The 264,970-nt window shown below is 42.7% G+C and overlaps 26 protein-coding genes, 1 long non-coding RNA gene, 5 other non-coding genes and 3 pseudogenes across 46 annotated transcripts; 15 read left to right on the forward strand and 20 right to left on the reverse strand.

Annotated features, from left to right (window-relative positions):
- The first annotated feature begins 2,392 nt into the window (after positions 1-2,392).
- LOC133908071 (U-box domain-containing protein 70-like) lies at positions 2,393-7,419 on the forward strand. 5 transcript variants are annotated; one of them, XM_062350193.1, is made up of 8 exons: positions 2,393-2,717; positions 2,919-2,971; positions 3,860-3,981; positions 4,066-4,170; positions 4,859-4,976; positions 5,396-5,965; positions 6,073-6,846; positions 6,928-7,419. In XM_062350193.1, the coding sequence occupies exons 1-8, from the start codon at positions 2,435-2,437 to the stop codon at positions 7,135-7,137; spliced, it is 2,235 nt and encodes a 744-aa protein (XP_062206177.1). In that variant the 5' UTR covers positions 2,393-2,434; the 3' UTR covers positions 7,138-7,419. The 5 variants fall into 5 exon arrangements, with proteins under 5 accessions (XP_062206177.1, XP_062206178.1, XP_062206179.1 ...); XM_062350194.1 differs by having other exon boundaries at positions 2,399-2,717; positions 4,877-4,976; positions 6,928-7,418; XM_062350195.1 differs by having other exon boundaries at positions 2,577-2,717; positions 2,923-2,971.
- Positions 7,420-10,848: 3,429 nt separating this feature from the next.
- LOC133907521 (uncharacterized) lies at positions 10,849-11,865 on the forward strand. The gene has a single exon (XM_062349575.1). It carries the CDS (start codon positions 10,942-10,944, stop codon positions 11,758-11,760), a length of 819 nt encoding a protein of 272 aa, XP_062205559.1. The 5' UTR covers positions 10,849-10,941; the 3' UTR covers positions 11,761-11,865.
- A 9,299-nt stretch (positions 11,866-21,164) lies between these two features.
- Positions 21,165-21,303, forward strand: LOC133908111 (small nucleolar RNA Z247). The gene has a single exon (XR_009908083.1). It is a non-coding gene; the product is annotated as a small nucleolar RNA Z247 (small nucleolar RNA).
- Positions 21,304-26,398: 5,095 nt separating this feature from the next.
- LOC133907496 (silicon efflux transporter LSI3) lies at positions 26,399-29,213 on the reverse strand. Its single transcript, XM_062349549.1, has 3 exons — positions 28,114-29,213; positions 27,803-27,992; positions 26,399-27,096 (listed from the first exon to the last, which is right to left on the reverse strand). The coding sequence occupies exons 1-3, from the start codon at positions 29,083-29,085 to the stop codon at positions 26,819-26,821; spliced, it is 1,440 nt and encodes a 479-aa protein (XP_062205533.1). The 5' UTR covers positions 29,086-29,213; the 3' UTR covers positions 26,399-26,818.
- A 10,636-nt stretch (positions 29,214-39,849) lies between these two features.
- On the reverse strand, positions 39,850-39,988 carry LOC133908113 (small nucleolar RNA Z247). The gene has a single exon (XR_009908085.1). It is a non-coding gene; the product is annotated as a small nucleolar RNA Z247 (small nucleolar RNA).
- A 5,544-nt stretch (positions 39,989-45,532) lies between these two features.
- On the forward strand, positions 45,533-46,583 carry LOC133907377 (uncharacterized). The gene is made up of 2 exons (XM_062349410.1): positions 45,533-45,636; positions 46,148-46,583. Exons 1-2 carry the CDS (start codon positions 45,533-45,535, stop codon positions 46,581-46,583), a joined length of 540 nt encoding a protein of 179 aa, XP_062205394.1.
- Positions 46,584-47,886: 1,303 nt separating this feature from the next.
- LOC133908116 (small nucleolar RNA Z247) lies at positions 47,887-48,025 on the reverse strand. The gene has a single exon (XR_009908087.1). It is a non-coding gene; the product is annotated as a small nucleolar RNA Z247 (small nucleolar RNA).
- A 4,367-nt stretch (positions 48,026-52,392) lies between these two features.
- LOC133907554 (uncharacterized) lies at positions 52,393-53,445 on the forward strand. The gene is made up of 2 exons (XM_062349616.1): positions 52,393-52,496; positions 53,010-53,445. The coding sequence occupies exons 1-2, from the start codon at positions 52,393-52,395 to the stop codon at positions 53,443-53,445; spliced, it is 540 nt and encodes a 179-aa protein (XP_062205600.1).
- An 11,861-nt stretch (positions 53,446-65,306) lies between these two features.
- LOC133906984 (uncharacterized) lies at positions 65,307-74,552 on the forward strand. The gene is made up of 9 exons (XM_062348950.1): positions 65,307-65,397; positions 66,389-66,586; positions 66,694-66,816; positions 67,734-67,771; positions 67,903-68,062; positions 69,089-71,899; positions 72,090-72,232; positions 73,415-73,682; positions 74,154-74,552. The coding sequence occupies exons 1-8, from the start codon at positions 65,314-65,316 to the stop codon at positions 73,614-73,616; spliced, it is 3,759 nt and encodes a 1,252-aa protein (XP_062204934.1). The 5' UTR covers positions 65,307-65,313; the 3' UTR covers positions 73,617-73,682; positions 74,154-74,552.
- A 1,931-nt stretch (positions 74,553-76,483) lies between these two features.
- Positions 76,484-77,448, reverse strand: LOC133907667 (RING-H2 finger protein ATL39-like). Its single transcript, XM_062349734.1, has one exon. The coding sequence runs from the start codon at positions 77,387-77,389 to the stop codon at positions 76,730-76,732; it is 660 nt and encodes a 219-aa protein (XP_062205718.1). The 5' UTR covers positions 77,390-77,448; the 3' UTR covers positions 76,484-76,729.
- A 1,622-nt stretch (positions 77,449-79,070) lies between these two features.
- LOC133907990 (uncharacterized) lies at positions 79,071-80,093 on the reverse strand. The gene has a single exon (XM_062350131.1). It carries the CDS (start codon positions 80,091-80,093, stop codon positions 79,071-79,073), a length of 1,023 nt encoding a protein of 340 aa, XP_062206115.1.
- A 144-nt stretch (positions 80,094-80,237) lies between these two features.
- On the reverse strand, positions 80,238-81,409 carry LOC133907991 (uncharacterized). Its single transcript, XM_062350132.1, has 2 exons — positions 81,196-81,409; positions 80,238-81,097 (listed from the first exon to the last, which is right to left on the reverse strand). The coding sequence occupies exons 1-2, from the start codon at positions 81,407-81,409 to the stop codon at positions 80,238-80,240; spliced, it is 1,074 nt and encodes a 357-aa protein (XP_062206116.1).
- A 4,278-nt stretch (positions 81,410-85,687) lies between these two features.
- On the forward strand, positions 85,688-91,603 carry LOC133907492 (uncharacterized). 3 transcript variants are annotated; one of them, XR_009907968.1, is made up of 5 exons: positions 85,688-85,990; positions 86,120-86,203; positions 86,315-86,543; positions 86,957-91,341; positions 91,413-91,603. It is a non-coding gene; the product is annotated as an uncharacterized LOC133907492 (long non-coding RNA). The 3 variants fall into 3 exon arrangements; XR_009907969.1 differs by having other exon boundaries at positions 85,688-85,909; positions 86,900-91,341; XR_009907967.1 differs by having other exon boundaries at positions 85,688-85,909.
- Positions 91,604-94,263: 2,660 nt separating this feature from the next.
- Positions 94,264-96,515, forward strand: LOC133907992 (anamorsin homolog; annotated as a pseudogene).
- A 10,410-nt stretch (positions 96,516-106,925) lies between these two features.
- Positions 106,926-107,798, forward strand: LOC133907599 (cyclin-dependent protein kinase inhibitor SMR1-like). The gene has a single exon (XM_062349671.1). It carries the CDS (start codon positions 107,098-107,100, stop codon positions 107,467-107,469), a length of 372 nt encoding a protein of 123 aa, XP_062205655.1. The 5' UTR covers positions 106,926-107,097; the 3' UTR covers positions 107,470-107,798.
- Positions 107,799-108,748: 950 nt separating this feature from the next.
- On the reverse strand, positions 108,749-119,368 carry LOC133907097 (uncharacterized). Its single transcript, XM_062349120.1, has 25 exons — positions 118,880-119,368; positions 118,613-118,780; positions 118,466-118,540; positions 118,033-118,111; positions 117,672-117,736; positions 117,487-117,576; positions 117,160-117,249; positions 116,818-116,904; positions 116,483-116,566; positions 116,249-116,368; positions 116,106-116,134; positions 115,574-115,706; positions 113,743-114,222; positions 112,714-113,195; positions 112,573-112,636; positions 112,365-112,467; positions 112,073-112,245; positions 111,014-111,139; positions 110,816-110,886; positions 110,561-110,623; positions 109,919-109,991; positions 109,636-109,755; positions 109,469-109,546; positions 109,222-109,272; positions 108,749-109,136 (listed from the first exon to the last, which is right to left on the reverse strand). Exons 1-25 carry the CDS (start codon positions 119,120-119,122, stop codon positions 109,026-109,028), a joined length of 3,258 nt encoding a protein of 1,085 aa, XP_062205104.1. The 5' UTR covers positions 119,123-119,368; the 3' UTR covers positions 108,749-109,025.
- A 2,697-nt stretch (positions 119,369-122,065) lies between these two features.
- On the reverse strand, positions 122,066-130,162 carry LOC133907474 (uncharacterized). Its single transcript, XM_062349527.1, has 14 exons — positions 129,430-130,162; positions 129,027-129,113; positions 128,754-128,854; positions 128,624-128,674; positions 128,181-128,358; positions 127,777-128,091; positions 127,028-127,231; positions 126,452-126,943; positions 126,139-126,348; positions 125,363-125,551; positions 123,563-123,714; positions 123,132-123,284; positions 122,965-123,046; positions 122,066-122,880 (listed from the first exon to the last, which is right to left on the reverse strand). The coding sequence occupies exons 1-14, from the start codon at positions 129,823-129,825 to the stop codon at positions 122,491-122,493; spliced, it is 3,000 nt and encodes a 999-aa protein (XP_062205511.1). The 5' UTR covers positions 129,826-130,162; the 3' UTR covers positions 122,066-122,490.
- A 1,215-nt stretch (positions 130,163-131,377) lies between these two features.
- LOC133907880 (uncharacterized) lies at positions 131,378-132,041 on the reverse strand. The gene is made up of 2 exons (XM_062349980.1): positions 131,806-132,041; positions 131,378-131,717 (listed from the first exon to the last, which is right to left on the reverse strand). Exons 1-2 carry the CDS (start codon positions 131,984-131,986, stop codon positions 131,386-131,388), a joined length of 513 nt encoding a protein of 170 aa, XP_062205964.1. The 5' UTR covers positions 131,987-132,041; the 3' UTR covers positions 131,378-131,385.
- A 5,724-nt stretch (positions 132,042-137,765) lies between these two features.
- LOC133907305 (cytochrome c-type biogenesis protein CcmE homolog, mitochondrial-like) lies at positions 137,766-138,933 on the reverse strand. The gene has a single exon (XM_062349321.1). It carries the CDS (start codon positions 138,735-138,737, stop codon positions 137,970-137,972), a length of 768 nt encoding a protein of 255 aa, XP_062205305.1. The 5' UTR covers positions 138,738-138,933; the 3' UTR covers positions 137,766-137,969.
- A 754-nt stretch (positions 138,934-139,687) lies between these two features.
- LOC133907308 (arsenate reductase 2.1) lies at positions 139,688-141,955 on the reverse strand. 2 transcript variants are annotated; one of them, XM_062349324.1, is made up of 4 exons: positions 141,791-141,955; positions 141,544-141,682; positions 140,006-140,221; positions 139,688-139,909 (listed from the first exon to the last, which is right to left on the reverse strand). In XM_062349324.1, exons 1-3 carry the CDS (start codon positions 141,874-141,876, stop codon positions 140,051-140,053), a joined length of 396 nt encoding a protein of 131 aa, XP_062205308.1. In that variant the 5' UTR covers positions 141,877-141,955; the 3' UTR covers positions 139,688-139,909; positions 140,006-140,050. The 2 variants fall into 2 exon arrangements, with proteins under 2 accessions (XP_062205308.1, XP_062205307.1); XM_062349323.1 differs by having other exon boundaries at positions 139,688-140,221.
- Positions 141,956-142,342: 387 nt separating this feature from the next.
- Positions 142,343-142,502, reverse strand: LOC133908114 (U1 spliceosomal RNA). The gene has a single exon (XR_009908086.1). It is a non-coding gene; the product is annotated as a U1 spliceosomal RNA (small nuclear RNA).
- On the forward strand, positions 142,398-147,631 carry LOC133907302 (uncharacterized). Of its 2 annotated transcripts, none has more exons than XM_062349313.1 (13): positions 142,398-143,105; positions 143,743-143,821; positions 143,926-144,015; positions 144,089-144,133; positions 144,475-144,510; positions 144,634-144,687; positions 144,769-144,858; positions 145,632-145,742; positions 145,854-145,987; positions 146,083-146,122; positions 146,302-146,364; positions 146,451-146,632; positions 146,741-147,631. In XM_062349313.1, exons 1-13 carry the CDS (start codon positions 142,810-142,812, stop codon positions 147,240-147,242), a joined length of 1,722 nt encoding a protein of 573 aa, XP_062205297.1. In that variant the 5' UTR covers positions 142,398-142,809; the 3' UTR covers positions 147,243-147,631. The 2 variants fall into 2 exon arrangements, with proteins under 2 accessions (XP_062205297.1, XP_062205298.1); XM_062349314.1 differs by having other exon boundaries at positions 142,523-143,105; positions 146,750-147,631.
- A 229-nt stretch (positions 147,632-147,860) lies between these two features.
- On the reverse strand, positions 147,861-149,371 carry LOC133907306 (xyloglucan endotransglucosylase/hydrolase protein 31-like; annotated as a pseudogene).
- A 326-nt stretch (positions 149,372-149,697) lies between these two features.
- LOC133907307 (uncharacterized) lies at positions 149,698-152,636 on the reverse strand. Its single transcript, XM_062349322.1, has 2 exons — positions 152,100-152,636; positions 149,698-151,198 (listed from the first exon to the last, which is right to left on the reverse strand). The coding sequence occupies exon 1, from the start codon at positions 152,624-152,626 to the stop codon at positions 152,144-152,146; it is 483 nt and encodes a 160-aa protein (XP_062205306.1). The 5' UTR covers positions 152,627-152,636; the 3' UTR covers positions 149,698-151,198; positions 152,100-152,143.
- Positions 152,637-153,134: 498 nt separating this feature from the next.
- On the forward strand, positions 153,135-156,277 carry LOC133907304 (zinc finger protein GIS2-like). Of its 4 annotated transcripts, none has more exons than XM_062349317.1 (4): positions 153,194-153,337; positions 154,127-154,271; positions 154,608-154,703; positions 155,389-156,277. In XM_062349317.1, exons 2-4 carry the CDS (start codon positions 154,168-154,170, stop codon positions 155,972-155,974), a joined length of 786 nt encoding a protein of 261 aa, XP_062205301.1. In that variant the 5' UTR covers positions 153,194-153,337; positions 154,127-154,167; the 3' UTR covers positions 155,975-156,277. The 4 variants fall into 4 exon arrangements, with proteins under 4 accessions (XP_062205304.1, XP_062205301.1, XP_062205303.1 ...); XM_062349319.1 differs by having other exon boundaries at positions 153,198-153,337; positions 154,048-154,271; XM_062349318.1 differs by having other exon boundaries at positions 153,204-153,337; positions 154,028-154,271.
- Positions 156,278-156,705: 428 nt separating this feature from the next.
- On the reverse strand, positions 156,706-160,119 carry LOC133907303 (very-long-chain aldehyde decarbonylase GL1-10). The gene is made up of 5 exons (XM_062349315.1): positions 159,589-160,119; positions 158,846-159,168; positions 157,429-157,576; positions 157,311-157,343; positions 156,706-156,993 (listed from the first exon to the last, which is right to left on the reverse strand). The coding sequence occupies exons 1-5, from the start codon at positions 159,916-159,918 to the stop codon at positions 156,925-156,927; spliced, it is 903 nt and encodes a 300-aa protein (XP_062205299.1). The 5' UTR covers positions 159,919-160,119; the 3' UTR covers positions 156,706-156,924.
- A 6,577-nt stretch (positions 160,120-166,696) lies between these two features.
- Positions 166,697-169,441, reverse strand: LOC133907080 (uncharacterized). 3 transcript variants are annotated; one of them, XR_009907921.1, is made up of 9 exons: positions 169,267-169,441; positions 169,097-169,173; positions 168,938-168,979; positions 168,481-168,522; positions 167,838-167,921; positions 167,583-167,670; positions 167,268-167,365; positions 167,012-167,178; positions 166,697-166,909 (listed from the first exon to the last, which is right to left on the reverse strand). XR_009907921.1 is itself a non-coding variant. In XM_062349089.1 (8 exons), the coding sequence occupies exons 1-8, from the start codon at positions 169,439-169,441 to the stop codon at positions 167,158-167,160; spliced, it is 627 nt and encodes a 208-aa protein (XP_062205073.1). In that variant the 3' UTR covers positions 166,697-167,157. The 3 variants fall into 3 exon arrangements, 1 of the variants encoding a protein (XP_062205073.1); XR_009907920.1 differs by having other exon boundaries at positions 166,993-167,178; XM_062349089.1 differs by having other exon boundaries at positions 166,697-167,178.
- A 231-nt stretch (positions 169,442-169,672) lies between these two features.
- LOC133907078 (putative magnesium transporter MRS2-G) lies at positions 169,673-173,277 on the forward strand. Its single transcript, XM_062349087.1, has 4 exons — positions 169,673-170,106; positions 170,218-170,663; positions 171,309-171,593; positions 172,719-173,277. The coding sequence occupies exons 1-4, from the start codon at positions 169,704-169,706 to the stop codon at positions 173,001-173,003; spliced, it is 1,419 nt and encodes a 472-aa protein (XP_062205071.1). The 5' UTR covers positions 169,673-169,703; the 3' UTR covers positions 173,004-173,277.
- A 438-nt stretch (positions 173,278-173,715) lies between these two features.
- On the reverse strand, positions 173,716-178,260 carry LOC133907079 (probable protein phosphatase 2C 72). The gene is made up of 5 exons (XM_062349088.1): positions 177,734-178,260; positions 177,171-177,593; positions 176,325-176,692; positions 175,635-175,871; positions 173,716-174,274 (listed from the first exon to the last, which is right to left on the reverse strand). Exons 2-5 carry the CDS (start codon positions 177,490-177,492, stop codon positions 174,005-174,007), a joined length of 1,197 nt encoding a protein of 398 aa, XP_062205072.1. The 5' UTR covers positions 177,493-177,593; positions 177,734-178,260; the 3' UTR covers positions 173,716-174,004.
- Positions 178,261-193,455: 15,195 nt separating this feature from the next.
- LOC133906974 (NEP1-interacting protein 2-like) lies at positions 193,456-202,361 on the reverse strand. 2 transcript variants are annotated; one of them, XM_062348944.1, is made up of 4 exons: positions 201,983-202,361; positions 201,697-201,875; positions 201,016-201,087; positions 193,456-193,889 (listed from the first exon to the last, which is right to left on the reverse strand). In XM_062348944.1, the coding sequence occupies exons 1-4, from the start codon at positions 202,113-202,115 to the stop codon at positions 193,596-193,598; spliced, it is 678 nt and encodes a 225-aa protein (XP_062204928.1). In that variant the 5' UTR covers positions 202,116-202,361; the 3' UTR covers positions 193,456-193,595. The 2 variants fall into 2 exon arrangements, with proteins under 2 accessions (XP_062204928.1, XP_062204929.1); XM_062348945.1 differs by lacking the exons at positions 201,016-201,087; positions 201,697-201,875; positions 201,983-202,361 and adding exons at positions 194,961-195,032; positions 195,643-195,821; positions 195,929-196,314.
- A 15,811-nt stretch (positions 202,362-218,172) lies between these two features.
- Positions 218,173-227,333, forward strand: LOC133907574 (uncharacterized). The gene is made up of 14 exons (XM_062349642.1): positions 218,173-218,384; positions 223,637-223,748; positions 223,881-223,993; positions 224,106-224,228; positions 224,309-224,514; positions 225,577-225,652; positions 225,845-225,931; positions 226,041-226,121; positions 226,214-226,246; positions 226,338-226,391; positions 226,484-226,525; positions 226,693-226,771; positions 226,873-226,943; positions 227,088-227,333. Exons 1-14 carry the CDS (start codon positions 218,220-218,222, stop codon positions 227,151-227,153), a joined length of 1,308 nt encoding a protein of 435 aa, XP_062205626.1. The 5' UTR covers positions 218,173-218,219; the 3' UTR covers positions 227,154-227,333.
- Positions 227,334-231,000: 3,667 nt separating this feature from the next.
- LOC133907993 (uncharacterized) lies at positions 231,001-233,174 on the reverse strand (annotated as a pseudogene).
- Positions 233,175-234,724: 1,550 nt separating this feature from the next.
- TRNAA-AGC (transfer RNA alanine (anticodon AGC)) lies at positions 234,725-234,797 on the reverse strand. Its single transcript has one exon. It is a non-coding gene; the product is annotated as a tRNA-Ala (tRNA).
- A 14,458-nt stretch (positions 234,798-249,255) lies between these two features.
- Positions 249,256-250,444, forward strand: LOC133907995 (glutathione S-transferase F11-like). Its single transcript, XM_062350133.1, has 3 exons — positions 249,256-249,441; positions 249,553-249,601; positions 249,703-250,444. The coding sequence occupies exons 1-3, from the start codon at positions 249,283-249,285 to the stop codon at positions 250,218-250,220; spliced, it is 726 nt and encodes a 241-aa protein (XP_062206117.1). The 5' UTR covers positions 249,256-249,282; the 3' UTR covers positions 250,221-250,444.
- Positions 250,445-262,161: 11,717 nt separating this feature from the next.
- LOC133907600 (glutathione S-transferase F10-like) lies at positions 262,162-263,370 on the forward strand. The gene is made up of 3 exons (XM_062349672.1): positions 262,162-262,381; positions 262,464-262,512; positions 262,625-263,370. Exons 1-3 carry the CDS (start codon positions 262,235-262,237, stop codon positions 263,167-263,169), a joined length of 741 nt encoding a protein of 246 aa, XP_062205656.1. The 5' UTR covers positions 262,162-262,234; the 3' UTR covers positions 263,170-263,370.
- The last annotated feature ends 1,600 nt before the right edge of the window (positions 263,371-264,970 follow it).

Below are 264,970 nucleotides of genomic sequence, written 5' to 3' on the forward strand. Positions count from 1 at the left end.
AATCTAGAAAAAATCAATAATATTCTTCTTATGTGATGAAATAATTTTCAAAATTATATCCATCCATATTTTATATGGTTAAAAGTAAGTTTTTTTGTAATGCTTCATTTATGTGTATTTTTAAAATTATTGCATATAAACGGAGCATTACAAAGAAACTCATTTTTTCACCAAATAACATAGGAATTAAAATAATTTTAGAAATTATTCCATCACATAAGAATAATATTGGTGAATTTTTCTAGATTTTTTAGATTTTAGTTGAGGCCATAACAATTGTTAGAAGTTATAAAAGTAGTTTTTTTTGAAGAATTTTAGTTTAAATTCTACATATGTTTTTGGTTGAATTAAATTAAAATAGGTTGCATATAGATTATGAAACACGCAAAAAAAATTCTAGGATTTTGGAGAAACAGAAAAACACTGATTTTTGGAGAAATAGAAAACCACTGCGCTTATAAACAATACCTATGATCAGTGATTGAAAACGCGAAAGTGGTGGGTTGTGAGACATTGCCCAAAGTATTGGTGAGTTTGTGAAATAACCCAAAAAAGTGGTGGGTTTGTGATGATTAGGATAACAAAATGGTGGGTATGTGAAATCAACTCTTTTTTTAACCCCGACACCACATAGAACCAAGCAAGATTTGAGTGGTTAGCGAAGGTAGTTGCACCGCGTACTCATCAGGACTAAAACTCACAATTGCTTATTATGTGCTTCACCAGTACAGAATTGTTTTTTATTAAACGTTATACTTGTTGACAACAAAATGCCTATAATAATTTTATCAATCTTTTAAGTTTTACATGTCTAGTGTGAGTTTGTGGGTCAACGTGCGCACGGATGGAATTCACAGTTGTCCGCAGCGGTGTGGCAGGCCAGCCCGTCTCATTGAGTTAGTTCTGGCCCATGCTGGCCGAGTCAGGTTTGCTCTGGGCTGGCGGCCTGCAGGTTTGCGGCCTTCTCTGCCCCGCACTTGTGCCGCGACGCACCTGCTTCCATTTCGGGCCCCGAACCCAGACTCCTCTCGTGATTCTCGCCGGCGTCGCCGCTCGCTGGAGCGCCACCCGGACAGAAGCTCCCCCGCACAGTCGCCTCACGCCGTGCCGCTGGTGCGGTGAAGGGGTGGAGTGCGCCGCTCCGAGGACGATCGATGGGCTCGTGTGCCATGCGATCCCGCCTCGCCGCGCGCCGCCTTTCCAATCCGCTGCGCATGCAGTTACGCTTGCGCGCACACACACTTCCTTGCCTCCGTCGATCGTTGCCAACCGGCCCCGGCGGCTCGGAAGTTTGCCCTGCTGCGTTGTGAATCTATATCAGGTTGTCATACATGTATCCACTGGTTTTGTCATACATAAATCATCACAAATAAATTTTGCCGTACATGTATCCACTAGCTTTGTTCAGGCACCGGCGACATAGATTTGCTTTGCGCAAGATGCTATGCTAAGGTATTCGCCTTGTGGCTCTTGTAGATAGCTGGAGGTGAATATGTTTCCGAGACATAGATTTGCTTTCGTGCACTCTTTTGGAATATGAAATTTCTGAATTATCTTTATTGGTTGAATGGGTCTTTTGCACTGCTTGTTTACTGTCAGTTTATGTTCTCGTATCGTATACAGCTTCGTCACGTTCAAATATTGCTGAATCACCAGTGATTTCTCTAGGGATAGCAGGAGATCTGCACTTCATTTCTGTTGGAACTATGTAGGATACAGGCAAATGCTATATGAATTCTTCCAGTACTATTGATGTACAATAGGTAACCTGTCATATTTCTAGCAAGACGAAGACTTTTGTCATATTTCTAGCTCGAAACTGAAATGTAGTTGTCCATTTTATTGGAAGTGAAATCTGAAGGATATTTTTGAAAGACTAGGTAACCTTCTGTGTAGGGAGTCAACTAGTCTAGTGGACAGAGGCCCTCTATATATTGATGTACAATAGGTAGCCTGTCATATTTCTAGCAAGAAACTGAAACGTAGCTGTAGAATTTATTGGAAGCTACTGAAATCTGACGGAGACTTTTGTCATATTTCTAGCAAGAAACTGAAATGCAGTTGTCCATTTTATTGGAAGTTACTAGAATCTGAAGGAGAATTTTGAAAGACTAAGTAACCTTCTGTGTAGGGAATCAACCAGCCTAGTGGACAGAGGCCCTCTATATAAAGTACGGAAGAGACTTTTTCCACAACTGGGTTTTCTAAGGCAGTGAGCAGAAAATTTGTTGTGACCTATAGAGAGAAAGGATGCTGTAAGTCTAGCATATTAGTCTTTTTTTTATTCTAACTTTGTATCTCAATCGCTACCATGTGTTAATGGCATGACAGCCTGGCAGGCAAGTGACTGTTGAATCCCTTCAGTCATCATTTTACCGTGTCAAACCCTTCAGTCAGCATTTTACCTTGTCAAACAGGCAACTCTTTCCTATTCATGCGGTCATACCACAGTTCGGTTCTCTATATTAGCCGTCCGAAAGATAAAGTGATAAACTGGTTGATACCATATGAAAGAACAATACCCCTCTGGTTCTTCTTCAAGGACTTTGCAGCTGCACGCATGATGCTCAAGCAGAAGAGTCTGTTTAAAGACAAGGTGTTTGTTGCACTCTCTGAGGAGCCTAGGGATGGCCGGTCCATACTGTCTTGGGTTATTGATCATGCATCTGAAAGCGCAGAGATCATCATCGTCCACATAGTAACTGCACCAAACTTTGGTTCGTTATGTGCAGTGCCTTGTCCTGAACTTGATAGTTTGTTGTCAGTAAAGGAAAAGATAGTTTCTTACTATAATCTTTAGTTGCTGGCCTGGTGTGATTTTTTTTTCTAAACTATTATTTCTTGTTGCTAATGTGTTTCCAGTGTATTATACGTAGCAAAGCATTATCATCTTACCCGATTCTTTTGTTTTGCTGAAGAAAGCAGACAGCAAATTTTGGACAGCTACCTAGATCAGTGCTCAAGGAATAAGGTGCATGATATTAATTTCTATTTCTTTATTTGGTCTATACTAATCTTATGTGGGAAGGTGCATTACACAGTCCAGGGACTCTAGGTATGCTATATATGTGTGATTACACAGTGTGAATATAAAACTGAAGGAAAAAAAACGAAGTGCCAAGTTACTGAGTAAAGGATAGTTACGGTTGCTGTGCAGTGTAGTTAGAGGAATCTTTACTAATTCTAGTAAGATTTTTGTTACAGTTCCATACAGGATGCTCACAGTTAACTGTTGCATCCAAAATTATATATAAATAGGTGTTTTTGCAAAGCCGCAGCAATACCAAACGGAGCCTAAGGGTGAAAATGGATATTCTTTTATGTGCAATGTCCAGCTGCTGAATCCAATGAGATGCAGGCTTTGATGAAAAAGTTCTAACTGGATAATATTTTCTCTAGCATTATTAACAATGCAAAACCAAAGCCACCTCAGGTACAGCGCATCTAAATCATAACACATGGCATTAAAGTTGTATTATTGCATAAAAGGTAAAAAGGACTAGACTATGCTGATGAACATGTTGAGATACCCTCCTAAGTTGGAATGCTATATTGTTATGGGAAGTGTTGAATTTTGCTGTGGAAACATGTTTTGCAAGTTTCAGTTCAATTCTGTTATGCTGAATTGGGGGCATATTTATTTGCTGCATTTTTTCGGTTTTTTGTAATTGACTCATCGTATTTTTAAGAACTTTAGTCAAATTACCTTTACTTCAGTCAACTTCTTTTTTACATTTTTTCGTGCAAAAATAACTTTAATTTTGTCATGTACTGATTGAAAATGTTAATACCCCAGCTTTACATTGACTGAATAGTTTCTGTTTAACAGCAAGTAAATTCCTTTTTCTGCCTTGGTTAGGTAAGAGCTGAGAAACGGGTGTATCTTTATACCAAGATAGATGAAGGCCTTCTTAATCTGATAAAAATATATGGGGTCACTGAACTTGTTATGGGTGCAGCAGCAGACAGACATTACAGGAGGTCTCTCTCTGTCTATCAGTTTTTAAAATTATGGTAGATATTCAGGAATGATCTGCAAAAAGATACTGTTTTGCTATTGTCCAGAAAAATGAAAGCACCGCAGTCTCAGACAGCAATGAGCGTGATGCAAAAAGCCAATTCACACTGCAACATACGGTTTATTTGCAATGGAAAGCTAATACTTTTCAGGTAGGACTCTAATCACCAAATGGGCTGTTTAGCCATGGTAGCTTTGGTTCTCTTGTGTTGAGCTTAAGCTATACAAGTTTTTGCTGCTATTTCACATAGCTAAAAAATCTTCATAAAAGTCTAGATAATCTGAAAACTTGCAATAATCATATGTACAAGTTCCTGTGCAAGCATTTCTTATTGTACAGAGAACCACATGACTGATTCCGTTTTTTAATTAAAAATGTTCTTCTACTCCATTTGACTTTGTATAATTTATTCAAGACATCCTGTCCCAGAATCCAAGTATTTATTGGAAAAATATGTGATTCAGTATCATAACCTTTGCTATTGACAATGCAGTACACTGCTGTACATAGCTCACAACCTAAAGGATGAAAAGTTTTCGATAATCTAGAGTCTAGACCACAAGAAACTTATCCTAGGGCATAACTCATGGCTAAATGAACATGTTTAGAGTTAGCATAAGATCATGCATTTCTTTATATATTGTAATCTGTAGATGTCATCAGTAAATCTTCAAGTTATGGTTGAGTTGGCACTTAATTTAATATGCGATTAAAATCTTTGCTTACAGTTATCTATATTCTATCACTTAACATCTCTGTTATTTTTCCTCAGGTGAATGATTATTAGAAGCTTAAACAAATCTTTAATTTCGCTAGTTTTTTTCTTTCCTTCGCTTAAGTGGATGGAACTTTTCCAGGGAGGCAATTTCCTGCCTACTGACCAAGTCAAAATCAGCGCGACCAACTTCTGCTGTTCCCAAAATGGATCTTCAAAGTTTGCTTCAGATTAATTTAGAGGTAGTAACATTTTCTGGCATAATCAACTTACATTAGTTTGCTATATCGAATATTTATCTACTTGAGTTTTGGAGTTCCTAAAAAAAGAAAATAAAAGATCTTATTCATTGCATAGCATTTTAGCTTTTATCCACCCGATATTTAGCTATTCACACAGGATGAATGTGTGATGCTTATGAACTCCAGACATACCAGTTAAAGAGGATGCTTTGAAACTCATTAGTAAATTTCAGGAGCTACAAAAACAATGTGTTCTTGGCTTATGAGAAGGGACTGCTTCTGTTGTTAAACCTTACTTATTGTGTGTTGAACATTTTATTGACACCATGAGTCCATGATTTAGATAAAGAGTAGGAGCATAGCACTGGTCCTGAACTTTTACAAAGCTTTTCCTTAACAATCGCCAATTCTGTCCATAGGATAAAAGATTGGAATATATGTACATTAAGGAAATGGAACTAAGGAAAGAGGTAGAAGCAGAACTCTCACAACAAAAGGAAGAGACAGAAACTCTGAAGGAAGCAATGCTAGTGCTCCAAAATGAGCTGGATTGGTATAAATACCAATGGAAAAAGAATGCCAATGCATTGCAGGATGTAAACCAGCAGAAGTGCCTTCTGGAACACCGCATATCAGAGTCAGACTCTATTGCTAGCTATCTAGAAGAGAGCATGAGAGCTTCTGAATCTCTTGTCCAGTCACTAAACTTGGAGTACAATAAAGTGAAGCGGGAGCGAGATGATGTGGTTAAAGAGGCAAGGGACATGCGTATAGAGAAAGAGCTCACCGCACATTGTGCCTATGGAGTGATGAGCTCCGGGTTCTCCTTGATGGAGTTGGAGCAGGCTACCCAGGATTTCAGCAGTTCACTGAACATTGGTCGAGGTGGATTTGGATCTGTCTATAAAGGTTTTCTCCGCAACACTACAGTAGCTATAAAGGTGCTCAATACCGAAACCTTGCATGCCCAATCACAGTTCCAGCAAGAGGTGAAGTGCTCCTTTCACTAATTTGTAAAGGCATACAGCATTGCATTGGCACAACAGGAAGTAAGAGTGAAGCCAACGAGTTCCATCGTTCTAATTTATTTTTGCAGGTAGCTATACTCAATAGAGTGAGGCATCCAAACCTAGTCACCCTTATTGGAGCCTGCCCTGAAGCTTCAGCCCTCGTTTACGAGTTCTTACCAAATGGAAGCCTGGAAGACCGACTCAACTGTGTTGACAACACCCTGCCTCTCACTTGGCAGGTGCGCATCCGGATCATCGTGGAGGTTTGCTCTGCACTGATCTTCCTTCACAAGCACAGGCCTCATCCCGTTGTGCACGGGGACCTCAAGCCAGGCAACATCCTCCTTGATGCAAACTTGCTGAGCAAGCTCAGCGACTTTGGGATCTCCCGTCTCCTGCTGGAGTCTAGTGTCACTGGCAGCGATGCACACTTCACCTCCCAACCTATGGGCACACCAGCATACATGGACCCAGAGTTCTTCGGCACAGGGGAACTGACGCCACAGTCTGACACTTACTCCTTCGGCATTACAATCCTGCGTCTCTTGACCGGAAGGGCGCCTCTACGCCTCACAAGGGTGGTGCAGAAGGCACTGAACGATGATGACCTGCGCTCTGTGTTGGATCACTCGGCAGGTGATTGGCCGCTGGTGAAGGCAGAGCAGCTTGCACGCATTGGGCTGCGGTGCACGGAGCTTAGCAGGCAGAAGCGCCCTGATCTTGAACGCGATGTTTGGAGGGTGGTTCAACCTATGATAGAGGAAGCTCCTTCCCCATTGTCGCAGTCTTTTCGATCCGTCAGCAGTGAAAGTGGTACAGCTCTTACCACGCCATCCTACTTCCTTTGCCCAATCTCTCAGGTATAATGTGTTTCTGTTCTTTAGGTACGACTGTTTGAACTGCCGTCAGATAGCTAACTTTCTGCTATTGCCTATTTTCAGGTGATCATGAGAGATCCTCAGGTTGCAGCAGATGGCTTCTCCTATGAAGCTCATGCTCTTAGAGATTGGCTGGATAGCGGGCGCAACACATCTCCAATGACGAAGAGAGCTCTTCCAAACCGTGATACCGTCCCCAACCACGCACTGCGTTCAGCCATCCAAGAATACCTCCAACAGAACAAGCTGCAAAAGCTATTTGCACATGGGTAGCAGCAGGCCATTGTTGGAGCTTCAACTGTGTTCTATCGTAGTAGCTTGATTTGTGTTGTCCGCCAACTGATAAGCTTAATATAATCGAAGTTAAGGCATGCCATTTGAGTTGTAAACTCAAGCGGTGCCACATAAAAGTCCCTTTTATGATTTGTACGTGATGGATCACGTAATTCTGGGCTATGAAACGATTGATTACGTACTTATTTTATCAAATGGTTGGTATGTCAACTGCTTTGATATGACGATAAGAGTTAATAAAGCTTCCTTTATATAAAAAAAAGAATCGGTATCTTGAAGTTGCTCCATGTGGTGATCGTCCAGCTATCGATTCTGATGGAGGTCTTCCCAGTTTCCTCGTCCATGGCAGGACGGCGTATGCCACGAACATCCAAGTCGACGAAACTGAGGCAGCGTTTTCCCTTGATGAAGGCAATGCCACGACAAGGCTTTGGGCCTCCCACCATTCCCGTCGTTGAGGTTGAGCTGCGCCATTGGCAGCGGCAATGGCACACCACGGAACGGAGAACGTCGCAGAGAAGGACGCCGCGCCAGAGATGGACCCAGCCCATGGTGCCGTGCCACCTTAGCCCCCCAGCGTGATCACCGTGCTTGTCACATGGCTGAAGAGCCGACAAGCGTTCTTGGGGAATTGGACTGGGAGGGAACTCCCTCTGTGGCGCCTCCAAAGACACCTCCATGGATGTCCCAGCTCCAGATCTCTGGCCGAAATAAGTTGAGCAGGAAGCCTGTGAATGACTGCAGCGGCGAGCGCGGAAAGAGTCTCCAGGGAGGCGGGCGGTCCATCCCTGCCGCCACAAAAACCATTCAAACTAGAGCAATCTATTTTACGGAAATTGAATATTCCTACGAAACCAAAAAAAATTATGCGGTTGATCAGCAAGAGTTACATTCGATAATCTTAACCATGGAGGAGGGGAACAAGTTAAGGTACTCATGATTTTTGTTATTGCTCTGTCAACTGAATTCGATAATCTTAACCATGGAGCCAAAAAGATGGCTTGCGTAATGCAACGGTTGCACAGATACGGATCGATTGTGTAGCTGCTAAAATTAGTTTGGCGCTCCGTTTGATTGTTCCTCATCGCTTGGAATACATATCTGTTTATTTTGATCCTTATCGACCGGTCTACGATCGCTGTATCAAATACTTTTTTGTTCTTAATATAAATATACGTAGCTCTCTTACATATTCGAGAAAAAAAAAACTGAATTCGCTAAGTTGCATACTTGGCTTGCCTCCTTGGTTCTCATACACCATCCCCGTTGTTTTGGGTGAGGAGGAGAATTAGGATTCAGAGTAAAAGCGCCCATACTTGAAGTTAACATTTCTAAGCAAAAGCCGTAAATGGATGTTTTGTCAAAGCAACTTGTAAAATGTCCATCAAACCATACATTATCAGCTTTTGCATAGAATGGATGCCTCTCTTAATTCCCTGTTTTCAGCCTGGTTGCAAAGTTTTGTATAGCACTTCTTCTCTCTCCCTCCTTTCTTTCTCTTTTTTCCTTTTTGTTCCTGCCTCCAATTGTACAATGCCCCCTTTCTGCGTTCTTATAATTCTCTTAATAAAGGCTTTTAATAGCGGAGGATTCCCCGCTGTCTCTATTAAAAAAACAAATTTAGAGTTGAGTCATAGTTTTACTCTATAACTAAGTGATCATAACACTACATATCAGAAGTAGTTTTACTCTATAACAAAATGTGCTTAGCTGTTACTTTTCTTGATAGGTTCTTTTGGTGAATTGAATCGACCCAATCTGTTGTGATGTGAAGATCACCGCTTCTAAATTTTATCATTATGTTTCCCTGCATGGCGGAGAGTAGTCCTTAATAAAGTTTAACGATTTACTAGATGTTTCTGTTTTATGTAATGTTGATTGTGTACCGATTGAAACATCACTGCCAGGTGCAACCTGTATGGAAATTGCCCGGAGGTTTGCAGCTCCTCAATTTATATCCCTTGCAGCTTCCAGCCTCAGAAAAGCTCAGCAGAAATCACTTGCTTCGTTGCCTATTGTCATTACTACTGGCAAGGCAGTCAGCTGGAGCGGCTTCTCAGCAAAACCAGCTGGTGGAGACGATGCAAAGCCCGGAGAGATGGCTGCTCAGGGCAATACACTTGAATCCGTCGTGCTCCAGGTACTGGAAGGCTTTGCTACAGCTTATGGACGCGTAACCTTTTTTTGTCCCGAATTACTGGTCCATGTACATTCTAGCTGCCGACGTGTTGTTGTAGGTACGATTAACAACTGTAGCATGCATTGATGCATTTTACTTTGAGATAGTTTGTACTTGCAGTAATGTTTTTGCCTTTCGAAACGGATACTAGCTTGCAGGAGCATTGTTTCCACCAAGTTGGCACGAGCATCGGTTCAGTATTGTAATCTCTATTTCTTCTTTTTTAGATGTGTAATCTCTATTTCTACCTCATCCCTCTATACGAGTGGCTTGAGAGTTAAAGGGTGTATTTGATTGGTTGAAAGATGTTAGAATCGGATGAGATCATCTTGGATGAGGTGGTATAAGTAGAATGTATGGTTAGTTATATGAGAAAGTATAGAAATACGTTTGGTTGGATGTATAGGATGATACGGTAATGTGTTTAGTGTTTAAAAATCATATATTATATTCCTGTATAACTTAATTATTTTATAATAATAATAATTTTTATATTTGTTATTATCAATAAACTATACTAATTAGTTCTAATTATTACTAATTTCAGTTAATCATAACATAAGTTATCAATAGTTATCACTAAATACCTATAATAATAATTAGTTATGGTTAATAACATCTAACTTTAACTAATGTTTAACTAAAAATCCCTAGTAACTATTAATAGTCACTAATTATTATTACGAACGGTAAGTGATTAACGGAGTTGACAAAACTACGGCGTTTGATCGATTTTGCCGTATGGCTTAACATCTTCTTGGTATATTTTAAAATTTTGAATCATCTTATCTTAGATAGAATGATACATTTAACGAACTAAACATCTAAACGTACTTAGATTACTCAGATCCTGTATGACCCTATGTATATATGGATTGGTTTAACCAACAAACAGATTCTAAGAGACTGCTTGTAGAAATAGATGGAGAGATACAGGTGAACACCTCATCCCTTACGAGTTGTAACCTGCACGCATTTTCCATGAAAGCCAACGCAACAGCCCGAGATTCAAGCTCAGCAGCCTCACGGCCTCCTTGCTTCCAATGGACCCTGGTGACGTGTTGTTAGCACTCTCATCTATGACTTCATCTTTAAGCACTTTGTCTAGAAACAAGTACCTACCCAACCAAAACAAAACACGCCGAGAACACGTAGACTTCATCCGTTGTTCTTGTCAGTCTGATGGGTAAGTACCACTAACTTACAACTCTTAAATTCCAATGTCACTGACGATAATCAGTCATGGTTAGTGGTTGATGAAGATAGTTGTACTCTATCTCTTAAAAATTAAATTCTAGATTTACTTTTCCTGTGTCTTATCAAGATGAAATTTAGATTTGCTTTTTTTATCTTATCGAGACGACGAGGTAAAAAAAACCCAATGACACCCACATGCCCACGCGGCACGCCACCGCATGCCGAGGCATCGCGGCTCGCCACACGTCCTTCTCTCCCGCGCCAGCCTCCCTCATCTTAACTTCACCAGCTCCCTCGCGAGCCTAGACACTCATCCTCGCTCTCCACTCGCCACCGCTTCCAGCGTCCAACCAAACCGGCGCGCGAACGACAGCAATATAGTTCTCGGACCACCACCGCGCGCGGCCATGTCAGGCGGCGTCGGCCCGATGGTGGGGGGCAGCATCACGCTGCCGTCCACGGGCGCGCCCTTGCCGCCGCTGCACCCGACGCCCACTTCCCCCACGGCGCGCCCGCACCACCACTACTACCTCTTCTCCATCAAGCAGCTCAACACGCTGGGCGCCGCCGCCGTGCTCGCCTTCTCCACCACGGTCCCGCTCTCGGAGATCGCCTTTGCCGTCCTCGTGCCCCCCTACCTCCTCGTCCTTGCCTGGTTAGCCTTCCCGCAGCGGCCCGGGAAGCCCAACCCGGCCGCGCCCGTCTTCCCGGGCTTCGGCGGACGGATCCGCCTCGCCGTACACACCGCGGTGGGGTTCGTCGTCGGCGCCGCGCTCCCGGCGCTCTACATCGTAGACGGCCTCCGGGCCGGGGACACCGCGGGGGTGGCCGCGGCGGCCCCGCACGCGTTCCTCCTCTCCGCGCAGGTGTTCACCGAGGGCATCACGGCCGCGTGGCCCGGCAAGTTCTCCCTGCCCGTCAGGGCGGCGGTGCCCGTGATGTACAGCGTGCGCAGGATGTTCGCGGCCTCCGAGTGGCTGCGGCAGGAACTGCAGAAGCGCGACGAGCTCGGCCGTGGCCCGGCCGTGGCGCCGCGGCGAGTGGTGGCCGGCAGGGCGCTCGCAGCCGCCAACCTGGCGTTCTGGGGGTTCAACCTGTTCGTGTTCCTGCTGCCGTTCTACCTGCCCAGGGCGCTCAGGAGGTACTACCTCGGCAGCGACCATGAGGACGACGGTGACCATCACTTGCGCGAGCAGCAGCAGAGTGAAGGGAAGAAAGATTCGTAGATCAGGGCTAGAGATGTTTGTTCCTTATTTGTATGAGCGGTGTCTGTGCTTTCATTATGTATCCTAGTTTCCTTGGTTTACCGACCTTGTGCCCATAATCAAGTAAATATATACTATCAAGTCAAGAATCACAAGCCCTCTACTACTAGAGTTTACTGTACTAATGGACCCGACTATATATATACACATATAACTATATGTATAGGCATATGTATACATACATACACATATATATACACACACGTATATATGTAATTTTTATTTTTCAAAAAAATTCATGAAAATGTCGAAATAAATATTAGTTATATTGATAAATCGGTCAAAAAATCTAAAAATTTAAATAAAAAATATATAAAACTCAAAAAATATAAGAAATATTTTTAGGTTAGTATTACTTTCATCTACATGTTAAAACTATGTGCACATATAAAAGTACTACTGTTTTCACTATAATTAATTAAATGTGTTAAACATTGATAAATTCATAAATAAATATTGAAATGCATAAAATTTGTGAACTTATTTTTTTAATCTTCTTTTATCATGCTCTGTACACCAAAATAAAAACGGGCGCGACGTAGGTACGCCAATCAAACTAGTTATCTAGAATCAGTCAAAACGGCCCGTTTGGACAGGGCTGGGAATTATTTGAAAACTCTTGAAATCTAGTACATCAAAACTACAAGTTTAAACTTAAAGTTCTTATAGTAACTATTGTGATCCACTTAGAGTATGTTTGTTTCAGCTGAGAACTCTGTTTATTTTAGTTAGACTAGTCAGGGATTCTGTTTATTTCAGCTGAGGATTCTGTTTATTTTAGTTAGGGATTCTAGTTAGGATTCTGTTTATTTCAGCTGTGGATTCTAAAATACAGTTTATAAGTTGTGGATTGTAAGAAGTTAGATTGTGGATTTAAAAAACTTTGATGAGCGATTCGATAAAATGGACTTTCATAATCTATAAAAAAAAACTTATTGGTTCTCAGATCCAACAAGCGAATTGTAAAATTCGAAGTCAAAACAAACAAACTCTTAGACTCGAAAATGATTACAAATTTGAAGTAGAACCTAAAAAATCTTACAGCGATCACTCTAGTTCAAACAAGCTCGATAGTGATTTGAATGAACAGAAGAAATAGACATAAAAAAAATTCGAGCTAGTGAACTTGAACATGGCTAGGAGTAGAAATGGACGAGTTGGGAGGACTTGAACATGGCTAGGAGTGTACACCTACACCTCCTAGTCTCCTACTAACTGAACTAACTCGGTTCCTGACCATCGGTGGAGTAGAACGGGCCTTTTGCGCCCACACTTGCATTCCTCCTTTTGGATTTTGGACTGAACTGGACTGGACTGGATTGGACTCTAAAAGAGTTACTTTTAGAACTTCTAGCAGATTTTAAGGTCAAAAAATTCTTAAAAATCTAGAAAAATTCACTAATATTCTTCTCATGTGTCTTAATAATATCTAAAATTATTTTAACCCTAGGTTACTTGATGAAAAAGTAAGTTACTTTGCAATGCTTCATTTATATGCATTTTTATCATTTCATATGATATTCTCTTTTTAATTCAAATTGAATTCAAACAAATTATGTTTGAATTCAATTTGAATTAAAAAGAGAATATCATATGAAATGATAAAAATGCATATAAATAGAGCATTGCAAATGAACTCATTTTTTCATCAACTAACATAGGGTTGGAATTTTTTTTTAGATATTATTAAGACATATGAGAGGAATATTAGTGATTTTTTTTTTCAGATTTTTAGAAATTTTTTTAGGCCTTAAAAATTTCTAGAAGTTCTAAAAGTAACCCTGTTTGGAATTTTTTATTTATTTTAAAACATATATGGGGTATTATCGGTGACATGGGAAACGGGGGTCTCCGAGTCCTGAGGTCAGGACAGTAGAATGCCACGTGGCGCCTAACCGGGCGGGCACACGGGGTTGCTTGGTAGCTGCCCGGTGGACCCTCCCCACAGCACCTGCTGAAAAGCGGGATGATGACGACAGGAGCAGACGGGGTCGCGTTTTCAACCCCCCGTAACATCAAACTGCAGCTCATGATGGTTGCTTTCCATTTATGGCGTCTTGGAACTCGTGCCATCCTTTCTGGGCACGCCAAGTCCCCCCTGACGATATAAAAGGAGGCGGTGCATCCCGACAGCGGGGGCGGGTTCAGAAGACAACGGCTTCTTAGGATCAAGTCTCGCGAGTTGAGGAATACCAAGATAAGTTAACAAAAAACAAGATACACGAAGCTTTAGATTTAGATAGAAATCCTTGTAACACAAGAGTTGGGTATTTAATGTCCAAGGACAGCAAAATTATGGTGTGATAACATAGGAGCTAAGTATTTCTTTCTGCTAATCCCGTATTTCATGCTCGTACTAAACACATTGAAGTTGATTACAATTTTATACGGGAACGTGTGTCTAGAAGGTTATTGGAGATCGATGTTGTTCCTTCTGGAGATCAAATTGCAGATGGGTTTACCAAGCCACTTCCTATAAGGAATCTAGAGAATTTTAAACAGTATCTTAACCTAGTACGGTTATGATTGAGGAGGGCTATTAGAGATATAGTCAGGTTTGTTTCCATTGTAAAGAAATCTCATGTATATCTCCTTGTACCGGATAGAGAGGTTTAGGAAATCTTGTTTGTAACATAGCTTGCCGGTCAAGGATGTAACTTTCTCTGTAATCCATGGCTGGGGATTTTCCAGCGCTATATAACACGAAGGCACGCACCGAAACGGTGCACTGCTTCCACCATATCTTCCGCACCTCTAATTTATTTCAAATAGATCTGGTTTGGTAACAATGTATGAACTGAGTAACAACAAAAAATAAACAAATTATTGCATCAACAGGAAGAGGGAGTGAATATTTCAGCTAATGCAGTTCATCCTGATGTCATTGCATCTAGCCTTTTCAGGAACAGAAATATTGCCAATCAATGGTATTTTCTCAAATCTTACAAAAGATTATAATTTGAAAGGGGAAAATGTTTTATGACCCTGCCAAACCTCAATAATCGGTAGCTGCTGGAATTGGAAAACATGTACATGGACCTCCTGTTGCAATAACATTTCTAACTGTTCTTGTGTGTGCTCTTCTACTCTTGCAGCTCTACTAAACTCCATCGGTAGAATCGTATGTAGAAGCGTGGAACAGGTATGCTTTCACCTCTTATTTTACAACGGTTTTATCGGTGGAACATGCATTAATCCCAATTAACTTGCTCTTATCTCTCTTAAGGGTGCTGCAACGACGTGCTATGTGGCAATGCATCCTCAACTGAAGGGGATAAGTGGGAAATACTTCGCCAATTGCAATATAGCCAACCCAAGCTCGCGAGCCTCCGATCGTGCGTTGGCCAAGAAGCTATGGCAGTTCAGCTTGCAGGCAGTGTCTTCTTGACCAAGTGCTAGTACGAACTAGCGTTGCAAAGACTTGTTATCCTGAATGTGCATATGTCTTTTCGCCATGTATATGTACCTTTTCTTTTGAAATTGCGAGGTGTAACAAAGATCGATGCAAGCTTTAACCATTCAAATCTCTGCCCCGTTCAAAGTTTCAAATCAGCATGTTCCGTTTTCTGAAGGCACGCAAAACAAGTCGTATTTTTTATCTTTTGGGCCACGTATCCTTTTGCAGCTGGAGCTTGGAATCAGGTGTGAACCACGCGGCCTGAAAAGTCAGGCCCATAAGACCATCTTTAACCATATTTTTTTAATTTTATTCCTATTCCGATTTCCTTTCCTGTTCTCGTTCATTTTATTTTCTCTCATCTCCAATAGCTTTCTTTTGAGAAGAATCGTGAAGGGAAGGAGAGAGAATCCCGTTCTGAAGGGAATGACCTTGGAAATCCCTTCATGACGAGAACCGTGAAGAGAAACCGTTAGAACACTAAAGGGAACGAAAATTCAGTCGTGAAGAGATTCTGGATCTTAAAGGAAAACCGTTGCAGATGCTCTAAAACCCGACCACCGACGGCGGGTTTAGGTGTCGGCACGGCACGGGGGACCTGGCCCTTGCCATGCGCAGCCCGCTGCACGCGTGATGTCGCCGTTGAAGTATGGAGTCATCAAGAGTTGATTTGCGAGTTGCGACACGGCATGAACACGGGAAACATGACGATGGCGTGCGTCAGGAGCTGAACCTGCTGGTGACCCGCGCCACACGAGCCCTCTCCCTCGCGCCTCTGCCGGCGTACTCTCTCGTTCTGCATTTGTCGGTGTATTAGGAACCAGGGGTCCCTAAGTCCCGAGACCGGGCCGGCCATCTGCCACATGTCACCATCCCGCGAGGTCCACCCTGCCGGATAAGAAGAAACTAAGTCCCGGGGGAAGGTGCTCGGGCCCGTAGCCTCTAAGTTCCCGAGCACCCCAGTTCCCCGATGATCCGTAGAGTCCAAGTACCGGGAAGGAAGTGCTCGGAAGGGTTCTCACTTACCCCCGAGTACTGTAGTCCCCCGATGATCCAAACACCGAAGTGCTCAGGAGAGAGTGCTCGGGGCTGCACGTGGCAGCCCCCGAGGACTCGGTTCCCCGAAGGTCTCACCCAAGTACTCGGGAGAGAGTGCTCGGGGCTGCACGTGGCATCCCCCGAGGACTCGGTTCCCCGAAGGTGTCACCCAAGTACTCGGGAGAGAGTGCTCGGGGCTGCACGTGGCAGCCCCCGAGGACTCGGTTCCCCGAAGGTTCACGCAAGATCGTCCGACGACCCGAAGGGTCCCATCGTCGGGGTGTCAGCCAGTCAAAGGCCCAATGCCGCATTTAATAGGCACACGCGGCCTGACATCCTGACATTCTCAGCTGCCCACGCCCCAGTGTCAGACCCTGCCATGCACTGGCAGGGGGGGCGTGGGTCCATTAAATGCACGGGTCCCGTCCCGTTTCATCCGGGTGCCTCGGGATAACGTTGCCAGAATCGAAGCGCTCCGCCTGCCACCCTGCCCTGGCAGAAGAACAAGACAGGGTGGGCGCACCAGGCACCTCTGAGGCTGCCCGGTGGGCCCCTTAATGGCGCCGGAGGGCATCCACAGTGGTGGGTGGTCGGATGCGCGCCGCATTTTTCCACTGCCCCTGTCACTTCGCCAAGACGGAATGATGACGCCTTTCTCCGTGGCACCTTGGCACTCGCACCCCCTCTTTCCTATTCAGGATATGTCGAGGTCGGCGCGCCTATAAAAGGAAAGGATGGAGAACACGTAAAAAAAAGTGAAAAGAGGAAGAGGACGCAGACGCTCACAGAAAAAAGCCCGACAACGCACACGCTCGAACCAGCTCAAGCCAAGCTAGAACACGAGAGCCTCAAGCTCTCTGTAAATAGCTTACCCCTGTAACCAAATACATCCTTGAAGAATTCCCTTCAAGAAAAGATATAGCACTCACACAGGAGTAGGGTGTTACGCCTTCGTGCGGCCCGAACCTGTCTAAAACCCGGTGCACCCATCTTTCTTGCACTAGGACGATCATCTCCCACCACCAGCCGCTGCATTTATTTCCGCTTCCATCTATTTCCCAAACAAGCTCGTTCAGGATCATCCCCCCGGCCGAATCTTTAAAAAGGGGTCTCTCGGGATCCCTGCGACAGGAGTTCATCCTCCGACAGCATTCGATCAGTGATCACCACCCGAACATCGCACATCTAGCTAGACGTGTCGTTCGGGATGCTGTTTTAAAGGAGTTGATCCAACTATTTTTTAATAATAGAATAAAGAGTTAATTTTACAAATCCACCATTTTCTTAGTCAAATTGTCATGAAACCACCATAAAATTATGGATCATAGACCCCACTAATAACTTAGACTCCCTTCTTATAAAACTACAATTTTGTTGAACTCCCTGTTCCTAACCTGGTGAGACCAACTTATCAGCGTCATGAAGAAGAAACCACAGCTGTTTCTATCACCATATCATCATGTGCGCACACCACGTAAGCAAACCAACATGACTGTGTGGGCGCCACATAAGCTAGTCAACTTGGTCCATTAGTGCTGTAACTTTCCAATATGGATCAATTCTAATCTCATCTTCAAAAACCTCTGCTAACCAATCATTACTAATCCTTGAACTATTATTAGTACTCCCACACTTGTGTGGCTCTACTAGTTTCCTAATTCTTGAACTATTATTAGCACTAATGCAACCAGTCCAAACAACTATATTGGCTTGGTTATGTGGGGCACGTTCAGGATGATATGGCGATAGAAATAGTTAGGATTTTTTTTTCATGATGTTGATAAGTGGGTCCCATCCAGTCAGGAACAGAGAGTGCAACAAAACGGTAATTTTGCGAGAATAAATCCTAAATTATTGATGGGTCTATGATACAAAACAAAATTATAGTGGTTTTGTCCTAATTAGACTAAGAAAATGGCGTGTTTGTGAAATTAACTCTAGAATAAAGTACACATCACAGTCTCTACGCCCTTTTTCTTTATGAAAAATCTCGATGTCCTTGGATGTATCCCGTAGTTCTGCTCCGTACAGCATTACGCTACTGTAGCTGCCGGCTGTAGAACGAATTTTCGTTGGTCTGTGACAAGTTGCCTTAACTCTGAATGGATTCCTGCATCATGATATAATTTTATGATCAAATTAAGCAGGATAACGATTGCATATACGTACGCTTCTTTTTTTCTTCTCATTTTGCAGTTAGTTCAAGCTCTTACTTGCTTTATGTGTGAACTTTCCAGTCGCAGACGCTCATTTGTTTGTTACTAAACGACGACGATTGTGCAAATCAAGCATGAACTGACTATGTGTGTGCGCCATAGTGCTATATATGTAAGCAGATTTGAATAATCTATTGCGATTGTGGTCTAGTACTGTAGTTAGCTTATCTGGTGACGCTTTCGCAAGTGAGCATCACCAACTACTTGAAAGTGTTGCCTTACTTGGGAAATTTGTTGTCACAATGCCATTGCATCACCAATGTCATCATCCTTAAAATATCATGCCTGGTTATTGAGAAATGTGTTGTCCAAAGGCCATTGCACTAGCTGACGTCATTGGACCGTCGATGACCGTGCAGAAAAGGGGTGCAAAAGAAAGAGAGAGAAAACCTATAGTTAGTTTCTTCCTTCTAAAAGATATTACAAACGTTTTATTTTTGTTGACCTTTTTTAGTTTTTATGTTTAAGTGCTAGAGACATGTGCTCAGAGATATTTTCTCTGATTTTTGAAGGAAGATACGTTCTTGGTTCAGATAAGATCTGTGGTACTACTTGACAGAAAGTTGACAAGTTGGAAATTTATAATTACGGGACTTGACAATAGGGTTTATCTAAATAAAGCAAGAATCACTGCACACATTCTCTCTTAATAATCTTTTCTACTAGCTAGCGCACTGTGTAAAGATCTCGCATCCTGTCCGTAAAAATAACCACACCTTTTCTCCCTTCTTATTGCGACCAAATTAAATGTATCCTTCAGGTCAAAAAAATTCGAATCAAATGTTTGTCATTTCTTTTCTTCCCCCATATCTAGCTTAATCCACCAAGCTGAAATATCTTAGTCGTTAGTAAACTATAGATCGACAGGTACATTGATTCATCGAAGTACAATAAAATTGGATTCAACACTTTGGGTAAGGCAACTTCACTCAAGCTATGGACATATGAGCTATCTTAATTGTTCATCACTTTCTTCCACCTTATATTTATCTATACGTTGATTCTCTTAGCTAACTTATAATTTTTTTCACCTACTATTTTTAGCACGAATTTCAATATAAATAAATAGTCCTGGTAAACACTTTCGTGAATAGTTAAGTCAGCTAATCTGGCTATATATATACACTACACATGGATGTAGCTGAGCTTGACAAGATCAAAAGATCATCTGTTTGGGTCGTTTCAACTCGGTGTCACTAGCTAATCATCACACCCAAGGCCGTAACATTGACGCATGGTCGGCCGTCAAAGTCCACCATCTGATCAATCCATCCGACTAGGACACCACACGGCATTTGGCTTTGATAAGTTTTCTTTTCTTTTCTTTTTTTTTTTTGCAAAGGGGGTGACTTCATTAGATCAAAGGTATCACAAAGATATTACCACCAGGACCTAGGCTAAAAGAACACACAAAGAAATCACAGATCCAGCCACCATCACTCTGAGTGTTATCTCTGATCCATCGTCACCGAACATAGCCGAAATCCGCATCGACAGGAAAGGGCCATCAAAGGTGAATAGATTTTTTACAGCCACTACGAGAAACATCCTGCAACCAAGATATGCTAAAGATGCTAAACTCTACAGGCAATCCCATCGGTCGAAAACAAACCCGGCATCGTCGAACATGTCAACAACTCAGAAGGAAGACCCATTGCCTCCAACGAGCCCATTGTCGACCTAGATATAAAACTCGCAATCCTTCTCAGAGGTACAGCACAAACTTAACCCAGCACTACTGGCAGTACAACGATGATCAGGTAGGCCACACACATACACCTACACATACCTAACACATACACCTACACATACGCGTACACATACGCACGACAAAGCGCCCGACGGTGGCGAAGCAGAACGATCCCTCCCGACAGAGCATGAGACGTCCCAAAATAGCCCGGCGCCCGGTAGCACCGATCCGACACCGCCTTCCACACCTCGCCTCCATGTCATCGATGCTGGCCATCGCACCGAGCCATCGCGCCTCCATCGCTAGCCAGAGTGTTCAAGATATAGCTAGATACATTAGTTTGAATGTTTGGAAATCTAGATCTTGTGCATATTTCAAATATGGAAAGATATATATCTTGTAAACAAACCCTAATTCTTGTATGGCCACACCGATGGCTGTTGCTAGCCCTATTTAACATGTAGGTGGGTACAGACGAGGTACCTATGCTTGACCTAATTTTACATGGTAATCAGAGCCGTCATTTCCTCCTAAACTCATCTATGGTTAGCTCCTTATCTTCCTCTTCCTTGGCCTCATCTCCTCTCAGCCACCTCATCACATAGAAGTTGATGTGGACCATCATGTCCTTTGGAAAGCACATGTTCTTCCTACTCTTCACGGTGCGCAACTCATGGGCTTCCTTGACGGCACGACGGTTTATCCGCTCGAGGAGATCGATGGCGGAAAGGACGACAAAGAGAAGGTTCCCAATCTAACGTATGCAGCGTGGCTATCGCAGGATCAACATGTTCTGGGTTACCTCCTCTCGTCGCTGTCCAGGGAGATCCTCACCCAAGTGGCGTCGCTCATGAGTGCGTCCACGGTGTGGAAAGAGATTGACGGGATGTTTGCATCCCAATCCCGTGCACGTGTGATAAACACACAGATTGCGCTAGCTACGACCCAAAAAGGCACCATGCCCTTTGCAGAGTACGTCAACAAGATGAAGGCCCTAGCTGACGAGATGGCGTCAGCTGTGAACCGCCTTGATGATGAGGAATTGATGTCCTATATCCTTTCCGGCCTATACCTTGAATTTAATCCCTTGGTCTCGGCCATTGCAACTCATGTTGAGCCCATCACCATGGACGAGCTCTTTGCCCAGATGGTGGGCTTTGAGACTCGCCTTGAACTCCATCAAGGAATTCAACAGAACCAATCAGCCAATGCTTCCTCACATGGTCGCGGCAATAGAGGCCATGGCCGTGGCAATAGAGGCCGAGGTCGCGGCAATGGTGAAGGTAGATCCAATGCTAGCTACTCTAACAACTCTGACACAAGACCACAATGTCAACTTTGTGGTAAGTTTGGGTACACCGTCATCAAGTGCTACAAGAGATTTGACACGTCCTTCACAGGAGAAGAAAGGAGTGCCGGGTCTACTACCACTTCGTACGGTATTGACACAAATTGGTATACCGATACCAGAGCCATTGGTCATATTACAAGTGAGCTGGGCAAACTGACGGTGAGAGACAAGTACAATGGTAATGATCAAGTCTACACCGCTAACGGTGTAGGTATGAAAATTAATCATATTGGTCATAGTACTATTCGTACCCCTAGTCATGATCTTTATCTAAATAATGTTCTTCATGTTCCTAAAGCAAGCACAAATTTAGTTTTTGTTCATCGTCTTACTACTGATAATAATGCCTTCTTGGAATTTCACCTTGATTTATTTTTTATTAAGGATTAGGCTATGAAGAAAACCCTTCTTCACAATCGATTTAAGGGTGGTCTCTACCCCTTGTCAACCATTCCATCCAGTTCGAGCAAGCAAGCCCATGGAGCCATCAAACCATCTACTACAAGATGGTATAGTCGTCTAGGTCATCCATCTTTATCTATTGTTCATCAAGTGCTTAGCCAAAATAACCTTCCCTTTTCTTGTGGGTCAAATAAAGAATCTGCGTGTGATGCTTGTCAACAAGCAAAGAGTCATCAATTACCATATCCCAAGTCTTCTAGTGTTTCCAAAGTTCCTTTAGAACTTGTTTTATCTGATGTCTAGGGTCCTTCTTCAGAATCTGTTGGAAGAAAGCAATACTATGTTAGTTTTACTGAAGACTACGGTAAATTCACTTGGATTTATTTGCTCAAACATAAATCTGAGGTTTTTTTTAGCATTTTCATGAGTTTCAGAATCTCATTGAAAGACTCTTTGATCAAAAGATTATTGCTATGCAAATAGATTAGGGAGGCGAATATCAGAAGTTGAATTCTTTTTTCCAGCTCATTGGTATTATTCATCATGTCTCTTGCCCTTATGCCCCCAACAAAATGGTTTGGGTGAACGTAAATATCGTCACATTGTTAAAGTAAGTTTGTCTCTCCTTGCTCATGCATCAATGCCTTTGAAATTCTAGGATGAAGCTTTTCTTAATGCCACCTATCTCATTAATCGTCTTCCTAGCAAAGTCGTTGATAACACTACAACTTTGGAACTCTTGTTTCATGACAAATCTGATTATACTCTTCCTCGCACCTTTGGTTGTCCTTGCTGGCCTAACCTTCGCCCTTATAATTCCCATAAGCTTCAATTTCGATCTAAACAATGCACTTCCCTTGGATATAGCCCCCTTCACAATGGATTTAAGTGTCTTGACATCTCTACACGTCGTGTTTATATTTCTCGCAATGTTGTTTTTGATGGAACTATCTTCCTATTTGTTCATCTCAATCTGAATGTCGGTGCTCGATTGACCTATGAAATTTTGCTTTTGTCTAGTGCCTCTCACAGTCCATCATCTATTGCTCATGGGGGCGTATAAGTAGATGATCAATCTCTAATTAATTTGCCTTTAAATCCTGCTAACTCCTCTTGTGAGCATGTTGCAGAAATTTCTCTTGAAAACAATGCTGAACAGGGACAAAACTCTGAAGAACATGCACCTATATTTCATGAGAATGGTGTGCACAGCAACCAATGCATGGTGGCGCATGCACCGAGGATGATCCTGTCTGCGAAGGAGAAAATGTGATGCCTAGCGTGTTCGGCGTCCCAAGCAGATCTTCTGCCACGTCTGACCAGCAGCAACGGGGGATCCTAGGAGCACCCGGTCAAGTATGTGATAGGGAGGCGACTGAGCGGCAGGCGTCCTTGACTGAGCTTGGGTATGACACGTCTGCGCCTGCAGTAGATCCTGCGCTTGGCGTCCCTGATCAGGCTCTAGCAGCGCATGCACCTTCTGCAACAAACTGGCCTACAACAAGACTTCAACAAGGTATTTGAAAGCCAAAAGTATATACTGATGGCACGTTGAGGTATGGAAATTTTACTGTCACTGGTAAATCAAGTGACCTTCAAGAAGCACTAGGAGATAGTAGATGGAAACGATTATGGATAATGAATTTTTGGCTCTTATGAAAAATAAAACATAACACTTAGTTCCACCAGCTAAAGGGAGAAATATTATTGATTGCAAGTGGATTTACAAGATTAAAAAGAAGGCAGATATAACTATTGATAAATATAAAGCACATCTAGTTGCAAAAGGTTTTAAACAATGTTATGGTATTGATTATGAGGATACTTTTAGTCCTGATGTGAAGGCTGCTACTATTCATCTTGTATTGTTAGTTGCAGTCTCAAGGGGATGGAGTCTACACCAATTAAATGTGCAAAACACGTTTCTTCATGGTGTTCTGGTGGAAAAAGTGTATATATGACAACCGCCAGGCTATGAAAGCAAGTCTATGCCTTACTATGTATGTAAGTTAAATAAGATCTTGTATGACCTTAAACAAACACCAAGAGCTTGGTATTCCAGGTTGAGTACAAGGTTACAAGTACTTGGGTTTACTCCATCTAAGACAGATACACCCTTGTTTTTCTACAATAAAGAAAAACTCACTATTTTTGTTGTAGTCTATGTGGATGGCATTATTGTTGCCAGCTCTTCTTCAGATGCGACCTCAGCATTACTTCGAGACCTAGAGAAGGACTTTGCACTCAAAGACTTGGGTGATTTACATTACTTTTTTGGCATATAAGTAAAGACGACAACATAAGGGATTTTAATGACACAAGAGAAGTATGCTATGGAGTTACTCAAGCGAGTAGGTATGCATACATGCAAGGAAGTAAGTACATCCATGTCTGTTTCAGAAAGATTATCAATATCAGAAGAAGAGATGTTGCGGCCAAAGGACTCAACACACTATAGGAGTATAGTTGGTGCCCTTCAGTATCTAACCTTGACACAGCCAAATATATCTTTTTCAGTAAACAAGGTGTGTCAGTTCCTTCATTCTCCCACTTCATCACATCTTACTGCAGTTAAGAGAATTCTGAGATATGTTAAAAGGAACCTTGGGTGTTGGACTCAGGATAAGCAAGTCATCTTCCATGTTGGTAAGTGGATTTTCAGATGCAGACTGGACTAGTTGCCTTGATGACATGAGATCTACTGGGGGCTTTGATGTATTTCTGGGATCCAATTTGATATCCTGGAGTGCTAGAAAGCAAGCAATTGTGTCAAGATCTAGTACAAAAGCATAGTACAAATTATTAGCTAATGCAATAGCTGAGGTAATGCGGGTACAAACATTATTAAATGAACTTGGTATAGTGCATCCTTCAACAGCTCATCTTTGGTGCGATAATATTAGTGCTACATATTTATCAGCTAACCCTGTTTTTTATGCAAGAACTAAACATATAGAAGTTGATTATCATTTTGTGAGAGAACGTTTTGCTCGCAAATTACTGGATATTCAGTTTGTGCCAACAGGAGATCAAGTTGCTGATGGTTTCACCAAGCCTTTATCAGTTCGCCAGTTGATGGAGTTCAGGCGCAATCTCAACTTAGGAAGTTAAGATTGAGGGAGGCCGTTGAAGATATAGCTAGATACATTAGTTTAAATGTATGGAAATCTAGATCTTGTGCATATTTCAAGTATGGAAAGATGTATATCTTATACACAAACCCTAATTCTTGTATGGCCACACCAGCGGCTGTTGTTGACCCTATTTAACATGTAGGTGGGTATGGACGAGGTACCTATACTTGACCTAATTTTACACAGAGCACCACCCACAATCGCCGGACGACGTGCAAGCTCAATTATTCAAACATAAACTAACCTAGGAACTACTACTCTACAAGGACACGGTCCCTCACCCTCAGCGACGCCGGCAGCAAGCCGAAGAAGGAGGGAAGGGACCAGAGCCAGCCGGAAATGACGAACTCTACTTTTCCACCTCGAATCGCCTGAGCTGGCTGGGGTTTTCCTTGTCTATATATGATCATGCATGCAGACATATAGAAGAAAACTTAAAATACTTTAAAGCTAAATTATATATATGATTGGAGATTCTTTTAGTAAGACATTACGAGAAATGTGCATGTACTCTTTCCTTCTCTTTTTAGCTTTCTTTTTATAAGGCACCTGCTATTTATCAGGTGTCTAAAATCGGTCTCTTTCTTAGTCGACAATCACAGCCTCACGATTTTCATCCAATAACTTTCCTCTTTCTTCTTCCTCTCGACGCCTTCTTCTTCCTTCCACCCGCCTCACCCCGCTCCCCCGCCTCTCGCCCACTTCCAGCCGTCTCCGACAGCGTTCCTGTCCCTAGATCTGCACCTGCCATCCTCGCCACATTAACCACTCTATTTTCACACTCCTCCACTGCCAACCTCTCCCATCGCCTATCTGCTGCCTGCGGCATCAGCGCCGCCACAGTCGTCTCACCGCACTGCCAAGCCACCGCCCCAGCCTCCCTCTAAATCATGCACCCCTAACCAGCCACCCCGAACCCCCCCCCCCCCCTCCCCTAATGACTACAGCATGTTCACACAGGCCCTAAAAATCTTTTGGAGATTTCAGGTGTCTGAAATATAGGAACCGTGTTTTTATAAGCTCCTTTTGTACTCCAGAAAATAGCACCGAGTACTTCTGCATGCTACCTTTCCAAAACCATATGCAATATGTTAACCCTTCAGTGTGTAGAAGATGTAAGAAACGAGTGGAATGCAAAGAAGGGACCAGCACGCCGACCTCCCTTTTTATGCAAGTGGCCTGAAGGAGGCGAAGCTGTTACGACGTTGGGTGACCGTGATTTCACTCTCCACTAAGCAGACACATGCATCTTTTTATCTCCTTAATAAAAACCTAGTAGAGCAGTACTATGTAAATGAACAATTATTTGAGCTAGGCATACCATGCACTCACATAGACATTTGCAAGAAGCAAGAGCGAAGAGGGAAGGAAAGACAAAGCCCTGCCAACTTGAATCATTATTACTTGAAACTATGTGATAATTCATATACTTGGTCACTCACTACTAGTGATCACTACATATCTTAATTTGGAACCCTACTCTAGTTAAGCATGACAGGCCAGATGATCTTGCATGTGCTAGCTGCTTATTAGCACATTGCACCTTTCTTAACATCTGACAATGCTGCTCTAGCTAGTCAAGACTTACAACAGTTGTCCCAGACCAGAGCAGGGCAAAGCTATACGTGTACAGAAAATATAAATAACTTGAGAAACATGCACTAATCCATCGTAAACTCGAAGCGTATGCATACATGCATAAGCATGTAGCTAGCTAGCGCTTGAGATTGCCTGCTCGATCGGTTGCCATGCCTGCATGGCACGACGTGGAGGCCTCCATGGATGTGGTAGCTAGTCGACGCTGATCTTGCCGATGAGCGGTATGCCGATGGCGGTGACGACGAGCGTGGAGGGGACGCCGAAGACGACGTGGCTCCAGAAGGAGAGGTCGTGGGCGTTGCGCGGCGCGCGGCGCGCCTGCTCGCACACGATGAGGTTCGCCGCCGACCCCAGCAGCGACAGGTTGCCCGCCACCGTGCTCACCCACGCCAGCAGCAGCCACGACCGCGTCACCGCCGATGCCGAGATCGTCGCCGCCGCCGCCGCCACCTCGTCCCCCATCAGCAGCACTGATGAAATATATGCATGTGTCCACACAACTTAATTACTATCAAGTTGTCACGTCAAGACGACACCGTTAATCATATATCAATCGTGTCAAAGGAATTAAACATTAGTGCTTAACGAGTTGGCCACGACACACTCAGACAAAACTAGATATTTTTCGATCATGTCTCCTAGCTAGTTGCATTGGTCTTTGAAAAGATATCTTTGAGGATATAAACACCAAAATTCTAGCAACCTCTGCCATTTCGCCGACGCTTTCAGTTTCGTTGCCATATATAGTTAGGTCCTTGGGGAAATGCAATTCTCACCCTAGGTTTTTGCACTGTACGTGCATGCACGAGGCAAGATCTCTCCTATTGCTCTACTTTCGCTTATGTCTTAGATATTAATTAGGTATCTACTTAAGTAAAATTCTAATGTGGTAAACAATTTAGAAAGAGAAAATAAGTTTGTTTTTTTATGAACAACACTAACTCTTTGAGCAATTTTAGACAATTGTAAGATATTAATTGTCTAGTAGACCTCAACAAACTAAAAACATATATACATGTATTGAAAGCTTATTTTTTAATATCAATATCTTACTCTCTTGGACATCAGCTAAGACATAAGATATTGGGAGTGACCTAATATAATTCAATTAAATTTCGTTCTTAATTAGCACGTGTATATGTGTGTGCGTGCGTGCGTGCATGCATGTGAATTTACCGGTTGGCACGTTGGACGCGAGGTTGGAGAGGAGCAGGATGATGACGGAGAGGACGGTGACGCCGCTGACGTGGTTGATCTTTGAGTAGGGCGCCATGAAGTTCCAGATGGCCCCCGGAAGCCCCGTCTTGTTGAACCCGCTCACCGTCACGAACATCCCCGAGAAGAAGACCAGCAGCGAGTAGGACACCTGCATACGTGCACCTCTCTTCATACGTGCATGTCCTTCACGTGTCTTTCTTCTCGATCGCAGCTAGCACGGGACGAACTAACGAAGAACGAGGTGCGTGCGCGCGTACGTACGTACGTACCTTGTTGAGGCAGGGCTCGGAGTCGCGGAAGTCGACGACGACGAGCGCGATGGCGGTGGTGATGGCGGTCCAGGACATGTTGAGCCCGAGCATGTAGGCGACGAGCATGCCGACGGTGACGATGTACGCGAAGCTCTTGAGGAACAGCTTCCGCCGGTGCTCTGAGCACTGCATGAACCACCGGTGCTTGGTCGAGATGTTCTCTGACATCACTGAGTCGGCGTCGTGGCCGTGGCCGTTGCCGTTGCCGGCGGCGGGGCTTTTGAGAGATAGCACCGACAAGGGAGACCGTCCCTCCTCGACGGCCTCCATCTCCTTCCCGGTGGCCACCTCATCGGGGCAGGCGCCCTCGAGGTCCTTCCAGTACATGCAGAGCAGCATGACCATGTTGATGCCCATCCCGGCGAGCATGGCGGGCAGGATGCCGAAGAAGAACTGGAGGAAGGTGATCTTGCTGTTGAATGCGATGACCAGGTTCTGCGGGTTGCCGATGGGCGTGGCGCTGGAGCCGATGTTGGCGCTGGTGGCGAGCGCGAGAAGGAACGGCTTGGCGGGGAGGTTGCGCTCGGCGGCGAGCTCGAGCACGAACTCGGTGAGCACGACGCAGCAGGTGTCGTTGGTGAAGAGCGCGCTGGCGAGCGCGGTGACGACGCAGACGCGGCAGAGGAGGTCGCGCCCGCCCTGGCTCCGCCACGCCAGCAGCGCGCCCAGGTGCTTGAACATGCCGGCGCCCTTGAGGTAGCCGCCGACGACCATGGTGGCGAACAGCAGCCCGAGGATGGGGAGGTCGATGGAGGCGTACGCGTCGTCGGGGCTGATGACGTGGAAGACGATCATGAGCACCGCTCCCAGCAGCGCCCCAGCCGTGCGCCCGATCGGCAGGAACGGCACCGACGGGAACACCGCCAGCATCCAGAACACCCCGAACGCAACCGAACCAAGCACCACCTTCGACAAAGAAGCCAGCGCCATGGCTGATCTCTGCTTACTCTCCTTGAGGCAACTCTCAGTTCTTTGCTCTCACTGCAACTCTCTGCTTTGACGAAGCAGAGGGGTGGCTCACCTGAGCCTTAAGTAGTACCAGAGGAGAGCTGCATGCTTTCCAGGCTGACGTCAAATATTTAGGACTAGGAGGCAGGAGCTAGCTACAACACTGCCATGTCAAATTCAACGAGACCAAATGATCTGCATATATGTACGCACATACTGCCAAAGCTAGCGAATTGCACATGCCACTCATGACAATTATTATTCTGGAAAAGTAATCAAATATGCATGCAGAAATTATCAAAAATATGATATTATGATAAGAGTACTATATATAGACTGCTACGCACGTATGAACATGCAGGGTGCCCTCGGAAATACAACTCCATATATTTTTAGGTATATATGGTCTATCTTGGTTATTCATATCTTTCATCTACATGATTTTTTATGTATTTCTTAGGCACAAATCTTAATATAAATAAACGGTTATGATAAGTTATATGTCTGTGTAGCCTAATAGAGTTCTCATATTCAGCATTGACCATCACGCACGCGTGCTACGTCATCCATCCAGCTAGCACGCAAGTATCTGCATGCACCGGTTCACGTAACTCTCTGTTGCGAGTGTTGCTTGTCTATTAGCTTGTTAGTTACAGCTAGCTCTTGTATAAATATACATCTACATACTGAATATAATTTGTATGTTGCAATTCTCCTCTTCTACATGGTATTAGGTTTCTAAGATCAAACTACTCTCAAATCTTCCTCTACCTTTTCTCCCATGGGCGACAGCTCCACTTCCCCCTCCGGCTCGACCAATCTGTTCTTCTCCAACCAAGCTGTTCCTATCCCCATCTCTGTGCGGTCCATCCAACTGGTGAATATTTGCACTCATGTGCCCATCACCTTAGACCTCGCCGAGTGCAACTACTCCGACTGGCGTACATTCTTCGATCTTATGTTTCGTAAGTTTAGCTTGATGGATCATGCCGACGGCACCGTGGATGCTTTGCTTCGCCGCGACGACGCCGAGTGGATCCAAAACGACTACTACGTCATCTCCTGGCTCTACTCTACAGTGTCATCCGAGATCATGAACATCATCAAGAAACCCAACGATACAGCCTACAACGCATGGACGGCGATCACCAGCTTATTCCTCGACAACTCGCTGCAGCGTGCGGTGTATGTCCAACAAGAGTTCCATAGCCTATACCAGGGCTCACTCACCATCACTGAGTACTGCGGCAAACTCAAGAAGCTCGTCAACCTTCTGCGTGATGTCGGCGCGCCGGTCACCGATCAAGGGCTCATCATCAACACCCTCTGTGGGCTAAATCCTTAGTTTAGTCACGTGATCTTCATCCGCACATCCAAGGTCCCGCCACCATCATTTCTCTACACTCACTCTTATCTCCTTCAGGAGGAGAACCACATCGACCACACGGCCAAAATGGAGGCCGCGGCATCCCTCTTGGCGGCCGGGTCCTTGACTACCACGACGACCACCGGCTCCATTGCTATGGGATCTACCTTGGTCTCCTCTCCTAGCGGCGATGAGTGTTCCAAGAAAAAACTCAAGAACGACAGGTGTAACCGCAACAACATCAACACCGGCGGCACGCCACGTCATCCTGCCTCCCCTATGTCACCATGGGTTTCCAATTACAACCAGTGGATAGACGTTGTTCAGGCATGGTCCATGCCTTAGCTGCGTGCCCCTACTGCTAACCTCCTCAGCCCTCGACCTGGCATTGTTCCACCTCAGGCACTGACTGTGTCGTACATGCCGGCGCCCTACCTTGACATGTCTTCACAACCGTCATACCTGCAGCAGGCTCCTCTAGCCCTATTCTCGGCCATCCAAGGGATGTCGACCAACGCTTTGTACTCTAATTGCAGCGACTGGTATTTCAATACCGGCGCAATGTCTCATATGGCCTCAAACCCCGGTATCACCTCTTCCTACTCTCCTTCATCATCTCCCTCACGCATCATAGTCGGCAATGGTGCATCTCTTCCTGTACAATACACAGGCCATGTCTCTCTGCCCACTGCACATTCTCCTTTTACATCTCAGCAATGTCTTAATGTCTCCGCCTCTTATTAAGAATTTAATCTCAGTTCGTGCATTAACAAAAAGATAACTCAGTTTCTATGGAATTTGACCCGGCTGGTTTTTCCATTAAGGATCTTCGCATCAAGATGGTGCTGCTCTGTTATGACAACTCGGGTGACCTCTACCCTCTTCCTGCCTCCAACACCACCACCATCAACTCGTCATACAATCTCCACACCACCACCACCACCGATGTTTGGCATGCGTGTCTTGGCCACCCCAGACATGGCACTCGTTTGATTTTTCTTGTCAGAAGTCGGATGATCACACGTGCCACGCCTGTCGCATTAGCAAGCACGTGCAATTGTCTTTTCCCAATTCCTCTCATATTGCTAGTTTCCCTTTTGAGCTTCTACATTGCGATGTATGGACATCTCCAATAATCAGTAACTCAGGGTTCCAATTTTATTTGGTTATTCTATACGATTATTCACATTATCCTTGGACATTCCCTTTACATCGCAAATATGATGTTTTACCTCTCATTATCTCCTTCCATGCTTATGTCCACACCTAGTTTCAGCATCCCATTGTCGCTCTTCAAATGGACAACGGGAAAGAGTTTGATAATCACACGTCTCAGTCATTTTTCTCCACCCACGTCATAATTCTCCGTCTTACATGCCCATATACGTCCCAACAGAATGGTCGTGCCGAACGTGTTCTTTGCACACTTAACGACTGCATCCGCACCTTGCTCTTCCACTCCTCAGTGCCTACCAGTTTTTGGCCTGACGCCCTAACCACTGTGATGTACTTGCTGAATCATCGCCCATGTCGCTCATGTGCTCACTCCACACCTCACTAACTCCTCTTCGCTTCTCCATCGAAGTACACGCACCTACGCACTTATGGCTGCCTCTGTTACCCTAACACCACAACGACTGCGCCCAACAAGCTCTCACCACGTTCAGTTCGCTGTGTGTTCTTGGGTTACCCTACAGACACCAAAGGATACAGGTGTTATGATCCGGAGAGTCATCGTATACTAACTTCCCGGCACATCTACTTCAACGAGCGTGTGTTTCCCTTTCAGCAGATCTCTGAATGGCATCGGGCCGCGTGTTGTTGCAGTACACACTGCTTAAGAGCTGGTGCCAGTGCCCATACCTGAACTTCAGCGTCAACCAGTTCCTGCACCAGCACCACATGTGGCTCCAAAGCCTCTTTCTCAGGAACATGCACATCCCCAAGGCACTACCGCTCCGAACATCGTGTCACCGTCGCCCATCAAGTTTCCATCGCTTACACCACTTGCTTCAGTTGTGTCACCTCCCATCGCCACGGCCGCATCTAGTACGCTGTCATTCAGCACTTCATCTCCACCCACTACACCAGCGTCGGATCCTACAATGCGACAAGCCATCCATCTGATGGTCACGTGCGCCAGGGCTCGCATCCACCGGTCGAACCCCCACTACGCCAACATCGCAACCACCTTAACTCCTGCCGCGCCAACCTCCGTGTGCAGCGCTCTCTGTGACCCCTTGTGGGTAGCGGTCATGCAAGAGGATATGGATGCACTGAAGGCACACAACACTTGATAGTTGGTTCCTCATCCTCGCGGTGCGCACATCATCAGAGGTAAATCGATTTTCAGAAACAAGTGCAGATCTGACGACTCTCTGGAATGGCGAAAAGCACGGTGGGTGGTGCGCGGATTCACTTAGCGGCTAGGCGTGAACTTTGATGAAACCTTCTCTCCCGTGGTCAATCCGACGTCCATCCAAATTGTGCTTCATCTTTTCGCCTCCGCGCGTGGCCAGTGCACTAACTCAATGTGAAGAATGCATTTCTTCATGGCGAGCTCTCAGAGTGTGTCTACAGCCAGCAGCCAGCTGGGTTCGTCGATCTGGCGCACCCGGATCACGTATGCCTTCTCTCCACGTCCTTGTATGGACTACGCCAAGCCCCTCGAGCCTGGTATCACCAATTTGCCAGGCACCTTCATGGCATCGCTTTTGCACCTATGACATCAGACACCTCTCTATTCGTTCTACGGAACAACTCTAAGACGTCATACCTCCTTCTCTACGTCGATGATATCGTCCTTACCACGTCGTCCACAACATTGCTTCAATGGATCATCGGCCAACTTCACTCCGCGTTCACCATGAAGTACCTTGGGCCACTGCGGTTTTTCCTCGGCATCCAAGTGCGGCGGATGGAATCAGGCTTCTTCCTCCCCCACGAGCAGTACGCGAAAGACCTGTTGGAGCGTGCAGCCATGGCCAACTGCAAACCCATGGTGACTCTGGTGGACACAAAAGGCAAAGTCTCTTCATTGACCGGACAGCTTGCATCTGATGACTCCCACTACCACAACATCGTCGGGGCTTCACAATATCTCATGCTCACCTGCCCCAACCTAGCCTATGTAGTTCATCAAGTGTGCTTGCATATGCACTCGGCCCGTGATGTTCACTAGAGCCTTGTGAAGTGGATCTTGAGGTACATACGAGGAACAACAACTCACGACCTGCAGCTTCATGCTTCGTCATCCATGGATCTTGTGGCATGCATAGACACCGATTGGGCAGGCTGCCCGGACACAAGGCGCTCCATGTCTGGGTACTGCGTCTTTCTCAACGGCTCTTTGATATCGTGGTCATCTAAGAGATAGCCCATCGTATCACGTTCTAGCGCCGAGGCGGAGTATCGTGGCGTTGCAAACGTCGTGGCAGAATGTTGTTGGCTTAGGAATCTCCCTCGTGAGCTTCACTCTGGTATCACCAAAGCCATGTCGTGTACTGTGACAATGTATCGGCCGTGTACCTGATAAAGAACCCCGTCCATCATCGGCGCACAAAGCATGTCGAGCTCAACATCCACTTTGTGCGTGAAAAGGTTGCCCTTGGACAGGTCCGTGTCATCCATGTTTCAACTCACCTACAGTTCGCCGACATTATAACCAAAGGCTTCCAACGGCGGTGTTCGAGGATTTTTTCGAACCAGTCTTTGCATCGGTGGCAATGACGCACAAACTACGGTAAGTCCACACACAAGTATCTGCATGCACCGGTTCACATATCTCTCTCCATTGCGAGTCTAGAGGCACGACTCACTTCTCTCGCCTGTTTGTTAGCTTGTTAGTTACAGCTAGCTCTTGTACAATGCTGAATACAATTTGCGTGTGTGTTGCAATTCTCCTTTCTACAATACTCTCTGAACCTGAGTGCTAATTTCAGGTCACGGCTTAGGTATACTGTCATAAGCGTACTAATCAACTTGCTGTGGCGGTGCTTTCTTGCTTTAGCTAAGCATCAGCATCTATCAGTTCAGGATATGATTAAGCTGGATTGATATCAATTACTCCCTTTTGTTATAAATACACGTTATTTTGAATAAGACATAATCTCCAATACATTATTTTAATTATTATTTTCTATTAGATTATATTTATAAAATCATTAAATTTGTGATATTATGAAAGTATTTTTTAAGACAAATTTACACATATAATTTTTAAGGTTTTCAAACTATATATTTTGAAAGCTATTGTTAATCAAAGTTTTAAAAGTTTGATCGAACTTTTTTCAAAATGACGTGTATTTATGATTAGAGGGAATACAATTTTTATTTTTATTTTTTTTGCTCAAGCAACCACGGCCAGTGATCTTGTGATACGCATGTGCAGCTGATGCTTTCGGTTTGGGGTGCAGCGATTGATTGGCCTGGCTTCTTGTTTGAACATTTTTATGCATGACACGATTAGTCAGTTGCTGCCTAGATATCTACTTGATTAACATGCAAGTGCAGTTCATCCATACGTATGTGAAAAATATTTTACATATTTTCACAGAAAAAAATGCTGTAGTATAAGATTGGTTCAGAATTCATATTACACGTATACATAAAGTTCCCATGTATATTATACATATTACACGGAGTTCCCATGTAAAATATACCTGGTAACTCCGTGTAAAAGGTTGGTTCAGAATTCACGTTACTCCAAATAGCAGAAGTTCAGACTTCAGGCATGGCGTTGCCTTGTTTGCCTCCATTTTTTAACTTTTCAGTTTGACTTGAATTGTTGATACTGGAACATTTTTGCGATGGTGGTGGTTTCATTTTGAATGTAAATGCGGGACCCGGTGCCTTCGTTCCTGTAGTTCCTTTTTTCTTTAGAAAAAAAAAGAGTCCCTACGATCGAAAAGGATATTTCCATTTTAGAAAAAGGGGTAATTTTTTATTCATCGTGAGGAAGGTAAATGCAGAAAGAGTGCTGCACCATTGCCCAGTGCCCACACTTAATATATTTCGAAAATAAAATAGAGAAGTCATTATATTCCCAACTTTCATGTTTGGACCAGTAATTAGCTAGCGCTGAGACAAGCTAAATAATTTGACAAATTGGCAATTTGTGGGTTGCCTGTGGCACTAACTGAGTTTTGGAACATGTTGCTAGTTCTAGGAACAGCACACACAACCACATTTTTTTTAAGGGAAACCGTAGGGGAAGCCTCTACTGTAAGAAAAAAATTATTAAATAAAAGAAGTTTACAGAAGAGAAAGAAACTATACAACTGAAGAAGCCAACACTCTGAAGGAGGAAACAAAAGAAAAAACTATACAAGATCACCAAGCCAAGCAGAGATCGAGGAGTTTAGATCACTATTCATTCAATTCAGTTGTAAAGAAAGGGTATCTGTGAAGCAAGCTTTCCAGTTGTTAAATTCAGGAGTAAGACTTTGGAAGATCTTCAAATTTCTATGTTTCCAAATTTCTCAAGCCGCAATTGTGAAGACTTCCATGAAGGAGTGCTGGAAGGTAGAATTATGACCTATATAGGCACAAGAGGTGAGGATGCACATCATCATATGCCCCCTTTCTCTATGTTAGCCTTAGCCGACTGCTGATGCTACTAGCTGATGAAATATATGGATCTAAAAAAAGTTTATGAAGTAGTATATGAAAGAATCGTGAGTAGGCGTGGAAATCGCTCAGTGGCTATGTTTCGTGTTACTTAGCAAGGAATAACTCCTCGTGTGATGTTTACATAGGGAGCAGACAGACAACCGTGATCAGCTTGGCTTACAAGCAAAGATTACAACAAACACAGGATATATACTTCCTAAACTAACTAACCAAGTCAATCACGGTTTGTACCTTGACAAATATTGTTACAACCGAATATATCTTTCCATCTATATCTCTAACAGCCCCCCTTAATTATAACTGCGCTAGGCTAAGATTGTGTTTGAAGTTCTCCAATTGTTTTATAGGAAGCGCCTTAGTGAATCTGTCTGCAATATGATCACTGAAGGAACAAAATCAATTTCTAATAGCTTCTTTGATACACGTTCCCTTACAAAGTGATAATCTAGTTCAATATGCTTTGTCCTAGCATGAAAAATTAGGTCAGCAGAAAGATATTTGGCTCCCATATTATCACACCATAACTTTTCTGCTTGTCGACCTTGTATCCCAAGCTTGCGCAACAGCGTCTGAATCCACATGATTTCAGTAGTGGCATTAGCAACATCTTTGTACTCTGCCTCTGTACTAGACCTTGACACTGTAAGCTGCTTGCGTGCACTCCATGAGACAAGATTAGATCCTAAGAAAATAGCAAAACCTCCAGTAGACCTCCTGTCATCTAAAGATCATGCTCAGTCTGCATCAGAGAATCCAATGACTAGCAAAGAATTAGTGAAATGTCGCCTAGAGGGGGGGGGGGTGAATAGGCGAAATCTAAAAATTCTGCAAACTTAAAACAGCGGATTAAAAAAGTTCGGACCTTCCACACTTTTGTCCGAAACCTTCGCACTTGTCCAGAGGTTCCGAAGAAAAGTGCGGATACTTCGGACTTTTTGAGAAAGTTAGAACTGGAGCCAAATCTGAGATAATGAGTGACAAGTTTATAGGTTACCAAGAATCAGTAGATGTATACCAGCCTATAAGACCAAATACCTGCAGCTCAAACTTTTCAACGAGATAGATCGGGTTTAAACCCTAGAATTCTATTCAAACGAAATAGTATAAACAAATGCTAGAAACTAAACAAAGTTGACACAAGAATTTATTTACCGGAGTTCGGCCACTCCACAAAGAAGTGCATACGTCTCCGTTGAGGAGCTCACAAAGAGCCGGGTCTTTTCTAATCCTATCCTCACCAAAGCGACCACAAAGATCGAGCTTCGGGTTTCTTACTCAACTTGTCGGGGTGATACAAACGTCCTGAGGCTCACCACAAACTTGGGAGCTCAACGGGCAACGCCTTGCCGTCTAGGTGGACGAACCACTAAGAGTAAAGAACTTGAAACCACTGGCTTGACGAAGAAACGAGTGCTCAAAAGATGGCTTGGTACTTCACTAGCACTCTTGCTTAAATTCACTCAACCCTAGCAAAGATCTCAATAAGAATCACAAAAGGGGAGTGGAAAGGAGTTTTAATGTGCTAGAAGCCTTTTGTCTCAAAGCTAGTCGGAATTAAAGGGCTCAGGTGTTGTTGCATTGGAGGGTGTGGGGTTTTTATACTCCACACTCAAAAACTAGTCGTTATGCTCTGAAAAGTGTGGACCCTCCGCACAAGTTCGGAACCTCCGCACTTATGCGGACCTTCCGCAGAAAAGTGCGGATCTTCCGCAGTTAGCCGAGAACTCATTAAAGTGTGGACCCTCTGCACAAAAGTGCGGACCTTCCGCACAAGTGCGGATACTTCGCAGAAAAGTGCGGACCTTCCGTATTTTTCTGAAACAAAAGTTTTAGGGCTAACTTTCTATGACTCTCATGGGTTTGTTTGGACTTTTAAGCACTGTCTCTACAACCAAGTAGATTTCATGTCCCCCTTTATAGTACGGCATCCTAAACTCAAATATAAAGTATAAAAGAATTTAAAAAGCATAGGAGCCAAATCGCTTTCCTTTATCTATTTTTAGTGGGTTCACAACGCGTCACATTTTTCACTTGATGGAACTAACACCTATCCATAACTCATAAAACTCATTAGTTCTTTAATTGTTTTGTCATTATCACCAAAACTCACTTGGGGGCCTAGATGCACTTTCAATCTCCCCTTTTTGGTGATTGATGACAACCCAATTAAAGCTTACAAAAGATATATATGTTAAAAGATTTTAAATGCTTATGATATAGAGAGCTCCCTCTAAAGATGTGCATTGAATTGACTTTGTGAAGATTGTTGTACCCAAGAAAAATGCACTGTTTGGATTGAAATTGCAGTTTGCGATCATTGTATGGTCGAAGATTGGGCCAGCAAGCACACCCAAATACTCTCAAGGATGAGTAGTCAGGTTTTGTCTGAAATAAGCGTTCTAAGGGAGTAGAATGATTTATAACCTTTCTAGGAGTGTGATTGATCAAAAAAAGTGGCAGCAATGAATGCTTCATCCCTAAATTTAAGTGGCATATGAGCTTGTGCTAAAAGAGACAACCCTACTTCAACAATATATCTGTGTTTGTGTTTTACTGCACCATTTTGCTGGTGCGCATGTGGGCAGCAAACAAGATGGGTTATGCCAATTTTTGTGAAGAAGGAATGAAGCTTTTCATATTCGCCTCCCCAACCGGTTTTCATAGCAATAATTTTATGATTGAACAAGCGCTCAACAAGATGCTGGAAATCATGAAACTTCTAAAAAAACTTCAGATTTAAACTTCAGAAGATATATCTAAGTGAATTTGATAAAGTCATCAATAAAACTGACATAATACTTGTATCTCCCAGCAGAATCTGGTGCTGGACCCCAAACATCTGAGGAAACAAGTTCTAGAGGATGACTAGACACACTAGTGGACTTGGGATACGACAATTGATGACTCTTTGCTTGTTGACAAGCATCACAAACAACATCTTTATTGAACTGATCTAGACACGGGAGACTATGAATGCTAATTACCCTTTGAACAATGGGCGCAACAGGATGGCCTAGGCGCATGTGCCATCTGTCAAAGTACAATTTATTGACTCTAAAGACTTGTTTTATAGGTTGCACAGATGGTAGAGGATATAGCCCCTTCTGACACGTCCCTCTAAGAAATATGCTCCTCGTGTCCTGATCCATGATCAAAAAGAAATTAGGATGAAACTCTAGGAAGGCATTGACATATTTAGCAAGACGGTGAACGGAAACAGGATTCTTTGTGGCTTGTGGAACAATGAAGAACATTTTTAAGATCAAGAATACAACTGGAGGTATGAATAGTAGATCAACCAATATGACTAATATTCATACCTACACTACTTGCAGTGTGAATCTGGTCGTTGTCGTTGTACTTGTCCCGAATCGCCAGTTTCTCCAATTCTCCAGTGATGTGGTTCGTGGTTCCCATGTCAGTGTACCAGTTTATATTCACCATGTAGAATTTTGTTGTAGCAGAGACGTTATGTTATTCAGGCACATAGTTCTCATCATACTTGTACCAACAATCTGGAGCAATATGCCCCTTCTTCTTGCACATTTGGCAAATAGGGCGGTTGTCGACAGCACCGTTGTTGGTGTCGCGGCCATAGTTGCCGCACGGCTGCTGGTAGTGGAGGTGGTGGTTGTCACGGCCACGACCACCGCGCCCACGATTGGAGTCTCCACATCCTTATCCGCCACGTCCACCGTATGTAGCGGCATTGACAGAGGAGGATCCTCCCTATTGCAGGTCTATCCTAGTCTCAAAACTTAAAAGTTGAGAGTACAATTCCTCAATTGTGATGGGTTCAACTCTAGTTACAAGTGCAGAGACTAAAGGATTGAATTCAGCATCTAGCCCATTAAGGATATATGCGACCAACTCTTCATCATTAAGCAGTTTCCCTGCCTCCGCCATCTCATCTGCAAGCGATCTCATCTTGCCAAAGTACTCGGAGACGCTCATGGTTCCCTTCGGCGCCGTCGTCAGTGCGAGGTGCACGTTGATTACACATGCACAAGTTTGAGAAGTGTACATGTCTTGTATCACTCTCCAAGCCTGAGCCGTCGTCCTTGCAGTGGCCACCTACGACAACACATCTTGGGATAGGGACGCGAAGATGAACCCAAGGACTTGTTGGTACGTGGCGTACCACTCCTCATATGCAGGATTTAGAATCTTGACCTCCTTGTCTGCAACTTTTGATGTGATCTCGGCGTCGGGGGCGATGCTTTTGCCGGTGAGGGCTTGCGCTTCCCATAGCGCAAAGTTTTGTCTCGTGAGCTTCTCCGAGACGTGGACGTTGGGCAGCGGGTTGGAGGAGGAAGATGAACTAGTCGACATTGCAATCTAGTTCTTTGTAGCTCTGGTACCATGAAAGAATTAGAGGTGCATAGGCGTCGAAATCACTCGGTGGCGATGTTTCATGTTACTTAACAAGGAATAACCCCTCGCGTGGTGTTTACATAGGGAGCAGGCGCACAACCGTGATCAGCTTGGCTTACAAGCAAAGATTACAACAAACACAGGATATATACTTCCTAAACTAACTAACCAGGTCGATCACGGTTTGTATCTTGACAAATATTGTTAGAACCGAATATATCTTTCCATCTATATATCTAACAGTATATGCTTAAAAAGATAGAACTTAGGTTAACTTGCCCAAATTGATACTGAGTCACTCTGGTAGCCTTGTGAGTTGTGATGCTGATGTTGATTCAGTTAGATAAAACTAGATCATAGATGAATGCTTTTGGTGCGATCCGTGTATTGTCTTATGCTCTTGTTAACTTTCTTACTTCCTTTTAGGATCTTTTTCACCCTATATGTAAACTGATAGCTAAAATGGAAAGAGGCATTTCACTATATACGTACCTGTTACCTCTGTACCTCAACAGCCGAGGCAGTAGCACTAGCACCACACATATCAGGGACCGATCGAGTTGGACAGAGTTTGAGTGCTACAAGCAATAGATATAGGTAACCTGCTACACGCCTATACGTATGTATGTACATGCTCACAATGCAAATACTAGTACGATACTAGTCAGTCTAGCTGAGACAGATCTCATGCTTAGGAGTGTCATTTCGATGCTAGCTAGTTCCTTGTTGAAAATTTATATGCTTGCATGTTTGGGCGCGCGGTGCTGTGGGCATCACATCACATCGCATAAGAAACAGAGGAACGTCCAATGCCCACCCCTAAGCAGATGCATGCAAAAGGTGATTAGTGCATGATTACATCCCAAACCAAGAAGATTAGGTAGGTCATAGGTATTAACTAATCACGTACAACGGATCATTAATTAGCTACTGCATGCGCTATCCACATGGGAGGAGGGGGCTCAAGCCCTTTACCCAGACGCACCTAGGAGCCCGTCCTTCAATTTTTTGGTATGAAAAAAAAAAGAAAAAGAGAAGAAGCATAAGAGCCTTCTTACTTAGTGCCCTGTATCTGCCACTGTAGATGGCTAATACAGCCAAAAGAAAATATACTGTTGGTGTTGAAAAAAGGATTCGTAGCCACACACTAGCGAAGCTACATATATGTTAGGTGCTGCTCATGCACCATGGTAAAGAAATAAAATTCTCTTAAACCTAAAATTATCAGCTTTAAACAGTAAAGTTATATACATTGCTATGTGTAGTGCACCACCGTCGTATTTATTCTAGCATCATCACTGTAGCCACATATTCCCCAGAATTGACAGAGAATTTGAGAACCGTGAGTCCGCGAGGGTAAAGCAAGATCAGTTAAAATCAGCTAAACGTCACGAGCCACTAGGGCCTGCTGCGCTAAAAATAGGCCAGCTGGATCTATCCAGGGCAGGTTCACACCGACACGTCGCGAGCCACTGAACAAGCACTGCATGACATCTCTTTCGATTATCGCTAAGCAGATCCTCGATTTACAAGGCGTCCTGATCGTGCACGTACAGCACGCGTACATGAGTGGTCCCTCTGATGAGGACTGATGCATCCGTGATGCCAAATAACCAGTCATAATATTGTACCTCCTTTTCGTTCGATTACAGATCTAACTATACCACATTTTATGCTATATAATTAGATATTTTAAAAAGAGTAAATTTAGAAGGAAAAAACCGGGTTATGTGGTCCGATCCAAGTCTCAGAAAACCACAGATTTATTGGCACGTGTCACTTGACACTAAGTTTTATGGTACATTTGTTTCGCAAAACCTAAACTTCAATAAAATCATAGCATTTCTTACATGTGAGTCCCTCTTTTAAGTGCATACAAGGCTGGTAGGCTTCTAGCTTGACACCCGACGTGGTGACGGGAATGCAGCTTTGGTATGGATGGGTCTTCCGGCCGTGGATCCTCGCCATGGCAGTCATCATCTTGGCTCAAATCTGGACTTGGCCTTGGGCTCCTTGTCTCGAGGTGGCCTAGCAAACATATCAGAATTGAATATTGGATTCTACTTCATGAAGATGACATATGGAAAGCAAAGTGCGATGGACTTGTAGTCCTTTGGTTGAATCTTTGTTCATGCAAGTATACAAGTGCCATCATCACACGAATTTCTTTTCAAGCCACTAAAGGCAACTACATTGGTACCATCTTATAGATTGCCCCATATATTGACACGTAGTCTTAAGATGATTTATCAAAAACCAAGTATATTGGTACACGTCAGTCGTCTCGTGCAATGCCACATAGAATTTTAGATGATTTAGGACTATGAAAGAGGGGACCCACATGTAAGAAATGATGTAATTTCATAGAGATGGGGTTTGTGAAACAAATGGACCATAAAACCTGAGGTTGAGCGATGCGTGCCAATAATCTTAGGGTTTTGTCACATTTGAACCATAATACCCGAGGTTTTCTAAAATCCACTCTTTTATAAAAAGTACTGCTAGTCGAAGTCAACAGTGACAAGTGAACAAAAACGGAGGGAGTAATTTAGGTTATAATTAAACTTATTGGTGGTAGTGAATAGTGATCATCATATACATATATAAGTACAGGGTTTCAACTAGACAGCATTTTGATACTCCAGTATCTTTCCTATGGCTGAGATTATCCACGTAGGAAAAGGAGGAACGGGCTGGACAATCTTTGCTGACGGCCAGCCGTCAGAGATTCTACTAGTGTAACTTGATGTTATTTTGAAGTGGGATGTCGCCGCTAATGGACGTCAGTTTTCTCTTGAAACTATATATGCTCCACTTTGCCATAAATTAAACCATTTCTTGAGCTGATACACCATCAAATCTTGATCAAGATCAGATCTAATGCATGCTTTGATCTTGGCTACGGTTGCGGTAATAATGCACGCCCTCCATTTTCACAGCATTGCATCCTTGACCCATTCCATTAATTATATATCTTCTAAAATAAACATGTATGGGGGTGCTTGGTACTGCGAGTCTTTTACCTATAAAAGTTGACGAATCTTCTAGAACATTAGTTTCTTTTTTTTTCAAGGAATTCTAGCAAATTAATTAAAATCTGTTTTTTTGACAAATCTGTATTAAACCAAAAAAAATCAAACCAAATATTTGTTTGCACCTCGTATTCAGAATATATCAATTTGTAGTACTAATTTGATTTATTCTTTTGGGTTGGAACATATCGGTCTTCAGATGCAAAACCTGTTCAGTTTCAGACTAGTTAGTTGACTGAACCAGGTAACTGTAGTACTGCACTTGTCCTGCAAGTAGGAAAATACAAGTCCAGTCAATCTTAGTACTTAAGCCTAATCAATCAAGAAATTTTTGCCATGCAAGGCTTAATTATCTGTAGTGCAAGAATTAGGTGAGATAACTCTAGTGACCTGTAAGCTGTACTACTGCAAGATTGACTGACTGATCGATCGACTAGTGATGTGGAACAAAAACAGCTGATACGGACTGTAGCCCTATCCCTGGTTTCAAACTTTTTTTTTTTTAAGCCGGCTGCAAACTTTTTATCTGGACTGACAGCCTATCTATTTAGCATGGGCTTTACAATGCATCCTACCTGATGAAATCTACCACATTTTGTTTTGCCCCATATGGGAACCTGAAGTTTCTGAACCACCAAGCATAGATCTCTAGCTGAAGCTAAGGGGTAAAGCGCTGTCCAATTTGTTGGCTAAGTGCGTGCGCGTGTGTCACTTTTTCAATTTTACAGTGCGCCTTGTTTTTCTGTCGATCTCTAGGCATGGGTGCATCCAGCATAGGCCAGCGAGGGCACCTGCTCCCACTTAATTTTTTTTAGAGGATTATATTTTTTTATGAAGTTGTAAAGGCTCAGTCACTAGTATTCTTTCGCTCAAAATTTTGGCTGGATCTACCGCTGACAGCTGTCTCTAGGTACTACCACCATTTTGGCAGCTACTATATATGCATGCCTGTTTTTTCTGTGTGTAGCTCATGCTTCTTTCAGGTAAAAAGAAGCTCCGGACATGCCCTACTACTGTATATCTTCTTTGCGGAGCTAGGCATATAATCCACTGTATTAGAGACTGACTAGTGCGGTTTTAACTACTCGCTAGATAACTGCAGTAATTTGCTTAGCATTGCAACTCATGAGTAATTGAGTAACTATTTAATTACCTCGAGCTAGAGATAGTTGACCATGTCACGAGTAATTGAGAATGCATGGAAGGAGCATGCGTTCTACTAGGTTTTTAGCACGCGCTGCACGGCTGAAGAGCCCGGGCTGGCTCCTACGAAATTCATGCAGTGCGCAGAGAAAACTCAAATCGAATTAGGTCTGGTGACATGTCAGATCAGATCGGGTCCCCGCGGGTTTTGCACCTGACTGGGACGGGGACAAAATTTGCCCCGCTGGGATCACGGGTCGGGAGCGGGGGCATGAATTTACCTGCATTTCTTCACGACCACCTGAGACAGGATGCACAGCTGTCGGCCAGCCCAGCCCACCCCCACCTAACCCTAGCTGCCTGCCTCCTGCCACGCACCACCTACGTCGTCGCCCGCCTCGGCTCCTTGCTCCCACCAGCGGGTCCTAGTCGGGTTTTGGGTCCTCGCTGGATTTAGGGTCGAGGATAATTTTTCACCTATTAAGGGTATCAAACTCGGGTCGGGTTATCTTATTCGGGTTTCAGGTTATGTGTGTTCTTGCTGCACCCAGACCCAACATGTCCCGTTGTCGGGCCTAAATAGAAAGTCAAAACACAAACCTAAAGCAAAAGCAGGGCACCAGTCACGACTTTCAAAGCACCCACCACGACCAGCCTGTGGTGTCTCTTTTCATCTTTGATTTTTTTTTCCCCCGCCAAGAAAGCCTGCGAACACAGAACCAGAGAACACCTCCTCCGGTGATCCCCTCTATACAAAGCCACAGTGGCGATTGTGCATGCAAGCTACCGCAGCCGTAACAGCAACAGCACCAGAAAACGCCACAATGTCGATGATGGAGAACCAGGGGTGGTCACGAGCAGCGGATGCGCGCGCCGGGTGGCCATGCTCCGCTTCCTAGTGGTCGCGTTGGTCATCACCGTCTTCCTTGCTGGGATCGTTGTGCTCGTCTTCTGGCTCGTTGTCTGGTCGAAGCCCATCGAGTATATGTTGGATTGATCTTGGCACCTAACGAGTGGAAACAGAAAGATCGAGAGCAATAGGGGAGTCTGTCCCTTCTACACATTTTGATCGGAGACGCAACCAATGATTGGTTGTGGTCTCGACTGTGCAGCGCCATATATATAAGGAAGAGGAGCCGACGTCCGTGAGAAATTAATCTCACGTGGCCCTATCTCTAACTAACACATCTAAACCCCTTAAGATCATCAGGGCGCTGAAAACAGATCGAAGGCTGCCGCCGTGACTTCACCGAGTTGCTTCACCACACCGGCGCTCACTGCATCAACACCTTCCCCGACATCGACGACCACAAGTGCGACAGCATCTTCCTCGACTACACACGTCGGTCACCAACTCATCTATACCTACACCAACTATATCTTCTCACCGATCACCAAGATAGTCTCACCGTCACTAAGATGGCATCATACTTCTGCAATAACGGGTGTTTGATATTAGAGCTAGTGAATTGATAAACACCTAAGTCTAACAGTATAGCGTCACGCGCGCCGTGGTGCGCCACTTCAACGTCACGCCGCCGCCCGGCGCCACAGTCATCGTGACGTTCTACCTAACCCTCGCTGCCAACAACCCGAACCGGCGCGTGTCGGTGATCTACGACTGGGTCGAGTTCTACGTGCTCTACGGAGAGGCCGTGCAGCTGGCTGTCGCCAACGCGCCGGCGTTCCGCCAGCCCCACCGCAACGAGACGCTGCTGGACGTGCGCGCCATGGCGCGGTCGGTGCCGATCGCGGAGCAGACCGCGCGGGAGCTGGAGCACGACCTGGCGGCTGGCGAGGTGGCCGTCGACGTCCGGGTGCGCGCGGGGGTCCAGTTCAAGGTCGCCGGCCTCAAGACCAGGCACTGCTCCTTGCAGACGTTCTGCTCGCCGGTGGTCATCAGCCTGTCGCCGTCGTCGGCGTGGTCGTTCTAAGCCGTGCGACGTCGCCATTTTGTGAGGCAACACTAGCTAAGTGCCATTGGATCACTAGCTAAGTGTTGTGTCCTGAACAAGTTTGGCTTGGATCAATGGTTTGTTAGGCTTAGTTTTTTTTAACATCGGGCCTCTTTCCCGTAGTCTTCATTAAAGGCTTTTTAGAGATGCGACGCCGGGGGATCAAACCCTGGCAGGCTCGGCTCACGCTTGGAGTTCACGCTTGGGAGTTTGTTAGGCTTAGTTGTTTGACTTAATACACTTGTTGTGTTGTAAATCAAAAGCTCTGGAAGATGCTGCCTTCTTTCCTTTTTCCTTTTCAAAATGGTCTGCTGAGCTTTTGCCATGTTTGATACATTATCATGGTTGCTGTGAGTGCCATCCCCATTTCGGAGAGTTTCTTGCTCCTCTTGTTCAATGTCTTACTCAACAATTCACACTTTTTGTTTATTTATTCATCTGAATTATATTATCAAATCTGAACTTTTTATTAGTATATTGAACTTATCTAGACACGGGAGACTATGAGTGCTAATTACCCTTTGAATAATAGGTGCAGCAGGAGGGCATAGACGCTTGTGCCATCTATCAAAGTACGATTTATTGACTCTAAAGACTTGTTTTATAGGTGGCGTAGATGGTAGAGGATATAGCCCCTTCTGACACGTTCCTCTAATAAGTGTGCTCCTTATGTTCTGATCTATGATCAAAAAGAAATTAGGATGAAACTCTAGGAAGACATTGTTATATTTAGCAATGCGGTGAACGGAAACAAGATTCTTTGTGGCTTGTGGAACATGACGAACATTTTTAAGATCAAGATTATGAGTGGAGGTATGAATAGTAGATCGATCAATATGACTAATATTCATACCTACACCGCTTGCGGTGTGAATCTGGTCGTTGTCGTTGTACTTGTCCCGAATCACCAGTTTCTCTAATTCTCCAGTGATATGGTTCGTGGCTCTCGTGTCAGTGTACCAGTTTGTATCCACCATGCAGGATTTTGTTGCAGTAGAAATGTTACGTTATTCAGGCATATAGTTCTCATCATACATGTGCCAACAATCTGGAGCAATATGCCCCTTCTTCTTGCACATTTGGCAAATAGGGCGGTTGTCGACACCACCGTTGTTGGTGTCGCGGCCATAGTTGTTGCGCGGCTGCTACTGCGAGTGGTGGTGGTTGTCGCGGCCATGACCACCGCACCCACGATTGGAGTCTCCACATCCTGATCCGCCACGTCCACCGCATGTAGCGGCATTGACAGAGGATGATCCTCCCTGTTGTAGGTCTATCCTAGTCTCAAAACTTAAAAGTTGAGAGTACAATTCCCCAATTGTGATGGGTTCAACTCTAGTTACAAGTGCAGAGACTAAAGGATTGAATTCAGCGTCTAGCCCATTAAGGATATAGGCGACCAACTCCTCATCATTAAGCGGCTTTCCTGCCGCCGCCATCTCATTTGCAAGCGATCTCATCTTGCCAAAGTACTCGGAGACACTCATGGTTCCCTTCTGTGCCGTCGTCAGTGCGAGGCACACGTTGATTGCGCGTGCGCAAGTTTGAGAAGCGTACATGTCTTGTATCACTCTCCAAGCCTGAGCCGCCGTCCTTGCAGCGGCCACCTGTGACAACACATCCTCGGATAGGGACGCGAAGATGAACCAAGGACTTGTTGGTTTGTGGCGTACCACTCCTCATATGCAGGATTTAGAATCTTGACCTCCTTGTCTGCAACTTTCGATGTGATCTCGGCGTCGGGGGCGATGCTTTTGCCGGTGAGGGCTTGTGCTGCCCATAGCGCAAAGTTTTGTCTCGTGAACTTCTCCGAGACGTGGGCATTGGGCAGCAGGTTGGAGGAGGAAGATGAACTAGTCAATATTGCAATCTAGTTCTTTGTGGCTCTGGTACCATAAAAGAATTAAAGGTGCGTAGATGTCAAAATCGCTCGGTGGCGATGTTTCATGTTACTTAGCAAGGAATAACCCCTCACATGGTGTTTACACATAGCCACGTATTGCTATGTGTAGTGCACCACCGCCGTATTTATTCTAGCATCATCACTATAGCCACATATTCCCCAGAGTTGACATAGAATTTGAGAACCGTGAGTCCGCGAGGGTAAAGCAAGATCAGTTAAAATCAGCTAAACGTCACGAGCCACTAGGGCCTGCTGCGCTAAAAATAGGCCAGCCGGATCTATCCAGGGCAGGTTCACACCGACACGTCGCGAGCCACTGAACAAGCACTGCATGACATCTCTTTCGATTATCACTAAGCAGATCCTCGATTTACAAGGCGTCCTGATCGTGCACGTACAGCACGCGTACATGAGTGGTCCCTCTGATGAGGACTGATGCATCCGTGATGCCAAATAACCAGTCATAATATTGTACCTCCTTTTCGTTTGATTACAGATCTAACTATACCATATTTTATGCTATATAATTAGACATTTTAAAAAGAGTAAATTTTGAAGGAAAAAATCGGGTTATGTGGTCCGATCCAAGTCTCAGAAAACCACAGGTTTATTTGCATGTGTCACTTGACACTAAGTTTTATGATACATTTGTTTCGCAAAACCTAAACTTCAATAAAATGATAGCATTTCTTACATGAGTCCCTCTTTTAAGTGCATACAAGGCTGCTAGGCTTCTAGCTTGACACGCGACGTGGTGACGGGAATGCAGCTTTGGTATGGGTCTTCCGGCCGTGGATCTCGCCATAGTAGTCATTATCTTGGCTCGCCATAGCAAGCCGAGTGTAGCTCGGTTGGTATTGTCTTCCGGCGAGAAACGGACCTGTTCGGGTTCGAATCCAAACGTGCGCACGCTTGGGTGTCATCCCTTCACGGCCGCGTCTTAGTCCCTGGCAGTCGTCGGTTGCTCCCGGAGGCGCTTTTAGCCCTCTGGCCTTGAGCTCCTTGTCTCGAGGTGGCCTAGCAAACATATTAGAATTGAATCTTTGTTCATACATGCAAGTATACAAGTACCATCATCACACGAATTTTTTTTATAGATAGCCCCATGTATTGACACGTAGTCTTAAGATAATTTATTATAAACTAAGTATATTGGTACATGTCAGTCGTCTCATACAATGCCACATAGAATTTTAAGTGATTTAGGACTATGAAAGAGGGACCCACATGTAAGTAAGAAATGATGTAATTTTATAGAGATGGGGTTTTGTGAAACAAATGGACCATAAAACCTGAGGTTGAGCGATACATGCCAATAATCTTAGAGTTTTGTCACACTTGAACCATGATACCGGAGGTTTTCTAAAATCCACTCTTTTATAAAAAGTATTGCTAGTCAAAGTCAACAGTGACAAGTGAACGAAAACGGAGGGAGTAATTTAGGTTATAATTAAACTTATCGGTGGTAGTGAATAGTGATCATCATATACATATATAAGTACAGGGTTTCAGCTAGACAGCATTTTGATACTCCAGTATCTTTCCTACGGCTGAGACTATCCACGGAGGAAAAGGAGGAACAGGCTGGACAATCTTTGCTGACGGCCAGCCGTCAGAGATTCTACTAGTGTAACTTGATGTTATTTTGAAGTGGGATGTCGCCGCTAATGGACGTCAGTTTTCTCTTGAAACTATATATGCTCCACTTTGCCATAAATTAAACCATTTCTTGAGCTGATACACCATCAAATCTTGATCAAGATCAGATATAATGCGTGCTTTGATCTTGGCTACGGTTGCGGTAATAATGCACGCCCTCCATTTTCACAGCATTGCATCCTTGACCCATAACATTAATTATCTTCTAAAATAAACATGTATGGGGGTGCTTGGTACTGCGAGTCTTTTACCTATGAAAGTTGACGAATCTTCTAACACATTAGTTTCTTTTTTTTCAAGGAATTCTAGCAAATTAATTAGAATCTGTTTTTTTGACAAATCTGTATTAAACCAAAAAAAAATCAAACCAAATATTTGTTTGCACCTCGTATTCAGACATATATCAATTTGCAGTATTAATTTGATTTATTCTTTTGGGTTGGAACATGTCGGTCTTCAGATGCAAAACCTGTTCAGTTTCAGAGTTTCAGACTAGTTAATTGACTGAACCAGGTAACTGTAGTACTGTACTTGTCCTGCAAGTAGGAAAATACAAGTCCAGTCAATCTTAGTACTTAAGCCTAATCAATCAAGAAATTTTTGCCATGCAAGGCTTAATTATCTGTAGTGCAAGAATTAGGTGAGATAACTCTAGTGACCTGTAAGGCTGCACTACTGCAAGATTGACTGACTGATCGATCAACTAGTGATGTGGAACAAAAACAGCTGATACGGACTGTAGCACTATCCCTGGTTTCAAACTTTTTTTTTTTTGAAGCCGGCTGCAAACTTTTTATCTGGACTGACAGTCTATCTATTTAGCATGGGCTTTACAATGCATCCTACCTGATTAAATCTACCACATTTTGTTTTGCCCCATATGGGAACCTGAAGTTTCTGAACCGCTAAGCATAGATCTCTAGCTGAAGCTAAGGGGTAAAGCGCTGTCCAATTTGTTGGCTAAGTGCGTGCGCGTGTGTCACTTTTTCAATTTTACAGTGCGCCTTGTTTTTCTGTCGATCTCTAGGATGGGTGCATCCAGCATAGGCCAGCGAGGGCATATGCTACCACTCAATTTTTTTAAAGATTATATTTTTTTTATGAAGTTGTAAAGGCTCAGTCACTAGTATTCTTTCGCTCAAAAATTTGGCTGGATCTACCGCTGACAGCTGTCTCCCTGTTTTTCTGTGTGTAGCTCCGGACATGCCCTACAACTGTATATCTTCTTTGCGTAGCTAGGCATATAATCCACTGTATTAGAGACTGACTAATGCGGTTTTAACTACTCACTAGATAACTGCAGTAATTTGCTTGTCATTGCAACTCATGAGTAATTGAGTAACTATTTAATTACCTCGAGCTAGAGATAGTTGAGCATGTCACGAGTAATTGAGAATGCATGGCTGGAGCATGCGTTCTACTAGGTTTTTAGCACACGCTGCACGGCTGAAGAGCCCGGGCTGGCTCCTACGAAATTCATGCAGTGCGCAGAGAAAACTCAAATCGAATTAGGCCTGGTGACATGTTAGATCAGATCGGGTCCCCGCGGGTTTTGCACTTGACGGGGACGGGGACAAAATTTGCCCCACTGGGATCACGGGTCGGGAACGGGGGCATGAATTTACCTGCATTTCTTCACGGCCACCTGAGACAGGATGCACAGCTGTCGGCCAGCCCAGCCCACCCCCACCTAACCCTGGCTGCCCGCCTCCTGCCACGCACCACCTACGTCGTCGCCCGCCTCGGCTCCTTGTTCCCACCAGCGGGTCCTAGTCGGGTTTTGAGTCCTCGCTGGATTTAGGGTTGAGGATAATTTTTCACCCATTAAGGGTATCAAACTCGGGTCGGGTTATCTTATTCGGGTTTCAGGTTATGTGTGTTCTTGCTGCACCCAGACCCAACATGTCCCGTTGTCGGGCCTAAATAGAAAGTCAAAACACAAATCTAAAGCAAAAGCAGGGCACCAGGTCACGACTTTCAAAGCACCCACCACGACCAGCCTGTGGTGTCTCTTTTCATCTTTGATTTTTTTCCCCCGCCAAGAAAGCCTGCGAACACAGAACCAGAGAACACCTCCACCGGTGATCCCCTCTATACAAAGTCACAGTGGCGATTGTGCATGCAAGCTACCGCAGTCGCAACTGCAACAGCACCAGAGAACGCCACAATGTCGATGATGGAGAACCAGGGGTGGTCGCGAGCAGCGGATGCGCGCGCCGGGTGGCCATGCTCCACTGCCTGGTGGTCGCGTTGGTCATCACCGTCTTCCTTGCCGGGATCATTGTGCTCGTCTTCTGGCTCGTTGTCTGGTCGAAGCCCATCGAGTATATGTTGGATTGATCTTGGCACCTAACGAGTGGAAACAGAAAGATCGAGAGCAATGGGGGAGTCTGTCCCTTCTACACGTTTTGATCGGAGACGCAACCAATGATTGGTTGTGGTCCCGACCTGTGCAGCGCCATATATATAAGGAAGAGGAGCCAACGTCCGTGAGGAATTAATCTCACGTGGCCCTATCTCTCCCTAACACATCTAAACCACCTAAGATCATCAGGGTGCTGAAAAACAGATCGAAGGTCACCGCCGTGACTTCACCGAGCTGCTTCACCACGCCGGCGCTCACTGCATCAACGTCTTCCCGGACACCGACGACCACAAATACGGCAACATCTTCATCGACTACACGCGTCGGTCACCAACTCATTTATGCCTACACCAACTATATCTCCTCACCGATCACCAAGATAGCTCACCGGTCACTAAGATGGCATCATGCTTCTGCAATAACGGGTGTTTGATATTAGAGCTAGTGAATTAATGAACACCTAAGTCTAACAGTATAGCGTCACGCGCGCCGTGGTGCGCCACTTCAACGTCACGCCGCCGCCCGGCGCCACAGTCATCGTGACGTTCTACCTCACCCTCGCTGCCAACAACCCGAACCGGCGCGTGTCGGTGATCTACGACTGGGTCGAGTTCTACGTGCTCTACGGAGAGGCCGTGCAGCTGGCTGTCGCCAACGCGCCGGCGTTCCGCCAGCCCCACCGCAACGAGACGCTGCTGGACGTGCGCGCCATGGCGCGGTCGGTGCCGATCGCGGAGCAGACCGCGCGGGAGCTGGAGCACGACCTGGCGGCTGGCGAGGTGGCCGTCGACGTCCGGGTGCGCGCGGGGGTCCAGTTCAAGGTCGCCGGCCTCAAGACCAGGCACTGCTCCTTGCAGACGTTCTGCTCGCCGGTGGTCATCAGCCTGTCGCCGTCGTCGGCGCGGTCGTTCTAAGCCGTGCGACGTCGCCATTTTGTGAGGCAACACTAGCTAAGTGCAATTGGATCACTAGCTAAGTGTTGTGTCCTGAACAAGTTTGGCTTGGATCAATGGTTTGTTAGGCTTAGTTTTTTTTAACATCGGGCCTCTTTCCCGTAGTCTTCATTAAAGGCTTTTTAGAGATGCGACGCCGGGGGATCAAACCCTGGCAGGCTCGGCTCACGCTTGGAGTTCACGCTTGGGAGTTTGTTAGGCTTAGTTGTTTGACGTAATACACTTGTTGTGTTGTAAATCAAAAGCTCTGGAAGATGCTGCCTTCGTTCCTTTTTCCTTTTCAAAACGGTGTGCTGAGCTTTTGCCATGTTTGATACATTATCATGGTTGCTGTGAGTGTCATCCCCATTTGGGAGAGTTTCTTGCTCCTCTTGTTCAATGTCTTACTCAACAATTCACACTTTTTGTTTATTTATTCATCTGAATTATATGATCAAATCTGAACTTTTTATTAGTATATTAGAAACTTGGTGCCTTTTGTCACTTTGTTCTAGCCATTGCCCCTGCCCTTGCAGCTATATTTTTCGAGTGTGGCTTTCATGTCCTAATTCCTAAAGTGAAAAATACTCTTTTAACTTTATTGCTTTGTCTCTTTGGAATTGTCAGTGGTAAAGGAGGGGAAAACAGAGGAACCACTTGCTTTTCAGTGGGGGCAAAATCTAGTTGCCTCTTCATCCAGAATGCCCGGTAGCCGTATTTGTCATAGATCATACTGTATATAGCATTTCTTGACTTACATCACCAATTGACTAGTACGATAATCCCCGGTTAAGCTCATTTGTATTTGTTTGTGATGGGTGAAACGATTGACTAGTACCAATTGTTTAGTATGATAACCGCTAAGAGGTCATCTTAAATCTCTCGACACCAGCTCGCTCTCCTACCGAGCTAACTTCACTATTTTGGAGCTTCCCAGCCTATACACCGACCTACCGGTTATCCATCGCCTATCCCGTGGCCAACAACATTCTATCAATTCGTCATTCCTGAAAGGACAATGATATCGTATAGAGTGAGAGTGAATAGATATTTTAACAAAATTTAGCCTCTTTTACTATTTGTCCTAACATTGCAGCGGAAATAAACTAATGGATTTTTCGTAAGTGAAAATCTAAATATGCTAGTCTCAACTAGTGCACAAACACCCTAAAGCAATATAAATCTTACAATCCTAGGATGAGATAAAGATTATTCAAATCAAGCAATATAACTCTAATCTAAAATTTTAAAATTACTGTTCATCAAAAGTTCCGATTTAACTGTTCACAAGATGTTCCGATTATCAAAATTGGAAGTTCCGATCAACTCAAAACAACAGATTTTAGAATCATGAAATTAACTCTATGCACTCCAAACAAGTATACAAGTATGGATATCAAAGTAATACACAAGAGTAAGTAAATATGGAGACAAATAATTTGTTACCGAAATTCGAATATCCACCGATATCCTACGTTTTCGTTGAGAAAGCTCGGTCATACTTGAGCCAGGTATTTTTCAACCATTTTCCTTATTAAATTGCACGCATGCACTCCTCGTCTCCACTATGACCAACTCTTTCTCCACTTCGGAGATGGTGAGTTCCGCAACTACTTTCGGGCTTCCTCACAATCTTCACTTGAGGAGATCACCGGCAATCCACCCATCGAGCCATCTAGGAGACGATGGTTTCCAAGAGTAACAAACTTCTGAACTCGCGCACGATCAACACCGAGTTCTCAAACACACGCAACATAGGCAGCAATCCGTGAGATACTAAAGCACCACATCCTCTCACACCTCTCTCTACTCACTAAGCCACCAAGGCTTGATTTTCACCAAATCTTGTTAGAGATAAAAGGGGTGCACTCAATGTGGAACAACAAATTCAAAACACCTCACAAGAGCAGCACAAAACCCTCTAAGCAACCAGCCCCACGAAATGAGGCCAAGGGGTATAAATACCTCACTCTGAAAAACTAGCTGCTGGGCAGATTCTGTACTGATCGGAACTTCCGATCTCCAGATCAAAACTTCCAATCCCAAGAATCCCAACGGTCGAAAACTAGCCGTTACAGCCTTTTTCAAGCACACATGGGATGTTCCGATATCCACACTAGAACTTTCGATTAGTTCAAAACAACATATTTGAACAATACAGACCAACCTAGATCTAGGAACAAACACACACCGGAACTTCTCATTGCCAAATCAGGAACTTTTGATTAAACCTTTATTCAAACCTGAGAGCCCAACACTTCTGAACATCGGACAATCCGACTCATATTGGAACTTCCGACCAAAATATCATAACTTCCGATTCAAACGATAACTTCCCGAGAGATTGAAATTTTAAGACACCGGATATTCCGACCAAAACATCGGAACTTCCGATTTCAGCATAGCAGACCCTCTGAAAATAGCGATAACTTTTTACTCTGATGTCCGATTTCGATAATTTTAGACTCTATGGAAAGTTTATTCCGATGGCTACATATCCCTACTAAATTTATAATCTCAAACATATTGGATCAAACTAGAAACACTCTGAAATCTGATTCAAACACTTCCACACTTTCGACACCTGACTCCTAAAGTAAACTCTCAACACAAACTCATCTCGCACTAAGCACATGGTTTGAACACTCGACACAACTATCGAGCAACACTTTCGACAGTCCCTCTTAATAGTACAACTATCAATCCTATAACCTGATCTTCCTCCAAACTCCTTGAGACCGGCAAAACTAAAAATATATTCTAGTTATATCTTTGCTTTGAGCAATCCCATGAACTTGACGAACACATCATCCTAGTTTCGACTCTTCTCAGAGCTCTTCAAGACTTGTCATCTACTCTTCACTTAAGTTTGATGACGATGTTCATCCTCGTTTCTCTTTTTTGATCTTATCTTGATCTTTCGAAAGTTTGATAAAGTTCACTTGATTGCTTCTCATGCACCAAGCGTGTAAGATTTCTCTTTTCACACCATCTTCATCCGGTTCACCACAAAGCTATGAACCGCAAGCATAAAGCACATAATTTTTTCACTAAACTTGTCTTTATCTTGCTCTTCCAACTTGGCATATTGAATATCTCAATTCAACTCATAACTTCTTATCGAACCTAACCCCAACTCACTCTCAAGCATAAAGTACATAAGTTAGTCCATAAAACATAATTGATAATATCATATCTTTAGTCACTTAATTTCCACAATTGACTTTGTCTTCATGCTTCTCCTTCTTCTCATGAGCATCACTAAAAGCTCAATGACATCGATATATTTCTTTTGATCTCATAGTATTCCTCAATGAATCCATGCTTTATTACTTATACATCTTTTATGAAATAACTTGCTAACAATTTTCAACACAATTGTTAGTCTATAGGTATTGTTATTAACTTACCCGAGCATCACTTAGAGCTCATTCATCTTGATGTATATTTCTTCTCCATACATCACTTATGTAACAACCCACTAACAATTCTCAACAATATTATTAGTTCATAGATATTATCATTAATTATTAAAATCACACTTAATGCTAGATACACTTTCAGTTCTACCCCACGTCTGCCTCCTCCGTTGGGCTGCCCTCCCCTTTCCTCCTCCGCCAACCTCCCTCTAACGCCGCATGGCAAACCCTTATCGGCAAAGCTTGCAGGCAGAAACTTTGAACTCTAACCTCTTCTTACCGGTGGAATTTAGATATCGTCTGAAATCTCAAGTGATTTCAGGCACTTGAAGAATAGGAAACGTGTAAAAGAACAGTACCAGACACTGGCATTTGCAATGCCATAACTGGGCTAGGAAGTACTGTACTGCTATTGTGTCCTCGCGTGATCGACAGCCAGCATGATCTCCGCGATCTCGCTCGCCAAGACACTAATGGGTTCTCGCGCACGCAGCACTAGAGAATTAACAGAACGAGCCAGACGCTTCCGTCGTGGTGGGGTGTGTGCCAGCACTTCTCCTCCTTTTCAGGATATGATTGCCGTCGGCAGTCAGAGGCCGTGTAAAAATTCCTCCGATTTCTCTAGCTTCCATCATACACCCAGCTTGAAATTTCTCACGACAACTTGTCTGGATGCGGATGCACTAGCATGTTCATGGGCTCATAATGCAGCGAACATACGCAAGCTATGGAGATCATAGGATCTGGACTTTCGGAAAGCAAGTAATATATATATAGAGCGTTGAGATTTTGGGAATTTGGGTGATGGCTATCGACGTTAGCTTTGTTACATACATGACATATATATGTTTTGCGACAGTAGTGGCATACGTGTGGCAACAATTTCTTGAGTCTGAAGTGTTGAAGGGAGCGATGGTACATGTCTCGGATCCATATCCTCAAATTGCTCATCAGGATGAAGCTGAAATCTACGTCCTCTTACTGTTCATGTGGATGAAGTTTTCCCTTTCTTTCTTCTCTCTCTCTTAAAAAAAAGGAAAGGAACTGTGGATCAGATGCCTATGATATATACTAAGAAGGTTGCTATTTTTTGGAATGCTACTTCATTTGAAGTCTCGAATATAAGGCTACTTCATCTTCTCTTCTATCACCGGCCAAAACCTTTAGGCACTTGACAAGTGCATGTTCAATTTCACAAGAAAATAGTCCAGTTGCCATCTAGTAATACGTTGCATGCTGCTAGTTTCATGTACATCCAAGAATTTTATGAAGAAAGAAAGACCGGCTGTTTGCCATCTCTACCACTTGAGTGTAGCCACACAGAGATGATTGCTATTTATCATGTATTACAACAAAAACATAAATATTAGATATGATAATATCAAGCACAAACTTAAGGTACGGAGATATGGATATGCTATGAAAGTATCGCCGAATGAATGAATTGGATGTCGTGGTTTGATTCCAGATAAGATCAAAAAGAAGAAAGAGATTATCTGTTAATTTTTCTCTTAATTTTTTAATTATTTTTATTAGTAAAATCGATAATATATCTATAGCCGGTAGCGAGTGAAAGGCTGGAGGATGAGAATGAATGACAAAAGTGAGTAAATTGTTTGTATTTTAGGAGTTTCTATCAGACAAGATGAGAGTATGTGAAGATGTGTCATAAGAACCCATTCTTTATTTTATATAATAAAGATTTGTTGTAAATAGTTTCTACATTCTCAATTTCGTCTATGTTTCTTCACTTTTAATTTCGTTTATGCTAATGCACTTCCGGATGTGATGGCACCATTGGGCCCGGATCGAAGAACGTGCAACCAGGCCCGTCTGGAATTGGGCCATGATGGGACGGGTACAAGAAGGCCCCACTCTCCCTTCTCGAAAGCTGGAATAGGCTTCTTTACCCTTTCTTCTAGAGTATACCGTACACCACATCTTTAAAAAATACCGTACACCTTGCTCAAAGGAGAGGCGAAGAACACAAAAGCAGAACAGGGCAGGTGGATAAACGCGCGAGTCACGTCGCCAACTTTAGCTCGCCTTGGGCAGGCAGCTGATAGACCGATCGACGTGATTGCACGCACGGCGCCTCACCGTCGCAGGTGGTTCTTCTGTTCGTGGTGCAGACCCGCCGCTGCGCCCCAACCGCCCGGCACGCCGCCGACGTGCACCACTTGTCCTCGAGTGCGGTGCGCTTCGCCGATATGGTAACGGCAACTCATCGACTCTGGGGCCTGGGCTAGTAGCAGAACGTACTATAGTTGGTTGCTTAGACTCTATCTGCCTGCCTTTCAGTCGCACCTGGTCGGGCCGGTGAAATGTCACCTGAGTTAGGGGAAAAGTCGCGGTGGTCGGTTGCTAACTTTTTTAAAAGGGAAAACTGCAAAAATCCCCCCAAAAGTCACTTGGATTTTGACTTTCCCCCCAAAAGTTGTTTTGTTGCAAAAAAAAAAAAAAACTCCCCAAAAGTTTGACTTTGTTGCAAAAAAACCCCTAAAAATTTAAAAAAAATCATAAAAAAATTCTAAACCAAACTAGAGACAATTCTAAGACCTTCTGTGAATTTTTTTTTCAAAAATAATATCATTTGCATCATATTTCATGGAGAGGAAGTTTGGAAAAAAAAAGAAAAATATGCAGCTCATTTATTAACTCATGTTATTTTAACTTTGTCATGTCTATCATTATTTTTCCTACACAAATAATTGTTTAAGTAAACTAATAAAAGTGGTTTCACTAATTTTGGGGGTGTTATGAATTAGTTATGAATTAATCTATCTGCAACACATTTACTCAATCCTGCATGTTACAATAACTATTTCAAGATTTCATGTATTTTTACAAGATAGAGGATCATGTAAGAAGACTAAAAAATTTTGTTTCATGATTTTTGGATTAGTAAATAATTAACTATGCATTTAACTCGAATTAATAAATGAGTTGCACGTTTTTCTTTTTTTTCAAACTTACTCTCCATGAAATATGATGCAAAGGATATTATTTTTGAAAACAAATTTCACAAAAGGTCTTATAATTGTCTCTAGTTTTTTTTAGAATTTTTTGTGATTCTTTTAAATTTGTTTGAATTTTTGAGGGTGTTTTTGCAACAAAATCAAACCTTTGGGGAGGTTTTTGTAACAAAACAACTTTTGGAGGGGAAAGTCAAAATCCATGTGACTTTTGAGGGGTTTTTTGCATTTATCCCTTTTTAAAATGGTATATACCGTACTCACACAAGTAACATACACCTCACTCACATCATAAAAACGCATATATATATATATATATATATATATATATATATATATATATATATATATATATATATATATATATATATACACACACACGTGCTTTTACACACATTAGAGATAGATTGAAAGACGGTAGATCCTTAGCGTATGGAAAATACGAAATAATATTGAACGTTAGTGTATATGTGTATCAACAACCTGTCTAAGATTTAATTTCAAGAGTGAACATAACTTGAATTAAGCATACATGTGTATCCATAATCTATTCGAGTTCTAATTTTAAAAGTGAACACAGCTAAAATTAATTATGCTTGTGTATTTATAATTTATCAGAGATCCACAATCTATTCGAGTTCTAATCTTAAAACTAAACACGACACGTCTAAAATTAAGTATGCGTGTGTATTTATAATCTGTCAAGATATAATCCTAGCAGTGAACGCGTCTAAAATTTAATCTTAAGCTACAGGTGAGCACCTGCGTGTAGTGGGACTCGAAAGCAAGCGAGCTCGATCGCATGGCAACACTTTGCCAATGGAGCTGACGCTCGATCTCACTACACCTTGTACTTAGCACTAAGAGTAACCTGCTTAATGGCGAGCAAAAGAAGTAAGTTAATCGTAGAGCTCAGATTTGCAGTGCTCAATGGATAAAATTTTCCGTCACCCTATCCCATCTTCTTTTTTTCTTTCTTTTTAGGACTCAGACATATATTAACTTAAACATTGGAGAGTACAGGGTCAGGGGTGAACTCCCCTGATTACATGCAGGTAGCAGCATAGCTACTGGTACAGATACGCCAACTATTCGAACAGACTCAAACCAGTGAGCGGAACATAGCAACAAAAAATTAAATAGAAACTCCTAACTGTTTATGACCCGTGTTGGAACCTAAATCCCAAACAAGTAAGGTCTTCTCTAAGAGGGAAAGTCGAAGGCTTTAGGGTGTGACACGCGTTAAAAGGATGAAATAATATTAATTTCTCTGTCACCTCAGTTACAGTATGATCATATTTATAGTCCGTACTTAACTACTCCACGCTAGTATTTACAGTTTCATCCTCTCAACTGCCACATTCCCGGTATATTCAGGGGCATTATGGTACTATCAACTATATCTGCATAATTACAACTATATCCTGAGCGACTATACGGGCTTCGACGTCCACCAGATGCCTTCGGCCAGTCCCAGCACTGCACCGCGGGTCACCCTTCGGTCTCCACCCGAAGGTTCGCCAGGATCTTCGCCTATCCTGACCCCCAGCACCATGGGTCGACCTTCGGCCTCCGGCCGAAGGCACGCTAGAGCCTTCGCCTACACTGGCAGGTGAGGTCGTGGATTGACCTTCGGCCTCCAACCGAAGGCCCGCCAGAGCCTTCGTCTGCACTTCCTGAAATACAACTGCAACATTCATCAGTGCTCATCTACCGGCGGACTTCGATTTACCATCCGAAGGGGTACGAGAGATCATCCCCCAACAACCCATTGAAGCAGCAAAATTCTAATTGAACTATGTCGAGTCGATGATATAGTTGATTTACTGGGATCGAAGCCAATAAAACATGCCGAGAGAGGCCAGCGTCACAAAGGAAGCGAACAACCTAGACAAAGGTGATGGCACTGCTACTGCAACATATGCAACAATTGGTAGTTGGAATTGACAAAGAAATCTTGTGTTCCACCTCAACGCAGTTGCGAAGTCTCGTTGCCGCAATTGGAGGATCCTGAACGATAGTAGTATGCTTTTGGACCCTTGTCACGCCATGAAGATCCATGTTCCCCAAAGGAGCCTAGATCTGGGTTTTAGGAGCACATACGCCTAAATCAGATCCAAGGAGGGATGGACCATGTGTGCTGGCCATAGTAATCTTGGTAACCTTGGTGAAGGAGAAAGACGCCTCCAACTCCTCTATAGGTAGCCGTCGTCGGTGGATGTGCAGGCAAACAGGGAAGGCGGGATGCGATGTGGTGCGCAAGTAGTGGTGGAGGTCGGCGACGGTGAAGGTCGTGGTGTGGTAGAAGGCCATAGCGGCCGTGGCGGTGGTGGGATCGAGAAGGTGGGAGGCACATAATCCCGATCTAGCTTTGGTGGCGATGGTGTCACGATCCTGATCATCGTGCTCATGAACTCAATAACAGCAGGAATTTGAGAAATTAGAAAGAAAGAAAGGGACCGGGGAAGACAGAGTTCATTCCACCATGAGAGGTTTCAGATAAGTTCAAAGCAGTGTTTTCATTCTTCACGCCTCTCACACCCACGCTACACCCTTCTTAACCATCTCCTCATCACCGGCTCGTCACTTGGCCCACACCACAATTGGATAACGCGTGCTGGGCCGCGATACCCGAGTACTCCTCTGTTGGCCCGTCGATAGGTTCCTGCACAGCTCTTCGTTTCCCGCTTGATCTAGTCCAGTCTTTGATCCACCGTTGCCTCCAGTATCGACGGTGACAGATGGGTGATGGAATAGCGAGCTGGCTAGCTAGAAACGACAGCACCTAGTAGAACTCCAAGCTAAACCATTGACTCAGTATGGACGAACGAAAACGCTCGCCATTTTTCTGTTGTGGCTGCAGCCGGTGGCGGAGGTTAGTGGGGTCAAAGTGGGCCATGACCCTATTACTCTTGAAAAATTGTTAAAGAAGCATTTAAGTTTACTACTAAGTGTTGATAAATGGTTAATCCGGTCTCCTAATCTGAGCTCATGCTAGATTGGCCCTTCTTCTTTTTTGTTCATGCTCCGCCACTGGCTGCAGCCCATCCTCCTTTGACATGGCAAATCTTGGGTGGTTGAAGAAAGTTCTTTAATCTTTCAGTTAGCGTGTCGGAAATGACATATTTTCTAAACTGTTTATTCGATTTACAATCCATTTGAAGAATTGTATTACTTACAGTTAATCTAAAACAAAAATCCATACGAACAATATTATAACATTAAAACCGTTAATGACGTATGGATCCCGTATGTCATACTCATAGTTTTAACAAAAAAATTAGTATGGTCGCAAGCCAAACACCACTAAACTAGTCTAAAGGACGTGCAGAAGCCAGCCACGTCGCCGCCGCAAGCCAACTGATATGTCTCCACCTCCCACACGAACCCTCACCGCTCCATCCAATTTAAATAGATTTATAGACACAGAGCAAAAGCATTCATCAACTTTAAGCACTGCAACTGGCCCGGGTAATCCAACAGGGAGCAACGCAGCAGCAGCTGTTGGTAGCATAGCTTTCAGTAATGGCGCAAAGCAAGAGGGACATCAAGCACGGACCAAGGTGACGGGCGATGACGAGATGCTGCGCACGGGATTCCACAAAGGCACCCTGCTGGAGGCCGGCAAGATCGCCGACTCCCAGCCGGTTAACCTCTTCGCGCCCCGTCGCAGCAGCAGCAGATGAGGACGCAGGAAGATGAGCTCTGCTCCGGCGAACGATGATGACTCTGCTCCGGCGAAGGGTCAGGGACGACAGGGGATGATTGAGCCCACCACGGGTGGACGTCGCCTGGGACGCCAGGCTTAAGTTATAATAATCATTTAAGTAGCTAGTACTAGTAATCAAGCCGACATCAATAATTAGGATTATAATGAAGCGGTAGATTGAGATGGTCAGCCCGCCGCCCGCAGTAAGACGGGTTATTTGGTGATTTCTACGAGCTATATGCTTGACTATTCTAATAAAAGGTTTTATATTTGTGTTTTCAAGAGTATCACATAAGGAAAATTGTATTTAGTTGATAATTGAAATAGTTTTCTACAATATATTATTTCATTTTATTGTTTCATAAATAACATATGTAAGAGAATAACTATGTTAAAAAGAGTGCTTAGATGATTTCACCTATACAAAACCTTTTTTTCTCTCTTCATTACTTCTGTGCCCCCATAAAAAAGTGAAAAATGTAAAAACCCCTCCAAAAATCACTTGGATTTTGACTTTCCCCTCAAAAGTTGTTTTGTTGCAAAAAAACCCCAAAGGCTTGGTTTTGTTGCAAAAACACCCTCAAAAATTCTATTTTTTTTAAAAAAATCACAAAAAATTCTAAAAAAAACTAGAGATAATTCTAAGACCTTTTGTGAAATATTTTTTTTTCAAAAATAATATCCTTTGCATCATATTTCATGGAGAGTAAGTTTAAAAAAAAAAGAAAAAACGTGCAGCTCATTTATTAATTCGAGTTAAATGCATAGTTAATTATTTACTAATCCAAAAATCATGAAACAAAATTTTTTAGTCTTCTTACATGATCCTCTATCTTCTAAAAATACATTAAATCTTGAAATAGTTATTGTAACGTGTAGGATTGAGTAAATGTATTGTAGATAGATTAATTCATAACTAATCCATAACACCCAAAATTAGTGAAACCACTTTTATTAGTTTACTTAAATAATTATTTATGTAAGAAAAATAATGGTAGATATGACAAAGTTAAAATAACATGAGTTAATAAATAAGCTGTAAATTTTTCTTTTTTTCCAAACTTCCTCTCCATGAACTACGATGCAAAGGATATTATTTTTGAAAACAAATTTCACAGAAGGTCTTAGAATTGTCTCTAATTTTTTATAGAATTTTTTTGTGATTTTTTTTATTTTTTTGAATTTTTAGGAGGGTTTTTCAACTAAATCAAACTTTTGAGGATTTTTTTTAACAAAACAATTTTAGGAAAAAATCAAAATTCAAGTGACTTTTGGGTTTTACATTTTTTCCCGTAAAAAAATACTAACAATGATGCTCTATTTAATGATAATGAAATTTCTATTAGGAGTAGTCTTAGAAATGGAATTCCAAACTTTCAGTGCTCGCGTCTGCAATCAGATGAGAAAAAACCGGGTCAAATTGTCAACCGTGCCACGCAGGCAACGGAAACAGTACCCAAAACTAGTGAAAGAAAAAAAAAACTCGCAAACGGAAACGAGGCAAGAAGGGAAGGGCGCTCCCCGCGTTGAGCTCCCGGCCCGTTTGCTAAAAACGGTGCGAAACTTTTCGCCGCCTCCGACGATTCTCGCTTCGCCTCGATTTTCCAAGCCCGTTCCCCGAGTTTCGCAATGGTCCGAGGTGCAATGCCGCGGCGCGGAGGAGGGCGCGATCCGGGGCCCGTCTGAGGGCGGCCATTTGGGCGCGAACACGCACGTTCGAGCGGTGGAGGCGAGGGGCGAGGGCGGGATGTCGAGGCTGAACCGGCGCCGCTCGTCGGACCGGCTCGGCGAGCGGGTGGAGTTCAGGTTCTCCAACCTCCGCGCCGTCCAGGTGACTTATCTTCTCTGTTGGAATTTTGTTGTTTTTTTCCTCGTTGCGCATTGTGTTTTCAGCGATTCGTGTGACGGTGTGAGGACGTGCGGTCGGTGGCTCGGTTGCTAGAGTGGCCGCATTAGGGGAATTTTTAGCCGGGAATCGCAATGAGAGATTGGGCGCTTCTAATTCTGGGTTAGGAAACCCTATCTCGTTGATGATTGATTCACCGCGAGGAGGGTGAAAGTAGTGTAGTGTATGTGGGGATTAGTGCTCGTGCGATGGATTCGATTCGTAATGCGTTGAGAAACTTGATTCTAACATGCATTTCTACGGACCATGAAATATCTATGAGTCCTGCGATGGAATTTATTTTCCTCCTTGGCTCGTTTAATGCGATTCAATTGGGTAAGAGAAGGCAATGCTGGTCGTGGAAATCTGAAACAAATTGTAATTTTATTATGAATATATCAGGAGGATGTGTAAATGATCATTCTTCACGACCTCGAGATATTAAATTCACTTTTGATTGTGTAGAACATATGGTGGTGCAATCTCCTTAATCTATGGGGAGGAATGTGCTCCTATGCTGTTCATAATTGTAACGAGTATGAAGTTTTAAGCAGTTTGAAAAGAGGAGTCCTAATGAAAAATTAGCGCGAATTCGAGGGTAGTTTGGAACTTGGATTATATAAGAGGTTCGGTCATTTTTCGCCCAATAGTTGTGCTCATTATACTCGGAATGGCACGGCGGCACACATCATAGCACACAAAGGAAAGACTACCTATGTCCTATGCAATTATTTGTTCTGTGACAGTGTAAAAGTACTACCATTTATGATTGTGAATTTAGTGCATGTTTCCCGCAAAATTGTTTCTTGGTGCATTCTAGTGGTAATGTGGTGATGTCCAGAATGACTCAAGTTGTTTTATGTGATTTTTGCCTGCTCAGCAGGTCCCAGTGAGACGAGTTTGTTGATGTTATTTCTAACTGATTCTTGCTCAACAGGTGCCAGTAGTATCAGACAGGCTGTTAATTTCGATAATCTCAGTGGACATTGGCAAAACGATTGCCAAGTCCAGTAAAGCTGCTGCTCGAAATGGAATCTGTCAATGGCCCGACTCCATCCTGGAATCAATATGGTTTTCTCAAGATGAAGCGTCAAAAGAATTTGCAGATTGTCAATGCAGGATTGTTGTTTCCATGGTATGGTGCTGTTGCTAGTACACATGTGCTTCTCTATTAGTTGTCTACGGGATTTCCGTCTATGTATTCTACTGTTGTGTTACTTGCAAAACATTCTCCTGTTACAGGGATCAACAAAAACTGGTATTCTCGGGGAAGTTTTCCTAAATCTGACTAACTATCTGAGTTCAGTAGACTCAACCGCAATCTCGTTGCCATTGAAGAAATGTAATTCTGGAACAGTTTTACAGGTAGGATTCGGTTAGCTGCGCTTGTTTTTTCTAGAAAATTTCTGAAAGCTCATTGTTTTCATATGATTCACTTGTTTCACCATTCTTTTAATATGTATTGTTATGCTTCAACCTGAAACGTTGAGTTACCTTGCTATCTTTATGGGTTGAAGTCAGCTACTATTTATAGTTCTCTGAAGCACTTTGCAGTTCTTTTGATCTGGCATCAACGTTAGTTAGCTGTTGCATGTTCATCAGTGGGTGAATTTCTTGGGCCATTGCCTGCATTTTGTTTATAGCTGCAGTGGTGCTTTATGAATGATATATCTATAGCTTCTGGTTTGCCACTCTCTGCATGTAACCTAGTGTTAGTAGCAGTGCGCACGTTTGTACAACTGAGATATCGTTCATATTCTATTTGATTTGACCATTTAAACCTTGCAAAAGAGCTCATAAATCAACTTTTTGTCCATTTTTTTTGTCCCTGTTGTGTCTGAGAATTTTTTTTTTGTCCCTGTGAGGATTGCAAATGTGTCCGTGAAGTTTGCAGATAGTTTACATTTTTCTATCCAGTGAACAAAAATACTGAATATTTTGGGTTTTGAGATGTTCATGTGGCAGCTGAGTAGTTTAGACCATTTGTGCGAGATGTCACAACTTTGAATCTGCTTGGGGTGGGTTGGGTCTTGTTAGGAATAACAACTTGTATTCATGGAGGCCATAGGCAGTATATATACATGTACATAGGAGCATTATGCAAAAAACTCCTTATAACACGAGGATATTACACAGACTCAATTTATATCTCTAACAGGTTTAAATGCTTTTCTAGAGGGAGCTAGTTCAGGTGCTCTAGTTCAAGAAACTCTTAATAGAAAAATTGTAGCTATTTCCCTATAAATCACTTATGACAATGTCCACTGTTTCTTATGGTGCAGCTTAAGATCCAGTGTCTTGGCACAAAGTTTAAATCAAGGTAATTGGTAATTCCTGTTGTTGCTTAGGTCCTAGGTGACCACCTATTTTGGTAGCTTTTTAACTGTTACAACTTTTTCTTGGCTGCTCATAGGACTTCTTTTTAACTTTTTTCATATTGGCACTATACAGTGGTATGAAACAGTTGAATGAACTATCTCCTCATTTTGATGGCCATAGTCCAACCAATGATGATATGGACAACAAATCAGAAGGTTCTGATAGTATGTTCAGCAGGAGTGCTCGTTCTTCATCAGGAAGTGGTGTTCGTCAAGATGAAGTTAGCAATAGTGTATGATGCTCAAAACTTGTTATGAACACATTTCTTTTTCTTAGTATGATTTTTTTACATGATTTACATGAGTTGGTCCGGTATATGATTGGTGCTGCAATAGTTCAACAGATTGAATGCTTCCCAGTTATATTTTATTCCTGATTGAACAGTTCTACTGATGAGCAGCATGTTTTGTCTGAAATAGGTGGCAGTTTTGTTACGTTAGCAGAAAACAAGAGCCTGTATTGTTGTAGCTAGTCTGTTGTTCTTTTTGCTTTATCTGCCACCTAACTTGATTTTTTTACAAAAAAAAACTATCCGCAGGCCACTGATGACCAAAGTGCAAAGAGATAGCCTAGTTACAAATTCCATCCATAATTTTTCCACTTTCAAATTATACTTCATTAAACTCTTGTTGATGGCTTGGCTTTGCCAGTTATCTTGTTCTTGGATTACTTTTCAATGTCTGCAGTCATTTGAAACTTAACCTTTTCACTTGGATTGATACATATGCTTTATCTGGAATTGCTGAGGACTATGTTTAGATCCAGTCAAGAGTTTTGAATCAGTTGTGCAGCATTGTCAACCTTTGCAAGCAGCCTTTTGTTTAAAAGCCAGGACTGGCCCCAAAAACTGCAGGGCTTCGTTCCCCGGTCCTCACTGAAATTTCACTTTCTTTGTGTATCTTTGAAGTTATATACTGGAAACAATTCTAAAGAGCTTGGCGTATAGGTTGATTGCATAGGAGTGGTTAGGAGGTGGGTGAACGGACAGGTTGAAGTCCTGAAGACTGGGCTTCGGAAAACTGCAACCCAACCCGTTCCCAGTGGTTTTCCCAAACCCTGCTTGCAAGGATTTTCCTTATAATCTCATGGTATATGTGAATTTATCTTGTATGAGAACTCTGGCTCAATGAACATATATGAATAAATGTCTGAAAATGGATAACAGCAAACAAAGGAAATAACATCCCTTTTCACATGTTGTCTATTATTAACTATTAAGAGCACTATGTGTAAATACAGATTGCATAACAAATTTCAGGATGCAAGCTTCTCAGCATCAGGGCCTTGTCAAAATTTTAATTCTGGAGATAGTACCACAGATAGAACAAACTTGTCCCCTAGGGACGATTCCGATGGAGGATTGCACATGGAGAGGCAAGATTCTGCTGGTCCTTGTATCAACAATTTTAGTGCAGGTCGTGGTGATCCGGTTTGTAGATCTAATGATTCATCTTTCAGTTCTCGAACTCCAGGTCAAAACATGCTGCAGGAGAGTAATGCTCAGTCATCCTTAAGTGGTCTTGCTCATTTATCATCAGGGGCATCTGGTTCATCCAAAGATCTCCTTGATGCTGCTGAAGAAACAATTGAGGAACTCCTTGGCGAGGCACAAATGTGGGAGAGGCATTCTCGCCAGTTGAAAAATGATCTAGAGACATTGCAGAAGGAATGTGATGAGAAATCCAAAAAACAGTCTGTGCTACTACTGGAACTTTCTGCTTCACAGGCTGAACGGGATTCATTAAGACAAGAAACTGAAGAATTGAAATCGTCTCTGGAAGTGGTAACTGCACGGCAAACTGCTGCAGGAATTGCCAAGTCTGGCGATGCGATAGACGTCCAGCATGAACTAAAAGATGAGGTGCAGTTTCTGCAAGAATCAAATGAAAACTTAACAACACAACTGAAGAAGACCCAAGATGCAAATATAGAGCTTGTTTCTATTCTTCAAGAATTGGAAGAAACAATAGAAGCACAGAGAGCAGAAATCTCCAATTTTTCTAACATGAGCAATGTGATTGACCATGAGATACCTAAAAATGCATTGTCAGTTCAAGAAAATGCAGAGTGGGAAAGAAAGCTGTCACTGAAAGAAGATGAAATTGTAGTGTTGAGGGAGAAATTGGATCGTGTACTCAAGGTAGAAAATGCAGGTGGTGCTGATTCTGATTCTATATATCTTGAACTGGAAAAGGAGAATGACTTTCTGCAGGTCAAAATACAAGAGCTTGAGAAGGATTGTTCCGAATTAACTGAGGAAAATCTGGAGCTTATATACAAGTTGAAAGAAGTAAGTGGGGTGGAAGGGCAGAATTCCTGCGTTTCTGATAGTCAGGAAATGTTCAGTATGGGTGATCTTTCTGGGACATCAACATCTAGAGTAAAACACCTAGAAAGAAAATGTGCTGACCTTGAGCAGAAGATGCTGAATTTTAGGTCGGAATCCAGAGAACTAGAAGAGAAGCTCCAGAAAAGCCAAGCAGAGCTAAAAGAGAGAACTCTTGAATTATCTGAGTTAAGAGAGAACCTTAGCAGTTTCCGAGCCACGGAGCTGGAGGGAGGGGAAATCGGTACTGCAAGAGGTTATCAGTTGAGAAGTGAAGAACTTGGTGATACTGAATCTGAGCTGGATTTGCTAAAGGGTAGAATTCAGCTCAAAGAAAAAGAGATTGAAAACTTGCAGCATTCTAAACTAGAAATGGAAACCTTCATAGATTTCCATGTTTCTACCAATAAGGTTCTCGAGCGGAAGATATGTGAGCTTGAAAGCTGCAAAGGGGAATTAGAGTTGCATATATCAAAGCTGGAAAATGAAAAAATAGAATTGTCAGAGTCCATTTCTGGACTGGAGGCTCAGCTGACTAATCTGACAAGGAAAAATGAGTCATGTATACTGCAAATGGATTATTCTAGGGTACTTATCACAGATCTCAAGGATAAAGTAGAACAGCAGGAAGCAGAGATGGAAGCTCAAAAACTGGAACTGAAGCAAAAACAGCTAGAATTTCAAAGAAATTTTTCAAAAGTACAGGAGGATTCAGAGGCTCTAAGAAGGCTGAATGCTAAACTGCAGTCTACAGTTGATAGTCTTGTTGAAGAGTGCAGTTCTCTTCAAACACTGACGGCTGATCTAAAGAAGCAGAAGTTGGAATTGCATAGCTGTGCTACACAACTAGAGCAGGAACTGGAGTACTCAAAAAGAAAGACCACAGATTTTTGCAGATCTGTGGAGTTCCTAGAGGCAAAACTTTCTTCAATTCAGAAAGACATATCTTCAAAAGAGCAATCTTTTCTCTTGGAACTGGAGAATATATTCCAGGAGCACAAGGAGCAAGAAGAAAGGATAAGTCGTGCACATTTCCTTTTAAACAAGATTGAGAAAGAAAAGATTATCGAGGTAGATAATCTTGAGAGGGAGGTCATGAGCCTTACTGCACAGTTGTCTTCAACACACGAGGGGCAAGAATGTGCCACATTGGATTCCCTTCGTGAGGCCTCCATCCAGCGAGCAGACAAGGCAAAACTTGAGGCTAATCTTCATGGTGTCAATGAACAGTTGAGACATTACGAGTCTCAGTTGGAAGATATCCGTAAGGAGTCTAAAAGCAAGATTAAATCCCTGGTTAATTCGCTTAATGCATCGAAACAGAACGAAGAAAGGCTGAAAACAGATGTTGAGGATATGAGAAGGTTGCTGGAAGCTGCTAAATCCAATGAAGAAAAATTTAGAAAAACTTCAGGTGAACTGGAACTGAAGTTTAAATCCAGTGATTATGAGAAACAGCAAATAATGGAAGAAATTTCTGGACTAAAAATTCAAGTTCAGAAAATAGCAGGCCTCCAAGATGAACTTTTGAAACTGCAAGCTTCCCTTGATGAGGCAAAGTTTGAAAAGGGAAAATTAGAAGAGCTACTTCGGTTGTTGTCTGAAGAATGTGAAGAACTAAAGGTGCAAAAGGCCACGTTAACAGACAAAATCTCGCACATGCATGATACTTTGAACGACACCTATGAAGAAAAACGAAGTAAAACAACCATGCAAGCAAAGGATGAGAACAATATAAAACAGGTGAGCTGTTTACAATTCTTATTCAATAGTGAAAAGCCTCTAATTCTTTCATGTACTTTGTTCAGTATGGAACTTTTGTGTACGTGCATGGTGAAACATGTGGAACTTGTCTTATGGTGAATTAAGTTTAAATGTGAAACGTGAAAACCAATTTGACTACTTTCTCTCGACTATTTCCTTACTTTTTTAGGGGAACAATGATCTAGCTACTGACAACGGAGGTTGTTCTCCAGTTAATGAGGAACCAGACCTCCAAACAAAGATCCAATCACTGGAAAGTAGACTTGCCGAGGCTCTGGAGGAAAATAGCATGTATAGGACACAGCTGAAGAGGTAACACAATCATCACGTCCCTTGTCCCTCTCCCAACTTTATACCAGCAAAATACACTCCCACGAGATTTAATGTTCTATATATGCACATCAAAGTCTTGATATAGCTCCTACGTTCACAGAGCTAAACCCCACCTGGGTCACCCTGTTAAACATTGAAAAGGAGAAACGTTATTCTCCGTAAAAAGTCTGGTGTCATACTAATTGCTAACAAAAGAGTAAAGACTATTATAGAATATAGAGCCTGTACAATATATTTTCTTTTCTTGAGTCAGTGTAGACTATCAAACACTATTAGCAATCCATATATAAATCTTTGGCTAGAACAACAAATCAGTATTGTCAAACAAGATTAACCAATTACTGAAAAGTAACAACTTCATGAGAAACTGAAGCATCATCCTTCTGAAACACAATATTTAATCTGTGGATCCATTTCTTTTTAGAAAACACAGGAGACAGAAATTTTGGTTACAACATGCCTCAGCTGAGACCGTGCTAGACAATTCAGACACCTAACAGAAATAAACTCTGTTTTTCTGTTTTTTAAATAAAATAAAATATATCACTGTAGGGGCTTCCCCTACAGTGTTTCCCTCAAAAAAAGAAAGAAAGAAACTTTAGGTCAAAAACAACTTAACAACCAAGAAATAAACTATGAATGACTATGGAAATAGAATAAGCATTTACAAACTTGTTACCTATAATTTGGTCAAAATATGCGCGCAATATACTTTTATTTACAGTCTCCATGTTGCTTTGCGAGCAAACAGGATAAGACATAGCTATATTACAGTTTGCTGACTATCTAGAATAATCCAAATCTCTATTAGATACTTGGACTGGTGCTTCACTTGGCTATCCATCATGTCCTGTTAAAGTGTTAAGCCTGTATTTTTGTCCCTGAATAACATGACGTAATTTTCATGTCATGACTGTTGAAGTATAAGTAAATTGCCCACTTTTCCCTCATCAACTTAGGATTTTAGGTGAGTTTGTCGACACATGCAACTCAATATGTTATTAATGCCAGAGGTCTCGAGTTCGAGTCTTGGTAGGTGCAATTAAATTACAGCTCAATAATAACAATTGTTTTTTTGTTTCTGAACAAAACATGCAAAAATGTTTTCATGACCTGACTGCAGCCTACCTTCCACATATTCTTCCTTTTTACCCTGTACAGTCCAATGCCAGAGGGGCAATCTGGCAGCACAGATGGCAAGGAGAATAATGATGACAAGCTAGCACAACTGGAGTCAGAGCTAAAAGATATGCAGGACCGGTTACTCAACATGAGCATGCAGTATGCGGAAGTGGAAGCTCAACGGGAAGAGTTAGTGATGGAGCTCAAAAACGTAAATGCAAAGAAGGGACGGTGGTTCTAGCAATTAGTGACGGGGCTAAAAGGCTACTGGGTGCCATAGTCATGAGGCCCACAGGCCACAGCACAGGTGCCTACTCCATGTCTTCTCCTGCTTCTTTGAATTCCAATAGCATTTGGTTACTTCATGAATAAGTATGTAGCGCCAATGCGCCATTTTTTTAATTGCTTGGTTCAACGGAAGCCACTTTTTATTAAAAAAACTTGCAATTTTCATTAGTTTATTGGGTTAAATGGAAGGTCATGTGACAATGAAATTCTGTTACAAAATACAAGACCCTCATTTCAGATGTCAACCAGCAGAATGAAACCATAAAATTTGTGCCAGAGAACCCTCTTTCTGCTCTGGGAACCATTGCAAACTCTTCTGCTTTTTCCCCCTAAAATTAGTAGGAGCTGCTATTATCAATGAATTGGAAGACCATTGGCCATACAAAACAACAAACTAAAAGAAAAGCAAAGAGAAACACAACTACGGCCGGACCAACACCCTGGGCCAGTAAGTATCTTCTCCATCTAACGGCATGCTCATGATTGTCAGGAAATGCGATGTCAAAAATGTCGGAGGTTTCTAGATCTTCGAGAGCGCCATCGTGAAAACCGAGCAATCGCAGAACCGGATGACGCACTGCGATGTGCAGAACTGGATGATGTGCCCCATAGACAAATCGAACAGTGATTACCCAGCAACTGGGAGGCCCCGGCTACATATTGGAAGGTAAAAGAGAACTCGTTTGAGCCGATTACTAGCATGTAATTCTACGGGTTAGATTGACAAAAGAACACACGGGTCAACATGCCATTTACAACAACTCAAATGTAACTGTTGATAAAAGTAGCTCCTTCTGTGAACTATATCTGAAAAAGGTTCGATAGATGGTATATAGTTCATCCCTCTGAAGAACATTTTTGTAGGGGACTGCTCTTTCTAGTATATGTAACAGGCTTACACGGGAACTTAAATTACGGCCTTAAGGGCACGTGCTCTTTTGCACTTGTCCGTTAGATCTGCATTAAGATTCGTGCACTCTGCAGACTTACATAGCTCGGGCGAATGTCAAGGAATCCGCAAACCAAATGCCCAGCTTGGACGGACGGCCACTTGATGTCTTGGCAGTCCGCCAGTCCGCGTTTTTTTACTTCTCTGGAGACCTGTTTGCAGTCCGCGTTGCATATGGGCATTGAACGGCAAAAGGAGACCATATATCTTGATCTACCACACGACTTTGACATTCGTCAACAGTTGAGCTACCTAAAAAGTTCAAACTCTTGTTTGATAGACACAGGTATTTTTAAAAAAGCTGAAACTGAGGCGCTCGTCTACGAGAATTAAAAAGGCAAATAGGATACTCTACTATATTTAGAGATGTAATTAAGTATGTACCTAATGAGTGGTTCTTCGTTATCACTTAGTTCATTTTTTTCCTTGATTAGGCGGGAGTAAATTTTTAGTTTATTTTTCTTAAGTTTTGGATCAATTCAATGACTAAAAAAAATACAAAACTTACATCCCTAACTATACCTATCAATGTATATCAGCTTTGCATCCGTGCAAGTGACAAATGGGCATGCGCATCCTATTACTGGCCTTTCTCGTCAAACGGTAAATTTAATGCAGGCAACCGCCTAACCCCTCCTCTCTAACACGGCTCACCGGATTATTAACAATCTGGTACGGAATGTCACCTCATTAACTTCCTCTAACACTTTAGGGTGTGTTTGATTCATTGTACAAGGAAGAAGGATCATCCCATACAGATAAATAGTACTCATCCAGATGTTTGTTTAGTAGACTTAGGGTGGATGTAGTCATCCAACTGCATCGAATATTTCTCTAGATTTGAGATCGTCCGGTCCAAAAAAACAATTGGAGGAGGTTGTCCGCTCGTCCGTGACTCCTTAACCCCCCTACTATTAGACTCCTTAACCCCCGTATTATTAGGAGTGGATGACTAATTGTATTGGATGAACAGTACCCATCCGCTTCCAAAATTTCTCTCCCCTCTTTCTCTATTCGGACAGTGGAGTTGACGTGCTTAAAAAAAATAACTTTTTTATAGGTTCTATAATTCTCCAAAGACAACAGTGGGGTTGACGTGCTCAATTTTAAAAGGATTTACCTCAATATCCCTTATATATTTCGAAATAAAAATCTCCAAAGAGGGCTATTCCTAAAAATTCTAGCAATTTTTAAGGCCTCAAAGAAATTTCCAAAAATCAGGGAAAATTCATTAATATTACTCTTATGTGGTGTAATAATTTTTAAAATTATTTCCAACCCTATGTTATTTGATGAAAAAATGAGTTCATTTGCAATGTTTTATTTATATGTATTTTTATCATTTTATATGATATTATCTTTTTAATTCAATTTGAATCAAACATGCACAAATTCATCCAAACACTTATGGAATGCATATAAATATGAAAAATATGCACAAATTGAGGTGTTCAAAAAAAATGATCACAATCAATTTAACTCATACAATACATCCAACCAAACAAAAATGGGCTCATCTCATCCCAGAAACCATGAATATCCATATCTCATTCTAATCCGGAGGTGCAGGGTGAGGGCTGGCAATGATTCCCCAGCTCTCTTTTGCCACCAGGGAGGAGACCTCTTTCTCAATTTCTGGCCTTGCTGTCTAACTGCCGGATAATATGATTATGTAGACAAATTTGTATGATTTGATACACTTGGGAATAAAAGTTAGCTGTACTCATAATTTGTCCAACGAAGTTGGTTGTTGGTTATATTCCCCAATAATATGATCAGCTACTATACAATTAGCAAATACTAAAAGATTTGCATCTGATTTTGCCTCTTTTGGACCTACCATGCTGAAATGAGCTACCAAACTAAGTAGGTAACAAGACAATTTTTTATATATTTTAAAGAAAAAGGATGCCCATTTGATAAGTGATAACCATTTCTTGAACCAAAAAAAACATTCATCTCACTCCAGAACCTTGATTATGCACAACTCATGACAAATTTGTTGTTGGAAATTGGCAAATAATCACTTCAGCTAGCCCTCTACTCTCACACCTAAATTTACCCGGTTAAGTTAGCTGCACATGCACCAGGAACCCGTACGCATCATCATCACACCTTCACCCTCCGTCTCCGCCGGTACTCGCCGGCGCGCGCCGCGCCGCCGCCTCTTCTCTCTGTTCATCTCTTATCGCTTCGATCATCGCGACCACGCGCTCCAGGACGACCTCCTGGTCGTCGTCGCCGCTGCCAACGGCCACGGCCGCGTCCCTAGTCGCACGGTCGGCGGTGCAGTAGCAGACCACGGCGCACCGGCACACGGGGCAGGAGTTGCGCACGTCGAGCCACCGGTCGATGCAGGGCGCGTGGTAGAGGTGGCCGCACGCGGGGACGACCCTGACGGCGTCGCCGTCGCCGAAGGGCTCGAGGCAGACGGGGCAGTCCTCGGGCACCTGCCCCTTCTTGCCGGCGCTGGCGACGGCGTAGGGCACCGCGGGCGGCAGCGCCGCGGCGGCGGGGCGGAGGAAGAGGGACGCGCCCGGGACGAGCTCGCGCATGACTTGACGGCGCGCGCCCGCGATGGCGCGCTGGCGGGCGCAGCGGCAGTAGGTGCAGAGCAGGATGAAGCAGAGCACGATGGAGACGAACACCACGGCCGTGGCCGCGCCCGAGGACATGTTGAACTGCGTGCGGCCTCCGGACGCCGGGCCGACCGCCGGCACGGCCCGCGTCTCGTCGCCCGTGGTCAGGCGCCTACACGCGGCGCGCGCCGTGGCCATGCCCGCCTCTGTGCGTGCGCGAGGCGCGCTGCAGTGTTCTACCTACTCGAGCGTGGGAAGTGTAGCCGTGTAGGGGAGGAATAGTTTTACCCGTATTATTTATGGGTGGCATGTGTTGTAGCTGAATGCACGTTTGGCTCATGGAGTGCTACTGTGCCAGAGAGGTTAACAATGAATAATGATGCATTTTAATTCACACAAATAATCTGGTTTCGAAGTGGCTAATCATGTTATAAAGTGATAAACAAATGTGACATATGAATATGCACATGCTAATCCCATATGAATATGCATATTCTAAAGCATATTTCATAACTATTTACTGATAAAAAATAATCTACCACTAGCAGCAGCCTATAAAATATAATAAACTAGCGAGGAGGCCCGCGCAAATTGCGTGGCTAGATAAGATTTTTCTCTTAGAATATATCAATCTGACTGGGAGTATTATGGAGACATTTAAAGGAAGCAAGAATCTCACAGAGCTGAACTTGCTAGGTAATTCCTCTTCAACCGCTAATTCCTCATGTGGATGCTGCGTATCATTGTTTTGCAGGTTCGCCTGCAAATACATGTAATTATGTTATTGTTTTTGAAGTGACCATTGTTGTGGTGCAAGCACTACATATAGTACTGGTACGAACTTCATGTAACACTTAACAACAGTATGAACCAACGTTGATAAAGATTTTTGTTGGCCGTTACGATGTTGTTATGACTGTAGGTATGTTGAAATATTTTGTTTTTAAGTTCATTGCTAACAGATATTAATTCATGAATATTTGAAATTGTTACCTTTTTTGTTTGAGATTGATGATTCCTTTTGTTTTTCCCCGATGAAAATTAATCAGAAGATCTCTTTGTACACAATGTTTTTTGCCGTATCTTCAGCTGGACATTGTATGTCGTTGATTAGCACCTTTAGTCCTTTTTTGTTCGTGACTCTAGATAACGCTACATATAGTTGTCCATGGCAGAATACCTGTTTAGGTAAATATAGCCCGACTTTGTTTAGTGACTGGTCTTGGCTCTTATTGATTGTCATTGCGAAGCAGACTGATAAAGGATATTGTCTTCTTTTCAGCATGAAAGGCCACTTAGAATCGTTTGGTGACATGATGATTCGAGGTATGTATACTTTATCGCCCACATGTGTTCCTGTAATTAGTTTTGCCTCGATGTATTTATTTCCAAGTTGAGTGATTGTCATTCTTGTTCCATTGCATAAACCTGCTAACTGGTTGATGTTTCGAAGGAGCATCACCGGCAAGCCAACTTTCAGCTTCAGCTCATGGTTTGGTATTCCAGGGAACTTCAAGCTGTTGAGAAATTCCGTAGGGTACATATGCTCAATTTCGTTACTGTTTGATGTTGCTTTGCAAACGGTGTCGGAGCTATGGTATGTTACTTCTTCACCTTCTATTTGGCTCATAATGTACTCATTTATCTCCTCGACTGTTTCATTTCTTGGGCATAGTATGGCTCTTTCTTCTAGGAATTTTGGGTCTCGGTAGTTCGCCAGTAAGTTTTGGTACGTGCTTTTGACGATTGCGTCTTTGGGGTTGCCTCCTTTTTGTAGAAGTAGGTCGCTTGGTATTTTGATCCATTCTTCTCCTTCATCTGATGTTGTTTTTCCATCACCTATATTTAGTATTCATTCACCGAATTGTTGCACATCCTGTTATTCCGTTATGTTGTGAGATGTGCAGGTGAGCCTCATGTTTTTTGTTAAAATGTAAATTTCAAAGTGTTGCCACAAATATGAACGCTTGATGGATGCGTTCACTATGTGTTCTCTCCTTCCCTTTGTCACCACTGGTAGAATTTGTCGGAAGTCTCCCCCCAGCACTACAGTCATGCCACCGAATGGTTTTTTGTCGCTGTTATTGTTGGTAAACCTGAGTATATCTCTGAGGCTTTTGTCGAGTGCTTCGAAACAATTTCTGTTCGCCATTGGAGCCTCATCCCACAATATCAGTGATGTCTTCTTTAGGAGCTCAGCTAGATGGGAACCTTGCTTGATTTCACATGTGGATTCATCTGTTATGTTAATGGGAATGTGAAATTTGGAGTGTGCTGTTCTCCCATTGTAGAGCAAAAGAGCAGCTATGGCGCATGATGCTACTGCAAGTACTATCTTCCCTTCATATCGTAGTTTCGTCGTGATTGCTTTCCATAGATATGTCTTTCCCGTACCGCCGTAGCCTTCGACAAATATTTGCTTTCCCAGATTATTGTCGATTGATTCCATTATTGCGTCGTATGCTTTTTTCTGTTCAGGATTTAGATTGTTGAGTATGTTGAGATGCTCATTCTTCAAGAGGTCCATGTCGTAGTTAAGCTCTTCGTTTATCAATCGATTCCCAAGTTGTTCTAGCTCATCTGCGTTTGGCAGTTCTATTCCTGAGTAGTCCTTTAGTGACTTTCCTGCTTGTCGCATTATTTTCTCTATTTCGATCAAAGTATATGATTTCTTCTGGGATTCTGTCAGTTGCAGTGTTGGAAAATTTAGGATTAGTCTTCTCTTGTGTTGGATGTCTTCGGACAAAGCTTCCCAAGTAGACTCCCATAGTCTTTTGGGTTCAGTAACTTCACAGTGGGATAATATGGTGGTGAATAGCTGGCGTAGCTTTGTTCCGGTTGCCCAGTTAGCTGCCTCATTGATGCATTCTATCCATTCTTTGTCGTCATCAAGGAATCCCATCGCCTGGCATGCTGATTTAAATGTTGGATGAACAACTCCATTTATTGTTCTTATGTCTTCGTATGTTTTGCATCCTTTGATAGTGTTTAGTAGCATCCTGAGATAGTATCTTTCTCCACTTGCAGGATGTGCATAGTATATCCTTCAGATTGCATATCCTTTTTTCCTCTTTTTCCATTTGTTATCTTTAGCGATCCAGACCCATTTAGTAGGGAAATCTGCATATGTTAATCTTCTTGCTTCTTCGTACTCCTTGTTCGCCTCCATCCATTCAGTAAATTTAGTTTTCTTCACTGCCTCCCTTCTTAGTATCTTATCAATATCAGTCGAATCTAGAAAAATAACTTGTTGCTCATTCTCTAGATGAAAATTTAGCCTCTCAACAGGCGGATCTCGATAACTTAGTTCAAACTGGAATAACCGCCAACATGCTTCAGTTGATGATATGTATCTCATTTGTAGGTATTTCTTAATCTCGTCAATTTCGTTGTTCGATTTGTCCTTATCCTTTATTAGTCCTACTACATAGTCATCGCCTTTGTGAATGTACTTGATTAAGTATTTGATCGACCTAGACCTGTTGCACCACTCGACATTTATGTGAGCTTGAAACTTGACCAATAGATTCCTGTTGTAGGGCACGGCAAATCTGTTGTCTAGTGTTGTATTTCCTTTTCTGATTTCTCTCCCATTGTCTTGTCTCTTGTATATTGGAAAATCATCTTCATCGATTGTAGTATCTGAGTTGTATCTTTTTGGAAAGTGCTTGTTGCATCTATTGTCCATCATACATGAAGAATTTGGGTTTGCTTCTCCACATGGGCCATGCATCATGAAATTCTCAACAGCTGCATAGGCTTTTGGGTCTTCATTCTTGTTTGGGATTTCAGCACATATTATATCGTCGATGTGTGTTGGATCATGGAACTTGCTCTTGTCTTTAAGAAATACCAATATGTGGGCGTGCGGGAGTCCTCTTTTCTGGAACTCTATTGTGTAGAGAACTGCATTGGAATTTCAATTTCAAAGTAGTTAGTTTAGTTTGTTTGTTTTTTAAATTTTAATAAAATGAACATGTCATTTTATTTTTTATGGCACATACCTGATGTAGTTTCTCCGAAGTGTTTTCCTTCCACTATGTCTCTTAGTAGCTCTCTTAGTTTTATCATGAAGACTCGGTCTATAATTTCTGGTCGATCTGCTGGTTTTTGTTTGCTTCCTGTTTCATCTAGCATATACTGGATTTCTGGCCACTTTGCGTTGCATGTGAATGTTATAAAAAGGTTTGGGTATCCTGCCCAACGGCATATCGCCATTGCATCTTGGAAGTTTTGGAGCTTGTTTCTTATGCATCCTGTGAAAGTCAAGGGTAATACTATCCTTTTTCCAACATGCTCTGTCCGATTGTCCCCACGTTCAATTGCATCTTGCAAGCCGCTGTACAGTGCTGTCCTTAACTTTCCTTGATTTTGTCTTATCCAATTAAGCCTGTTTTGTTCGATACATGTGAAAACATCAACCCAGAATTGTAGAGATAAATGTCCTGACATTAGCAACGCAATCGATTGTTGACGACGATGGTGAAGATAATATGCATAGTATTCATGCATAGTTACATAGTTCCTTTTGTAGATAACTCCTTCCTTTTGTTTGTATGGTATTTCAAGTTTGAATCCATCTTCTCCATATGGGTATAGCAGTGGGTATTGCAGTGACATGAGCTTTGGATGAGTTTCTTATATTCTTTGAGGCCTCATATCTTTGAACTCAATAATTATATCACGTCCCTCAGTCTCGTTTGTTGGATCTTTGACGACTAGTGCGGCAACCTCAGATGCTGATGGCAAGCCGTGTGTACCATTTCTATTTGGTTGTGCTATTAGCTTCAGAGTGTAATCATGATAGTCAAGGTTTTTGAACCTGTCTCTTGCCATTCGAAATGATTGAGCTAGAATATTGTTCTCATCAAGCATGTTTTGAAGGCTGGCGACGATGTTTGGATCAACCGGTGTTTTCCCCTCGCCACTTCTCGATGCGCTTATTCTGTTTTCCACCTCATTGTCTGTGTCATATATGTATAGCTACGCCCAGCATGGCTTGGTGCCTTCTTCAGGTAGAAGAGTTCCAATGTGATGATAGTTCTGGCCATGCATGCGAAAAACGTATGGTCCATATCCTTTGTTTATTTCTTTATCCACAACTCCTCCTGTGGATGTGAATGAGAACATTGAGTTGTAATTCCTGATGTTTTCTCTGAAGTTTTTTGAAACTGTTCCTTTACCTGTTAACAGGTTTTCAAGGTAAGGTGGAGGCTTCTTGTATGGAGGCAAATTGATTTTTCCTTGTTTGCAACATATTCCAAAAGCTGGCTTTGTAGTTGATCTTTTGGGTTTTAGTCGTTCCTCGTACCATAGCAAAGCATTGCAATAGTTGCATCTGTATGTTGGTTTTCCAAAGTTCCATATCTCACTATCGACTTCTGATGAATTTGCGCTAGTAGATTGGCTGTTGGTCTCTTCATCTACCTCCCTATTGTCTATTCTTGCACGCTTTGCTTCCTTCTTTTGTTGAAGTATTTCTTTTCTCTTCTTTCTTGCCAATCTTGCCTTTGTTTTCTTTGTTTCATCTGTAGTCATAGCTCTTTTTTTCATCTTTTTTAGTTCCATTTGTTCTTTCCTCCTCTTTCTAGAAAGTGATGCTTGTTCTTTTTGCTGGTTTTCCATTGGCAGCTTGATTGAGCCTGATTGAGATATGAACATTTGTTAATATAAACTTAGTATCTGACGGATTGTTGTAGATTGCGTTGGAAGAAGAATTCGTCTAATAAATCATTAAACACAGATTTATCATAGTATTCCAATAAGAGTGAACATGTTTGCCTACCTTTTTTTTATAATATTTATTTTTATTGGTCTAAGTAGCAGTGTTTTAGGCTAAATAGTGACCATTTCTTTTTTCACTTGACGATGCAAGAAAAAAGGTTGATAGGTGCAATATCATAGAAGCTGTTATGCATTTACTGATGCCAATTTTGGTTTAATCGGCCATACTAAGTGATTGGGCACAAAGAAGCTTAGGTTGTTGTTATATGCAGCCATGCTTCTTTAGTTTATTTATCCCCTTCTAATCATATTCAGATAATGCCATAATGGTACGTATGTGTAGCTTCTTACTGACAATCACTTTTGCCATTTGGGATGCAGGAAACCTTCTAATTATTTCCTACAATGGTACTATTGTTTTTTAATTGTTAGTTATAGTTGCTTCATTATAACTATCATTGAGAGTATTGTCTTCAAAAGATTGGGCAAACAACTTCAGTTACAGAGAGAGATTGCCAAGTCAAAATTGCATGACAATTGAAGCAAGAAAAGTAGAATATCGGTTAATTAGGAAAGTAGAGTCTGATAATTATCACCTCTTTTTTTTTATGAAGAGTATATGTTCAATACTGATTGAGCAATATCTATATGGAAATTTGAATTCTTGATTGTTCTCGTAAATTCTTGATCTGTAAAAAAGTATATTCAATACACTTTGGTAATTAGAAAAGCATATAAGGATTAGTTCAAAATATATGGAATAATTGAAGATAAAAATACCGTTACAATTTCTTTTTGTTTGCCAGGCGTTGGTGCTGACCCTTGAATAAAAGCACAATATGAGTTGTGGCTGGATTGCAGGACTGTAAAAAGAAAATAGAAATAGTATGCGCAATTTGTGTAGGACCTGGGACTTGGCAGCTTGAGCGGTTGAGCCTAAAGACACCACACCAAGGAGCGACACCACACCAAGGAGCGCATGAAGCAGTGAGGGCGCAAAAAAAAATGCACCTGCCTCTCCCAATGTCGAGTACATGTATAAGTATATGTATAGCTGTTTTCCTGATCCAGTATTGGCTTAACTTCGATTCAGAGTACTGGCTTAACTTCGATTCGGAGACGTATCCTACCCTCACGCCCTTATCCACCCACTACCGCCCCTCACCCCCTCCACTCAGAATACTTCATTGCTCACCATCTCCACTCAGATCCGCTGAGATCCACGCCTCTTGCTTCACTCAGGCGAGGCCTCCTCCCGTCCTGGCGCCCGCTATTGCCCCTCACCCCCTCCACTCAGAAGAGTTCGCTGCTCACCATCTCCACTCAGATCCGCTGAGATCCACGCATCTTGCTTCACTTCGGCGAGGCCTCCTCCCGTCCTGGTGTTCCTCCCTTCTAATAAGGTATGCACTTGACAGAGACATTCATCTAGACTTCGATTTGTTTCCGATTCACCATCTCAGTCGACGGACTGGCCTTCCAGCATCCCTTTGCTGCCTCCTCCCCGTTCTACTCCACCTCCTTCTAGGTGCTGGTCCGCTGCTAACAGGGCACCCACCTCCACCGACGGACGCCCGTCGTTCGGGGATGCGGTGGTGGAGTCGACCCTATTCCCGTAGCTCCACACCATCGAGAGCAGCAACCCCGTGCGAGCCAACACTGTCTTCCTATTGCCTTCCGTGGGCTGTTTGATGCCTCGCCGCTCCAGTCCAAGGTGAGCAAGCAGCGAAGTTCAGCCTTATTGTTTTATATGTCACTGAGCAACAGAAAGAGCTAGATGGTCATCTCCCTGTACGGTTATGACTTATGATTGTTTGATCTTTACTCTGATTGCTAGTATTGCATGTCATAAGAAATGAATGTACTTTGCCAATAGTAGTTCATACACACTCTTGTGCTCTATTTCGGTAAGTTATTGGTGGAATTTGGAAAGCCCACAGAACCCCAATTTAGCTAAAAAAGATTCAGATAAAAAATTAGAATTATAATATTTAATTCCTTGCTTCAATGGAAGTAGTGGTGCTCAAAATGATGGTTTTATCTCCTTGAAGAGAAAAAATTTCATTTCCAAAAAGAGTAGATTTTTTTGAAACTGAATAGGAACAGCAATAATTCTTTTTTGGTGACGGATAGAAAATGTAATTAAAATATTTATTTCCTTGCTTCAATGGAAATAGTGGTGCTCAAAATGACAGTTTTAGTTCTTTGAAGAAAAAATTCGGTCAATGCGTTGCAGTTTCTTGGATTAAAAGATTTCAATAGTGTCATCTATGAGAGATTGCTATTATTGTGGAGCTTGAGAGAGTGTTATAATCTATCTTTTAAGTTCAAGACCTACTTTCAAGCACTCCTAGAAAGCTTTAGTACATGTAAAACAAAGTCCATTTTCAATTCCAAAGAATTAATTCGTTGAGTTCATTTCCAGGTTTGAGTTTTGGAAGCGATGCATACAAGTTAGTCATGTATCACCATTGTGATATACTATCCAATAGAAACAAAGGAATAATAGGTTCTTTATCTCAGCACTCACATTAGCAGTATGATGAGTTATTTCCCTTCTATGCACATAGGATATTTTTCTGTGGAATGGGAACTATGGTGCTCTAATAGTACAATTGTTGTTCTAACTTCAAAGTTGTGGGAAATTAGTAGCTTGATTGATTCTTATTGCTGGACTGCTCTTAATAACTCAATTTTTAATTTTGTTCCTGAATAAGTTCTGAAGAAGAAGAAGAAGAAGAAGAAGAAGAAGAAGAAGAAGAAGAAGAAGAAGAAGAAGAAGAAGAGGATGCTGAAGAGGGGGAGAGTGCTTGCCGCGAGCTCAGTTCCGCTCCGGTGGAGCAGAGCGGCAAGGTGCTCAAGAGAGGTCAGGTAGGGGTCCGGGAGTAGCAGGGGGAGGTTGGCCGAGGTGAGGTGCGATGTGGCTGTCGCGGAGAAGCCTGCTAGGGAGGAGCCGAGGAGGTGACCGAGGAGAAGTTCGAGTAGCACGTGAAGGTGAGACATGGACACCATTCATATATGTAATTCAAGTTGTTTCAGATGGGATTTGTCAATCAGTGTTGTTAGGATTTTCAGGTGCAGAGTCGTACCTTCCTTTTCAATTATGTATACATCGATGTGTATAAGTATGGTTTAGGCAAAAATGCGATGTTCTGTGTAATTGTTTTATTGTTTTTCTCTAATGTGAAATGGATTACTCTTCAGGAGAACAAAGACCTTGGGGCTGACAACACTCTAATTGGTCAGTTTGGTGTTGGATTTTACTCAGCTTTTCTTGTAGCAGAGAAGGTATGCAGTATTTCTTGGATGTTATCTTTGTAAAATATTCTGCATGCAACACATTTTTATTCTTTTTGCACACAAGCTCAGATTGTTAACATTTTCTTAAACACATCGCAGGTTGTGGTGTCCACTAAGATCTCAAAATCAGATAAACAATATGTGTGGGAAGCCGTGGCTGACAGTAGATCTTATGTCATTAAGGAGTAGACTGACTCCGAGACTTCTATAGCCTGATGATTAGTATGAGTTTGCAGACCCTTCAAGGATTCAAGGCTTAGTTAAGAACTACTCTCAGTTTGTATCTTCCCCCATATACATGTGGCAGGAGAAATCAAGAACTGTTGAGGTAAGATTTTGATGTTCTGCTTGCTTATTCTGTTGAGTACTAAGAAATTAGAGGTGGTGGGTTTACCTGATTGTTTGGATGATTTGGTCAAATATGTATGTTCTATTTGCTTCAAATGAATATCAGTGTACGTGTGATTTGTAAACAATGCATGCTACAGCTGATTTTTTACATATCATAAGTACTTAACATTAATAAGATGTCTGACTCAGGTTTCCCATTATCTTATAATATGTTTGTCGGGTAAAACTTATAGTACATGCATCGACTATTTTAACTTCTTCAAGCTGAAGTGACATGAAAAATTATTCAAATAATGTATTAATATAAACTAAAAATATTTCTACTTCTTTTAGGCTACTTTCCCAAAGTGCTTCCTGACATCTCCTAATCCTAAGATGTGTATCTCGCAGGTTTTTTCCTTGCTCTTGTTGATTTGTATTGAATTGGCTGCTCCACTTGATTTGTTGATTTGTATTCTTTCTGCACTGGTATGTGGCTCTCCTCATTGCATTCTTTGTCAAAGTCACTTACATTGATAATATCTTCATTCTCTTCATAACTTGTCTGCAAAATATTGTTAAAGTTAAAATATTTCCATCAACGATAAGATAAACTGCAAATTATATGTCCCTTAGAGTACCTGATTATTTGAAATTTTTGGATTGCTGATCTTATCTGATGTTGTTTCACAGTTCAACTTTCTCTTTTTTTAATTTTCGAGCAGTTTGATGATTTCTATTTTCACCAATTTCCCTTTGTTGTTCCTACAAAAACATATCAAAAATATTATACAATTACATATTGACTAATAAATATGAAATATGATGTTATGTTTCTTTGGCGTACTTCATTGTTATAACAATCTGATTCCCTCTGCATGTAAATGTCATCCTGTAATCAATAGTAAAGAAGCATTGTTAGTGTTATTTGTAATTATGAAAAAATAAACTAATATGTAAAATGGCTGAATATTTGAAATTATTGTCTACAATGCAACCTTTCTTTCTTTATGTTTTCCGTGGAAAATATTTTTCTTTGACCTTTTGGCTGACTTCAAGATAACTTGATTATCATCCCTTAGAAATTCAGAATCATCGATGCCTTCTTCCTACAAATAAAACACACGCACACATAGACAAAAATACTTGTTAAATTCTAAATACCTATTAAAGCAACATGTAAAATGAAAATGTTATTTATTCTGGTACCTCATTAGTTGAAGATTTTGCTTCCATCACAACCACTGAACCTTTTCTTTTTCCATACACAACTTTCCTTAATTTTTTTTCTGCCTTTTTGAATCTTTGTTACCATCCTTTACCATTTCACCAACATTTTGTTCTGCAACAACACGTTTCTTTTTTTCCCTGTTTATCTTTTTGGCCAATCTTATTTCCTCAACTTGATTATTCGAAAATTTCAATTCAAGCTCATCAATCTTTTTGGCCACTCTTGTGCCGATCTTAATGGATTTTTCTAATTCAACTTTCTTTTTGGAATGATTGTATTCAACGTCTAAAGCTTCATCAACTTGAGGTCTTCTCCTTAACAATTTTCCATCATCAATCTTACTTTTTTTGCTACAAACTGTAATATTATTTTCTTCTTCATCTGAGTCATCTTCGACAATCATTACTCTCTGTCTTCTTTGATTGACATCCTTGAGTTTCTTCGATGATGAAAATTTTCCTTTACATTTATTGTAATCCATGTTGCTTATATCGCTATCTTCCAATAATTCAACATGTGTCACTATGTGTGAAGTCTTTATGGTTGGTGAATTCTTGATGTTTAGTTCCTGCTAAGCAAAACAATCAGAAAAGACATAAGGAAAATGAATTAAAAATAGAAAAAAAAATCGCCCATTACCTCTTCATTTTTCTTTGTTGAATATTCCAATTCAAGCTTTTTGTCGGGTACAAATGTTCTTTTAACTAAATAGTATGCTTTTCCTTCAGTCAAATTCTGGTTGCTGAGTTTGAATCGAAAAATAAATGATTTTCCACATAACTCATGTATAATCTGTGGAACTTCTTCAGATTTTCCATTATGTAAATCTAGCAAATCCGTGATGGTTGTCTTGAGCATTCTTCGTGCTTCATCGTCAAATATACTACAGGTGGTAGTTGCAGTGTGATCACTAATTTGGAGTTGGATCCAATACCTAACATAACATGAATGTTAGGGCTATGAAATAAAAATATTTAAAAAATTTAGTACAGTATCAATACCTAGGAGTTGTTGTTTCTGGTTCTAAATTGCATTTATTGCAATAATACTTGTTCTCTATCTTAATACACATTTTGTTGCAAACTTTGCATGACATGTACCACCAAGAATAATTATCTAATTTATCAATCGTAGCTCTTGACGTAAATACAAAATCCTACAATGTGAAAATCAGATGTTAGTCTTTTAAATATTTTAAAATATGATGCACATTAAATCAATATAAAAAACAGATATATGAACTCTATGTTGTACCTGATCTGTTGGGTTGTCATGTCTCATTTGTGTAATTTCCAATAAAGTTCTTCTGTTATAAAACATTTGCTCTTTTATTGTACCTTGTGTACTTTTATCTACCTCCATCAATTTTGCTACATTTTCTTCATTTTGGAGACTATAAAATATAAAGCATTAGGACAAAATAAAAAAAAATTAGCTGTGCATTGAAACTTGGAAAAAAAGACATCATTTCACATACCTGTCAATAAGCTCCAAAGTTTTTGGTATATCTAGATTTGTATATAATCTTGTGCCATTGCCTGATTTTAGAAATAGCATGTCTATTTTTAAAAATATTAATATGTTAGTGTTTCTAAATTTGCAAATATAATGATACATAGTAAATAAATTGAAAATACCTTGAAGTCCATCCACCATTGTTGATGTAACTATTAAGACTGTTTGCTTCCCAATAAGATCTTCAGTCAAAGAATGAGCTAAGTTCCCCCATAATGTTATCCTGACTTTATGATCCTGAAATTTTGGTGCAATATTATACAATTTTTATTTTAAATTGCAAACAATCAATCACATCATTTCCAATAAAATAAGAATGAAGACAATTTAACATGCTTACTTTGCTATCAAAAGTTCTATCTCGCGAATGTCCCTTTGTCGTGGATTGGCGGTGTTTTTCATTATCATTCTAGTTTCTACTTTCTTAATTTTTATGAGTAATCCAATAACATCTGCAAATTTAGAAAACAAAAATTTAAATTAAAAATAATATAAAATAGATAGATAGATTTTTATATTATAAAAAAACATAACGGTAAACTTACCGGAGCATTGCTTATCACTATTTCTCCGCTCTAGCAGTATATCTCTAGAGGCAAACTCAAAATAATAGTCCTGATACTCATTTGATTGTTCTTTCAATTTCGTGACATTTGTATTGTAAATGAATACTATTTTAAGTGTATTCTTAACTGGACGGTACCTAGTGTCTTCTTGGACTTTGAAATTGCTAAGTGCATAGATACAACCCTCGTTTAGCTTTGGTTTAAAACTGTTGATCAGGTTCTTCTATATAGTAGCGTGAATTGTTTCACCCTGTGAAACAAATATTAATTTCGCAATGATCAGTAAAATTAATAACTAAAAGGAAAATGACATACCAAGGTGTTTTAAATATTAAGTGTTACAGCAATACCTGATCATCCATAAGAATCATATCTAAGCTCATAAGTTCCTCAGTTGCAAAATTAATTGACTCCCACATTCTAATCACTTTCACTTTAATTTTCCATGCTTGTCCACATGTTGTCAACTGACTCAATTTTTTTTATGTCATAGTGCGGAATCCTGTGAAAAAATGCAGATATGACATATAGGATATGATATGATACTGTCTATACTTACCAATATTTAGCTATACTGTTGCAAAACTGAATTTCATAATGCATTCCCTCAGGAGTAAGAATGTTATCACTTGCACTTGTGTTCATCTGAAGGAACTGATATGTTGCAAAACTGAATTTCAATATGTTTGCGCTTAATAGTTAGAAGAATTCTAGGCATTTATAGGTGTACTAATTGTACAAACACACTTTTGCTTTATATGCTATTACATGACCTCAGAGTGAATGAATGGAGATCAATTACAAAGGAATGTTGATGTTCAAAAAACAATCAAAGGAACCTTATGAGCGGCAAAACTGAATTCCATAATGCATGCCCTTAGGAGTAAGAATAATTGTAGGTATCTATGTGTTCACTAATTGTAAAAGCAAATTTTAACTTTAAATGTTATCACTTGCACTTGTGTTCATCTGAAGTAACTGATCTGTTGCAAAACTGAATTTCAATATGTTTGCGCTTAATAGTTAGAAGAATTCTAGGCATTTATAGGTGTACTAATTGTACAAACACACTTTTGTTTTATATGCTATTACATGACCTCTGAGTGAATGAATGGAGATCAATTACAATGGAATGCTGATGTTCAAAAAACAATCAAAGAACCTTAGGCCGCTAAGCGATGGCAATATACAGCTATGAGTAATTAAACATTGAAGTTGTCAAGTTACTACAATGATTAACATATGTTTCAGTGTCAGAATGCTAAAGGCAATATACATCTATAAGTAAGTAATTTTGTGTCTAATTTTTGGTCAAAACTAATTTCAGAGAATTCATCTTTTACTTATTCAAATAAACTTACCGATCAACAGGCAGAAGCTGGAAGGCCACCAAACAAATAAAAAGCCAACTGATCAGGATGCTATACTATAGCAGCCAGATGATGGTACAGCCAGGTTGATTCCGATGAAAAACTTGGACGGAGGTGAGATTCAGAAAAACCGGCACAAAAACCAATCTGACAAAAATAATCTGACTGATTCTTCTGCAATGCAGAACCAATGAAAACCCATCAATGACTAATGAGGGTCGACAAAGATTACGAACCTAGCAAGAAACCTGCAGCACCAATGCAGATTGACGGAGAAATAAAAGCAATGCAGAATTTCATCATATCTTTTTTAATATATAGGTCTCTGAACCAAACATCCTTTGAACCATATAATAGTCAGAAACCGATTCGAATACATGTCTACCGTCAAACAAAATTAGCACGATCGAACTTGGACTCTTAAACCAATTCAGTTACATGTGCTTACCGTCAAAAAAGAAATCAACATCGAACTTGACTCTGAAACCCAGTTACGTGTGATTACCGACAAAAAAATAATCACGTGGTTACTATCAAAAAAGAAATCAACATGGAACCTGGACTCTTTGATTGTGCTTACCGTCAAAAAAGAAATCAACATCGAACTTGACTCTGAAACCGAATCAGTTACGTGTGGTTACCGACAAAAAAATAATCATTCAGTTACACGTGGTTACTATCAAAAAAGAAATCAACATGGAACCTGGACTCTTTGATTAAAAAATTTGTGGTTAAGGTCTTGATCTTTTTTTTTAACTCTTTGAATAAATTTAAACCGTTAGATGTTCATAATAATGAGTGGTTAGATCTTTTTCTTTTTTTTCCCGATTAATGTGGTAATTTTATGGTATTGAGAGCAAACGTGGAAGCTCCTTTTGCACTCAAATATTAATAGATAAGGATGACATAGACTTATAGTCGTTTTTCATCTAAGCTTATGAGATTTTATCATTATATGATTTTCCATAGAGCTAAGAAGTAGCCATTCAGTGATTTCTTGTTTTTCTTATATATTAAATTTATTTTTCGCCGGAAAACGACTCCAGTAGAAAACGATTGGTCTTTCTACTCTACTCCTTATAAATTTGACGAAAGTCCTATAATGATCATGACCCTGGATCATTACATTGGTCAAAACTTTGCTTTCTGACTGCTTTCCAAGTGACAATTCCCTGCGACTGCTACGGCTTTCGCAGTGTGCCGTGATGCCATAGCTATCCAACAAGAAAAAAAAAACCTTCGGATCCAGTCGCTGTCCTGCTACTGCTACTGCTACTGGAATTGCATGGAACCGGCAAACATAGCCATCTGGTACTGGAATTGTCAGCTTGCATCTAAAGTCTCGATGCTCTCTCAGGATCAAGACAAAAGCGACTTCATTACACGGCTGCACGTACACGGTCTCGGACTTATAATTCCCGTTGGTTCCTGTTAATCCATACAAGTTTAACGTATCATTTTCTTTGGAAAGAACATGTTCTCGTTAGCTAGTCCTGGTGCCGTGGAGAGTGGAATTCCGTTAGACTTATATGGTACTTTTGTTTTCGTTTACATGTCACCATTAATTTTTTATAATAATTTTATTTTTTTATTTTTTATATAAACAGTTTATAAAAGTTTTAGATATTTGTGAACTTTTCGTAGAAACAAAGTTGTTACAGTCCATTAATGGCGATAAGTAAATGGAAACGGATACAGTACCTTAGAAAAAATTTCTATTGCCAATGTATTATTGTACACGATGAAGCTTATAAATTTTTTAATTTTTTTTCTTTCTATGAAAATTTGACTCTAGATCTGTCACTATATGTCGGCTACTGTAGAAGAGTACAGGAGTTCTAAGGCTTTTATACTGTTATACGATAACTATATACCCTTTTCTTTAGTAGGCTTGTTACTTTTCCTGAGGTATGCTCCATTCCACTCCACTAACTTAGTAACAAAAGAAAAAAGAAGCAGGAACCGGAGTACAAATGACGGGCCTAATTAACCATTATAATTTTTTACGGGCCAGGCCCACCCGTTGACTCTGATCTGTTGAGCCAGGCCCACCCGTTGAATTTTTGATCTGTTGAGCCAGGCCCATCCGTTGACTCTTTGATCTATTGAGCCAGGCCCCGAAATAGAAAACAGTAAACGGGTTACGCGCCAAGTTTGCTCGTTTTACGGTTTTACCCCTCCACCGCCTCCCCCAGCCTCCGCTTCTCCTCTCCTCTCCTCTCCTCTCGACGCGGCCTAGGGTTTCGCTTCACCGCCGCCTCGCCGTCGTCAAGGCAGCGTTCGGCCCCGCCTCTCGCCACCTCCTCGTAGTCTTCGATGCAGGATTCGTCACCGTGCTCTCATCGTCTTCGGGGCTGGACTCGACCCCGCGCTCTCCCCGCCTCCTCGCCCTCCTCGAGGTAAGATTCCTCCCCTCCTCTGGAGTCTCGACGACTCGTGCTATTCACCTTCTCCTAGTTAATTACCGTCCTCTCGGTTTTTGTGCAATCCCTTCCTTTCCCTGGCGATCAAGGGTTATTGGCTTGTCGTCGCGGCGCCGCGAATTCGCCCGTGGCTTGGCGCTGCGTTCGTGTGATTTTGGCGTATGTTATGCAAAGACGGGGTAGTTTGCTGCTTTGTTTCTTTGTGCATTTTTTAGTTTTCCATTGCTCGAATTTGGTGCGGGCTCTCATGAACCGTGTGATGCGATGACGCGAGAGGTAGGAACTAGGAACTGGTACTTTGGAGAGAATTTCGGTGGTGCAATATGATTAGTGAGGGTTGCGTCAGGTTGGGTTACGTTTGATGTGCTGGGGCTCGTTGGATTCTGCGAGTTTGTGGGATTTTTGGGGTTGAGCTCTGCAAAAAAAAATTATCGGACGTCCTTTTTTATCGATTTGGTGTGCTATGTAGGGTTTGGTAGTCTCCTATTCTTACGTGAGGGGGTGTAACTGGTGCTTTTCGTTAGGTTTTATATGGATGTGTGTGGTTTTCCGGGTAATTCAATTGTTAGGCTGTAGTTGCAGGTGCCTGCATTCATCAGACGCATGACGGCGACGCAAGTTGGCGCTGCCGCTCCGCGCGGTGGGGGATCTGGCGGCCGCGGCTGAGGTCTTGTGGGAGGAGGTAGCAATCATCACCCAGTGCCTGTTGCTCGGTGAGCCTCTTGGCATCTTCTTGTCCCTTGATGATGCGATGATAGCTCGAAGTTCGTGTGTGGCTGAAGGGGCCGATCGATTCTTTTTTCTTTTTTTGCCTGTTTGTTTCAAATACTGATCCATCTGGTATGATCTTGTTAAGCATGGTGCATGTTAGAAATTAACTTTAGAGGACAACCTGTTGTTCCTGCTCCTCCATCGCTGTGCATTGAACACTCAGTACTTAGGATTTCGTCTTTTTTATTTGGATGTAGGTTGACATAAAAAAAAATGGCATTAGATCCCTACTTTGCAGCAGTTTAATATGTGGACATGCCCTTGGAAGCTTCCTTTGGAGTTTGGACCTTAGTTTCTGAATCAATGACTATTCATGTGTTTCTTTCATATGACAGTAGCCTGGTCTATAGATTAGTCCATTGTTACACCAGTGTTTCATATGCTAGTTGCCTACTCTATAGATTCGCAAGTGTTAATCTGCACCTGCCAGAGCATGTGAATATTTCTCGCAGCATTCAGAGATGAAAGATATGATGATATTATGCAAACAAAGATCGATTTTGTATTCATCAATATTTGAATTAATGTATTAGTAATATATACTTCACTTCAATGGAATTGAACCAGTGTATTTTTTATGAACTAGCTGAGGTCTAGCGTTTCAAATTTGCGAGCCTATATTAGACATTCCATTAATGCTCAGTTTTGATTTTTGTTATGCTTCAGTATATCGTATCTTTGTACCAACTTTGGTATATGATCATAAACTTTTTCTCTAACTGAGGTTAATGACATCAATTAGGTGGGAAGTTGCCTCTTGATGATGCATCGGTTGGTGCTGTTCTTGCAGTCACTAAAAATGTGAAAAGATTGAGGAACCAGTTGGTTGCTTATATTAGCTGGGTGATGAGAGCAGGGAGAAGGGTCTCGTGCAGAGCTTTCCACCCTCCTCTGACCAGAAGGTAACTTATCTGAACATGTCTTGCCCACATCCTTCATCCTTGTACTGTTAACTTGGAATCCTGAATGTTTTGATTGATTGTCTCTGTTGTAGCTGGGCACTGATATTGAGCTCAAGTTACTGATGGGGGGATTTGTTGAAGTGCAAGCTTCTGCTGCAGGCTCGCAGGATAGCGTGCAATGGTGCTGTGCAGGCTTTAGTGCTGGTGCTAATTTGAACCACTTGTGGATTAAGGCAAAGAAGGACACCTGGAGCGTGGGTTCTTCTTTCCCCCTTAAGAAAGCAACGAACACCCTTCCTACTGTTTAAGTTGATGATGACTGCGAAGTGATTGATGAAGATAGCCTCTTGACTGAGGACTTGAAGAAACCACAACTCCCAGTTGGTACAGTCATAAAACCCTTATTTTGACATATGTTAAGATGTTCACTCTAGATTTACATAATAAAAGGTTCGTTCATGTTTCACCAGTTGGTGATTGTGAAATGGGGGCAACAAGGAACTGTACTTGTTTCATGCAAAAGATGGAGTAGCTAGAGCTCTCTGCAGAGTAGATCAATTACCCTCAGCTTGTGGCAGTGTGAGTTTTGCTTTTAACATTGCAGTGTCACTGGCGCTTTCATGCAAAAATCCATAGCTGTTGCATAGGTGCACTCAGGTTATTCATATTACTCCTTTATGTTCTCTGTTATCAATTGGGTTGGGTGATGCATTTCAGTGTGGTACCTGTCCATACAGAGGCCACTCGGTTCATGAGGGGATCAAGAATTCATTGATATGCTTTAGACTAACAATATGGGGATATGGTATTGAAATGTGGACGGAAATTATTTTTGTTAATCTTAACGTGTTACTGTAATTTCGATCAAATAAAGGTGAGGGGGGAGATGATTGGAGGGGCTGGCTATCGGTTAGGAGAGAGATGATTTGGAGGAGCTGGCTATCGGTTAGAGGAGATGATTGGAGGAGCTGGCTATAGGTTGAGCTGTTTGTATTTGAAAAGTTTGAACTGTAGGGACTATTCTTGAACTTGTTAAGTTTGGACTGCGCGGACTGTTCTTGGACTGTTGTATTTGAAAAGTTTGGTTCTGTAGTCTATGGACTGTTCTTACATATTTTAGAACTGCACGGATATTAACTTTATTGTGATCCATTGAATCCGTGCGCAGCAAACTTAGTCAGGCTTGATCATTTGTCAAGAGTGCTGCAGTTTCAGTTCGTCCGGTGTGGATTAATAATTAAAACTACATGAGTCTGCAATTGCTTTTATGTTGATCCAGTGTCAGTTTGTCCTATCCAAAGAGCTCTCTTTGACTGGTGAAAAGTTTCCAATTATCTTGTTTTAAAGAAAATCATATTATATATGGATTAAGTTTCATTGCGGGATAGTGCTAGACCGAATAATCTCCTTGTGCCGTGATAATGGGCCGAGACCTTCTCTAGCGGGCCTCAGTTGGGCCGAGACCTTCGCTGCTGTGTTTAGTTAGGTCTGTAAGGCTTCAGTGCCAACAATGGGTCTTCTTGGGCTGTATATAGTTTCAGTGGGCCAAAATAGATGGGCTGTGAAGGCTTTAGTGGGCCACGAAGAAAATGGGCTTTGTGACTGGCTTTATAGGAGCCATATGGGCCGGTATGCCATTATCAGGCCGGCTATGTTATTGGGCTTTTGATCGTCCATGATCTATATTAAGTGGGCCTTAATTCGGCCGAGGTATTTCCTAAGTGGGCTTTTTCTGGGCTTTGGTTATTGGGCTTTTGCTGGGCTTTCGTTATTGGGCTTTTGCTGGGCTTTCGTTATTGGGCTTTTGCGTTCTCCGCATTGTGCTAAAAATCATTATCTATTTAATTGGCTAAAATTGCAATAAATCAAGGTGGCCAATGTTTTTGGTGGTAAATCGTCAAAGCCAAAGTTTACGGTAGCAAATAATCGAGCCCACCTTCTATGATGGCAAATAGTAAATTATCTCTGGTTTCAACCCATTGCAGAACTCTGAATTCCGATCGACCATTCCATCCCGCTAAAAAACATCACACATTAGAGAGCCCACCGTCTATAGCGCGCCCTCTGCAGTGGCGAACCCGGACCCGAAGAGAAACTCGGAGACCTCGGCGACGAGCCCCTTCTCATAGCGCGACTCGTACCCACACAGCACGTGCTTGGTGACTGCGGGGTCGCTGACAACGACGAAGTCCCGCGGCCCCGCAGCGAGGCGGTACACGGGCCCGTCCTCGCGGAACCACTTGAAGAGCGGCAGGAAGAGCGCGCCGCCGAGGAGGTCCCGCGCGTCGTCGAGCTTGTCAGCCGCGACGGGGATCCCCGAGTCGTCGCCTCCCCGGCCGAGGCGGCGCGAGAGCGACGTGAGCCAGTTGGGACTTAACCATGAGGTGGTCGTGGGCTCCTCGCCCCCGCCGCCGCCGCTCCTCAGTGGGGGAGGGCAGACGCAGAATCTGGAGCGGAGAGGAGGCAGACGCGGGCACCACGGCGGGGGCGACGCGGAGGCGGTGGTGTGCATAGCGCTAGGGTTTGGATGGGATTTGGGATCTTCGGGCTGGGGAGAGACGATGCGTCGGGAAGAGCTGGGGAGTTTGGGTGTCGGGAGCGGAAGGAGGGGTAGGGGATGAGGTGGGACCCGCATGGAAGTGGGTGGGGGATGCAAGCGGCGCGGAGCGCGTGTGCAATTGAATCCGTTCGATTTTGCGGGTCGCGTGGGCTTATAAAATTGAAGGCTTCCAATTCGGCCACTCCACACGGCACGGCCCAGTGCTTGTCATTCTGGATACTACAGTATTTCTTTTCTTTTTCCCTAAAAAATTATATTTATTTTTTAATATAAACTATTTTTCTTTCTTTTCAAGTGCTGAAGACTATAATTTTATTTCTGTTTTTGGTTCATTGTTTACATGAATTAATATTTCGTGTACCTGGCTTTTCGGAGCTTGAACTTCAATCATTTAGCCATTTGTATCTATATTTTTATATAACTATAAAATAGATGAGTTATAATAGATCCGAACGATCTTTATTGTATATCTTATATGATCAAATAGTACACTATAAAAGTTGGTTCATCATCCCTCCTCTCTCAATTGTTTAGAAACTTCCAATCAATTTAGAAACATGTAACTAATAAGCGCTATCACATTAAAAAGTATTAATATCCTATTATTTCCTTCAATCTATAAAGGTGAATCATCAGCCTTTTGTTTTTTAATTATTATTTTTCTATGAAATTTTTTGATCCCCTTACAATATTATTAACTTCACGTGTGTGGAGCAATACATGCGTGATTGCTAATGTACTATAAGAATAGAGATTATGGTGAATCTATGCACCCATGTGTGGACCCATGTGTGGATGTACTTCATCTCCGAACTTAATCTAAAAAAATACACACACCCATGTAAAAGTTCAGATCTCAACTTGGATGAGCATTTACATAAAAAAACTAACCAAATGAGCTATGCCCGGTTCTTGCTACTGCAGCTATGACTGCTATAGTTGTGATAGCAGTACGCTATAACGATTCACACATAGTAATACGAAGACGGGGCCGGTGGCTGAGTTTCATTTGTGCGCTTGGACGAAGTTTTCGCATGTCCATGCCGTCAAACGACCAGAGAATAGTATTGGCGCGCCCAGTTATTACTATGTATGTGCAATACTCCTAGGATCCCCTACACGTACGTTATCTAACGCCTGCGTTCTACTCGTTTGAACAAAAGGGTCTCAAAAAAACCAGCAGCAGCAAACACGACGCAAGACCTAGACGCTAACACGACGGCCATGGCACCGCATGCAAATCTGCAATCCCCAGAGAGAGAGAGAGAGAGAGCAATAAAAATTGGAGATGCGTCGCTCTCGGAGACGGAGAGTTCGATCGGGCTGAGGGGGGGGGGGGGGGGCGCAGGCATGGCGCGAGCAACGATGAGTTCACGGAGACCAGCAGGCGTGGCACGAGTCTGAGGTCTGAACCACATGGGAAGGGGCTTGGTCTCGCAGCGGTGAAGGGTCGGCCGCGGATTCGAGCGCTGAAACCCATGCGCCGCGAACGGAATCCTATGCGCCATCCATCCCCACGTGCACTCTTGGTCCGGACGTGCGCAGTGCGCCGCCACCTAGTGGCGGTTTAAGGCCACTCCCAATATGTGGTAATTAATTAAACAGCAGAGAGAAAATGCTTAATTTTTATAAAATAAATTATCTTTTTAAGCAATACTAGATGATCGTGGGATAATAAATTATTTTGAAACAACTTAAGAAATTAGTAAGACACATGTAGTTATTAAAAGCTTGTTTCTTAATAGTATTAATTTCTTATGCTCTATCCTATAAGATACTCTCTCTGTCTATTTTTTTTAGACGTTTTTTTGCTTGTGAGCTTGTCCATGAGTGTTAAGGCGTATTTGTATTTTGGCCACTAATACCCCTATTAACTCCGGTCGTTGCATGTCTCTAGCTCCCTCGTATTCCATGTGCAATTCAATCGGGTGCATGAATGTATATAAAGCTAACAAGCAGGCAATGACTCCATCGAACCATCATCAAAACAAACCACGAATTCAGTGAGAACTCTATGAAGAAGAGTGACAAAGAGGAAGAGCTCATCAGCGACTGCGTGATGGTTCTAGACTCCATGGGCGAGGGTGAGGAGGAAGCGTGCATCGGCGATGGTGTGGTCATTTTCTTTCCTTGGACAAGGGCGATGAAGATGAAGTGCCCGCGAGCAACGGCACAGTTATCCCAGACTCTATGGACGAGGACGACGAAGAAGAAGCGCTCATGAGTGATGGCGAGGTCGTCCCGGACTGCATGGATGAGGAAAACAAAGAAGAAGCATCCATCGACGACAAGGAGGTCATCCTGGACTCCATGGACGAAGGTGAAGAAGATGAAGCAATCAAGTGCTTGGTTGCAGGACAAATTAGTTATTTTAGAGGGGTCCTTGGTACTGTTGCACAAGCAAAAGACACCTAAGAAAACTGGACATAGGGAGTATCACTTATGAAACGAAGCATTTGAAGTGACCTAACTACCGACCTACAAATTACTCGACCCAACGCCCGAACAAAGTTACTCGTTACAAATCCCAACATGGTGTACTCTTACCAGGGCTAACTAACACTTGCAAGATCTGGAAACAGATTACTACTACTGGAGTGACGTGGCAAGGTTTTTTTTCACGAGGTGAAAGCGGCTCACAGACATGCGAATCAAGGTGGCTGGAGAAGGGGCGACATCGAGCTGCACATGCAGTTAGGGTTGCCATTTGTTCACTAACCTCGAGCATTTGATATATGATGGAACTGGGCTCAAGTAGGTGGGTCCAGGTTTGAGGTTCGAGCTTAGCGCTAAGCAGTAGCAGAGCTCCGCGTCTAGCCAAACCCGGACCGATAACAAAATTTAATCAAACTAAAAAAAGAACAGAGAATTATGAAGCAATTACCTACCGGCTGCCATCGACCGTCCTAGTTCCTACCCACTAGCCAAGCGCCCAAGCCATTCTGCTACTGCCTTGCTGCTATTGTTCATGGGGCCCGCCTACCATCTTCCTCCTCTCTCTATCGTTTCTCTGCCCGTTATGTCTCGCTCAGAGAGACTTGGGCACGCGGCCATTTCCACCTACACGTGCCAGAGCGCCGTTTGACACCGTGAAGCAGTCTCCCCAACCCTCCTCTGTTTGCCCCTCGGTGAGCTCGCCCATGATGTCCTCACACAGCCAAGGATGACCCCCTCATCCGTCCTTCTCTATTGCCCTCTACTCCATCTCTCCCATTTTCCATCTCGGCCAAAGCACGACAACCACGGTTGCGGCTCCTCCTCTGAGCCCCCTCCCTCGTCTAGATCTTCAGTTGGGACCTCCAGGTGCACCCTTGGAAGCTCTGTCTGCTCCTATCTTCTCTCCTGTGGCTGAACCCGAGCGAGCAACTCATCTTCCCCATGGTTGGCCACATTGAGCTTGAGTCCGGTTCCAAATCCAAGGAGCACGGTGAGCCACTCGTCGATTCCTTATGTCCAAGTGTTCTTGGTGAGCCAGTACATCTCCAATCGGCATGCTCACTTGAAAAGACAAAGATGTCATCTAGAGGGCGGGTGAATAGACGATTTTACAATAATTCATCCCATTTTACCGTTGGCACAAACTTGCAGCAGAAAATAAACTAACGAATTTTTCATAAGTGAAAAATCCTAAATATGCTAGGCTCAACTAGTGCACAATCAACCTAAATAAGTATGGAGGTTACAATCCTAAAGTGACAAAGATTACTCAAATATAGCAAAAGATATGCAATAAAACTCAAAAAGAAAATCCTTAAAACACTATTCATTTGGATACTCCGGATTAACCCGGATACTTTAGGTTCAGATTGTACAGAATCCGGAGTTTTTGGGTTGACTCAGATATTCCGATTCTGCACAGAAAGAACTTGAAACTGAAATTAAAGTGTGTCTAAAGAGTTCTAGTTCAAACCAAATGAAATCGTGTGTTCCAAGTGATGATTTCAAATAGATCCATGGAGTATCTATAATCAATTTCACATAGAGTATCTACAATCAATTTCACACCAACAAGTAGATCGATTAATATATATAAATATTGAGCAAGAACATAAGAACAAGGAAACAAGGGAGGAGACATAAGTTTTGGCTTTTAGAGTTCAGACACCTCATTTAGAGGTTCCTATGTCTTCATTGAGGGGCTCGATCACACTTGAGCTGAGTCTCTCTCAACCCTTTTACTCTCTAAGCTCGATCACTCTTGATTTTTTTCCCTTCCGGAGGTGAAATTGAAGCACTTGTTGGTGACGCCTAGCCACCTAGGAGCTCAAAGCTTCAAGAGTAACAAATGCTTAGCGAACTTCTTGCCGATGAACTCGAGTGCTCAAGATGGGAGATACACTCACTTGTACTCAAATTTGCAATCTCTCAACCCAACTCACTTTTCTTCACAAATCATCACACACTAAAATGGAATGGGAAAGAGTTGTTTTGGCTCTAAAGATATTCTTTTTGTGCTCTTACAGCAGCAAGAAAAAATAGGGGTGAGATGGTATATATACATAACCTAAAAAACTAGTCATTACACAGCTTTTTGTATTGACACGTTGTACCCAAGTCAACCCGGAGTATCCGGGTCAACTCGAAGACTCCGGGTTGGCACTATATCGCTTAACCGGGAGCCTGGCCACCTGGAGTATTCGGGTCAATCTGAACCATCTAAATAAAACACTTCAGCCCTAACAAACCACCTGGCTCAGAGCTAAACCTGGAGACTCCGGCCAACCCAGAGTATCTAGGTCAGCCCGGAGTGTCCGAGTTAAGCACAGCTGGTTATCTGAAAACAGCGATAATTTTTTTTCCTGAAGTCCAATTTCAACGATTTTGGACTCTACAGAAAGCTTATTCAGTGGGCTACATATTCCAACTGAATTCATGACCTCAAACACATTGGATCAAACTATAAACACTCTAAAACTCAATTTGGATACTTTCACACTTTCCGCATCACACTCCTTAAGCTAACTCTCACTTTGGATTGGTTAGAAAACTCTTGAGCACTGAAACACGATAATTAGCTCTACATTGCATCTCTCTTAATAGTGCGGCATACCTATACTCAAATTCAAATGTAAAACTTGTTTGAAATAATTTGAGCTTTGAAAACTTCCAAATACTGCTTCTTTTATTCCAACCTTGAGGGTTGCCAACTTTCATATAATCTTCACTCCATCTCTTCTTGATTTTTCATATGATTGATGCGAGTTATCCATAGCTTTTTATGGCCTCACATGGTTCATTGGTGCAAAAGCTTTCATTCGCTATTCACCATTGCCTTGGTCCTTTGACGCCAAGCCATTTGCTTACCCTTCATCACCAAATGATCCATCACAGTCGAGTCTTGCTTGCCTTTCACCATCTTGCTATAAAAAACTATTTTGTATATGACATATTTAGTAAATTCACTTTATCATATATAGAGTCTAATATTATTCTTCACTCTTGGCATATATGATTTTAATTCAACTTATGTCTTCTTATAGATCCTAACCCTAACTCACTCTTAAGCATAAAGCACACGGATTAGTCCATAAAACTCTATCAACAATTACATACTTTTTTGATTTCCATAAATAACTTAGCATTAACGCTTATCGCCAATCTTATATGAGCTTTTCGTTCTTCTTATGAGCATTACTTAGATCTCAATAACTTTGATGTAATTATTTGAACTTATGACATTTCTCAATGAATCTATACTTTATTTCTTATGTATCTCCTGTGGAATAACCTAATAACAATTCTTAATATAATTGTTAGTCCATAGGTATTGTCATCACTTACCCGAGCATCATCTAAAGCTCATTGATCTAGATGCATATCTCTCCTCCATGCATTACCTATGGAATATCCTACTAAGAATTCTCAACAACATAATTAGTCCATAAGTATTGTCATTAATTACTAAAATCACGCATAAAGGCTAGATGTACTTTCACCACTGAGCCCTGCTACCTGCTAGAGCCTAGATTGGACGCTGCAGTGCGCGCCTTGGCCCTGTAGCCCTACGCGGTTGCACCCTACGGCCTACACGGGGCACTCTACTATTGCGGCCTCCATGCGCACCTGAGCTGGATGACATATTGACGGTGTGATGTGGTGGTTGAGCACGGATTGAGCAGCGTGGCAACCACTATGGTGTCCCCTCTCTCGGACCTTACCCACCTCGTGACGACGCTTCGGCTAGGCTGGCTAGGGTTTAGCAGTGCGAGCGAGTTGGGGACCGAGAGAGATGGAGCGAGCAAGACATGGAAACCATCAAACCAGGACACTGATCGATTTGAGATCAAGACAGGGAGAGCCGGAGGGAAGTTGGGCCTGACCATTGGCCGTCTGGGCCTGACCCGTGGGCTAAGATGCTAAGTGAAACTTGAGCCAATCAATGGAATAGCAGCTTGGGCTTTTGAAAAATAGGGAGTTGTACTCGGTTTTTTGAGCCACGATTGGCCCGCGGCCCTAGTTGTCCAGGCCCAAAATCCACCCGTGGCGCTGAGCTCGAAAAAGGACATGTTTGGTTTGTAGCTATAGTTTACTATGCTTCAGCTTTGTTTGACTAATTGTAGAGCTGATTGGTCGACACACTTTAGGTATGCTAAACTTTCCTTATGGTAGGATTTACATGCCAATGACTTATTTTCTTGCCAAAATATGTCGTGGTCAGAGACGTTGTGTCGGCTATAAAAACCATGACGCGCATCATACTTGTGGCAGAAAATTGTGGTGAACTCGATCACGTTCAACAGTACTCCCTCCGATTATAAATACATATCACTTTTGACTTTTCACAATTTTCTATGTGTAACTTTATCATTGTTTTCTATTAAAATATAGTTATAATATCTAATAAAAATATAATATTATAAAAGTATTTTTCAAAACAAATCTACATATATGATTTTTATGTTTTCAAACTAAATATTATAAAGCTATTATTGATTAAAGTTTAAAAAGTTTGATCAGATCTTACTCAAAATAATATATATTTATAATAAGAGGGAGCAGTATAAGTAACCAAATAGGTCTTGCGTAGTTGGAGCTTAATCCGGTGAACTAGTGAGTAGTACCGTACTAACATAACGCTACTATGGCTATATTGAATTATTGATAAAGCTCTCTCTTACCTGAAAACAAGAGATAAACCCACTCATGCGATTTAGCATGTCCAGATTGAGTTTTCTTGGTAGCCCCATTTACAGTTAGCTGGCGCTCGTATACCATCTTTTTCTTTTTAAAAAAGATGCGCTCGTATGCGACAAGCTTCCTCATTTTTTACACATTGTCGTTATTCAAAAATTTACTGCCGGTACTACCAGTAACGCTCCCTGACGACGAGTAACTGTCATGATTTTTTTCGAAAATAAAATAAAAGGATTAGAATGCGGTGGATTCCCTGGGCGTTGTCTGCGTCGCGCGCCGACGGCAGAGGGACGCGTCGACATCACGACAGGTGAACGTGAGGAAGCGGGCGGCGGCATCCGATGCTGTGGCGGCGGAGGCGCAGCCACGTACACGAGCCACACGCGCTCGTCAGAGTTTTTTTAAAACCGCGGTCCAGTATGATACGCAAACACACATGTACTATCACACATACATACTCATAACATGTTTAGTTATGTTTGATTGCTCGAATTTTTATCAACTTGACTCAACGGAGAAATGTGTTTAGTTGTTCGTATCTATTATTTTAGCCTAACTTGACAGATGTAAATATATCGTCTCATTTTAGCTCGACGGACTCACTTATCAGTATCAAAAAATTATTTTTATACAAATAACCAATCACAATCTTAACACCTACATCCGCTCATACAATTTTAGATTCAATCAATCAAATAAAAACTCAACTCAGCATGTCTAAACAGATACAACCAAACAAACACTCTTTTTTTTTAACAAATATAATCACGATCAACCTATTTTTACTCAATTTACTTATACCATACAGCTCTAAAAATATCATCTAGTGAAATAAACATACAATTACTAAATATAAAAGATGCGGAGGCTAGAGATTATCTATCCAATTGAGAGTTGAGTGACAGGGGCGAGTCACTGCATGCGCTCATGGAAATATAGAATCCCAGGCGTGGAGCCGTTGATTATTTTGCACGATCAACGATGTGGTATCCTATGATCTCCTTGTCGGCTACCTCCAGCCATTAGTCTATGGTCATTTTCGTTCTTGCGTATAGGTCCACAACGATGTGGTATTTACACATGGGTCCTTGGCTAAATAAGGTGAAACTAGAGATGAAGCTAGGCCAAATGTAATTTAGTCACTGTTTGTTTGAACTTCTATAAACTATGGTTTTTTCAGAAATCTATTTTTAGTATAATTATATCTAGACTTACTTCTTGTTTCTTAATCTTTTATAATAGTAAAGACGACTTTTGCTTCTCAGAAGCCATATATACAAGCAAGTAAAAACAGATTATTTATTTTAGCTTCTGGCTTCTAAAAAGTAGAAGCCACAAAAACCTAAATAAACAGAGCCTTAATACATTGGCTAACATTATTTCAACATATATTTAGGACATATGAAGCTAACTGTGCCTTTAGGAACATTATTTTAACATGTATTTATGACATATGAGAGTGGTTTAGTAGATTTGCTCTACATTTAGGATGACACAACTGAAGAGAGGCACGACGATGGGAAGGGAAGCACGAGAGGACGCCGTTGGATCCGTATAAATTACCAAGTGCACATAAATTAGTTTAAGATCGTTACCAATGAGGACCTTATAATTGAAGATAGCGAGATTAGAAATGCAAGTAGGCGGTACTCATTGGATAGTTTTGGGTTATCATTTAATTCATTTTTTCTTTTAATTTAATTAGGTAGGAGTAAATCACTAGTTTAATTTTTAGTTTTAGATCGATCTAATAATAAAAATAGAAAACTTGTACCCCCTACCACTATGTGCCGGAATTTCTTAGTGTGGCTATCAAGGACTTAAATGTAATAATCAAATAATTCAAGGACGCTTGGTACAAAAGGACACCCGCCCAATATAAAAGGGCGGATACAAAGGTAAGGGCCCTTCCCCCGAAAAGCAGAACATATCCCCAAGCAAGAGCGGAGCAGCTAGGAAGAAGAAGCAAGCCAGTGTCCCAAGCAACTCCCCCTTCCCTTCCTCGTTTCCTCCATTTCACACACCCCCAGCGCTCTCTCCTCTCAAGAAAGAACCACGCAGCCAAAGCAATCGATCCGTCATGTCTGCGTCGCCGGAGTTCTACAAGCCTGCGCCGCCGGCGTTCTCGCCGCTCCTCCTGCACGGGGCAGGAGCAGGAGTTGGAGTAGCAGGAGCAGGAGTGGAAGAAGGCTCCACGATCGCGTGGGACGAGGAGTACCGGTGCCGGACGCCGACGGGCGGGGAGAGCCAGGTGAAGGCGCTGGGGACGTGCCCGCCGGCGCCGCGGAAGCCGCGGGCGCCCGCGCCGTGCCGGAAGCGGCTGTTCGAGGTGGAGGTGTTCAGCCTGCGGCTGGAGGAGTTGGAGCGCCTCTTCTGGCGCCCGCACGCTACGCCGCCCGCCCACAAGAAGCGCCGGAGGGTGGCCTGCCCGGAGTCGAAGAAGAGCCAGTAGAGTAGCAGTGGTAGGTGCCAGCAAGCCAAGTGGTGCAGTTTAGGTGGTGCATGGTAGGGTGTTAACTAGGAGTACTGCGTTTTTACTATCTATAGCTAGTTCTACATACTTCTGCTGGTTTTCTATCAGCTAGATCGGTACCTATAGTTCCTGGATGCTGTTTGGTGTATCAGTGTATGTGTGATAGTGTCATGGACTCGTGGTGTAATCAGCAGCTGTCTGAATCTGCTTCCATGCAGCCTGTGCAATGAGAAGCTCACTTGTACTACTAGCATCCCCCATCGGAGTTGCATGCATGTATTTTAAATTTGTAATCGCTGTTCTCTGCATGTTCTGCTCAGTGGCAAGCTGGCTAGATAAGCTGGTTTTCAGTTTTCGACCAGCTTTGCTTGTGTATAAGACAGCCACGGGAGGTTCGATCTGGTAGGTGACAACTCGTGCTTATCGTATTCAATCACAACTTCTGTTTCCTCTCAAACCGATGAAGCATCGGCACCATTTGGTCCCTTTTTTCCCTATGGTGAAGCTAACGCGGAAACTGTGCAAACGGGGGCCTTCGTCCGGCCACCTGCAGCCTACAAAGGAGAGGAATCTGAGCCAAGCGGAGCAAGCCAAGCTGCCCATCATGCGTCAGCGAGCTCACCGGAATCGCTGCAGCTTTGGCACCCTGCAAGGCGGCAAGAGCTGTGCGTGCAGGTGCGGCTGCGTGCCGGAATGATTCGGCGACTGTAAAATGTGCGGGGGAGCGCAGGAACGGTCGGACGGCAGATGACGCGAGCAGCGCCAGCGTTCAGGAAAATCTCAGGTCGCAAGATCCGTTCCAGTGACTCGCAGTTCCACTCCTGCGATGGCCCAATGGAGGATGGAACCACTGGTTGTGGACTTTTGGGCTCGGTCAGTGGCCAAGGGCCATGCAACTACTATACAAGAGGTCTCCCAAAGTGACCGTCCTTGAGCTTCTTTCTATCGGTGCCCTCTCTTCGCACAGTGACGCTAGCTGGACGACGAAGAGGGCAACTGGCAATACCGATGAAACAGACCAGAACTCGTCTTAACACTTCTCTAAAATCTTGAGGTTTGAATTGCAATACCTACCAACAGACCAGAGCCCGCATTACAGGTTCTGCACAAAACTAAGATATGGAATACATGAACTAATTATTGCAGCGTCGCTGATTAGATTTAAGGCTGAAATGAATACCAGAACTTGTGCATCTCTGAAGCATCCGTGCAATCCTTTAAGACATCTGCAGAAGCTACAGTGATATGAGAATAGGGGTATTTATGAACGATTCGTATTTATTGAGTTGATGTTCCATGTACACAGTTCTTTTACTTGTAGTAAGTGACAACTCGCCCCTGATACAAGGTCGCTGCTTAAATATACACCACTGAAGGGTGATATCCTGACGGGGTTAGCATAAAAATGGCCAGAGGGTGAAAGAATTGACAAAAATGATTTGAAAAGGGGGGGGGGGGGGTGTAAAGAAAAAAAAGAGAGAATACAACACTATGTGCAGCTGAAGCAAACAAAAACAAAACAGCAAAATATTCCGCTATGGTCCTGCCTCAATCTTATCGACCGTTTCCAATCTCGTTTTCCGTTTCCATCCTTTCATGGTGGCCACCAGGTTAACCAACCCAACGACCTGACTTTTGCTGTATTCCTGTGGAGTTCAGAAATAACAGACGTAAGTTCATTTGTATCGCTATGATGCATGGTATCTGACTCGAGATTCATTAAGTTCTTACTGGATGAGACCGTGCCCAGTGAACATACTCGGTCTCTGGCAAATAATAAGCCTGTTTGATTGTAAGAATTGTTATCAGCAGTTGCCTTTGTCAAGACCTCACTAATATAATGATAAATGAACACAAGAATAATTGCGATTGGCGCAGGACAGAAGAAGGGAGCATTCTTTAGGCAATTAAGCAAGCAAGTAATGCCATTAAGTTACTGGTACAGTACGAACTAGCTTGGATGGATTTGTTTGCTTACCTTTATGAAAGTGTCCACAGTTTGCAGCTTTGGTTTAACATTCGCTGATACAATGTGCTGCAGTCCATTAATTAGTACCTGAAGGAACATCAAAGCTGTCAGTATGGTTTCTTCCATGCCATTCACTTCACGAATGAATACTAAACTTGTGAATCAAAAATTGAAACCTGGAGGTCAAGTGACATCAAAGCACGCCCTTCATCGGTGCACCGTTTCACTCTAGAAAGACCTTCGACTAACACTTCTGCGATGCTCTCTATGCCATACTCCAGCAAGAGGTGTTGGAGCTGGGAAGCACATAAGAAGTTAATTCACCTCAACTGTCAGTAAATCATCGATCAAATAATTTGAAGAAAGCTAAACATTCTTTTCTACATGAAATAAACAAAGTGATACCAAAGCCAACAAAAAGGGGGAAAATGAATTATTCGTTAATCGTCTCACACTAACCTCCTTAGAAATTCCTCCGTGGTCCAATCTTGTTTTGTAGTGTTTGAATTCACCCAATAACAAATCAACATATCTGCAATGATAAAGGTGCAAACCTAGTCAGTGGAGCAATTTAAAAGCGAACCAGTGGTCGCAGTCATTGCTCTAATAATCAAATTTGTGATCAAATTCCTAACCCCCTTATACTAAGAATCAAGCACATCTAGTCCCTGCGGCCCGTATTATAGACATAAGTATTAGATTGCAGATTTTGCTATATATTATCACAACTAACAATGTATTCAGTTACATCCTACATGAGCTTAATATTTCAGTAAAGCTGCATGTATACAGGAGACACCAGTATAATGACACGGAATGACAGAACCCAAGAAACATCACATCCATGCAAATTTATGGATTAAGGTGATGGTGAAATACTTTCTAATCAGACAACAAAGTACATCAAGACTGTCAAAATTGAAAAGATTAGATTAAGGTGTGGTGAATTACTCAATAATTAATGTATAAATGAATGCGAAGAGGTGCCAAAGGAGAGTTCATAGGATGCATAACAACAGTAGCAAAAAACAAGCCAAAACAGATACTCAAAACTAGAATATTCCAATTGTTCATATAAAGAAGGCTTAAACATAAGCATACCCATTGTGCTCTATGCCAAGCTCCTTCACCTCCCATTTAGCATTTGCAATCTTATCTGGATACCTGAAAACACATTAGGTACGTGATTCAATTAAGCATGCATGACTGGTGATTCAAAACATCAATGCAATGCAGTAGCTGAGCAATATATTATTGTTCCAACTTCTAACAGCATCCATGGTGATGCAAATCCCACACAAAACTTATTTCGCCAAAGAGAAAAGAAATGTGAGGGGATTGGATGATTTAACATACCCATCAATATGCAAAAGCATCCGTGCACTTGTCCTATGAATGTGCTCTGCCAAATCTGGAACAGAATCCACCTATGACAAACAAGGAGAACGGCAAATTTAGGAATTATATCATATATTTCAGATTTGCAGACTACAAAAGGAATTTCATAGGGAACTAAACTAAAGCGCTGCAACCTCTCAAAGCAAAGAAACATACCAGTGTCCTAAAGAACTCTTCAACAGCAGAAGTGTTTTTTTTAGACAACACTGAGTGTAGATGTGCTCTAGATCTGTTCAACACTCGAGCAACCAACAATAATGTTTCAGCAGCTGCACATCTCTCCTGCAAAAAAAGAAGTGGTTAACATACACTTTTTAGCTAAACAAGGACACTGAAACTAGGGAGATCCTGAACATGAGAAAAAATAACTTTTTAAACGAGTATAAATAAAACAAAGTATCTGCCATCCAAAAAAGCATGTGTGCAGACACGAAGATAACCTTCTAGCTATATGCCTTCTTGAACACCTAACAAGCAGAAAGGGATACATTAAAAAAACAGATAGGGAACTTCAGAGTCACAGAGAGTTTCAATTTAGCCGGCTAAAGTTCATTTGAGAAATTTACATCAACAGCGAGACATGCATTCAATGACTTCTACAAGGAATAAGATATTGTCATAAATAGCAAAAAAAAAAAGTTTAAAAAAACATAGATTGTGAAAAAGGATCAAAAGTCTCAAGCCTACACTTCATTACTTCTACTTCTTTTTTTGACGAAATACTTCATTACTTCTACTTCTACCCAGTTCTCTATCTAGATTATTTCCCTTGTCACTATTTCCCCTCCATGGTTCCTCCATCAATCTCACAGCAATCAGTAAACTGTATTGTGTATTGCCTAGAAGTTGCAAAGCTACCAGAAATTTATAGTTACACGCTTATAATTGGAACAGTTTACGTGATGATAACAACAAAATTATAGTTGATGAGTTGCTAATACTATGGGGAAAATAATGTGGAACAGATAAATCGTATCTGCAGTGAACTTCATGGCACATCTTCAAATTCTTAAGTTTCAGGATGCAGAAATCAGTGAACCTGAATTCTTATGAGGCAAGACCAAGTCAAATAAGACAAAAATTTCACTTTGTTGTCTGTGACAGTGCAAATAGTAGATGTATGGTGAATATTGCAACTAAGTCTCACATCAAGCGTGCAAATGAGTTGGGGTTGCCTAGCATTATGTAAGCATCATCATGTAAACCAGCAGTTACCTTTAACCCATAGGAGGTGAACATTGAGCTGGGAGGCGCAGTAGGCATCACATCCATTTGAGCAAAAGTTGAATTAATTGAAATAGCTGATGAAGGTGAATATGGAATATTCTGTGGCTTGACCCACTGATCAGAGTCTTGTGTTATTTTTGATAAAGTGGCTTTAAGTCGAACTGAATACAGCACAAGCATTAGAAAGGACATTTAAGAAAGGTAATCACGTCTGTATAAGTAGTAACAGCCAAGAAATATGTACAGGAAAATATTTTGGTGGAGAGCACCAAATTCTTACATGATTGATAATCTCGTAAAGGCTTGCCGCTTTGACTCCTGTCCTGGTGCCCAAATGTCTCATATATGTAGTGATAAAAGATGCCAAACAGTTGGGAGATACCCTGATAAATTTTGTCGAGTATGAACAACAGAAGATGTTCCACAAACTTCTTCTACTCGCAGTTTACTACATGGTAAAACTACTGATGTTGAATGACAAAACTAACCTTAAAAAGCTCAACATTGACAATTTCCAGCTTTTGCATTAGCCTAGCATATTTGTCCATCATCCTGATTCCAGTGGCAGTTTAGCTTTGGCAGTTATGTGTAGAAACATTCCTAAGTTAAGGTACATCAGTACTTGATACCTTAATAAAGAAATTGATGAGCCTGTCTGTGATGAAATGTCTCCATCTTTCCAATGCGAAGAATTGCCTTTTACAATTCTTGTTTCTGGTATCCTGCTAGGCAACTGACTATCTTCATCAATGAAATCCGCGAGAAGGTCTTCATTCTCTTCATCAAAAGATGAATTATTTCCATTGCCATGACTATTACCAGCTGATGAGTCAAAAAGCATATTGGACTTTGGGGATTCCACGGAGCCATTTTCTAGCTTAGAAGAAAATGGGTTTTCAATCTTAAGCCAAGAAGCAAATCCATTCTTTTGCTTTCCTGAATTGGCCGCAGTAGAATTCTCACGGTAACAGTTTATTGGCAAGTTGGAACTGCGACCCGTAGGAGAGATCAGTGCAGCACCATCACCAGTTAGGCCTGCTAAACTAATTATCTGTGAAGCTTCAGCAGACATTATTGTCCAAGATTCCTTTTCCAATACCATCTTAAGTGCCTGCCAGAAGAATGACAAAACACGAAAAGTTGATACATAGCATGCTCATTGCATAGAGAACACTAACAGTTTGTGACTGCCATATTTTGCAGTGAAGTCCAAAAGGTCTAGAGTAAAAGCACAGTACTGACTAGAGCAACCCATGCATTACCAGAAAATAGGCATTACATTTCTCCTCCTTTTTCTTTATACAGAACTACATTGAAAAACCACTATTTACGTAATTTCTTACAGATTATAATGTTTTTGTAGTGACTTAAGGTACATGTCAACTGAAAACTCTTTTTGTGCAAACATAAGCGGTCAGGTAGATCATATCAAAATCAGCGACAATAAATGGGCCAATATGAATCCTGCATACCATTGTGTTCCAAAAAAGAAAGTCTGAACAATGTTCCTACAGACAAGTTAGACAACACACCCCGTGCATTGCCTATACTTTCAAGTTATGGTTATGGCTACAGTTACTAAGAACATGAAAGCACGTCAAGAGTTCACATGTTTGGAAACTAATTCTTAACAATCGAATATGAGTTATTTGACATACATATATATTTTGCCGGTGGAAGGACACTATGTAGTTCAAACAGACAGTCTTCAACTTCTGGCGGAACTCACTGGCTTCAAACCCACAAAATGCTTCACCAGCCAAAATGACAATGGTGAGATCTTCATAGTTCTTCAGGAATTGGTATGTGCTAGTTGAACAAACAGCCGAACTCGACAGTAAAACAGATAAGCGACTTGTTGCCAGTTGCCAAAGATTTCTTCGCCCTCTTTCAAATGTATGCGCAACAAGTTTTGTAGCATCTGTCCTCAGCTGATAGAATGGAGAACCCGCTCCTGATGTACTAGCACCGGGATTGCTAACCTCCGATGACGATGTTCTGTCACTCTTTTCAGCTGCAGAACCATCCTGATTGACTGTTGCACTTGACTGACCTCTTCCTGAATCAACTAAAATTCCGTTTTTACTCTGAGATGCCGTATTCTTGTCTACTAGATCTGGGCCCTTGGACTCAATATTCTGAAGAGAAAACACAGATCTCATGAATAACAATAATAAAAATCTGATATTCAAATTAGACTAACCAATGCATCAGATACAGATATATAGGTTATTGGATGGGAAGATAGGTGAAACTAAATCAGATTTGTTTCACACTGAAAGCAGATAATTACTCTTCATCATATATACTCCCTCCAGTTAGGGATGAAAACGGGACGGATATTTCCCACCCACCCGGCAAACCAAAGACTTGCGAAGTAAATATGGGATGCAATAATAGCTATCCGACACTATTTGACACTATCCGTGTCCGACTCCAAATCTGAGAAAAAAAAAGATAGGATACAGGATGACTGGTATCTGTCCGAAGTATACGAATTTTATGTGTTATGAGAAAATCTATTGTGATTTCACTTAAAAACATGATAATATATTCGTAGATTGTCAAACATCCGTAGAGAGATAATATTGAATGCTCCTGTTTTCATATATCAATGACCACTCTCTTTGTGCTCACTTTGATTGCACCCCCATATTATTTAATGTGACGTGTGGGGAGGCAAATGAAGTGAATTTTCCATCTATTTGACTAACCAAAAGTTTGCAGCACTATCCACTCCGACTCCGACTCCAAGAAAAAATATAGGATAGGATACAGGATGAAGAAATAATTATCCGGGACTATCTGTGTTCAACTCCGATTTTGAGAAAAAAAAATGTAGGATAGGATACATGATGAGTTACATCCGTCCGTATCCGATCCGATTACACCCCTACTTCCAGTCATAAATATATGTCATTTTGGAAAAGGTTCGGTCAAACTTTTAGAACTTTGACTAACAATAGCTTTCAAAATATTTAGTTTGGAAACCTTAAAATCATATGTGTAGATTTGTCTTGAAAAATGCTTTCATAATATCACAACTTCAATGGATTTTATAAATATATATTAATAGAAATTAGCGGTCAAAGCTATGCATTGGAGGCCATGTCTTGTCCAAAACGACATGTATTTATGACCAGGTGTACAATATACAATTCAACTGACAACATATAGGATAGTTGCCAACTGACAGCTCCACACATAGAAAAGAGTTCAAAACTGTTAGCATTTGACATCTTTGTATAAGAAGCTTGTTCGTCTGTAAGTCTCTGATTGGTTTAATTATTCTTGTCTTCTATCAGCTTTCCTATGTCACTACATAGTTTATAAATTCAACGAGGAAGAAACTAAACTTGCAGTTTTTCATAATGGTTTACATTGAAGTGCTGAGCCTTGGCAGTAATTGCCACTCAGTTCAAAACTGTTGATCCAGATATATGATCGAAATTTCAACAATAAAAGTGACAGCAAACCCATATATGTTACCTTTTCTCCTGGGGAAAAGCTCATAATAGCATAATATGAGCACATCAATGAAAATAAGCTCTCAAGGGTTCTCAACAAACAGGGGCGAAATTTGGACTCAGGAACTTGAACACAAAGATCACTATATGTAAACCTGCAGAAAATAAATATTAGTTAAGTAAATACTCAGAGAAAATAGAATGTTGCTTGGCGTTAAATGATAGGCCTTATTTTCATAAATCCTGCACTGTTTTAAACAATTTTAAACTAGAAATCCAACTAATCAGGGAATTGCTTCTGGTATCTATTCCATACTTCAAATATTCAAAAACAAACTGTACAAACCAAACAAAACCATTTTTTGGGGGAGAAAACAGTATGCCACACACAAAAATATCTGGGTCCGCCACTGATAAAATTCAAATATGAGGCTATGACTCACAAAGGTAGCAGGTATATCGGTATTCCATGCCATATCCATATCATCCAAATCACTATAATACTAAGTTTAGAATGCAGCCAAAAGAACCAAGATAAGGAGTTGAATACAGACCTATTTCTATGTGTATTGTTTCCGATCTCCTGCAATTACTTCAGAATTAGAAAACCGAGAATATAACATATTAAGAAATCTGTATTGACAATTATAAGAACACTAAAAAAAGAAAGAGAATGCCAATAAAGAAAATCTAATACCTCTTCCAACATTTCTTTCAGGACACAATGTGTCTGAGAGAGTACTTCCTGCAAAAAGAAACTCTGCATCTTTTCAGCCATGCCACCAATGTCACCCATCAATGCATAGGCATCAATTACCTACATCCATGTTTAATCGTTAAAGAATGTCATTCTAGTGGGTTAGCAAAAAATAAATAAATTACCCAGTCAATCCAAGAACCTATGGAAAACAATGATAATGAAAACACTCACAGTTAGATAGCTTTCCTCATTGAAAATCTGACAAACACCTAGTAAATGGGTGTCCAACTTTTGGATTGTCCGAGCTAACCATGCCTGCAATGTATTAAGAGGGCAAACATCACCAGAAGGATAAAATATTAAATCAGATCAAACTGAAGTGTGAAATGCAGATAACCGATAAAATTTGAAGTTGCAAAAGATTTTTATCTGATTGAATATAGCAACAGAGTGTTAGGAGATGAAGATAGACTTAAGACAACTTACACTTTCTAGAATTAAGGAGATAAAATATTTCAACAACAAAAGCCTAGTTATATGAGTTGAGCAAATCAAAAGATAATTACCTCAATCCCTCGTCCCATTTCTTGTATGGCAGAAAGGCCTGAATAATTCTCCAAGACTTGCAAATACTCTGGCAATAATTGAAATGCCTACAAACATCAATAAGCTATCATTAGAGACTCAACATAATTCTTGGGAAAAATAAGTATTTAATCACATAGTAAACCCAGATACTACAGTTGTTCAGGTAAAAAAGCAACAAAACCATATTCCAAGAGGTGATTATGGGTTTCAAAACTATCACGGTAAGATTAAAATGAACATCTGCTGATTTCACCCTGGAGTAAAGAAGTTTACTAATTAAGTGAGAGAATAACAATGGCCATGGCCAAAATTAAGCTCACCTGAAAGTAATTCTCTTTCTCAACAAAAGTTTCAAGCTCCATCTGCATGTCTAGTGCCTGACAAAGCTCTGTAAGAATAGGAAGAACATCCTGCATTACACAAAAATTAAATATTTTTATTTATAGATCCTCAATTCGGTGTCCCTAGAGCTAGTGATAGCGGAAAGAAGCATTTGGATTTAATATGTTAGAGATAATCCCACATTAAGACATTACTTCTTCATAATAGAATGGTAGTTCAGTTGTATATAAAGGAGAGCTGGGAACAACCACAAAGTTTTCACAGTAAATGCAGCAAACAAACATGATATAAGAGTATGCACCTACCAGCAAAGCTTGTTTCTTCTTTGATTTTACATTCACAACCAGATCCCTTGACACCTCATTCTTCGATGAGGTTATATGCCTTCGTCCGTTCTGAAATATCAATTTAATCGTAGGGACTTAAGCCCTGGATACCCAAAAAGGTACAAAAAAATTGCCAGCAAGGACAAAGTTTCACGAGGTATTACCATGCAGATTACATTTGCAACCTTTAAGTCTTGTTCTAATTCCATCACTAACTGCATCCCCTTCACTGGCCAAAACTTAATATCAGTAATCTGAGATTTCCTTAAAAGGAAGTCAACAAACATCACATTTTGGTAGCATAACTGAGGCAATACCAACAATAGATATCTTCCTTATTTCATATCTTAAGGCAATTAAAACTTGAACTTGTTGAAGGAGATGAATATTCATGAAAAGTATCAGTTGGAAACCAAAAATAAAAAAAGGAAGAACATGCAATTGAAAACTATACTACCCTGTGCAGAATGCAGATAAAAGATAGCTAAAAATGGAACCTCTTATATGCTCTAGTGGGAGACATACCCATTTCTTCATGGTGACCCATAACATGATGCGACAATCGTTCTGCAATCTTGTCAAGCTGCGCTAATCTCAAGGTAGACTGCAAAGAAGAAAATTATATGAGAAAACAGAACACGTTAATTTTGTTAAGGGCATGTTCATGCAGGTGGGGCAGGGCTTTTGATACCAAATACAATTCATGGATAACCGTCTTTTGGAAGGAAGCAAAATATTTTCGAGTGAAAATCATGGATAAACGACAAAATGGGATCGGTTTCTTCTACAGAGGGCATAAATCTCATTTGCTGAAACGATTGCTTCCAAACAATCACCAACACAACTGCGGCACTTATGCAAGCACACGTCACTCAAAAGCATGGTACAGACAAGGTTTCTCAGCATGTACTTCTTTCATAATGTTTTAGACATGAAAAAGATAAGCAGTCCCACTAACCTGCTTATCGAAATAGGTGGTGTCGCCACCTTCATCCGGAATACTTTGCAGAATGTATTTTATTGGATCGAACTCCTGCAAATAATTCAAACTCAAGCACATCAAGCCTAACAAGCGCCAATGCTGAAATATAAATGTAGCACCTACCTCCTCATAGAACACCTCCTCGAGCTCTTCCACGGGCTGCCCCTGCGGGTTGCTACCGTAGATGGAGACCAAGTCCTCCGAATTCGACGGCAGGTTGATCCTCTCGTGCGGTGGCAGCCCTGCGATCGCACGCGCAACTGCCGCCGCCGCTGCAGCTCGCTCTGGAACCTACAAGAGAAGTACAACACAGATGTGAGCAACCTCTACCTCATTGATCCGACACGGCACACGAGAGCGAGCGAGGACGGGAGGGAGACGGCGAGGGACCTCGGGACGGGAAGGGGACGCTGAGGGGGTCGGGGGCAGGAGGCCGAGCGAGCGGGCGGAGCGGACGGAGCTGAGGAGCTTCTCACCGACGCGGGAGAGGTCCATGCCGCCACCCTGGATCAGGAGCAGGGGCAGGAAGACGAGCGGGCCGGGGCCGGACTCGAATAGCTGCTCGCCGCCGAAGAGGGAGGAGCACGAGGAGGAGGCTGGGGAGGCGGTGGGCGGCGTCGCGTCGCGTTGCATCTCAGCTGCGCCGCCGGCCGGAGGCCCCCTCGCCGCCGGGGACCATGAGAGGGAGCGCCCACGGCGGCTCCCAGATCCAGGCGGGGGTTAGGGTTCGCGCTCGTCGGCGGTGGCGCGGCTCGGCAGGATCGCGCGGGGGAGGGGACGACTGGACAAGGTGGTTGGCTGCGTGGGTCTGGGATTTCGCCGGGAGACCGCAAGAGAAGAGTGGCGTCAACCGGGAAGAGTGGGACCCAGATCCTCTGCAGCAGAGAAGGCAATGTATTTTCTGTAGCAGCTAGAATAGTAAAATATGAGTAGATAAACAGTGATTTGTAGTGGTATTGTAGACAAATACTGTAGCAACGGTATTTCATTATATTGTAACAGTGATTTCTGTTGTCCATCCCGTTGATTTTTATCTGATGGTTGAGAAGAAGTCTTAACTGCAGAGGATCCTGATCGGGAAGAGTAGCGTCAAACAAGACCTCGCATGGCGCTTGTAGTAGCTGACGCCGTGTACCGGATCATATATCAGTGACGATATTGTGGTGATTATATACCAATGATAGTGTTATAGTGACTTCGATATAAGAAGATCTGAGTATAAGGAGTGGGATAACCATTTAATCTGTCTTTTTGTGAGGAAGAGTGATAATTTATTTCGTACTGATCTTTGGTTTTCAAATTCGAATCAAATTTTTTCTCAAAAAAGCATCATAAATGATATATAGTTTCTTCAAATACCATCGACAAACTATTTTTCTTAAAAAAATCTCAATACAACACATAGGTGCAGATATATACTTACACCACCACATACTTACACTACGTGCACAGAGAACTAGAGATACGAAGCACGTCATCTACAACTAAATAAAAATTCCACATTAGTGAGATATATAAGAAATAAACTTAGGGTTTAATTCTTAATGGGTAAAGGTACCGACACCTTTACTAATCACTAAATTAAGGCTTAGTTCTCATCTACTGAGCAATTTACATATGGACATATCCATTTTTTGTTTTAAACTTGTTCTCAGGTATTTAAAATGCTCCCCTGTGACTCGTAGCTCAAGTTAACCATGTCGATGAAACCTCCGTGGAGAACAGGAGAAAAATTGTTGCTTGAGTGGGCTACCAGCAAAGGTAGCTGTAATTTGGAGACGAAGTGGTTCAGAGAGAGTACATGGTAGACAATAGGACAACAAACCTTGATTTATGCTAGATCAGAATCGGGTAAGGAGTAAGGACAGCTGCATCAAATACGGTGGTCGGGTGTGGAAGTTGGTTTAGGAGGTAAAGGGCGTATTTGATAGCCTAAATCTTCTCTAGCTTGGTTTCATAAATATAATTTTATTTAGTTATTTATATCTGTTGTTTAAGTCTTACTTAACGAATGTAAATATATGATATTGTCTTGGTCTGAGAGCGAAGCTTCACTATGTGTTTGCTGAGCAGGCAGCCTATTGTTATGTTATAAAATTATCTTCATGCGAATAACCAATCATAATTTTAACTTTTACATCCACTCATGCAACCTTAGATTTAATAAACTAAATATAAATTTAGTTTATCTAATATAAACCGATATAACTAATTAAACACTCTTATTTTTAGGACTAGCAACGGGACGATTTGGGACCAAGTGCAGCAAGAACACACCGACCCTAAACCTAAATTAAAAAACCTTACTTGCCTCCAAAACGTCTGACAGGTGAAAAATCAACCCAACCCCGAACCCCATGGGGAGCCAAAACCCAACGGAGACCCACGGGTGGGAGCTGTGAGTGGCTGCGGGTGTGAACATGAGTGGCAACAAGCGCGAACGACGGCTGCTGCGGGCAAGCGCGCTACCGCGAGGGTAGGAGGGTGTGTTAGAGTGGACTTTTTAGCTCCCGCCCTCGACTCAAACATAAATCAGGGCCCTAACTTAGGACCCCCACGGGGTAAAATTTGTTTCCACCCTCGCTAGTTGTAAAATCCGTAAGGATCCGACCTAATCAATCTCATTGCCAATCTTACTTCTTTTTGATAAATATGGTTTCATTTAACATTCACTTAACTATTTATACGATGCAGCTCTACAAAATCTCATTTAATAAAGCAAACAACCAAACAGGATGATGATGCACTGGAAGATGACAACTACATACACCAAATCTGGTCGAGTGAGAGAGAGAGGGGTGACGACCCTTACAACTTTTACGTTTCCAATCCCTATCTTTTTATGTCCATATAGGTTATCTCGCTGCAATTGGCATAACAAAAGGCTAGTGGAATGTACAATCAGAGAAGCACTTGAGTTGGTGGCTAGTGTGTTAATTCAACAAGCATCCATCTAAGGGATCAAGCTTCCAATAAAAAAACGTGTGTTTAAGTAGTTTCTAAAACTTAATGTCCTAATAAGCGTCTATGTTGTGCGAGGCACAATGCCTATCATATATGAAAGAAAATCAAAGTTTATTCTGTCAGCGTCTCGTCAAGTACATGCTCATCAGCACTGTGGCAGGACATCATTAGGCCTTCCATCACAAAAGAACGAACATCCCGCCAATGTTTAGCTTAAATCATTTACAGGTAATAACAGGAATGATCTATCTTAACCGTTCATACATCCTACTTAATACTTATTTATCAATTGATTCTTATCTATCCTATAATTTTTTTTCTAACTCTCTAACATAAATCTTAACACAAACAAATAATTTTAATAAACCATATGTCCTAATAAAATTTTCGTATTCAAAACACCCAATTAGCATAGCATTTCGCTGCCCGTCCCTATCTATCCCGTCCGACCTTTTACCCGCCCGCGCGGCTTCTCCGCTCGCAGTACCAAACAACCACCGACAGCAACAGCAGTACAGGCCGGCAGTACCAAACAACCGATTTCTCAAGAAATTCTAGATAAAATAGTTGACAAGTTCTATCACCTTTCAATACGGCGAGTTAAAGAGAATATACCAGAATTTAACATGATTATTACTTTCACGACGGTCCCTGTCTACTGGGAATTTACATGTACAACGATGGTCAGTTAGATAACTACCAAAATTCTGCTCTCCTTCCGTAGATAGCTGCCCCTTTCATGGCAAGTGGGAACTATATGGCACAATTTATAACCGCTCTATATGAACAGGAAAGAAATGAATCGGCGATTCCCCGTCCTGGCAATACCCTCCAGCTTAGCCAAGCTCCTTTGGAGAGGGAAATCAAGGAGGCGTAAAAAGAATGTGTATTCACAACAATGGTGCCTTGGCGGTTTACCTCTTCTGCCACGAGATCGTGTTCAATCGCTGTATCAGAAAACAGGAAGTAAGAGCACTAATGGATTGAAGCTGCATGTGATTCAATTTTTTTCTTCAAATTGTTAGCTTCCATCACAGTCATGGTCCCAGGGGCTTCTGCTTGTAACCAGACTTCTGCCTTTCAAGCAATTTCACCTTGTTCTTGAGTTTTTTGTCCAATTTTCTTATATATTTCTCCTCCCTTTCCCTGTCAGCAATACCAGGCCAGAACACTTGACCAGTTAATGGCCATAGCCATTGATCATTTCCAGGATGCATGCCGTCATCCGCTTCCTCTGCTAGATCCTCATCCATGCTCTTTAAAAGGGTGAAATTGAAGAACTTTACCCACATCTCATTTCTTTCATCGAGTGGATGCTGCTCTCTGATATCTCCAGTGACCGGGTTAAGGTAGACCATCTTCCTTCCACTGTGATAAGCCCAGATATTTACAAGGACTTCCAGGATTCGACAATAGCAGTGCCTTTTCTGAGGTAAACAAGGAGGATTGAGATGAGATGATATCTACAACAAATATAACTATGGTTGCAAAAGAAATAAAGATATGGTCACCTCAGGTTGTGATGCTCCAAGCAAGCATGAAGCTGGCTCAGTACTGTTCTCATTCAAGCTATGAAGAGAATCGACAAACATCCTGCAAAATGTAACCTGAGTCAGAATAACGAACACACAATTGAACCGCTTCCTAAAAACATTATGTGTGAGAACTGACAAGTTACCTTGAGAACATGACGAATTTCAAAAATGATGGGGTGGGCATCACCCAGCTGTGAAGAGTAGACCAATAATCACCATCATTGGGCATTGGTGGAAGGGCTGCGACACCCTCTGGCAGACCATACATAGTCCTAAATGCATCTTCAAAAAGAGATCTGTGAAAACAAAATGCTGTTGAAGATGAAGCTCCAAGCAATTGAGATGGAACAGAGTACAATAGATACTTCTGGCCTAGTAGCACCATACAAGTTGCATATATACAACAAACAGTAATTGATAAGGTCAGGAACTAACAAGTAATATCACACCAAGGACAACATGAGTTTGACAGTTGTTGACTGGTTCTTGACCCTATTCCCCAAACTCAAGGAATTTAACAATGATAACAAAATAGCCAATAAAAAAGGAACATGATAAGGTATTAAAAAAGCACCTGCAATGGCCAGCATTTAGGAAATCACACATCGACCAAAAGTTGGAACTTTGGTCCAGAACTAATGGCGCCCAGTAGTATATAACATCCTCATTATTTTCTTCAGCCATAGTTTCCTCCAAGGTTTCTTCAGCACTTCCAGACAAGGATACCTAATAAGAGGAGAAGATCAAAAAGACACCCATCCAAATCCTATTGAACCAAAAACGTTCTTGGTATTAAGGATTCAGCAGACCAGATATGTGGGGGGTATGTGGGGGGAAACATAAACATGTTTCTAACATCATGAGCAACAAGAGTATCATACGTTCGGGTAATGCACCATTTAATTACCTGTGTGGTACATCACAGGTTTCATGACTAGAAAATAAGTAGTACTGCTTAATACATTTCACTTTGTATGCTCATTGTTGTATGATTTGCTAGCAAGTAGACTGAGTTAATATCCTCTAATAAATGGTTGAGGGACCAGCTTAATTATGGATGTACAGATCAATATGTACAATTTATTAGCTAAATAGAGTTATTGAAATTTGAGCTGTTCAGTTCAGAGTGTAGAAAAATGTTCTAGCATAAAATGAATTAGCTTTGGCCATTATTGTCAAAAGCATATCCAGAAGACCACAATAGTGGAAGAACAAGATGGCATCTAAACCATATACTTTTTTCATCAGAAAAGTGCATATCACCCATCTAATCTCTTCAACTCGTCTAATTTCAAACCTAAACTTCCGAACAGTCTGCTTTCATGCCTCGATTATTAAAATGGTGCAAATAACAACGTGACATGGTTTTGAGGGTGGTTTCGCCATGTGGCCTGGATTGGTGTTGATGTGCCTGGGTTTTAGCTGGCATATTAGCTAATCATGCAACCTTTCTGCTAGCTTCATTGCAGGATGAATAGTTGATTCTGAACGGGCCAACCCTACGACTCGAGATAAATTGTTCAATCTAACCTGGAGACAGATCTAGGAACTATCAAAGACGAACATGGCAAGATCACCAATGTCCAAACTTCAAAGTGTCACATGAGATGGATGCCATCAGATGGGGTCAAAACAGCGCCAAGCATGAGTAGGTTCAGGATGCCATGAATTGTTGCATGTGCAGCACACTGAACCTGAGTTATGCATCGGTATGGAAAACTGCGGAGGGCACTTTTTAAGTCAGGATCCTCGATGAATTGCTGGTTTGACCGGCACTGGGAGCAGCGAGCATCACTGTCTCAGCTATGCATGAGCTTGCCTTTGTGGAGCTGGATTTGTGTGGAGACGGCATCAAGGGCACCAGTGTGATAGAGGGCAGTGAGGTGAGTAAGAGGGCAGTGAGGTGAGTAAGAGGGAGGCGCTGAAGTCGCCAACAGTGAGCTTGGCAGCTGGAGGCCACGGTTGGAACATCGCTGCTGTCACTATGAGAAGATGAGAAGAGGGAGAAACAACAGAGCAAGGGAACAAAAAAGGGAGCTGACACAGGGTGCTGACTTGAATGTTATCACTACAAGTTGCCCACATTATAACAATAGAGATGATTAGGAAGGTGACTTGGCGCTTGTGGTCAGAACCACTTCCACACCAGACTGAAACTGAGGTGGGCTCAGCCTTAGGGATTATATGCTCTGGTTTTTACTCTTTAGGGACTACAGATAGACGGTTTGATTGTTCAGGGTGAAATTAGACGACTTGAAGAGTTCAAAGCTGTAGTATGTACTGTTTCCCTTTTTTGAAAGAGTAGAAGTTTTTCAACAAGCTCGCATGACCAATATGGCCAAAACTGAAATCAAAATTTAAGAGAAATTTGTACCTTTCTTCCAGCAGCCCGCCATGACTGGAAACCTATCCATGGTAACTTATGTACAGTATCAATTCTGTTCGCAATGGCAAACATAGCACCAAGTTCACAAAGAAGATCACGATAGTATGGGTTGTCCAGTACTGAAAGCCTGGTAACAGCATCAATGTCATCTGATCTTGGTCTCCTGCCTCCTTTTGACTTGACATAAAAATGCAAAAATAGGCATAAGCGATGACTGAAACTTTAACTGGCAAGATCAAAAGGCAAGAACAATGCAGTACAGTTTCAGTGAATGAACATGTGCACTAAACCACTAACACACACGAAAGCGGAGAATTTAATTGCTGTACTAAGAAAAAGAAAAAGACTCCAAACTACTGATTATCGACCATTCAGAATGTCCAGTTCACAGAAAGTTCATGCTCAATCTTTTTTTAGATCAAGTTCATGCTGGATCAGGATGGTGGTAATTAGCCTGAAATATTTATAAGCAGAGTAAACCAGCATATGTTTAACAACACACACAGGCTGAACTGGATGGGATTGTGAGATATCGTGTAAAAAGAATACATGAACCATAGTAGTACTCTGATGCTTCCACCCAGTACAGATTACAAATATCTCAAACTTTTCATAAGTTTGGTGGCCTAACTGACCATGTAGTGGCAGAGATGATGTACAATATGATTGAGCACCAAACTTAAAATTAGAAAATAAATATGCACTTTAAAATTGAAAGTAGCAGTTGAACACACATGCAGTAAGGTAAATTTACCAAGACTTACAAGTGTAATGCCACGATATAAAGATCCACGGTGTAAAAACGGCCATGCTCCCTCTCCAGTATAAATCTCATATATACACACAGGTTGGCCAGTCCGTTCCAGTTCACCTTCATCACGTTCATTTCCTTCCGGCTTTAGCCTTTCTGATTTACGAGCATTTCTGTACACCTCATCCCATGATAACAAAGGTCTTTCCACCCTTTCATCAATCTGCATTGCAAAAAAGCATATTTAATTCCTTCTGCAGAAACAAATTTTAGTCTCGTTGGGGAAGACTATTGAGGTCATCCCAAAACAAGGAAAAAAGACTTGCCTCCTCCATTTCTCTCCTCTCAATGTCTTCAAAGATATCGACCTCACTTAAATAATTCCAATCAGATAAGCTAGGGTAGTCATAGGAAGAAGTATTATTGCTATCAGAATAAGTTGTCTGATTACTTTGATTGAGTTCTCTCATAAGAATATCAACAACCCTTGTGCTGCTATGGCTTTCATCTTCCAAAGAACCATTTTCAAGTGCAGCTTTCATCTCGAAAGGATCCCATAACCATGTTCTCTCTTGAATTTTAGAAACAGAAGACGGTAATTTTGCATCTGAAGGATAATGCATCACACTTTCAAGAAGCTTAACATGAGCAGTGATACAATCATATGCTAACATGTTCTTGGAAAGTAGCTTCCCCTCCAAAGCAACAGAATAGGCAGTATCCAAAAGCTTTTTTCCTCCTAAAATTCGTGTGAAAGCTGAAGCCACTGTGCTTGGGTCATCAGAATTGAAAAGGAAGCCATGGACGCCATCAGTGACCTGAAACAAACAATACATTGTTAAAAGAATCTTTCAAGACTTATAAAGTGAACAGCATATTATGGACTGGATGAAGTGGCATACATATTTTGTTATAAAAGTCAGATTTGGCGCAATGATTGGAATTTCAGAGGACATGGACCGCAATAACAAAGGAGGAAAACCAGGTTCTTGTCTTAAAGATCCATAGAGAACAACATCCACAAACATTAACAGGTTCCTAATATCGTAAGTCATGGAGAAATGCTTTACAGAACCATCAGGAAATCCCATGTGTGAGGCAAGTTCCTGTGGAATAGAAAATTAGGATGGTATTAGCACGTGATTTTGTAGACATGAGGATAAAAATGGACTGTAAAAAGGATACAACAGCTTCCATGCCAACATGTATACAAAAGAAAAAAGAAAAATAGCAGTACAAGTGTGGAGTGTATCAGATCAACAAGGGAAAGACCTAACATTTCAAAAATGAGAAACAAAATGTAGCCACAAATAGTTAGAGAAAAGCATATCCACAAGCTTGAAGGCTGAGAATTGTAGAGCTCTTGTATTAATGAAGTTTGCAAATGCAATGTATAGTATCTCTAAATGCCAAACAAATGTGAAGGAAAAAAAAGGGAAGATAAAAAAGCTTAGTTGAGTGTCTTCAGACTTAAAAAGAATGTTGTCATGGCCATAATATGGTACAGAAATTGTCGGGAGAAACCAGCTTAAGGGCAGATGAGATGAAGGAAAACAGAAACGTGGTCATTGGGACAGAGATGGTATTTCTAGAAATATTTTGATAATATTTCTCCCAAAGGTCATGATACAACTTGCAGAATAATCATTACCTGGAAAGCTGAGTTGTAGGCATCGGTGTCATTTCCACAGAAAAAAATAAACTGCACTCTCAAATCTTTAGTTTTTGCTATATCCAAAATGAGTGGAGCTGATGCACGCATGACTGTTGCATAATCCCATGGCAATTCATCAAAGAATAAGTAGCTTCCGACAACCAAAACAATGACTTCATCTTCTTCAATCCCATGCTGTTTTCTTATAGTTTCTTGAGAATGCGAGAAGCCATATCTTTTAGCTGCCCAGATTTCAACTGGAGAACCAGGAATCACCAAGAAATTCCCAGAATCAAGAGGGGAGTATAACAACTGGAACCAGATAGATAAAAAGGTCAGACCAAAACTCTGTTTCATTTGATTTAATTATTTCAAAGTTTAGAGTTGAGGGTAGTACATACAGGAAGGTAGCTATCTGGAAACACAACATAAGTGCATGCATTAAAATGGGTCCTCCAATCTTCAATGACATTTGGAATGGACTCATGTAACTCCACATAACTTCTAACATGCTGTCCAAGAGTATCTTCGTGTATAAGCCAAACAACTGGTAGAAATTGAAAAGGTTCCTGCATAAGACTGAACACAATATGAATGTGTTGAGTTGCTGAACAAAGAAATGCTACAATAAAGGGAAAGAAATAGACCCCAACAATGGAATATTACAGGAACAAATGACAACTCATTTAATGAAATAAATAGTTTGACCAAACAACAGAACCACAGCAGCTGTTCTTTTCGGTCCAGTTGGAATGCTTATATTATAAGATTTTTTTATTAGAAAATTGTGTTTCTATCACATGCTAACCCTGGAGCACAAGACATGTAGCAGCAGAACACTCACATCGAAACAACTCTTTTCCCCTCAAGAGAGCTTAAGAGCACACCATTGTACCTACAAAATCAGGAACAGAGAATAAAAGTGTTAAGACATTAATAAGGCATGACATAAGAGTTAAAGTGGAATTACTCACTTTGACCAGTCGACAAACTTCAAACTCGCATAATTAACAACATGTATGTGGCAAATATTTTCCCAAATATCTCGAGCTTTCCCATCTGCAAATGCTAAAACCTAATCCATGCAAAACAGTGAATGGCATGGAGTATGAAGTATTCTTAACATAAAAGAATGACAACCAAACAGTTACATGATACACCCACTTTTTACAAATTCAAGTACACAACCCAATGGCATTTTCACCAAACTAGCAATGCGTGCAAGATGGTGTTGCAAGGAAACTCACCTCGACTTCATAACCCAGACCCGTAAGACTTTTTGCCAAAGTTGCGAGCATAAGAGATTGTGCATCTATGTTCATGATTCCCACAACCTGAAACAATGCGGAGCCAAAGTCAACTCACCATGGTATGCAGTTTCAGCATTTAAAATTCATGCGCACGAGACCTGACTAATAAAGAAACAGAAAAACAAGCAAACATTACGTGCATTTATCTAGGTAAGCATGTCTGCTCCTCCGTCTAATACTAAACTCTGACCCGTACACCCACATTTCATTTGTAAATCCAAATAGGGCTCTACCAGATCATAAAAAACTTGCATTTTCACTGGAATCGAAATTTACGAGCTACGGTAATGAAATACTAGGTGCCGAGCAATTTATCAGGGTTTGGGAAACGAGCACTCACGAGGGCGACCCTGATGGGAGCGAGGCCGGCCCACCACCGCCGCTCGGATCTCGCGGCCTCGAGCCGGCTCTCGCCGTCGAACGAGCGCAGCGCCAAGCGCGAGGCCGAGAACCGCAACACCCCTCCCCCGGCGTCGCTTCCCTCCGGCTGCGGGGGCGCCTCCGCCGCGTCGCCGTCGCCGATGGGGAGCAGCTGCCACACCACGAGCAGAGAGGCCGTGAAGAGCGCGATGAGGAGCGCGAAGAAGAGGTGGCTCGGCCGGCAAGACAGCCCCGGGCGGCGCCGCCTCCGGGCAGCTCCCGCCGCGCCGGCGACTCCGGAGGAGGAGATCGCCGGCGCGGCGCCCGCGGTGGGGAGGTGGTGGGCGGCGTCGGCGTACGCCCCGCGCCGCCACATTGGAAACCCCCGCGGCGGCGAGGACGGCGATCGTGGAGGCGGGCGCGTAGTTGGGTCAGTGGCGAGCTGCGCGCTGCTGCTGTTACATGGATGGAACGCGTTCCCACGCGAGCCGCGAGCGCGACACGATCGAGTGAGCGAGCCGGGTCGGGCTCGGGACAGGAGAGGCGGCCCGACTCCCGAGGTCCGAGGAGGGGAAGAGTGGGTGAGGAGGCGGCCGGCGGGTTGAGATCAAGCAACCGCCCCGGCGCGGCGCGAGGGAGGACGGGTGAATCTGTGGACTCCGTGGCGTGAGCCCGAGCTAGAATACCGGAGCTCATGCCGGAGGCGTATAATACCGCTCACCGTAGATATAGCGTATACCGTGCGATGGAAACACGTATATGCGTACGCCGTATCTTGTGTTCCGTACGATGGCAGATGCGCTACGGAGTACGGAGCCTATGGTGCCTTGAGAAACAGACACGGGCAGTGAGTGATTTTACCCGCCGCTGGTGAACGAAGTAAATTTTATAGAATTTTATTTAAAAAGATTTTTTGAGAATTTATTTATATTATACATTTTATGATCTAATAAAGAAAAAATAGTAAGTAAACATATGTTATTAGAGTCTTTCGATCAAATATTATAAAATTTGTTTTTCTCATGAGTGGTGTTATTGTCATTTCTTTCTTTTATTATGTTTTAGTCGTTTTGGTTGCAGTAAGTAGTGTTGTTAATATTGTCTATGTAATTCTTTTTTTCTATTTTTCTTCTGTAAGTAACCTTTTAGAGTTATTTGTATTTATTCTTACTTGTTTAATGGCTTAATGGAATTGGCGCTGTCTTGTGCCGCTTGTTCAAAAGGACACGGGTAGCGGAGAGATGCCGAACTTGCCTAGGCAGTAAAGCGAAGCTGTACATCTTGTTGATATGGCTATCCTAAATTCCTTATACATGTGACGATTTGTACAGTGCATAATATTTCATTCCCCTCCCAACAAAAAGTATAATATTCCATTACTTTCTTGCAATTGTTGGGATTTTTTTTTTTGAGAAACGTCAATATAACTTGTAAGCGCATATATATATTCACATAACATTTACTAAAAATTAGAGATACGGAGCTTTAAGATTTATGATGTCATCATATACTTCTTACTGTTAACGGTTACTGTTAACAGTTACATCGTTTATCTATGAAAGAAAAATCCGTATTAGTAAGATGCGCAAGTAGCAAACCTGTGCCAATGTTGTTACTTCGCATTTACACTGAAAATTCTCAACATAAAACTATGTTTCTGGAGGCAGAGAACGAATTTCACAAAGTTTTGATCATGTTCATGTCAAGTACAAACCAGTAGGCAGGAGTGAAAAAACAGAGAGCAAGAGAGCATGTTACGAAACACCGTGCCGTTCTAGACGCAAAACAACACGGTAGCAACGCAACGAAATGATCCACCTACCGATCAAGAAACGGCTCGATATCTCAAAACGAAACACGAAAGCAAGCATAGCCTCGAAACGTATAATTCACCACGAAAACGAAAGCAGCCTTCAGGTACTCGACCGGCCGTTCATCAGTAGGAGCAGGCGTCGTCGTCCTTGGCGTCGCACTGCGGCAGGGTGGAGTAGTATGGGCCGGCGGCGTAGGTGACCTTGCCGGGGTAGAGCTGCACGGGGCGGGACGGCTTCTCGCCGATCCGGCCGCCGTTGAAGTTGGTGAGCACGGCGCATCCCTTGTCCCCCGACGACGCGAGGCGGACGAGGCAGTCCGCCGGGTTGAGGCTGCCGCCGTTCACGGCGTAGGGCACCTCGATGTTGAACACGCCCTTGCCGTCCGTGGCGTCCGTGCCGTAGTACACCGTCCGCCCGGTCTTCTTGTCCAGGCACGTGATGCCCACCACGCTGCCTGCACAGAGCACGCGGACATGGGTTAGCCGAGCCGACCGTGCCAACGGTGCATCCATCGGTACGCAGCTAGGCAGGGAGGCACGAACCGGGGATTGGCTTGGCGTTGTAGGCGTAGGCGTTCCAGTTCTTGGTGCAGTCCTGGCACAGCACGGTGCCCGTCACCGTGAACTGCTTCTCGTCGTAGCGCGTCCACGCGTCGGCGCGCGCCGCCGCCGCGACGACCACGGCGGCCACCAGCGCGAGCACGCGCATGCTCCTCAGCGCCATTCCTGCACCGCTCGGAAGAGACCGGACTGGTATGTGTTGTTCTGGAGCTTGCGGGTGGCCTGTTTGGGACAGGAAAGCATATTGCAGCGGGGTGGATTTATCGGGGAGGGGTTGCACGACGTGAGCCCGACTTGTTTGGTCGTCGCGCGCCCCTGGCGGTGGCTCAGGCCAGCGACGTGCGCGCCATTTTCTTCTGTTGTCGGGAGCCAGGCTCAGGCGTCGGTCGGCTCAATCCCACACAGATCCGTACGCCGTGGAGACCACCCACGGAGGCTAGCACGCGACGTCAGCGGCCGCGAAGCACAAGTGCGGCGGCCGGCGTGCACGGCACCAACCGTCGTGCGCAGCGTGCTGACTGACGCGATAGGCCCTCCGATAGATGTAGGCTATCAATCACGGGAAAAAAGTAGAAGATGTTGCATCAATTGATGCATCCAGACTAGATGCAGACTACGAATCACGCCAAGATCGATTCATTAACTATCATAAATTATAAATAACTACCTCTAGTGATCAATTTATTAACTATAAAAAATTATATTTATTGAAAAAAGATATTTTTACAATAGATACGTTCTTTCATCATATATAAATATATAATTATGACATGAATAAAAAATAAGCAATCATTCTTTTTACTCTGAATTTTGTCTCTCTGACTTACATTACAATCTAGTTATAATATGTTATTATACACTTCGCTCTTCAAATCGCTAATCAACCACAACAGAGAACCAAGGTGATATACGCAGTATCACCACGACAGCCTCCACAGTGACACCATGAGAGACTTGTTGACACACACCTTCGTCTTCACGGCCATGGAGCAAACGATGCACATTGTTCTCCATCACCAAAACAACATCAATCCAGAGGCACGAAGGTCTCTACACATATGGACATGTGTGAGGACAACCACTGCTTGGTCAGAAACAACCAAGGATTCTAGGCCTTGACACACGAACTCGGTAATCACAAAAGATGATGATAGCTGAACACTGAAGGGGGCTAATCGGCTAATACATCTTTGCGTCTACGAGTAGAACATAAGAATAGAAGGAGTAAGTACGAACGTGCCTCCTTCAATTCGATAGATCAGAAATGGAGAAGTTCATCACTGTTCTCACCTAGTGCATGGCGACCAAGCGGACATGCAAATATGACCCTCAGCCGGAGTCAACCGATGCTTGTTCGACGGTTGCCAAGCCTACAACAGCGTTTCTCCCCATTTTAGCGCCCGTTATAAGCACACGACCATAGCTGACGACGGGCAGCAGCAGTCAGCGCGGTGCTGCAAACCGTCCTTCGACGGTGCCAGTTTGTCGGCGACCCCTTCCCGGTAACACTATATCACAGACTGATTTCATAATGATATAGCCTTCTTATATGAGTCATCAAAACAAATTCCAATGGCTAATTCCACATATCATTCTGAAAATATCACATACATATGTATGGCTTCATAGAATAATCAACCACATAAAAATCATGTGGTATTAGTTCCATTGAATCACCTACCATTATCTATGAAGGTAATGTTATTTGTGTTTCTCAGATGCAAATATGTTATATAAAGAGCAATATAACTTAGCATATTACCCCTAAATTATTTTATCCTCATGAGTTACAACAAAGCGGGGAGATAAACATCTTGTAAATTAAATCTTATGATAACATCGCATATTTATTCATAAAGTCCTTACCAACTTCGATATTTTAATATATTCATGGTATTGATATGCGGCGACTTTGAGATTTGCAAGGATCAGGGGAAATCTCCTCGTGAATTTTAACACATTCATACATCATATTGTACTCTTTTTCCTATATAAGTTTTACTCACAAGGTTTCTTTTAAAAGGTTTTAATAAAACAATATCTACACAAGAATATATGCATATCTCTTATTTCCCTACCAGGGTTTTTAAAGGGTATCAAAGACATATTGATCCACAGATCATACCAATTGTTCTCTAAACTCGCTTATGGGTTTTTCCTTTCAATGTTTTCTCATATGAGTTTACAATAGTACAATAATACAATAATTAATATATGATGTATCGTTTTCTCTTTATTTTTTTCACTAAATTTTAAAGGAGTTTTAACAGCATATCACAATATTAAATTTCTCCTCAAGCTTTTCCCACAAGGTTTTTCGAGGAGTTTTCACATGATATATACGGATGACCAAATTGATCAAGAGGGAGTGTTATGGATAACTACCTCTAGTGATCAATTCATCAATTACCAAGAATTATATCTATTGAGTAGGAATGTTTTCCCAATAGATACATACTTTCATCATATATAAATATGTAATCACACTATGAATAAAGAACAAGGAATCATTCTTTCTATTATGAGTTCTGTCAATCTACTTGACATTGCGATCCAGTTGTAATAGTAATGTGGTAATCGGGAGCATATGCTGAGGGTTGGACGACCGAGATCAGCCCTAATGCTGGTTACTGTTGCTCTCTGCAGTAGCTAGTAGCCGCTGTATAGGATCCCGATCGCAGAGGACACTCTTGGCAAATGGCGAAAAAGGAGAGAAAACTCTACTGCAAGATCTTTTCTTCACTATTATCCTCCTAGAATGTCAAGACTCACGATGGTCTGCCACGCTCTGCACAGGGCTAAAGAGCCATTTTGTTCATAGCTAAGGGACCGGTGAAAAATGGGAATCTTATGATCAAGAAGAGAGGGAAAAGAGTACAAGATATCCATAGGGAAACTTTACTGTAGAGTTTTTTCTGTTTTGCTAATCCAACAACGTGGGGGTGCATTCTAAGCTCCCGTGTAAATGTAAGGATTCGTCATTCTGGCCCAGCGGAAAAGTGAAAACGAGAAGAAAGGCTGTTTGGTCGTCTCTCGTCTGTTCCATCCAACTTCGGTGCCTTCTTTGCCCTGTTCTCGCTTGTTCAGACAACTTGGATGGGCTGTTGCTGGCCCGTTTCCTGGATCGAGCGAAATGTTGAGCATTCCAAGATACAGGAGTACAGCGAACGGAAGGCACGGTGTTAAGGCTCGAGGGGTGAGTCGAACCGTTCGGACTCGATGCTTGGGTGACATACTGGTTTCGATTTATTTCAAAAAATTGTGACATACTGGTTTCGATTTATTTCAAAAAATTTCAGCTACTCCGGCGTGATCTTATTAAAGGGACTACGACGTGCTCGTCGTCTACGAGATTCTCGATGAGTCTCGGTGATTTTTAAATAGACGTTTTCTTCAAGCTACGTCTAATTATAGAACTAGCATATGCTTGCGTTAGGTGTGTATAAAGTGAGTGCGCGCGTTTATATTCAGATACTATAGCTATATTCAGTGATAAAAAGTAAAAAAAAAAGACACAGAAATACAGGTCACAAGCTGCTTCTTCGTCATTATGATCTTTTTTTTAGTCCCGACATGCTCCTTTGCCTTACATGTTCACCACAGTACTTCCCAGAGAAGAGTTCCATGAACTTCAGATCTGAACTTACTCAACAAAGCACAAGCTTAACGTATCCAATCCGCAGAAATAGTTGTGGGCAAGCTCAACAAAATGAAGATGATACGCGCCTGTCAACGCCGAGCCAACCGGACGCTCCGTCAGCACAAGGCTAGGGAGTACAAAAGCGCAGATGGCGGCAATCTTCAGGTAAAACAGCCCTCGGAGCAAATGACCAACGATTCAGTCGGACGGTTTGACATGTTTGACAGAAACACCATCAGGTGCCGTGCAAGCAATTGATCAACGGGACTGAAGAACGATGAAACAGCAGCCCACGATGTCTCCACCCGCGCACATCAGGCAGGCGAGCACCCTCCCAACTTCTTGCAGACCGCATGGGAGGAGCTTGCGACGATCATCTCAAGGAACACAGCACGTCGATGTGAAGTAGTAACTGACCAAGGTAATAATGGCACAGGCCACGGGCCGTTGCGCACGCATGGGCTATCAAGGCCATTCATTTGCATTGATATATATATAGGAAGGATGAATGGATAAGATAACCTGTGTATCCACACCCTACTATAGAGTTGCCTTTCCCACATGTCAGAGTCTTCAAGGGGAAAAAATTATGTATGGGAAAGGAGAATGTGGTGCTGATAAAAAAACATCAACAGATATCCTAAGTAAAGTGGTGGCAACGACAATTAAAAGCCATCTCAAATCATGTTCTAGAGGGTGGAAGCTGGAGACTGGACACATTATAGAAAAGAAAAGATATAATGATGGAGCTCCAAAACATTCTTGTGGCAGATGAATTGCTATGAAACTAACGGGAAGTAGATGAACTGCCGGCCTTATGTGGCCAGTATCTGCTCTCGTCTTTCCAGCCAGTATCTCAGAAGTAGTGCATGCAAGATAAATGTTGCTTTAAAGTTTAAAGCAACATTTATCACTTAGTTGTACCTTATAATTTCACTATGTGAATAAGGTACAACTAAGTGATAAACATTAGAAAATATAATCTCGCAGGTTATTTGGGTACTGTCTTACCAAGGACCGTTATTCTTAGACTTGTAGTCTTAATACACATTTATTTTAAAAAATCAGATAAGACATTGGCATCCAAAATAGTACACATGAGCTCAACTGAGAATTCATGAGACAAAGCATTAACTTCACAAGCAGAGTTAATGAAAGTAATCTGCTGAGTGAACTAGTCAGGCTACCATTTCAAAAAATAAATAGTTATATTTTTAATAAATATCAATCCATATTGGATATATATGTCCAAGCCAAGTGTTGTTCTTAGCAGCAAAGAAATCCCAGTACCATGGTTTTTTAACACCTAGAATCCACAGATGAAATTCTCCATTCACACGGCATTAAAACTGCATTCCAGCCGGTTCTCAAATCAAAACGATCTTTAAAGTGAACCGGGTCATACTAGACCAGCCATTGGTTCCTGTTTTTCTATAGTTGACTGCCGGTCCTGTCCAATTTAAATTACTCCGTACTAGGCTAATGTTAAAATATGTGAACAAAAGGAAGTTCATGTCCTGTTTGGCAGCAATGGTGCTCAGCCAAAGAAAACACAAACACATATGTAAGACTAACAACCATTGCAAAATTGGAACTCGGGGAATTAAACATTATAAAAATCTGGATTGTTATCCAATTTGATCAGGGGTGATGAGTGATGACAGCATATTGTACACACACTTATACTCTCACCACCTTATTAACCCGAAAATTCAAATTGAGGCACTTGCATATTTAATTAGTGCCAAACAGAGCAGTACGTCCATCGTAGATACATTTAGGAGGCATATAACTATCACCTCATAATTTGGATAAGTTTTTATGCAACTCTAGTGTTAGTTCTTGGTTAAGAATATGAACTCCAGATCACATAACCTTGCCTCAATATCCAGTTTATATGACTCAGCTACCATACACCAACGCCTAGAGATGGAAGCACTTCCGTCTATCATATATCTCAAGATTTGGTTTCAGTATGCAAACCAGCCATCTAGGTATCCTAGGGTCTGTTTGGGTGAGGGGGTTGGGCTTAAGATTTAAATTACATCTTCAAGTGCCTAAGAGGCATCAAGATATATTTGCACCAAGTGAACTTTACAACTTGGAAATGGTAAATCAAGACAACAACTAAACCTAATTAGGTAAACAACAGGTTCAGAATGAATTTAATGAAAACTATACAGCTATACCGCATGTCCATTAACTCATGTGGAAATCAAATCTACCTATGTTTCACTATAAAAGAACTCACGAATTGCACAAGAAAATTCCACATTACTCAGTGGAAGGAGTATACTAATACTATTGCTTCAAAAAGAATATATATAGCTGTGTCCAATCATCACTTTCATCTAACAAAAATTGCCTTATCTCCGGCTGACAATACTACAATCACAACAGTTTAAATTGAATCACGTCGCGGATATCCCAAAATTCCAGTGGGAAATCAAATCTACCTATGCCTCACATGTAAAATCTAGTAAATCTCAAACCGGAATGCAAAATCTTACGAGTTTGCCTTTGCTCCTTCCGCCGCCACCGCCACCGCCCCCGTCCCCTCAGCGGCGGCCGCCTCGGCCTCGAGCTGCTTCTTGTTGCGCTCGAGCGCCTCGGCGACCTCCTTGGGCATGTACTTCTCGTCGTGCTTGGCGAGCACCTCGGTGCCGCGCAGGAAGCACGCGCACTCCCTTGCCTTCTCGGCCACCTTCCTTCCGTCGTCGCGGCGGAGGTCGTCGGTGAAGGGCTTGAGGAACCCCTCGACGACAACGGAGTGGCCCTCGCGGAAGAGGTCGGGCAGGGCGCCGTCGTACCGGACGAGCACGTCGGTGACGAGGTCCGTGACGACGAACTCGATCTCGGGGGAGGACGGCGAGGGGTGCGCGACGGAGCCCTCCAGCACGAGCCCACCGAGGCGGACGCGGGACTTGGAGGGGTCGGCGACGAATTTGGCGAGCGCGTCGGTGGGCGTGAGGTAGAAGACGAGCTGGTCCTGGAACGTGGCGAGCACGGTGACCACGAACCCGGCCGCACAGCCGAAAGCGAGCGCGTAGGACCAGAGGCGGCGGGTCTGCAGCTGACGCGCGCGGGCGCCGATGTCCACGGTACGGGGGCGGGAAGAGGGTCCCGCGCGCCGCGTGGCGGAGGCGAAGGAGCGGAGGAAGGGGGCGAGCGGGGTGGTAGCAACGGCGCGTGGGGCGGGGATGGGGATAGGGGTCGGGGCGTGGAGGAGGGCGGAGAGGAGGCAGCGGGAGGGGAGGAGGCGCGAGAAGGCCATGGGGTCGGGTCGGGGGTCCTGGGTGGTGGTGGCCTGGTGGGATCTGGAGGGTGCGGAGACGAAGGGGAAAGGGGTGGTCGGCTGCTGATCGGCTTGTTGCGCACGGCACGGCGCACGCCGCCGCGGGGGTCTCGAGGCCGTGGTCAGCGGCTCCAGTGATCCCACGACGCACCGGTTTTTACGGTTTTCTTCCCAAGTAATTTTCGTTCTATTAAAAGTCTAATTTACCTTACGAGGAAATTCTCATTTTTATGCTCTAACGGTAATTATCTCTTATTTCCCCCGTATTGAGATTCTCTTATTTTTTCCACGAATCCAAAATTATTGGATAAGAAAAAATAAAACACATGAGAAAAAAGAAATTAAAAAGAGAACAAAATGAAAGAAATATGGTTAGAGATAGCTTTAGAGGAAAATTAAATGATTTTTTTTTGTGCATTTTGAGTTTTTGATACTACCTACGGTTAAGTTTTATCTAACATCCCATCAAAATTTAAACAGTTATATCGTAGTTTAAAAAAAGCAAACATAGTATTAAAAACCCATAGTTTTAGAAATCACAGCCAAACAATACTATTATTCATTAAAAGAGGTTCTAGTGAAATTTTCAAAACTCTAAAAGACCATACTTTTGAAAATACTATGATTTTCAAAACTACAAGATCCGTTGCATCTCAACACTCCAAGTTTTTCTAAAACCAAAATATTTAGAAAACCATATTTTTTTCAAACTCCAAAAACACTCAGCATCCAAACAGGGCTAGCGGGGAAAACTATTGTCTTGTAAAGCTTTTCTTTCCGACGGTTCTTGAAATATTTCTATGTTACAAAAGGTGTTGAATTTTCGGACCCCTAAAAAAGCTGGGGAAATAGAAACCAAATGGGGTAGAGAGTGGCAAGCGAGAAGGGGCAAATAATCATAGAATAACAATGGAGAATTAGGCCATAACTAGAAAAAAAGAGTCAGAATGGTACGATTGCAGTTTAAGTTTAATGTACAAAACTACAGGGCACGTGTGGAATCAAAACAATATCCAATGGAGCTGAAATGAGTCGATAGTCAATACACCGTGGAATGTTTGTATCTGACACTTTGGCCTCTCATGTACTTGTATAAATACACTACTGATGAGCAATACGACTTGCGTTGCATCATTTCCCTCTCTGTTCTTCTATAGAGATTTCCACAAAATGGCATTACTGACCCAATAAACTGTCCTGTGCTATTATATTAATGAGGTTACGTAACCGAGAAGAAAAATGGATACCGTGCTGATCGTTCGGGACCTTAGCGCAATTCCAACTCTCAAAGTTCAGAAGCACGTCCCTTTGCAAGGAGCATCGGTGCAGCGGCAAACGGGCTGCCCTGAAACCTCCCATCCATTGAACCCACGCTCCAGTACCATGATGTTCTGTATTCCTGAATCCTCCTTGGCCTCCGATAGATAGTCTGAGAACATCCGAGCGCATGATGGACCTCGCACCTGGAATGTGATATAGAAAATTTAGTAAGGAAAAACACACATTTCTGCATATCCCTACACTAGAGATAAGATGAAAGAAGAAATGATTTGGATACAAAATGGAGAACTAAGATAAAAGAGAGAAAACATGATTTGATGCGTTCCTGTTTCTGCCATCAGATAATAGCAATGCTGCTGTAGAACTAACACAATCGGGGATAATAACAATGCATATGCCATCACTAGAGACTAGAGAGTAAAATTGTATAAGGTCTCCCTTCTAGAAGAAATATCGAATAGGTACTATCAGCAAGTAGAGCTAGACGATGAAATTCAGCGAACCAAATAGACTGTTAAATTGTCAATTTGTCATCTATTTCATAAGATAATGTTAGGACATTAATGGATGTTTAGCAAAAGCTTTGCCATAACAATCAGCAACTGCAGAGCAAATGAATTATCACAGGCATTCTATTCTAATGAAAGCTGCAACAACATCACAACAGATATCTATCCTGAAAGGCAAAAGTAGGTCATCATCCGTGATTTCATACACATTTTTTGATAAGCAAAAAAAGTTCTATCTGAATGTCTCACATTAATAGTAACTCTTTATGTAGCGAATTCGAAATTTTGTTCCTCAAGGGACATGATTTACTAGGCCATTTAGCACAATCAATTCGAATGGAAAAAGAAAAGGACTACCTCCGGATATCAAATCTTTAAAAGATAGCTCTTTGTTTACCTCCACATGGAAGATTCTGAATCCTAATCCAACTCAATCGCGAAAAGCCTTCTTACACTGAATTTGTATCTTAATCTCTAGCTACAATTCCAACTGGGCATAGCCTTTTTTTTTATTCCAAACCTAATTTGATTCAAACAACAAAAGTTGTTGACAGGGAACAAAGCAATGCATATGCAGGTCTAATTGTAGGGACAGTATGATAAATTTAACGAGATCACCAGGGTAGGGCAGTTAACCAGAGGAAAGAATATGTGGAGAACAACTGAACAAACACGATAACAAGTGCCATCACCAGGCTTTTGTTGGCTTAATAATTCTATAGTCTGGTAAATATCTAAACATAAGACGCGTAAGATCCACGCTTCCACCGCAGTTGATACAATCGTACGTGCTTCAAACCAACGCATATATGTTTCCTCGTGCAATCAGTGAGTCGAACTCGAACCAACACATGTATATTTCCCCGTGCAATCAGTGAATCGAATAAACGTACGTGCGGTGAGCTTATCTGGGGAAGATTTCCATGTACTGCGAACGGGGCAGAGTAATTGCGAGTGCGAAAAGATAACAGGGCGCGGAGGTTTGGATCTGGGACCTGGCTGAGCGCGCAATGGAAGACGAGGGTGTCCTTTCCGCTGGCGGCCCGCGCCAGCTCCGGCATCCGCGCAGCGAATCCGCCGCTGGCGAAGTGGTGCGAGCCCGCGATGTGCGCCTGGTAGCTCCTCTCCTCGTCCCTTCAATTTCCACACCCCATCACGCCGGGAAGGGAAAGACAAATTTCAGTCTCCAAATCGGCGCGGCCTAGGGCAGCGCAGCAGCACAGGAAGCAGCGCGTGGCCTACCTGACGTCGATGATGGCGAGGCGCGGGTTGCCGCGGGCCATGGACACCAGCTTCGCCGCCGACACGTACGACACGCTCCTCGCCATCCCCCTCGCCGTGCGTCGTTCCGCGGTTTCGCTAAAGAGGAGGAGAGGCGGAAGACGTGGTCGTCAAGTGATCGGGCCATTTGGACATTCTTCTAGTGAACTTATTCATCGTGCAGAATCAACGGCCAGTAGGATATGATTTTTTTATTTCAAATTTAGCAATTTGAGAGGCCCGTTTGAAAAAAATAGCACGGCGACGGATGCTGCCCAGGTAATTTAAAATAGTAAGGCGACAAGTTAATAAATAAATAAAAACACAATATTTCATTGTTCTTAAAATTCAAAACAATTCAAAACTAAAGACACTACTATTGTACGCCTATAATTGCTAATTTTTAAACAACAACCTCAAATTTCTAATTACCAAAACTTAAAATTTCAGTAAGATAAAACGAACACTTAATTTTTTAATTTTGGGCCAAAGACCAATGAATGAATGGACAAGACTTAAATTTTGTAATATTGGCAGGGGCCGCGCGAACGCGTACCCCCTCAACCACAAATTATGACGTCCACTCTCCCACTTGGGGAGATGGTAAGCCAACGCACCCGCCAAGTGCAATGCAGGCCATTGACCTAGGCCACGGGTCTTCTTGATCGCCCGTCGACCCCGTCCAGGTAAGTATGTTGCAAGGAGGGCAGGGGCGCCGATTATGTAGCCCCCTCTCAGTTCCCACCCAGCTTGGCGCGGCGAGGTGGTACTAAACGAAACGCGCCTCAGTGCCTCACCCCGCCGCGCGAGCGCTGGTGCAGCAGGGGAGGCGATCCGATGTTTTGGTGGGCTGATTTTGACGGCCCATGGGATTTTCTGCCACCTGCGCGCCAACGTTTTCGGACTCCCTCGTCGGCGCCACCGCTTCCAAAAAATTTCCTCTCGGGGTTTAGCCGCTCCCCAATCCAGTCTCAACTCAGCTCGGCCACCCACGCCACCCAATGCCGTCGGGGTCGAGCTCCCGTGGCAGGCAACGGCGGCGGCAGCCGGCGGAGGATGCGGCTCCCTCGGTGGTACGCGTGAGCTCGTCCAGCTCGGGTGAGGAGGGCGACTCTTCGGAGGAGGAGAGCGAGGAATCCGGTGAGGGGGCGGGGGGGCGTGGCGGCGGTGGCAAAGGTAGGGCTTCGATGGCTAGGGATAAGGCAGCGGCGAGCGAAGGCGAGGCGCAGGGGCTGTACCTTCCCAGCTGCCCCATCTGTATGATCCCGTGGACTGCTGATGGCGCGCATCGCGTAAGGTGAGGGGCAATTGTGCCATATTTTTGTGTGGATTTGTTAACCAGATCGGTGTTGCGCGTGGTTCTGAGCTTAGCTGAAACCATAGTTTTTGAAATCGCTGTTGCTGTGGCTTCCAATCAGTCGTGGTTTGTGTGGTAGATGGTGATGTACTTTCGAGTGGTCTGAATCTGAGTAACTATTATTGATTCTACTGTAGATTCTTGAGCATGTCACTCTGCCTGATAGGTAACTTGATTGAATGCTAGGAATATCTGAACATGAAACATAACATTAAAAGTTGTATGTTCGGGACTTGTAATTGTGGTGACAGAAAAGGTTAACCGTCTGACTAGCATGGAGTTGTATAGTCCTGGGTCCATTGATCCACCAACCTGCCATTATAATGATAAAGGCATGAAGCAAGTGAAGGGAAACGGATTTTATTTATCATTAGACCATCCAGAAGATAGCTTATGATGCAGAGATTGTACTTATTATGCGTTATTGCAATTTTTTATTTTTGCTCTTGAAGAGCTTTTTTTTCATCAATCATATCTTCGTGTTTCTCTTTTGCTAATTTGTTGGCATATACCTCTATGTTTTCATATCATTATGAGTGGAGGATATTAAATTCTAACTGTGATATTCCACATCTAGTTGCATTCCCTGTGGACATGTCTATGGCAGATGTTGCTTAGAGAGGTGGTTACTGCAGTGTGGGAAGAGAAAGGCACCGGTATGCTGACTAATGAATGGTAGTTCAGAATAATATCTTCAAGTATAGTGTTATTTGGGAAATCCCTCTGATTGATCATAAATCGTCATTTTATATTTATTCAGTGTCCTCAATGTGGCAAGAGGTATAAACAAAACTGCATTATCAACCTCTATGTACCAGAGATTGCTGTTCCAAATAATGATCTTGAAAAGGTTAGTTTTGCTTCTTTACTTTTTCTTGGAGGTATTTCTGACCATCTACTGAAGCTTGTTTTGATTTATGCAGCAAGTATTGTCATTGAGAGAGAAAAATGAATCTCTTGAGAAGCAAGTAAGCTCCCTTTTTATACAATTGGCATTTTGACTTCAACCTGATATTATGGCCACTCTGTCGGTCTGTCCCATCAACATGCTCACATCATGTAAACTTCTGTGAAATCGATTTAATAAGCTAGTTATTTGTACTATGTGATGTGTCTATCTTAGCACCATCTCAGTTCATGTGGTTACTGGTTAGTGATTACTAATGAGCCTTTGCCTTTTTATGAGGAAGATGTAAGTGTTTAAGAAACTGTTGGCTATAATCTGTAATTGTCTTATACAAATATCAAAATTACCACAAGTTGCCTGTTCTTTTCTTGAAGCTTATGCTTTCTCTATGTTTGAACACAGCAAGCAAAATTACTTGAGGAGATAAAAGAGCATAAGGTACTTGCGCAGTTTCAATATTGTCTCACTAATCAAATTGAGCAGAATTTTCAGTGCATAAACCTTTGCACGTTTGGTAGAGCCTCATGTTTAATCCTTTATGTTTCCTTGTATGACTTGCAGAGGCAGATTATGTTGCAACAAAAAATAATATATGAATCAAGCTCAAAGAGACAGGTAGTCCACTAGTGTCGCTCAAATTTTAATGATCTATCATAATAATAGAAGCTTTGATGTTAACGATTTTTAATTGTGAAGAAAATGACAGAGCAATCATCAGATGCGGAGCCAATCGCCTCGCTTACAGAGGACATTGACTGTAGCAATCTTTGCAGTTTTGTTCTCCAGGTCTGTTTCTAGTGTTGTCTGATTGCCTCTTTCTGTTTTACTCCTTGATTTAGCTATCTCGAGATTTATTTTCTAGTTTCATTTGGTTGTGTGGTCTAATGTACCTATATCCATGCAGTATGCTAGTATGACACCATGTTCTTATGAAGTATATATCTTGCTTTTCATGCAACTTCAATAGCAGTTAGTTGAACTGCAGTATCACGATATCAGTAGAATTATGAAGGGACCTTATCATTCACTGAGTCACCGTCACTAAAAGATTTCAGAGAAAACTTGGCTAGATCTATTTATTTATCTTTCCTGAACATAGTGCCATGTTTGTCATCTAACTATTAGGCCATACAATCTTTCGACCCATTAATGTTTCTGACCTCCTCATTATTACTCCAAAACATTAGCACTCCTTCACTTGTTTCACAAGACAATGACTTCTAATTCATACATGTGTTGCGGGAGAAATTAACCTTTTACTCGGTCTTAATTTATCATTACTGGCTAGTCATCCCCTTGTATTTCTTCTTATAAATGTACTGCTAAATACAGCATACCTAAATGCCCATTGTTAATTAATTGTTGTAGCCAAATACTGGATTGTTAACTAGACATTGTTTAGAGACCATCGTACCTATGCTCATGGGATGGTAGAGTTATGAGCTAAAGTGCTAAACCATTTAGCCTTGATAGGGGGCATTCCTTCCCAAATTTGCAATTCACGCTTCTTTGTGAATATAAAAGCTACCATGTGACAGATTAGCAACAATGTTTTGTAGAATGAGTTTTTTCTTGACGGAGCTCGAGTCATGGGCATAGATGCATCCAGCCAGATTATATTAACTTCTGGACGGGCACCTGGAGTTGGTGCTGAACATGTCCTTACAAAGGTACAAGTCTACGTTAGATTCTTTGCCTAATGACTTCTGGTGGGCTATCCTTCTCACCACAGATTTTAGTTGTTTATTCACCTTATGCATCTCAACTCTTAATTTCAACAGATCAGCATGTTTGCTGGACAGGAAATGCAGAAAATTCACCTTCCTACCGATACTAAAGCTATTAGAGACATTTGTGTACTTCCCGGGGGGCATGCTGTTTTTGCATCACTAGGCAGGAAATTGTCACTTTTCAGGTCTATCCGGAACATCTGCAAGTTCTATTTCTCGTTGTTATCTTAGCAACATTAACTCTAACTTCTAATTTTTGTGCTTGTATTTTAAATCCCAGCATGGCCACCAACAATGTCGTCCTTCAGTATGATTTACCGGTGATTCTTTGACCTTGCGACTTCCAAACATTTGCGCATAGTTTTATGCTGTCCATATGTTGATTAAAAACTATTCTCCAATTTCTGCTGACTTGTTAATCCTCTGTATGAACTAGTTCAACTCACATTTTCGCTGTCCATATGCTAATGTTGTCCTTCTGTATTTCAATATGTTCCAGGCCCCTGGCTGGTCCTGTTCAGGGAATCAAACTAGTTCAACTCACATTTATGCTGGGCTACAGGTTGATTTTTCAATATTCCTTATTCTTTCTTAACTTTTTGTGCTCTGTGAAGGGTTGACTAGAAATATCTCTATTGAATTTTACAGAATGGAATGCTATTGGTCTTTGATATTCGCCAAACTGCATCACCTTTGCATTCTATGAAGGGTCTATCTACACACCCAGTTCATACAGTCCACTCTGTTATAGATGACAGTGGTTCCAGAAAGGTTCTTTCTGCTTCTTCTATAGGACCCTGTATTTGGGATGCTGATGGCAGTGGAAGCAGGTATGCTGTAGTTTGCAAAGTTCCTACACAGTTCGTATTCATTTGCTGCTCATTGTCTTTGGAAATGTAGGGTCTGGTTATGTGTGGTTCCCATGTTCAAGTTTCCAGTTCTTTCAGGCCAAATTTGATAAGCGGGATGGAGAATCAAGGGGTCTGTATTTCTCTTACATGCATCCCTCCGTCAAGTGATACCCTAGTGGCTTCCTACCGTCCGAAAGTTGAGTTGCCAGAAGATGGCGCCACATCTCAAGCGGTTACACCCCTATCACTGGCACCCACTGGTTCAGGAAAGTTAGGACACCACGCTCTCATGAGGAGGACAAGCAGCACGTACTTTGCCAGGGACCAGATCTGCAGCGGCAATGTAAGTGAATTGAGGATGTCAAAATCCGCAATCATACCGTGTGGAAGCAATCAGCATGTCTTTGCCTATGGAGATGAGTCATTGTATGGAGTCCGGACTTGGCGGCTCCCTTCATTTCAGAGGTTCGCCGATCTCAGCCCCCACCGGCAACCAATCCTTGATCTACGGTTTGCAGGAAGCTCAACCGGGGAGAGGTACCTTGGATGCTTAAGCGCCGAGAAGCTACAGGTGTTCAAAATTAGGTAGCATAACGGAGGTAGTCATTGAGTTTATTGTGTTTTTTGATGAAACTTGAGCTCATTCTTTTATTTCATTTCTGGTAGCTGTGCATGCTAACACACTAGTACTTCATTAGCTTTATTATACGAGTAACAGATCGCGTCATGCTCTGTACAGTGGTCACCAGAGCACTTGGTGTGGTGTGTAAAACCATGTAGTCCTATCGTACCCTGTTAGAAGATTGTGGCCCCAATATATCAGTAGAGACTAGGGAGTATAGAATTGAATAAGTTGATGTTTCGGTGTTGTACTGACGCCGCTCGGTGTCGTAAATCAAGGAAACAAATGGGTAGCAATCTGTCACATTTGATGCTTCCTTCTTATGCTCCAGTGCACTGATGTCTCCAGTTTGTTCATCATTGCCCATCACTATAGTTTTTAAATGTAACATCAGGCATTCATTCGATCTTTTTGTACCTTGGTATTCTTTCGATTAAATTTAGATTTCTTGTTTTAGAACATACCCTGGTAATTTCAATCGAACTGAAGCGGATTCGCATCCTTTCCAGCTTTTCCTTTCTATAATTGACACTCAAATGCGCGTATGGATCGCAGATTGCAATTGCGTAAGATTGCAGCCCTCAGCTTTGTAGTATAGCGGTTCAACATTTCAGCCCTCGGGGTAGAGCGCGTGGTCCCTGGAGGAGTCCAGGCAGTAGCAGTAGACCATGGAGCTCCGCTGCGCCCACCGCATGGCGGCCTCCTGCCGCGGGCTGAGCGCCGACCCGGACGGCGACGCAGGCACGGGTTGGCAGCCCGGTGGCGCGTCCGCAGCGCACCCGCCGATCTTGAGGTCGGCGAACCGCGAGACGAACGGCTGGTACCGGTAGTCGTCGCGGAAGCGGCCGCCGTCGGTGGCCCGGTCGGAGGCGTCCCAGATGGAGCCGTAGGCCCACATCTCCCGCTCCGGGAACGTGCCCTCCGTCTTCCTCTCGTACCGCCTGATCGGCACGTCGTCCACCAGGAACCTGCAAAAACAGTCGCCGGCAGCTCATGTGACTGTACTGCTACAAAATGTTGTTCAACTGCATGCATGTATCCACGCAACTGCGGTTTTGATAGCTAGCTTGCTAAATTACTACAAACAGTGAACAATGTCTGTTTGATTCTCATTCGAATGATGTGTTTGATCCTACTGTCCTATTAGAGTAGAGGTTAATTCGTAATATTTTATGGCTGCATAAAGGATTTTATGTAAATTAATCTCACTACTAATAGGATGGTGAGATCAATCGTAGCTTTCGGAGAAAGATCGGACTGACGGTATTTGTTGTTTACACGTTTACATCTATTACTTGTTTGCCACCAGAGATTTTCCCGTCTAAATCGTGCCGTTGAAATGTTTTTGAATTCGTCCTAGAGTGAAACCTTCGTACGACAAAACTACAACGCGAATGAATCTTAATGCCAATTCCACGGCGCAAAATAGCAGATACAACGACTTGTAACAAAGTTGCATCCACGCAGAGAGGCTTACAAGATTTGGTCGGGGTTCCAGACGACGGCGTAGTGGTGAAAGTCGGCGGTCGGGTCGAACCAGAGGTGAAACCTCATCTCCCGGCCGACGATGGCGCCGTCGCCGCTGCCGCGCACGTAGACGTTCGTCTGCAGCGTGTAGGGTTCCCCCGGCACCGTCCCCAGCAGCTCCATGTCAATCTCGTGACTCGTCGTGGTAGCCGAGGTACTCCTCGCTGTTCGACAGCTGCACCCATCGCATCAGCATCTCAGCATTCAGCAAACGCATGGCACCACACACCTCACCAAGAGAGTCGATCGAGATAAGAGTTCAACATGCAACTAGCGTTGGATTTGGAGACATCATGCATGCGACCACGTACGTAGAAGACCGTGTTGACGCCGGCGGCGTAGCCGCCCGGCTGCACCTTGATCGACGCGCCGAAGTAGCCGTTCCGGTACGCCCGCGCAGACTTGAACCCACTGCCTGAAAGAAGCCAACCATTTTCTTGCAACCTGAGTGAGTCAGTGCACTTGAGATTCAGATTAACTCTAACTGCAGATTGATCGATCGATGGGTCACCTGATAGGATCAGGGACTTGCCGTCCGGCGAGACGGTCTGGTGCTGCGGGCCCCACATCGGTTGCAAACTCTACCATGTTTCTTGAAATCTTGTTTATTCTTCCCATGGTGGCCAAGTAGGACACCGCACTTTCGGTTTACGCCAGCAGCAAAGAATAAAGAGCTTGATCATCCAGTAAATTTTACCACTCCTTCCTTTTGATCCAAGTAAAAATGTTCTTTCCTGCAATACTCACGCTTGGTATTTCAGCCCCAGCCGGGCTAAATCAATGGTAAATTGCACACAGATTCGACAAAAGTAACTTGCACGTATACACAGCAGCTTAGTCTGTTCAAAGACAGTTCCCTAAAAAAATCTTAATTTGTTAAAAAAAACTATTCCATGTTCAGTACTATTTGAACCGTCTAAATTAATATATGATTGCTCTTCGCTATCACACAACCGACACGCGGTTCGTTGACTAACTGCAGAGAAGAACAGTTGCCTAGACTTGAACGATGATCTTCCTTTTCTGGTAGTTCGCATCTTGGATCATTTGACTAATCAGTAAGTTCACCACTAGCACAGAAAACTTTCAGAGATAGGACTTGCTCCAATGAAATATTTGCAATTGCAAGTGCTATCACTTGTACTGAGTCTGATACTTGATAAATGAGCTAGATTGTGCTGAAAAGGGCCGAGCTTGACAGGAACACACTCTTGAAGCTGCACTGTTGAAGAAGCATGCATCTGCATGGCTGCTCATTGGCATCGTCCTCATCGTCACAGGCAGCACAGGGGGGCCAATCATTAGATTCAGAGCTCCATCACAAGCGCCCAGGTTCAGACAGTGCGAGTGCACAGAAATTTGTCTTCTGAACTCTGAAGGTGATTTATCAGCTTCAGCTACATGGCATGGCCTAAACACACAGATAGTCAGATACAACTGGTGCTCAGCTAGGTCTTTGGAACTGGATCAACTGGACAAATCATACTTGATTCTGCAATCTGCATCGCTTAAGAAAGACATTAATTGATAAAAAAATGCTGATTTTTGGTAGGTTGGTTTTACAGGTTTAGTACTATCTATTGTCAAATTGCATCTCTTGTGCGGATGTAACTGGTGAAGCAAGCCTTTTGGAATGTGCTAAACAGCATTTCTTGTGTACTGCATCGGTATGATGTGTCAGATCTAGAGAATCTAACTTCCTGCAGATGCGTCCATGTGGCCAGTGCTGCGTCTGCAACATTCTAAGCGAAACAAGATATGCTTTTGAACTACCAAACCTTATGAAATTTCTGTGGACCCTTGCTTCAAGTCTATCATAACTGTGCAACAATGAGAGTACATAAGCTATATGGTATACGCATCTTTCAATCTTTCATACTTGGGGCCCTCCATGGCATATACAGCAGAACACCCCCATTAATTTGGCTTTGCTTGCCGACGCTGATGAAGAAACTGTAGCTATGCAAGATAGCCAGATAAAAATAAAGCACAGAAAATACACAGCTCTTCTGCATGTTGTTGAAAAGAATAGATGAAAATAAAGCACATGATTCGTTCCTGGAAAGAAGAATCATGAAGATTCCAAACTAAACTCCTACGTTTCAGTTTCAAGAGAGAATCTGTCAGTAAAGTTTTCCTCTCAGGTTACCAACTTTCTAGACTTCACAGTTCACAATTGCAAATAGACGAGGACAAACATGTGGCCTGAAGGGTGCATTGTTCATCAGTTCATGCAGAACCTTTCTGCATGGTTGGATATCTCTTCAATTTCTATTGCTTTGGATTGACAAAAGCGATGTGTATGGTCAACTTGATCACACATAACTATACCAATTTTTCTATTTGCCTGCTCACTTGCTTCAAAGACACGATTCTCTCATCCTTTTAGCCTCACCCTGAAAGTCAGGTGAGGACTTGAGCATAGATTGGTCAACAAGGTTATGTAAGTTCTGGGTTTCATTTTCAGTTTTCTTTGAAAATTTGAACCTTTTACTATTATATGTCAGGAATAATATGAAACTTTGATTTGATCTACCACAATAAACTTATCAGAGTGACAAGGGAATGGAACAATGCAAATGCAGACAATTGCAGTATCATGGTGTTAGTCAAAATGGGACCTTGGTTGACAAGAACTAATCAGAGAATCAGGGAGCTATACTGGTGAACTTAACGAGGTATTAGGCAGTCATGTCAGTCGTGGATGCCAATGCAAGTTCAGATATGTACAACAGTGAGATCAACAAGATAAAAAAGAGTTATTGCGGGGAGTAGGAAGTTTTTTGGTACACCTTAGCCAAACAAGTTGAACTACTTCCAAATTGAACTGGAGGTACTACGCAAGAATCCAGCAGCAAATATTTCCATTGTGCCTATCCAATTGGAGCAGTTCGTAGGGGATTTAAGGCTAAAGTCCAAAATCTTCTTTTGTGCTCCAGGATGGTTTGCAATCCTAAATTCTAAATATTCTTGTCTAGGTGTTTGAATAATCTCATTATATGAAATCTGCTCAAATCTGAAGTACACCTGGTATTGCTGGAACTAATGTTAACGGCACAAAGTTAAGCAATTAATCAGACAAGTAAAAGAAGACTGCTCGTGAAAATTGGGTCATCATCTGAATGAAAGAGAGTTTTTTACCTAGATCATTGATATTCTACAAGACTACAACTTAAAGAACTAAAGAAGATTTTGGACTTTTGTAGTTGATATTAGCCTTGTGCCATTGTTGCCGCATTGCCATTGCAACACCAAGCATTTCGTCAACCATAATGGAATGGGCACCATTGCACCAACCTCTAAACCCTAACGCCATGGTGGCACCACGGCAGTGCGAAGGATCAGCCGCGCGGGTACATCGCCCTCAGTGTCTCGACGACCGGGCGGAACCTGTCGCGGAGCGGCACGACGGAGACGGCGCGGATGCGCTCGCCGGCGGTGCCCTTCCTGGGCGCGCGCAGCACCATGCGGCACATCTCCCCCCGCAGCGCCTCCGCGGCCGCGCGGGCCGCGCTCGGGTGCGCGGCAAAGATGCGGACCAGCTCGTCGGCGGAGCAACCCATCAGGGACCGCGCGGCGCGGTCGAAGAGCACAACGGGGACGACGCGGTCGTGGGTGGCGACGGAGAGGTGGAGGCGGTACACGCGGGTCGGGTGGCCGCCGCAGGCGAAGCAGGAGGCCGCGCCGTCCGGTAGCGCAGCGTCGCAGCGCGGGCAGGAGAGGTAGGAGAAGTCGGAGGTGTCGGCCGCCACGACGGTGCAGAACGGGGGCGTCCACGTCGCCGCCGCGCCGCCGCCGGTGGTGGTGCAGGCGGCGAGAGACATAATATCTGGGTCTTTTTGAATTTATACCATCGTTATATGCGGTTTCAAAATATATCACTACAGTTTTGGTATTAAAAAATATCATTATAAATTTAATAAAATTATATCCTTATTATTATCTTAGTCTCAGCATATTTTGTAATGGTATTGATTCAATTTTAATAATTTTATAATGATATAATCTAAATTTAGGAGATTTACAATAGCATATGTATAATTTCAGGATATTTATAATCACATATGTCTAATTTGAAGAGATTTATAATGTCACCTTTTTAAATATTGAGAGTATAATGATATATTTTAAAATCGTGATATTTACAATGGTATAATTAAAAAACCTAATATATCTGTAATGTTTCGCTTCGGTCCAGGACCAAAGCCCACGATTTGTTTCCCTTTCGCAGCCCATTAGTATTAGCTCTTCGCACGTGCGGCCGCTCCTTCTACACTGTTGATTGCCGATCGGACGGACGAAAATCCCGTGTGCCCTCTGGATAGCCTGGATCTGCGCCTTCTTCTCGAGCAGGCACTCTCGCCGTCCGGACCAATCCAATCCGGACTCGCCTACCGTGTCGTGACCCCACCGCCGCCGCCGCCGTGCTCGGCCGGCGACTTGCTCCGGAGCGACCTCACTGCTGCACCTCGGCCTCGCTGCGGCGAGGTCCTCTTCCTTCTCCTTCGTCGCGCTTCTGGAGATCCGTCCTCGTGGTAAGCCCTAGCCTTGGTCGATTTCAATTGTGTCCCTAGTATGCGCTGTTGTGTGAGAAAAAAAAAAATCGAATCTTGACGCAAGGTTTCTCGACGTTGGTGTTCGTTCATTGTTGGACTAGATTCAAGTCCGTTCGTTGTTACCGATACAGTAGTCTGGCCTTAGGGTTCTTTTGCGGACGCTTGTGTGTACGTTTGTAGGGCGGGCCACTTGTTGGATAGAGGGGTGAAACAGAGTATTTGAAGCGCTGTGCATGAAGAAATCGTTCTGTCAAGGTGGTTGTAGCCTTGTAGGGTGGGAGTAGCCGCGGCTGAAACTTCAGTAAAACTGATGGCATGTTGTAGGTAAGGTGGGCGTAGGGATGCAAGTTTTATACTTTTGGGGTCATTGGGTCGACCCAAAACTCAAAAAAATTAACTAAAGATTCACTCCCACCTAATTAAATTAAGAAAAAAATGAACTAAGTGGTGATCTAGAACTACCCATTGGGTACCCACTTGCATCTCTAGGTAGGTGTGCTAAGAACATTAAATTTTGTGTGGGAGGAGACCTAGAGCAAGATGGTGTTTGTATGTTGTGAGCTAGGGTGGTGGGAAGTTGGGTATCAAGTGACTTGCGTGAAGTACTGTTGGAACTTGACCATGCTCTAGGGAAAGATTGGTGGTTGGACTCATGGGATTGGATTTTAGTCTGGTTTTGTTCTGGACAGGAAGGAAAGAAGGAAGAACAGAGGGTTGTGGCGTTTGTTGGAGTGTTGAAGGTGGTGATTTTGTGGTGTGGTGTTGCAGTTTGGTTGGAGCTTGGAGGAGTTTAGAGGGAAGAGTTGACAATGAGCAGCCGCAGCCCACCGCCGAAGGACCGTAGGATGCGTACTGAACGCACCTCGTACCGTGACGCACCATACAGGAGGGACAGCCGCCGTGGTCCGAGCAGGTTTGAGCTTATTTAAGTCAAACAAGACGAGTGTTTGACAACTTTCATCCAAATGTTACACCTTTCTCTCGTTATCATGTAAATATTGGCCTAAATTCTATTTGAACTTGTCTTACACAAAGTTTAAGTTTGTACTGCTGCAGAATAGTCGTAATTGTCTATTTGATTTTGATGTAAATGGCTGCTATAGTTCTCCAATTAGAATCACTTTTGTGCGGGCAGCATCAGTAGTTAGACATGCGTGATGACAAGAATGGTGTAGGTACTAAACAATTTATGTGGAACTTCAATACACCATTATTCTGACATTTGGTTATTTCCCTTTTTGTTGTGCAGGTTCCATAATGATCTGTGTAACAATTGTAAGCGTCCTGGGCATTTTGCTAGAGATTGCCCCAATGTGGCTGTCTGCCATGCCTGCGGGCTTCCCGGGTAAGAACTGTGGTTGATTTTGCTTACGCAGATTCATGTTTTTTTTATGTTTTAGTAGTGTTGAGATCTTCCATAATTGATTCACTAATAAGTGCATTTTGTTCCTAATGCCTACCGTGCTTTTAATGATACTAGCCCTGCTTTCATAAGCATACCTTATGTAGAACTCCCCGCCCATGCTAGATTAAGACATCTTAACTGGTGCTGTATCAACTTCGTTCATGATTTATGGCTATAATGGTTAGGTTATGTGTAATCATTCCATGGCATTTTATGTGTCCTAAATAGTGTGGACAAGGGGTGTATGTGCCCCTGGTGGCACAAACTCCATGTTCTGTCTTATGTTCTTTTTTTTATGATATTCATGTCATCTTGGATGGTATTTCTAGTATCACTTGATTTAGTGAAGTTGTAACCATTTGTAGGCAACTCATTATTGTCCTAGGCTCTTATTGCATGAGATCCGATCAAGGATTTGATTTTTTTATATATTTCTGACGTGGTTAAGTAAACAATATACGCTAATCATAAGCACCTGATAGTTATTAAATAAAGACCTTGAATCTTAAGCCATAGATAAGGCATAATAAGTTTATAATTCCATGTGATTAGGAAAGCTACGCTATGACTATGCTCCTTTTGAGCTGATATCACTTTTCAGACTAATTTTGTTTTAATTTGGCAGGCACATTGCAGCTGAGTGTTCTTCCAAAGATATCTGCTGGAACTGCAAAGAGCCTGGCCACATGGCTAACAGCTGCCCAAACGAAGGGATATGCCGGAACTGTGGCAAGTCCGGCCACATTGCCAGAGACTGCACTGCTCCTCCTGTGCTGCCTGGAGAAGTGATTCTTTGCAGCAACTGCTACAAACCAGGGCATTTTCGTGAGGAATGCACCAACGAGAAGGCCTGCAATAACTGTAGGCAGAGTGGTCACATTGCCCGTAACTGCACCAATGACCCTGTTTGCAACCTATGCAATGTTGCTGGCCATTTGGCCCGTCAGTGCCCCAAAGCTGATACAATCAATGAGAGGGGTGGGCCTCCTCCCTTCCGTGGCGGTGGTGCTCCCTTCCATGGAGGCAGTGGTCCATTCCGTGGTGGGTACATTGATGTGGTCTGCCGGGGCTGCAACCAGGTTGGCCATATGAGCCGTGACTGCATGGCTGGTGCCTTCATGATCTGCCACAACTGTGGTGGCCGTGGCCACATGGCTTATGAGTGCCCCTCTGTGAGTCTCATGGACCGGTTCCCCCCGCGCCGTTACTGAAAGACTTCCAAGGGCGTGTTCAGATGACTGTTCTTTTCAACCCTCTGCGTCATGAATACTGATATTCATTTCCTTTATATTTCTGAACAATAACAGATTCTAGTTATTTCAGCTTCATATGTTTGTCAGCGTTAGTTGTAATTCTGGGATCGGCTATTTAACTGATGTTCTGTTGAGGATAATATTCCTAGATGGAATACTACTTGTTCTAGTGCTTATGAAGTAAAAGTTGATGACTCTTGTAAGTTTGAATCTTATTTCAAATTTCGGAAATTGGAGCCTGTGTCAAGCTCTAAAGTTTTATCTGATAGGCCTGACAATCATGTAACTGGAGCTCAAGCTCAATACTGTTCAGTCGTATTTCTAAGCTAGTGGAGGATTTGTCGATGGGTTTAGATGGGCGTGAATGCAGCTGCTGATACCTTTTTTTACTGCTAGTTTAACGCATATCTCGGTCTAGGTTATACTGTCGATGTTGAATGGACAAAGCAAGATTTTTTTTTTTTTTTTGAAAAGTTAAAGACCAATATATTCTCTCAAATGCTGAACACTGGTAAATCCAGTTTCCTTGTCTAGACATGCAGTGATTTGTCAAGCGTCAAAAATTGTGTTGAAAATTGACCAAGTTTGGAGTCAAAGCACCAGGATATGAAGTTTATTTTAACACAAATTTCTAAGGAACCAACCCGTAGACAGCAAATTAGTTTTAACTAATCAAGCACGGAGCAAACTCACTGAAAGGCTACCTGAGAGTAGCAGTGTTATTGGTCAGCGTACAAGTTCCATTGAAAATTCAACAACGCTCGAAACAGAAGGCGGCACAGCTGAACACTTTTTGCCTGTTTGAGAAAGCAGAAACACATGCCCAACTCGACAGATCTCCCTTCTCGTGATGCCATGACGAACTTGATCAATTATGGACACATTTAGCATGCGCTGCACAGAGTAATCTAATCCAACTTCGCGTAGCTGAACCCGTTGCCATCTCCTCTCTCTCCATTTTGCCCCAGGTCATTCAACTTCATCCAGGAGGATGCCACGAAAGGAAAGAAAAAATCAGATACTTAGTCAATTTTATAGCCAATTAGTAATTTTAAGGCTGTGACTATTTTTCAAGTGCTTGAACCATCTTAATTTTCAATAACACCCTAGGCTCTTGGATCGAATCCAACCACCCCAATTCATGAGTAGTTGAATGTTGATCCAAGGGAAAATAAGTGGTTTCAAGCACTTGAAAATAGGACTGTAACTTTAAACTATCAAAAATTATATGCATTGGTCTTTATTAAGTATTACAGAAAATGGTTGAAGCTGTCAACGGTGAGGGAAAAAATACCTTTGCTAGGTAAGCCTTATGGAATCTGTAACCCTGAAAGAACAAATGACTCAACATCAGAAATCTTAGACTTCCAGAGCTTCTTAAATAGAGCCATTTGTGAAAGGGAGAAACTTACTCTATCAGTCCCATAAAGATAATCGCAGTATGTGAAAACAGAAGCAAAATTGCTTTGGCTCTGGCCTCCTACGTAGTGATGATAGTCATGGTATTCTGCTCCTCCATAAAATGGAATATACTTTGTCAGGCTGAATGGGAAATCAAAACTGCAAAATGACAAAGATAAATTATGTTTGCCATGTAAAAGTTACATGGACACAATGTAGCAGTCATTAGCAGGATCATTGGCAACTGCATTAATAACTATAAAACATAACAGGCAGTACCTACCATATAATTGGACTAACTGTGGTATCTCCTAGCTGAGATGGTGACATACAGAAAAATTAGCATTTTGGAAGTTATAACTGGATCGTGCACAAAGGAGGGGGGCAAATAAAAAAACACGTATTATATTTGTGGAACTCGATCCAATCAAAGCCTTTGGCAAGGATTGCTCTGAGTACCATTATTTCGTGACATGGTAGTTAAATTCGACCATATATAGTAAAAACAGCACTTTTCATTGCACCTAGAACTAGAAGTACAACACGTAGCAATACAATATGAGAAAACATGAAGCAATAACAAGTGTGCAATTTTTATTAATAAGCAAAAAAAATGAAAGCCTATATAATATGCATTGAAGGTCACAATATTCTGGCTCATGGCCCATCCAGGAAGATACGAATCAAGCAACATAATTACTTCTACATGGTCCAGCTGTAGACATACCATGAGTCTACAAGTGAAGCTGTAGCAAATTGGTGACTTGGTGAATCCGAAATTTAGCTAGCAGAAACTGAGCAGCCTATTTCTCTTCCTAGCTGTCCATTAGTTCATTTCAACCATTGCATTCAGGACTTGTCGGTCGTATATTTTTTTCTTAGCACAATGAAGTTGTAATTAACAAACACTAAACATGCTTTTGTTCAAAAAAATTAGTAATAAATTGAACTACAGCTGCCATCCTGAAGAAGTGTACTTTTGCTCTTCCATATTTCTACTGCCAAAGAGCAACACAGCCTATTATAAATCATGCTCTGTACTTTCTTTACTACCTGGCCTTTCTCAAAGCAGTACTAGTACATGGTAAAAGAAATCTCTATAGCTAAGAAAGCGCTATAAGGTAAATATCCAGCTAATAATCCTTGATAACTCAGTTAATTTACAGGCATATACCTTTGTGCAATGATGCTAACACTCCTACCACCAACAGACTCCAAAAAACAACTCCATTCATCGCTACCAACAAGTCACAATCAGTGTCATGCAGTTAACATCACAATCACCCACTAACTCCACACATAACAAATACATTGCAATCCCCACCAAAACAGTACAACGTCGCACACATTGTTATAAAAGTACATCAAATCACTACTTGCACAATCTTAAATTGTTATAAATATGGGGAAAACAACAGAAACCCTTACCCGCTGTGCGTCTCGATGGCCTCCACCTGTCGAAGTACAATCCAGAGCCAGAATGTGATCATGTGGCCAGGGGCAATGGCTGGCCCGACAAAGGAGGGGATGCCAAGTATGAGCACCTCAGCCCAGTGTGCGTATGGCGCCGCAAAGCCAATGGGCGCTGTGAACTCATGGTGGACGCGGTGGATCTTCTGGTACCCCCACTCCCCATGGAGCAGCCGGTGGATCCAGTAGTTGAGGTAGTCCTCAACCAAGAAGTACACCAGCAGCTGTGCCGCCATCTCCCCCAGCGATGGCAGCGGCAGCCCCGTGTGGATTCCTACCATCTGCATTGATCAAGGAAGAGAATTTTTTTATTATGAATATGTATAAATCTTTAGCACGACGAAAGAAATGCAGGGGCATCAAAGGACGAATCTTTCTGTTGCTTGCCAAGAACAGGTGAATTCAGGGAAATCTTCTACATTGGACACATCTCAGAAGAGTTTTCGGAGCAAAACTCAGATCACGAATTCCTCAAGAGAGGAAAAAATGCAGAGAAATGTAAATGAAATTATCGTATCTACGAACAGATAGATCAAACTGGCACAGGCATAGGAATCTATGCGCGAGAACAGCAAAGAACGTGATCTCGCCGACAAAATCCGCCCGAACCCCCCCCCCCCCCAATCTCATGAACTAATAGCACACAATGCACAGATTCACCAAACGAGAGTGGAAAGAAAGAACTCAAGAAGCGAGCCGACCTTGACGGCGGGGTAGGAGACGAGCTGGAGCGGGCCGATGACGAGGAAGAAGATGCGCAGGACATCCTTGTAGCACCGGACGAACTCCGCCTTCGAGAGCCGCACCCTGGGCTGCAGCTTGTACGGCGAGACGGCGGCGGGGGCCCCGAGCTCGAGCAGCGCGATGGGGAGCGGCGCGAGCGTGAAGACGACGAAAAGGAAGAGAATGTTGCAGCAGTAGAGGTGGTAATCCGGCACCGCGGCCGTGTACCGGAACCACAGCGCCTCCGCCGGCGTCATGGCCCGGCCCAGCGCCGCCTCCGCCTCGGCCGCCGTCGCGTAGGGCAGCATCTCCGGCGATGCCGAGGGACCCGCCTGTAAAAAAAGACCAAACTCTTCACACTACCCAAGGGACCTATCTGCAACTCCCGAGAACCGCAAGGGGGTGGATGGATACAGCCGCTCCCCCTTCGAGACGGTTCGGTTAGCCGGCAGCGCCGCGCGCCCTCGCCTCCGTTCCCTGCTTTGGAGGAGACGAGGAGAGTGCGTGGGCCGGAGCGCACGAGCAGCCCCGCTTTATTTCCGCCGCCCTTAATCACTGACTTTGTGGGGCCGGTGTGATCTGTCCGAGGTGGGTGCCACCTGGCAATGAGCGGTAGGAGCGTGGGCGCGTGGCGCGGTGTGGCACGAGCCGTTGGATGGATCTCACGTGGAGCGCGCATGGCTGGGGCCATGTAGTGTTCTGGGCGTTTTTATTATTTTTTTAAAAAAAAAAGTGTTCTGGGCGTTGGGACACCGAATTGTTCCGGAGCCATTTGGTCTCGAGGTTAAAGATGAGTTGTAATCTGTGGGTGTATGAGCATGGCAGTTTAGGGGCTGATTGGTTGGTTCTGTGGGAGTATTATCAATGTAATAGGTATGGGTGTTTCATTGAGTAGTTAGTGGTTGATATTTTTGAGACCACGATTTCACCCACAATCAAGATGGGGCTCAATAGATCAGCCCCTTGATCGGAGGAGAAGACTCTGTGATCAGTTATTACTAATCGCAAGATATATACTCACATAATCAGTTAAATCATATTAAATATTGTTCACCTAAGTTTTTCTTCTTCCTTGGATATCTTCTTTTAGCGAGTATGATCGTGGGCATACGTAAAATTACATACGAGCGTGACAGCACTTAATGGACGTGATAGGGCTTATAGGGCAACCAAGGCAGGTTGGTCTGTATGCCCTCTGTAATGATGACCTCGAAGTAGTTGGTTTCGTTAGGAGTAGATCTACTACAGAGTTTGATATGTTTCGTTTGTATATACTCATTTTTCGTTGTTATATAAAGTGGAGGATCCAGCTTATAAAAGGAACATTCAGAAAAAATTCATTCGATCTATAAGAAAATACATATGATGTAGGGTTATTATCTCATTGAAGACCTGAATCTAGATAAATCTCTGCATTCTTATATCCATTTGATCCCACCACTAAAAAACGCCGATCAACACACACATCATCTAATACACCCCAGATTCATTGTCACAGATCATCCCTGACAAGGATCCTGGCTCATCACATGCGTATAATCTAATGAAGAAGTATATTTGGTTTTCTACATGTATTGTTCTAGTCTGGTTTAACGTATGCAAATATACGCCCACAGCTTGACCTGGGAGGGACGCTCAAATCAAGTTCGCTCCGCAACCTGGTCCGACGGATGTATACTGTTGCATCTACTCATGTATGCGAGCTCATTTATCAGTGTCACAAGATCATATTCATGCGAGCAATCAGCCACAATCTCAACTCCAAACAGAAACTCAGTTTAACTTGGCTAAACAGATATAAATAACTAAGCACTTTTTTTTAACAAATATGACTATGCTCAATCTCCATGTACGGTTCATGCGAGCAACAAATCACACCTTGGTGAGACCGTGGAATTCTGCTCATTCATTGGAAAAAAAAACTGATTGTCGAATTGAAAAAGACAAAGGTATTGTTTGGCGTAGTTGAAATTTATGGGTTTTTTTCTTCTTCCGAAAAGCTGCTTATCTGAAAAGCTACTTATGCCTTCTGAGAAAAATGTTAGCTTATAGGCTTAATTTTTAGGCTCTCAACATACTAGGTTTTAAAAAAATAGGTCTCAGTCAGCTTATCAGCTTTTAGTTAATTTCATCAAAAATCAGCTCATAAAAAAACTATAAACCAACAATAATTTTGATATTTATTTTAGCTTATCATCTTTTTTAAGAAGCAGAAGCTACTGATAAGTAGAAACAAACAGGTTCAAAGTCATTGAGCACATCTTGATGAGGCTGTGAAATTCTACTAACTCCACTTGCTCAGTCCACACCCAGTGTCCACCTTCATACTCACAAGTGTATCAATGAGGAAGTATGCGGCACACCTTGACACTACAACGTAACATGTTATTAGTGGCGATTTAAAATCATCATTAGTGATGAGTATTGAACTACTGATTATTTGACACTAATAGTTAGTGACTACTGATGTTGATTATGTAACTGGTATTGTAACTGGCATATGTAACTAGTCAAGTGATGATTTTTTGGAGAAAAAAATCAAAATTGATATCGACTATCAGTACCGGTTCGTATTACAAATCAGCACTATATAAACCAGTATTGATAGTTGATATCAATAACGGTATTTAGTGACTCTATCGTGGTTCAAACGTGAAAGATTAAAAATTGACAGTGATGTATTTTATGCTGTCAATTCTAGTACAATTGGTAGTGATAAGCTATCATTTATGATCAGTTCTATAATAGTGTGAGGTCATGTTTTCGTTCTCACAACACAGTTGGTTCCAGTAGAAACTTGTCATGGTGAATAAACCTTCGATGTGTTGTGGCTGTACCGTTGTAGCAAAATTAACCAAAAGGCCGGAGAGAAGCCACGATTTATTTCACATAGCTTTTCAGGACGAAAATGTTAATAGTTTGAGCGTTTGACAAAAGATGATGAGGTAGTTTGAGTGTGACAAAAGGTCCGGTACAGTACGACCCTCGGATGAGTGAATCACGAAATCTATTATTTCAAGCTCAAAAGCAAGGGAGTTGCTAAATTTCAGGACATTGGATTTAAGGTTTTTTAAGTTTATATTACTACTATAAAAACTATTTTCGAGACACTCAATATGTTTTTTTATAAGCGGGTTATATGGCAAATCACTTGACCGATTTTCAGAGGTGGACGGCATAGAAAATCGTCTGTGTAAAACTCATTTTTATGAGCGATTTCTTACGTAAATCTCATGTATGATTATCGTAGGCGGTTTATAGAAACCGTATATGAAAATAGTTATTTTCAAAGATGATCCTTTATGTGAACTATCTTTAAAAATGATATAATTAACACATGTGATTCATATAAGTAATCGTCTATGATAATGATTATTTTCATAGATGATTTGACTTTAAAAATAGATGACATGTTATTTATCTTTGAAAATAGATGACATGTTATCTTTAAAACTCCACAATTTTTTCATACGAATTTAGATGGAGACAAACTTTATATAAAAATTATAGTCTTTGACGAGATCTACAACTTTGTAGTTGAAAACTTTTTTATTCAAAATTATTTAGATATCTAAATAATCAGTTAAAGTTTTATATATAAGTTGCACATGCTATTGTTACCACAAGTCCTATAATACAATTAAATTTAAAAACAACAAGAAGAAAAACAATACTACCAACTCCAACGTCTTCAACAAGATCAACAAGAAGAAGATCAAAAACCTCTACTATCAACAATAAAACTTGACTTACTGAAGTACTAGCGATAACAATAGCATATGCACTCATTTTCATCGACATCTTATATCTAAAATTTTAAACGATTATTCTGATATCTAAATGGCCTTAAATTAAAAAAAAAAATCAACTACAAAGTTGTATATCTTGTTGAGGACTATAATTTTTATATAAAGTTTATCCTCATCTAAGTTCGTATGGAAAAATTATTAACTTTTTAAGATAAATTATCATCTATTTTCAGAGACCGTTCCTTATGTGGATCACATATGGTATTAGATGATAGTTTATCTTAAAAAATTATAACTTTTTATACGAAGTCGGATGAGAATAAACTTTATATGAAAATCATAGCCCTCGACAAGATCTACAACTTTGTAGTTAATTTTTTTAAAGTCATTTAGATTTCCAAATAATCATTTGAAGTTTCAAGTAGAAGATATCAAAATAAATGCATATGCTATTATGATCGGTATTAATTCTGTGGTGTGATGATGAGGAGGGTTCACACGAGCTGAGAGGTTTTGAGTTTGAGTGCTAAGAACCGTGCGCGCGCGTATTTCACGCAAAAAAACACACGAGACTTGCGACATCGCGACCACAGGGTGCCTAGTCAGTCCAAAAAAATTGCTTTTTTAGGCTAAAAATACTGATTCTGAGATCGATTATTACAGGTTATCCACTTAAGTAACCATCAGTGAAAATTGATTTTCACAGACGGTCCGCTTTTGTGCTTGTGGAAATCATTTTTTTCCACATGTTTTTGATCATGGACGGGTACGCTAAATTCCTGTGAAGACAGATTACCACCTACCTCTGAAAATAGTTTTTATAATAGTGCATTCTGGTCCATTGGATGACGATCTAAAGGTGTATGATGTCTTCAACCTTCCGTCTCCTCATCTTTATAACGATTGTTTCTCTTTCTTCCCACACCGTTGGCGTCTAGCTCCCCTACCCCACCATCCTAGGCAGCCCCCTGGGCGGATCTGCACCCGCTGCCATCACCGTCCACCGATCATCCTCCGCCACCTATAGCTTGCAGCGCCCTGCCTCGCCGGCTCATCCACCGTCCATCACCGCCACTGGATGGCTTCCTCCCAAGACCATCCCTCTAAGCTTGGCATCAAGTTGTCGACTGAAGTAATCTATGTTTTTCAGACGTCTGAACGGTAGGAGGCTTGCAAAGTAACCTGAATTTTGTGATCAATGTGTTCTTGACGGTTCATTTCAAATTAAATTTAATTGTGATCTCTGGATGCTCACAAACCACGCACGCTAGCTTAGGGACCGCCATGATGAGCTGTCGTGCCTCTCTTTTTTCTCTCTCTCCTCACATTTTTCCCTATTTGAAACGGAAAAACGCACGTGTCATTTTCACACTCTCTTTTCTCCTGGCAGCTTCTTTAAAAAAAAGGCGGATTCCATTTTCATGACAGAATACAAGTATGTCGGTATAGTATAAACACAAGGCCTATATTGAAAAGCGCACATTAAGGGCAAGCAAATTTTACACCGATATGATTGTGCACCCATACATTAGTTTGTATACTTATGCACTTCCAAAAGTTCATCCAAAAATCCCAGCACACATCTCAATGCATGCATGCATCCATGCTACATCAATCCTAGAAGACGTGACCATGGAAGCGGTAGCGCTGCCAGAGTTCATGCTCACATGGCCTAGAAATGAGCAGGAAAAAAGTTCTAACCAATAAGTGTAGGGAGCCACGCTGGCTAATACACGCATGCATGCAAGTGTTCTCGAGACATGTTGCATGCATGCAAGTGTTCTCACCAGCAATATTGCACATATGTTGTAGTTAGGGCCGGGGTAGTTAACTGCGTACGTCCATGGACTAGTGATAGTTTTGTAGCATCACGAACATCACGTCTACTTCTTACGAATATAGGTCGTTTTAAATTTGTGCATAAAGATTAATAAAATAGATTAAATGACTTTATTGTCCTTCATTTATTCTGTATTAGAAAAGATAACGCATTCATTTGTGAGAGTAGTAGTATTTATTAAACAAGGGTAAGACGGGAAAGAAAGAAAAAAATACATAGAAGTTCAAGAATGATTTATATTTAAAGAATAGTTGAGAGACTAAAACAATATACATTTACAAACAGAGGGAATATTTGGTACAGATTATTATTGAGACAGTAGTGTTGTTTTCTTGACACGTTTCGGCAGCAGGAACACAGTCAGGAGCCACGCCGAGTTAGCTAGCTAGCACGTAGTGCAACGCCACTACTGAACTGCGGTTCCATTGGAACTTGGAAACTTGGGCGCACATAGTTTCTGGGCGCATGCAGACGGCGAACATTCCAGAATCTGACGACGGACTTGTTCTCTTCGCCGTCACGAGTGCACTGATCCTGATTTATTTTCTGCATGAATTTAAAATAGCCCAATTCAGCCATGCCCCATGCGTGCAGGCCGTCAAAAGAAAATCCCAGATCGATGCACTTGGTGTTCAACAGGACATGCCAGCTTGTGCTTATGTTTGTGTGCCTAGTACAATGTGACTATGATGATGTGCATAATACAATGTGCTAGTTCCAGTTTCACCTGAAAAATATTTCCAAGGCCTTTTATCTTATCTGTATTGGGCCCCGGTGAATCTTTTCTTTCGACAGATTTTTGGACTATTTCCCGGCAAATTCCTTCAATCCAAGCAGGTTTTCAGCTTATATACGCACAAAAGCTTGATCTGAAACTAGGCTCCTCAATGAGCCCTTCATTGGGCCTGTGTGGAATAATTTAGGCTGACAAGTTGCTTTGCTAATCTCGTCCTACTCAGCTGCATCCACTGGTTTGGCATGTGCGTCCAGACCTACTACCTTGTCTCCCAGTTGATCTTTTTTGCAAAGTCGCATTTGATCTGTCCAGATGGGTTGTGATACAACGTGACGTCCTGTCTTGTTTCGAAGGAGAGAGAGAGCATCAAGAGGAAGCAAATACTTGCTGCAATACTCATAATATATGCACAATGATTGCAAGTCTTACACACAGATGCTTAAAGAAACGAAGACACCGAATATTCGAGTTGGTCCATCCTTCAGCCCCTGGCTGGGTGCCCATAAATATCAGCCTCTCAAATAGCTGCCTAATGGCAATGGGAATTGACTAGAGTATTAGTGGTACCACAGTTGGACAGGTGGCACACAATATATTGCTTTTCATATGCACACAAAATGGCACGGCCTAAAATATACAATGTTGTGTGGACAGTGATGCTAAGGTATTCTTTGATCTATTCCGATGAGGTTGCCCCAATGCCACAATAATTGTCTCCAGAAAGTGGTCAGGAAAAGAAAGATTTCAGATACCTCAGGAAAAGTTTTAAAATAAGAATTCTGCTCATTTTCAGACGGGCGTTATACAACATTTCATTGATTTGTCATGAGCAATGAACTTGGTCATTGCAGATTTTTCTATGATGCAGAAAGTAGGACCTCAAATTCTAGAAGGATTGACATTTACTTGAAGGGCTGACATTTTCCATAAGAAAAAAGGTGATAGCTCCTACTTCTACAGGACTACAGCTGTACCTGAAAACAATTTGAGTCAGAGTTAGGTTTATCAATCACAAACTGCAAAATGGTCATTTAGTCTGCAGGTTCACTATCAGTACCTGTTAGTGCTATACGTACCAAAAAGAATTCCTGGTAACGTTAATAATTCTAACCCTTGGAGCTGCTAATTTCTGGATGTAGTTTCAGGTTTTGTCCAATGCTGCCTGAATTTTCTTCATAGACCTTGTCATTCTTATTAGCCCATTTGCTACTTGAAATTCTATTCACTCCAAATTCTTTCCTGTCTGCATATATTAAGGGAGGAAATAACTCAATCTCCTCAAACTGGAAAGACGGAATAATTACACAGATGTCAGTAGCTGTCAGAACTAACCAACATCTCGTGGTCACCCATTATTTCCTCTATCACCTCCCGAAGAATCTTCTCTGCACTGTTAGGAACAAGTGCTGCAAAAGCAGCTGGTTCCAACCCTGAAGAACAAGTAAAAACCATCAATTTGATGAGAAGTGACCAAATCATTCAAGTTTGTTTAGGGTCTTCTTTAATAAATTCACAGTAGGGGCTTCCCCTACTGTATTTCTGTAAAAAAAAAAAAAGCATACAAGTTCAGCTTATCTGATCACTAATCACAATTTCATCTAATCTACTTCAAAATTTCATTATTTTAACATGTGACATAGGAATCACCAGTTTCTGGGAAGGCGTTGATGAACATCATCATCTCCTCACCAGTCAGACCGGAGAATATACATATCCTTGGCATTGATTCTGCAATCTGTGAATTGAACATGTGTCTTAACTAGAGTCTAAAGTGCTGGATAAGTATAAGGGTAGGAAATAAGAGATTGATAGAACTGGTAAATCTGACTTCTTAGCACATGGAAATGCACTAGAATAATAAAAGCTGAAAAGGTTAAATTCGCAAATTTCACTAGTGCAAACCTTGATAGCTTCCAAGTTAGTCTGTTCAGTGTGCATGGCATCCCACAATGTTTGTTTTGTCATTTCTTCAGTACAAAGGATCAGCTGACACAACAAGTTCAAATAATTATGGTAAGAAAATCAAACAAATTAATTTAGCTGAACCAAGACAAGAATAAGAGAAAAACATCATGAACCAAAGGGAGAAACAGCTCATAAGTCATATCCATTTTTTGTTATGTGTTGACACCACAGTATAAGGCTCTCAGAACCTAACAAGATTGTTGCTCAAGAAGAGCAAAGCCCAATTTCCTGTGTTGCAACACATTTTCTAGTTTCCTTTCTTTTTCTTTTCTTATTAGAGAGTATGCATGTCTGTTCAAATTTCGTTCCTTCTAATTTCTCGATTGTTTTTTGTTCCTTCTGCAATAACATGTGCTGTACCTGTTTTCTTTCTTTATAACAGCAAACCGGGGGCTAACTTAGACAGCATAATTCCTTATCAACGGCAAAAAAGGCTACTTCTGTTTCCTTACAGTGTATAGAATGACCGAGTAACTGCGTTGCTCTAATCGACAGTATCTCAAGGGATCTAGAATTGAAAAACGACTGGACAGTAAAGGCATTCTCGCTAGATGTCAATGACAGAAGATGCTGAACATACCTTGAGGAATCCACCTTCAAGCCCTTTCAGGAAAGCCTGAATCTGCACTAGTTATGGAATTCACATAAGTTGAAATCGGCAGCACAACAAAATGTATTAATTTACAACTGTACATGCTATACGCTGTACGCTTATGATCTCTTTTTTTTGGTAAAATTGCATGCTCTTTTTTTTTTCTTTGCAAAGTTGGAAGATGGTCGTCAGAAGCCAGAAGGTGTCCCCCAACAGGCTACCAACACACATCAAACATAAAGAGTATACGCCATGTGCTTGGTGGAATCTGACAAAACAGAGCTTTGCATAATCACTTTTAAGTTATAGGTACCAAGCATCATCCTTTTTTTCTTGGAGCAGAAACAGTCAAACTTCATCATTTGAAGCATTGCGTTATTTCAAATGCAATTGTACCAAAATGCAGAAGAAAATTAATGGTCTATCAATCGATATCGGCGATTACCGTATCGGTTTCACCTCTCTCAAATCCAATGAGCAATAGCGCCTGAAAAACACGAAAAATTCAGTATGATTTCAGAATTTCCAAGTAAAAGCACTACCACTAGCAGTAGAGATGGAAGCATGCAACGACGTGGATGAACTTTCGCGAGTCGCGACTCACCGGTGGGCCGTACATTGGATCCTCCGCGTTCAGCGGCACGAACTTGGAGTCCTCTTCCATCAGCTCGGCCGGGGCTCCTGAGAAGCACGCCGCGCATCACACACATGGACCGAAACCGAGCAGGCATCCAACTACCTTACGGGCGCAGCTGCCGCCGCACTAGGACGCACCTTCTGGAGGCAGCGATCGGATCAGCGGACCACGCGACCGCCGTCTCCTCGGCGGCCGCAGCGAGACGGAGGCCGCAGCTCGCGGCGCAGGCGCGCTTCGGGGGTAGGAGGCTGCAGCTTTGGGGAGGAGCGGGCGGTGGAGGAGGGCGGCGGCAGCGGGTGGAGCCATCGCCATCGGCGCCGGCGGCGAGGACGGGGAGGTTATCCTCTTCTTCGTGTGGTCTCTGTTTCGTCAGCGCTTTGCCGCGCTGCTTCTAGAGTTGCCGCCAACGCGCGACGTGATCCGGATCAGCATCGTGGGGCTGTCGACACTGCTAGGTCCTCGCGGGCAGTTGGCTTCGCGCCCGCGACCCTCGACGACCGAACCCATCGACCCGTCAACCCCTGTGCCGTGCCACGCCACGCCACGCCGCCGCCGCCGTGCCGCGCGCGCCGGCATGGGGAGGCGATCCGGCGGCAGGAAGCTGCCGTTCTTCGGCTCCTCCTCATCCTCGTCCTCCACCAAGCGGTCCCGCTCCGCGCGCCGCCTCCCCTCCCTCCCCAAGCCCCGCGCGGCGGCGGCTCCTCCAGCCTCGCCGTCCCCGGCCCCTGCGGAGGGGAAGACCTCCCAGCCACTACCACCTCTCGCCCCAGCCGCCGCTGCAGCGGGCGGCGGCTGGGTCGTGTCCGGGAAGGTCGGGAAGAAGAAGGCCGGCGCGCGCCTGTGGATGAGGCTGGACCGGTGGGGCGCCTCCGAGATCGTCGAGCTCGACAAGGCCTCCATCATCCGCCGAGCCGGCGTGCCCCCACGCGACCTCCGCATCCTCGGCCCCGTCTTCTCCCACTCCTCCAACATCCTCGGTGAGCACGCGCCCTCCCCATCCCTTTAATACTCGATCGCTTCTGGTGGTTAAGAAACCAAGAAACCCGAATCCTTGGTGTAATATTATTTTACAAAGATTAATTGTGCAGCTAGGGAGAAGGCGATGGTGATCAACCTCGAATTCATCAGGGCGATAGTTACGGCCGAGGAGGTCCTCCTATTGGACCCTCTCGCGCACGAGGTTCTTCCTTTCGTTGATCAATTGAGGCAGCATCTCCCTCTGAGAAACCTGGTGGGCGGGAATGGTGAATGTGCCGGTGATGGCCATGGGGAGAAGCAGGATGGCTCGCCCAGAGATCAGGTGCCATGTCTTAATGAGGCGACCGGGGCGGAGCATGAGCTTGCATTCGAGTTCCAGGTGCTGGAGGTCGCGCTTGAGGTTGTGTGCTCGTCGCTGGACTCTAGTGTGGCTGACCTTGAGAGGCACGCTACTCCAGTTCTTGACGAGCTGACCAAGAATGTGAGCACGAGGAACCTCGAGCGTGTACGGAGCCTCAAGAGTGATCTTACACGTTTGCTTGCCCGTGTGCAGAAGGTATCATTAGAGAGAGATTATGTGTTCTTAATTCCTTAGTCTGTCAAAATTTTGAACATTTCATCGCCATCTGACTGTCTATTCTGTAGATCAAAGTCCCTTGAAACTTATTTCTACCAAGATAATCCCGATAAGTGGTTTCCAACAGTCTATTTCTTATTTTCAGCAATGGAGATGAACCTGAAGTTTTCAAACAACCCTGAATAGCATGTCTAACATATGACAGTGTAGCTTAGGTTGTCTCATACTTGTAAGTTGTAATAGTTCTAGTTGCTTGTGGATCCAGCCACAAAAATATGATGTTCTTCTTATCTGGCCCTCTGCACATGCAAAAACAACTATTTTATTTACTTGAAGTAGTGTATCCGCTTTGGATTAGCAACAGGGACGTCATATTTTTTAGTTGTAATTGAATGGTTGAGAAGACATCTAGAGAGGATCACAACAACTGATCAGTTTTCTTTGTTTGGGCATTAAATTGTATGCTTTCTTTTGTTCTCTCTTAAGCTTGATCGTCTTATTGCAAACATTTTATTGCTGTGAGCTGCCTAGTATCTGTGTTGTGCTTGTGAGAACCTTGATGATAACTCATATGCTGCTCTAAACTGGGATCTGCTATTTATGTTCGTCATTGTATCCTTTCAGGTGAGAGATGAAATAGAACATCTTCTAGATGATAATGAAGACATGGAACATCTGTATCTAACAAGAAAGCAAGTACAAAACCAGCAGGTTGAGGCAATAATGTCATCTGCTGCTTCCAATAGCATTGTTCCTGCCGGAACAGGTCTGCCCAGGATGAACTCTAGCTTTCGTCGCAGCTTGAGCATTGCTACCAATATGCATTTGGATAATGATGTGGAGGACCTAGAGATGTTGCTTGAGGCTTATTTCATGCAGCTGGATGGAATTCGCAACAGAATTTTGTCGGTTAGTTCCTTTATCCATATTGAAAGAGCATTATTGCTGTTTCCTCGATTATTGGTTTTGTACTTATTTGGTGCTTACGTATCATATGGAAAGTAATTTCTGTTCATTTTTAGAAAGAGTTTCATTGCAAAGATAAAATTTCATTTTCTTTGTCTGCAAAACATAGCTCATTTGAGGTAGCAAAATATCAGATGTTGAATTTTCTGGTTTCTAGTGAAGAAATTATTCACTTTGTGTTTTTTCCATTGAGAGGATGAGAAGTCGGATGTTGTTTCGGTACTACTAACTCCGTTCTCTTTTAGATGTCATTTTAGGTTTTGAGTTTTGTTCTCAAATAGATGTCGATCTCGGTTTTTTAGGCATTATCTTTCCAAATAGCCCCTATTAAATTTTGAGGAGTTCCAAGGTTTTGGTGAGAGATTAGTGCACTGCAGGTGTATTAGCACAAGCTTTTGACTGCTGAGGAAACAATTGTGTTAATTGCTGCTGGAGATCGTTCACTTGCCATCATTAAAGCTCAGAGACACCTCCGGTTCATGGTCTCCTTGCCGTGGACATGCTAATGACAAGATCATGCTTAGTCGCCTCTTTAGCTTTGCTTACCCGCGACCTCCACCTTGTCTCGCTCAAACGTGCTCAGCCTTGTCTCGCTCCGTTGCACTATCGTAAGTCAGTTTAACTCGCTTTGCCACCCAGCAAGCAAGGCAACCTACCAGCTTGCTCACGCTTCAGGCTGCAGCACGCTAGCAACCTCTCCTCTACCCGCAACTCCGGTCAAGGCAAGAGCCGCTCGAGCTCGAGCTCAAGCAGCGCCCGCCGCAAGTCATGGCCGATCCCATCTAGAGGCCATGGCACTTGGTTCTTGGGACTTGGTTGAGATTAAAGCAGTGCCCACCTGCTGGTTGAGACTAGCTGGGATTATGGAAGGGTAGGACCGGTGAGGTAAACGAAGCAACGGGTCCATCAAAGGAGGACTGACATGTCAAGTGATACGGTATTAACTGCTGCCTTGTTTTGTGTAGCGAGGTCTAAAAGACATCTAAATCCGAACGGAGGTAGTATTATTTGGTGTTCGTCTCATATTAATCTTACTGTGCGCATCACTTACCTGTGGAAATTGAACAGGTTCGGGAGTATATCGATGACACAGAAGACTATGTCAACATTCAGCTTGACAACCAGCGTAATGAACTCATTCAGCTCCAGCTTACGCTGACCATTGCATCCTTTGGCATAGCTGCCAACACTTTCATAGCTGGGGCTTTTGCAATGAACATCCCAAGCTCTCTGTACAACATCACCGACGGCAGCCTCTTTTGGCCGTTTGTTGGGGGCACCTCATCAAGCTGCTTCGTTATCGCCATCGTCTTGTTAGGGTACGCCTGGTGGAAGAAGTTGCTGGGTCCTTGAACACGAAGTGAAGGCAAGTCATGGGAAAGAGCATTTTCATGATTGCATAAGAGGGATCAGGCGTTTTAATGAAAGAATAGAACTGTAGGACTGAAGAGAAAGTCTGATATAGTCATGTCTCAAGAGTAGTCAATAAGATAAATCCTCTGTAATTTTTCACTGGCATAAATTACACGACCAGATGATGTTGTGATCATACGCTGTCACGTTAACATTAACAGATGTAGATCTTGCTGGCAATGAAAAAATGCTGTCATGGTGTCATAGGTTATAAGGTCTTGGGCAATCAGCAGCTGATGGGTCACCTAAGGCTCGTAATGTTTAGCCGTGAAGCCACTGTGCGGCAGCGCCACGGCGGCGCAAGATTGGCGCTCGTGAGCAGCACGCAGCTCTCCAGCTCGCACCGGACTACCAACAAATGCATCGACTGGAAAGGTGAACGCAAAAGGCATTCCATCCCATGGTTTTTTTCACATCTGGGGCTCCCCTACTTTGCATCAAACTACTCGACAGCATCCTTTCATCATGTGCTGAATCTGCAAATCATCTGCCTCATGCTAACACATCACCGCAATGATGTCGAGGTCTCGTCGATGCATCTGAGCTGAACCAAACCGGACAGGCAATCGTGTCATCATCGTGCTTTGGAGAGCATCATGAGAGCAACCTGCTAGACAACCAAATCAGTCTTGCGATGGCTCGGAAAATAACATTTTGCGGCGACAAGAGAAAGGCCATGAACTATTATCAGAAGTTGATCCGGAGAATGTACAACCACCTGATATCCCATGAGTGAATCTAAAGGGTAAGGAGAGAACAAAAAAAGCTAAGAATAATCTAATCTTATACCTTGCTATCAGTACGCTAGTCACCAGGTTGAATCTAAAATTACAAGAACAACGCGGAAAATACACTACAGCTGATCACAACTGCTGCTCTTCTTCTTTTCCTTTTTCCTTTACTTTTTGGATCTTCTTGCCCCCTTCAACTCCAGTATGGTTTCAGTAAGAGCTGTTTAGCTCTGTAGGAACTGCGAATGGAGCGAGGGTATTTGAAGGGATAGGAACACCACCCCCTCGGAGAGAAACCGAGGGTCTACTCCAGGTAGCAGTTGTTATGGCATTTGAATAAAAAAAGACAACAACGACAGTTATATCATCATGGAAGTGTCGCCTTACACCACGATCAATTTTCTTGAGGTCTGAATACCTCATCTCCCTCTTCTTCGCTGCTTCCTGCATTGCAGCCTTTACTAACCTTCGAGCAATTCCCTGGCACAAAAAAGATAGTGTGGCGTCAAGAAATAGCAAGTGATATCATTTTTGTAAGAGCAATAAAGCAACAAAAGAGTAACAAGGGTGCATGATTTTAACTTAAGTTGTGGACTCATGGTTGCACTATCCTGTTTATGTAAAATGTTCCCTCGTCTGTTTCAATACCTGTTTTGGACATCAACACGGTATCCAGTACACACCTTGACTGCTACTTGTCATAATTATATGGTAACAAATTATTAAAAAAACGCAACAATATAGAAGTACTTGATGATGAAGCTATTGATAGCATTTTTTTTGTGACAGATAAAATGCTTTTATGTATATCAATGGTCAAAGTTTTAAATGAAGACTGCATGCGTTCAAGGATGACATTTATTTTAAACTGTTGTAGTTCTGGGGAGCAAAACGTGATTGTTATGAAGCAAATCTGTAGTTTTGGGGAGGCATGAGAAATATAAACAAACTGGTCACAACATAGCTCATTTGTATTTCCATGTTGAATGCAGATGTTTGAGATTTACATATGAGACCCCCTCCAGACAAATACATGTTTTTTTACATACATGCAGTCAAACTTTCGAAACTTTACTACCAATATCTTTTTAATATTTAGATTTGTAGCATTAACAAGCATCCATAGATTTATTCTTGAAAGGTACTTTCATAACATTACAGTTTCATTCCTACAATAGAAATCTGTGGTCAGAGTTGCATTTTGGAGATTCTGCTGTGGTCCAGAACGACATTGTGAACGGAGGAAGTATCTACCAACTAAAAACCTCACTAAGTCAACAAACAAACATATCTATACTGGAAATAAATAAAAATACAAGTGTAAATCTTCAACTCAAGCACCAAAGTGACGCTAAATGGTCTAAAAAATGAAGATACAGCAGTCCAGATTATCCTGGAGATGGTCTAATCCAGTATCAGCAGAAGAATATAAACTTGCAGGGACTGAGTCACAGTGCAGTTTTCTTGAACTACATTTTGCTACACACAACAAACAATCATACCCCAATAGTGGATCCATACAAATTCGAATGCTTAAAGACCTACAACCAAGGAAATGCTTAACTGGTACGATTGTGATATTCAACAATCTAGGTGCCTTCGTACAATGACCCACATTTCAGAAACTTCCAACAGATTGTTATAAAAATGCACAAATATTATAATTTCAAATTTCTTAGACGACAAAGTGCATCCATTTACCTCAACAGAAACATCAATCAAAGCATGATGAAACTACTACAAAAACATATATTTGATCGGACAAGCAATAACACAAACTAGCACTGAGCCTCCGAAGAACCAAGTTACAGAAACTAAAACATAAGATAAGAATACATACATTCCGAGGGCTACTTTGGATCATGTCCACTGCTTCCTGATTAGTAAGATGCTCCCAGAGTCCATCAGATGCAAAAATGATGAACTTATCAGTTGGCTGTATATGGTGTATCGTAATTGCTGGATCAGAACTAAGCAGTGGTCTCTTGAAAGTTTCCTGAAGACGAAACTTGCTGTGTAAAGGTTCTCTATTGAACTCCGGTTTCTTCAGATATGCATCTCCAATAGACCTTGTTATCTGCAACACATCATCATATCATGTGAGAGATGCACCTTGGAAGCAAAGCAGTTCAACAAAGCAACATTGCATGACATAAGTATCTAATACGGTATACGCACTAAGCACCAGAAGTAATTGGCTTCGCATTTGTAGAAAATAAACTTAATAGTTACTGCCCGACCAAGATCATTTACAAACCTAGAAAATGCACTTGCTCATATCTTGTGTAACTTGCACACCAACATCCGTTGAAGGCACGGCATGAACAATAAGTTACATAACATCAAGCGAAAGAGAAAATGTATCCATAAAACTAGCTACCCACAGCATGTAAATCTCAATTACAATGACAATAGAAGGCAACGACAAAAAAATTTAAGACTGTTCAAAACATTTAGATACATGAGTCTGAATGAATAGAGAAAAAATAGCAACTTGATCTTATGCAAATCACAGCTCAAGTTCTTATACCTGGATGATACCCTTCACGCGCCAAACGTTGTGCTTTAGGACCACAATACGGGGATCATCAGGATGTGATGCCTGCAGCTCTCGTCTAACCTCCTCATAGGATGCATTGTGTTCTGCTGAGAGCTGCATTGCCAAAACCTCTCCAGTTCCCTTGACGAGTCTCCCAAGAACAGCACGGGAGTCCCCAAGGTTTGCCACATATAGAGTTCCACTGCAAACCACACCAACCAGACAGCAAGAGCCTACTGCCGCTAATTGAGGCCTCAACGACCACTGGTTACTAACTACAGAAATGAACCCCTCCTCAGTCGCTTGGAAAGCCTTCTGAATCACATCCGCTGACATGCACTTGTGCTCAGATGCAAATCCTGAAAAAGGAAGTTTGTCATGCAAAGGCACAAATGAAAATAGGAAAGTGGTTATTTAAAACAAATTATGATATAATCAGAAGAAGTGACAGGAAAACACCATCCTTTTACAGTCATCAATAATTTCTAGCAGATATTCAGCTGTCACACAACTCCATGCAATGATGTGCTTCAGTTCTGTTCCAATTATATCAAGCATGGATTGAATTTAGGGTAACCTTGGCCCTTATCTAAGCATAACGACATTTAAATTGGGGCGCGCTTTTTCTGCAGTGCTCTATGTCGAACAACATTCCATGCAATGCAGGATAATAAAGGGATCTACTGAAATGGAAAACATCTTTACTTGAGAGAAATAGGCATGAACTCAAACACACTTGCATATCACACAATAGGATGTATCAATTGTAAATCTGATAACATAACTTGATTTTCATTTGATCAAAATCATGGACTTCAGCAACAATAGAGGCCTTACTCCTCAGATGGTTGAAGAGGTGATCATTGATGTAGCGCGCCGTCTCCGGGCCACCGTGCCCATCATAGACGCCGACGAAGGTGCCTTGCAGGCCGGGCTCCGTTGTGCTTAGTGGCCCGGATTCCACCTGGCTGTGGTCCTCCAGAAGGTTATTGGCCTGGACCACGGCCATAGAGAACTCACCATCGACGACCTGTCCACCGTCCTTGTACCACAGGAGCCCGTCTTGCCGTCCGGCGGCGTCCGATCCTTTGCGGGGGCGCCCGGCCGGTGACGCCGGTCCCCAGCAAGATCTCAAGTATTCCATCACGGCCGATAGCATCCCTCATCTCCGCCACCTCCCCATCGCCAACTTCTTCGCAAAGACCATTGCTTTACCCTTCTCCTGCAATATCTTCTTCTCGCCCCGTTAACTAGCGAAATCTGCAATCGGAATCAAACAGGAGACATACCAAGATCAACAACCGCGCATCTAGCTCTGAATTAGCATGATCGAGGGGAGAAAGAATACCAAGGCCGCAGTACTTTTCTTGCATTGGGAGAAGCAGCAATAAAGGAATTACCTTTTCTTGGATATTTTCCCTGGAGTTGCGTGCTCGGATTGCTGCGTCTGCGATCTCACAGCCAGAGGGGGCTTAGATCTGGAAGCCTATCGATCTCAAGCGCGGAGAACGCAGCAAAGATTGGGTTTTTGTAGAAACGGAGGGCTCCTCCCCGGGATCCAAAAGAAGCAACCAGGAAACCGAACCGAAAAGACTAAAAAAAATGGGCCTTCGGCACTTTCGCCTTGCTTCCCCTTCTACCAAATCTTGCAGGCTCGATGAACAAACAGATAGATCAGGGCATCACCTCCACTGAACAAGAGATAGAGCACAAGCAAAGAGAGGGAGGGGAAAAAACTACAGGAGAAGCAACCGTGGAGAGGAGAGAGGGAGGGAGAGAGAAGGAGCTCAGGCAGGGCCAGCAAGGCAGGGCTCAGAGATGGGCTGTACCAGTCCTAATTTCTGAGGGTGGTAGTGACTGCTTTGTGGTGTGCCCTTGTTCCTTCCATTAATCCCTTTTTCTTCTGGACCATTGTTCCCTAGAAAGAAAAGAAAAGTCAACATTTATAGTGCCCACTCCAACCCTTTTTTCTTCCCTTTTCTCTCCTTTTTAATACGCATGTCGTGATGTTTTGTATTCCTGCCGGTCTCACGCAGTCACGCTCTCACTCTATCACATCGTTTGACCTATTTTTCATCATAGTTTTCACTCATGGGTAAAAAATTAACTAGACCAGAAATGATTACTACTATAATCTTATAATCTTATAAGTGCAAGTCAGAGAGCAGAAAATATTGTGGTACATCAGCTGCTGATCGATGTCAGGATTGCTCATGTTTCCTAACAAATAAAACTGTTCAACGAATCATTGTATGTATGAAACTTTTAGAAATGTATCATGTCCAAATGCACTTTCAATTTCTACCAATTCAAATTGGTTGTGCTTGCTTAGAAAAGAAATAATGGGATCATGTTAAAATTTTGATCAACAGTTTAAGCTTTTAATCCGATGAACACTCAATACTCGGATACATGCAATCATAAACTATTTTCCAAAAAAAACTCTTACCAAACACTTCAAACATTATATATATATGCACGCTTCATAACCATTAGCCGTGTGGTACGATTTCCCCTGATGAGAGTGATTAGCGCAAGCAATGCCGTTCCTTGAACGCGGCCACTTTACAACTTTTTTACTCGCTCATCCTGTCATCCACGACCTCCATCTCCACAGCGGCGCGGGTGAGTGATCTTCCGGGAAAATTCCTGAAACGGGGCGCTGCTGCCGCTGGGGGCCGAAACTACGGGCCGCAACCCGCCAATTGTCGCGCGCTGCGGACGGTTGGAGAGGAAGCGTCCGTGGCGTGGCGAGGCGTGCGTGGTCATGGCGGCCACGGTTGGCATGAGACGCTAGGCAACAGGGGCCGCGCCCTGACCTGGAAGCCTTCGGCCTAAAGACGCGCTGAGCCGAGCAGCTTTGTCCTGGCTGATAGGTTTTGTTCGCTACTATCAGTCAGTTTTGATAGGTTGGAGTCAACAGTGAACCTAAAATAAAAATAATTGCGGACGAACCTCTGACTTAGTGGTAAAATTCTAAGTTGGAAGGGAGCTGGTGGGGGTTCGAGTCCCCCGAACCGCATATTTTTCCTGTAGAAGCTTTAAATTTTTTTGGGTATTATAGGTTCTGATTAAAAAAAATAAAAATAATTAGATATTCTCTTTTAGACTGTTATGGGTTCAAATGTCCTACTTGAGTTGGAGGGTGTTATCTGAATTACTATATATGATAGATTATTAAAAAAACGAAAATTTAACCGGTATCATTGTTTACCCTGTAAACAAATGTGAATCCGCCTCTAGCTGGAGCAATGGCCATGATCTTCCAAATAGGGCTCTTGTCAATATGACGCTTTTCTTTTTCGGATTTTGTGTTGGTGTGGTCGATGTAGTGCAGGCCAACGAGATTCGGTAGTGCGTTCAGATTGGGCCTGAAAATTGTGGATTAGTACAGGACTAGATCATCGCTGAGAATTTGAAATGGAGTGATTGATGTTGAAGAATGATGGTCCCCAATCTCTGGCAAAGCAACGGATTTAGAGCCCCTCTCGTGCACGATTTTGCATGTCCAGAGCAAATGAGCAGCAGATGCAGCGAAACGGAACCGGCGGCGATGCCTATGCGTACCAAGGCCGCCGGTGTATACTGGTACTGGTATTTCGGTTGGTTCTTGGGTGTCCATTGCCTGCCTGTGCTGACATCCGACTGGGAGATGAGGTTGTGCGATGGAGGAGCCATGACAGGGACGCGACGTGGTCCGCGGCTGCCTCCACCGGGATCGACCGGGTCGGCTCGGGTCCCCTCGTGGCCTCGTGGGCGCTGGCCTTGGCGTGCCCGACGACGCATCCGGGCGCGCGCCTGGGGCTCTGCGCTTTTTTGTTGCTTCCAGGCTCCGGCTAGCTGTGCCTTCGCTGGTCTCCACTGCGTGAACGTGGCCGCCCGATCGAGCTCCGATCCGATGCACGAAGATCTATGGCAGCGCTATCAGGGCGTGAACAGGTGTTTATAGTTAGATGTTTTTTAAAAAAAAAGAGAGCGTCAAGCATTTAAATAAAAATTATAATTTTTAGTAATAAAACTATCAATGCTTAAATATAATTAACTATTTTATTAACACTAATATAAGTAGCGGCAGTTAAGTAAACATGTTATCCTCCGTCTAAGCATATATGCTATATGTGCTACTGTTGTTGAGAAAAAAATCATAAGTACCCTCTCTGAACCCCCATTGTATATACTTGCAGTATTTATCATTGAGTAAATTTTAAAAATCTACAACTATTTTGATATATATTGCAGAAAACTATAATTTTAGATGTTTATTTTAAAAACATACAATTATTTTGACACATACTATAAAAAATTATAATTTTCTCACCATGAACTCACATGTTATCCTCTATGACATGTAATAGAAAGATTATACGTGAGCTCATCAGTTAACAGAGGATGATAGGTGAGTCACCGTGAGAAAGTTATAATTTTTTTAATATATGTTAAAATAATTATATGTTTTTAAAATAAACACTAAAAATGATAGTTTTTTATAATATATATCAAAATAGTTGTAAAATTTAAATTTCACTCTTCTTTATTGGAACTGCACTAGCCGGTGGTCCCGTCCCGTGTACCCGTTCGCAAATTGTGCGTGTGGGCTGTGGCTAGCAAAATACTGCTAGCCTTGTGTGCATGCATGGCCCTGGTCAAGAACTCGAGATTATACTCCTCCACATTTTCGCTTGTGGAACTTGCGACGGTCGTACCGTGGGGAAGGACAACGACAGGGGTATGAACGGGAATGTGGTGTTTTGATTATTCTTTTTGCGGGGACACTCAAAGTAACCATCCGCGCTCTTTCATTTGTTGCATTGGTTTCAGTGTTTTTTTTTTTACTCTTCACCACTGAATACAGCTGTAGTATCTGAATATGAGTGCGCGTACTCACCACATACACACGAACCCACTCCACACATACCTAACGCACGCACATGCTAGCCCTACAACTACACGTAGCTTGAAGAAAGCGTCCATCCGAAGATCAACAGGACCCATCGAGAATCCTGTAGACGACGAGCACGTCGTAATCCTCTCTGTAGCGTCACGCTGGAGAAGCTGGAAAAACCGAAATAAATCGGAACCCCGTGCGTCACCCAGGCATCGAGCCCAGGTGGGCTCAGCTCATCACCGGAACCTTACCACCGTGCCGTAGGCACGTTCACGCATTGGTTTCAGTGTTGATCCGGTGGAAAACTAGGTGAGACTTTTTCTAGATGAAGTGCAAAGGTCATACGGAAAAACTAGGAAATTTTTGCAAAATAAATTCACAGTTAACTTCATACAACAAATTTAACGAATGTCTATTGTTTTAATAGTTCTAATCCTACCTCTTTACCGGACCCTACCTCTTTACGTATCTGGTGAGAGCAGCATGACACTACGATAGAACTGGAATTATGAAACACCATAAACATAGTAAATCTAGAAGAAATTGAAGCAAAGTGCCCAGAATTATCCACCTCTCCCTATTGTTAGCTTGAGCTTTCTTTCACACTTGCTCAATTCAGGTTCCCTGCAAGAATTTGGGAGAATAAACTACTCTTTGTCAACTTTCCCAAATGTACCATTGTATTATAAGGGGATGAGCTCTGGCTCCTCCATGCGCCCGGCCACTTTGGTGACCGGACCCAGTTCCAGCCAAACAACCACACCTCCGCTCGCTCACTACCCCCTGTCGCCAAAGCTCCCCACAACCAACTCTCTTCTCACCCCAAATGGGATCCTCTCACTTCAAAAGAGGTAAAGTTGGAGTGACTTCATATCATTGTGAGTAGTTGGATCCGAGATAAATAGATCTGACGCAATATTTTTTGCGAACTGTAATTAAACCACTATAGCGCCTCTCACTAATTATGATTCCTCTCTGACTTCACCTTATGAAGATTTGGATCCCTCCTCACCCACCACTAGACCCATGACCTCCTATCGCTATCGCGGGACAACCAGATCCAAATATTCGACCAGTAGATCAGCCACAACAACGACCGTGATGACAAAGATCCACATCGGCACGACATAGATCGAGCTTCTAGTGCACTTGACCTAGTAGCACCAACGGCTTGATTCATCGGCGCGCACGCACAAATTCCGTTTCATCTTCAATGCCGTGCCTTCTACCGCACCAACCAAAGTCGCTTCTTCAAGCTCAGGTCACAATCTGCTCAGGTCACAGTCAGCCCCTGACAACAACACGGTCCTTGCCGCCAAGGAGTTCCCTCCCCTCACCGACCTGTCGAGCATAGCCTACACATCATCCAGGCATCATAGACCATCCCAACTCAACAACTCTGCGCTCCGTCCATTGGAGGATCGCGTCATCATCAACAGCTCAGCGCACCTAGAGTGTCACCTCGCATACTTCGCTGGCAAGGTAGTCACATCATCCTCACCCGTTGCAACTCCTGTATGTCATGGGAGACCATCAAGGGACGGTTTGCGATGAGTTCAATGTCCTCACCAAAGATGTCTCCATCGTCCGCCACTAGCCGGAGGATTATCAATTCTATTCACTCACCGCCACCACCATGGCCTCACCATCGAACGCTAGACCATCTACCCTAACAATGTGCGAGTAGAGCTTCATCCATGGCACTTGCATACCTACGGGTCACACGCGTTGATGCAGTTCCATGCCCGACTCTACCTCAACGACATTCTTATGCACGCTTTTACATAGACAGACGTCAACAAAATTGTCACCAAATTTAGCACCCTCCACTGTGTCGAGGAAGACTCCCTCAACCGTGTCGACACCTTCACCCTTAACGTTTAGGTGTGGACCGAAGATCCCATTACCATCAAGAAGATAGTGCAAATGTACAGAAGCATGCTTATAGCCGAGAACGTGGCAATTCGAATTCACCGGGTGTAAGAACAATTCAAATTATGAATGTGATTTTGTTAAATGATCATTCCTGATGATTAATTAGAATACAGTTTGGACAATTACTCATAGGTACTCGTATCAAGCTTTCCTAAGTAAGCCCTAACCGTTTGAACAAGCGCCTCTAGATGCGGGGTCATCTAGAACTATTCTCAAAGCAAACTAGATATCCCTACAAGCCTATTATACTTACGACACACGAGATGTGCAAGCCAAAGAGTCATAGCTACATATGGTATTTGACTTATCCTTCCCATAATCAGATATATAGTTAGTACAAAAATTGCTAGAGCCAACTACAATAACGATCGATGTTTAAACAATATAAACAGTTTATGACATTCAGATTCCTCTCTCGACCTACCTCTAGTACCACCCACATATAGTCTTATTCTCACAACTCATAATTCAAAATATCGTAATTATCTTAGTGAACAATGCAATAAGTCCCAAACTCGTGAATAATGGTCGAACAATTATCCGAAGCAGGTTTGCTAAATGTTTCTTAAAAATGGGAGAGCCCTCTCTTGATGCTCACATGCATGCCAAGTGCTCATTGTAAATCTTCCCTTAAGATATTAGATGTCTGAGAACCGAGCGCTTGCTCAGTTGGTAAAGGATGCCGTTTAGGCGTTTAGCATCACGCCCGACCAGGCCACCAACCGCCTTAAGTGAACGTAGAAAAAACTAGAATTATGTTTACTTTGCTGCCAAGAAATAAAGATATTATCCTGCAATTAACCCTAGTCCAAGTGGAAACCGGTAACAAATAACAGTAACAAGTATAGGAGTAATCACCGGCGAATTTGGAATCGAGCGCGCTGGTTTTCTATGGCGTCGGCGATGACGTGAACGATTGGTGGTGATGTCCTTGTTCTAAGCCGTTAGCATTGTGTTGTCGTCTAAAAGAAAGGCAGTAGTAAAGCATTGCCCTGCCAAATTTGACCAACCGATCCTATGTTCAAACAGGATATGTACGCAGTACGCATACTAGAATAATGTACCACTCGTGAGTAGTCCTGGAATCACACGACAATTTCTTGTCATGCATTCCACCAATGGGACCAGTCACTCGGAAGAATGATGGTAGTGCAAATTCTGAAGCAAACCGAGAGATGATAGATGTTCTGGACTTATCCGTAACTAGGCAGCCATGCATCTGATTTTGTTCTTTTTGACATACCAGTATGCTACCATGGGAGCAAGTTCCGAACACATCATCAGGTGCATGCTAACCATCGATAATCCGAAGCTAGCTTAGTTGACCTGGTATCATGATATTGTAACATGAAACCCGGGAGGCCAGGCTGACTCAGAGAAACATTAGTCTTGTATGAAAGTAAATTTTATATAACTCTGTTCAAAAAGATTCTCGTGAAATCTCATCCATATTAAAATCTAATGGCTAGACTAAAGAGAAGATAGAAAAAATAAACACGTATCATCACAGAAGAGATAATTTTTCATAAAACTGAATCCTATAAAATTTGCTTACGCGCTCTCTTTACTAGAAGAGAGAAGAAGTGAACATTTAGCTCTCTCTTACACTAGGAACCAGATCACGCATGTGATGTGACTTGTGAGATGTATGTAACCCTTCGTGGCCGCCGGACGATTGGTGTACGCGCCACGAATACAGAAATCCGCAGAAAACGTTCACATGTCACGAGCCTCTGCTAGCTTTTCGCCCGTCCGTACGTGCGTGCCCCGGCCCCCGGTCAACCGGAGCCACCCGCGCGTAGGTTAGGTTCTCCGATTCTTCGACGCCACGTGACATCCGAGCTGGCCGACCCATCGAGATGCGGCGGCTCTTCCGATCAGACGGCAGCCATGCGTGCGTGCACACGGACAAGGTGAGAAGTGCAGCGCAGGGCCGTCACCCTCGTGACTCCACATGGCCCGCGAACGTGCGTGCTCGCCGATCAGTCTGTCCCCGGCCCGCAGCGTACTCCGCGGGTTGCGTCCGCGCAGACGCGCGCGCATGGCTGATCGAACGCGTCCGCCGTGGAGGAGGCCCCCTCGCGTAACCGTGTAGAGAGATGATCAACTGGACAATTCTATTGATCATATGGCGTGTGCATATATAGATTACATCAGAGGCCTTTTGGCCAAGTCTGTACATGCGCATACAGTTACAGCGAGAGCGGGCGAGCGCGCAGAGCGGGAGCGTGGGCGCCGCGGAGACCGGGCTCGCGTGGGCACGGTGAGACAGGGTGGCCGATGTCGCGGAGTTGATCAGCAATCCGCTTGAGCTTGGTGCAATATGCAGTCATGGACATGTCACCTTGTTGCAGGGAGCGCAGCTCAGTCTCCAGGTACACAGCGCGCTGCAGCTCATTATCCTGGAACAGACCTTCGACGGCGTGCCACAGAGTGAAGGCGTCGTGGCGGTCACGGCGGACGATGTCGAAGACGCCCTTCGAGACGGTGGCGAGGATCCAGTTGACGACGCAGGAATCAACCCTGCGCCACTCGCCGTTGCGATCGTCGGACGGGGTGGTGGATTGAACGTGGCTCTCCAGGCCAAATTTGCCGAGAGTGGATTCAAAGAACAGGCGCCATTGACCATAATTTCCTTCGTCCATGTCTAGAATGACAGGGACGTGATGGCGAATGGAGATGCCCTGGATGGCGGAAGCACGAGCGGGAGCGACGGAGAAGTCACCGTCGTAATCGGAATCAGAGAGGCCGGAGGGGATGGAAGCGGGCGCCATTGGAGCAGCAGAAGGATTTGTGGCGAAGGGATTTGCAGGTTAGAACCTTGGACAATGATACCATGTAGAGAGATGATCAACTGGACAATTCTATTGATCATATGGCGTGTGCATATATAGATTACATCAGAGGCCTTTTGGCCAAGTCTGTACATGCGCATACAGTTACAGCGAGAGCGGGCGAGCGCGCAGAGCGGGAGCGTGGGCGCCGCGGAGACCGGGCTCGCGTGGGCGCGGTGAGCGCGGCGAGTGCGCACGGAGTAGCGCCGAGTCCGCGCTGGTCGTTGGTGATCCGAACAGCCTGGGCGCTGGGCTTAGCCGTTGCTGAGTTTCCGTTGACAAACCGAACCACGCGCGCGGTCAGCTCGCTTGCGATCGAGCACATGCGCCTCGTGTAGCGATACTGCCGCTGCTGCTTCGGCTGGCTACTCCGCTCGGCGGCAGGCGGCCGACGGAGTCGGCAGGTCAAACCCGCATGGCTTACAGGACATCGCCATCGTGGGCCTTGCCTTGTAAAGCGGCCGGCCGGGCTCTCAGAAAGTCAAACTCTGGATGTCACACGACCAGCGCGGCCGGCGTGCGGGCGGTGGCTGCGGCTGCAGGCGCAGACTAGCTGGATCACACGGCTGAGTAGAGCACAGGCAAATGAGAAGATTCTCACGCTCGTGAGAATAGTAGAGTACGGTACAGGCAAATCACGAGACAGCCGGGCGCAGCGCGAGCGCACTGCAGGCTCGCAAGGGCGCCGCGCCTCGACTCGACGCACGGACATGAGGTGACCCGCAAAAGGCTATCCTTTGCGTTAGCTTGGTATGAATCTATATCTATATTTCTATAATATAGATAAGTTATAATAAATTTAAACGATTTTTATCATACATCTTATAAAATTAAATGGTCCACGTGAAAGTTGATTTTTCGTCTCTTCCTTCTTAATTATTTAAAGACTTACAATCAACTTAAAAACTTACAATTAAGCTATTAATATTAAAAAATATTAATACATCATTATTTCCTTCTATGCATCAACAGCCTTTTGTTTTTCAATTATTTTTCATGATTTTTTTTTTATGAAAAATAACACTTTTAGTTTTAATTTAATTTAATTTATAAATATAACATGAATAGAAACAGATGCAAAAAACAGTTCGACTAGCTTCGACTCGTCACACGGACATAGTGATCAGCAAAAGGCTATCCTTTGCGTGAGCTTGATATGAATATATATATATATACACACACTCTCTCCTATAATATAGATAAATTATGATAGATCCGAATAATCTTTATTATACATCTTATACGATCGGTACATAATTAAAGTTGATTCTCGTCTCTGCTCTCTCAATTGTTTGTAAACCTCCAATTAATTTGAAAATATGCAATTAATAGATGATATTAGTATTAAAAAAAATATTAATACATCATTATTTCTATCCATTGGTGCATCATTTTTTTTCAATTACTTGTTAGTGATTTTTTTATCTCTATCATAATTATAGATTTTATGTGTGTCAAACACGTATAGACTTACGGAATTATCACGCTGTTGAGTGAGCGCGGCTGAGTCGCCCGTTTGTACTACTGCTACGCACGTCCGAATGGTCAATGAAATAGAAGCTGAAATGCTTATCGAATGTGCCGGCAGCGAGATATTTAAGAACGAAGGCGATGAGCTGATAGTCTATTTACAGCTTATCTGCCGATTTCGTACCCAAGTGTTATTCAATTCTTCTACGGGAACTGTTTTGTATATATTTGATGTTAATATGTGCGTGACGCACGGTGTCTAGCCTGATGAAAGCCCGCCACTAGATTTTCAGCTTCCAAAATAACACGCCGCCGAACTAGATAAAGTCAATCCAGCAGGCCTGAAAACAACACAGATAAGGTCAGATGAATATACATATTGTGAAAATGCTCCACGTTTTAGCTCTCTCTGTACACATGGGTTATCGATATTGCCATTTTTAGTATATCCGGGGCAAAAGGTCAATTGCCCATCGCGATAAGTTCATTGCACCATGTGTGCCTATATGCGTAGCGTAGCAAGGCCTAGGACAGTACTTGGTTGAAAGGACAGATGTCTCACTTTCAAGAAGCAAATACATATGCATATTGTCATGTCCTTTTCCTTCAAAAAAAAATTTGGAGTGCACCACTTGTACTTTACGAATTCATGTAGCACTACGCAAAACAATACACAATATGGATTTGGATTTACCTGCTACGCACAGCTCTTTCTCTTGCCTGATAGAAACCATAGCAAGTTGATCCTTATCGAGCATGTGTGCAATGTTTGTCTCTAGAACTCAAATTGACTAAGAAATCTAGGAATACCATTCATCGAATAGAGATGGATACCGGACAGTGCTGGGACTCAACCTGGTTTTGGCATCCACTAAATTCAGCATGTATTTGAAGAGTGAATTGTTCATTTTTTAGATAAAAAATTAATGGCCGGTAATTGACTATACTAGATCGTACAATGGAGTACTACTAATGACTAGTAATTGACTATACTAATGATCTCCAACCGGTTTATTAATGGCAGTTGGTGCTGTCCGGCAGCAGCCATGGCCGGCCAAGGAAAGAAATGAACGACCGGAGCAGGCAGGTCCCGTCGTAGAAATCAAGACCCCAACCCACTGATCATCCCTCATCCAATGATAAACGTCATCGTAGCAACAGTAGTCAGCATACGGCAAAAAAGAAGGCACGTCATCTGCTGTGACAGCCGGTAGGATCTAGCAACTAAGCAACCATCCCCAGTATCGTCCAATCGTCCATCGTCCAATCTACAGTTTTGCTTAGTAAGTGTTGTTTTTTTCTAAAGAGATTTTCATTATAACGGGTTCCTTTTAAAAAAGATTATATTATATTGTTTCTATATTGAGATTCTCTTCTTTCACTTCAGAAATCGCTACTTAAAAAATTACTGAAGATAAGAAAAAATAAAAATGTGTAAAAATAGAAAAAAAAATCAGAAAAATGATGAAATGAATAGAATATGGACCTTAGTACTCATCTTGGGTGATTATTTGAATCATTGGGACCAAGGTACACTTGATGTTAGTAGGAGATAGTAAGTTCATCAAGCTGTGCAGCTTGCTAGAGGTTATACAAGTCGCCAACAACTGGTAGTATAACTTATACGCAGGATCGCCCGTAGATCAATGCTCATCAGCTCATGTGCCGGAATTTTCTAGAATTCATACGGCAGCAATGCTGATGCGCACGCACGGACGACGCCGACGGAATTATTTGTGCGCGCGCAACGCTGTCACCTCGCGACTCCACATGGTCTGCGAGCGTGCGTGATCAGGCCCTCCCCGTCCGTCCCTGCAGTCCCTGGGTTTGGGCTCGCCGCGCGCACAGCGCGACGCGGTCAGCGGCGCCGTCGCCGATGCGTGCGCGGTTCGTTTGATACTGCGGCTGCGGCTGGCCACTCCGGCGGGCGGCGGCCGATCGGGAAGGCCACAGGTCAAATCCGCACATGTTATACTGCAGCTTCGCTTGCCTTGCCTTCTGAAGCGCGCGGCCGTGCTCTCCAAAGTCAAACTCTCTCGAGGTGTCTGTGGCTGCAGGTGCAGCTTAGCTGGAGCACAGGCACTCCTGCGCAGAGCACAGGACAATGACAGCCTTTGCGGTTCAAGTAGGCGCCGCATGGTGAACCGCAAAGGCTGTCATTGTGTGAGCAATGAGCATTGAACATAGCCTTGTTCACATTAATATCAGGGGATTTTCGCTGACCTGCATGCGTGCTCAAGTGTTTCTGACTTTCTGTATCTTTGCTTCCGATCACACTTAAGTGACGCACGGGATACAGCTAGCTTGAAAGCCCTTCACACTAGGTTTTCTTGATTTCTTCTCCTAAAGTACCACGCCGGCGATCTGGATGAAGTCAATCCGGCGGGGCGGGCCCGTGAAAACAACACAGATAATGTCAACTGCATCATGCATGGCACAATTTAATAACCTGGACAATAAACGACAAACGAAGGTACCGTCAGAGTCCCGGTTGTGGAAAATGCTGCACGTCCTACTTCTCATTTTTGGGCAAGTTCCTTATTTATCATAAAATATTTTCACTCTTTCCTCCATATCATCAAAGAAAACGAAATTCCTTTTCTATCATCGGTTTGTATCTTTTTTTCTTCCATGCCACTCTGTGAGCCTTCGGCAGTTCTTCTATTGAAATGCACTGTTTATAGTTACGGTTCATATGTACTATTTATGGCAAAGTGATATTATGATATCTCCAAAAATCAGTGGTTTTTAGTTCTTTTTTAAAAATCCTAAAACTTTATGTCTGTGTTCCACAATCCGTTCCATAATCCATGGCGCAACTTATTTTAATTAGATCATCCAAAACACCTGTTTAGAATTTAAACTAAAATTCTCTAAAAGTTATCACTATGCCGTAACCAGTACCGATAAACAACGCATTTCGAAGCAAGAACTGCCGAAAGACTCACAGAGTGGCAAGGAAGAAAACAAAGATAAAAGCGATGGCAGAAAAGGAATTTCGTTTTCTTTGATGACATAGAGGGAAAAGTGAAATTTTTTTATGGCAAATGAGGAATTTGCTCCTTATTTTTATGCCGGTTTCGATTTGTAGTGTCATCTTGATGTGTGTGTGTATATATACGGTAGTATTATTCTAGATCTAGAGTATAGAATACACCCCACCTGAGCCAGCCCGCCTGCTGCGTCATAGCAACCCGCCGGCCCAGTCCGTTCGCGCACAACCAGAGTGTGCCATGTGTCCCCGCAACCACGCCTGTGCGTCAACCGCACCTTGCTCCCTCGCGCTTGTGTGTGCCATGTGGCGTGCTGGCCGCGCCTCCCGTGCGCACCTGCACACCTGCCTGCACAGCGCGTCTGCTCTTGCGCCACGTGCTCGTCTAGTAGGTGTCGATAGTTTTCCAGTACTACTAACACTACTGAACATTTCTGAGCACTACAAGGCTATTCTACACCGTGGATGCTGAATAGTTATTCCAGTACGTCCAATAGTTTAGTGTTCAGGAGTTTCAAATCACAGTACTAATACTACTAACAATTACTGATAACTAATAACACCACTTACACAAACTAATGAACAATTTTGTTATGACTTTAAACCATTAAGTATTGAACTACTGATACTACTGAACAAATTTTTAGTAGTTATCCAGCTTCTGATATAACTACCGAACAACAAAACTACTAACAACTTTGAAGAATTACTGGATGATAAATACTAGACACTACTGAAAAATTATTAGATGATAGTTATTGAACAACTACTAAGCAGTGGCACGAGGACACATGACGCACGGGGTGTAGCGAGGAGGTGGGTGCGGGGACACGTGGTGCACAGGGGTGACGTGGCTGGGTTGATCCGGATGGGCAGGCGAGGCTATTCTGCGCCTATGCGTAGTTGCTATTCGTACTGCGCATATCCCCCAGTTACAATCCGAAATACTGTGAGTTACAACTTGTTAGGTATACCAGTTACAACTTCACATCCAGAAATGTATAATTGTGACACAAGAAGCTAATATTGTGAGTTACAACTTGTTATTCGCACTGCGCACACCCCTCAGTTATAACTTAACACTGTGAGTTACAACTTGTTAGGTAGACCAGTTACAACTTCATGTTTATAAATGTATAATTGCAACATAAGAAGCTAATACTGTGAGTTACAATTTGTTTTTCGCATTACGCACATTCTTAGTTATAGCCGAAATACTATAAGTTACAACTTATAAGGTGTGCACAGATATAAACTACAACGAATCTGAAGAGAGAGGGGGACTACGACTAGCTTTGCAGCTAGCTTGAACCACATCTATTGAAACAGCACAGGTCAAGATTACAAGGGGGTTGCTAGCAAACGAATTACAGGAATACATCCCAGATCAGTATGAGGTTAATCCATGGAAACGAAGAGCTCCACACACAATTGCTTGTTTACAACAATTGGCATTGCTAGAACGGCAAGCCCACAGGTATAAGTCGTCTGAAACTCGTCACAGCACTGACAGTCAGTTTCAGTTTTGCCTTCGAAGATCTTCGCGTTCCCGCATTTCCAGAGATTCCACAGCACTGCAATTAGGATCGCTGATCGTGCCGGTGCAGTGGCGGCCATTGGGCCCGGCAGGGGCAAGCCCCCACAGCTCCTCGACGGAGGACGGCAAACCACCTGTAATGCCGATGCAGCACCAAATGCTCCGAATCCGACTGCAGTGAAGGAAGAGATGTGGCACATCCTCTGAAGCTAGGCACAAAGGACAAAGGCCATTGTTGCTCGCGCCTCGGCTCCGCAGCCTTGCGTTAGTGTTGATCTTATGGCGATGAACGAACGAGCCACAGAAAGAAGCGGCAGCGTGAGGGAGCTGCATCGTCCCAACGCGATGACGAACCGAGTAAAGAAAACTGCTTGAAGATGGGCAGAGCTCCCACAGGGATCGGGGAGTTTGTCAGTACTTCGCATGGGTGGAAGTCCGTGAAAGGATGAGTCTGGGTCTGGGCTGCCAGGAAACATAAGGTTGGGCTCTGAATTGGGCCTACCAGGCGTTCGGCCTACCTTACAAGAGCAAGCTTTACGGGCCTTCGCGGAGCTACGCTGCGCCACGTACTCCCGGTGTGGCCCAGTCGAAGAACACCGGCCCGATTGACTTCTCTGCTCATTTTAACTGCTGGTCGCGTGAGGGATTTTTTATTTATTTTGATGAGAGGACTTGTCGCCCTTCTAACGAGCATAGATGTGTGATTTTTAAAATATATGCTTATTATTATAATTTTTGGTTTAAGAAATAAAAAGTTAAAAAGTTCTCGCGTGAGGGTGAGAGCAGGCGAGCCGAGCTGGCTCACAATTTTGGGAAACAAAACAAGCACCGTAACGTGTAGTCATGGCACGACAGGCATTGCTGCCCGTTTCAGTACGGGGCCGTGTATGGCAAGTTCAGCCGTTCAGGGTCTGAACTCTGCAGCGCAGCAGGCCTTTACCTGCGACCTCTGACGAACCATACCAACAACCTCGTCTCTCTGGGCGCATTCATCTCAAACAAATGTCACAAGAAGAACCATGACGAAATCATTCTCCCCTCGTTCATCGCAAAGCAAATGTTTCTGCAAAATTTGCACACGGTATAACTACATGTTGTGGCGAAATCTGAAACACTTTTATCCACATTTTCATTCCATCCCATCTCAATCCCATCATGCGATCGTTACACTCTGCCAGCCGTTTTCTTTTGGTTTCATTTTCGTTTTCTTACCAGGTCGCACCATTCCCTTACGCGGCATGTTCCATTTCTGCAAATCTAGTACTCACTCCGGTTATAAATATATATTATTTTAAATAAAATATGGTATATAATACATAGTTTTTATCATTATTTTTTTTATTAAAATATATTTAAATTTTTATTGAATTTGTTATATTATTAAAGTATTTTTAAGACAAATCTACATATATAATTTTAAAGTTTACAAACTAAATATTTTAAAATCTATTATTAATTAACGTTTTAAAATTTTAATCGAATATTTTGTAAAACAATATATATTTATGACTCAAGCGAGTACTCCCTAATCAACCAGCTCGTCGCACCGCCGGATCCGCGTGTGACACGATGACACTCCAGGCCGCAGAGCAAATAAACGCCGGCCGGTTCAGATGTCTCGCCGGCACAGCGGGCAGGACCCATGCCGGACCAGCCAGCAGTCGATGCACGGCGCGTGGAACACGTGCCCGCAGCTCGGCAGCCTCCGTGCGGGCTCGCCCACCCGGAAGTCCTGCAGGCACACCGAGCAGCAGAGCGCCTCGCCGGCCGCGTCCACGGCGCTGTCCTCGGACATCTCGATCTCCGGCAGCCGGCGGAGCGCGTCCGCGGGGAGCCCCTTGCTGCCGCCGGTGGTATCGAACAGGTCGCTGGTCTCCGCGAACGGCGAGCTGATGGCGCTGATCTGCGTCCAGATCGAACATGATTGAACGAGAATTGTAAACTGTACCGTGCTACATGCTGACAGTGTGACAGATAGAACACATAATCTTGATCTGTACTTGTGGTAAATGTGCCGGAAACCAGCAGCAACCCCCGGGTTAGTTAGGGCCCGTTTGGCAGAGCTCCAGATTCAGCTTCTGAGCTGAATCTGGAGGAGCTCTGCTAAACGGCAAAATTTGGCTTTAGCTCCCTGAGTGAATCACTTCTCCTGATTCACTGAAATGAACTAGAAGCTGAGGAGCTGAAAAAAGTAGCTTCTCCTGAGGAGCTGACCACGCTGATTCTCCTGATTCATAGAGTTTATCCTAGAGAATCATTAAGAATCACTTTCAGCCACAGAATCACTTCCTCAGAGAATCAATTTTTTTTAGAGAATTTGAATCAGGAGAAGCTCTGCCAAACAGGCCCTTAGTATTTCGTCATTGATGCAAGTTTCTTTTACTTGTGGGTGATGATGATCTCACTGAAGTGACCTAGACGATCTAGACGATCGGCACCAGCACACCCTAACTAACCATTTTAATAAAGGTATCTTTGAAGAAATGCTGGCGTTAGATGGAAAGAGTTGCTTCTAGGCAATGCATGGACCAACTGCTGGTAAAATTATGCAGATAAGTTTCTTCAGGCTACCAGAAGCTAGTAGTATAAAAGTTGTGCTGGTTTGGTTAACTGCATTTGCTTGATCACCAAAGCTAAAAGACTAACCAGTGCTAGTTTTAGGCCTTTTTGCAGTCTGATGAACACAAGCATCGGTATTTAGTAGAAGAACAGGGTGTGAGGCATGGAGTTACGAACTGATCAAGCTTGGACAGTACCAGTCGTCCAGTGCACCACATTAAAATGGAGCATCATTTGCTACTGTTTGTCACTGTTAAAGATGGCGCCAATTCTTTCGACTCCATGTCACGTTTGAACGAGCACTGCCTAACTACAGTGGTCGTGGGACGTGAAATTGTGAACACTTCCAGTCGAAATTTGTTCAGACAATGACACTTCATAATTCTGGTGCATTTGAGCTGAAGTGGATAGCTACCTGACTCTGCACCGCCAACCCCACCTTCTCGCGGACCAGCCTGCCGCTCAGGACGCTGGAGACGATGTCCACCTGCGTGCACGGTAGCAGAGCACAAACACGATCAGACACCGAGATAATCGAAGCGACATGCAGGCTACGGTGCATCTGATTCGACAGGAAAACACGCAAAAAATAACTGTATTGCCTGCCATGATATTTACATGCATTTGACTGGATGCACAAAGTGAACTAAAAAAAAGTTTGGTTTTTTAACGGCGAGATGTCACTGGTAGCATCAAATTGATCCCTCCTCGGTCCTCACGGAATCCTTGGGGCAGACCTAATCCTCATCAACACACTAGAAAAATATCGTTTGCGACATCAAGTCCCCCAGGAAGCCGTGAAAGCGAAAGGGGTGTGCTTTGGCAGTTTTGAGACCTCACCATGACCTCTCGAACACCAGGAGGACATCGAGGTACAATTCATCGATCGTGGAGTTTGGCTGGATTTCTTCACAATCTGGCAATGGCGATCGAACCGTGGACAAGATTTTACGAGGAGCAGAGCAATTTTGCGTGCCGTCTCAGGTTTGCACCCTTTGGCCTCGGATCAGTGTAGAATGCTTTGACGTATTCAGAGGATTTTGTAGCAAGAACTGCTGGATGGAAGAGCGGCGTTATCAATGTGCGTTAGTGCGTACCATGTAGAGGATGCTCCAGATGCCGGAGTCGCCGGAGTGCCAGAGGTCGCGGGACGACTCAAGGACCTCGATGGAGAAGACGGCGCCGGAGATGGCGCCGATGCCGGCGCCGCGCAGCATCCCGCTCTCCGTCGCCATCCCGGTCACCGACCCCGTTACCGCCCCGACCAGCGAACCCACTGCGAAGAAGCCAACCAAACGCTCAGCGACGAGCCTCTCACACAACTTCAGGGCTTCAGGCGGCTCTGTCCGTCTGTCTGTGACTGAGTGGCGCGCGCGCACTCACCGGCGGCGAAGACGCAGGTGGCGATGGCGCAGAGCACCCTCCCGGCCAAGCCGCACGCAGCGGAGCCGAGGCCCGAGCATTGCCACGGTTCCGGAGCGGCTGGCGTGGAGGACGGCGACGGGAACAGGTCCATCTGGGAAGAACGGAACGAAGGTGCCGGCCGCTCCCGCTCCTCGCTTGGCAATACAACAGAGCACTGCACACGACGCACAGCTCAGAGAGCGAGAGACCGGGGATGGGACGAGTGTCTCGGAGTGGAGGGATTGCAAGTGCAACGAGGGTGCTCTCGTATAAATAGTGGCGGGGAATATAAAAAGTGTGGTATGGTCGGGCGCGGTGGTGTGGGGTGGTCACTGGTTTTGTCCATGTCTTGCCTCCGGTTAGTTGGAAGCTTTCTGAAAAAAAAATCTCATGAGATCTCTATGTACGCTATTTATTATTAATTCAACGGTTTGTATTTATACGTATTTATATAGTAGAGGACACATGTTAACGTCTCGTGAGAGTCTACACGTAAGATTGGACTTTATAAAATTTGCTTCCTACTTGTCTGCTCTCCTAAACTTAGATTTAGCGACGGTTTGTTTTAGTTTTAGAGTATAAGAATTAATTTAGTTTATAGAATCTCTTTTTTATCAGATGATGTATTGAGAGATTTTATAGTATAATTTGGCTAGTAAGTTACGAGAATCAACTTTATCATTTATTTTTGTTTTTACTTTTGAGACTATAATTTATAGTCAGATTAAAAAAGAAACAGGACCTTAGCCGCTTTTGCTCGGCACTTCGCGTGGCCGTGGCCCGCTTCTCTGCACCCTGCAAAATTGGGGCGCCGGCGTGCCGTGGTTGCTACCTGCTCCGGCATTGTATCCCTCAAGTGACTGCTGGTACGTGTAAATCTGTTGGACTTGGATCATGGGCTCTAACAGTTTTTTCTTCTTCTGAACACAGGTCTGTGATTCTGTGACGTTGAGTAGGTCATTGGTTTGCAAGTTCTTTGGCTACATATTTGAGCAAGTAGGCTGCAATCTGCAAATCAATAGTGAATGGTGGCGAATGCCGGAATCGAAAATCCGCAGGTGACTTTCATGCTGTTGTCCAAAACGGCTACAGATTTTCAAAGGTGTGTTGCCAATTGATGCAGAAAAGAAGGGTAAGCTAAAGTTACTAAACTAATAACTTGGAGTACAACAGTTTGCTTTTCCCGAAAAGATGATATTGTAGGGTCGTTTGGTTGCCACGCGCTCTAGCGTGGTTCGTATCAAGTGAGGCAGCTCATTTGAGGTAGATTGTGTGTATATGGTGCTATTTATTTGTTAGCCGAATGTGTTTAGTTTGTTTAAAAAAATATTATATTTAGTTACTCGTATGAGTATATATTGTATGAGTTTGAAACAAAAAATATATTAATATATGTTTATTTTATATAAATACACTATGTATTAGTTAATTTATCATATTAAGTTTTAATCTAATTTAAAATGTACTAATCTTATATTTACTAATTGGAGGTTCCTTTTGTTGCCTTCACGTTAATCTTAAAAAAATCCTAAAATTTTTAAAACAAAATAAAACATCCAACCGTCAAATTGATTAATTGATTAACTGTAACTATGGACCAATAACCAGACAAAATAATATAGAAGATTAAAAAATAAATCATAGAGTCCAGCCTCAAGACTATTTCTTGCCTTACATTTTCTTTCATTTTTTTATACCCTTTGTCCAACAAGTTTACGTTAACAAACTCCAACCTATTTACGTTAGCAATCAACATAATTTTTCAAATCAATTAAAATATACCAATTAAATACGCGTGTAATCAAACATGACAAAATTAAAACAACAGAACGCAAACATATTACGGATTATCACATAAAAATAATATCAAAGAATTATAATGTATTTTCAAAAATAATAATGTGAGATACGGTGACAACATAAAAAATAATAATAATTTCAAAAAATAAGAAACAAATAAAAATCAATTTGCATAACACATAAAATAAAAATTATAAATTAGATCTATCCACAAACAATAAACATGATTATAATATTATGAACAAAAATTACATTTATACTTTACATTCCAATATTTAAGTATAAATAACTGATGTATCTTAACATACAACTATTATTAACATAAATATCTACAATTCAGCTGTAAGCTAAATTTCTAGTATGTGCAGTCGCACGGATTGATACACTAGAATAGTTAATACTTATTAATTATACGCTAATATAATACGCTAATATCATTATAGTTGCAGCCCGGCTCGTGAGAAAATCTGTTTTCGGAGAGCCAAGCTATAACAGTGATTTTACATCCACTCGTCCAGCCTCTCGCTCATGTGCATCTATCCAAACAGCCTGAAGCTGCATCCGGAGATGCGAGCAGGGTTGATGCAAACTACCAAATAGCGCTGGGTTTGGTATCATCGGCCACGGTGTGATAACAATAAAAATAGCCAAAAGAAAACTTAGTGGCCCTATCAATGAGGGTATGGGTGTTCAGCTCAGATAGCTACGTGCACTGGCGTTCGGTATCGTACATGGGCCTGGTATATTAACAAGCACAGTGGTTTACCAAGTATGGTGCAGGATTTTGACTGCTCAATGCAGCAAAACCGAGCGTCCCTGTCAGCAGCTCAGTATTTTTGCCAAGTTGAAAACGATGTCCCGTTTGTACTGGCATTGGAGTCATCAGCTGCTCGAACGAAAAATTCATTTGCTGTGGCTCTACCTGCACAGAGATGTTTTTTCTTCATCTCAAATATCTGCTAGCACTGACATGACCAGGTGGAAAAAGCGCTAACTGCCAGATGGAACTCCAAACTTACAAGTTTGAATGATCTTTACTTTCACCCAAGAGAATACATTTAAATATGGATCGCTCTTGGCACATTCGGAATTCGCTCAGGCCACTTGAGATCAGTACAACCAAACCATAATACCATATCAATTGTCAAGTCTCCCCATCAGCATCGACAGGTCTCAATTACGAATGATCTAGCTGCGAGAGGCAGCTCGACCGTGCCCATCCACACGCTGCAATCGATCGTACCAGCAAGCAACTCAACCGCAGTTTCCAAACGTACTGCGTACGTAGCTAGCAAGCCTACACGTCCTGCAATCCGCCAATATCGCCATTGCCAAGCCCCACAGGTCGAGCGCCAACGCTGACATGCAGAGGCGGATCCACGCAGAATCTATGGAAGGAAAATGTCCCTGTTGATGATCCATGGATCGAGTCTGTTTTACGATGTGGGCATGGAAGCAATCTGGTCAGTGGATTCTGACGGCCGAATGTGGCAAGCTCAACTGCCCGAAATTAAGCGCGGTGTCGCCGGCGACAGCGGCGTGAGCGATCGTCTCGGACTAATGGAGCTCGATGCGTTGCCATCACCGGTGACATTTGGCACGAAACTACCTATCTAATAGGAGATGGAATCGCCCACTGCTTTGGTACAGTTATTTTCAGAGGGAACACAGACTCGACGGAAGGTGCATTATTATCAATATTTATATATTAAAGCTCCTGTTTATATGAGTCCTGCGCGTGTATATATATATGTATATATACGGATACATATATCTATACATGTATGTATATATATACATATATATGTATGTATGTATATATATCTATATATTACATGTATAATATAATTTTTTTGAAAAATTTAGAAAAATAACAAAGGTATGATAATTATATTGACAAATTGATTAAAATAATCTAAAATATTAAAGCTCCCAGAATTGGAGCGGTCGTAGGGTCTAAGTTACTTTAGCTACTGTTCATGGTACTGTAGCACTATTTATATGAGTCATACGTGTATATATATATACATACCGATACGTATATTTATACATGTATGTGTATGTATACATATATGCGTAGGTATGTATATATGTATCTGTATATTTACATGTATAATATAATTTTTTGGAAATTTTAGAAAAATAACGAAAGGTATAATAGTTATATTGATAAATCGATTGAAATAATTAAAATACACAGAAAAATATCTAAAACTCAAAAATATGAATTTTTTTTGTTAAGTTCGTATTACCGTCGTCTACATATTAAAATTATGTGCATGTATAAAAATAATAATTTTCCCCGTAATTAAATGAATGTCTTAAATATTAATAAATTCATAAATAAATATTGAAATGCTTAAAATTGGTGAACATATATTTTTTAGATTTTTTATCATATTCTGTGGAAAAAAACAGACGCGGTATAGGCGCGCCAATCTGCTTAGTTATTTCTAGAAACTGTTGGATAGTGTAACTGGACATCGATGCTCGATGCACTGTTGCTGAAAGTATTTGCTAAAATATTTTACTCTCGAATTTTACCCTACTAAAAACTAATCGTTCATTTTTCAGAAATTATATTCACGCAATTGCATGGTCAGGTACATCTTAGAAATCAATGATAGTAACACTCTGAACGCCGTAAAAAAGCCTCTCCTATGGAGCAAGAATGAAAACGAGAGATTGCAGCGAGATGCAGTGTAAGCGCGACGTCGGAATCGGCGTCCATGCCCTGCGTGCGTAAATCCTAATCAAGAACACAATCTGACTAGAGCGAACTGCCCCTAATCGACCGCAGGATCAGGGCACGCGGCCGGCGTCAGGCGAAGGCGACCGCACGAACGCGAAGGGTAACCTCGAGTCTGGCCGGCATTGTACCGTGTCACTGGATCGCGGCAGCTGCATTTGCTTGATCTCCAAAGCTAAAAGACTAACCAGTACTAGTTTTAGGCCTTTTTGCAGTCTGATGAACACAAGCATCGGTATTTAGTAGAAGAACAGGGTGTGAGGCATGGAGTTACGAACTGATCAAGCTTGGACAGTACCAGTCGTCCAGTGCACCACATTAAAATGGAGCATCATTTGCTACTGTTTGTCACTGTTAAAGATGGTGCCAATTCTTTCGACTCCATGTCACGTTTGAACGAGCACTGCCTAACTACAGTGGTCGTGGGACGTGAAATTGTGAACAACTCCTGTCGAAATTTGTTCAGACAATGACACTTAGTAATTCTGGTGCATTTGAGCTGAAGTGGAGTGGCTACCTGACTCTGCACCGCCAACCCCACCTTCTCGCGGACCAGCCTGCCGCTCAGGAGGCTGGAGACGATGTCCACCTGCGTGCACGGTAGCAGAGCACAAACACGATCAGACACCGAGATAATCGAAGCGACATGCAGGCTACGGTGCATCTGATTCGACAGGAAAACACGCAAAAAATAACTGTATTGCCTGCCATGATATTTACATGCATTTGACTGGATGCACAAAGTGAACTAAAAAAAGTTTGGTTTTTTAACGGCGAGATGTCACTGGTAGCACCAAATTGATCCCTCCTCGGTCCTCACGGAATCCTTGGGGCAGACCTAATCCTCATCAACACACTAGAAAAATATCGTTTGCGACATCAAGTCCCCCAGGAAGCCGTGAAAACGAAAGGGGTGTGCTTTGGCAGTTTTGAGACCTCACCATGACCTCTCGAACACCAGGAGGACATCGAGGTACAATTCATCGATCGTGGAGTTTGGCTGGATTTCTTCACAATCTGGCAATGGCGATCGAACTGTGGACAAGATTTTACGAGGAGCAGAGCAATTTTGCGTGCCGTCTCAGGTTTGCACCCTTTGGCCTCGGATCAGTGTAGAATGCTTTGACGTATTCAGAGGATTTTGTAGCAAGAACTGCTGGATGGAAGAGCGGCGTTATCAATGTGCGTTAGTGCGTACCATGTAGAGGATGCTCCAGACGCCGGAGTCGCCGGAGTGCCAGAGGTCGCGGGACGACTCAAGGACCTCGATGGAGAAGACGGCGCCGGAGATGGCGCCGATGCCGGCGCCGCGCAGCATCCCGCTCTCCGTCGCCATCCCGGTCACCGACCCCGTTACCGCCCCGACCAGCGAACCCACTGCGAAGAAGCCAACCAAACGCTCAGCGACGAGCCTCTCACACAACTTCAGGGCTTCAGGCGGCTCTGTCCGTCTGTCTGTGACTGAGTGGCGCGCGCGCACTCACCGGCGGCGAAGACGCAGGTGGCGATGGCGCAGAGCACCCTCCCGGCCAAGCCGCACGCAGCGGAGCCGAGGCCCGAGCATTGCCACGGTTCCGGAGCGGCTGGCGTGGAGGACGGCGACGGGAACAGGTCCATCTGGGAAGAACGGAACGAAGGTGCCGGCCGCTCCCGCTCCTCGCTTGGCAATACAACAGAGCACTGCACACGACGCACAGCTCAGAGAGCGAGAGACCGGGGATGGGACGAGTGTCTCGGAGTGGAGGGATTGCAAGTGCAACGAGGGTGCTCTCGTATAAATAGTGGCGGGGAATATAAAAAGTGTGGTATGGTCGGGCGCGGTGGTGTGGGGTGGTCACTGGTTTTGTCCATGTCTTGCCTCCGGTTAGTTGGAAGCTTTCTGAAAAAAAAATCTCATGAGATCTCTATGTACGCTATTTATTATTAATTCAACGGTTTGTATTTATACGTATTTATATAGTAGAGGACACATGTTAACGTCTCGTGAGAGTCTACACGTAAGATTGGACTTTATAAAATTTGCTTCCTACTTGTCTGCTCTCCTAAACTTAGATTTAGCGACGGTTTGTTTTAGTTTTAGAGTATAAGAATTAATTTAGTTTATAGAATCTCTTTTTTATCAGATGATGTATTGAGAGATTTTATAGTATAATTTGGCTAGTAAGTTACGAGAATCAACTTTATCATTTATTTTTGTTTTTACTTTTGAGACTATAATTTATAGTCAGATTAAAAAAGAAACAGGACCTTAGCCGCTTTTGCTCGGCACTTCGCGTGGCCGTGGCCCGCTTCTCTGCACCCTGCAAAATTGGGGCGCCGGCGTGCCGTGGTTGCTACCTGCTCCGGCATTGTATCCCTCAAGTGACTGCTGGTACGTGTAAATCTGTTGGACTTGGATCATGGGCTCTAACAGTTTTTTCTTCTTCTGAACACAGGTCTGTGATTCTGTGACGTTGAGTAGGTCATTGGTTTGCAAGTTCTTTGGCTACATATTTGAGCAAGTAGGCTGCAATCTGCAAATCAATAGTGAATGGTGGCGAATGCCGGAATCGAAAATCCGCAGGTGACTTTCATGCTGTTGTCCAAAACGGCTACAGATTTTCAAAGGTGTGTTGCCAATTGATGCAGAAAAGAAGGGTAAGCTAAAGTTACTAAACTAATAACTTGGAGTACAACAGTTTGCTTTTCCCGAAAAGATGATATTGTAGGGTCGTTTGGTTGCCACGCGCTCTAGCGTGGTTCGTATCAAGTGAGGCAGCTCATTTGAGGTAGATTGTGTGTATATGGTGCTATTTATTTGTTAGCCGAATGTGTTTAGTTTGTTTAAAAAAATATTATATTTAGTTACTCGTATGAGTATATATTGTATGAGTTTGAAACAAAAAATATATTAATATATGTTTATTTTATATAAATACACTATGTATTAGTTAATTTATCATATTAAGTTTTAATCTAATTTAAAATGTACTAATCTTATATTTACTAATTGGAGGTTCCTTTTGTTGCCTTCACGTTAATCTTAAAAAAATCCTAAAATTTTTAAAACAAAATAAAACATCCAACCGTCAAATTGATTAATTGATTAACTGTAACTATGGACCAATAACCAGACAAAATAATATAGAAGATTAAAAAATAAATCATAGAGTCCAGCCTCAAGACTATTTCTTGCCTTACATTTTCTTTCATTTTTTTATACCCTTTGTCCAACAAGTTTACGTTAACAAACTCCAACCTATTTACGTTAGCAATCAACATAATTTTTCAAATCAATTAAAATATACCAATTAAATACGCGTGTAATCAAACATGACAAAATTAAAACAACAGAACGCAAACATATTACGGATTATCACATAAAAATAATATCAAAGAATTATAATGTATTTTCAAAAATAATAATGTGAGATACGGTGACAACATAAAAAATAATAATAATTTCAAAAAATAAGAAACAAATAAAAATCAATTTGCATAACACATAAAATAAAAATTATAAATTAGATCTATCCACAAACAATAAACATGATTATAATATTATGAACAAAAATTACATTTATACTTTACATTCCAATATTTAAGTATAAATAACTGATGTATCTTAACATACAACTATTATTAACATAAATATCTACAATTCAGCTGTAAGCTAAATTTCTAGTATGTGCAGTCGCACGGATTGATACACTAGAATAGTTAATACTTATTAATTATACGCTAATATAATACGCTAATATCATTATAGTTGCAGCCCGGCTCGTGAGAAAATCTGTTTTCGGAGAGCCAAGCTATAACAGTGATTTTACATCCACTCGTCCAGCCTCTCGCTCATGTGCATCTATCCAAACAGCCTGAAGCTGCATCCGGAGATGCGAGCAGGGTTGATGCAAACTACCAAATAGCGCTGGGTTTGGTATCATCGGCCACGGTGTGATAACAATAAAAATAGCCAAAAGAAAACTTAGTGGCCCTATCAATGAGGGTATGGGTGTTCAGCTCAGATAGCTACGTGCACTGGCGTTCGGTATCGTACATGGGCCTGGTATATTAACAAGCACAGTGGTTTACCAAGTATGGTGCAGGATTTTGACTGCTCAATGCAGCAAAACCGAGCGTCCCTGTCAGCAGCTCAGTATTTTTGCCAAGTTGAAAACGATGTCCCGTTTGTACTGGCATTGGAGTCATCAGCTGCTCGAACGAAAAATTCATTTGCTGTGGCTCTACCTGCACAGAGATGTTTTTTCTTCATCTCAAATATCTGCTAGCACTGACATGACCAGGTGGAAAAAGCGCTAACTGCCAGATGGAACTCCAAACTTACAAGTTTGAATGATCTTTACTTTCACCCAAGAGAATACATTTAAATATGGATCGCTCTTGGCACATTCGGAATTCGCTCAGGCCACTTGAGATCAGTACAACCAAACCATAATACCATATCAATTGTCAAGTCTCCCCATCAGCATCGACAGGTCTCAATTACGAATGATCTAGCTGCGAGAGGCAGCTCGACCGTGCCCATCCACACGCTGCAATCGATCGTACCAGCAAGCAACTCAACCGCAGTTTCCAAACGTACTGCGTACGTAGCTAGCAAGCCTACACGTCCTGCAATCCGCCAATATCGCCATTGCCAAGCCCCACAGGTCGAGCGCCAACGCTGACATGCAGAGGCGGATCCACGCAGAATCTATGGAAGGAAAATGTCCCTGTTGATGATCCATGGATCGAGTCTGTTTTACGATGTGGGCATGGAAGCAATCTGGTCAGTGGATTCTGACGGCCGAATGTGGCAAGCTCAACTGCCCGAAATTAAGCGCGGTGTCGCCGGCGACAGCGGCGTGAGCGATCGTCTCGGACTAATGGAGCTCGATGCGTTGCCATCACCGGTGACATTTGGCACGAAACTACCTATCTAATAGGAGATGGAATCGCCCACTGCTTTGGTACAGTTATTTTCAGAGGGAACACAGACTCGACGGAAGGTGCATTATTATCAATATTTATATATTAAAGCTCCTGTTTATATGAGTCCTGCGCGTGTATATATATATGTATATATACGGATACATATATCTATACATGTATGTATATATATACATATATATGTATGTATGTATATATATCTATATATTACATGTATAATATAATTTTTTTGAAAAATTTAGAAAAATAACAAAGGTATGATAATTATATTGACAAATTGATTAAAATAATCTAAAATATTAAAGCTCCCAGAATTGGAGCGGTCGTAGGGTCTAAGTTACTTTAGCTACTGTTCATGGTACTGTAGCACTATTTATATGAGTCATACGTGTATATATATATACATACCGATACGTATATTTATACATGTATGTGTATGTATACATATATGCGTAGGTATGTATATATGTATCTGTATATTTACATGTATAATATAATTTTTTGGAAATTTTAGAAAAATAACGAAAGGTATAATAGTTATATTGATAAATCGATTGAAATAATTAAAATACACAGAAAAATATCTAAAACTCAAAAATATGAATTTTTTTTGTTAAGTTCGTATTACCGTCGTCTACATATTAAAATTATGTGCATGTATAAAAATAATAATTTTCCCCGTAATTAAATGAATGTCTTAAATATTAATAAATTCATAAATAAATATTGAAATGCTTAAAATTGGTGAACATATATTTTTTAGATTTTTTATCATATTCTGTGGAAAAAAACAGACGCGGTATAGGCGCGCCAATCTGCTTAGTTATTTCTAGAAACTGTTGGATAGTGTAACTGGACATCGATGCTCGATGCACTGTTGCTGAAAGTATTTGCTAAAATATTTTACTCTCGAATTTTACCCTACTAAAAACTAATCGTTCATTTTTCAGAAATTATATTCACGCAATTGCATGGTCAGGTACATCTTAGAAATCAATGATAGTAACACTCTGAACGCCGTAAAAAAGCCTCTCCTATGGAGCAAGAATGAAAACGAGAGATTGCAGCGAGATGCAGTGTAAGCGCGACGTCGGAATCGGCGTCCATGCCCTGCGTGCGTAAATCCTAATCAAGAACACAATCTGACTAGAGCGAACTGCCCCTAATCGACCGCAGGATCAGGGCACGCGGCCGGCGTCAGGCGAAGGCGACCGCACGAACGCGAAGGGTAACCTCGAGTCTGGCCGGCATTGTACCGTGTCACTGGATCGCGGCAGCTGCACTTGCAAGGCGAGATCGATCAAGTCGCTCACGGGAGTGCGACGCAGCAATTTGCAGGCATGGGCGACGAGTCGAGGCAGACGAGTTACGAGTCGGAATCAACTTCAATAAGAAGCTCGCCGGAGCAACTTGAATTACAGGTCAAGTCTAACTTATCGCCGCTATTGAATATATGTCAGAATATTATATAAGAAAAAATTACATATTGAATTTAGAGTTATAATAAGTGATGACGGTAGGATTGAGTTAGACTTATATAACTTGGTGTCTTCGTAAATATGAGTGAAGGACGGTTATGGTAATAATGACATAGGAGACGACGACGGTTCTATCAAGATCCAGAGTAAGACCGGTGTTACAATCATGTATAGGAGTGTCCGTAGTCATGTCTTGATAATATAAATCTCTAACTAAACTTTATTAATATACATCGCGTATTTGATATTATCTATAATTTTGCATCTCGATATACTAATCTGTCGCTTCTGCATGTAAAATTTCCAACAGCCGCAATGGACGGAAGAGTTGTTTACTCCCTCACGAAGGATTAAGACAAAAGAGACTGGTGCGGCATACGACACGGGTCGGCAGAAGATTACTTTGGCTGCGTCTGAAAAAATTTGGTCATGCCTATCTACAGTCAACAGGAAGCTCGGGTGAATTCTGGGCCGGCATTTTGCTCGCCCGGGTTTGGCTTGGCTGCACGGGCAACAAAGCACTGACGTGTCAGCTTGTGGCTGGTTGCATTAAATGAGTTCCATTTGGAATTAGTAAGTTTAAAATTATATTATTTGCTAAACAGTGTATCCGATTTTTAATCATTTGAATGTTGTATTTTTTATAATTAAATCTATAAATTAAGAGTTATTTTAACTTAAAAAAAAAATTAATGGCATATGGATCCCACATGTCACAGCCATAACTTTGTCAAAATTTGGCATAGCTGCAATCTAAACACTCTTTTCTAAACTCAATTTTAACACCGCTCTGACTTTAGTTTAATCACAAATTAAAAAATATTTGTGTACCCGGTTTTGGCATGGCTCTGATTTCGACCATAGCCAATATTAGCCAAGCTTTTTGGGTACTAAAAAACAGCCCCTAAATGTCAAACCTACCACTTAGTCGGCAGGTGATACGTCAGGCGAGTTGTTCGTAGTGGCGAGGACTTCGTAGTCCACATCGACATCGCACTGCAACGCGAAAGCCGTCGCCGCCCGTGACGGTGATCGCCGGCTGGCTCGGCCGTGGTCCGACGCCGACGTAAGTTATTGAACGGTGCATCGACGGGGACGCTCGCCGCAGATGAGCAACAGGGACAGACTGCATTAGCATAAGCGCCGGCAGCATAACAAGAACACGTCGATCGGCAATGGCGACTGCTAGCGTCAGGTTGCAGTTCGTGCATCGTGGGAGGAGATCGAGGCTGACGGGTGTAATGTGCTAGACGGATGGCAAATTGGCAATCGGCAAAATGCCAAAGCGACAGTTTGCAATTAAAATGGCGTTGGGAACTGGAGTTGTACTACATCACTGTTGTCTGTTCTAGTAAAATTTCACAAGATGATGTTTTTTCTATCCTTTGTGGACAAACATTTCCGAGACAATGTTGCATACCTATTAGTGGCAGCTACCAGCTATGCATGCTGACGCAGCAGTTCAATGTACTTGCACCCTGAGATAGATAAAACATTTTCGCTTGGTTCTCCAGGAGCTGGGTCTGATGCAAGTGGGCCTAGTTTTTTTTATTCTGGAGATTATTGCCATCTCGTGGTCTATGGATTAGCCAAAAAATTGGACTCAACATGGGAGACCAGGTGAACAAAAAGTGTCTTCTTTTTTCAATAATGAAATAAATATTATTCAAGCCTCTGCATCATATGATGCGAATGAACAAGTGGGGAAACAAAAATCTATTCTAAACATTTTATAGACCACTACCAGGTGCAATAATTCATCGATAACCGAGCGGTTACTGTAGTTACCGACCTTACCGGTCCGCACCGTATTTAGAAGTCGATCGATTTTCGAATTTGAATTCAAAAAATTCAAAAAAAATCTAAAAAAACTAGAGGTAATTTGTTTCCAAAAATAATATCGGTTGCATCATATTTTATAGGAGTAAGTTTGAAAAAAAGTTGAAGCGTGCAACTTATTTATTAACTTATGTTAAAAAAAAATATTAACATGCAAACAAATATTTTTCTTGTGTATGGTGTATCTTAAGAGGATCTTTAAATTTGGTTTAACTTCATTTAGAGTTTTATTAATTTCGCCATAATTTTTACAAAGTTCACAAACATAAAGTGAATATGTTAAAAAAAAGTACTATAATTAACTTTTTCATGTCTAACATTATTTTTTATACAAAAAGCATAGTATAAGTAAACTAATAAAAGTGGTTTCACTAATTTTGGAGGTGTGATGGGTGAGTTATGAATTAATCTAGTTGTAACATATTTGCATAATCTTGCATGTTACAATAACTATTTCATGAGTTCATGTATTTGTAAAAGATATAGGATCATTTAAGAAGACTAAAAAAATTAGTTTCATGATTTTTGGATTAGTAAAAATTAACTATGCATTTAACTAAGTTTAGTAAATACATTTTCTCGTGAAGAATATTCAACTTTTTTTATGAGTATAAATAATTTTATCATGTAGATCATGTTACAAGGAAACCAACAAATTTTGTTTCACTTGATTTGAAGCTTAGATAAATTAGTTATTGATTTTTCAATATTGAGCTATTTTTTATGTTTTTTTCTACTTTCTTGAAATTCGAGAAAACCGAGCGGTTTTTGATGAAATTCGATTGGTTTTTGATAAAAAACGAAATGCGGAAAAATCGGTGAATGCGCTCGGTTATCGGTGCAATTTGACCGGTTTTCTTTAGTTCGATTCGGTATGGTTTTATCTCCAATTTGCAAATTTGACCAAATAAATTTATCCAAATTTTCATCAAATTTCAACCAGTTTTTACGATAACCGCAAATTTTTATTACCACTGAGTCTTGATTTTCAGGCCTCAAATGGTTTTGTGAACCTTGACCACTACTCTCTTATGTTACTAGAGTGAAGGGTGCGGTGTTGCCGCTCCTGGAGGCTTCCGCATGCTGACCCTCCTGGGTTGCTCCTTTGAGGCTCGCATGTTATAAACGGTATAAATTATAATTTTTAAGATGTTTAGTCGTACTGGTAATTCGATATTAATATCAGCCATGATATATAGACAATCTATATAATAGGGATGCCAATCAAATTAACTTGTAAATATAGCTGTTCAGGTAGCTCGAAGCTTAATCAACTACTAGGTACTAAAGTGCCCGGAATCCCTACATTCTCAGGCCTCCTGCTATTGTAGCTACTGTAACAATAGGCCATGTATATATACATGTGTATATACATATAGGTATGTATGTATACATACGTGTGTATATATATATATATATATATAGGACACCTATTCTATACTCCTAGGAGTATGTACTCCCACATGCAATATACCACCTAAACAAACACTTTATACTCTTTTATCATTTTTAGTATACTCTAATACTAATTCTAAGATACTCCAATATGAGTTGTATGAAAAAAAATTCAATGTTAGCCTTTCATTTTTGCTATATACTCTTTTTTATACATAAAAGAAGTATATACGCAAATTATGATAAAAATCATGGAATTTCATAAAAAGTTTCGTGGGATTTGTATTGTATTATCTTATAATTACTAATGAAGTATATTTAAAGTGATAAAGAAGTATAACACACGTGTAAAAGTGGTATATGAGAGGTGGGAGTACATACACCCAGGAGTACATACTAGTTTTCCTATATATATATATATATATATATATATATATATATATATATATATATCTAAAACTTAAAAAAATATGAAACAATTTTTTTTAGGTTAGTATTACTTCCACCTATATGTTAAAACTACTATGTGCATGCATAAAAATACTATTATTTTCTCTATAATTAATTAAATTTGTTTAATATTAATAATTTTATAAATAAATATTAAAATATACAAAATTTGTGAACATAATTTTTTTGTCTTCTTTTGTCATGCTCTACATAGTAAAATAAAAATGGCGCATATACATGCCAATCAGACTAGTTATATTAAATGAAGCATGCATGCAGTACTTGCATACTAAGTTGACATTACAGATAGCTAGCTTGTCATTCGATTATAGTGCGTAGAACCCGTGGATATTTAGCCAGCAAAATAGTAATTATGATTAATTAGTTTAATCTTCCACATGGATTTAGCATTTGGATTTGTGCAACTCAGTATGGTGCACTTTGAACCGGTGGTGATTCGAGGGGTCCAGTTGCTTACCCATCAATTTCCAATCAGATTGGGGGTGAGGAGGAATTGGAGATTAAAAAAGTTTGGAGCCTTCGTATTTGTCCAACTTCTAGTTAACACGGAGTATAGCATAGCTGCATTTTGTTGCCCTCATAAGCCTTTTGGGAATAATCCAAATATGAATCAGTATCATCTGTTCCCGGAAGAAAAATATAGCTTAGTTTAACGGGTTGCTGCAGGAGAACTCGATGTGTTTTGAAGTAGAAAATAAGATATTTGGGGCTTATATTTAAACATGGATAGGAATCATAGGATATCTGAGTTTATCTGATTGTTACACAGCATGATGAAAACCCAATATAAGAAATAGTTGTCAAATAATTATTATTATTTACATTTTATAAATATCATGCTTCTAATGTCATCTATGATTTCACAGGTAAATTTTCCAACAGCCGCAATGGCTGGAAGAGTTGTTTACTCGCTCACGAGGGATTAAGACAAAAGAGGCCGGTGCGGCGTACGGCACGGGCCGGCAGAAGATTACTTTGTCAAATGCGAGCGGAATGGTCCATGATAATATAAATGTCAAACCTGCCACTTAATCGGCAGGTGATACGTCAGGCGAGTTGTTCATAGTGGCGAGGAGTTCGTAGTCCACATCGACATCGCACTGCAACCCGAACGCCGTCGCCGCCCGTGACGGTGACCGCCGGCCGGCTCGGCCGTGGTCCAACGCCGACGGGGACGCTCGCCGCAGATGGCCAACAGGGATAGACTGCATCATAACAAGAACACGTCAATCGGCAATGGTGACTGCTAGCGTCAGATTGCAGCTCGTGCATCGTTGGAGGAGATCGAGGCTGACGGGTGATGGCAATCAGCAAACTGCCAAAGAGACGGTTTGCAATTGAAATGGCGTTGGGAACTGGAGTTGTACTACATCACTGTTGTCTGTTCTAGCAAAATTTCACAAGTTGATATTTTTTCCTTCCTTTGTGGAGAAACATTTCCAAGAAGGTGTTGCTGATGAATGCCTATTATTGGCAGCTATGCATGCCGCAGCAGCTCAATGTACTTGCTAACTTGCACCCTGAGATGGATAAAACATTTTCGCTTCGTTCTCTAGATAAGCAAATTTTATAGGAATTTTTTATGAAAGATCTCTGAGAGATTATGATCTGACCATATATTCTTTTATCTAATAACTGGGTTAAAAGAAAAAGAAAAAGGTGACACATGTCATTCAGAAAAATAGTTCTTTAGTAGAACCCAATCTATAAAATTTGCTTCTAATTCTTCAGAAGCTGGATCTTATTAGAGAAAAAAAAATTCGGATGCCAGATGAACCGAACGTGCGCCTTCTTGATGAGGGGAATGGAATGTAGCGAATGGACTAGTGGAGAAGCAAATAGCTATTCCGAATATCTTATAGGCTACTGCACTAGTATGTTATATGTACTATCTTGTTTTTAAGCAGGACACGACATTGTCCTGCAAGTAATAGAAATAACTGAAAATGCTAGTTCTTGAGACTGGAAAGTAGCTACTCTTGAAGCTGTTCCAGATGACAACGCAGTAAGAAAAATATCTAAATATACTGTTCTTAACAAGTATCACAAGGTATTAGCATATTAGTTGTAAAAAAGACAGTGCTTTAACCGTCAAAAGAACTTTAGGCAAGGCGGTAATATTCACTATTATATAAAAATATGAGTTAATTCTTGTATTACCTCTTCTCCTTCTCTTACTATGTAATAAAAACTCATAAAATTTAAATATTTTATCTACTTTTACTATTAATTCTCATCACTCAGGCTTTTCGTCTCGTTACTGGCTACGGATATAAAATCTATTTTACTAAGACGTATTTGTTTGACAATACTCTCATGACGCATCTATATTTTCATACCTTGATTTTATACTTGATGTTAACATGTTTAATATTTGTATTTTTATTACAAAACACAAGCACTTAGGTAGTCTAATTGGTATTTGAGCTCATCAAGCTCCCGAAAGCCTAAACAACTTCTAGGCTGGGTATTTAGTGCATGTTTGCTTTCTACTTTTGCTTTTGGTTTTTCTGAAAAAGATGTGCTTTTAGTTTTTTTGGGAAAAGCTGCTTTTTGATTTTAGCTGTTCGTTTTTACAATAAAATTTTAACTTCTCAGTACATAACTTCTTAAAAAAACTACTCTCAGCTAGCTTCTTAGTTTTTTGTTTATTTTTGTTAAAAGTAGGCTTCTGACTTCTCCAAAAACCACTTTTAGCAATCCCGTTTGTTTATGTTTCTGACTTCTTATACCAAAGAAGGTAGAAGCAGAAGCAGCAAACAAAGAGAGTCTTAGGACCTATTTGTTTCAGTCTGCTTCTATCAGAAGCCTAAAAATTAGAAGCCTAAATAAACAGATTTACTGAAAAGTGGCTTCTAAGAAGCCAGAAATCTGCTTATGAGAAAATAAATTAGAAACTGAGAAGCTAGCTGAGAGTAGTTTTTCTTAGAAGTGATGTGCAGAGAAAAAAATATATTATAAAAGCTAATAGCTAAAATTCAAAAGCATATTTTCAGATTAGCTAAAAGCCCAAATTTTTTAAAGAAATCAAAAGCAAAAGCTCAAACAAACAAGCCTTAAGCTATATTTATTTAAGCGTCTACAAGTTATAGTTTTTTCATAAGTCTGTTTCTAGTACAAGCATATTCAGACTTACTTCTAGCTTCACACGCTTCTCTAGTAGTAACTATTATTTTTATTTCTAAAAATAAAAGCCAAAAAAGCTAATAAAAATAGACTGTATATATCAGTTTCTCATTTTGAGAAGCAGAAACTAACCAAAGTCCAAACAAAGAGCGCCTTAGCTCCCAAATTGGCATTGGGCGATACAGTGGGCCATATCGTACGAGCCTGGACTTGCAGATCCCGTTTGGGCCGATCCATCACGTAATTAAATGTGACCCGTTTGAGACCTGCCGCGCATCACAATAATTCTAGGCCACACCTGCTCTGCCGAGCCCAGGAGAGAGGCGCCAGCACGGAAGGCCCACGGATCGTGACTACTATCCGCGAAATCCGTTGGAAAAATGGGCCGAAACCCGACAGTGAGTTTGGGTACTCAAAACTAAAAAAAAACCCTACATATTTACTCCCACCTAACTACGGTATGTTTGGTTTTTTTCTCACCCTTTTCCTACTTAGTCTTGCTTGGCAAGATTAGATGAGACAGATCTTAGACCATCTTCAATCTTATTTCTTTTATTTTGTTCTTTTTTTATTTTTATTATTTTTATTATCTTTATTTTCTCTCATATCTAACAGCTTCACTTCGAGGTGAATTGCGAAGGGAAAGTAGAAAAAATTCCGTCCTAAAAGGAATGACGTTGGAAATCCCGTCGTGACGAGAATTGTGAAGGGAAACCATTAGAGCGCTGAAGAGAATGAAAATCCCTTCACGACGAAAATATAACCCTTAAAGAGAATCCCTTAGGGATAGTCTTACCAGAAGAAGAGGAGAGCTAATGAGACTCTATTAAAACTAAAAAAATTAATTTGGGTTATAGTAGGCAAAGAAACTAAACTTGTTTTAAATTAGAAAATAAATAAAATATATAGTGACATAGAACTATATTAGATACCTGTAACCTGGCATATTTTCATTCACTAAGACATATTAGGATTAGTAGTGGTACGTTATTAGGTTAGTCTTTAGGTGTACCGTATATGTCAACGTTTGTTGTCGTTATGTCTTTATAGTTATGATCTATTCGTGCAGCAACGATAAAGCACATGTTACATATAATGTTTGTCAGCGTATGTAACCTCCGTATCAGGTTTTATGCTAATAGTGCTTCACAACTACAATTGTTTAAAAAAAAATAGATTTTATATCCTCCCAACATTACTTCACTAAAAAAATACTCATATAATTTTACATCAAATAAATAAATATCGACAGATTTACATCGATCTAAAATTTCCAAAAAAAATAACTACTACATGATGCCGTTTTGATCACTTTTTGCACAATTAATATTTTTCATCGAATGAATATGCGCTATTTTCAAATTGACATATGCAAAAGTTAAATTAGAAAAATTCAAGCGCTGGTGCTAACTGTCCTTTAGGAGGACGATAAAGGCGAGACTACTCATCCACTGAGAGAGCGTTAAGGACTAACCGCTCTCTCAAAAAGCGGTAAGGGTTTCTGATGCCATATTAGCATAGCTTTTTTAAAGGACGGTAGATATTATTTATGTAAATATTATCTTCAATGATCTATTTATTTAAATATTAATGATAAAAATATAAAAAACTCGCTGCCGACACCGTTAGAAATAGAAAACGCGCTTCGGTCCGTGCGCCGCGTTCCAACCGGCCGATTCCAAACGACGGCGCGGGCCACGCACCTTTTGGTCCGTAAGCTAGTGCTGCTCCCCCTCGCGGCGCCCCGTCCGAGCGTGCCATGCCACCCGAAGTCCCGAGAGCCCAACAGCAACCCACGCTCTGTTGTCAGGAACACGGGAGCCGGGAGCCCAGTCGCACAAACCACACGGACGCCTTCCTCCCGTGGGCCGTGGCAATCACGAACGGTTAACCCGAGCGAAGCGACGCGGCTCACGGTGTGACAGCGGCTGCTCCCGCACCCTCTGCATGCATGTCCGGTCCGGTTCGTGGACGAAAATGCTACACATACGTAAAGTTGCTACAAAAATTCTACTGCTGATGGGAACTGACCAATGAATACATATAGTCACAAGTGGATGTGCAACGCTTTCTTGATAATCGTAACTTCCTTCAGATGAGACTTTAGTCTGTATAGCTGAGTCAGTCAGTACGTAAGATTTTTGTAGACATTCGTTCCTGGATCCCCTAAAACCGAAGGTCCGTGCTGCGTACCACACCGAGGAAATGGTGATGGGCTGATAGCAAGGACTGAGCAAGTGTGTGTAAGGTGATGTACACTACCACCTACGAGTACTTTTGCACACCGGGCACGTTGGGCACGACCTCTTCTTAACCATATTATGTTTCTTTTATATTTCTTACTTTCCTTTCGAGAGAATATTTCTTAATTTCTTCAAGTCACATGCCACATATAGTATTGGTGGTTCAGCTATACAGACTAAAGTATAGTCCACCAGTGCTCGATCGGCCCGGTAGTTGAACAAAAGGTATTTTAGGGGCTGTTTGATTTCAGACTGGTCTGGCCTGCTTGGTGCAGGCAACAACTCTGGACGTCCAATTTTAGAGACCTAAGGTTGGATGTTGCTGCTTAGATCGGACAACTTTGTCCAGGGTTCTAACCAAACAGGTTTTTAGTGGGCGCCTGTGTCGTAAAGGATGGTTCTGATTCTCGCTACGGTGCAAACCAAAGTTCCCAAATTTTATTGGCATCTCAACAATAAAAAAACATTACGCGCACACATAATCCGGCGAAATCGATCGTACCAGTGTTTATTTACAAAGTAAAATAAAACATCGATTCTCCAGGAGATGCTTCGATTCCACTTGATGATACAGACTAACAGTCATGCGACACTCCTGCGTGTTCTAAAAAAAATAATTCTTTTTTTTACAGATGATCCCATCGGATCAAGTTAAATACGAACTAGAAGGCGAAGGAGAAAGCCAGCAAACCAACCACCGCATACCTTTTCTAACCTGACTTTTCTCCACCGACTACCATTTTCTAGCTAGTCTTCACGAAAATGTGTAAAGAGTAACACCTAAAAAAGTCTTACGAAAGTGCTAGCTATTTGGTGAACATCTTCTATCTTTGTTTTCTCTTTTATCCCTTCTAATATATCTCGGCAATTCTCTTATTGTCTTTTTTTTATAAAAATGCTAGCTATTCCAGTATGTGTAAATACCTTTATTTACTTTTCCTCTCAACTTTCCTTCTTGCTTGATGGGTAAATAAAGCACATCTCGATCTCCGTAACATTTGAGATCGATGTTACTAGCATGTCCACCCTGCCTGCGTCACGCACATACACTCCTGTAAGATCGAGAGAAGAATCCGGTCGCTCGGCCGGCCGGCGACTGGGAGCGGCGCATGTGTGCCGGCATGCTGTGCTGCTGCTGGCCTGCTGTGTGCTGCTACCATACATGCCGAAGAATTTGGTGGTGGGCTGGCTGAAGGCAGCAGAGGCTGGAACAACAAGAGCTAGCGGGCAAGACGAGTGCGCCATGACCAACGAGTACCGTCATGCGCATCGCCGCATCGGGCGAGTTTGGAACGGCCTGTACGTCCTTGACCACGTGTTCTTGTCGATCGATTCCTTTATGTCTCGAAGTCACACGCCGATTGATAGCCAAGTATACGGTGCATTATTGGTGGCATGAAAAGATTGAGTGCAGGAAGTGAAAATTTCACTAAGTCGTACTGATCGTTTATTTACGTTAAAATTCGAATTAGAATGATAGATAAAATAATATCATAGTAAATAATTAAGAGAATCAACAGATAGATAAATATTAGACAAGAGAAATAGATGATCGAGATAATCTCCATATAGTAATGAAGAATCTGAGCTTAGTGGCTGGGTCGCTCGCAATCCGAGTGCTTTCAGTTTCAGATGCTCGCTTCTGTACAAATCAAACTCCCGGGTATATATATCTGCAACTGTTTGCCATTTCAACATTAAGGAATTCACTACACGCGCATACTTAAACGCGACCGACCGTAATCTTTACACAGCAAAACAAAAGGCTGATGCTTATTTTTTACGAAAAGAAATATAACTTTGATTCTTCAGCAAATGCTTCTTGTTAACATACAAACGGATGCATGCAATCCTCCTGCATGTTTAAATTCTTTTCAAAAAGCTACTGCTGATCTGGCCGAATATCAAGTTAAATATGAAAAAGAAGGCGAAAGCCAGCACCATATATCTCACATTTCTTTCCTCGTAAGCAAACCAAGCACTGCTTCTTTCCGGTTAATCTTTACGAAAAAAAAATGCTATTCCAGTATGCGTGCACCCTTATTTATGTTTGCTTTGGACTTTCCTTGCTTGCTGGGCAAAGCACATCGATCTCCGTAACATTTGAGACGTTACTATGCATGCATTGCTGACAGATCAAAACACGTATAAAAGAGAAGAGGACGCGAGTGAACTTATTGAGCCAGCATAAGCAAGCTGAAAGAAGGAAATAGCTAGAAAAGAGAGGGAACCGGTCAGGCATGGAGGAGCTCGCGGAGCTGGGGCATCTGCTGGTGTTCGCCTTCCTCTTCTTCTTCGCCACCTTCATGGTCGGGCCGGTGATGACCGACGTGACGATGGAGGCGCTCTGCCCCGGGCGCGACGAGTGCTCCCTCGCCATCTACCTCGCCGGCCTCCAGCAAGTTGTAAGATTACCGTTGGGCGCCACTGCATCATACTGACGTACTCCTGTCAATTCCTCCCGACTTCCTCAAAAAAGGCATACGCTTGTCAATTTCTCAGCCCATGCACTAGATTAAAGATACTCCTGTCAAAAAAGCCTCGGTTTACCGATTAAGAATTAAGGATACGAATTAGCTAGCAAAGGAGATCGATGTGGCTCCATACGAGTGATATCACGGTTGCTTGTTTCATTTCCACTTGAGCATTTCCTGAGGTGATCTTCGTCCGATTCTTCACCCTGAAGAGCCAAGAACCTCGAGGCCAATTGTTGACGCGAAAAGATGCCACGTCAAAAACTGAGCACCTCATATGTAATATTCGATGAGTAACACTTAGATGCTCCGATCGTAGCACTATATCATCGAACCTTCGTCGTCATCCATACTCGGGAGAGACCCGTCAGAGCGTGAATGACCGGTGGTTTATCCTTGGTCATCGAGATCAAGAACATGAAGTAATATAGATTGGAGAAAATAGGACTATATGAACAAAGTAAAAGATAAAAGGTAATATAAATTGTGTTTCATCGATTGGTTAATTATTTCAATTGGTCATAACCCTCTCATATTTGAAGGACAGTAGGTTTTAGCCGTACAAGATAAGGACTTTAATGCAAACCGAATAAAACTTACATATATGATTTAACTATGCTTTCTAATCTCCAAACTTTCTATAGCTAATATATCTTTCCTATTCGACCACGTAAATTCCTATATATCTACACGAATACCCTTTATTGCAGTTCAATCTTCTCGATTCGACTACGTTCTTGATCCGAACATCTGTCCACATCGCCTAGTCGTGGTTGCTATTCATGGTACTGTTCATAGGTCGGATGCAGTGTTTATAAATACCAAATATTATCATCGACACATGTCCTCTCTGTTTTTTTTTTGTAAAGCTTGCTTACTAAATAATATATCATCTCCTTTTCTACCCCACTAAGGATGATGATTAAAATATCGACTATGAATATTCATTAGGACGATGGTGACTAATACATTAGCCATTTATATATGTCTCCTTCACCCATCAACTATTATAATTTCTGAAGGTAATATACAAACCAAATTAATATACATAACTTCGGTTGGCGAAACATCATTATTATGCACCGGCAAATCACCATAGTCAAACAATTCCTCATCTCCCTTGTCATCTTGCATAGGTGCCGGCGGTGTTGTTGGTGAAGGTGTTGTTGTAGGAACTGTTATGACATCTTTCTTTGGTCTTCATATTTGCTTTGCGGGCTGCATTAGTTTAACCTCACCAAAAGCATCACCCCACAATTTTTCAGCTTGCTGCTCTATCAATTTCTGCTTGCGTAGCCGCTGTAATCTTCTCTTTTGTGTGTGAGATAAGACCAAGGGATACCACCTTGGCTGTAGGTATATAGAAAGCGGATTGTTATTGCTTGCTTCATAATTATTTGCCTTTGAAGCAACTTGGACAGTAGTATGTACAGGTTTAGACTTGACCGAATTATCTAAAAAAAAGGGGTCCTTTGCTAATTTCTTGGACCACTACTTTACAATCTCAATAATATCAGCAGCACTAGTATGCACCTTATCAACATTGTAATCTAAATTTTGACTAGAAACACTGTTCTCCTTGGCCCTTATACTTTGTTCACAATCTTATCATGTTAAATATCATTAGACCGATTTATAGGCCCTAATCGGTTGTGAATAGGACATGAAATTTTATCAAATACTAGACCCTATAGTGCTATCTACATTAGATAAAAAGAATTAAATTATATAGGAGGAGGTGACATCCACATACCATTATAACCTCACATTGGACATAGAGGAAAATGCATTAGAGGAAGCATCCATGGCATCGACGATGGCCCAAATGGTGGGTAGAAGTTAGTAGCATAGCTTTCTCCTGGTTGGTGATGATCATGATCCCCTTGCCTTGAAAGTGATTCTGGTCGCTTAGCTTCACTTGGCCTACTCATATGTGCTTGGACGGCCTTGTCTTTCTCATACTTGGACAAGAACTGCTTGAAAGTGGGCTTGAATTTTCCAATCATGTTATGTCTCTTTGCTTCATTGACTTTCCACTTGCCAACCTTTGGGCCTTTTAGTTTGATAATTCTTGGCTTAGCTTTGACATGCCCTCCGACAGTTGAAGTGTTCACCGTATTCTTGATTGATTCTTTGCTTTCGGGAGTTTTTTTCGAGTAACACATCTTTTAACAAGTTATTGTTCTCCCCCAAAAGTTTAGACCTTTCTTCATCAATGATTATATTTTTCTCTTTAGCTGATTTGGTTTGAGTTGGCCGAATTAGGATGCTCTTGTCTTGAGATCAACCACATTAATCGGAAATTTTTGCTTGTCTATTTGTATCTCTGTAAATTTCAATCATCCTTCATTAATAGCCGATTGAATCTGTTGACGAAAAATATTGCAATCATTAGTAGCATGAGAATAAGAATTATGCCATTTACAATAAGCTCACCTCTTCAATTCATGTAATAGTAGAATTACGTGACCATGAGAAAACTTAATATGTTTTTCTTTTAGCAAGTAATCAAAAATCATATCACACTTTGCTACATCAAAAATAAATTTAAGTTCTTCTTACCTATTTTTAGAAGGTACCAGCTTAAGAGCTGAGCAAACAAAGACTTAGAAGACCGAACCCATTCGACCATACATACATCAATATTACCATCGTCCGAATTTTTAGATTCATATTCATGCATGTGAACATTAGGACAATCGATCCTTACTTTTTTATTTGACCTCTTAAAATTCCTAACTCTTTAGCATTGCTTTCTTAAGCTAGAGCCTTTTGTAACACCTGACTATTAGTTAGAAAATCATGATTCTCTAGCTTTTCTTTTAAGTGAGAGAGTAAACAAGAATAAGCTACATCAACTAAAATCCCTATCAGATACTGTCATATTAAAACATCGGTTTTTTTTATCTCTAAATCTCCAAATATAATTGGTAATAGACTCAACATATTTTTATTTAACTGATATTAGATGCAATAATCTAAGCTCAGTGTCCTAGTATAAAAATATTCATAAAATTTTTGCTCTAACTAGGACCACATATAAATAAAATTAGGTGTCAGAGAAGTAAACCAGGTAAATACAGTGCTAGACAATAATAAAGGAAACAATCTCAATTTTAGTGCATCGCTAGCACTAGCTTCACCACACTGCAAGATAAATTGAGCAACATGTTCTAAAGTGGTTTTACCATTATCTCGAGTGAACTTAATGATTTCAGACACCCTATGCTCCCTGGGATATGGAACATTTTTATAGAAATCAGGGTATGCATTTTTTATATGCACGTGCTCTACATTTGGGCTCTACCCCGAATTGCTCTTTCAGAACACTAAACGCTTGCTCTCTAATATTTTCAAGCCCCATAGGCTGCTCGGCTATCCGATCAGTTGGGTGTTGTGGCCTAAAAACATTAGGTTGTGGTGTTTCATAAGAATGCGACACTACATGCTGCATATATAGAGTATTCTGTGAAGGCACATTAAAATAAGTTTCCAGCAATAAATAATAAGAAATGCTAGAGCCTTAGGGAGGTATAGGAGGTACACTATATGCTACAATATTATATGAAATTATCGGCATGTTTGTTGAAATTTCATTGACTCGGCTATTATAATTAACTACTTGTGGAATCGAGTTAGCTACGCTAGATGAAGTGTTTGGCAATAAAAAAGCAAATGATGTGACAACATATCTAATGCATTAGACACATAAGCACCTACTTGCAGATCAATTATCAAAGTAACTTTCTCTTTAATAGGAGGTGCGTCACTTACAGTAGGAATTACCTCAGGCTTGGTGTAAATAGGCATGAAATCTCCTCCTTTTCGGACGATGCCCTGTCTCATCTTTTGATAGCGTGCAAGAAATGCCCTATCAAACTCCATATTATGCCTCTCATACTCTTTTTTTATCTCCTCATCTAGCTCTTTGATGGCGAGCACAATGACGTTATCAGGATCGACTTCGGACCCGTTCGTCATAGTTAGTGTTTTAGGACTCGACTAAAAGGCAGCCGAAAGCTTCATCCTCAGTGGAGTCACCAAAAAGTATGTTGACACGAAAATATATCGCGTCAAACACTGAGCACCTCGTGTGCAATATTCGGTGAGCAAAACACATGATACTCCGGTCGTGACACTACTTGTCGAACCTTCGTCGTCACCCACGCTCAAGAGTGGCCCGTTGGAGCGTGGATGACCGATGGCTTATCCTTAGTTATCAAAATTAAGAACAGACATTAATATAGATTGAAAAAAGAAATTAGAGCTACATGAGCTAAGTAAAAGATGACAGATAATATGAATTGTGTTTGATCGGTTGATTGATTATTTCAATCGACTATGACTCTCATATTTAAAGGAAGATATGTCTTAGCCGCACAAGATCATAACTTCTAACACAAATCGAATAAAACTTATATATATGATTCTGCTATACTTTCTAATCTCCAAACTTTTTATTGATCAGAATTACTGTTTACTGATAAAGACACTGTTCATAGTTGGAGATATAACCATTGCAATACCATTTTAAATACCAAATCTTCTTGTCAACACCTATCCTTCCGACCGGCAGTCTGAGAGTGGATGAGAACGAGCGCCCTCTTACGAGCACCGGCGGGCACGTTGAACCGTAGTCCATGTCCAACCCGCCGACGGATCTTCTGGCCTCGCTGAGAACATTACTGCTTCATCGATTACCCTAGACATATGAACCGAACTCGTTGGTGCTGGCACCGTCTGCCGGATCACCTCCCTCGTCCGCGCTATGTCAAAGCAAGGAGCATTGCCCCCAGAAGGTCGTAAAGTTAACAAAACTCTTCAGTGCCTACCTAGCCTTCCGAGTAAATTAAGAGACACATGAAAAATAAATAACAGCGATCGGGACAGTGACGCATACATCGACCGGCCACCAGAAACTGGGGCTGTCATATTGCTTTCCAGCCACAGTCATGCCGGCGACACCACCATGCCTCCGCTAACATCACATCGCCGGGAGAAAAATTTGCCAAAATAGAAGCATGCACTGTGCCGCGCCCACCCCGCCGCGACGTCGACGGCACCGGTGACCGGTCCGTCGAGCAGTCGCTCTGCAAGTAGGCGCACGTAGGCGCGGGGGGCTCCGGCGGAACGGAATCTTGGCCGTTGCGTGACACTGTTTTCTGTCTTGAGATTTCTTTCAGGTTACCGGCCTGGGCGCTCTGGTGGTGACGCCGGTCGTCGGCAACCTGTCGGACAGGTACGGCCGGAAGGCGTTGCTCGCACTCCCTGCGACCGCGTCCATCGTTCCACTGGGTAATCCTCATGTCACCTTACAAGTTACAGCTGAACATTCACTGAAGAAACTCCACAGCACTTGCACGCTTGAGTAGTGACAGGTGGTAGGGACTGAAGCTTGTTTTCGCTTCTGTTCTTCCGTCCAACAAGGCATCCTCGCGTACAACCGGACGAAGGCGTACTTCTACGCGTACTACATAACCAAGACGCTGACGGCGATGGTTTCTGAAGGCAGCATGCAGTCCCTCTCGCTTGCTTACGTGGTATCTCAGCTGATCTCACCCAACTGTATAGCACCTGACATGTTTCGATGGATGCACCGAACAATGCTTCAACCGTTGAGTGCTCCTGAATCCTGACAGAACCCTCCTCCAGGCTGACAGGGTACCCGAGACGCGGCGGGCGGCGGCCTTCGGCGTGTTCTCCGGCGTCTGCACCGCCGGCTTCGCCTTGGGCACCGTAGCCACCCGCTTCCTCCCTGTCTCATCGACGTTTCAGGTGTGCGTCAGAGAACATGCGCCGGTGGTGAGCTTTTTGCTTGCGGCAACCAAGTAACCAGCTGCAATCTGGTGCTGCAGGTCTCTGCGGTGGCTGCCGTGGCAGCCGCGGCGTACATGAGGGCCTTCCTCCAGGAGACGGACGGTGGAGCCTCGCCTTGCAGCAGCGACGAGGAGGCCTACCGTCTACTCTGCCTTCCCTCCAGCAGCGAGGAGGCGTCGCCAAGACTCCCGCCTCTTCGGAAAGCGCCGTCGCTGTCAGAGATGGCCACCCTTCTTAGCAGCAGGTGACGTGTTGTGGAGCCTCCCATTCTCTGAACTCCTGATGGGTCTCTGATCTTTTTCAAAAGTTGTTATACGATTCTGCATTGTAAACAAAATACTAGAAGGACTATAAGCAACATCACTTTCGAGTAAGCTTAAAGCATCAACATGTAGAGGTTAAAATTTCAAAGTCATCAGTCATTTCCTTACCAACTTGCATTTGATTACTAGCGCATCAACCCGTGCGACTACACAGGCTAGAAATTTGGCTTACGGTTGAATTATAGATATTTATGTTAATAATAATTGTATGCTAAAATACATCAACTATTTATATTTAAATATTAGAATGTAAAATATACATATATTTTTTTGTTCATAATATTGGAATCATGTTTATTATTTATGAATAGATCTAATTTATAATTTTCATTTTATGTGTTATGCAAATTGATTTTTATTTATTTCTTGATTTTTTTGAAATTATTATTATTTTTAATGTCGTCACCGTATCTCATATTATTTTTTTGAAATACATTATAAATTCTTTGATATTATTTTTGTGTGATAATCCGTAATATGTTTGTGTTCTGTTGTTTTAATTTTGTAATGTTTGATTATAATTGATTTGGAAAAGTGTATTGATTGCTAACATAACTAAGTTGGAGTTTGCTAACGTAATCTTGTTGGACAAATAGTATCTACAACAAAAAAGTAAGAAAAAGCAAGGTAAGAAATAGTCTTGGGGCTGGACTCTATAATTTGTTTTTTAATCTTCTATATTATTTCGTCTAGTTGTTGATCTATGGTTACAGTTAGTCAATCAATTAATTCGACGGTTGAATATTTTGCTTTTTTATAAAAAAAAATTAGGATTTTTTTAGAATTAACGTGGAGGCAAAAAAAAAGCCTCCAATTAGTAAATATAAGATGGCATTTGGCACTGCACAAGTTTCTTTCAGAGAACCCCACGAAGTGATACTGTCTTCTTCCCTATTGCCAAAGCCACAATAACAGATAAAAGAAACTTGCATCCATGATATGTATCTCAGATTACCTCCTGAATGCCTGCAAATAATTTGCAGCTCAACCTTCTCGAGAGCAGCGGTTGTCACATTTTTCCACGGCCTTGGTGAGACAGGCCTGCTAACTGCACTATTGGTACTTCTCTTTCTCTCCAGTAGAAACGAAACGATACTACAGATGAATAAAAATGCATACGTAAATTGTAATGAAGTAAATCCTATGCTTCATGAACAAAAGTGTTGTTTTACATGTCAAAAGTTGGAATTTTCTTATATACCTGATGAAAATTGCTTCTAAACTTATCTGCCTTTTGGGATACAAATTCAGTACTTCCTCAAGGCAAAATTCCACTACAGCAAGAACCAGTATGCCAATTTGCTGCTTATTACTGGTATTACAGGAAGCTTCTCACAGGTACCATTATATTTTTGTAATGCTTTCCGCAATGCCTTTTATTTGTAACCGCTGCAATGATCGATTTTCCTTTAGCTGCGCCTAAAGCAGTTTAAGACTTATTATGCAGCTAACTGTGATGCCACTCCTAGTGCCTAAGCTAGGTGAGCAGAAGCTACTTATCATAGCACTCATAGCGAGCTGCGGGCACGTAAGTAGTTGTTTTGTTGGATACTACTGCTTATTTATTTTTGGTTAATTTTTACTGTAACTATTTGATTTGCTCTGGCATTGATGCTGCAGGGATTCCTATACAGCATCGCATGGTCATTCTGGGTATGCAAGTGATCAAATGACAGTACTATTTTTGTGATATTTTGTTTGGAATTAGTCGTGCTCAATTTCATGTTGTGCGTGGTTCTTGAAGGTCCCTTATGTCGCTGCAAGCTTTGTAATATTAAGCTTTTTGGTCACCCCTTGTGTAAGTAGTTACCTGTCAATGTCCCCTTTTATCGTTTTTAGTTCATTGAATCATATGATCAGAACTTTTCAATGGACTCTAATTTTTAACAGATAAGAAGCATCGTATCAAAAAAAGTGGGACCTTTTGAGCAGGTACTAATCCACGAGTCAATTGATGCCCCAGTTGATAGTTTCTGTAAATGTCCCAGCATGTAGTAACTCAAATGACGTTTCTTTGCAAACTAAATGGAAGCTGCTTATTTTCTACAACATACGAACGACTCTTTTTGCATGATTTAATTTTGCAATGTAATCTTAAGGGAATGGCCCAAGGGTGCATCACTGGAATAAGCTCAACCGCAAATGTGATATCTCCTCTAATTTTTGCTCCTCTCACAGGTATTTGTCTTTACCACCACATCTCAACTCAGAACAAGTTATGCGCTTGAGATTCTGTTTTTGCCATCATAGATTTAACTTGTCTCTATTTGGCTTGACAGCCTGGTTTCTATCAGAAACTGCGCCTTTCAACTTCAAAGGTTTCAGCATTGTCTGCTCTGGATTCGCTACGGTAGGCCCCTTAGTTGAATATGTTTTTGCTATGGAAAAGTTATTTTGTTGTACAAACTACAAAGTTGTGTTACAACTATTATATTATTTGATATGAACTTCTAATCACTTGATGTTAACTTCTACTCTACTGTGCTTCTTGCAGCTGGTAGCGCTTTCAATCAGCATAAATATGAGGCCGGCTAAAGTTCAACAGCTAGATAGGAAATAAATGAGCTACTGAGTATTAAATAAGAAGAAATAAGCATTTAAATTCATGTTGAAGATGACTTGAATCTGGTGGTCTAAGCCTACATCCATACTGTGAGGATCCATCCAATTGGCATTCGATTTAATCGAATCGGACGATCGTTTAATAAGATGAGAGCTAGCACATACACCCATCTCTCGGCACACCACGTGTTAACCCACATCTTAAAGCAACAATCACATCTACTAAATAATTAAAGCGAAGGCAATCCCAATAGTCCCGATATATGTGCTTTGATAATTCACAAAAGAGCTATTATCCACACATATCTTTACCAACATATATACTACAACATCACGATTTTACAAAAGCCAAAAGATTACATGTTGATAAGTTAAAAAAAAGATAAGTACCATCTAACGTAAATATACATAAATCGCACTAGCATTAACATCTAAAATAAAATGAGGACGTGTGGTGCCATTTGCCCACAAGACAACCGACAGGGATTAATAGTAGTATAATGACTACTCGTCACCGCACCACTCACGATGAGGTATAAGTAGCCGATACCTAATTTCACTGCAAAACAATCAACAAAGCACAATGAGTACGAAGATACTTGCAAGACTTACACATATGATATATATATCCCTGACTCCAAAGATAATGTATTTGGATGAATTAGCGAGGAATAAGCCACAAGGTTAAATGAATTATGAGAAAGTCAATTGAACTTACAACTTAAATATATTAGCATCTACATATCCTAACTCTTGGACTATCCTAGCCTAACCATAAAAACATAACCATAACTAACATATGAACATACTCTCCTCAACATAAAATTTCACTAGCCACTTCCCAACACACCACATACGACCATCATTGGAATTCTACAATAGATGCGGATAAACATAAGCGTACTCATGTCCGAGAGCGTGATAATTCGAATTGATCTTACACCCTGTAGGAGAGTACATTTTTACCTACACGACACGAGACCACCCTCTATACAATCGGTCAGTGGCAAACGATGATTCACGTGACAACCGTTCACGTACCCACCCCGAACATTTGTTCCATGCCTGAGTATGCAGAGGTCATCTATGTCTACTCACAGAGCAACCTCAGGTGCTTCTACAAGCCCTCTCACTCACATCACGAGTGCATGAGTCAAATGAACGCGGCGACTTAGAATATTTGGCTCATCCTTACCCTATTTGGATATATGGTAGTACAGAAAGGTGCTTAAGCCAACGGCATCAATGATCGGTGCTTAAACGATGCGAGTAGTCTATGAAATCTAGGTTTCTCTCCTGACCTAACCCTAGCACCGCCCACATCTCGTCTCATTCTCACCAACTCTTCATCCCAACATCATTATCCTCGTGAAAATAATTAAGTCTATAGCTCGCGAACAATAGAGCGTTCTATTGTTCGACTTCTACCGATGATCTATGCATTACCAAATATTTTGAATAAATTCTAAGTTAGATATTAACATGTTTATCCTCAGGTTATATGGATTGGGATCAACAATAACAAGATAAGGATACATGTAACAAGATAGGTTATACCCGGTTCCCGACATCAATTAGCTAAATATGCATATATGACACATATCAATATCTAACAGATTGACCAATAATTCATCAAAATATAGGAGAACTATGATAGATGATTGACTTGGTGCTCTGCTTCACGATAAAGATCAATAAAAAATCTCCTCAAGAAAACTCATCACTCTCCGGATTGTCGATCACTAAAAGAGGAAAAATACATCGCAATAAACGTGATGAAATGCTACAAAGTAATCTTTATGATGCATGATTATGAAAACATTTGTAAAAAAATGTTTGAAATGATTGTGCTAGAAATGATCTAAACATCACATGGCATAAACTAAGTTCACTGTGTTCTGGGTAGCTAGTGGTCAGACCGTGAGAGGTGGCAGTCAAACTTTGAGGGTTGTACAGAGAGGAATTCGATATTGAGTAAACCTAATGATCAGATCGGACCCTTGGTAGTCCAACCATAGGGTCTGGTGGTCATATCGACTAAGTGGCAGTCTGACTCATGACTATATAGTCTGAATTGAGTCTAATTGACCAAGTTTGCTACTAGCGGTCAGACCGACTCTAGTGGCGATCAGATCGACCCTAGTGACGATGCCTTCAGCCAAGAGTGGTACCAAAACACTCTATAAAATTAAGTTAGTGTATTTTGGTGGTTTGAGTAGCACGTACGGGGCTAAAAGCTTGGGCCCCATAGATTGACATCCATAGCTAGGTGGGGCTCAGTTTTATGGCTATGGGGAGTGGGGAAAACTCAGGTAAAAAGAGGGAAAAGAGGTTGGGGAGTTTTACCTTAGTCTGGGGAAGCTTGCTTAAGGGTTGGCTGGCTCTGGGGAAGCTCCGAAGTAGAGATCGGCTCTGGGATGCTCCAATCGACCTAGGGGTGGAAGAAAATGTGGGGAAACTTCTCTAGTGGAAATGATAGCAGGAAGGAGCTTGAGGAAGTCTTCGGGAAGCTTACGAAAGTCGTCTTCGTCGATCTCTGACCGTTGTGGTGGTCAAGGTGGAGCTCACATCTCTCTCTCGGATGAGGGAAGGAATGAACGAGTGAGGGAGTGAGAGGTGATCGATTGGGTTTAGTGGCCGCTCTGAGCCATAGGTGTCAGACTGTGGGCTAACCCACGTGCTAAAAGTTCTCCCTACTTTTTTTCTTTTCTACCAATTCTTCTCTCTTTCCTTCCTAAATAGTTTTGAACTATCTAACTACCTTCAAACAATTCGCACTTCCCTTCCTAAATGGTTTTGGACTATCTAACTACCTTCAAATAATTCACACTCATAAATATAGATGGAAAAAGCAAGGCATTTAATGACATAATATTTTTAGAAAGTTTTGAACCTAAAACAAAAACCGAAAACAATAAAACATGATATCTTAATGTATATACATGCTTTATAACTAGGTTAGGGTTTTAGGGTGTTATACACACCCTTAACTAACTTATCTAGGTTCAGTTCCTTGTGCAATAAACTATATGTATAGTTCTTACAAAATTGTGCCGAACATTCCCATTCATTCGATCTTCCCATTCTTAGCATGCGTCATGACTGTAGAATAGTCAGAAAATAAATATAGCAGGTGTTTTTAGAAACTAATAACACCTTTCTAGCTTAGGTTAGTTAGGTGTCTTCTTTCTGTCATACAACGTGTCCTAAAGCATGACATTAATTTAAAAGGATACTAAAAAAGTATTGCGGAGCACTGACCTATTAGTGCTAACTTATATTTTTCTTGATCTCCCATGTGCATAACTGCATAGCACATCCACTTCTGTAAATTCTTTGTTCATTTTATCCAGCCAATGGTTCTAAGTTCATTGCTGTTCCTCTACCAACTCTTGTAACTTCAGCAAATAACACTGAAGAACTGATGCACCTGCAATCCTGACATCCTATTCATCGGCATGATCAGCATAGGAAAACCATGCAGCAAACAGACTGATATGATTAAGCCTCCATCAAACTTTTCTCCAGAATTCATATCCAGTTGGCAATGCCACTAAAGACTATGTTGAAAGTCGGGGAAACCAAAACTCTCATTTCTGTAACAATCAATGGTTGCAATGCCAAAAAAAAAAAAAGAACCATAAGTGAAAGAAGTGAAAACAGGTTTCATTGCAGTTCTGAAGAGCAAGAAAAAAAAAACTGGTCTATCCACTATACCTTCCAATTCATTGTCTACTCGTAGGGACTGCAAACAATTCACACAGCCCAACAATTTTATGCCGTTTTGATATCAGGAACTTGTTTAGACCAGCAAAGTGGAAACGGAGCAAAAAGGGTACCTAACATTAGCAGGTGACAAAAATAGATGTACTACTAAATGTGAGATGGCCTGGAGATATTACCACCTCAACATTTATAACTGGTGCCTGCTCAATGCCAGAGGGAGTCCATATCTTCACATCATTCTCAATTCCACTGCTTGCAATCGTCATAGCATGAGGATGAGGCTCAATACAATTCACAATGCACTCATCCCCCTCCATGGCCCGTAAAAACTTCCCATCTCTCTTTCTCCAAATAAATATCCGACCACAGTCAGACCCATTGGCAACGTTTTCATCATTTGGCCCAATGAAAGTCACATGTTTCACGGTCTCACGATTGCGATGGCTTGACACATACCTGAGGTGCAGGTTGATCATCATCTTGTCTAGATGCAATCATTGTTGATTTGCACCCTTCATTTGCCCAATCCCGACAGACGACTTTGGGTCAGATCCCAGCCCTCCATTTTTTGGGAATAGGTAAATATTCTCTTTGTTGTAAGATACAAGCAACTCACTCTGGTGAGAGAACGCTAATCCTGTTATTCCAACACTCTTATCGTCAACAAGATGTGGTGGACAATAGCAGTCAGATGGGTGACCGAAATCAGATGATCCATCCCACTTGTACTTGCGGATGTCATACACACGAGCATATGTATTGTTTCCTCCAACTGCAAAAAGATTTGGGTTCCTTGGATCTATTGTAATTGCATTTAGGTGGAAATAAGAGGATGGTCCTGATTTACTCAAAGAGATTCTGCAAAGAAATAGTTTTGTGGCTGTATTTGTTCTCAAATCAAACTGCAAAAGAAGGAAATGGCTAGTTATTGTTGGTTATAGGTTGGTTTATAAACATCTGAAATGTTGTATGTATTTAATGGCTTACATGTTGGACAAGGCCATCCTCACCACAGCTATAAAAGATATAAGGGCTACCAGACTCTATAGGCAAATTGTGAGCCCGTTCCCCATGTTCACCAAGCAATGTAGTGGGCACATCTCCACCATCCTGCATCTTGGCAAGCCTCACCTGATTGTGACGAAAGATTGTTACACCTGCTGGCCAATATGATCAACTAAAGTTGTACAGAGAATCAAGAGGTAACACACCAACCTCGCCATCGGCAGCACAAGTGACAATGGTCCGATCGTCCGTGCAGGGCATGAACCGTGCCTGGAACACGTTGTCGCCATGGCCTGAATGGAACTCTAATTTGACGGCACCAGTGTCCCAGTCCCACAGCATCACCATCTGGTCATCGGACCCTGATATGAATGAGGGTGTCACCGACCACATTGAAGGCCACCGTGTTCACGCAGCCTGTGTGCCTGTCGAGCTTCCTGTGGATCTGGAGGCGCACAGGATCGGTCCTGATATTTCGGTAGCTCGGGACGTAATTAAAAATGAAGCTTATTATTAAATATAAATTGTTCAGATCTAATTTTTTCAGTTTGCTTTTGAACCGATATACACAGTATATATATACATACGGGGGTTTTGGATTTTGAGGGTCTGAAGCGGCCGCACCGCTCGACCCCCTCCAGACTGGCCCTGAGGCGCATTACAAGGTCCTGCACTGAGGTAATTACATTAGCAACGCACAACAAACGCATCCATCGTTCACTTGTTCTGCTCCAGTTGCTAAGGAACATGCTATCAACAAGTTCAGAGTTCAGGCCGAGCGAACCAACTCTAATTAAGAGTAAATGGCCAAAACAATATGTCAACCCGAACAGCAATGCTACTAGCAAATCGCGTCATCTACCCTACCATCCAAGGAGCCCCAAAATCACCCGATGCTAAATCCTAGCTAGATCAACGGAACACCACGACCCACACACCACAGAGCTCGAGACCACGCCAAATGAGCAGACCGGTCCGATCGCCGCGCGCGCCGATCCGCTACGGCGCCACGGATCAAAACGCGAGAGGGGCAGCAGAACGTATAATCTAGTGAAGTCGACGATTAAGATGGTATTCGAGAGTGTAGTAATTTTTACGGTGATGAAAAATTAATAACCCAACTAGTTAGAATGCTACCATAAAGTTAACCGTACTCGGCTGCCCAACTAGTGTGAGCAGCAGAACATATAATCTGGGGGGGGGGGGGGGGAGGTGGGCGAACCTTGGAGCCGGTGGCACGGCGCGCTAAGCGACGGGGGAGGAGGTCCCTGACCGTGAAGGGCAACATAAAAGGACTTTTTTTTGCCTTTGACGCCCACATCAAAACTGGCCACACCTAATTGCTCGAACCAGATCAACACAACATGTCTTCTTCTTTAGCTCAACGACGACCTAGTGTGGATCAGCCGCTCTTCTTCCCCATCTCGGGACACCACCACGAATACAGAACACGGAACACGTGTCAGTGCTAAGGCGTATTGCTTCTCTTGTCTTCTCAGTGCTGAGATTTTGCTTGTTTATTGGGTTAGGAATTGATGAACTAAGGTTTGTGCCTCAATCATGGCTTCTAGCTAGTGTCCGTCGTGGTGAGTTGCAATCCCTTGTCTCGTGTGGTAGCTCCCCATTGCAACTAGGTTGTAGAAGCATTTGTGGAGTTAGCCTTCTAAGTCCAATCTTCTTTTTTATTTGTTGTCTATGTATGATGGCTAGTTTTGGTGTGGGCGCTAGGGGCAAAGAAGTCCTTTCCCGTCACCCTTCACGTCGGATAGAGAAGGAAAATGCCATCTGGCTGTTATCTAGGACAAAAATAGTACACAAAAGCTAAAAAGTGGACCCTAGATGCTAAATTGGTGAAGTTGACGATTAAAATGGTTTTCGAGAGTGTAGTAATTTTTACGGTGGTGAAAAGTTAATAGCCCAACTAGTTGGAATGCTACCATAAGGTTAATCGCTGCCAATTATATGTACACATGTCAAGGATACATGTCGTCTGCAGCTAGTGCTAGGCTATGGGATGTCAGAGTCATGACATGTGGGGCCATGTAGATCGACCACTTGCGTCTGAAACGAAAACCGTTGAAATTGGAAGTCACTGCTCCACTTCTTACGATAGTGGGTGGGAAAGGCAACTCCACGATATCATGCGGATACACGGCACTATTTCAATCGTTCATCCCTTTCACTTGATAATTATCTATCCATTTATTATCTCACATACTCTATGATTTTTTACTTATTCTTACGACACGAATCTCAATATAAATAAATAATTCTAATAAGTCATATGTTCGTAAGTCTTAGCGTAATTTTCTCTTTCGACAGTGGGTGGGTGCGTGAAGGTTTCAGTGGTGGGAAGATGAATACGGCCTTGTCGAGCTAAGTGTTGAGGCTGCAAAACACACTATCCATGCTGCAGTAATCAGGGGAAATGTTAATATGTTAATGTGAGTCTATGACTGTGAGATTCTACTTCAGATATGCATAATTGGTTGGTTCTGGAAAACACCTTGTTCAATATTCAGATTCTACGGAATACTTACTTACAAATAGTAATAAGTAAGGGCGAGGATATGAAAGGAGCCAGATGAAATTTTCACAAAAAAGGAAAAAATAGTTGTAAAGACGAAAAAGGAAAAACGTTAATATGTTTCTGTGAGTCTATGACTACGAGATTCTACTTTAGATATGTATAATCGATTGGTTTAGAAAGCGTTCAGGTTCTACTAAATACTTACTTACAAATAGTAATAAGTAAGAGTGAGGATCAGAAAGGAGCAACATGGAATTTTCACAAAAAAGAAAAAAATAGTTGTAAAGACAAAAAACGAAAAATAGTTGTGGAGATGCGGGGTATCGATCCCCGTACCTCTCGCATGCTAAGCGAGCGCTCTACCATCTGAGCTACATCCCCGAACTGATTGTAAAGTGTAGAAAACATTCTCTGTCTGTTAGAATCATGCCTTGCTGGCTGGGCCAGACCTCGTATTACTTTTCACGTGATCCGTTTTAGGTGGAGCCTACCGTTGCCGAAAGGCCAGGCTGATTCGATTACCTGCTTGATGTTGTACGGGTCCAATCTGGCAAGTTACGTCGGCCCCGTGCAAGCCCAAATAACAATCGGGTTAGAACCCAAGCGGCCTAGCCCAAGGAAGAGGAGTCCTCCGTCGCCACCACTTGAGGCTAGGGAGTTTTTTTATATATATTTTCTAATATTAATATTTAAATAAATAGATTCTTGATGAAAAGAATTGTAAAAATAGATGCCTACCGCTATTTCATAAGAGAGTAAGATCTAACCGCCCCATAAGAGGGTGATTGACGTTTATTCTTTTAATTCTTTCTATCATGAATTTATTTATTTAAATATTAATGTTAGAAAATGTAAAAATAAATAAAAACTCGCGGCTAGGATCCTCTTCGCCTTGGTCGTGCCAGCCGGCCAGCCAAGGTAACACGGGGGCACTGACTGGCCTCAACCAGTTGGTTGACGACGTAACATCTAGTAAAATTTTAAGGTAAAACTAGAGGTTTAAATAGGTCATATTCCTAGTTTTTTTGATAGAAAAATCCTTTGTTATGGGACAGGGATGGACTCTTTTTATCCTTATAGGGATGTAAATGGGGTGAATTCATCAATCATCCCCCAAGAGATATATCGAGAGTGGAGAAGTTTTTCATCTCACATCTCTATTTCCTCATGTGAAATATAGGTTGTACATGTATTGATGTAGGTAAGAAAGAAGACCCTACAGGGATGGTTGACTGGAACCCAACCAGCCCAGCCCATTCCTAACCCTAAATCATCGTTTGCCTTGTCTTGCACAAATCGACCTCCACCTACCTAGCTGCCACACAAACGAGAGCACGATGGACTGCTCAAGAGATCGAGTTAGTCGAGTGCTTGACGCAACCATGTGATGAGCCGATGACAGGAGCACCGTGACCATGTCCTCCACTTGCCCTGTCATAGGCAAGTGGGCGGTGGGTTCGCAGAGTCGCTCCTATCCGATTGCCCCTCACACCCTGATCCATGTGGTCGACACCATGGTTTCTCTCGCGTGCCCCCCTGAGCTCCGACGATGCCCCTCTCTAGTCCTTATCCTCCTTAATCCATCACCTGCTCGAGCTTATGTTACAGTCGTCGACATGATTACTGTCACACTCGCCGTTGTGCCCGTTGTCTCACCCATCTCAGTCCTCATTCCGCATGCATGGGTGGGGATGGGGGAAGGGGCGCGAATGGGGATGAGAGATTTTCTCAGACGAGGGATATGTCAGCTCATCTATCCCACGGGAAAATTCTTTATTGATATCCCTAGATGAAACAATGATGGTAGAAGAATAAATGCAAAGGTAAAATCTAGACGAAGCCACGATGCATATGCACAACTTCTCCCCTCGGAAGGTGTACGTCTTCTTGTCGTTTGAACCAATTGATTATGCATATGCATTGCACATGGTCGTGCTACTGAGTTGAGCTAACCTCACTCCAAGAAAATGTTGCTACGTATTCAGCAAAGCAAGGACAGGAGATGGTCAGCAGAGAGAAATGGAGTTTCGTGGGTTGCGTAGCTAGCTAGGAGGATCGACGGTCTTTCAATCGACGATCAGGGTAGTCGTTACTTAAAATACCAACAGGGTGTTTGTCATTTCCGACGACAAAGTCGTCTAGAGATTCAGTGAAAAACCATGGTGACAGGGAATATAGCAGCATAAGTCATGTAAATTTTAAAGTTCGATAAGAACTATGGAGGAAGAAATAAAAATGTGAAATTTCAAACCGTATCTGTTTCGCAGATGACTAGCAGCTTTTATGAGTACGCCGTACAATACTTCAAGCAATACAATATTTCAAACGAAATGTGACATCAGATGAGAACCCGTCCAGATTAATCGCCTTAACCTGGACGTAACCGTTCGCGTAATTACCGTTCTGTTTCAGGCGCTACGAGCCGTCCCTGCCTACCTCACGTCGGAGGAAACCAGGCAACCACCTTCTCTTCTAGAACCACCAGGGGCCCCACAACAACAGTCGAGCCTCCGCTGACCGGGCCCCACCACATAGTCAAACCAGAAGGCCGCGTCCCGCAACGGCCCGATCGTGTCGCTGACTCGCGGGGCCCACGTCCGCACGGACTATCCAACCCCCGCGGGGCTGCGTCCGCGACGCGGCGGCGAAAACTAGAGCGCGCCGGGCGGCTCTGTTCGGGCTCGATTCCTCCGTCGTCCGCCGCAATCGCCGCCTGGTCTTGGAGGGTTCTTGAGAGAGGAGAGAGAGAGAGAGAGATAGATCGACGGAGCAGAATGGGGCAGTGTGCGTCGCGGCAGGAGGCGGCGGCGGGTGGCGGAGGCGGGGAGGGGAAGAGGGGGTGCCTTGCGGTGGCGCGGGAGCGGCGGTCCCGGTTCTACATCTTCCGGCGCTGCGTCGCCATGCTCGTCTGCTGGCACAAGTACAAGAAGATCTGATGTGACCCGTCAGCCTCCTCTCTCCAAACCCCCTCTTGTAATCTTGTTCTTGCATCACCACCACTCCTGTACATTGTTCTTCAGTCTTTCCATGCAAATTAATTTGCTTCTTTTTTTAGCTGAAATTAATTTGCTTCCCCTCCTGTAAAAATGGAATGCGATTAGTTACTAAAAAACTCTAATGATTGGGTTCATCAACTCTGTCATCAATGGACGCAATGCCCTGCAGCGTATAGTTTCAGACGACTGTCCATTTGTTGTTTCTTCTCTCCTGTACTGTGGCAAATCATTAAATTTTCCACTGATAAACTAAGCTAGATTCCCGGTATGCAGGCCGTGTATACGTAACCATGCAAAAGCGCTGCATAATTCTGCCTCAAAATGGCATGGACACCGTTGGAAATGAAGTCGTGTTCAGCAACACACTATACCACTTTACTAGCTACTAGCACTTCAAATGGAATGCCTTACGATTTGGTAGTACTCTTTGGAGCAGCAAGATCACACATGGAGTTGTGAAGTTCACTGAGAATTGATAGATCTTTCGGGTGGTAATTTCGATCACTACTGAATACCAAGAAATCTTATCCAGGATGGACACATGTGAGCCAGAGGGAAGGGTTGAATGCAACTTCTGCAGAGAAAATGGGCACTTTGATCTCTACACGGAGACGCCATAAACTCTACCATAAGCTACGGTGGAACAGTAACAAAGCTGAATGACACGATTCGGTAATTTTTCATCACTGCACTGTTCCGATAGGATCAAGCCTAATCCAAATCCACATGCATCTCCAGCATCCCTGCTTCCTCTTCTGAAAAATGGCAACCATCAGCCCTCTCTGACCAATCAAAATACTGAATCCCAGCTGCAGTGGCGAGCAAGCGCTGAACATCTCATTTCCTTTATTTTTGTTCACAAATTGTCAGTCAAAGGCTCCAAGACTTATCCACCTTCTTGTTTCTCTAAGCCATAACTTCTTTGCCACCAAGTGTATCAGGGTCTGCAGATTTGGCGCGAGCAAAAAATGGAACACCGTTTGGTTCTTTGCAAATTGCAGGCCTTTTTTGTTTCGCCCTGGACCATCTCTGGTCCCTGCAGCCCACCGGCCTCCGTCCCCCTGCAACTCTCGGGGCGACCACACTTGCATCAATTTTGAATTCCTTTTGCTCACCTCTTCTAACCACAAGTGTCCAATGATCATAACAGCCCCTACCTACCACTGTCATATGATCAGCTCTATTTCAGTATTTCTCTTCTCTCTTTTCAGAAAGTCTTCTGAACTTTTCCTTTACTGTACGTGTTTAAGAAAGTCTTCTGAACTTCATTTTGAGAATTTGAGAACCAAAGTTATCTGAGATTTTTTTTTACTGTGCTTCTCAAGAAGGGATATTGCGCATTTCTTTACTGAAATTGCAAAGAAGAACCGATGCATGCAGTCTTGTTAACATCTGCACGCCTATCATGTGATCCAGAGAGGTCATGCTCGTACTCAACGTAATCAATCTGAACACAAGCCTATCTTAGCCTTCCATGTTTACACTTGCATACAAGACAAAGCGCATGCATGAGAAACAGGAGACAGCGGAGAAAGGTGAGTAGGTGTCATGCCTGTGAGAGCGGAGGACGGAGGAGGGTGGACGATCAAAGCCACAAGCTCGCGAACGGCATGGGGATGGGTGAGGTGCTGCAGGCAGGACTGCAGGCAAGCAGAGCTGCTGGACTGGAGCCGGAGGAGTGAATGCGGGGAATCTTTGTCTGACGACGATGCAAAGGCAGGCCATTCGTCCTCGTCCATCCATCTACTGCTATGTGCATGTTGTGTTAAATACAAAGCTGGCCATTGCAATGCATGGCCCCCATATTCTCTCCTCTCCTCTCCTCTCCTCCTTGCTGTCCCTTCCGCCGATGTATGCCTTTGGCCTGCACCTTATTTATGCATGCTCGTGCCTCAGTTACTTCTTCTTGGCAGGCCCCAACTACCCTCCAGAAAGTCTTCGACCTGTGCTGGTTTTGTTCTGCACTACTGATCGACGTGAGATGTCGTCGTCGCAAATTTCGGAAGCTGTGTTGATAGTGTTTAGTCTGAAACTGCACTTAGACTGCGTATCTGTGCTTTGAGAAATCAGAGTTTGAGACGAGAGGAGAGGATGAGCGTCGCCTTGAAAGATCTGGGTTTTTCTCTTTGATCTTCAGTTTCAAATGGGATGAAATGCAGTAAAGCATGGTGGCATCATTGTGTGCCTGCATAAATGTCTGTGTTTGCACTAACAGTTTTGGAACTTGGAAGCTGCAGTGACCCAGTGCCGTGGAATCAATTTGCGCAGGGGTGTACATGCCATGATGAACCCCTCTGTAAGTGGGTCAGAAAGATGAGGCGCTGGCACATGCATATGTTTCTCAGTTCTCAGTGATATAGTAGCAATATACATAAAAACATCCAAGAACTGTCTGCATATCAGAGCACGCCCTTGCTAGTTAGTAATTTTCAGTCTTTGATTAGACGCTTCAGTTTTGAATTCTACTGTACACCGACGACGGAACAAACCATCTGCAGGAGTAATCAGCTACTGCTTACGCACACGAACTTCAGAGTTCAAAGTAAAACAAGGTTAGTAATTCTCGAGAAAACAGGAGAGTAAAGCAAGGTTAAATGAGTTGGTAGACAAAATTAGACATTAGAGACAACAGGTACTGCATTTCGACGTACTAATGACCAATTCATTTCAGCTTCTTCCTGCTACATGCCGTATGACCGATTGCTGCAGGCAATACATGCAGGAGAAAAACCTCATGCTCACAACTGACCTGAAATGTATGTACAGAAATCATCCATGTGATCTACATTCCCCCCTTTCTCCTTCATAAAGGAAATGAACACAAAATGCAGTTACTCTAACCAACTCTAGTACTACATATGATGGATCGGCCGTGTCTCTTAACTCCCTGTAAGACATGTCAAGAAGTGCGATCGATGCCTTGAAGCTGCTTCAATGGCTTGGTTCACATTATTCCATGGAATAGGCTGATAGAGCAGCAAATAATCTGGAAATAAACTCGTGAGATGAAAAATGAAGTAAACACGCTGCAAATATATATATGAAATTAGAGTGTTCGAAGCTGCATGCACAATTGCAATGCATGGGGGCCGTGCATCTGAACTAAATCTTGATCTGACGAGCGATTTCTGCATGACCCAACTGGTGCAACAACATGTCAACATGCATGCCGCAACGCGACACTACTCATGCTGTCATGCAAGCCTTCAAAACACACACACAACTCATGCAGGAAAGGTCATCGCGCGCGTCAGTCACTCCTAAAAAATTAGCTAGGAAACAAATAGAAGTATGTATGTATAATATATCTGTGTGTGTATGCAGTCAATGCATAATTGCATATACACCAGCAAGGGGGGGGGGCAAAAGCAAAGAGAGATAGAAGAAGAACACAGTTACCACCATGCATGGCAGGCGTGCAGAAAAATTCAGGAAGAGACGGCGCAACCATGAAAGAGTACTAAGATATTGGCACGGCTCAATCAGATACGCAAGCAGTACTGCACCAAGGCAGATTCATCCTTTCAGCTTCTGAGTGAGCCGAACCAACACCATAGCTACGCTTCCATTTCGATTTCTCCAGCGAGAAGCAGATGGACAAAGAGAGGAAGATCGGAAGAAATGTGTGTTCGCCATGGATCTCTGATCTCCAAGGCAACGAAGGCATGCATGGCGTGCAAGCATGGGGAGGAGCAGCCGAGATAGGGTTGCCTGGTGGGTGTGTGAGTGTGTAGGAATGCGTTTGAAGGAGGAGACCCAGGCCATCTTATGGACCTTCTCTGATTCCCTCGCCCTCTGTGTGCTGGTGGGCATTTAACTCCCCTGGCTCTACCAAATGAGTAAAGACAGGCTGAGGTATATTCCAACAAGTTAGCGAACTCTCATTGGTCTCACAAGCTCACGAATACATTGTAACTCGCTCAAAACTCACGTATAATCAAATCGCACTTCGACCAGATATACGTATAGTATCGCACCTCCTCTTTCTTTATTTTTGTTTTTCGTTTCTCTTGCTCGGTTAAAAAACAGACCCATTGTCATGCTTATATACATGCATGGTGGACTTATCATAATCAGACTACGATGTGTACTTAACTCCTATTTTAGCTATAAAATTTAAATCTACTTTGTTTAGGACTCTAATTTTTAACCGAAAGTAACTAAATTAACTTAACGAGGCATTAATAGAAATCTCTCTCGCCCACACACTCACGAAAACCTAATGCATACATGTAGGTGCAAGGATATAAATGGGACTCCCTAGCTTTTTGTCGGACGATGCACGGCAATTTGTGTGCAACTTAATTTGAAAAGCAGCGTGAAGTTGCCTGCGCGCAGTTACCGCGCACCAGCCGAACTATTTGGCCGCGGGACGACGCATGTTTTGGTGGATTTTTAAATAGCACAGGAAAAATGGAGGTAGTTTGTGCTAGCTGACGTGGTTGGTACTGATCGATCGGGGGAGCAAGAACAGAAGAGTTGCAGCCATATGAACAGGTATACATATATAAGGGAAGCACGAAGCATGCATGAGATCGACGAGAGGTACGTCTCTACTCTCTTCAGTGTTTTTTTTCGAAAGGATGATATGAGAGTTATCGAGATTTTATTAGAATGAGTAAAAACCAAAATAAAAATATTTACATAGCTGGGAATCCATCTCGCATCCCTGGCGTAGCTAGGATTTCATGGAAAGGCTACTGGTACAACGATGAATCAACCGCACCCGAAAGAAAAAGTGACAGAGTTCACACATTCACCCATATATGAAAACTCTTCTTCTCTGTTCTATATCTTCTTTTATTTGGAAGGCGACTTGTACCGTACTGGATTGCTTGGCTTGGAAGACCCTCCTATTTCTCTATTTCCATAAATTCCGCCAAAAATATAAAACGGTGTCATCGAAGTCTCTCTTGATCTCCTTTTGGAAGCGAACTCTGGATTTCCTCCACCATCCTTTGATTGTGGTGAAGTCCTGCAAATTAGGTAGTCAGAAGAGATCGTACCAATGTGTCAGTTCGTTCCAGACTTGTATGATAAAAGGGTAGTTTTTACATAAATGCACTGGCGTTTCATCTTGACTGTTACAAAGCTTACAAGTTCTGTCATTTGGCCATCCACCATCCCCTTTTTTCCAAGTCGTCAAAATTTTGTTTTGGATTAGCAGCCATGTGAACATCTTGTATTTTGGCTCGGATTTTGCTACCCAGATTGGGTTCATATTAAAACGATTGCTGCTTCCCATGAACTGGATGTGATATGCACTTTTGCTCGTGTATTTGCCATCCGTTGTCCAACGCCATTTGAGCTGATCAGAGGAGTTATCGTTGATGGAGAACGCTTGAATTTGCTCCCAGAGCCAGACCAGTTGATCGAGTTACTGTTGTGTGTGTAGCGAAAATGATTTTATTAGGTTATGATTGTGATTTTGATGATTAATAATAATATAGTTAATAGGACTAACATGTTTGTTAAGAATATATGTTAGTAGGTCTCATTGACGCAATACAAGAAGAAGCCACCGCAGCCGGGATAAAATTGGACTGAATTGGAAAAGTCCCAGGGTATTTTGCCTCACCGGAAGGTCCGGTGAAGAGGAGTTCAACACACCGGAGCAATGTGACCCGAGGCAGTTTTGCCTCACAAGATGGTCTAGTGTCAAATGGGTAGAAGCACCGGAGTATTATTGGCAAAGAGAAAGGCAGAAGACCTCACCGGATAGTCCGGTGATCAGTAAATATGTTCACCGTAGCATTTCCTGCAGAGAAGAATTCAAGTGCTAAAAAATGAAGATGAACTGACCGGATAGTCCGGTATTTGGCACTGTTCATTGTCCGATGAGCTTTGCAGCAGAACAGAAGAAGTTGAACCTAACAGATGGTCCGGTGACCAGAGGAAATACACACCGGAGTAATTTCAGCAGATAAGGTTCCATGTGGTTAAAAAAGAAGATTAACGCATCGAATAGTCCGGTGATGAAGAGGATATCTACACCGGAGTATCCGGTGTTCACAGAGGTTTGAGTGGGGTTCTAACGGCTAGTTTATGAGAGTGTACTTATCGGAAGATTTGGTGTTAGTACCACTGTTCTCATCAGATCATCCGGTATTAACAGTTTTTTAGAGCCGTTAGGTTAAAGGTTAGTGCGCGAGTTTGAGGCTATAAATACCCCTCCACTCAGTCATTTGAGTGTGCTGGAGTCCAGAGAAGTTCATATACACCAAAAAAGATATACAAGCCACCAAAGTGCTTAAAGTGATCATCCAAGGCGATTAAGCACAAGATTAGTGAGTGATTAGTGCTTTTATGCCTAGAGAGCGAGTTGCTAGGTGATTGCTGCCTAGAGAGTGGATCAATGAGTGATCAAATAGTGTACCTCTTGGTACGCTGGCACCTTGGAGTCTTGGTGACTCACCGGCAAGCTTGTTGACCCTCCGACTTGGTGTGGAGTGGCGACAAGGTGATTGTGCGGGGATGCGAAGACCCTTACCTTTGTGGCTCAAGCTCTGAAGTGATCACGACAGCGAGGAACCGGAAGATAGGCTAGTGGTGAGACCTTGCCTTGGAGGCTTGATGGCTCATCCGGGTAGAGGCATTGTCTTTGTGACTTTGTGGCTCAAAGGCCGTGAACGGGTGCCGATCGGGAGCATTTCCTTTGTGGAGCTCCAACGTAGACTGGAGGTGGCATTCATGCCATCGATACCACGGGAAAAAATCCTTATGCCGAGTTTGCTCTCTCTACCTTATTTACGTTTTCGCATTTACTTTCTTGCAATTTACCTTCTTAGATAGGTTTCAAATGTTTTGATCGGTAGAGTAGACACACTAGATAAACCTAGAGCACATTTAGATAAAAATTGATATAAGTTTATCTTGTATTATTTTTAGAGCCAAAATAGTATTAAGTGTCCTAATTCACCCCCTTTTAGGACGTCACCGATCCTTTCAGCGTGGTTAGGGCTTCAAGGTTATTCATCCAATTGTGGTTTGTGTGTGAGAAATCATCTAAATAGTATTTGAACTAATCATTAGAATGATTATTTTCTATAATCACGCCCACAATGATTAACCGAAATACCATCCCGCACACAATCTAAGTAGATATATAGCCAGAGGAGACTCATGGGGAGGGGAGGGGACAGGCAACTCCACAAAGGATGCAAACACAAAAGTTATCTCGTCTATCCATCTCTCCAACCTGATATCCATAAATCCGTTGATTCTTTCACTTACCCTGTGATTTTTTCACCTACGTCTTTAACACGAATCTCAATACAAATAAACGGTCTTGATAGCCCATATATGTGCAAGGACTAGTGGAATTTTCCCCTCCACGAGGGGATGGTTGGAGGGGAGGAGTGGAGTTTGGTGAGGGCCCATCGTCCTTTCCTGAACCCTAGCTCAATGTGTTTACAATTTGGGGGTGACCAGTGCAGGAGGGGTGAGTAATTGCAAAGTTGTCTGGGGTTCCAGGGGTTCATCTAACCGAACATTTCGCATCCGACAAACCACATTTGGGTTTGCAAGATTGCACTTGTGAGGGGTTTCCACCCGATATTATCCCCTTGTGTAGCTGTGCCTTTTACCTATCAATTTCTATCAAGCAGCGTAGGTGATATGAAAGGTGGCCTTTGGGTACGTGGGGGCGGTGGTTGTTAGGGTTGAGGAAGGGTATACCATGGCTTATGTACTGAGGGGAAGACAAATCTCAACCATAGAACTGAAATCCAATGGTCCATAGTTTGACCATTTCTTTGTCGAATTGGGTTTGACCAAAAAAGGTAGTTGACTGTTATATTCATCCATGAAACTACTAGTAGTCCCTATGAGCAGTAGCACAAGGGGCCGAGTACTCGAGTACGTACGAGGAGAAGACTATACGTTGGTCTAAGTTGATTCATGCATGCATGTGACAGGTACGAGCTAGCGCATTGAATCGAGATGCGAGATTGGCGAGGGCCGTGCGGCCGGCGAGACAAAAGAGACAAGGCAGGGCGTTGATTGGGGGGCATGGCAGGCAGGCCGCGCGGCCGGCCGGAGTGGCTCTGCGGGCAGCTCGCTCTGCCTCGGCGGCGCAGGCCGGGTTCAATGCCGAGGGAATCTCCTCCTGCCACTCTCACCGAACTCAGCCACTCCCGAGAGCAGCTTAAATGCGTCGCGTCCCCATCGTCACCAGTTTTAAATAAAATTTGCTTCCATCTTGACTGTACCTTACATTAGTAGCGCTGTGTTTTTCCAAGCTGGAGATGCGCGTAGTCTCTCTCTCTTTTCTTTTTCTGAAAGTAAGATATGAATCAGTGATCTTCACTTCTTCAGAGTTGCAGTATTGCACGCACTTCCTTGGATTGCCTAAGAAAGGGGTGGAGTATGGATAGATATTCGTAGATTTACACTAATATAACTTAATTAATTAATCATTTTGATTTAATTAAAATAACTAATTAGTTAATTAAATTGAACTAAAATAAATTCACGGATCACTTCACGTCCATCTCTAATGATCATAGTTACCTGATAAACTATAAAAAATACTCTATCTGTTCAAAAATATAAGGCGTATTTTATTTTGAAAAGGTCCGATTTTATTTGCCCAACTGCCGCCGGTTGGGCAAACGGCAACACAAATGTTGGTAATATGCGCAAAAATTTATTTCCAGATTCTATACAAAGGCATATTTCACAAGCTATAACAGATGAACATACTTCTAACCCTAGCAGCAAGCAACAGTATAAAAAATCTATCAGTTTTATCAAGAACTCACAGTCGGGTTGATGAAGGGATGAAGTTGATGATGTGTCGATTCGCTGCCGTGCAGATCGTAGATGAAGCAGTGCAGAGCGGTCGCGCAGGTGCACTGCCCAGAAACCTTATTGCCGTCCCTCGTGCGGGCTTCACGACGGCAGAGGCTCGGAGATACCGCTCACCCTCCAACCTTGTGCACGGTAAGGAGAAGGGCTGGTGAGATCTGGCAGCACGGTACACAAGACAGTGATCTGGATGGGTGGAGAAGAAAATGTGGAGCAGAGAGATGCTTTCTTAAAAGCCTGGACGTCTCTAGGATTATAGGGAAATGGCTGCCCTCTTGGAGCCGTTTTCTCTCATATAATGCCCACTAATTGCTGCCTCCATAACTGACCAATTACTCTCAGAATTAAGGCATTGATCGCGATTAAAACGGCTAATTATAACATTGATCATAATTAAAAAGGGAGAGCAGCAAAAGGACTTGCAATTTTGTGCCACGCCACGCCACGGCTGCGCGTCGCAAGTCACAAGTCACGTGGATATTCACGCGAATACGCGCGTGCGTGTGAATATAGCAAAGTATACTCTCTCTTTCTCATTTTCTCTATTTCAAAGAGGCTAGAGAACTCAAGTATTTAAGTTGATCTACATCCTCTTGCTTGGTAATACGGGACTAAACCTTCTTGTTTTGCATTCTCATGAATAGGCTTTAAATGGGCCACATTCCAACAATCCCCCACCAATGCCAAAGCGAGAAAAAGAAGGAAAAAAGATCATTGTATTATAGTGCTGTTAATATACCAGTCTTTTAGTATAAGTCCCGTACGAATTGAACTTACACCTAGAATATCAAGATTCACCTTTCCATAACTGATGAATGGACTATGCCTTGAATTCACAGTTTTGTGTGGATAGATTTCACTTGAAATCACAACTGATACTAGGTTGCTAAAACAACCTGGCCTAAACAGAGCGTTTATGGTCTGCTCCCATATCTTCTCATGAGCTTTCTAAGAGAATGCCCTGTTCTCATGAACTGCGACCAAACAGTTAGGCTCAAGTAGGTGTTTTTCTTCAAGATATCCTGCAGGCTAATATCTTCTGCAACGAAAAACATTAAGGATTTACGCCAACCTTCCATGCAGTCAAGAGTACTTTTATTTTGAACATGTGTAATGTACTCTTTGGTTACATCATCAATTTGTTTTTCCTATTACCTAATTCATGGGATCTCTGCTCAAAAGGATAGGTTACCATTGTGATGCACTAACTTAAATGGGCCTCATTCCCATGTCCTTGGACATCACTGAAATCGCATTTCGTGGTAATCCCTTTGTAAAAGGGTCTGCCAGATTTTTCTTAGTACGTACATAGCTCACAGCTATTATTCCGGAGTTTCTCATTTTCCTGACAGATTTAAGTCTACGCTTCACATGTTTGGAGGACTTAGTATTATCCTTAGTACTCATAACCTTGGCTAGCACAGCTTGGTTATCGTAGTATATAAGGATTGGTGGTATTGGTTTCTCAACCAATGGTAAGTCCAATAGAAGCTCTCTTAGCCATTTAGCTTCAACAGTGGCTGTCTCTAGTGCAACAAGTTCTGCTTCCATGGTTGACCTCGTCAAAATGGTCTGTTTACAAGATCTCTATGAAACCGCATCACCTCCAAGTGTGAATACATAGCCACTGGTGGCTTTGATCTCATCTGCATATGAGATCCAATTGGAATCACTATATCCTTCTAACACAGATGGATATCTTGTGTAGTGAATCCCAAATGCTGTTGTGCCTCTCAAATAGTGCAACACTCGCTCAAGTGCCTTCCAATGATCATCTCCTGGATTTGACGAGAACCGACTTAATTTGCTCACAACAAAGGAAATGTCAGGTCTCATTGCACCAGCCAAATACATAAGGGACCCAATTATTTGTGAATATCTCAATTGATCTATTCCTTGTCCTTCGTTCTTTCGAAGTTTCACACTCGTATCATATAGAGTTGGAGAAACTTTACCGTCTTCAAAGCCAAATCGGCTAAGAATCTTCTCCGCATAGTGGGATTGATTTAAAGTGATCCCATCTTCACTCTTGATCAATTTAATATTCAAAATAACATCTGCTGGACCCAAATCTTTCATCTCAAAACAACGAGACAAGAAGGATTTGATTTCATCAATCACGGCCGTATTTGTTCTAAATTAGTATGTCATCAACATATAAGCACAAAATTACTTCTTGAACCCACCAAAGCGATAGTATACACACTTGTCTGCCTCATTGACACTGAATCCAGCAGATGTTGTTAATATGCACAAAAATCTGAAATGTTGGTAATATGAGCAAAAATCTAATTCCATATTCTATACAAAGGCATATTTCACAATCTATAACAGATGAACATACTTCTAACCCTAGCAGCAAGCAACAGTACCAAAAATCCATCAGTTTCATCAAGAACTCATAGTCGGGTTGATGAATGGATGAAGTTGACGATATGTCAATTCGCTGTCGTACAGATCGTAGATGAATACGGGACTAAACCTTCTTACTTTGTATTCTTACGAATGAGCTTTAAATGGACCACATTCCAACAACAAATGCTACCTTCAGTCCAATGTCACTCGCGAGCTTGAAGACACGAAGGATGACGCAGCGTGCCTACCTTTACCTTCCATGAGGATCAAATGTAAAGTCCAGGGAACAGCATCGTCATCAACTCATCATTGCTACGACCCGTCGTTACCTGACCATACGAGCTCGCGCCAAGCAAGGAATCAAGGTGCTCCAATGGTTCTACAATGGCTAGGTCCTGAGCTCAGTGGCCTGTGCACTTTGGCTTTCTCTTTTAGAATAATTTTATCTATATCACTACTTTACATGCAATTTTTATTTATAACATCAATTTGTGTCATTGACATGTAAGATCAAGCCTTATCTGTCATTAATACAGCTGATAGTATAAATAAAAAGTACATATGGATGCAAATTCTTTTCCTCTTGGAGGCATGTGATCGGGTTGTAACGACATGATGCCTCAGCTGCTCTATAAATACCGTGCATGCTACCGAGCTAAGGCACCAGGCAAAGCTTCAGCCTTCAGCGTTGCAGTTAGCTCAAGTCGATGGCTTCGGCGGTTCTGCAGGTGTTCGGCCAGCCGGCGTCGACGGACGTGGCGAGGGTCATGGCGTGCCTCTTCGAGCGGAAGCTCGAGTTCGAGCTGGTCCGCGTCGACGCGTTCAAGCGCGCGCACAAGCTCCCCAGCAACTTCGTCAAGATGAGGGCACGTTCATCAATTCTCTCACTTCATTCTTCTTCAGAAAATTTTGAAAACATTCTCTGCACCAGATGACACATATACTTTTGCTCTGCTGTCTCGCTTTCATGCGTGCAGGATCCCAGCGGCCAGGTGACTCTCAAGCACGGTGACATAACTCTCACCGGTAATTAAGCACTACATTTGTTCAGCTTGTCGATAAATTGATGCCTTGTAGCTCATGGTCCTTGTAATTAAATTTTTTGTTTCTTTCCTCTGTGCTTGTAGATTCGAGGGATATTTGCCGGTACGTGTGCACTGAGTTCCCGCGGCAGTGCACCAGGAACCTGTTCGGCGCGGGCGCTCTGGAGCGCGCGTCCATCGAGAAGTGGCTGCAGGCGGAGGCGCAGAGCTTCGACGCGCCGAGCTCGGCGCTGGCGTTCCACCTCGCGCTCGCACCGCCGATGGGTGGTGCGTCGCCGGCCGCGCCCGACGCCGACGACGAGGAGGTGTCCCTCCGCGCCGGAACCGCGGAGAGCGAGCGGCAGCTGCTGAGGGTGCTTGACGTATACGACGACGCGCTTGGCAGGAGCGCGTACCTCGCCGGCGACGAGTTCACGCTGGCCGACCTGTCCCACCTCCCGAACACGCACTACATCGCGTGCTCCGCGAGAGGCAGGGCGCTGCTGGCGTCCAGGGAGAACGTGGCGCGGTGGTACGAGGCCATCTCGGCGCGCCCGGCGTGGAGGCAGGTGGTCAGGGTGCAGTGCCAGAGCGCACACTGTCCTGTCCCGTTCGAGCTGTGAGGCCGCACGGCGCCGTTCGAATTTGCACGCGAGACCGCGAAGGACTTCTCATGCAGCACCATAACTAACCTGCTTGTGTCGTGTCATGTCCGGCCTGTGTAGTTGTGTACGTACGTTCAGCTTTGTCGTGATGGTTAGAATAAACATGCATGTAGCCTTCGTGTACGTGTAGTGTCATAGTGTGTGGTGTCCTATTTGTCCTTTGTTGACATTGATCGGTTAGTTTCACCTCCATGGATTAATAAAGGTTGCATTCCAACGTTTAAATATGTACGCTCTTTAAGCTTCATGCGTATGGAAACGAGATGCAGATCAGGCAACGAAGAATACCAATGGCTTAGGGAAGAGGTTGATTTGGAGCTCCTCGTCGCTCACCTTTGAAGATGTTCTAGGGAGGGAGGCAAGCCTAACAAAGGAGGCGGGCATGAGTGCAGAGCGTTGAGGTGGTGGAGTGCCACCGGTCGCAGGCGGCGAAGAATGGTCAGTGGGTTAGTATTGGGGTAGAAAGGCAAGGATACTGGGTTAGCATAACAGCAGGCGGTGTTGGCAAATCTGACGATAGGAGTACACGAGTTGCTAGAGACACGTGCAACAAGTAGCAGGTGATTTGTTCCACTGGCGCGGGTAGAGAGAAGAATAGGTCTTAGAAAGAAGGGAGGAGGGCCGTCCAGTCCAGATTCAACAACTGTCATCCCTCGACGAAAATGAAAGTCTTTTATAAGGCACTGAACAATAGTATCCCCTTAAATATGTCAAATGTCAAAAAAGGAAAAAATGTCAGATCATTTGGTTTATGTTACGGATATACATGCTCCAATGCAGCTTGAAAGTTGCACGGATACATAATCCTATTTTTTCAGAGGAGTTGCACGGATACATGTACCGCTACGCATCGTGCCTCTAGCGACCCGAGGTACTGAAAACACCCGGGCCCGTGTGCTCTTTGTGTCTTGTCGCGAGTCTTGTCGTATGCACCTTTCGGCGCCGTGTCTCGCGCTGCTGCTCCTCAATGCCAGCTTTTGGTCGACTAATTTTGAGACCGTGGTAATATTGCTATAGAGTGCAGCAAGCAGTTCACACCTAAGGTGGAGAAATTCGTATCCAGAAGGAGGAACAATGCCCACTTTCATCGGACCAGGATTTATGACCTGGCTAACAATAAATTCGAGGTCACGTGTTACCGTATGTATGCTTCAGGGTATAGCATAGGGGACATCATGTAGCAATGTCAACTTAGGCCTCATGAGGTGAACTGCACATGCAATAAACCAAAATTGCACCATATCCCATGCTCTCATACCGTCACCCCTTGCAGAGACATGGACGGCAATGACAAATTACAGTACATATCACCGTACTTCACGATCGATGCATTGAGGAGCACATAGCTTCTAAAGATGCGTTCTTTCAACATTAGAAGCAGCTAAAAAATGATCGATGAGCCTAAGTGGGTACTTTATCTCCGAGCACGACACATGAATCCTGGAATACCTATAGCCACAAGGTTGCAAGGTGACATGGATGCAAAAGATGTTGTTGACGACCTACGCAAGTGGAAAATATGCAAACAACCTAGCCATGATAGAAGAACTTGCCCGACCCGACAGTAAACTATTAGGCCAATATCTATTTGGTACCACATATTTTGTAATATATCGTATGATACTACCTATTTTGTAATATATCACAGACATAGTTTGTATTCTAAATTGTTATTCACCTATTAGATGTACTACCTATTTTGTAATATAACACATAGTATTGGCATCACAGACGATGTTTTTTTATTGAACTATGAAGCTTGAAATCACTGTCAAGGCTCATGGTGGTCTTTCTGAACTTCTTTAGCAGCGGTATGACGAGAACCATAGGGGAAGGATGGTTTACATAGGGCATCAGGTACCACGATTATATGTGTTTTTTAATTACCACGATAATTTGTTACTTACTCAATACATGTATTGGATACCTTTGCAATTGCTTCCGTTGCGTGTCTGGAGTGTCCACACAATTAAGGAGTTAGACACTCAATTCCACGAGCCACTAGCACGGGTAGAACTACTACCGTTCACTCTCATGATGGCATGAGCTTTCATGGAGGGTGATGACAGGACACCTCTCCTGCCGATTGAGGTGGCGCTGCTCACAGGTCTCGTCGACTAATGACGCCTTGAGACACACACGTTCCACTTTACTTTTGGCAAGATGGCTGTAATATTGAGGTATGTGGCCATGCTGACCGAGCTGCTAATCAGGGCATCCCGTTAGTAGTTTCGCGACCAACAAATGAGCAATGGAAGGGTTACCTTGAGGACATGTATTATTTGTTATGTAATGCACTTTAAATATTCTAGTGCTATTTAAGGTTTATTGAGCCTTTGCATCTTGTAGATTTGATGTGTAATATGAAATGAAGGATGTTGCCCTCTCCATATCCTAGATTCGTGGGCTACCACAGTTCGGTCCATGCTCACCGGATACGCACGAGGCTATAGTTATGCAGCACTATGAGGTCTACATGTACATCATGCTGGGATGCATCATGTTCTGTAACACGACAAGCGATTTTGTCCTCCCATATATTGTATGGTTAGCAGGTCAACTCGTGTCACATCTTTATGAGTTGATATTACAGTTGAGGATCTGTTGTGCTAGCTGTAACCTACAGAGGATTGTGTGATGTAACCCAGCAGCCAAAGAAAAAGTATTTATTACAGGCTGCCTTCACCTCTTATAACTATGGAGCTGAGAGTACCTCTCGTTTTGTCAGCCTTGGGTGAGCAAGAGCTATTATCTAGTCCCCATCTCCGATGGCGTTGCAGAATATATAAAGCCTACGATGGGGTATCGGTGGATTTATGTCATACTGAGATGGAGTCGACAACAAGACTATGTAGCTACTCCTGGGTGATCAGTGATCTGGACATCCTTAGCGTCAATCCCGTGGAGTGGGATCCATGGTGTATGGCACGAGTGACTGAAATTGCGACTAGAGGACTTATCGCATTTTCTTGTTTGCGTGACTCAAACTTATGGATGACCAAATGCTTCTTGTTGTATATTAACAATGTGAAAGTATATATTCTCCTGAGCGTATATAGAGGCAGTTCGGATACCGATATGTGGTGCCAGTACCTTCCCCACGAGACACCAGACGGGCGTACGAGTAAGTGCATTATTATAGATAGCATTAGTAGCTTAGGCGATCTATAAGTTCTAACTACTTATGTCATGTATAGGAGGAGAGGAGGCATATAGGACTGGGCATCCGTGAATACCGAGTACATACAGAGGTGGACGGAGTTAGCCACAGTAGATGTCGTTGTTCCTGCTAGATAATACGACGATGCCGCGTACTGTGAGTACCTTTTGTGGTACCGTTCGCACACGCGTGCTACCTTAGCAAACTTATAGAGCCGGTCCCAAACTCTTCCCCGAGGATCATGCCTGCCTTATTCATGTTGTGGTAGGTGATGCGGTACTTCTAACAATTTTTATTAGTTAAACCTCCGTATTACTGACATGATCCTCATCTTATACATACTGAAGAGACATACGAGATGCATACACAGACGAAGCAAGCTTATAGGGAATAAGCGGGTCATCAACGCGGATGGATTGAAATCCTCTCGGGACTACATAAGGACGAAAGGGTCCCATTTGTTGTCCCCTATACGTGGTCTAGGTGGTTGTGTCCCGAGTTGGAAGGGGTATGACCTACCAGTCATGGACCCGTCTCGTACCTACCACAGTAAGCGCTCGTCCAGTGCCCATGAGGAACCCATTCAGGTACAGTCGCGAGAGGCACCTTTGGCTGCAGAGCATCATGTGTCACGTTCCCGTACTGTGGCCGAGAAGTGCACGCATGCTCTTGAGCTCGAGCAGTATAGGTTTACTACCCCTACAGTGGACACAGACTCTTCATACTATGATGACACCTCCTCCTGCAGCATCAACTTATTACGAGGACGTCATTGACTGCACGCAGCAGATGCCTGACTGAAGCAGCACGCATGATTTTAACTGGGCTGCTGCAATGCAAGCCACTAGCTTCAGCGAGCTCCTCACCGGACAGTACCCCCAATATCCTGATGCACTTAGGTATTCACAGTGGTACCAGCAGGTTGAGCCTTCGGCACCCTGGACTCCATCGGAGCGCGTGCTAGAGACGTCCACACTTACGCATGAGGATCCTTCATCATGGTACATGCATGACCGAGTTAGCGGGTCTGGATACATGTTCGATAGGGGTCCCACATGACAGGACGATGATGATGACGAGTAAGGGTACACGTGGCAGGGACCAGTGCAGCCCGCTGGGATAAGGGCTACACACCCGTCAGACGCTTACACTCAAGGGGATTATGTGCGGTGTCATCATCGTTGAATAGCCAGTGCAGTTGTTTGGTGCACTTGTACTTGTTCATGACACATGTATTATTCACTATATTATCGTAGTGATCTCTATTATATCTTATTCACTGTATTATTAATGTAAGTACTTTTAAATTATTTAATATTTGTCAAATAATTATGGCACATAACTATTTACTAGTTATTTATTAAGCATTGTTACATATTAATTATGATATTTAATACTTATTTAATGTTTATTAAATAATAAGGAATTCGTGCTTTGATGCAGAATCAGAATGTTGCAATTAAAGATTAATAAATTTATGGCGGGATTTTCTAGTATATGCTTTTCATGGACACCTACAACGATCGATATAACACTTAATGCCTTCTTATAAGTTGTGCGTAAAGGGAAGAATGATCTCTTCAAAGAGAACAATCTAATCCAAGCAATGTCCAAATTGTATATAAGATCATTCTGTTCTGCGTTAACCGTTCTGCTCCAATATATAACCATCAACGACCTTAGGACCCTCTTACACGAGTGGCGTCAAAGATATCTCAGGGTGTGTGAATTAATCGACCATCCTTTTATGCTAGATTTCTCTATAAGACAAAGAATGATAGTGATGTTGTCTGACCAGTACGCATCCCACATTCATATTTATCATTTTTTATTTGGTCACCCTACTTATCTTTTTTCTATTGATTCGAATGCTCATCTTTTGCGTTAGGCATTCTTGAAAGACGTAGAGTTGATCAACAAAGACATCTCAAATTTTTTGGTGATATATATATATATATTATTCGGTGGGGGTGTGATACCTAGTTCGCGTAGAAGACAACGAATATCATCGAACCTAAGGGGTACAGGGGAGCCCTCTATTATTCAACCAAAAAACGACGACGACGACGATGTTGATGATTTAATGCCACCAATGTCTCGGCGTTCCAGTAGTAGTACAGAATAAAATTTAAGGAATACTACGAGAGGACGTTCACGTATCACATCGAGATGACGTATAACCAACAAAGAAATAGGGAGCGCTCCTACCTTGATAGCTCAAGATGACGATGATGATGATTTCATACCACACCGACCCCTCCCTCTAAGGCCTCTATCTCCCGATAACACTGATGATTCTAAAGATGATGGTGGATTTACATGTATCCATCATTATAACTTCCCATCGCAACCTCAAAAATGACAAACATCTTTACCTGATAGCATTGATTAGCACAACTCGCATTGTTCTGCTAATTTGCATCGTCACTTTCTACCGCCATCTTGAGATAATCTAAGTATTCGATAGCTATACACTATGCATATGATGGTATTGCTTGTGTCTTAAGCAATCTTTTACTATCTCTTTCTCCTTTAACATCAATTTTGGGCAAAGGCACGATCACAACGTGATACAATTGGATCGTGAGACGGGGAGCAGGCCCCGTATTCGATATATAATGTGCCGAATATGGTATTATTATCCGTATTTGACATGACATGTGTTGAATACAGGGTATCGGGCATTATGAGTATTCGACACACAATGTGCCAAATACACTTGAGGTTCTATGTATTCAGCATACCGTGTGCCGAATACTATTTGTTCTATATATTTTTTGGCACATCATGTGTTGAATACCCTTGCTATATTTATAAATATAATATGATGTTGTATATATTTTTAAATATAATCTGATATGTTGTGTATTTTTGGATTTTCCCCGTAGCCCGACGGATACATGTACTCTACCACCTTGTGCGTCCAGTTGCGGCGATGCTATTTTTGCGCCCATCGTCCGTTTGTATCGCCGCGCCGTCGTTGGCTGAGTGGCTGGTTGATCTGTAAGCCTAATAATTGGACAACGGCCCATCTTTGATGATTATGGTTGAAATCTCAAGTTACATGGCAGCCGGGCCACGGGAAAGGTTGGAACATGCCCATGCCCATGCCCATTGGACAGGACTTTGTGGTCGCCAATGTGCCTGTGGGCAAAAAATAAGACCGGCCTGTCAGCAGGGCAACAGATGCATGAAAAGCGTAGAACTGACTTGATACTTTATAAACGCAAGCTGCATCTGATGCTGAGAAGTTGGTAGCAAGGCAAGGGAAAGAACATATCCGGGACTTGCAGTAGAACACACCAACTAATCGATAGCTATGTATGTAGTATATGAGATGTCAAGGATTTTTATTTTTTCTCTCTGAATTATAGCGCATGATATGCTCTAAATCTATTATATTATTATTTAAATGTTAAATGGAGCCATCATATTCGCTCTCATGAGATTACTATATTAATCGAAAAAAAGATTTAAACCATTCATTATTATGAAAATCTAACGGTATAAATTAAACCAAAGAATCCATATTACATACGATCTAAACCACTTAAGGCCATGATATTACCACATTGTCTATTCTTCCTATTTTATACATTTCGTAACTAAATGACACTGCTCTCATAAAAAAACTAAAAAGACTAATTTTTAATCAAACATTATCGTGATAAAATATTATAACGAAACTAGACATGCTATTAACATGGATCACATTATAGTTAAAGTACATTCACATGTGTCGCCAAGAGTTTAACAAATAGTTCTGGTCGTCACACAGGCAGTCAGAATCAAGAATCTCAAGCATGCATGACTCGAACTCTCCCCTGCGTCTGCATCTGTGCATCTCTGTTTCTCAGTAGTTTCACTTGTTGAATGCTTTCTTTTTTCGAAACAAATCAGACAAAGGAGCTATCGATTATATTGATAAAGCAGAAGGCACCGATTAGGCAAAACAATGGCTCCAAAAGAGGTTAAGCGATGAAACAACAATTACAACAACAAAGACAAAACAACAACAACAACGATGCTCACAACAGATAAAAAAAACGCAACAAGAACGACGACTATCAACAATGGCCGGTTAGATGAAAGCCCCAACATGTCGTCGAGCCACCGTGCCCCGCAGGGCAATCACCACCGCAACCATCGGACACCGACCGCCATCAACAAAGCACCAACTGACCACCATATCACCAGATCGCCGAGCACCGGAAGAGCCGTCGCTGCAACACCAAGCCGCCACCAGCCCCAACACATCTCGACTTGCGCTCGTGGTTGTCGAAACCCTAGCCATGACCGAGCGAAGAGGAAGCCATCGCGAAGTTGACCACATTGCACCGAGCAGGCCGCCATTGTGCAGGACACGTCACAACAGCGCTGCTGCAACACCACAAATACCCACTGACCGAAGCAACGCACCATATCCGGTCGCCTTCGAGGCCGTCTCAATCATCGCCTCGATCATAATGCGTGGGTGGCGCCCCACACCCACTGTCAGACACCACACTTCGGATCCAGTTTGCCTTGCCACAGGGGGTGTGTAGCCCCAGCCTGCAACCCGTGTAGATCCTCCCTCCGCCGAGCCACAACCAAAATCATGGCTACACCACGCAGACAAATGCCCAGATGCTGCCAGCAACACTGACCTGGCTCCTTGGTGGCCACCAACCTCGAAAGTCCTTTGCAACACATCCACCACACCGCTGAAACACGCACACATCTTTCAGATCCGGCTGTTGCCGAGCAGAATCGTCGTTGGGCCGCCCACCGCGCCAGGGTGGTAGTGGACTATGTCGGCACGGTTTGCGACCACGACGGAGCAGCGGCTGACCTCTCGACGATGCACAGTGGTGCTCTCGCAGCGCCCATCCAGCTGAACCTCCACTACAGAGCTGCCAGACACCGGCCTTGCCCAGGCCACCAACACTCTCCGCACCGCACCAGCCATGGACACCAACCGTGTCGTCCATGTCCTCGCAATGCCATCAACGTGGCAGCCTCTAGATGGATCCAGTTGACGGGTGCAAGATCTGCTGCTCGTCTTTTTTTGTCAGTCGCCACTAGCCAGATCTGTCGCCCGTTGTTGCCTACCGCCCTACTTGGACTGGATCCGTCAACCATGACTGCCTGCTGGCCGCCACCTACCAGATCTGCCACCTACGGCCTGCTCCAGTACCGAGCGTGGCCGCTGCTCCTCATCATCGAGCGTCCAAACAGTATTCTAATTAATCATTAAGTCAATCATTTTCTTAATCATGATTTCAACGATTAATCATAATATCGCTCTGGTAGTCCCGATACGTGCTTTGTGCCTAATATCGGAACATTTGTCTTTCCAACATGAAACATCACAACAAAGCTTAAGAAAGAGAGAATAATTAACATTATATTACAAGTTCTTAAGTATGCACCAAGTTAATATAATTTACAGCAAAACTGAGCTAGGAGGAGACTAAAATCTGCTCAACTCCTAACTAATAAAAGAAACTATGCACCAGAAATAAAAGCTAAAGACAACAAAAGGTGGGTGAAGCCATATGCCCTTAGGCTTCACCCCGAACGCGTGACCTCTAAAAGTAGGATGCACTACTCATTCCCACCACTCACATCGACAGACGTGAAGTAGCAAAAAATTAACTCATCCTCACTTACAAAACCTGTAGAGCAGCTAAGTACGAATGTACTCGTAAGACTTAATCCATAATAGGTACTTATAAATAGCCTGACTCCAAGGATGATGTATTGGGACGTTAACAAAAATACGGCCACATGGTTAAGTAAGTAAATTCATATGCGAAAGCAAATTTGATATAACCATGTGTGAGCATCTGTATTTGATCAAAAATAACAAACTAGTTTATAAACATTAACTGAACATAATGTTAAAGGAACTATAGTACTAACATCTATAATGAACCATCTCAACCATACCAAACCACATTCGTAACTCTACGACTGCTACAAATGGACAAAAGCATGCGAATGATCGAGAGCATGGTATTTCAAAATATTTTTACAACCTACAGTGGTACTTCTTTACCTACACGACTTGAGGATCATATGGCTTGCATGACCACACATGTCTATACAAGGGGTACTCATGTTAACCTTTTCTAATAAACCTCGACCGTTTGATCATACACCGATATGTGCGGGGGGTCATCCAGAACTGCTTTCGGAGCAAATTAGATACCCCAATTGACTTCATACCCGACACCATCGACCCGCATGTCAAAAAGTCATAATTGCAAAGGTAACCGGTTTATTGTTCCCATATACAACATGTAGTAAGCACAGAAAGTACTAAAGCCAACTGCAACAACAATCGATGCTTAAACGATGCAAGCGGTCTACGATGTCCAGATCCCTCTCCTAACCTACCTAGTGGAACTCCTTATCCGAGCAGGACAAACACCCCTAACACTATCCACATTTTGCCTTATCCACCCCACTCATCCAATCGACACCATCAACCCATCATTATGATCATTATGCAAGTAGTCAAAGTCTATGCTCGCGAATGATGAAATATTTCACCGCTCGACTTCTACCGAGGACCTAAGCACTTACTAAGCATCGCGAATAATATTTTTATTTTAGACAACATCATATTGAACTTAGGCTACAAGAATACGGATCAACGATTATTCAAGATAGGAGAATTAGTGCATCAACATAGGTACTACCCATCATAAACTCAACATCGACTCAAAATCATGCATAACATACATAAAACGTAATTTATCACATATGACACACATGATCCAAATTAATAGGAGAAACCTTACCGCTTAGGTGTTTGCCTATGCTACCCACGCAACACTCACAAAACTCCGGCAGACTGGCGTCGTCTTCAACCACTATCGTGACATGCTCTGGTTCTTCGTTCATTAAAGAAGAATAGGTGTAATGATGAGCATTAATGAAATGCACAATGCATGCTATAATATGCATAACAACAAGCTAAAGGTGTAAGACATACTGAGGAATAATAAAACTTACTATCTAAACAACACCAAAAAAGTAAAAGAATGTCGGAGACTTCGGGTTAAACTCGAAGTATCCAGGTTCCGAAACCTCTGGGTGAACCTCCGGGTGAGGGCTCTCTGTTAGCCATTTTTTAAATAACCCGAAACCTCCTGGTGAGTCCGGATACTTTGGATTGGGTTAGACATTACAAGCGAGGCTCCGAGTGGGGCTCTCAGCTATTTACCTGGACCCTCTGGGTCGAGTCCGGATACTCCAAATTGGGTCGGACACTCCGGATTGATCCGGACTATCCAGGTTCTGGCCGAGTTAAGTTCTAAAGTGTTTTTCCCGACCAATTCTACTCGCATGCTAAATCTATTCCACCAAAATATGGATATACACTATACAAAGGGTTCTAGACTCGAATTTCACCTAAAACACCATAGTTCTCGAGGATAATTTAATAGGGTTTCTCTAGGTTTACCCGGAGTATTCAGATCAATCCGGATTATTCGGGTTATCTAGAGAGGCTGCTTGAAGGGGAAATCTCGATCAATTTGATTTGCAAGCTTCTCCAAACCAAAGGGAAACATGCTTGAGAGCGTTTATAGAGTCTAGAACTTACTCACCAACCTAGCAACATGATTTCTAACTCAAATCCTTATTTTAGCTCAAAAGTTCAAGAACTCAAGAATTTTGCAACCGAAGCTTTAAACTCGGGATTCATCCAACCAAAACGTGCATCTGTGCCATGGGAGCGTAGGAGACTCACCCAAGATACTTTACCGAGATTGGGGATCGTCAGTTGAAGAAGGAAAAACTCAGAAAGAGGAAGAACATCAGTGCTCCTTGTGTTCAACTAAGAATGCTAAAAGACATCAAAACCGGCTCGAATCGTTTGGAAAAACGAAACTGAATTGGATAGATGGGTAGCTTATGAGCTCGTGATCACGTGATTACTATATATATACCTCGATTCCTTCTCTTGAGGTGGAATTTTGAGGGAGAATGAGAGAGAGCTTGAGAGGAAGGGAGGGAGAGAGAGCTCCTTGCTCTTATGGCCGGTGGGGAGCACGGGGAGAGTGAGAGAGCTGAGGGAGTGGTTGGGTTTCTGGCCATAGAGAGGGAGAGATAGGTGGTAGGGCCACATGTGGGGCACACGTGTTAGAGAAAAATATCAATTTTAACTGTAAATTATATTTTTTTTCTCTCTCGAAATTCTTTCCCTTACCTGATTAACTTTAAATGAATTGCACTAGTGTTCACAAAATAAATTATCTCAAAACTAATCACGACGCTAATAACGTATAATTAGACTTAATCATACGATTATGAATATATAACGTGACAAAAACCTCACCACCACCGCCATCACCTTTGTGCGGGCTTCGAGAAGCCAGCTTAGGTGGCAACGAGGAAGGAGGGAGGGGGTGGCAGCGCTGGGGCGTGGAGCCACTGAGTCGCCCCCTGTGAGTAACGCAGGGGCGAGGGTCTCTTTAACGAACTTGCTCGTTGAATGGTTTCATCTTGCCTTGTCACTGTTCAGTTTCTTTGGTTTAGATTATTAGAATTCTTTACTCGATTGCTTGTGGATGCCATGATACGACGCAGGCAGCATCGCCTCAGGCCTCCTCTTTGAATCTATGCTTTGCTTCTTTCCCTTTTGCTTTTGTATGTACCTGTTGCGAAGCAAGGCATTCCAATCCCTCTCTCGCTTTCGCGTGCGTATATATAGGCATCCAAAACAACCAATCCAGCAGACAACAACGGCAACGCACAACAGGTTCTTTGTTTCTTTCTTGCAAACCTTTAGCTGCGGCGGATCCACCAGCGGCCCGAGACAATGCCGGTGAAGGTGTTCGGGTCGCCGACGTCGGCGGAGGTCGCCCGCGTCCTGGCCTGCCTGTTCGAGAAGGACGTCGAGTTCCAGCTCATTCGCGTCGACTCATTCCGCGGCCCCAAGCGCCAGCCTAATTACCTCAAGCTTCAGGTAATTCCACAAGCCTACGCCTATGTACGCACTTGCAAGGACCGTTCATTCCTGACGAGTGCCCACTGGGAAAATTCTGCAGCCTCGCGGCGAGGCGCTCACCTTCGAGGACGGCGAAGTCACCCTCGTCGGTACGTACGCGAGTGGTGCAAGAATCAATTAACCTCGACGACTTGCAAACATCTGTGCAGCGAAATGTTAGAATTTTGATGCACTTTTGCTGAATATAATGCATGAATGCAGAGTCGAGGAAGATCCTGCGGCACATTGCGGACAAGTACAAGAACCAGGGGTACAAGGACCTGTTCGGCCCGGGCGCGCTGGAGCGCGCATCCATCGAGCAGTGGCTGCAGACGGAGGCTCAGAGCTTCGACGTCCCCAGCGCCGACATGGTCTACAGCCTCGCCTACCTGCCGTCCGACATGCCGCTCGACGGCAAGAAGGCCAACACTGGCGGTTTCCCATCGGCCGGGATGCACCCGGCGCACCGGCAGAAGACGGAGGAGATGCTGCAGCTGTTCGAGAAGAGCCGGAAGGAGCTGGGCAAGCTGCTGGACATCTACGAGCAGCGCCTGGACCAGGAGGAGTACCTGGCGGGCAACAAGTTCACGCTCGCCGACCTGTCGCACCTGCCCAACGCCGACCGCCTCGCCGCCGACCCGCGGTCCGCGCGCCTCATCGAGTCGCGCAAGAACGTCAGCAGGTGGTGGTACACCATCTCCGGCCGCGACCCGTGGAAGAGGGTCAAGGAGCTGCAGCGCCCGCCGTCCGCGGAGGCGCCGTTCTGATCTCCACCGCGCGCGGTGGCGGCGAGGGGCACACGCACAGTACGGTCGCGGTTTCTGCTGTTGTCGGTCCGCGCGTTCCCATTGTTCTGAATAATTATCCCTCGGCCCTGCCTCAATGTTCATTGTTCATCGTGTAATAAATTGTGCAAGAGAATGCCGCCTCTTTTGCAGAAATAAATAAAAAAGTTCTCGTTTTCCAAAGAGCCCTAATTGGGTCTTGTTTTACAGAAGAAAGCATCAAATCTCAGGAGAACACATATTAAAAAGGTAAGATGATTATTGGATCTAGTACATAGAAATCAACAAACGTTATCACAAATATCTCAAGCTAGCAGCCCCTCAAACATCAGTAATGCAATTTACAGGGTACTGAGCGTGGACACTGGGGTTCAAAATCAGAGTAATTATCACGGTGGCACATGCTAATAGTTTAGCTAGCCTCGTTACGATAGTTTATCCCGATAGCCTTTTATTAAAAAGTAGGCTATTTAGTTTTTTACGAGGTTAGTATCATTTAATTATAAAATATATAAAATTAGAAGTAAAGATAAAAAATAAGTTTGTGGAAGAGAAAATTATTTTATCTCTAAACTTGTATCCAAATTGTATGCATGTAATGTTTCGATTTGTATATATTTTGATCAACTATAAAAAAATCGTGTGCTAAATATAGACAGCTCAAACAAAATCAGAATAGATTTGTCTTGCCTGTATGATGTGTTTTGCCTGCTGTTTACTAATGCGATGACCTTAAGCTATATGATGCTTCTTTGATTTATTATCTTAGTAAGAATTTTGAATGTTTTTATTTTTATTATGAATTTTAGCTATTGATTAATTGTATTTTACATTGACTGTTTATTTAGGTATTTGAAATCGAACTACTAATTTTTCATAATTTTTAATTTCGAATCTAGCTATTTATTAATTATATTTAATATAGATTCTTTGATTTAATTTAGACCGTTAGATTTTCGTAACAATAAGTGATCTATATCCTTTTCTTTTTTTCTGACGTGGTAATTTCGTGATTTGAAAGCGAACATTATAACTTACACTCAAATAATAATACAATAGATATAATACAATCTTAACCAACCGAAACTATCGTGCAGTTCACGTGAAGAGGTTCCCCATGTTCACAGAACAAGCACCTCTGATCTACGGGGGCAAGCCGATGATGTTACAAACAAAGGATTCTTGCAATCTTTCCTCGGTTTCGTGCTCTGTTCCTGTTCGCCATCAGGCTGATGCCCTGATCGACTCAGGTTTCGCAGCTTCATGCACAAGTCCATGGCTTGTCTTCAAGACTTCACCAACCTTCCACTTTCTACTTGTCGGACGTGCAGTGCCCTAAACCTCCGCGTCGTCCGCCTGATCCATCTCGGCCGCCGGCCGGCAGCTGACCTCCTGAACACCGCGGCGGCGCTTCTGGCATACGTGCAGAGACGTGAACATCTTCGTCAGCGCCGCTGCATCGTCCACCTGCTGAACCACATCCGGCCGGCAGCTGATCTCTTGGATAAGGCGGCGGCGCTTCTGGCACCTCCGGCGCATGATCGCGTCGAGATCAACCTCCTCTCTCATCTTCTCCAACGCCGCGCGCACCTCGACGATATCGTCGACCTTGGGGCTCCTGCAGCCGCAAGCCTTCGCCATCGCGATCAGCCTGGCCTCCAACCGGATCGCCGCGTCGAGGCGCATCTTGATCGTTTCCAGAATCCCGAACAAGCCCTTTCTCCGAGACGTTCGGCCGGACGTCCGTGCACGTCCAGTGGTCGTGTTTCCCCCGGCCTCTGTC

This window comes from Phragmites australis, chromosome 24 (assembly GCF_958298935.1).
Source record: "Phragmites australis chromosome 24, lpPhrAust1.1, whole genome shotgun sequence".
In the NCBI taxonomy this organism is placed as follows: Eukaryota; Viridiplantae; Streptophyta; class Magnoliopsida; order Poales; family Poaceae; genus Phragmites; species Phragmites australis.

Bases quoted from the DNA above. Each gene is read 5' to 3' on its own strand.
- LOC133907995 (XM_062350133.1), top strand. From the start codon at position 249,283: ATGGCTTCGGCGGTTCTGCAGGTGTTCGGCCAGCCGGCGTCGACGGAC. The intron at 249,442-249,552 runs GCACGTTCATCA...TCATGCGTGCAG, and splicing joins GCAACTTCGTCAAGATGAGG to GATCCCAGCGGCCAGGTGAC. The intron at 249,602-249,702 runs GTAATTAAGCAC...CTGTGCTTGTAG, and splicing joins CGGTGACATAACTCTCACCG to ATTCGAGGGATATTTGCCGG.
- LOC133907307 (XM_062349322.1), bottom strand. From the start codon at position 152,626: ATGTCTCTCGCCGCCTGCACCACCACCGGCGGCGGCGCGGCGGCGACG.
- LOC133907308 (XM_062349324.1), bottom strand. From the start codon at position 141,876: ATGGCGAGGAGCGTGTCGTACGTGTCGGCGGCGAAGCTGGTGTCCATG. The intron at 141,683-141,790 runs GTAGGCCACGCG...TGGAAATTGAAG, and splicing joins CTCGCCATCATCGACGTCAG to GGACGAGGAGAGGAGCTACC. The intron at 140,222-141,543 runs GTCCCAGATCCA...ATCACATTCCAG, and splicing joins TCCATTGCGCGCTCAGCCAG to GTGCGAGGTCCATCATGCGC.
- LOC133907097 (XM_062349120.1), bottom strand. From the start codon at position 119,122: ATGCAACGCGACGCGACGCCGCCCACCGCCTCCCCAGCCTCCTCCTCG. The intron at 118,781-118,879 runs GTCCCTCGCCGT...CTTCTCTTGTAG, and splicing joins CGTCCCCTTCCCGTCCCGAG to GTTCCAGAGCGAGCTGCAGC. The intron at 117,737-118,032 runs GTATGTCTCCCA...AGTTTTGGCCAG, and splicing joins GGGTCACCATGAAGAAATGG to TGAAGGGGATGCAGTTAGTG.
- LOC133907990 (XM_062350131.1), bottom strand. From the start codon at position 80,093: ATGGGATTCCTTGATGACGACAAAGAATGGATAGAATGCATCAATGAG.
- LOC133907303 (XM_062349315.1), bottom strand. From the start codon at position 159,918: ATGCTGCCCTACGCGACGGCGGCCGAGGCGGAGGCGGCGCTGGGCCGG. The intron at 159,169-159,588 runs GTCGGCTCGCTT...TGATCAATGCAG, and splicing joins TCTCCTACCCCGCCGTCAAG to ATGGTAGGAATCCACACGGG. The intron at 156,994-157,310 runs GTATTTTTTCCC...TCCTGGATGAAG, and splicing joins ATAAGGCTTACCTAGCAAAG to TTGAATGACCTGGGGCAAAA.
- LOC133906974 (XM_062348944.1), bottom strand. From the start codon at position 202,115: ATGGACCTGTTCCCGTCGCCGTCCTCCACGCCAGCCGCTCCGGAACCG. The intron at 201,876-201,982 runs GTGAGTGCGCGC...GCTTCTTCGCAG, and splicing joins CACCTGCGTCTTCGCCGCCG to TGGGTTCGCTGGTCGGGGCG. The intron at 193,890-201,015 runs GTAGCCACTCCA...ATCTGGACGCAG, and splicing joins GGTTGGCGGTGCAGAGTCAG to ATCAGCGCCATCAGCTCGCC.
- LOC133907079 (XM_062349088.1), bottom strand. From the start codon at position 177,492: ATGCTATCGGCCGTGATGGAATACTTGAGATCTTGCTGGGGACCGGCG. The intron at 176,693-177,170 runs GTAAGGCCTCTA...TTCCTTTTTCAG, and splicing joins CCTCTTCAACCATCTGAGGA to GATTTGCATCTGAGCACAAG. The intron at 175,872-176,324 runs GTATAAGAACTT...GATGTGTTGCAG, and splicing joins GCGTGAAGGGTATCATCCAG to ATAACAAGGTCTATTGGAGA.
- LOC133907880 (XM_062349980.1), bottom strand. From the start codon at position 131,986: ATGGCGCTGAGGAGCATGCGCGTGCTCGCGCTGGTGGCCGCCGTGGTC. The intron at 131,718-131,805 runs GTTCGTGCCTCC...TGCTCTGTGCAG, and splicing joins CAACGCCAAGCCAATCCCCG to GCAGCGTGGTGGGCATCACG.
- LOC133907496 (XM_062349549.1), bottom strand. From the start codon at position 29,085: ATGGCGCTGGCTTCTTTGTCGAAGGTGGTGCTTGGTTCGGTTGCGTTC. The intron at 27,993-28,113 runs GTACGTACGTAC...GCACGTATGCAG, and splicing joins CCGAGCCCTGCCTCAACAAG to GTGTCCTACTCGCTGCTGGT. The intron at 27,097-27,802 runs GTAAATTCACAT...ATATTTCATCAG, and splicing joins CGCGTCCAACGTGCCAACCG to TGCTGCTGATGGGGGACGAG.
- LOC133907078 (XM_062349087.1), top strand. From the start codon at position 169,704: ATGGGGAGGCGATCCGGCGGCAGGAAGCTGCCGTTCTTCGGCTCCTCC. The intron at 170,107-170,217 runs GTGAGCACGCGC...TTAATTGTGCAG, and splicing joins CCACTCCTCCAACATCCTCG to CTAGGGAGAAGGCGATGGTG. The intron at 170,664-171,308 runs GTATCATTAGAG...GTATCCTTTCAG, and splicing joins TGCTTGCCCGTGTGCAGAAG to GTGAGAGATGAAATAGAACA.
- LOC133907304 (XM_062349317.1), top strand. From the start codon at position 154,168: ATGAGCAGCCGCAGCCCACCGCCGAAGGACCGTAGGATGCGTACTGAA. The intron at 154,272-154,607 runs GTTTGAGCTTAT...TTTGTTGTGCAG, and splicing joins AGCCGCCGTGGTCCGAGCAG to GTTCCATAATGATCTGTGTA. The intron at 154,704-155,388 runs GTAAGAACTGTG...TTAATTTGGCAG, and splicing joins CATGCCTGCGGGCTTCCCGG to GCACATTGCAGCTGAGTGTT.
- LOC133907521 (XM_062349575.1), top strand. From the start codon at position 10,942: ATGTCAGGCGGCGTCGGCCCGATGGTGGGGGGCAGCATCACGCTGCCG.
- LOC133907600 (XM_062349672.1), top strand. From the start codon at position 262,235: ATGCCGGTGAAGGTGTTCGGGTCGCCGACGTCGGCGGAGGTCGCCCGC. The intron at 262,382-262,463 runs GTAATTCCACAA...AAAATTCTGCAG, and splicing joins CTAATTACCTCAAGCTTCAG to CCTCGCGGCGAGGCGCTCAC. The intron at 262,513-262,624 runs GTACGTACGCGA...GCATGAATGCAG, and splicing joins CGGCGAAGTCACCCTCGTCG to AGTCGAGGAAGATCCTGCGG.
- LOC133907377 (XM_062349410.1), top strand. From the start codon at position 45,533: ATGCTCCGCTTCCTAGTGGTCGCGTTGGTCATCACCGTCTTCCTTGCT. The intron at 45,637-46,147 runs GTTGGATTGATC...CTAACAGTATAG, and splicing joins TCGAAGCCCATCGAGTATAT to CGTCACGCGCGCCGTGGTGC.
- LOC133907991 (XM_062350132.1), bottom strand. From the start codon at position 81,409: ATGGCGATATGCCGTTGGGCAGGATACCCAAACCTTTTTATAACATTC. The intron at 81,098-81,195 runs GTATGTGCCATA...ATTCCAATGCAG, and splicing joins CTTCGGAGAAACTACATCAG to TTCTCTACACAATAGAGTTC.
- LOC133907080 (XM_062349089.1), bottom strand. From the start codon at position 169,441: ATGGCGATGGCTCCACCCGCTGCCGCCGCCCTCCTCCACCGCCCGCTC. The intron at 168,523-168,937 runs GTAATCGCCGAT...TAACTAGTGCAG, and splicing joins AGAGAGGTGAAACCGATACG to ATTCAGGCTTTCCTGAAAGG. The intron at 167,179-167,267 runs GTTAGTTCTGAC...TAATATATGCAG, and splicing joins TGGGTGACCACGAGATGTTG to ACAGGAAAGAATTTGGAGTG.
- LOC133906984 (XM_062348950.1), top strand. From the start codon at position 65,314: ATGTCGAGGCTGAACCGGCGCCGCTCGTCGGACCGGCTCGGCGAGCGG. The intron at 66,817-67,733 runs GTAGGATTCGGT...CTTATGGTGCAG, and splicing joins ATTCTGGAACAGTTTTACAG to CTTAAGATCCAGTGTCTTGG. The intron at 72,233-73,414 runs GTAACACAATCA...TACCCTGTACAG, and splicing joins TATAGGACACAGCTGAAGAG to TCCAATGCCAGAGGGGCAAT.
- LOC133907599 (XM_062349671.1), top strand. From the start codon at position 107,098: ATGTCTGCGTCGCCGGAGTTCTACAAGCCTGCGCCGCCGGCGTTCTCG.
- LOC133907302 (XM_062349313.1), top strand. From the start codon at position 142,810: ATGCCGTCGGGGTCGAGCTCCCGTGGCAGGCAACGGCGGCGGCAGCCG. The intron at 143,822-143,925 runs GTATGCTGACTA...ATATTTATTCAG, and splicing joins GTGGGAAGAGAAAGGCACCG to TGTCCTCAATGTGGCAAGAG. The intron at 145,988-146,082 runs GTCTATCCGGAA...TTTAAATCCCAG, and splicing joins AGGAAATTGTCACTTTTCAG to CATGGCCACCAACAATGTCG.
- LOC133908071 (XM_062350193.1), top strand. From the start codon at position 2,435: ATGCGGTCATACCACAGTTCGGTTCTCTATATTAGCCGTCCGAAAGAT. The intron at 3,982-4,065 runs GTCTCTCTCTGT...GCTATTGTCCAG, and splicing joins GCAGACAGACATTACAGGAG to AAAAATGAAAGCACCGCAGT. The intron at 4,977-5,395 runs GTAGTAACATTT...TTCTGTCCATAG, and splicing joins TGCTTCAGATTAATTTAGAG to GATAAAAGATTGGAATATAT.
- LOC133907667 (XM_062349734.1), bottom strand. From the start codon at position 77,389: ATGGCCACGGCGCGCGCCGCGTGTAGGCGCCTGACCACGGGCGACGAG.
- LOC133907554 (XM_062349616.1), top strand. From the start codon at position 52,393: ATGCTCCACTGCCTGGTGGTCGCGTTGGTCATCACCGTCTTCCTTGCC. The intron at 52,497-53,009 runs GTTGGATTGATC...CTAACAGTATAG, and splicing joins TCGAAGCCCATCGAGTATAT to CGTCACGCGCGCCGTGGTGC.
- LOC133907305 (XM_062349321.1), bottom strand. From the start codon at position 138,737: ATGGCCTTCTCGCGCCTCCTCCCCTCCCGCTGCCTCCTCTCCGCCCTC.
- LOC133907474 (XM_062349527.1), bottom strand. From the start codon at position 129,825: ATGTGGCGGCGCGGGGCGTACGCCGACGCCGCCCACCACCTCCCCACC. The intron at 129,114-129,429 runs GTGAGTGCTCGT...GCATTGTTTCAG, and splicing joins CTCCCATCAGGGTCGCCCTC to GTTGTGGGAATCATGAACAT. The intron at 126,944-127,027 runs GTATGCCACTTC...TGTTTGTTTCAG, and splicing joins TGACTTTTATAACAAAATAT to GTCACTGATGGCGTCCATGG.
- LOC133907574 (XM_062349642.1), top strand. From the start codon at position 218,220: ATGGAGGAGCTCGCGGAGCTGGGGCATCTGCTGGTGTTCGCCTTCCTC. The intron at 223,749-223,880 runs GTAATCCTCATG...CCGTCCAACAAG, and splicing joins CGCGTCCATCGTTCCACTGG to GCATCCTCGCGTACAACCGG. The intron at 226,247-226,337 runs GTATGCAAGTGA...TGGTTCTTGAAG, and splicing joins GCATCGCATGGTCATTCTGG to GTCCCTTATGTCGCTGCAAG.